This window comes from Erithacus rubecula (genome assembly GCF_903797595.1).
Source record: "Erithacus rubecula genome assembly, chromosome: 5".
Lineage (NCBI taxonomy): Eukaryota > Metazoa > Chordata > Aves > Passeriformes > Muscicapidae > Erithacus > Erithacus rubecula.
The window spans coordinates 48,424,252-48,712,609 of record NC_136687.1 but is presented as its reverse complement, the minus strand read 5'-3'; the positions used below and the strand labels follow the sequence as shown (position 1 = coordinate 48,712,609).

At 38.0% G+C, this 288,358-nt stretch overlaps 2 protein-coding genes and 1 long non-coding RNA gene across 10 annotated transcripts; 2 read left to right on the top strand and 1 right to left on the bottom strand.

Moving 5' to 3' along the window:
- The first annotated feature begins 90,174 nt into the window (after window positions 1-90,174).
- Window positions 90,175-179,485, top strand: RAP1GDS1 (Rap1 GTPase-GDP dissociation stimulator 1). Of its 7 annotated transcripts, none has more exons than XM_079307081.1 (15): window positions 90,175-90,477; window positions 121,546-121,653; window positions 136,104-136,226; window positions 141,132-141,257; window positions 153,820-153,966; window positions 161,713-161,841; window positions 163,965-164,090; window positions 166,613-166,756; window positions 167,013-167,144; window positions 167,539-167,673; window positions 169,208-169,333; window positions 170,285-170,424; window positions 173,279-173,405; window positions 174,637-174,765; window positions 178,820-179,485. In XM_079307081.1, the coding sequence occupies exons 1-15, from the start codon at window positions 90,474-90,476 to the stop codon at window positions 178,945-178,947; spliced, it is 1,824 nt and encodes a 607-aa protein (XP_079163207.1). In that variant the 5' UTR covers window positions 90,175-90,473; the 3' UTR covers window positions 178,948-179,485. The 7 variants fall into 7 exon arrangements, with proteins under 7 accessions (XP_079163207.1, XP_079163206.1, XP_079163209.1 ...); XM_079307080.1 differs by having other exon boundaries at window positions 121,543-121,653; XM_079307084.1 differs by having other exon boundaries at window positions 90,198-90,477; window positions 136,104-136,287.
- Window positions 179,486-182,626: 3,141 nt separating this feature from the next.
- TSPAN5 (tetraspanin 5) lies at window positions 182,627-268,874 on the bottom strand. 2 transcript variants are annotated; one of them, XM_079307104.1, is made up of 8 exons: window positions 268,824-268,874; window positions 206,629-206,679; window positions 195,617-195,763; window positions 193,679-193,849; window positions 191,733-191,858; window positions 188,676-188,723; window positions 188,410-188,526; window positions 182,627-187,859 (listed from the first exon to the last, which is right to left on the bottom strand). In XM_079307104.1, exons 1-8 carry the CDS (start codon window positions 268,857-268,859, stop codon window positions 187,794-187,796), a joined length of 762 nt encoding a protein of 253 aa, XP_079163230.1. In that variant the 5' UTR covers window positions 268,860-268,874; the 3' UTR covers window positions 182,627-187,793. The 2 variants fall into 2 exon arrangements, with proteins under 2 accessions (XP_079163230.1, XP_079163229.1); XM_079307103.1 differs by lacking the exon at window positions 268,824-268,874 and adding an exon at window positions 262,914-263,482.
- LOC306802632 lies at window positions 263,625-264,691 on the top strand. The gene is made up of 2 exons (XR_013774414.1): window positions 263,625-263,770; window positions 264,438-264,691. It is a non-coding gene; the product is annotated as an uncharacterized lncRNA (long non-coding RNA).
- Window positions 268,875-288,358: the final 19,484 nt, after the last annotated feature.

The following is a 288,358-nucleotide window of genomic DNA, read 5'->3' as shown; positions in this document are numbered from 1 at the left end:
TTTTTATAAGAATTACTTTTGAATGACATATAGAATATGGAAAGAGCTAACAAATTTAATAGAAAAATGAATCTCACATTATTTCATATTATATGAACACAAATTTTGTTTTTTATTTGGGTCTTTGCTGTTTACTACATTTCAAAATTATTTTTTCACAAGTTATTACTACCTTTATAACTGGAAAACAATATTTACTATCCAGATGCAATTCTTACAAATATCATAGTTGCTAATTCTAAAGAGGGAATAAATAGTATCCCCTCATCAGTGAGACTTTTCATAAGCTATGATGCAACCTCCTTTTTTAGTAGTATACTCAAAAAAACTCTTTCCCAGATGCCAGAAACTCAAAGTATTTCATATCCCTTCCCATTATTGTATTGCACACTCAAGACTTGAAATTAGTTTTTTACTTGAGCTTGATCAACATCCTTGATGCCATGAATTATATTTCACTGGGGAACACAGAGCAAATTCATTGCCAACAAATGTGCCAAGTTATCATTACTAAAGGTAGGAGATTTCAAAAGGACTTTGGCAGGGACCACAGCAGCAGCTGGACATACCAGAAATATCTGTCAGTCCAAAGTCTGCAATTTATTTCGCTCAATAACACCTTCCTGCAGAAAATTATCAACATAAACCAAAATAATCTACTTAAAATTGATACAGCTAGAATTAATATCTAGATCTCAGCACAGCTACAGATCAATATCACTGTTAAAGCTGTTCAGACATACTGAGACTGTATCCTATGACATTTTGGAGAACTCCAGCCCAGCAACAGGAAAAGCAACTGGGGCTTTGCTTGCTGGTGGCTGCAGTGGCAAAGACAGCAGGAGCAGCAACACCAAGCAGCAGCTTTATAAAATCCAGCTACAAAAGAACTGCCCTGAATTAGTGGAAGCAGCTGCCTTTGGATATGTTGCTCTTTTCCATTTCTTTGTCTTTCAAATATTGTAAAACATTTTTCCAAAAACAGCAGTGGCATTTGACATTTAGAGATGATAAACTCAAGACCACCCTAAAAGAAAAACAGCAAGGTGTACTTATCCAGTATAAGGTTTCTTCAGACTATGTAAAATGAGGAGGGAAAAAAATACTTATATATCAACAAGGAAAAGGAAGACAAGGAAAAAAAAAGACAAGAAAAAAAAACTACATAGGCACATAATAGCCGTGCTTAGGAAACTGATAGTGCCTTATGTAAAAGGGGCAAAACCAAGCAAGACCAAAATACTGTTGTGCTGAGAGTGTGTTAACTTTTTTCTGGTACAAAAGACATTGTAATTGGTAATGCTATTCCTTTTATAGTAGGCTTAAACAGGATTAGATCACCTTGCACCAGATGTAAAATTTAAAACTTCCAGCAGTTAAATTCAGATTTTCCACCCCTGTTATTTCTGCAGAACACTTCAAAAGAAAAATGCTACAGATGAAAATGTGAAGAAAAATGCTAGAGATACACATAATGCATGCTGAAAATCTACATGATATTGCAGAGCACATTCATTTTAATACATAAAAAGTGAACATCTGTAGTAGCTATGCCAAATCAGTGCCATCCTAATGGCTCTAAAACTATTTCATTAAGAAGCAGAAAACCAGGAAACAGTGATGTTCTTAATGTAAAATGAATACAGAATATTTGCACAATAGTACCATCAAATAAGAAGTATCCCTATAACATATGACTGATTTAAAATACTTACCTGATTGTATCTAAAATCTCTGTAATTTGCATTTACTCTGTCATCATGTTTGATTTTATCTGCATTTTTTTCACTTGCACAAATAAATCTTGTATATTTTAGATGATATCCTGTAATCTAAGTTTGAAGTGATACTGTACTTTAACAGACACTTTAACAGCCACTGCTCTCTAAAGAATGGGATAATATGGCAAAGCTTACTGAAAAATGCATTCTTTCATTCCAAAAATTATCCCTGTGAAGTTATTTCACTCACTTTAACCCTCATAATTTTTGCTTTGTTTCCCATTAGAGAATTTCCCTCAATTTTACCCACAAACCCTTGTGCATTTCCTAACACCTCTCTGCCCAATTGGAGCCCTTCCATTTTTATTTCCTAAACAGCTCCTCACTCCACCCTACAATGATATCTTTCTTAGATGATTCTTAGAGTCATATCTTAAAGTCAGATTCACAGCTGCTATATGAATGACTGAAATCAAGGACTCTCACTTTGGCAGTTGATTTGGCAAGGAGAATGGAAAATAAAGTACTTTTTATCAAGGGTATACCCTTATAGCAATGAAGGCTAACTGTGGGTTCAGTACCAGGAAAAGGACTGTGCAACTGTGAAGGCTGCTCTGCTTGGAGTCAGAGATGGGAATAGCAGGTCCCTTCCAACATAAATTTTTCTATAATAATATTTCTGGAAGGCCTTTACCTCTTCTTTACATTTTTCCTACATGCCTCAGAAAAACCTTAAAACGTTTCTGAGAACTAAAATGATGCAAAAGGAAGAAGATGGCAGCTGAGATATTTGGAGCACAGTGGGAGGAATTCTGCTCCATTACATTTCTGACAGCATCAATGGTCAAGAATAACCCTTTCTCAGCGCTACTTAGTTTCACACAAACAGGACAGTCAGCCACATTTTTAGGCCCTTCAAGCAGATTCTAAATCCAAGAATCTACAAAAACATATTTTCTAAAACTCGAGACAATAGCTCTTAAGAGTCTATATATCAGCTTATGAGCTGAAAATTGTGGTGATTTTTGTAATACCATAGAGAAAAAACACAATCCTTTTACAGCCTAAAATGTGCTCCATACATGTACTAGGTAAATAACACTACCTTGCTATTTCCACAGTATTGGAAAAATTTAACATTTTTAGCAGACTGTTTACATTGCAGCTATTTTAGAAGTTCTAATGCACTTTGAAGAGCTTAAGTAAGCACAGAATTACCTTCATAAATATTAGACAATAGACTACAATAATAATCTCGTTATGAAACTCCAGCTTTATTTGTCCTGTTGGAATGGTTCATTCTACAATACATTGCCAGCACTTTGCTCTAACAGGCAGAGACTCTCAGAATTCCTGATTACATTACTACACTCAGAAGCCTCATTATTTCAAAATGTTTCATCTTCAAACTGATGGCTTTTAGATTACTTTGGGGACAATTCCATAAGCTTGTTCTTACAAGATCAGCATCACACTCCTTAACTATATTGTGCTTACTTAACTCTACAGACTCCTAAAATCTAGAAATTTGGGAGAGGTAGATAAAAGCTTACTTATCTTTAAGAAACAGATAAAGTACTTCATCTGGTAAATTATATTCCCAAATAGAAAGGCTTATTTTTCTTTTCATTCTTAATGTGCTACTTAACTTCATTTGGACATGCTTTAAACAATGCACAAACAAAGAACAGAGTACACTACAGCTGTATCACTCCATGCTGTGTTCTAATTAGACTTCAGCAAGTAAATAGAAAAGGGCTGAGTCAATATTTGAATGAAGGATTTCCAATGAACGAGAGCATCTGCAGTGACAGTTCTGTCATGTTTCACGTGCAAATCTGCTTTCTGAGCCACTGTCAACAATCTGACCTAGTGTTAACAGCACAGGAACATTTCTGTACTCTTCAGTTATTGGTAATTCTGTAGCCTTATCTTCTTACTCAACAGCTGGAAGACAGATCATTGGGCTGAATTTAAAAGCTCTTCCTTCACTGCAGTTTGCTGCAGCAGCAAACTTCCATGTGTAGATCCCAATCCATTAAAATTCTGCTGGGGGCCTGGGACTCAGCAGAGAAAACTCTGTTTGTCCTCGACCCAAGCAGGACAGCTGGTGAGCTGAGCCTGAGAACTAGATCCTCCTTCAACAGGAGTGATAATTCCCTGTCTCTTCCTCATCCCTATCTTCTCACAGCTTAAGGAGCCCAACAGATGCTGACACAGCCCCCAAGCTTCTACAGCCCCATTCCTCTTTACGTAACTTCACAGTAATTCACTGTCTTTCCTAGAGTCCACATCCAGCCCTGTCCTTGGCCCACTTACCCTACACCATCTGTTCCTTCAAACCAGCCACTAACACCTTCTCTATGCAGCCAAGTCTCTGGATCAGCCTAGAGCTCAAGACAGGAAGGTCATGGCTTCATATAATATGCTTGATTCTAGGAACTTCCAAAGTCATTTACCTGGGTTGAGTTCACACGACTTTTACAGAGCAGACTCCTACGTTATATCTAAAAAGTCACTTTCCTGTAAAAAGCAACAAGACATGAAACCTATCCACGTGTCCACAGTGAAAACCTATAACATTCTTACAGGATGCAATAAAAATTGTTCATTTCTATTTTCAATTCACTGCTGGGAAAAATGTCAAAGCAAATTTTTCTATCAGTTATTGAACAAATAAACAACACAAAATATTTTCTGCTATTTTTTTATAGCTTCAGAAAAAATATCTCCATAACTTTTCTTATACAACTGCCAAGCACAGGTAAAATAATTGACAAACTTTGATGCTTATTTAAGAATGCAGAAATGTTTCCAAGACCTTTCTAATAGGAAAATAAATTGCTGAAATTGCACAAAAAAGGACTTTCTTTTTAAGACTTATCACAATTACTTAACTTGTTCTAACACAGGACTGTGAACAGATTGTTCGTTATTGCATGGAGAACACTTGCAGTTCAGGGTTTCTTTTATAAAGCACACAAGATATTCCAACACTCAGATCATACACTGTGCTCTGAACCAAAGGGAAAAAACTATGGATGGTCAGTAGATTCAACTCAAAACATTGTGTTCTTGAGATATTTCCAAACAGCAGTGCAACAGTAAGTGTTGAGGGTATTCAGTTGATGCAATGCTACTGAAAATGGGAGCAGATACACCAGACTTAAAATGAAATCTTTATGGACTTCATGCTCTTGAAGAACAGGCCCATAGCCTGAGACTCATTTTCATCGTGGTATTATTATATCAAAATATAGAAATAGGCAATAATTCAAAAACAAATAAAACTTTTTGAAAATAAACATAATTCTTATATGTTCTGTTTGCATATGATTTTGACTAATTTTCCTTCTCTTCCATTTTCTCTAATTTATATTCTTCAATTTCATATTTTAATACTTCATGGACAAATTATTTCAATCTATTATAAAGACAAATTGTTCCATAAGCAAGAGAACTAATGATACTCTGTTTCCTATAGCTTCATGTTTCATGGTTGACTTATTTGATGTCTAATGAGCACTCCAATGGAAGTTATTTCTGTGCCTGTGAATTCATAAAACATCTCTGCTTTGTTGATTTTTCCTCTAAGAAGAAGTGCATTTGTACTGCATCTCATACTACAGTGAGAGACTAGGAGCCTTTGTCTATTGTCTGGCTGACAGTATTCACAGTAGCAATGTATTTTCAGAGTAACACTTTTTAAGTTGAACAAAACACATGAAGGAAGTAGATGGAGCACGTTGACACAGAACACACAAAACCAAAGCCCTTAAGCTAAGTTAAAGAAAAAAAATTTAATGAGAAAGGTGTTATTATTTCTAACAATACGAGTACAGTATTTTAGAGTAAGTGCAAGTTACAGAGGGAAAGCTTTTCTGTTAACAACCCCAGTCTCTTTTTTTGCAATTGACAGCACAGATTTTTCCAGAGTTTCATTTCATGTCAAAAAAATCACAATCTGAACAATGAACTTATGCATTCTCTCTGGCTTCTTTTTGTATGATTCCTACTTCCTTAATAAATTTTGCACTAAAACCTGCTTTTTAAAGAGTAAATATTTTTCAAAACATTTGAATATTTCTTAGTTTTACACTGGTTTCTCTCTGTTAGCACAGACCCTACAGAAATATCAAAACAACTGCTATTACAAGTGGGTTTGTACTACAGGGGAAATGCCAGTTGTTGTATACAGATATATCCTAAGGATATTAGGGATATTCCATACCACAGAATGTCAAGGTCAATGTATAAAGAGGGAGGAAGAAAAAATAAGGGGGCACATTCAGAGAAATAGCATTCTGTCTTCCAGAATGTAACTGTCACACATGATGGAGCCCTGCTTTCCTGGGAATGGGTGAACACCTGCCTGCCCATGAAAAGTGGAGAATTAATTCCTTGCTTTGTTTGCTCGTGCATGCAGTTTTGCTTTATCTACCAAACTGTCTATATTTCAACCCATGACTTTATCCACTTTTACCTCTTCCAATTTATTTCCCCATCCCACTGCAGGGGAGTGAGGGAGCACCTGTGTGGCACTTAGTCAATGGCTGGGGTTAAAACCACCCCAAATTATTTGGTTTGGTTTTTTTCTTTCCAGTACTATAAATACAGAATAGCAGGAAAAGGAAACCATTGTAATTAAAAATAAGACTATACTTTAGTACAAAAGGAGTTTTCCTTGACAAAAGGCCAATTCTAATTAGCTAACTGAAAATCGTAGTAAAAAACTTTGGATGCACACAATGTAATAATCGAAGAACTGAACTGTTTTAAAAACTTTTCAGTGTTTTTGGGTGAACACTATTACAATCCAACCAGCAACAAGAAAAAATAATTAGTTTTCACAGAATACTGACTTTTATATCAAAGTTGCTGCTGGTAGTCATTGAAAAAAAGTTGGACAAAACTACCTCTGTGTGATATGTTCAAATTAATTTTAAAGATAAATTCTGCTACCCAAAGTAATTTATTCTAAGACTGTCTCAAATATATTTCACTGAAGAGTCAATATTTTTTTCTCTGTAACAAAGGGGGACTTTGGTGTGGTGCAGTACTTCTTTTTGTCTGTTCCACTCTGTATCTGCCACATGTTCTGTGCTGTACAAGACATGTACAGAACAAAAGATAAAAAACTTCTCATAAGACATTAATAATGCAATGACTTTCAAATCATCCATGTAAAATCATTTCAAAGCTATGATGGAAAATTCACTAGACTTACTTGGTATCACTTTTCCTTATGAAATCTGCTAAGCACACAGTCCCATTTTCCTAAATTGTCACTGTAACAAGCATAAAAAGGAAGATCTTTGCAGAGAAGCAGACAAATATAAAATGTTCATTATCCTGGAATAAACGAAACTTGTCCTAACTAGCACCAATAAACTGTCAGAAGGGACTTGTCAATAAACTACAAGAGCAATTCCAAGTTTCTCTTCTGTGATACCAAAAAAGGTGTGATCAAAAATAACACTCTAGACCAATATTTGGTTCTCACCATCTATTTCCTGTCTCTGAGTATTATAAACCAAATCAACTGATTTATATAAGCTTGTCAAGACAGTTTTCAAATATTAACAGTAAAGAAGGGAGGAAAAGCAGGGAGGACCATTTTCAATGATGACCCTACAGAACCACTGACTTTCATTTAAGGGAAAGCCTGAGTCGAGTGATATGACTAAGTAATGGAGAAAAGTCAGAGGCTTCTTACAGGCCATTCTCTAGTCTCATTTTATTTTAGGAGTGTGGTGAAGCAGACCCCAAACACTGAGAGATGAGGCAATTTTGTAAATTTCTCCCTTGAGGCAGAGTTCAAAGTAGTTAGTTATAGGCAAAAGGAGATTCCTAGGAACAAAACAGAATTATGCATCTTGAACCATGGTGAAGGACAAGCCCATGACAGAAAATACATTTTGCAGTGGCCTAGAAGACAATAAGGTTTGACAGATGAGACAAGGAGCCATAGACCTGATGAGTGTCTTTTCTCCTCTTATGCCTAATAAAGCAGAGTGAGTTAGTGTAGTGAGATCTGCACATACACACTCACAATAAACAGTTCATGCCTTGGTGTACACTGTTGAAATAAAGAAAGCAGCAAAACAAGCTTGATCATTCTGACATGCTTCTACCTGGTGTCAGAATAACCTTGTAATACTGGCAGACAGCAACAGCTTCCTCCTCTACATGCAGTTTCTATTAAAAATATGCCAGATTTAAGTGCTGTTGCTGGCAAGATTTTGAGAGGTGACACATTCATTCTTCAGACTAATCACCCGACATGAAGCAGCAAACTCACATCCTTCCTGAAACACACCTGTGTACAGGGGCAGGAAGATACACAGACACACAGACTTGTAAAGAGGAATCTTCAAAGAGTGTCTGGGCTAGTCACAGAGGCCCAGTGCTCCTTCTCCTGGCACAGCCAGCACAGGCATGTTGTGAAAGACTGGCATTAGGATCATCCTCACTTTTCTAAGTCTGCCTTTTTAAAAGCTGTGAAAACTTCTGTACAAGTCAGAAGTAAATATATTTTCTCTACTGACTTCATAGCATTTAGCTAAACAGTTAATTTCATTCTTCTTTGAGAGTTGTATTTATTTCACAAGATGAACCTGCTTCCCCCCCCACTTTAAGTTTGCATTGACCCTTTCTCTACACAAAGACATGATTCCATATTTCTGACATTACAGCTTCTACAGCAACCATTGCTATGATCTTGAAGAAAACAATTTTGAGCAACAAAAAAAGGGAAGAAACAAACACATTAAACAAGTTTCATCTGGGCTCTTCAGCTGCAGAAACTCTTTACAGCTTCAAGGAGAAAAAGCTGTCTATCCTTCTCCCCCCTGCATGTCACAGAAGCTATAACACAGTTATCAGCCTAATGTAGTCTCACAAAGGAAACCATGTATTTTAACAAAATCTACAGGAACAAGTCGGAAATTTACTCTGTTTGTACAATAATTCTCTGTCTATAGGTCTCCTTTCTGAGAGCAGATGTTCACTGAAATGACATAATCCTTCTCTGACTAGATGACAGTTGTCCCACAGTTCAGATATTTCAGCATCTGAACACTTAATGACAGAGATCAATCAGAGAAATAATAAAAGAATACAAAACCTAAAGGGCACACCAATTGCACTACTCCTCAAAAAACCTGCAAGGCAGAGGAAATTCCCATCAATATTTTCACATGAAATGTGCATTGTTCAGGTCAGTAAATGGATGCCCATGAGGCACTTGCCAAATTATCTCTGCACACCTGTGCACTGTCAGGGTTCCTTTTTTACAGTAAGGCAGGACATAGTGCTTTCCCATCTATGAATACATTGAGCACCAAAAACTGAAAGCTGCCAGGCTCAAAGGGTTGTGATCAGCAGCCTGAAGACTGCCTGGAGGACAGTCACCAGTGGGGATAAACACAGGACCAACACCATTTAACACTTTTCATTAAGGGCACAGAGGATGGGACAGCCTGCACCTCCAGCAAGTCTGCAGATAACATACTCGGGGAGCAGTGGATGTATCTGGCAGCCATTCTGCTGCTCAGAAGAACCTGGACTGGCTGGAGAAAAGTTCTGACAGGAACCAAATGAAGTTCAGCAACAAGAAATGCAAAGTCCTGCTCATGGGCTTATGGCTGTCTCACAGTGCAGACTGAGGGCTGACTGGCACCTGTCACCCAAGGAGAGGCTGAGAGCTGGGGTTGTTCAGCCTAGGGAATACAAGACTCTAGGGGAACTTCTCATTGTGTATAAATATCTGATGTGGTGGAGAGAAGAAATAGTGCCAGACCCTTTTCAGTAATGTAAAGAGACAGAAAAGAGGCAACAGACCTATGTTAAATACATGAAATTCCATTTAAATAGAAGAAATGGAGGAAAAGGTGGGGAAGAGGTGTTTGGTTTTTTAGGGGTGGTTTTTCTTGGTTGTTTTGCTTTGCACTTTTTTTTTCTCCAAAATGTGAGGGTGGTCAAGCAGAGGCTGCCCAAAAAGTTTGAGAAATCTCCATCCCTGGACATATTTAACACACAGCTGTAGGTAGCCCTGCACAACCTGGTGCAGTTGACCCAAGTTTGAGCAGAGGAGAGTTGGACTGGATGATCTGCAGAGGTGCCTTCCTTCCTCCATGTTTCTGCAAAAGAGCAGCTACATAAAGCATTCTTCCATGAGAATAGCAGTGCTGATCACATTTTACAGTGAACAATTCCTTGAGCACTACCCAGGGTGGAGGCTGCCTACACTACTGGTATGAAGAAAGTTGTTTGTTCCTCACATTGCTCCCTGACTGCACTTGTTTCTAGCTTTTCATGAGACCACAGTCTGATAAAAGGGAAATTAAACAGATACAAAAAAACGTGAAACCAACTGAATTTTCAGTTGATGCAGCCAACTACATAATATACAATCTCTAGTAAACTAAAGTAAAAGACTTTACTTTAAAAGACTTTACTTTAAAAAGACTGTTATCAGCTTAAACCTTTTCAATATCACCCTAGACAAACTTACAAACTACACTCTTGAAAGCAGGACAGAGTGCCATAACCAATTCAAAAAGACTACTAAAGAAAAATCAAGAGTTGGTAGAACAGAAGGCAGAAGGAGAAATTTTAACTATAAAAAATACTGCAGCTGAAAGAAATGTTCTCCATTTCTGATTAAAAAAATACATGGGAAGAGAAGTCTCTAAAGAAACCAAAGGATACTCAGAGGCAAAATATATAATAAAATATATGTTAAAAATACCTATGTTTTCAACACCCAGATTTATATTGCTTGTCCTGCTCAAAGCAAAACTTAATGAGTTTGCCAGCTTTTACAAAGTCTGTATCTACACGTGTGTTTTAAGCTGCAAATATGACTTATTTCTAGAGGTCTAAGTGGCCATTTCCTAGATTGCAAGATCAGAACTTTAGAGAAAAGGTAATTTACTGCCTGGTCTGCCACACTTTTACCTGGACTCTTAGCAGGTCTCATTAAGAGTTCCTGTTAATGGCACTCCTGATTCCCATGAGTCAACTGCTCCACACAATTTCATTTTCCACAAAGTCCAGCCTCTTCTCCTGCCAAGAAGTGCAATATGCACCAAGTAGTGGAGGAGAGTGAACACATTCCCAGTTGGATGCCATATAATATAACCAAGGCCCTTGTCCCAGAGCACAGATGCTTAGCCAAGCAACAGGCATAGAAGCCCTGGTTTGGGAAATAATAATTCCCAGCAAACAAACATTGGTTGCAGGAGGTTGGCAAAAAGAGGGAAATCATTATGTATATACTAAATATTCTGTAAATGGATAAATGAAATACTTTCACTATCTCCTCTAAAATTCCATGTCATGCCTATGAGAATTTCAAATTTCTTTGTTCAGAACACACCAGCCTACAACATAACTCAAAAAAGCCCATTAATTGCTGTGCTCTGGAATGATATTTCACCATTATTACCTTAGACAAAATTGTGGGAGGGTTTTTAATTTAGAGGTTTTTGCTACTATTTACATTTATATGTTCAGTACAGAGGTTTAAGAAAATATCAATCAATACCACATTTTTAAAAATCTTAGAGGCAAACTACATATATTCCAAGTATTGTAAAACCAAGTTGATTTCTCATGGAGTGTAATTTTTTATGTCTTGCATTTTGGGCACAGCAACTGACAGAGCATATTAAATTTGAAAGTTATCCAGATAGTGTGCATATTTTAAGAATATAATCAGTTTTACTTCTGGAAATTTCTATGCTTTCAGTTTATAACAGATCTAATCAAACCTTCTCGATGAGTTTTTCCTCAAATATTACCATCACAGTGAAATAGGATATGTAAGAGAACACAGCACAGCTTTGGGCATTTCAAAAAATAAGTTCTCTGGTTTTTATTTCCCAGGAGGTTTGTTTGCTTGCCTGCTTGCTTATTTGTTGGAGGGTTTTTTGAGTTAGTTTGCTCTTCTCAGAGACACTTGTTTCAGAAGCCTCTTTCCTAAATTTCAGAAAGTTGTATATAAGATGAAATACAGAGAAAAGAGAGGACCACACAGTCTTTCAACCCTTCCAACCTTCACAACTTCTCCCCTCATTTGCTACTTAAATAATTCTTTACATATCCAACTCATTTTCAAGCAGATGAGATCTTAAGTCCCAATCTCATCTATGTTAAATGAAAATGCCTGTTATACAAATAAAGCAAAGAAATTGCCACTACATTACTGACATATTGGAAAGCCAATGGCTTTAAATCCTTTGTCATTTGCATCATTCACATTTTACTAAGTGAAACACCACAGATATGGGAGGAAATCATCATAAAAGCTGAAACCACATGTCCCTCAGGATTATGTCACTGGGTGTACAAAAACCTATTCATAAAGACTTGTGTTTTGTTTTTCTAACTTCTCCAGGGAATATGAATCTGGAAAAAATAAATGTTCTGTTGCATAGCATACACTTAATAAACTACACTCTAAGTTTCCTTTTCGCAACCTGTCACTTGAAAATTGCCTTTAAACCAATTAGAAATATTGTACTCTGCCAGACTGGATAAAATAGTTATTAAAATCCAGCTAGTAGTGGAATTAAAGCTTTATTCATCACCTTATTTGCAAAGTAATAAGTATCTAACAATCTTCACTTTTCTGACTTTCATTCAGACTTGGAAACTATCACACATGTAGTATGTCATGAACTTTAAAGGGGTAAAAAGAAAAAAAAAACATCACGTAGCTTCTAACTTGCAGGTTTGGATAAGCGTTTTGTGTATTTTCCCTACTAAAAGCAAGAATTTTAGTATTTGAACAAATCTGGTTTGCACCTGTGATTTTTTTTTCCTGCTTGGAAATTTTTCTCATGGGGAGCATGAGATTTTTCAAGGTTAAAACTAACAAACTAACTAAAAAGAAATACAAAAAGAAAAGCTTGGAAACTCTCTTATCTTGAAGTTGTTTTTCTTTTTCCATCATTACTCAAAGTTGCATATTGTTTGGAGGAAATAAATTGAGGGAGAACATGAGAGCAGAAATTGCCTGAACAATGCTTCTTTCTTAAGTTAGCTAACAATGAGAGAAAAACAAATCACTTGATTGAAAGTCATTAACAATCTCAACTGCAAACTGATTTACCATAATTTTTTCTTCAACTCTACCCAGCTTACAAGAAAATTCTCTCTGATGAGAACTGTAACAAAAGAACCTTGTTTAACTGGGTATTCCACCTAACCATCCAACAATCTTATTCATGGAAACCTTCAAACACATCTACAAAGCATCACACAGAAATTACACAACAGTTTGTTAATTAAGACTTTGAAATTCTATTTGTGTGCTAATTACAGAGGTGCAACAGAAGTTGCATAACAGAAACAGCAAACAGGTCAGTCTTCTTCATTTCAAGTAAAAGTGCTTCTGCCCACTCTAACTGATGGCACATAATGCTTTATATTAGAAGATGTACTGAGCTTTGGCAGAACTGATTTTTATCTCTTCAAGGAAGTATAAATGTTTTTGTCCCAGGAAAAGCTCTGTTGTTAAAGATATTCTTTTATCTGTGAATGTGCCATCTGGATGTTCTGCTAATATAAAAGCTCCTGACTTCGAATAAACAGAGCCAGAAGCATTAGATTTTCTCTTCCTGTGTTATGCTGCCAATGTAATTGTAGTCACCTGGAGTTCATTCTGCCCATGCTCCCTCTCCACCGGCTGTGGAGGAAAATACGGCCTGGAAAATTCCTGAGGAGCAGAAGAAAAGCAGCTGGTGCAAGCTGGGGATCCATGCTTCAGTAGAATTTCGGACATTCATTCAGGCTTCCTTCAAGGGGGTGAAAAATAAGATTTTAAACTAATTTTAAAGCATCTCTCAGTGTCATGAGAAGTATCCACTTATCCACAGAGAACATCTAGAAAACACATTTTCAACTAATGTCACCAATTTCAGAATTGGGGTTTTCCCATCCAGAATAGATCATTCACAGACCCAAATTTACTATTCAGGCAGGTATTTCTGTTTTCCAGAGGAAGCAACCAAGCAATTCCTTCTGTCTTGAGTTCATATATAGCAAGTTTGAAAGAGTTAGTACCAGAGCAATGCTTCTATAGGAAGGTGTTTCATCCTACTTGATGTGTTCTGCTTTGTGCTTTAAAAGCTTTAACAAAATACAAACAAATTAAGGGATAAACTGATAAATTCATACCACCCTCACTGTCCACTTCCTTTCCTTTTCACTCAGCATTCTCTGCTTAGGACATTGCTAGTTGCCAGAGAGGAATCTGATGTTGAATTTTGCTGCAAGTCATAAGCCATAAATTTTTCTGGTAAAGAGCCGATCTCGTGTTGCCTCTCAACTCTACAGTGTTTAAAATATGGTTTTTAGTGACCATTCAGGTACAAGAAGGCATAGTTGATTTAGTTTTTATGTAAAGTACCTTCTCTCTACCTGCACAAGTCCCAGGTGATTTGCTGGTTGAGTGGTCCTTTGGGATTAGGGATTTAAGCAGGGTCTGTAAACTTCAGCTCAAACAAATTCCAGTGTTTGTGCCAGTTGTTGTCCTTATAGCTTTGGGGAGGCAATGCTGAGCTTCTGTTGGGCCTTTCTGGGACACAGACTTCTGCTTTTCATAGCTACACAGCCAGCCTTGGGTGTGCCACACTCATCCCTCCTGAGCATGCAGAGGAGCTGCAGAGTTTCTCTGTTCAATTAATGGATACACATTAAGCCTGGAAATTACAGCACCATCTTTGGAGACTGGGACACAGAGGCTCCAATTCCCACTCCAATGAACAGACTTGGTAGCTTCTCATAAAAAATAAGCAAAGCAGTGTCTTGGGGAAAGTGCTAACAGTGTAAGTTTTGAAATGACATAGTGAATGTGACATCAAAACTAATATAAAGTAGCAATATTGGCACCACAAATAAATAAATGGGAGATAAATGAATACAAGAGAAACCCAACCTCATGTAAAGCAGTTAATTTGTTTCTCTGTAGTGAAACTGGGACTAATATTATATGAAAACAACTTTAATGCTTTTACATAGGAAAGCTTCAGAGGGGCACATTTACAGTTACTGTGTATGGCCAAACAATGCTCTGTAAAATGAGGTTAAAGGCTGCTGATCTGGATTTGAAGTCCTACAACTTCAACTCAGAAACACACTGTCCTCAGAGTCTGCCATTTCTGCAACCTTCAAAGTCCTTAAATAAAGGCTGTACACTAACAACACTCCCCACTTCCCTAGAGCTATGAAGAGCAAGATGAATAGCAGTTTTTGACAATGGAAGTGGAATGCTCCCCACTGAGGACTCTGTGCATAGACCATACAGATGATGTGATGAGCTCCTAAGTGACTACATTACAATAAAAAATGAAGCATCCTTAGTCCCTATGCCCTGCCTTTTGGTGCACTGGCTTTGAACCATCTGTAAACACACCACATGCCAGGAGGACCAAGTCAAGAAAGCATCAAAGCACATAAGTTAAATGGCTCTTTTATCTCAGTCCCATATGTTTCTACATTTTATTCTCATTTTTTGCTTCATACGCAGCAGAGCTGAAAGTTGACAAATCCAATAGATGCTATCATCTTTATTCATCTCAACACCAAGCACCTCATATTTCATTATATGAATAACAAAAAAGAGATTTTCTGTTCATGCCATAGGTGGCTGATAGTTGCTAGTTACTTCCTATGTTTTGATTTTGCTGTCCATTTCCACTGGACAATAGTCACAATAAGTTGACTGGAATATTCATGACATGCAGTAATTATTAAAGGACAGAAATTCTTCAGTGAAAGATCCTTTAGAAATATAATTATATTCCCATGTAGTTTTCAAATCAATTTCAAATATCTAAATGCATAAGGACTGTCATGTAATTTTAATTCAATTTGATTCAGAATATAATGCAATTTTACTAATGTCTATGTAAGTCATAAAAAGATGAGGTACCTTATACAGGAGTGTACCATTCATTATATTATTGAGGAACTGTCTTACTAAAAAGTTACTTCTGAATTTTACCATGTCTTTTGAGGGATTAAACTAAATTGTCTTTTGCATTATTTATTGCATAATTTTTGAATGTCTCTATCACACTCATTGTGAATGTATAGCTTCATACATCAAAAAGAAATGGGAAGAAAATGGATATAATATTAAGAACATGTAAGTAAAAAGTAAAAATATTGTCAATTCTATCAACCAGAGTCCATCAAAGAAAGGCTACTTAATTTCAAAATCTATAAAAGTAATATTTTAATACTTCAAAGATGCAAGAAAATGTTATATCTCAGTGGCTCAATTCCTATGTAAGTTATAGAACCATAATATAATTTAATAGAACTCTGAATGCAATTATACAGATTAAAGTACTGATAAACATGGGTAGGCAGTTTATGCATGCACTTCCTAGAAATGTGAAAGTTTTCAGTACAGTTTAGGTTGTTTAATTTAATAAATAGCATATACTAGTCTTTGAAAACTCTTTATGTAAGCCACATATCATCAAAATATACATCTGCCCTTATTCTTAATAGTATTCTGCTAAAATCTTCAAACATCACATAACAGAGATGCATTTAGACTTTTCCATTAATGTACTCTACTGCTTTATAAGGTTTAAGAACATTTCTGAAAGAAAAGAAAGATTTTCATGAGCTTGACACAATGTTATTTGCTGTTTTATATTTCCTCTGAGCCATCAGATATTGGGCAGCTCTATTTTTAGAAGGAATCAGTACCAATATCTGGGCACAGGGCTGTGAACAGGGAGAAGTGTTTATCAATTAAGTTAAGCAATTGTCACAGTCTTGGTAAACTTTACTGTTCAAAATGCATTAAATTGAGACAAAGAAAAAATTAATTAATTAGAAAATGCGAACTATGAAAAGTAGTTATGAAAAATGTACTCAAAAAGAAGCTATTCTAGAATATTTTGAGTCATAAAATACACAGTGAAAATGCAAAGGCCAAAAGTAAACTTATTAGAAGGACTTGATCTTTTTCATGCAAGAACTTTGCAAGGTCCTATAAGCAATTCTATGGTTTTTTATTGTTATATATATAGCATATTATATATATATATAGATCTATATATATCTATATATATAGATAGATAGATCTATCTATATATATAGTATAGATCTATTAATATATATGTACTTTTATTCAAATGTTATTACTTCATTGAAAAACTGACATTTCTGATTCAAATGTGTAATCTTAAAAATAAGACAATTATCTTAAAAAACATCTCTTTTTAAACCTACTTAATCTTTTTTTAGTTACCTAAGTGCAAAGATTTTCTCTATTTTTCTTGTATCAATAAAACATTTTTTAGCTCTTAAGTTATTCCTTTCTTTTGCAGCAGAACAAATTATAAAACTAAAAGAAATACTCACTTGCATTGTGAGCTTTTTAACTAAAGAGTATCATAGTATTATACCCTCCTTCTATTTCTTAGGCAAGACATATTATAAACTGATTTAGTAATCAGTCAAAAATTAGGATTTAGATGTGGGTTCAGGTAAAAGGAAATCTAACTGGTTTATGGGTGTATAACAAAACATAAATGTACCTATATCAGCAGGTTTGAGATACTGAAAAACTATGGATGTTGATTTCAATTTCCAAGAAAAAAAACATTAATTTCTGTAAAAATTTAAAAAGCTATAATGAGTTTTCTTAGGTCAAAGTAATTATCATTAATAAAAACCATATTCATTATTTATCAATCAGGGTTGATTACTGGGAATTAATAATTATGAAAACAATAACTTTACTTTGATACTGATCCAAAAACAAAAAACCTTTATAAATATGAAGTCATTATTCAGGGAATCATAGCAAATAACGTGTCTTAAAAAGTACTTGTGAAAGTTTCTTATGCAACACCAATAAAATCTCAGACTCTGACATAAAAATTATTCAAATCAATGCAATGATTTTCATTGATTTAAACAGGTTTTTAAATATAATTTTAAGCCATACAATATGAGAACTAGTCAAAATTCAGAATTTTGACATTCAAAAAATGTTGAAGTATACAGGCACCAGCAATCAGCTGCATGTTTTGCAGAGACTACAAAAAAAGACTGTGAAAGACTGATAATACAATATATTAAGGTCTGATTATTTGATGAATTACTATTCATCTTAAGTTTAGAGATAGCAGAATGAAGCTCTCTGCAGGTAAGGATAACTCTCAATAACAGCTTCATGTGGAGGGCTGATGTTGGCCAGCTGGTCCCACATTGCTACTTCCTCAACAGGACTGAGGGAGAAAACAAGATTAAGAAAAAAAAAAAAAAAACTCCAAACATTTAAAAAACATGTGGGTTGAGATAAAGTCAGTTGAGATCATTTACCAGTTACTATCACAAACAAAGTAGTCTTGATATGTGGAAAATTAATTCAATGTACTGCCAATTAAAATAGACCTTAGTAGTGAAAAACAAAGATTAAATTACAACAATTATTTCCCTCGGCTCTCTTTTTTCCAGGCTCAACTTCACTCCTTCACTCCCACGTTCTCCAGTCTCCCCATCCCAAGCAGTGAAGAGTGATGGGGACTGAGGGGCTGCAGTGAGTCCTTGGCAGCTTCCTTCTGAAATTGTTATATAAACACCAACTTGAGAGTCAATCTGCATCTGCAATATTTCAAAGCTATTTACATGATGGAATAAAGATACTTTTACTTGGATTAGAAAGTAATCTAAAATTGTCAGAAATGCTGATGGTTTTGTTAAAAAATAAATTAAATCGTTATTACATTCTGAAGTCAGTAGAAGTTTCACCATTACCCTAATATAAAAGGTAGTTAATAATTACAACTGCTAATGAAATTTGTTATCAGAATCACCATCTTTGCCTTCCTGTTTTGTTCAGAGTATAGTTGGCAACCATTAAATCACATCAGCTGTCTAGCACATGGTCACTGTTCACTGAAAGCAGCCACTCCACTCTAATGCTAACAAACTCCATCTTACTTGAACTAAAAAATACTTCTGATTTAAACAATGGACAAAAAAATAAAATAAAATAAAATAAAGCAAAGTAAAAAAGCCCAACAAGACTGTATTTGAAATAAACCCATCTGCATATCTTGAAAAAAGCAAGGACAGCTACAATACGCTGCATTTTACATTTCAAAATTTTTGCTATCCCTCAATACTCTTTCTTACCCACTACAATTCTTGGGGAGAGGGGAAAGGCCAGTTTATTTTATTTGCAAGTTCAAGAAATTTTCTTCCATACAACTATAATTCAGTTTCATATAATATTTTACAGTTTATAGTTTTTTGCCTACTTCAATATATTTTCACATTCATTTCAATAGAATTACTCGAGACAGTATTTCTCAAACATGCCACAATAGGCATATATGAACAGGCATTTACATAGAGAAGTATTAATTATTTTCTCTAGTGTCTAAGAGGCAAAGAAATTAAAGGCAATTTTTTCCATAAACAAAGTTTCTATTTTGATAGGATATTAGAGGAAAATTACATAGAAGCAGTGGCCATTCATAGGTTGTTACCGTAGTAAATGCACTTGCAAATCCTGCACTGTAGCACCGATTAACAAGTTTATTTCACTGAATTTGCAACTTTTATAAAATATATATCTATTTTACAAAGCAGCATCGACCCCCAAAAATCCACATTTTATGGAAGTAAGCTGGAATTCATGAGCTTATTTTTAAAAAATTTAAATGTCCAGTCCTTCCCACAATCCTTCCCATAGCACTTCATGCTTGCAAAAATTAATCATAACTACATCACACATGAGAAAATCAGAGGGCTGTGTTGGAACAGAGAAGAGAAAGGAACTGGAGACTGATACAATGTAGAAGAGTAAGGGAAATATGCTTAATTAATGTTGGTTTATGTACCTATTATGCTAAGGGAAACCTCTAGCTGGATTAATTTTACAGCTGAAGATTCTGTAAAGACCCATTGGTTGCAAGAGACTGCATGAAACTTCTGTTCCAATTCAAATCCCAAACTCAGCAGAATTAAAAGAGCAGTTAATGCAGAGGTCTGCAGGACATGAGACCATTTCAGAGCTCTGGTTGAAAGTGCAGGACAGGATTTTTGAGAAATCAGAGTCTAGTTTAAGGATCAGGAAAGTTTTGAGACCTGCTGGAAAATATGACCAAACTATGCTGAGCAGGAATCATGAACTGAAATGTAAATTACATAAATCAAGAACATGGACTTCCTGTACTTAAGAAGTAAACAATATTGAATATTTTTTAAATTGCATATATTACTGTTGGAAGGCAACAACTCCATGTTCCTTCTAGATATCTGTCCTGGTAAAGGTCTGAGCTAGTTTAAAACTTCCATTATTCACTAGAGAAGAAACATCCAATATAAAAAATATATTGTCTATGTGCAAAGATTCAACTAAATCACCCTCCTCCACAGCCAATATTTTTATTTTTTTAACCAGCTACAGGAGTCCCCAAACTTAAAAGTATTGAAAACATGAGAGCACTGTAGAGACACTGTGCCATGAGTCCAAGAATTGAAGTGTCTCCCAGGATACTGAGACTTCAAAAGAATCCACAAACATTACCTCTAAAACCATTTCAAAAGTTGCAGTCATCGTTCCTCATGCTTTTTTCTATTATATTCTGCAAGCTTACTGGAAACCAAAACATCTAAAAATGATGAAGTTTTGGAAAGTTCCCAGCAGCTGAACCTATATTGAACTCCCTTGAAACTGCATACTTTCTTAAGCACTCTAATAAACACTTTTAGGATTCTTGATCCTAAAGGTAAAAAACACAAGAGGAAAGATACTTCTAAGAGATTCATACTTGGTTAAGAAATAAGTCAAAATATTGCTTTGTCTTATATCTGTGGAAACCAATAGACAACAACATTGATAAAGGCATCTATTTTTCTCCTGCTCATTGAGTACAATTTCAGAAAGGTCTATTCAAATCAATAAATTTTCACAGTAGGCTGCAAATCCAATCATTACTTCCTGCTCAGAATGCCTCAGAGTAACTCCACACTGACAACCATAATGAATTGGGAATAAAGCCACAAAATTGCTGTTTAGCAATTCTTAGTTCCTAGGCATAGTGACAATGAACTGAAACACAGGGGCACCCTCCAGAGGAGGAGGAATTGTGTGCAATTGTGCCTCAGATGAGGAATGTAGAGCTGCTAATGTAGTTTATTAGATGCTATTTTAATCTCTCACACCAGGAAACATAAGAAGATGGTAAAAGAATCCAATAGGAACTGCCACAACATCATGCTGATTTTCATTAAATTTGTTGAAAGGGGACTCAGCATGGAATTATTAACCTGCTTTCAAAGGCAAATGACTAAAATGGCTCATCTATTTATAGCCATTCTTCTCAATCACTATTTTTTATGGTGATACCTGCTAGCTCCTGCTATATTTAAGGTTCTGTCAGGCTTTCCCCAAAACCACAATTTTTTTCAGTCTTCTACAGTGGTGATAAAATAAACTATCTTTCTTTAAAATTAGCAATAAAGCTATTTAGGAATGGATTTTTACACAAAATATAAACACACCTAGTAAGCCTGGTCTTCTGATTAAATCTAAAGATCTAAAGCTATTTTAATGAACTTACAAGTCTCAAAATTATCTTTGACTTTTTAGTGACTTAGAAATAGAATTGGTCTTTCAATAGCAAATTTATAGAACAGTAGTTTATATACAAACTAGATAAATCCCTAATTTACGCATTCACACATGTATATAAGAAAGTATTTAATATATATATAAATTGTAGAATGATGTGCTTCTTGAAAATATTTATAAGTAAAAATGTTTCTTTCTCAGTGAACTTAATTGTAAAAAAGAAACTCGGACATCATAGTTTTTATTACGAAACTCCCTGCATACATGTATTTAGGTGATAGAGAAGCTGCTGTGATTAGGGCTCTAATTGGAAAAGGAAGTACTGCTGTAGCAATTTAAAATATGCAAAAAGACTGAGTGACAAGGCAAAGCATAACAACACCAAATACACTCTTATTGCTCTACTGATAGAGCATTTGCAGTATGAAAATAGTTTTGAAAATACCCAGGGTTTTAGAATCACCCAAATTTTAAAGCCACACTGCAAATTCCATCCTCTTATGAGGACTCACAGTTGTCTTTTACTTCATTCAAGGTATTATTGACATAATTTAGAATAATATAGCCTTTTATATAGCTTTAATCTACAAAGTCAGATAAATCATCAGCATGTTAGTCCCTTTTCTTTGATCACCCACACATTCAAAATATGGCCTTGCCTTGTTAAAAAATTTCTACTTCAGATGCTTAAAAATTAGTCTGTACTTATAAAGAAAAATTAGTTTATCAGCAGGCCCTACAGATCCATCTGAGCTACTTTAGATCTTGAGATACACCACATTAAAAAGAAAAATAGCCCTTGCAAAAGGAAGAAAAAAGATTCAGGAGAAACCCTGCTTTTATGAGAAGGGTGTTTAAGGTCCAAGGTCCCCAAGATCATTAAAAAACTGGCAGAGGATGGCAGAGGCTGGACATATCTAAAGAGCAGACAACAACAAATAATTTTCAGAGCATGAAAACACCCAAAGAATGATTCTAGAACAAACTACTTCTTTCTTAAATTCATCGTAGAAACATACCAGAACACCCAGCATTGTTCATCTAATCTGCTGAAATGCTTTTTAGTAATTAAAAAAAGCACTACAAATTTGTGTGATGAATCTTCCATCAGATTTGAATTGTGACAAGGCAGGAGCAGCCATTTTTTGTGATTTTTTTAGTCCTAACAGTACTCAGGGAAGTGAACCCAGCCTAAGTAAAGCTGCAACATTTCATTGGTAGGTGCAGTGTCTAAACAACCCCTTTGGTCACTGATAATCATCCCACCTTTTTGCTTAACTCAAATTCTTAAAGCCATTTGAGCATGCATGTAACTTTATTCATTTGAGAAATTGCTGTCTTTTGATATTTAGAGATCAAAATTGGATGGGATTTCTGAGGCTTCAAGTTACAAATCACCAACATTAATTTTTAAAAAGTAACAGCAGATATAAAACCATTGAAGCCTTGCAAGCCCTTGCTGCAAAGCAGTTGATAAAGACAAATTCTCCAAATCCATATAATAAAAATACATTTTACAGTAAGTTTTAGGTGATCCATTGTTTAGAACCTTTTTGAAAATAATTCAAGGTTAGATCTGCTTGTTTAATTCATTGCAGCATGTAGTAAGAAGGGAGGATTAAAAAGTAACAGATTTTCCTCAAGATGCAAATTGCAAACAACAAAAACATTTACAGGAGGCTTGTGAAGATACTAATTAGATTTGCATCTACAGAAGATATTAGAAATACGTCAATTTACCCTCACTATAGACCTAGTTCACCTAAAAAAAATAACAACAATAAAGTGATTAAGTTCAAAAGCTATATGCAACCACCTATAACATACGTTGTACCTGAGTTTTTGGATATATTCTTTTGATTTACCCCTCCCAGGGGCAGCACCTTGCACTTGGCTTTGTGGAACCTCAAGAGATTGACACAGACTCATATTTTGAGCTTCAGCCCAGCACTGAATTGAACACTCACCCAGGTGCTCACATGTTCACACCCAGGCTGAGGAGCAGTGCAGCAGGCTTTGAAGAGATATGAACCACAGCAGAAACCATTCCACAGGGATTCAGATCTTTCATATTAATGAATATTTCGCCAAGGATTTTCTTTTGAAGATTTTCCCTGATTTTTCCTTCGAATCTATTTAAATAATAAAAACAAAACCATAGAAGTTATGCTCTTGCGGTTGAAGGAGATGATGAAAGATGTTTAGAAAGAGGTAACATCTCATCTCTTCTTAGATGAATCAAGAGAAAAGACAGTCAAGAGACAAAAAGAAAAAAAAAAGAAAAGGAAAAGTTTTGTTGGGTCACAGCAAAAACAAGTTTACAAACTAAAAATTCCACTTATTCAAAGTGAGGTAACTAAAGTAAATACTAGTAAATACCATGAATTTTTTTTTTTTTTAAATCCTAGCTCTGTACTGTTAGGTAGCAATAAATATCAATATATAAATGCCAAGCAGATTATGGAGTCCAAGGGCTAGAATTTTGCTTCTCTGATCGAAACAATTTTCCTGAGAACACCTGCAACTGCACTTATCCTCAGACCAGTTCTAGTAGAGAGGTAACAACTCTCAGACTGTCTTATCTGCAAAGGCCTTATCCAACAATGCTTTTACCTTAGCAACTTAATTATTTGTTAATTATCTGTATGGGATTGTACATATATATTCATGTAGATAATGTCTTACCTTGATAACAAGCAATTAAAGAGCTGGAGCTTTCCATTTATTACATTGTCTGAAATTCTTTCTTTGTGCTAACAAAACACACAAGTATTCCATATACTAATTCTAGAATAGCTGTTAATTGCAGAAATATGAGTATGTCTCAGTGACATTTCCAAATATGAGATGATGTAGGTAGGAACTGGATGGACTTTCTGTGGATCATGGTAGCACAAAGCAAGAACTCAAAAAGCCACAAAAGCTATCATTATTATCATTATCAGTTTTATTAGTATTATCAGTATTAATATTATCAGTTAATGTTATCAAAGAATACACATGAGAAAACACATAAAAGATCATGTCTTGGTCAAAATTACCTTATTTTATTACAATGTATTGCTCTATACAAATCCAGAAATATCTTATCAGTCAGATTTCAAAAACACAATAATGAGCCTGTGTTGAGAGGAAATCTTTAAAGGATTGTAAGATGCCTACCTGAGCAGGAATGCAAATTCATATTGCCACATACAGAGTTCAAAACTTTTCTCCATATTAAAAATATCTTTTACATTTTATGAATTGGTGCTATCATGAGCTTTGCATTTAAATGTGTGTAAATGGCAATTAATAGCAGGCAACTGCTGAGCTGAAATTGATTACTGTGTCTTATTTCATGATAGTCTCAAATTTATCTGTATAACATAAGTTCTGTAAAAAAATAAATTGACTTCCTAAACAGCAAGATGTAAGGAACTTAAGCAGCTGGATACTAGAGGCACATGCCAAAATCTCAATGCTATATTGTTGGAGCAGATTTTTTTTTTCAGAAAGACTAGCATGTGTTTAACTACAGAAATAGATCATTATTTTTCACTTCCTCTTCATGTACTACCATTCAGATCAAAAGGTTTTTTGTAAGGACACAGAGAGCAAAATAAGATCTCAGAGAAAGTATTGTCCAAAAAATAAAAATATGATGCCCAAACATTTTAAAAACATTGAAAAAAATGGTGATGTAGTTGATCATTAATTTTTTTATCACAGTCCGTTTGTAAAGAATTATCTCAGTTTTCATAGCTACCATAGCCAATTATGAACATTTCTTCCTTATAGCCCTCAATGAGTCCATGCTGCCAGGACTTGGCTTCTCAGCTAGTCCTGAGAAAAAAACATGATTTAAAGCTAAGAGTTGACACACTCAAAATCACTGATATGAGCATAAAGCATGGGGTGGGGTTTTCTAGTGTTGTTATTGTTGCAATAATCAAGATTGCTGTTTTATTTTCTTGACTGACTAGTTAGATTACAACTGCCTAAATAAATTCTAATTTTATCAAAAAATCGATCCAATTTTTTGTACATACAAGAATAATTGGCCAGTAGAAAGCTGCTGTATCAAGCTATTTCTTAATAATTTTTTGTCAGGCAATACAGAAGGTGTGGAATTTCTGATTTCAGTGCAATGACTCCATCAGTTGTTATCTTTCCATTAGTCAGCATGACACAAAACATTTTATGCTACTGAAGTTAAGCTTTAAACAGCAGGTATATATGAGAATCATAAAGCTGGCACTCATGGCTGGCCATGGAGACAGGTTAATTTTCTCAGGGTTTCACTGTAAAGACAGCAAGAGACACTCTTGATGGAATGTGACAGTCAAAATAAAGTATATTTGTTAGTAAAATAATGCAGAAGGTTAAAAACCCCCATGTTTCAATAAGAATTATCCCTTCAAGTTAAAACAAAAAAAAAAAAAAAAAAGAAACACACTTTCCAAATCTGACAAGTTAACTTTTACACCTCGTTAGTCAACTTTGTAAAGAAAAATTTGTCTTAAACACAAATTTAACTAAAAAGGACCTTGCATATAAATTAATTTCATAGAACTACTCAAATCCAGAGCTTGTCTTCTTTAATCCTCAATGCATATAAAAACTGCATTTTCGCAGAGGACCATCACCAAAGATGACAATGTAAGAAGGAAGACATAAAATAAAAAGCAACCTTCCATCATTTCTATCCTGAAATTAGCATATATAAAAAATTAAGCCACCAATACCCCTAAGGATATTCCTTGTTCATGAAACACTGGCTGTCTGGGAGAACAGATATTATTTTTGCATTTCAGTGTTAACATACACCATTTCCCCAACACAAACTGAGCATGGATTTTTCAGAATCCAAGCTTGGAAAATAATTGCAATATCTAAATACCATCATAGCAGCTACATAAAAAGCACTTCTTTCCAGAAGTACAATTTACTAAAAACTGACAAAAATAAATGTAAAGCATTTAAAGGCTCACAGATCTCCACTGCCATATGGTATCACAGCATTAGATGAGCATAAAATAATAGCTACCTATTGTAAAGTTAATGGAGTAATTTATCTCATAAAATGAATTTTAAAATCCCACATGAAATCATGCAAAAATTTCCTGTAGCTAAATACCTTGGTAAGCAGAAAACTTCATTGCACTTGGCTTTAGGATAATTTTAGTTTTTATACACCATGTGTTTTCAAAGCACCATAGTCTCAAGAAATTACCAGTATCATAAATGCTAGACCATGGAAATTTTTATTAACCCTACCTGACAAAATTTTAAATGTCAAACAGTTTAAATGTTTAAATGTGACTGCTTCCCTTGAAGGGGGCTGGGATATAGTTTGAAATACAAAGAGGGATAGAGTTGATAATGAAGTCGAACTGTGCACTCCTGTGAGTGCAAAGCACACAGGTGTGAGCCCAGCACATTCCCAAGGCATAGCACATCAACCTCCTTGCATACTTGCTCTCAAGTGAAAAGTGATAGCTAAGAAGAGCAGAAGAAAGGAAAAAAAAAAGAACCTACATGCATAATTCAGTCTGAACTGGAGATATTTCTTCCCTGGAAACTCGTCTTTTCAGAAACAGGCAAGGAAAACTGAGGAAAATGCCTGGATATATTTTGCTTGACAAAGGTGCTACTTTTCAATCCCTGCTCCATGTTTTGGTGGCAAACTCTTGCACCACCTTCAGCAGATCTCGTGATGCAGGTCAGTTTTAGGGCCCTACACTTGCCCTGAGCACATCCCCTGTTCCAGACCCAGTGTCATACCTCAGTTAGGGGGACTCTTTCCCATTCCAGCTCTACCTGGAGACATTTGTATTTAAATTTTCTGTGTGAACAGACATCTCCAAGTAAATGTTCTCACCTGTCAGGCCTGAGCTCCTGTCTATCTCCAACTTTGTTTTCTTTAACAGATATTTCATTCAACATCTCTATTTTCTCTGCACTTGTGACCTTCAGAAGAAATCAGATGGCTGCTTTTCCTTAGCAGGCTCTGTCTTCTCTGAGTTCCCTAATTTACTACAATAAATCTCCTACAAATTTCTCTGGATCAGAAAGAAAAAGCCCTCCTCCTCTGTACATTTCAGAAACAAGTCCAAGAGCAGCACGTCATGCCATAAATAGGGTATGAAACCTTAATTCTTCATTATGTTATATGCATTTCAGCTACCAACAAACTAGTCACCTAAAAACGATTTTTTAGACACTGTGCCACCTTTTGTCTTAATAATCACCCTTGAAATTTCAGTCCTTACTACTAAATTGGTAGAAAGTATTAAATGTTTATAATAATGAGCAAACATTTACTCTGTATATTGATTTTGAAACATGCATTATAATAGCTGCTTTTCAAACCAGTACTTTAATAATTGTAAATTTATTCAGTTTGTTTTCTTAGCTATTAGACCAAAGTATTGTTTGTTTTTCTATTAAAAAACTGTTCTGTAAAAACAGGAAATAGACTGCAAATTCAATACACACTAAGAAAATACTTAAACAGAAGCAAAAATTGGGACATTTTTTGTTAACTATAAGAAACTTTTTACTTTTCACAATATAAAAAGCTACTTTAAGAAATAAAAACATCCCTAACCTATTTTGAAGTAGACATGTCATAGAAAAGACTGAGCTGGGTCTCTGTATTATGGATCTAAATTAACAATTTTGGTCAGCAACCCAGAATTACACACAATAACTCACCAAGTTTTGGCTCTCCCATTAACTGGGGCACATGGTGTGCACTAGTTTTAGAATGGTTCCAAAGTGCTTCTATTAGTGATTCAGTCTGAAAGCTATAATTCTCACAACATCTTTAAAATGCTCTAGCTTTTGAATAGAAGCCACTAAACTGCTTAGGAAAGATATGTTTACAGAGAGAACAGAGCTAGAAGCAATCCAATTACTAAATCACTCAAAATGCTATATATTTTCTGCTCTCTCTGGATATAGTACTTCAGCTTTTTACTCACATTCATAACTTGTTACTGTAATAAAGATCAAGTTACTAAACTGTTATTTTTAATAAAACAGGGATAATATTAATACAAAAAAGAAATCGTAATAACATAAAAAAGACTTAGTTTTTCAGAACAATACTTAATCTCATTTTGCAGGTTTCACACCCAGAATGGTTTCCATATAGGCACAAAAAAAACCCCACACCAGTGTTTAGTACTCTATTTCTCCATTAATAACAAAGATGAAATTTCAAATGGCAAAAAAAAATTGAACAATCCTTTAGATTCCACTTAATTATAGAGAATATCACTATCAGCACACATCCCTACACTTGCCTTTCCCATTAATTATTAAATATAAAACTGTTACTTAAACCACATAATTTTTTGTTTCATTTTTTTCATGCCTCATTTTCTTCCTGTTTTTCAGTAAATCAAGTCCCTTTTTTTTTCCTGACCTCTTTTTGTTCTTTTCTTCCAATCTCACTGTTGCCTGTCTGTTTTCTGCCCTGTCCCTCTCTAAAACTGAGACTCATATAAAACTGTTCTACATATTCAGAATATTTGCTCACTGGAGAAACTTCTTTAAAACCCTTAGTCAGCCTTTGCTTCCCCTTTGATAATTTCTTTTGAGTTTTTAGTCCCTTATTTATCTGCCCCAGGATTTAGATTGCTTGAATAAATCAAGAAGCATGCTAAAATCAGAGTTCTGCAGGTCTATGTTTTACATCTTCATGGACTTTAACCATGCTAGTAATTCAGAGAACATTCCCTAGAGCACTCCTGTTTCTGCTGTTACCTAACTGAATAGTTTGCTAGCTTCAGAAAGGGGTATCCAGAAAGCTATTTTTCCACTGCCTTAAAAAAAATATGTTGATAGTACGTTCAAATACTAAAGTTTTCTGTTACATTCACTTTCATAACTAATATTGTTCAGGTTTCTAACTAAAGCGATTCTAAGATAAAGATACCAGAAATCTTACAAAATAATTTCTCAAAAGGAGAAAACAAAGCTTCAAGACACTTCAGAGCAGCTGTAATCCCAGCTTCAATTATCTGGATTTATAATTGTCTCTCTCTGGAAAAGATCTTAACATAAAAGAAAAGCTGTTTAAGGACTGATGTACACATTTGATTGTGATCAATCTAGCCATACCCCTAACAGTTAGATAATTTGGATGTTTATTTCACAGTTCCCTGAAGGCAGGTGTCCAGCCTTGAGAGATACAATACTTGAATACAATAAGATAAAGTTTTCAGTGTTGATGAAAATATAAGATTGTGTGTTATTAAAGTATGGCTATCGTGCAAGGTATTTATTTTTAGGGTACAATACAAAGTGGATTTTATCATTCAGTTTATAGGGCCTTCTAAAAATAAGGAAATATGAAAACAGCTTGTAACTAGGTACAACAGCTTGTAAATTATTTTAGCATTTATTAATGTTACTACCTAAAATATATAAATATATATTATATTTTTAAAAGTCACTATTCTTCTGCTTTTTTCCATTTCCTCTAGTTTCTAGACTATCAGGACAGATAGAATGTATTTAAGCTTGAAATTTGTTTTGTTGCTCTCAAAGAAAAGGAATAATGGAGAATACTGTAAAAGAGGAGTGAGTCATATTCCCTACCTCCTGGAAATATGAATATCTCCTAAAGCATCAGCTACTTACAAAACACAAAATATTTAAATACGTATCTACTAATAGATCCTCATACTGTGTTATGTAGACTTGACAGACACTTAGATATATAAACAATAAAATTTATCCTTGTCATCAAAACAAAAATAACTTTATGGAGATAATGTTTAAACACTTCCAGAAGAATTTATATTAGTTCTTTTCTAATTCAAGCAAATTATGTTAACAAATTTGAGTGCATTTCAGGTGCATGGAAATTGAAAGAGCAGGTAAAAGACAGATCCAGCAGTACTCTACTGGTGCATTGGTGGCCATAAAAGACTATATTTAATTAAGTACTCTCTAGGAGTGCTGCAGACTATGAATAGCTTAATGGCAGCCCACCAGCAGTTTGCAAGATTACAGCTTCAGAGGGGATTAAACCTGCCAGCTTCTTTTAATAGTCCCTACTTCACAGAGACTTTCTTCTTTTCCATGGTAGATTTCAATAACTGGATTAATTTTTAGCTTGCTGAAAGCATTGTGAAGAGAACTGTCTCTTCTACTAAACAAAATGGACACAGAGAGAAGTGCATGAGTTGCCATGGACACAGGTGTATGCTGTGCCTTAATCCCAAATCCATTCTCTTCCTACAGGTTATCTCCAGTTCTAAACCAGACTAGAATTATCTAACTCATCCTCATCAAATAATGGATGCAAGTAACCCCCTGACACAACCTGGAACAATGTGATTCTGTTTCACAATGAAAAAACATTCACAAAAAAAAAAAAAAAAAAAAAAAAAGTCAATACTCTCCTTCTAACTTTTATCAATCAAACATTTACATGCACATTCTGCAGTGTTGGCCCAAGGAGGTTTTCATTGTGCTTTTCTTTATGACTAATCCAATTTATTTCAATAGCCCATGTGCTCAATTGGCCCCTTTCACTGGAGAAGTGAGGCAATTTTGCAGGTACAAGAGTCCTTCCCAATGTGACCATCCTGGAAGAATATTTCTCTAATCACCTGAAGAAGCACTCAAGCTCCCAGAAGCATTTGTTCCCTTTCTCATATCTCCTCACACGTGTACCTACTTGATACCCACTGTTTTAACCAAAATAATTTTCTTCTTCCAATAGACATGGTCTCATTTGCAAGCTCAGATGAACATAACTACTACAATGCAGATGGTATTTACTGAGCAAGGCCCTGCAACACAAATCATAGAATTTGAACACTCATTCCTGCAATTTTCTAAATATTTTAGCTGACAAGGAGAAATTACACAACCAAGTGTCATCCTCAAAGGCTATCAGCATATAGAGGTTTAAATATCTTCATAATTATTTAAGAATGCATAATGTAAGAGATAACAAAACTCCCAAAATCAGTCTCACAAAACACAAGTATCAGGGCTGAAGTAGATATGCTGAATTAAAAAGGAGATTTATGGAGTATTTTTATATATCACAAAGCAATTTTGCATATTATTTAAAGCACATTTAGTGGTATTTGTTCCATTGATAATTCAAAAAAACAACAATAATCTCTTAATTTCTTCTTGTATATGCATACTAATATTGAAGAAGCAAAATTCTGAAATATAATTGCTCATTATTTGTGTATCTATCTCTCCACAAAATAATGTAATAAAGAATAATGTATCAATGAGAAGTGCTATCACATACTCACATTTTGACCTGTCTTTTATTTCATATTTGAATCAAATTAGATTTAAATATTAAAATAGCAACAATGGTGAATGAGAATGATTGTCTTAGGGCAGAAGTAGTACCAATTTTCATTTGTATATGTGAAAAATAATAGGCTATTCATCTTTGAGTATAGACAGAAGATAATTTGCTCCTAGCAACATAAACATGGCAATAGAATGTTAAAATGCTTAAAATGAATCATATTCTTAAATGCTTCCCTTCAGTAGAAGATGATTTATAAAGTAACAGGTTGCAATATGTTATAAAATTCTTTGACACCTGATGTAAGTAGTAAGGAATATATTTTATAAGTATCATAATTTTGAAGCAGAAGGGAAATTGTGACAAAGGAAAAAAAAAGAGGGCACAACAAAAGCATAAAAGTGGAAAAAAACTGAAGAATTTAAGAACGTGTTATTTCAAAAAGAACAAGTAACATCTGATTCAAGACAATATTTTTGTCATTTCTTCTCCAGCATTACACAAATTCATAATTGTAAGTTGTCCTTTAAACTTCATAGAAGAGCCTAAATTTCACATCATTGTGAGTAAAATATGTTTTGCTATAAGTGACAAGAAGTGTCAAAACTGTTTGGTTCTGCCTTTAAACTCATCAATTTTACAAAACAGAAAAAATATATTTTTGTGAATAAAAAGTGTAGACATGTTTTGCTGACTCGGTAAATCACTCTCCTCTCATTGGTGAGTTCTCTTTTGCACTAAGTACAAACAATTCTTATAACCATGTTGCTCATTTGGAAAAAAACTCTTCAAAATTCTCAGATATATTCTAGTTTTTTGCTTTCTTTTCAAAGACATGTTTTTTAAAGCTATTTGATAAGTAGCCAAATCAGGAGTACAAAAATCTTGCTTTTCAATAAAGGGCAAACATTGAGAATATAAAGATTCAAATACTGCTGTCCTGACATAAACAAAATATACATTTATTTTAAATTTTCATTTTCAATGCTATAGGGATTTCATAATTGGGATACCATCACAAAGGAATGATTGGGCTGAGTGAACAATCACTGTCAAAAGCATTAGCAAAAAAGTAATGTTTAATATATATTTGCTTTAGAGAATCATTCAACCACTTGCCCTCCCACTTGCCACTACAAAGTTGGTGTGTGAAACAAACTGGAGTAGAGTGAAAGTATAATTCATACTCATGTATTCATTAAGCAAAAGCATATTCTATGACCCTGTCATTCTCTAAGGGGATCAGTACCTTTGCCACAGGCAACAACCACATCCACACCCCCCAAAAGACTTTAAATGTGTTTTTTATTTTATTATTTACAACTATAACCACAATTAAAATCTTTCTTACTACAAGTTTTCAGTTTGTGTTTTGACCCCCCTATTGGAACACTTTATTGCAAAACCAAGATTTAGTGGGAAGTTCTAAGGCTGTGTATAGTTCAAAACACACTTACTACATTGCTTGTATAATTCTAATTGAAATAATTACACAATTCTAATGTACAATTCTAATTAAAAATTGTTGTTTATGCAAGATTTATATCATAGACTATTTATAGGTCATGTGAATCTATTTTACTTTGGAGAAATCTAGCTCCAAACCTGTGTCACCTGGTAGTCCTTCAGAAGAACACTGCTTGTTTTCTTATAATATAAATGTAAGAAAATAAATTAACAAGAGATTTCTGTATTGGATCATATTAAAGGATGATTTTTCTAAACACCTCATGGTACATAATATTACAATGTCCTGCCACTCCAAGTTCTATTTTGTGAGGTAATTTATAGGGAAAGAAATTGTGCAGTGCAGATAGAATAAATTAATCCAAAATTATTTCACATTTAACAACCAGTGTCTGTCTTGCACACTGTCAAAGTATTGGCACATTAAGACATTACTGAAATATTACTGTTATCATCTCTACTTCTTGAGTTTACTAGGACCATAATTTCCTCCTCAGAGGAGTTTCATCCCATTCTTCCTCTCACAAAGAAAGTACAATCAATTTTAAGTACAGTTTAGGGAAATGTTCATTGTTTAAATTATTTCTGGTATGAATCTTATACCAACTCAACATTTTCCAAAATTACTAGAGTATTGTATGTTTAATAATAAGAAATATTTCTATTAAAATGCAACACTCTAATGGGTTTTTCTGACCTGTAACAGGTGATTGATTGTCAAATTCATAGTATATTCTTTACAACTTACACAACTGCAGGCATTTTACATCTGCAGAACTTCTTCATGCAATTACAACATAAATTACATGAACCTGAGTTATCATGGATTTTGCTTTTTGGAAAGAACCTGTCCTACACAGTAAAAACTCAGCCTGTTTTTTTAAATCAAACAGCTTTAGATCAAACAAATCAAGTATAAAGATAACATATGGCTAAAGAATATAGAAAAACAACTGTGGAATTGCCCTGAAAAGATAATGTCCTTAAAATTATGTACCTGGATTAAAGACTAAAAAATACCCTTCAGAACAAAATAAACCACAACTGTTCTATAAACTGCAAGAGTACATAGTAAAAATTCTTTCATATCTAGGAAAATATAACCTTCAACCAAATGTGAATTCAACTAGCAGCAAAAGTAGTTCTTACTAAATTTTTACTCAATCCAGTAAGATCTGTTTATGTTACAATAGGATTTTTCTACAAAGAATACAGAAAAACTGCTGTGTACAAGTTAATCACAATAGTAAGCAATAATTAATTTTGTTCTGAGTGATTCTGCTATAAAAAGATAGAAGATTTAATTTTGATGATTAAAATCAGTCAGTCATTCCCATGTTTACCCTTTCATTAAACTGCTATCACTCCAAGCTGTCCTATTGAATCACTTATGATGAGAATACTTACACTAAAATCAGATTATTCTGGAGCCAAGAGGGAGTGGGAACACATATCAGACAAACAATTTTAAGGCTTTTTAAGCACACAATTACACTTGCTATCAGCTATAGACTTTGTAAGAGTGAGAAACTACTTTTCTTCTATGCTGTAGGACAAGTAAAACATGAAAAACTGCAACTTTTGCTTGTGATTCACACATAACTGTGACCAGAATTAGAACCAGTGGGGAAATACAAATCAGAGTGACATTAGTGCTTAAATTTGAATGATATTTTCTTTTCCTTCACAAAAAGGGTCATTGAATGTTTCAGAAGTATAAAAATACTAAGCCACTCCAACCATTAATTAAAATATATTTATTTTGTCTAGCAGAAAAATCCAATTTATGCCATCTTGAATTTAAAAATATGGAATTCTGTACATGGATATTAACATCATTCTTAATAACTTCTCTTATGCTAAAAAGCCCTTCCATCCTTATTTGACTGGAGAAATAGAAACCCTAACAAATTAGCACACAGCTACATCCCAACCAAGGCAACATAATGACCATTTTTGGCTTCTTTTACCTACAATATTCTGAGCTTCAGTCTATTTGCCAGTAACAATGTACAGGGAACACAAGCAAAATCCCACTGAGGATCTGTGTGGAAGAAAGACTCTTGGACAGGAAACAGCACAGAATTAAATTGAAGAGCACCATTCTTTTAATTTTCTGGTTCAGCATTTTTTATATGCATATAATTTTAAACTAAACCAAGGAAATTACTGATTTTCATAAGCTGAACCTTTATTTTTGTTTAAAGGGACAGCAGAAGGACACAAAGAAAAAGCTTTTAGACCAAGATAAAAACAGGGAGATTACAAAGCAATTACCACCATGGACAAAGCAGACTCATCTCAGGGAAAGTTAACGTCACTTTCAAGAATCAAGAAGAAAAATGTTAAAACTGCACTTTTCCTCCCTGCATTTCCCAGGCTCAATTTCACTGTGTCACTCCAGACTCCTCTCTTAGCCCCAATGTGACACAAGGAGATGGGGGAAGCAGTCAGTACACATTGTGTTTTGGTGCTCCACTCCTTCCTTCTCACAGTTCACTCCAGCATGGGTGCCCCACAGGCTGCAATCCTTCAGAAAATTTTCCCCACCATGGGCTTTTCACAGTCTTCAATTCCTGTCAGGGAAAAGCTGCTTCAGCACGGACTCTGCACTGGCTGAATTCCTTCTGGAATACCTGCTCAGGCATGGATTCTCCACATGCTGCATGGAAAAATGTGCCCTGATGCCTGGAGCACCTCTTCCTTCTCTGCTGTTTCTCATTCTTTTTATTTCCTCCTTCTTTGTCTGTCTGATGGGTTTTTTGCATTTTCCTTACACCACCTTCAGAGGTACCAACCTGGCTGATGGGCTCAGCTCTGTGTGTGGTGGGGCCCTTGCAGGGCTGACTGAAAGAGGCTGTGCCAAGCAGGGGACAAATCCCTGACAATCCAATACAAGAATCAATTAACAGAAATACAGGGATATTAAATCTCACTCAGGAGTCTACCTACTGGGCAAAACATCAGCTGACAACCTAAGACAGAGGAATATACTTAGAATTAATAGATTAGGTAAATAATGGAGATTAAAAATCATAATGCAACAGAGAATACTGGTTATATTAAACTCGGAGTTCAGGTATGAGCTGGGAGGCTACAATCATTTGTGATATTTCTTAGTGAAACTAAATATTTCAATCAAACCTTTTTCCATTAGCACATAGTTTAGAAAGTTGCTGTCAAAGAACTTACTCCTGACTAGCAATCTTGGACTTAGCAATGTTTAAAAAGCCACATTGTGTTATAAGGGAAAAAAAAAACTACAAAGAAACAATCAAACCTAAAGAACAGCAACAAAAGTCTGCAAAAAACCAAAATCACACAATGAACCATGACAACTTTTATCAAATTTCTCAAAAACCTTCCTTCAGCTGTGGGTAGAAACTAGGAATGCAAAACTTCAGCCAAGCAATAAGTTTTAAAAAGTTCAAATTATATAACTGCAGTCACGCAAATCCAAATTTATTTATAGTTACAATATGCCTCTTTCAAAAGTTAAGCTGAAAGATATTGAAATGGAAACAACAAAGTAGCCTCAGAATGCTAATGGATCATATCAGATATAACTGAAAATTTTCAGGATAACAATTCACTTTATCAATACATACAAATTTAGTGCTTATAGGTCAAGCAGTCCATACAGTATTACAGCAGGAAGTTGTACAGTCAACTAGATAGTATTTCCTGAAAGGCTTGTAACAGGGAATGTGGAACAATTGTTTTGTAAAAATTAGATGATAAAGAAAGTGATGAAGGTAAAGACGGAATGATGATTTCCAAAACTATAAAAACACATGCTGAGATTCAGGGAGAAAAAGAAATTCTCAGTAGACGTAGAGATTTTAATACATTATTTTTACTTTTATGTCACAGTAGTCTTTATTCTGGCAATTAAAGCACCTATTTTTTTACATCTGCAGGTTTAACAAGAGGCAATAATTTAAAAAAGAAGATCTCTTGAGATGTACATTGTTACAAATACCACACTATATTTTGAAAATTACTCTTCTCTCATGTGAACATACTACCTACTGTAAAAATCATGTTCCACTCTACGATTATGTAAAGTTCTTTTTTTTTTTTGTACATCAGTAGCATTTTATTGTCCTATAGCTTTTTTTAAGCTTTCTCTCCAAACTGATAGTTCCCAAAATGACAAAACAGAGCTAGAACTTGAAAATTTCCTTTAAGAACTGCCAAATGTCAGTTTTGGTATTAATGGATTTTGCAATACTCTTTGAGCTTTTAATTTTTTCCATACTAGGAAATGTAAATCAGCTCCAGACAATGTCATTGCCACATAGAGCTGAAGCATTGCTGAAAAGGGTATAAATGCAAATGTAGACAAAAGGAGACTACCTTAAGCTTACTTCAAAAAGTCTGGTGAAGTTCTGCTGACCGTAAAAGTGTTTTTGAAGGGCTAAAGCACTGTTGAATTAATTGTCCTTAAGTACTAGGAAATATACCAAAACTAAATCCTGATCCAAAATCCACTTTAGCTGTGTGAACTACTGCAGATTCATACCACATCCATTGGTACTGGCTAAAAGGAGATTCACTGTGCACAGGATGAAGTGAGCACAGCAGCCACGAACATAATGAGCAGCCTTTACCAGTATAATTTTTTTGGTTTTCATTTACTGCCTGATACAACAAAGCACAGAATCTGAAAATGACAGCAGTTTCATAATTAAAAGTCCCAGCACTTTTTAGATCCTGGATGCTTCACTGCACACAACACACAGAAACAATAAGTTTTTGCAAATCCTTATCCCCCCACATTTATTTTATGCACTGAATAGGGAAAAGCCCAAGTTCAAAGTGTCTTTAGTGAACATGTTTCCCGAAACTGAAAACAGGGGATTCTCCCAGGGCTTTCTCTCCTTCAATCTATATTTCTCTTTGAATGTGATAGATTATTTCTAATTTTTTCCAAGTAATCTCTATAAACCATATCCTTACAAAAGCACTTTGCAAGTCCTACTCTATTAGAATATTCAAGTGATTTGTTCTGTCTGTAGTTAAAACACGTTATTACCAAATAAAGACAAAGTGGTCTAAATTCCATTATGTAATTAAATCCTTCCTACTGAGTCAATAAGTATTGGACAAAGTATTCAGATTGCCTGTATGAATTCCAAGTTCTAAACATCTGAGCAGTTTCTCAGGACCTTAAAAAACACAACTTAAACTGTCAAACTTTACTCTGAAAACTTCCCTTGCTTTTGCCATATTAATGTAAGTGAAACCATTGGAACACTAAAGTACTTCTAGAGTTAAAAGCACAATTCCTCTCTTGCCCTGCCCAAGAACAACAAAAGTTATGTCTATGTTCTTTAGAGGGTCACTCCAGCAGCTGGTAAGCACTGAAAGACATAATGGTTTAGAGACAAATTGGTCACAACTTCTCTGCCTCTCAAACCAGACTAAAAGTTTAGAAGTGACAAAAAGTTACTAAGCTAGCATTAGATAACCAAATTTTCTCTCAGCCTCTGATATTCCAATTTTTTGAGATGTCTTGACACAGATTACAACATAGCTATAGATACAAAAAGCTACTTCTATTAAGATTTCTCCATACAAATAAAAAATCTTTTCTTCAGAAATAACATCAAATATGATACAAGTATTACTTTGCATCAATACTGTCTCCATTAAATTAATTTAATCTCCAGAAAGCTCAGCTTACTTGCATATTCTAATTAATATCATGCTGAAAATAGTTAATGATGTTAAATTACAGCAATCTTTTTAAAAGGGCCAAATTTGTCGATCTGCATTTAAGCTATAAACATCAGGCATGAAAATGAATTGGGTTTGAAGTAACACTAATTCTGAAAGGTCCCACTTAAGAAAATTATTTCCTTCCACAATTTTTCTAATGTTTAATCAAGCCACCCAGCAGAGGATTATAACTGAATTGCAGTGTTGTACTTCTCTTCCTATTGCTTTGAGCAGAACACCCCCATTTTCTTCCCTGGAGTTTTAGAGAAGTTCTTATCTCTCCACCAGGATCTATATAGTCACACAACAGAGCACAGCTTCAAAACTGTTCGCATCAGATTGCTTCCTCACGTCTTAGAGGTATTTTTATTAATGTTTAGCTTTATGCCATCATATATTTGTTCCCACACCATAACCATCTCACACTGCACAGATCAGCAGCAGTAATTGCCAAGTACTAATTCTCATAATGAACTGACATGCTCTAGAACTTATGAGTGCTAGTTCACACACCTCCATTTCCAATAAATAGCTGCCTTAACAAGACACTTCACTACCTGTTGAAATTCTAAAAGATAATCTATTGGAATAAATATGAAGCAGCTATGATGAATTATCTGCAAAGTGGCATTATTTAAAATCAGTGTTATGTTTGTCAAATACAGACAGCTACACAGAATATGTAATTCTTCAGTTTCTTAAACACTGAAAGGTAACTCTGCATTGGTACATGCAATTATGAATCCACTGAAATGTACTTATCATCCCACAATTCCCTATGATTTGTCATTCAAAATATAAATGTTTTCATGTTGTCAACTCAGTAGTAAAACACTGCCATTCTTTCCAGCAATATTAACACATCATAACACAGTTTTAATAATGACAAAAAATCAAGCGACTATATCCCTTTTCACATATTCAAAATTTAACAGCAGAATGAAAATTACTCATGTAATTTCCAACTATTCTCAGAAAATCTGGCTGTTAGAAGGGTAAAAAAATAGTTTTTAATGATGGAACAGAGAATCAGAAATGCACAAAGGATGGATGTAAGAATGAAAGATCTGATGTTAGTTACCAGAAAAAGACCAGAGGACAGAAGAATGAAAATTAACTAGGAGTCATTGAATGATGGCACATTTTATGCTAGTAAAGGAGGTTAAAAAACCTCTACAACAAGCAGCAGAGGAATACTGGAAAGGAAATTAATCATCTGCATTTCAGAACACAGAAAAGAGGATGTGCCATATATAGCATGGGATTCACACAGATTGAGGAAGATGAAAAGGAAATAAAGCAAAAGCACTTCACTCAATGAACACTATCTGTTCTGTACACCCTAAGGCAAGATTCTCTGGAAAACATAGTGTCATCATGTAATTAAAGATTGTATCACCAACTGCATGTACAACAGGGCCCTATCGAGGTTACCTGCCCCATCTTAAATCAGAGCCTCTCAGACCACTTTAATGGCTTTGCCAACAGTAAACACATGCAAACATTCCAGGTGGATGCTGAATGTCATCTTTACTGCTGGCTAATCAGAGGTCATAAATACATAGAACATGCTAACACAGGATGCTATTTCTCAAAAGCTGAAAGGATGAATAAATTTTAGCATTTTCCTTAAGTTACAGCAACAAGCTTCTGCCACCTTTTTATTGCCCATAACATACACATGAAATAAACTTGTAGGAAACAGATACAGCAGCAAGATATTGCACTTCTCACAAGAAGCTATTAATGCTCCCTTCCACACTCCAAGAGGAATTAATCATCTCTTCTGCAAGTAGAAGGCATGTCTTTGGTGTCCAATTCATCTGTTATACATCAAACTTCAAATACCGTTTTTCATTCAAGTGTATTATTTATGACAACCTCACTAATGGTGTTTTTCACTAAATATATAGCATCTATTTTATTTCAAAATGTAGTCAACAAAAAGGATTTCTAGTTTTTAACCAAAGAAGATGACCATATGATTTTTATTTTTGTTTAACATAAAAAAATAGTCAATTCTTATTTTTGCATGGAATTTAACTGTAGGACAATGTCATACCTTCCTAAAGGGAATGGTCTCTGTTACAACAGGCAGAAGCTCCAAAAGCACTTTTGCCTTTAAATTCTGTTTCGAGTGCCACAAAAAGAAAGCAGAAATTCAAACACAGCAACAATGCATGAACATTCTTTTACTGAAACAGTTTTTCACAAAAGTTTAGTAAGATAAATACTGTTTATAAAAGAATTTTCTTGTAACAGAAGAGCAAACTGTGGAAAATTAGAATAGATTCTAAACTACAAAGAGAGAAATAATATATTTATTTTTTAAATATGACAAACATCTGCCACTAGAAAACAACTTATTACAAAAAGCTAAAGAAACAAAAATGCTATGATAACAACTAAAGTCCTATTATAGTAAATATGATTAAGTGCAGGATGAGGTTTGTCCAGTAGAGAGCACAACACCTTGGGTGTTTATTTTAATGCACCAACACTGTCTTAGGGTGGGAAAGGGAGACTTTCTTTAGCAGTAAAGGTGGTTCCTGTTTCATTTGGGAGAGCATTCCAGGGGAAAAGCTGGTGGCATGATCAGGCTTTCCAGCTGCAGTTTGCACCACATTTAAGAGTGTTTTACTTAAACATAGTGAAGTAAGGACTCTTCTCCAAAAGACACTGCAGTGGAATGTCAATTATAATGCTGCTAACACCGAAAATACATGTTTAATTGCATCAAAATTTTGAAAGAAGGCAACCCATAGTAAATAACTGGCAGACAGAATGTAGATTTTTTTTTTTCCAAAAATTTCTTTAACCATGGTGTTATAGCAGGATTTAAGCTCATGCAGTGTAAACAGCATGAAGCAATAAGGAATCAAGGCTTTTACTTCCCTCTTCTGGAAGCAGGATTATGAATGTATTTTATCTTCAGTCTTAGCTCATAGAATTATTTAAAAAAAAAAAAAAAACCTTCATTTGGTCCGTAAAGAAAATGTTCCAGTTCTAGAAAAAGAAAATGAGATGCTGAAATCACACCTGGAGTTCAAATGAAAATACTGATTAACTGTTCAGCATCACTGTATTTTATACTCCATAATATTTTTTAAGAAATATTCATGAATAATTCAAATCTCTGTTTTAGCCCTTTCATGTTCTCAAAGCTGTTATCAGACAAATAAATAGTAATACAAATAACTCCACAAAGTCTAAGCTGGCTTGTCTAAAGAAAAAGCCTAATGTTATTAGGCTTGTCATGAACACCTTGCCCTGTTTCTATGAAGACAACATGCATGTGTGTCCTGGGCTGGACGACTTTGCCTGTCCTCCAGGTATGCCCAGAGGGCAGTGTAGGCTGTAATGACCCATCTGTTCACTTCTGGCAAGTGGCAAACTTCTAATGAAGACAGATGTGGGTCACCCTGTACAAGAAGGCTGCAGGGTGCTAATGAATCCACCTAATGGTCACTACCTGCCTCCCCTGACTGATTGATGAGCCAAAGGGTTAAGCTTCAAAAGCACAGAGAAGTATTTCAGGCAATCATTAGTCTTACCAGGATATCTCTGTCAAGCTGCTTAATACACACACACACAAACTTTAATGTTGTCTTCTTCCATTTAAAAGAAAAAAAGCTTCTATTATTTTACTTAGACAACATGAAATAACCTGAAAAGGTCAACAAAAGATCTCATGAAAGACTCACTGCTGTTATTACTCTGAGAAATAAAAGTTTCAAATATTCATAGGAATTTATAAATATGACCTTTGACACGAAAACAAAAAATCTTAAAGGAAATAGCTACTAGTTACAAAATCCTCCAGCTATTCATGCTTTCTGAACACTACAATCTGACAGCAGCATATGGAAGAACTTTTTACATTGTACTCTACTCACCCAGACCTCAAGTTAATGGATTTTAATTGTTTTTAAAATAACAGTTACTGCAGAAGCAAGTGAAAATTTGACTCATTCTGTCAATTTCAACATGAAGGTGATGGCACCACAAAAGCCAGATACTTGTAATAAAATATTGCTGGAGATCCAAGCATTCATCAATTCAAGTAGTGAGCAAATGTCAGGAAGAGTTACAATGGGGAAACCCCAGAAAGCAAAGTTCTCTAGAGAAAAAGGAAAGGGGATGTGGAGGAAGAAAAAAAATAATTCAAAAACAAACAAAAAACACAGACCATGCCAAAACCAGCCAATAGTGAAAAATTGTGTGGGGTGAAACCTGCAGAGCACTTTGCCATCTGCCAGGATTCACCAGGATTTTGTCAATAACCAGCTGGAACAAAGGAAAGTCACAGCACTATCCAGAAATACAGAGAAGTCATATAAATATTTCCCAATGTTAAAACTAAAAAGAAATATTTTTATGTAAGAGCTTTTTAGGAGAAGTGGCTCTTTTGCTTTCAGAACCAATTAATTTCTTTTCAAAAAGCCATACAAGAACCTACCAGTAAATTTCTGATGTAACTCTACTAACAGTAGACAGGAAATATAAATTCACCAAGTGCTGCAAATCATCCACTGGGAAAGATTTCTTATCAGCTATACTAGGCAATGGTATATTAAAATACAATCCTGTAGTAAAATTAAACCAAATAATACATTGCATCAATAGTTGGTCTTACTAAAAGGCAGGAGACATCATTACTAGAAAATAACATTCTATTTCTTTCCATGCTCATCTGTTGAATAGTCTTTAATACACCTAGTAACCTCATTAGACACCCACACTCTTGAACAACAAGATCCCAGCACTTTCATTTTACATGGCTCAATACATTTTTAAGAAGAGGGGAGATTCTGGCATTTTAGGAAAAAATGTATTTGAGAAGAGTATTGAAGTTTGGCTTGATAAGAGTCATGTAATGTTTATCTAGGTCACAAGGTAGTAGAAATTCTCAAAGGTTTGATAAACAAAAGCTAATACTGAACAACCTTTGACTCCCAGAATAAAGACAAAAAACCTTTTCAACTTTAACAGAAATGGACATAGTTATAAATCTGGTCTATGTGCTGAAGTTGGCTTTTCATCCATAAAAAACTAATGAGTTGGTGGCACTCAAAAACTTTCCTTGCATGTTAGCAATGATTTCTAGTAAATACAAGGAAATTTATGCCAACTCTATGAGGGTATAAATTACAGTTTTGCCTAATATATGCCAAGAGTGACTCCAGTGTAGGTTACCTTTTCAAACAGATTTAAATTCACAGATGATTTACTGCTGTTCCCAGAAGAGAAATGATTAAGCAGCCTCAGAATTTTGCCTGAGGCAACAGAAACTCTTCAAGATCCAGTAACTACAATATACACAAACCTGAAAATTCTATTTTGCAAGAAGCTACTAATGTTGCACACCAGATAAAACTATATATGGTGAATTCATTATGACAGGTGATTTCACTGATTTATCCTATGAAAGCAAACTAGAAGTAGTCAGATAAAGGGAGAAAAAACCCACCAAAACAAAAGAAACCTCTGGGAGCAAGGGGCATCAAACATGGGTGAAGTATTGCAAAAACAGCAATTATGTATTCATGGTCTTATTCACCATTGCACTGTCAAATAAAAGCTACCACAGTCTAGAAAAATGCCCTTTAACATTTAAAAATAAAGCCCAAGTGTGAATATCATAATAGCATGTGTGCAGAACATTCTGAAGAGAACTGCTGTGTTTGTCACTTAGCTCACTTGCCTGAGTGAGGACCTGTAATTTATTAATGAGAAAAACTTACAATTCCAATAAAATCTGGTTATTAGGTACACATTAACCTGTGGTCTATTTTTCCATTACATCCACTTTCCTTCAAATGTACAATTACAATTAACAAAGTATACAATAGCTTTAGAAACTTACTGTCCACACAGGCAGTAAGACATTCCTGCATGCTTGAAACACAGTAATGAAACAGCAACTAAATAGACAAGTTTTTATTATATCCCACCTGCCTTTTCTCAAAGAATAAAAGAATTCTAAAACCTTTCAGAAATCTGAGTCTAAAAAATATCCAGCCAAAATCTGCATGGAGAAAGGAAGTTGATTAAATTTACAAGTCTTTGGTAAGAATTCTTTCAAAAGGACACAAACCTGTGCTAGGCCAAAGCTTTTTTTTCTTCTAATATTGATTATGGATGGATTTAGAAATTACCTTATTATTTTCTGCCTCTTTTTGGAAAACTTTTGTATAGGTGAAGGCTATTAGTGGTAAGATTACTACTAGTAAGTTCTCCTTTATTCTTTACAGTAATGAATACAGCTCATTCATTTTTTTCTGTCTAGGAGACTTCTCTAAGTGTCTCATTACTCTCATAATTTTCCTCTAAACTGGCTCTGATTGGCCTCCACATTTTTTACTTGAAATATGCTAGAGGTGACACCATACTGCAGGTAAAGTTATAGCACAGCTCACAAGAGTTATTCCACATTCACTGCAGGCCAAACTTCTTTGCTCACATCCTAAAACAGCATCTGGCCATTTTCCCTTTTTCACAAAAACACCACAATTTTTACACACAGACAGTTTAGGCATTGTTGTTCCTTGGCATTCTTCAAGGTATTTGGAGCAGAGCTGCCTATAAAGTCATCTGTATTAAGGAAGAAATAAGAAACTGGCAGCATTTCTCCAAGTTTATGCATTTTCCTTTTGACTGTATTGGTAACACTACCAACTGAAATCTGGGACTCCAGCCCTTTCTCTGAAATTCTTCAAGAGAATATTATTTTGTGTTTGCTCAGTGAAAGTTATTACAAGTGTCTTTAAAACCCTAATTTCCTTAAGATAAAGTATCATGCTGATACTATTATAAATGAAAAAAGGACCTAGTTCTATGAAATTTTCACCACAAAATGGAATGGTGTCAAATTTTTTAAAGTATCCAGGTGAATGTTTCACATTTTTAGTTCAACTCCTCCTTTTTCTGAGATGGTATAAGCCCCTTGCTTTCTTTCCTACTTCTTAGTGGGGAAACAGCCTTTTAATTTAATAATGTATTTTAATTTATAAGCCATTTCATTAATTCCAAGGTGATAGTACTTTATATTAAGCACATATTTAACAATACAGAAAATTGCCTATAAATACATTGGGACCAACAAACTATTTACAGACTGATTTAAATCCTCACAGTGAACATGTACATAACTCTCTCATTGCATAATGATTACCTTTTTAGAATGCAGTGGAATCAACAATACCTCATAAAATGCCAATATTAGCTATCTATTGAAGCTTGATTTTGATTGTATATATGTATATATATATATACACACAGACAAACATTTCTTTTCCAAACTCTACATGGAAATTCTGCATGGCCAGGTTGGATGTCTCTGTTTTCTCTTCTTCTCCCTTCTCTGTTCTCTATTCTTCACATAGGTTTAGGGTATATATTTTTAAAACTGCAAAATATACTAATGCACACGCATAAATCATGCTTTAAAAATTCAAAATCTTTTTACTTTTTAACATCTTTCTTTTTTCTGTATTGTAGATATATTAGAGAAAGTATCTCTTGCCTGCTCTTTTCAAATAGATTTGCTTTGCAAGATGTTGTTGTGAGAACACAGAGATAGACAAGGAAAGAAAATGAATGGACAGAAGTCACTGTAAATTGTTTTTTAGTCTGTGTTTGTCTGATTTTATTATCCTTTCACTTTAAATACAAACAAAATTAAATTTTCAGGTCCACCACCAGTTTCAAAGAATTTTTTTCCCCAGCACTTTCAGCAAGACTGTTGTACCTCCCTACTGTACTACTCTATTTTTCATCTGCTTTATCTAAAATACAGAGTTCCTAATGAAACAAAGTTGTCATGCAAAGTTATACTGTTCAGAAATCACATTTTACAATCAGGGAAGTCCTGTACACTGCGCTGCCTCCTTTTGTTGTTTACTCATTAAGATATTTTTAGAAATCTATTAATCAAAAATAACAATGGGAAATTTTATATTCACCATATATTACAGCAAAACTAAACACTAACCTCTGGAAATCCTAATTCAAGCCCATTTTCTAGGAAAAAAAAAGCAAATCCAAATATTTTAAGACATCAAAACTCCAATAAGGTTATTTGGGAAATCCTTGTGTTTTCCAGAGAGGACACTATGGCAAATAGACACTTACAGCAGCACATTTAAACATTAGTGAATCTAAATGATGATGAACTGATGATTAAAAACACTGAAATTTGCAGCCTGTTCTTTGGAGGAAAAAATTGATATGCTTTCAGGTTCAGGAGTCAATTCATCCTTTCTTGATCATTTTTAACCTGCTAGTCAGTTTTAACCAAATTTTACTGAGAACTTGTTGATGTTAAAGTTTGGAGGAAAGAAAGACTGTGAGAAGATACTGCTCTGATTAATGGGCTGCACAGCAAGCTCAAGCCTTAGCATAAATCTGTGGATCTGCAGCAAAGTGCTATGAATGCCTTTAGAATACAAAAAGCCTGCATTAGCATGCAATCTTTCTTGGGCGCCAGCAAATCCAATCCCAAAGCTCAGGGCTTTGGTTCCAAGGATGAGGTTTGCAGTTCCTGCACTCACCCCCAGAGCACATGGTTGAGTTCAGCTAAGAGTTCCCACACTCGTTTGAACTGTGGCTCTCACTCCAGCTAAGGACATAAAAAAGCTGGTTTTTATCTGGTCAGCTGTGCTTTCCATATTTTGAAGAACTGAGACCTCTCTAAGGTAATGACCACACACTGCTCATCAGCTTCAATTACTGGGATGCACTCTTGGCTTTAATTCTCACTTAACGTGTCTTTTACTCTTTTTTTTTTTTTTTTTATGATAAATGTGTGTGCCTTAGCACATAACAGACACCTGAAAAGAATATTGTAATCAGGCATTTTGTGTAATTTGAAAACATGAGGCAACATTTATTCATTAATTCTTTATTGAACTTTAAAGCAAAATAGGAAAGAAAAACATTCTCTTCCTCTCCTAACTTGCAGTAAAAGATTCCTTGTTTTTTATCAATTCCTGTCTACAAAGACCAGTTTTCCCCTCCCTCCTGAATCTGTCTACTTTACTGCTTTGCTTCTTCCTTAGCAAAAGGAGTCCTAGGCTATCTCATCTCTCTGTGTATCCCTTTACATCATTCCTTGTTTTCCTTTACATCACAGGCAGATTTGCACCCAAGAAAGACAGAACTACTTTACTAGGAGTTAAAGAATGCAGCATGAAAGAGCCAAGAAGGTAAAAATCTTACACTCAAATCCCTTAAACCCTCAGCATGGCACACACCTGATCACATGCCAGAGAACAGCTGCCTCCCACCAGTGCAGCTCCCCCCATTTACATCACTGTTCAGCCCCCCAGGCTTTTTTTGTGTTTAGTGAGACAAGGTAGTAAATTCCTCACTCATTATCACCTGAGAATATTCCAAATAAGAAACCATGGTTCACAGTGCATCTTTGAAAGGCATACTTGTCATTTCAAGTGCTCTCATCAGGCAGCTTTTGCAAGTTTATGACATATTAATAAAGTACATTCAGGATTCTCTGTATAGCAACAATCTTAGTTATAATAGCTTTTAGTTGCAAGGCTTGTGTGCCAAAATAGTGATCTTTCCTCAGTTATCCATCTATATGCTTTCAAAATTCACATGTCCTATAGATATACTTAAGTTATTTTTCTAAAATTAAATTAATTTTATGCATGTGAAAAGTTATTTGCAAGTTTTTCTCAAAACTATCAACACTTCTGTCCTTTGCACCAGTAATGCCTGTTACTTGTTTAATGAAACCCTGTTGGTCACTTCTAATGCTCAACTTTCAAAAGCAATGCTTGGTGTTCTATCACTTCTCACCTTAAGCTGGTAGTATCTGTCCAATTTACCTTACAATTCTTTACAGTCATATTAAGTGAAAATAGAATGCACAATGACAAGAAGTTTTACACCTAAAACACATTTCGCTGGAGACATGGAAAACTCAGTCAAAAGAGAATACAGGTGGATATAGTAAAGATTTTTAAATTTTTTTCTAACTGAAATCTCTAAAAATAAAGAAATTTTTTATTATAAATTTTACATAAGACAAATAGTATAGAGAAGTTGAAGCAGTTGCCTGCAGCTCAAATCTTCTCCCTACATGTGTGCCTAAAGGCTCTAAAATTCTGCCAAGGAAGGTAAACCCTCTCATATATTTCATTTGTTCAGTTTAAAACAAAGCAAAATAACACAGACAATTTATTCTAAATATATTTTTTACCTATATTTATCAAATCTCGATGAACTCTGAGAGGAGTCACAAGTCATTTGATTACAGTTTTGACATATTCCAAAAGTGTGTGAAGATACAGAATCACACAATGGGAAGGTTGGGTGGGTGTTGTTAGGTCACCTGGTTCAACCTCCCTGCTCATGCAGGGTCATCCCAGAGCACATTGCACAGGATTGCATCCAGACTGTTTTTGGATATCCTGGGGACTTCACAACCTCTCTGGACTAACTGTTCCAGCCTCACCATTTCTAAATATGAAAAGCTCATGCTTTTAAATCATTTCACAGGATTTACACCAAAGTAGGAAAGGGGGTGGGGGGGAAGCTTATGGATTTTCATTCTTAACTAGCTGGAGATTTTTTCATTTTCAATATAAATTGCAGGGTTTTTTTCATCCTCTTATAAAAGCCTTACACCTGGTATCTGGGTATAAATTAGTTTTCAAATAGTAGGGAAAAGCTGAAATGCCATTGCCTCCTTTTCTTCCTGTAATTCTATTACTGTGGGATGAAGAGGTCATATTTTTTTCTTGCCTCATTTTTTCTTGCTGTTGACTTTTTTATAATGCTGGGTAGCTTCCCTTTAGAAAGTTAAAGGAAAGATTTATGGGTCTTCATTTTTAAATGCTTATCTAAATACATTTAGTGGGAGCCTATTCTATTACAAACAGCTGCTCTCTGCAATAACTAATGAAAGCCAAGATTACTCACTAAAGGGAGGGGCCTCACAATATTGTACAATTATGCAGTAAACCCAAAGAAGCAACACAAGCATTGTTCCAAAAATGGCAAAGTCGTGTAGCTATTATCACAGGATGATTCTAACAACCACTCAGTGGAGAAAAATAAAGCTTATAGAAAAGAAAGGATTACAGCTGAGGAATTGTATGCTAACACATGTCAAACAAAGCTTTAAGTGAGTTATGATTCTCTAGCTCTAATTATGAGATTTAATACAGTAATTAGCTAAAACAAGTCTAGCTACATCACAAATTTTTAAAACTCTCTTGGTGGAAGCAATTCTCTAGAGAGCCCTTCTATTACTAATTTTAGGGAAAAGCCTTCAAAGGAAATCACTTTAAATACTCAAGTAGTTTTTATGACCACTTCAAATGACATTCAAATAAATCTGGCCAAGACACTGGAAAGGATTTAAACCATGACAGATGCCTTCACAGCAAATTAAGACCAACCAGCCTACAGATAATGCAAACTGAAGTTTAATTTTAAAATTTCTCTTTCCAACTACTAATGAATTTAGCATTGCAGCCTGAAAATTTATGCCAAATCGGTTGATTGGTTAAATATACAGATACAAGTAATCTTTCTTTTTAATTTTATTCAAAAGTTCCACAGACACAGGCCCCTGAAATACATGTAGAAACTACTCAGGCACAAACATCAACACTTAATTAACATTACATTTTTAAAAAACACCAACAAGTTGCAAGACCCTATCAGAGGAATAGACAATTTAGGCATTGAAGGTCAGAATCACACAAATGAAATATGACAATGCTTGGGATTTATGCCAAAGTGCCATTTATAATAAACCTGCAAACATAACCAACACCAGGCAGCATACTGATCATTGTGCTGCTTAAACCAACCAGCAGGGTCACTGATAGAGATTCTAAAATCTTGTTTGTCCCAACCTTTTCACACTAACTTCCTTTTTTACTTTTAGTTTGAGAATAGGATGAACAATCTGAAACTGGAAGTCTCTTTCTGTCATTGATGCTTTCAGCAGAAATCCGAGCTGGCTGCTTGTACTTGTAAGACACACAGAGCAGGAAGCAATGGTCATACACACATTTTCTAGTTTCTTAATGACCACTCATTCAGCAGTAGAAATACATAGTCTGGAGTACCTTAATGAGCACTTCTACAGGAAGTTACAGACATAAATGAGATGCCTTCCTCTTAACACAAGGGTATAAGCTCAATGAGGGAAATACTTCCTTACATCCTATTTAACAATGACCCACTTGGCAGTCAAGAGAAGGGGCTAAATTAAGGATTAGTTAAATGAGGATTAATTTTACTATTTGCCTTCCCTGCTCCTCTCAAGATCTTGAATTCCACCAGCACTTTGACCTTCACATCCTTTAAGAATTTGTCCTTTTTCATCAGTAACAAGCCCAGCAGGGCATCCCTCCCAGCTCTGACTCACTCAGGGATCAGTTTGACTCTGTCCCATAGGGCTGAATGAAGAGCTGAGCTGATTGACATTCAGGAACACTCTCCTCAGAACACATTCTAATGTGCAAAAAAGCTATCAAGTGTGGCAGAAGACCAACCTAGATGAGTCAAAAGCTCAACTAAGTTACTGAAAGAAGATCATATTTTTTACAAGCCATCAAGTATAAAGTAAATTGGCTTTCAGTAAAGGAAACCTTTAAAAATGTGTTCACTGCTCTGAAACCACAGCAAAATTAATAGCTGTGAGGATTAGATTTCCAGTGAAATAAGGAGAAATGTCTGCACATATGAAAAGAAGAAAGTCTTAGTGAAGTATAAGCTCAGGAACAGTAAAATGAGCCTGACTGCTGCAAAACAAAAGGCTGAAAAGCAGAAGGCAATCAACTTTTACCAGTACAATGCAAATCTTAAAGACATAATTCTAAAGAATAAATGCCTAATTTTTTAATAAACAGGTTTTAAAAAATACCCTGAATTATTGTTATTCTTAAGTGACATAGTTGCCCAGACGTAGCCCATCTTGAGGTTTAAACACACACCTTTTTCCAGTCAAATGATTGAAATACATCCCTTATATTTCAGGGCAGAATAAGTAACAGGAGGAAAGAGGAATTAAAAACTTAATTTGTTCAAGAATTTTGCAGTTTCTCAGCCATATTTCCACCCTATCTACAAAGCACAGCTAAAATATATAATAGCTGCCATCCAAAATTATTTTACAAATATCACTTAGATGCTTGTAGTGAATCTTATTCATACAGTTGTTTGTTAAGGCATTTCTTTGCTAGCTATACCATAATTACAATATAAATTGCAATTTATACTGTAGCTTAATTTTATTCCCTTCTAAAGATCTTCGAGAAGGTTTTCCCCCAATTTTCTTACTCACACATCTCCACCCTCAGTCTCAGTGTTCTCTGCAAACAAATAGCTAATAATTCTGTAATAATAACAAGTTTATTTCACTAACAGCATTGTGATGGGCAATGCTGAAACTACAGAGAACAGTTACTCAAGTTATTAACTAGGAGGGCTTTGAAGATTTATGACTACAGTGGCTCCCCAGCAGGGAAGAAGCTTGTGATTCCAGACAGCACATTTCACTTTTGAAACAAAACTTTCTAAAAAAACATTTTCTTGTTTAATCAAGTTAGATTTATCATCTTAATTCTTATTCAGTCATACACAACATATCAAGTAGAGCACAGATATCTCTCCCAGAGATGCAGTGGTGATTGTCATAGAGAAGTCAGTACTGACTAATAATTTAGCTTCAAACTACATGGATGAAAAATGCATAAAGATGGCAAGAGTAACAAAATTCAGGTTATCATCATTGTCCACATCAAGCAGTCAGACCTCAGCACTACAAACCTGCTCAATGACCACTCATTTGTCCAATTACACTTTCTGCACACATCTGCATTGTGGCCTTTCCAGCTGTCAAACACATCCAGCTGTGGCCCTTCCATTCAACAGTTGTTAGGAATTTGGAGCAGCAGAAACAGTTCCTTTCAGTGTGAGTGATATAAAGCATTTACAAATTTTACGTTCATGTAGTGTAATTTCTTCTCGTGTGCTTGTGTCATACTTTCCCCTCCCCAAGTTGGAGCCTAAATTTCTTGTTTCCAATATGAATATATTTAATACTAGTCATGGGTTGGAAATACCTGAATAAAATACACTAAGCTGGGTACAATGCATCTACCTTTAATTAATCACAAATAACTGTACAAGTATTTCCCTTCCCTTCATTATGAGCTTTTCAGCTCCATGTTCAACTCTACAGATATATTTGAAATTCAGTGACCTGTAGACAGAGTGTTTCTTAAACATCAGAAAACAATTAGTTCAGTAAATTCAATATGTATCTAAAATTCAATTCACTAATTCCAAATCCATCCAAAAAATTCACAGCAAGTTTTACATGATTTCTAACAAATCTGATACATTGACTACAGAGAGAACATTCTCAGTTACATGCTGGGAATAAGACTGGCTATCAAAGACTGTTATCTTTGTAATATTTTGGGGGGGGTGGGGAAGCCAAAAACACTTTGCTACGAGTATCAGAATGTGCACCCTGGATCAGCAGGCACATTTCTATAATTCAGTAATTTTAGTATTGAAGTCAGTACCATTTCAGAAAAACAACTCAGCCATAATTTTCCTTCATTATGCATAAATGATTTCAGGATCCTGAAAATAACAGTTAGCATCTTCCTCAGTTTAGATTCCTTTTTTATAGATATGTAGCATCTCTATATCCAGTATATGCATTTTCACAACCTTACAATAACAAGAAAAACTGCACAGGCTAACATATTTCTTTCTTAACATGTCACCTTTTCCTTGTAAGAAAGAAAAAAAAGAAAGAAAACCAAAAATACTTTCCTTGCTTATACAATTCCTCCTCTTTCACTATTTAAAGAGATTTAAGCTATCATTATTATAAAAGAAACATAAGAGCTAAACTGAATTTTCAGAGTAAAAGGGTGACAGCACCATCAAGTGGATCTTTAAGGCACTATTTGTTATTGGTTTAATGCATGGCAAAACAAAATATCATCATTCGCCTATGTACAAGATTTTTTTTTAAACTAGTTTTAATTGTGACAAATTAGATCCTGTATAAATATAATTTATTTTGAAGCTGCTAATAAGGATAAGCATATTGAATTTTTTATATGGTTAATTCTGTGGAATAACTTACATTTGATTACAATACTAATAAAACACAATATTATTATTAATGGAACAGAACCTTTCTCACGACAGGAAGAGTCTTGTACATTCTAACCACACTGGTGGGGTCTCCAAGGCTTGGTCTGATTTCCAGCACTTCCTCTATCACCAGGGAAAATGTTGAGCAAAGAGCAGCCTCACATCAGTTAGACCTTATTGCTCTGGGAGCTAAAAATGGGAAGTGAACACCAACCTGAATCCCATCCAGAGAGGCATCAGCTCTGAAAAAAGAGAAGTCATTTGTGTGTCTAGAGGAATGAGGTTAAATTACTAAACAATATATATTGCTAACAATAAAAATGTACAGCCCTGCTATGGAGATTAAAACATGCAGATTGCTATTTTAGTGTGAGATTTGTCCCTGTACTCACTATGTTTGAACTTTCTGCTTCCCTCTTCTGGGGGACAGCACTTGAAAAGTGAATGAATTTTACATAGAACAAGAGTAGTACATTTGGAAATACACCTTAATACATTAATACTTGCTGCATGAAGCATTTCTAATACCATACTATTTATTTCCATAATAATGAAAATTATATCTTTTCACAAGGCATAAAGCTTTCTATGTTTTGCAAATCTAAATTTAAAAAAATAATACACAAACAAGCAATCATTCTCTCATTTGATCCATATGGTCCTTTTTTGTATATGTACCCTATTATAGAGCAGTAAACCCCACATGACTAAAAAAAAGAATTGAAAATTATGAGCAATTTCAAATGTCACAGTTGACTGCACTGAAAAATGAGGATTTTTCTGATTAAAAACTGGAATGCTGAACACTAGAAGTCAGGTCTGCTTTTTAAACACTAGTCACAGTACGTATTCTTAATGAAATTTATTTATTTATTTTAATCCTTTGTGAATTCAGACAAGAATGTTTCCAAATTAAAATACTGTGAAAGAAAACCTTGCCATATAAATATGTCATTCATTCAGGCATTTCTAGCCATATTTTAATATCTACAGAAGAATGGTCAGCACATTCTCAAAATTAATTTACTCTACTTACTGTATAATTAAAAAAATATTTTATTAGGCATTTTTAAGAGAAAGAGGTAATCATCATTTTTATACTTAAGTTTATGTGTATAATTGAGTGAGTTACACTGAAATTTGTGCTTGTAATTCCCTAGGAAGCCATATATATACACACACATGTATGTATGTACAGTCTATTATTAAACATTTAGCCATTCAAAAGATCCCAGACACAAAAAACAAAAAGAGCATATTTTTAAACCAGCAGCTTGAGGTAAGATGGCAGTTTGATCACTTATTTTTAAATGGCACACAGTAAATTGTAATTTTGCATGTAAAGCAATGTTCTTAACATGTAAAACATCACCCAATTTAAATGCATCAAATCAGAACACAAAATTTATGATATAGCATTTTTGAAGTAATGACATCAACTTCTTTCTAAAGTCATTAAGGTTCTTCCCCCCCCTTGAAGACAGATATGATGCAACATGAAAAATGTGAAGAACTAACGATAATTCCCTGCAAATAATGTTCATGAATTGGTAGAGTGAATATGTATGAATCTGGATTTAGAGAACATGCAACATCAGCTTCCAAAAGGACAAACATGACTAAAACCAGGAAAGCGATAAGTTCAGTGAGACTTTTAGTGACAAAACAGTTTATTAGTGTACTATTTGTGCAAAATTCTGCTTGATCTCAAATGTTTAGGCGAGTCCCCTGTAAATCCCTTCTAAAGGCACACCCACTACTTAATTATAACTATGATGCTCTAAGAATTTCTAAAACATATAAATGTAACTTCACTATTCACCTAAATTTTAAATTGCCAAGAAGCATTCACAAAGAATAGCTTATTCTGTTCAATGACACTAGCAGTGAAATGCTGGGGATGATACTACACTGATAGAGTATTAGTGATGTTACTACCAGTACAACAATACCAAAATAAATCTGACCATGATAAAGTGTAACTTCTGAAACAGTAAAATTCACTAAGTACCTGTAAATTTATATAAATGAGTTATGGCCAACAGAAACGTGATAGTGATAAATTGCCTTTCTAGTTATTAAAGCTACTTAAAGATGGCCCAGTTCAGTATACCTTTGCAAACTCAAAAACAATAGAAGTGCTGTTTTATACAAATATATAAATATATGCATCTTTAAAATCTTCAGCAAAAACAATATAAATTGACTGTTACTTAGCTTACTAACCTGTACATTATTCAAGTAAAGTATCCCTATCTGTAATGGAATTAAAAATCTTTCTAAAAATACCGACAAAGACCAAAGAATATATTGATGCACTTTTAATAACTCTAAATCATCCAGGTCTTTATGCCAAGAAGTGTTGACAATACCAACTTCAAGGTCATTGTCAACTTGGTAAGTCATTAGCAAATAAAATATGGTTTAATTGGAGCAAACTCAGCAAGGAGCTGCATTATTTTAAGTGAACCCTGCAATATAACTTGAAGAAGAATTACTAATCGCCACTCCCGTTGACAATGAAATGGATGAAGAAGGTGCTTTGTAACTTTTTTTCTCTGACTTTCCCATAATTAAATATGGAAATAGATTCTGTGAAGAATTAAAAGTCCCTGGGTGCATTAATTCAGGCACTAATGGACTGCCTTCCAGTGTTACAGCACACAGGTAGTTCCCAGCGTGTTGCCAGCATTAGCCCATGTGTCAGTGTCAGACTCCAGCAGCACCTTTTAGTTTCAATACCCAACCTTGTAAAGCAGATTTAGGCTGATTATACATGCTGTTTTAAAAGGATGTATTTTTCACATTCTCAAACACGACCTGGAACTTTAGGTTTATTGATGAAACAGCTGGAGTAAGACCTGAGATCCCACTGCCTGAAGGCGTGTGCAGATGTATTACCAATATGCAGTGATTATGTAGCATCTACAGCCACCTCAATAACCTCTAGCATTAACAATTGCCACTGCTTGGGGTTTTAATACTTCTTTTAATAAAACACCAGTCAAAATAACCTCATTTGCATGTTGTTCATCTTTCCAGCATGACATATCACAAACTCCCTAGCACAATCATGCCATCCAGGGTTATAAAACTCAAACTAAGGCAGTGCCTCCCAGCACAGACACTGTAATGCTGCTGCTTTGCTCACACACTCTATTTTCTCACATTATGCCACAGAATTATTCACTCTCTCTCCAGCTCTCCTTCCAAACCAGATTTCCTGGGCAAGCAGCCCTAGATCTGCAGAGCTCCCTGGTCTCAGCCTGATACATCAGTCCTTCCACATTTTCAGAGCAACTGCCAATCTTAGCAAAGCACAGTAATATTCCCATAAGGAAAGTGAAAATCAACATGCTGTTTTGTTGGGGTTTTTAAAAACTAATTCTGTGATATTTATAGAGTGCATATGTTGTAATGCAAATATTTTGCCTATTTAAAATTAGGATTTTAGTTTTGTTTTTTTTCCTACGAGAAGGCTTTGCAGATATTTCTCTGTACCAGAGTGCCTAGCTCAGTAATGTAACGCAAATTTTTTGCTCTTCCTTGGCATTGCAAGTGGGCACCAGTCCACTAGAGCACTCCTGTATGTCCATAGCTTAAAATATGTACAGAATCCTAGTGCAGTCAAATGCAACAGCTAACTATGTATTTAACTATTAACATCTAAGTGCTTTGCTGGAGTTAGACCTACATTTTTTTGGCAGTAAAAACATGCTTTGGGAATACATGACTTACCAAAAATATGCATTCACAGTAAGGAAAAAAGCAGCAACTTGTGGACTCTTATACAGATTAGGCTTTGAAGGAGCTCTGGCCTAAAAATAATACTTATGTAAAATAAAAATAAAGATTCAACCCCATGTCAGAGATTATCACTTCTCCAGGGAGAAGATGAGGCCAAAACAGTTGTTGGAAGAGTTATAATAAAACCACTCAAAATACACATATGAGCTTATTTATTGCATCTGTTTTTCATGTTGTTTCTTGTACTATTGTATTTTAACTGTGAAAATTCCTTAAATTATTTAAGTTTACTTACTGCTTTTATTTAAGTGAATTTATGGTAAACAAAAATATAAAATACAGTATTTTGCTTGCAAAGAAAGCACTGTCAAAACCCCCAGAAAACAAAACTGATTTCAGACTATTTGAAAATTCTTTCTCCCCTTGGGATCATAACATTTATTTCTGTGTGTTCTGATACACTTGATGCCTATTATTGCTTATAAACATTTTCACAAAAAGTATTAACTGAAACCACTAATTCTGTAGCAATTTCTAAGAAAAACATGCATCTGCAGCATGTTTTCTGCTGATTAATATTACCTTGCAAACAAGTCCTTGAAAATAAAGAAAAATTGTCTAATTCTATGAGAAACAGGAAGATGAAAAGACTCAGGCATGATTAGCTCTACCCACAGTAGAATCAGAAACATATCAAGAAAATGAAATATTTTATTAAACCAAAAGATACAGAACAAAAGGTTGAACATATGAATAGACTTCAATGAATCATTTAAATGTTTTCCCTTCTACCCTTAGTTAAGCCTCTTTAAAGTAAAATCTTAAACTGGGCCACCATTTCTATCTGAAACCTGACTAAAACAGGGCAATGAATCTGAAATCCCAAAAAAATTATAAAATACACAAACAGAAACAAAGTGGAACTGAACAAGAAACAGAGGCAAATCAAAACTATGCTTTAAAATTTCTATAATTTATTCATAAGAACAGTAGTTAGAGAAAGGGCAATGACTGCTGACTTAATCTACAGTAAGGACTTTACTTAGAAAAGTAGTGACCCACTTACACACTTTGGTCTGGTTATGAGTCAGTCCCATAAAAAGAAACTAATAATTAGAGTCTTGAAAGATGACCATTTTTTTCCCATGAAAGTGTTCATTATTTCCCTAGAGAGACAGAAATAGAACTCCTCTTTGTCCTCAAAAGGCTTATAAAAAAAAAAATCAATATATAAATATTGTAGGTAAACTAAAATTAAAATCCTTAAAGCTTTCTTATTTATTCTTTTCAGAATAACTACCTCAGAAGCAGCCAAACCTTCTTAAATAAGACCATTTTAGAAAACAAATCAACTGAAAGTTATGGTGAAAGATCAAGATGGAGATACCTTACAGTCTCTAGGACCACAGATACAACAAAACTTTCCTGCACTTCCTACAGTTTTTTCAGCTGCACTGTATCAGAGTAGGGCAATGTTTCTTCCATAACACCAACAATATTTATAAATTAATTTGCATTCCTACAGAACTCTCCACCAGAGTTCTGAAATTATTGTACACTTACATACACCAGAATACAGAAGAAAATACTCTAAATCTTAAATTTTTAACAGTGATGGAATGGTCAACCTTGCTGTTTTAATTCTCATGGCAAGCCGTCTTACAACATCATCAGTTAAATCTAGATTTTAAAAAAACGTTTTTGAATAAATTATGCAAAAGAAACACAAATCTGTAATAATAAAAAAATCAGTTGCACATTCTATGAGTACCCTTTACATTTCATATCTCATTTCCTAAAAGATTAAGCACACAGGGAGATAAAATACTACCTGGAAGTATCTTAATGTAGAAATGGAAAGCTTACTGCAGATGGAAATTCTCACATTCCCACCCACATTTCCAGTGTTCCATTGTTTTAACCCCAGGGTCACCCGAGTTCCACAGAGCCACTCACCAACTCCTCCACCAGCAGGATCAGGGAGAGAATTGGAAGAGTGAGAAAACTCGTGGGCTGAGATGAACACAGTTTAGTAGAGAAAGCAAAATTCACTCACATGAGCAAAGCAAAACACAGAATCCATTTGCTGCTTCCCATGGGTGGCCGGTGTCCAGCCATCCCTGGGAGAGCAGGCTCCATGTGTGTGACAGGGACTTGGGAAGAGAAATGCCACCAGCCCAAATGTCCCCAAGCTGCACACAGTGAGCACAAGGAAGCATGGGCTGGAATATCCCTTGGTCAGCTGTCCCAGCTGTGTCCCTTCCCAGCTCCTCGTGTCCCCCAGCCTCCTCTGCAGCAGAGTGGTAAAAGCGTCAGGAAAGGCCTGGGCACTGTGCAAGCTCTGCTCAGCAACAATGAGGATTCCTCTGATTATACAGTTGATTACTCAGACTATTCATTTTTCCTATGCAGCATTGAGAATACATGATGCCTTGCATTTGGGCAACAGCATCCACAGAAAACACAACTCCTAACAAAAAAGCAGAATTTCTGGCCTGGGTCTCCACGTGGCTCTGCTGCCCCCTAATGCATTTCTTGAAAGAATAATGGCAGGGGGGAAGAGTAACCAAAATTAAGGAATCCATTATTCTCTTCTATATTTTGTTTAATAATCAACTATAATTCACTGCCTGCAATTATTGTTATTCAAACATCCCCTTAGCATTTATCACAGCCTACAATCTACAATATTGTAGCTACTTCAGAATCAGCTGTGATGAGGATCAGTGAACAGCTCCTGTTGAGACCCTTCAAAGGGAAGACACCCTTAACCTGAAATTTCTTTGAGAATGTGACAAATACTAAAGAACATGTTATATTATATTATTGCAAAAGTCTATCTTAAAACAGAACTCAAAAGTTGTAACCTGGAGTTTACAGAATTTGATTCTGTCATATCTCAGAATAGTTTTAAAGGTAGAGATGCTAATCTATAAAAGTTCTCTTAATATGAGAACACCTTTTTTAAGTGTAGATTTGACAGCAGATTTACAGCATACCAGCTCTGAAAGTGATTCACAACCTAAATCTTCTAAAACATAATAAATTCTTTGAGCAAGCAGCAAGTTAATCTACAACTAAGAAAACACAGACAGTACAAACTTCAGAGTAATAATAACATGACAGTCTACAGACTGAAAATTAGCTTTTTTTGCCACAGATTGACATAGACCTGCTATTAGCAGGAGTTGTACATTCAAACTCCAAAATCTTTTGAAACAGACATTGTTTCAAAAATAAATTACTACTGTGGCTTATAATGACACAATGTAACTAAAAATAAAAATGTCAAGACTTATGAGGAGATAAAGGTGTTTAACAGGAAAGAAATCACTGATAGGTTTTTGATTGTGGTATTGACAACTCTGCAAGCAGATTTCCTTGCAAGATGCTTTAGATTTGGAACTTCTATTTTTAATAAAATTAAATTCTGTGAAGAATTAAAAATCCAAGCATTAGTGTAATGCCACTTTTGAGACTAATAACTATAAGAACAATATATTAACATTCTGAAAACAAACAGAACTGTCAAAGCTCATTACTTTATAAGTCATTATTTTCTAAAATGATCTAATTATGAAAAAATTTATTTAAATAATTCAAGAATGTCTCTGATTCAACAGGTTTCACATATTAAAATCTTACATGAAGTGCTAGAACTCAGTTTTCTGCAACAACCCTCCTGCAGCTTAGAAAGCAACATCAAAAGTCAATATACTGCATAACTTTATTACAGATATGAAACATAAAATCTCCTTTACATACTATTTTTTTCATCTATTACTCTCCCTAATGAAGGAATTAAAGGGAGAGCAAAGCCTCATTATTTAATGAGCTATTTGTTCTTTTTCCACTGTAATTTAAGGATGAGGAGGATTCAGGAAAAAAGATAAAATACCTTCATTACTCATCATTGCATATCAAACATTATGACTGATTCTATCACTCCAGCACAAAATTCAATGCTTTAGGCTTTATCACCTTTTCCCATTTGAGAATGTGGATAGCAGTCAGCTTACCTTAAATTATTGTATAGTAAAAAAATGCACATGGATTTTTCATTGCCCTTAGCTCCATGCTTTAGACAGTCTAATTCTTTAGTTACATTGTTTTATATATTTTGTAGCTGTGGGCACTGATATTACTTCAGAGTCATGCTATGGTCTTGTTCTGTAATGTTTACCCTACATACTGAAGTTCCAAAAGCTGAACTTGCAATTTTTATTCTTGTCAGAAGGACTTAATTATACATCTAAAATGGGCTCCATTTCAAGTTATAAGTACCACTCTTCTTATAGAGTAATAAGAAGAACTGCCTAAGGCAAACAGCATCCCTGCTCAGCTCTCAATAGCAAGAGATGCTGTTCCCATACATTTATCTTTGCTAGCAGCCAGGGAAAAAGAGTCAAAAACCTCCATAAAATGCTTAGAAGACTCAAGAAAGCATAAGGAAGATCAGACTTCCTCACCATCCCTAGAGCTACTTAAAAGACATGTAGATGTGACACTTAGGGACATGGTTTAGTGGTGGACTTGGCAGTGTGGGGTTAAGGATTGGACTCAGTGACCTTAAAGGTCTTTTCCAACATAAATGATTCTGGTTTGCCAGGAACAGGACTGTAATTGCAGCACTTTGTGGGGCAAGGATGAAGGAGGGAGGAACTTGAAGTGTATCTCTTTCCACAGATTATACAAGAATCACATCCTGTCCTGATTATTTTTTTACCTGGTTTTCCAGCCAAAATACTCTCAGCCCACGTGGCACCCACCTGGAACCTTCAGCCTTGAGATCTCACCAAATTGCCTTGGGCAGGTCAGGATCCAAGGCAGGAGAGAGGAAAACATCATATAGCAGCCAGAACTTCTGCTTTAGCCCCTCTCTCTGGTCTCTGTTCACATAGCTGTGCATCCCTTTGCTCTGAATGCTTCACTGGGTAATTTCAAACAGCCCTTGTTTTTTGCATTGAGAAGAAAAAACAGGAACAATGACTTCTATTCATCTGTTCATCTGTTGAGGGAACTCAAAACTACAAACTTTTGCATTTATACAAGGGAATATGGTTTTATGATTTGTTTTCCCTTCCTTTTCTAATACTTAATAGTCTAGTTGCCTTTTTTTTAAGCTGCTACTGTGTTTTGAGCTAGCATTTATTTAGAACAAAGTGTTAAAATTCTAACTTCTTGAGCAAAATTTAATTCAGTGCCACTGGTTTTAATGCAGAAAATTAAGAGTGGATCCCAAGTGCATCTATCTGCACTAAATTTCACATGCTATTTTATCACTCCATTGTGCATTTTCATGCAGGCTTTCTACAGCTCTTTGCAGCTACATTTCACTTTTGCAACTTTGAATAAAGCAGCACAGAGTGCAAAATTGGCAATTTCCATCATCCCCTTTTTCCAGACCACTTATGGGATTATTAAATATCAGTGAACTAGAATAAATTCCTTGAGATTCCTTCACACAGTAAAATCAGGAATTCTCTCTCATATTGTTCGGTTTTGTTGACAATTACTAAACCTTGATATATAGATCTTGAATTTATCTAAACTCATTTGGTGACACCAAAGTCTTTCTCAAAATGTTTATAGAATAGATTAATGAAATCAAAATTACATTTATTTCTGTTAGAAAAACTTAAAATAAAATGTGTTATGCACATCCTTATCTCTTCTCCTGTTACTAACCAAATTATAATAATTTGTGCACCATAGTTACTCAAGTCAGCAGTTTCAAAAGCGAGTTTCATTAAAACAATTAGGTTATTATAAGTTCTTTTTTACATTTTTAATATTCTTCTTTAAGAGATCTGTGTAAAATAAAGTGGTGGAAATCTGAGTATCTTGGGAAGGTCTCTCAGCATCACTTGAGTTCACTTCTGTTTCAGAGACAAGGATTTAACTAAACTAACATACAATTTCTCTCATCAGAAATTGTTCTCTTGTTAGTTCATTGGGCTACAAGGACATTTTTAGCTGCAGCAAAATCTGTAACTTCAGATAAGCAACAAAAAATTTAGGAAATATGACAGCCATCAAAAACAATAAATGCAAAACTTATTTTTAAACATCAGATAACATTCACCTTCAGGGGCTACTTTATAAGAATCTTAATACAGAAAAATAAAGGAAGAAACTAAGGGAAACAGGATAGATGAGATAAATTATAATTGCCACTTTGATAAATGGTTCCTTCCTATATTTTTTCCATTGTTGGCCAACTTACTTGAAAGAAGGGGATATTCTTAATCAATCTGTTTATAAGAGTGCTGATGACTCTTGCCATCCTAAGTACAAGGTTTCAAACTTAAAATCTCCAACTCTCCACTGTTGTTTAACCCTGAAGTTGCAAGGGAACTTAAAAGGTTAAACTGGGATCACTATGGTCACATATAGTCCCTTAAGTAGAAAGTGTTAAATCAACATAAATATTGACAATAATTTTAAGATTGAGTCTATTTCTCTATGAATAAAGCAATCCCTAACTGCAAATTTATTTTCAGCTGAGATTTTGTTGTGCTCATGTTACTGTCTGGGGTAACAGTGAGAACTACTGCAGTAGTTTCAATTTATTTGTCCCTTTCTTTCTAAACAGCAGTACAAGTGAAAGAGATCTAGAAAATAATGAATTGCAAAACTAAGTATCACTATTCAACAAGGCTCAAAAGAGGCTAAACTATCACCTGGAATGATTACTGCTAATGGTTATAAATTATTATTATTACCACATGTTGTTTCCACCTTTGTTTCCCAGAAAGGCTGAAGTGGCAAATGCTGACCACTTTACATTTTCAAACCATGGAGAAATATGGGAAGACAAACAAAGGAATACATTTTCTCCTTTGACCCTAAATTTAAACTCAGAAGGATTTAATTCTCCATAGAATTTTTTTTCCTTACCATTAAACTGCAGAATTTTGTTTAAAAAAAAAAAAAAAAAAAAAAAAAAAAGGCAACAAAAGTTTGCAATATTCACTGTCCTTCATTGGTACTAAGAGGTAGAATTAGTTTACAAAGTTTTCAACGACAGATTTGTAGAAAAGAGTGGAAAAGCCACGCACAACCATAGGAAAAGAAGTGCTCCAGAGGTGGCTCTAGATGGCGCATTTCCCCAATTTTTATCAAACTGTGTGGGTAAACTGAATTCTGCCTTCTGCACTGCTGCAAACACGATGCAGCAGAAAGCTTTGCCCTTTCCAGTGTTTTCAGTACAAAAAATAAATAAATAAATAAATGAATTTATAAATAGTATCATCAGGGCATTGCAGCTCCACAAATAGACATACCCATACTGCACCCACATGAAGAAATCACACTCTATCTACATCTGTTCCAGAATTACACATGGTAAGGATCACTCTCAAAACCTGCTGCAAGTGGAAATCAATAATGAAACTCTTCCCTCATAAGTGACATTCTGCTAGTTTAGGTGAAGTAATCATGTGCGAGGTTAGACCTCCACTGCTCTGAGCACCAACTTCACCAAGTTATCTTTTTAAATGAGCAAAGCCCATAGCTAATAGCTGCTAAGAGGTCATTTATTGCAGAAGCACATCAGTCTCAAAAGCAAAGTCCATTGAAGCCCACACTAAGTTTTGGTATGAAGTCCTAGATAAAAGCAGAAGGTGCTCCTGGAGGTCCTGGCAGGGCCAATGATGCTGGACATCTCCTGTCTCCTTCTTCTTGGGTGTTGATGATGGTGGTGAGCAAAGCAAAGCAAAAGCAAAATGGCAAAAAGCCCCAGCTCTCCTCAACGCATGTTCTTATATAGAATCTTCCCAACAATCTTAGACACAAACTCAGACCACCACTCCTTAACCTACTAGAACTCTAGTTTCTTAGCACACCAGGTTACATGTAAACTATGCATACAGTCTATCTTGTTCTATCTAAAAAATATAAGCAATATTTTACTATAGCTTTATTATTTCTAAAACTATGTTCCTGGAGCCTCCTCTGAAAACTCTAGAATGTTTTTCAACCTTCACTAGAACTCGCTCTTCTACTCTGGCATCTGAGACCTTTCATTCACTAAAAGCAGTTAAAGCTCATTCTAAAACTTACTGACTCACTTATCCTAAAACTTACACCTCTACTTTATGTGTGAGTGGCTGAATATACTTCAATCCATCCAAAGGCTTTAATTCAATCCCTCCACTCTGATTTCTCCCTGAAGAATTCAGAGACTCCCAACTCACTGACTGCAACAATCATGATTTTTATTAGGGTTATATCTGTGAGATGCTAAAGGAGCTCTCACATGAGAAGTGTCTCAAGGGTGGATCAGAGTTCACCCAGCATGGGCCCCTGATCCAGGACAGCCAGCAGCTGCATTCAGGGCATGGAGGACTCTGCTGCTCTCATCATTTCTGGGGAGGCTTTGTGCAACAAACTGCAGACTTCTGCTCCTCTCTTTTTCTGCTATCACCCTTATTTGAGTTGGATGTAACCATATATATCTACCTGAGGCTGGAAAGAAATTGCTGAGATATAAAAATCCCATAAAGACAGTAAGCCAATAAAAATAGAAGCATTTTTTGTCTCCAGTGAAAATTTACACAATTCATAGACATTCCCACAGAAAATTGATTTCATGGCATGAAACAGCTATAAAGCTAGCCAAAACACCAAAATAAAGAAATAAAAAGTAGATGTATTTTGGCTGGTTTACATGAGAAGTCCCGGACTTGAAATTCAGTATCAGAGACAGAGCCATTAGACATGAAGGGAAGTTTCATAGTCAAGAGTGTTTTATGGAACCTGTAGAAATAAAATAATGTAAATAGAAACTTTAAAATAACTATTTAAAAATAAAGCACTAATTGTATTTAAAACAGGTGCCCAAACAGTGTGAAAAAGTGTTTTAGTAACGCTGCATTATTCTTTCTGATGCACCTAAGATCACATAGATTCTGAATTTCATCTACTCTGGATTGGGCTATACAAAGGTACTGGTTACAGACAATGTAGCAGTGAGAGATGAGTATATTTAAAGTTGAAAAAAAAACAAACCAGGGAGGAGGGAAACAGGAAAAATGGCTTATTACAAAAAGAGTGCAGTGGTCAAGGAAGCTGAAGATCATCAAATCACCATGAGAATAAATTATAAATGCTTTAAAATAATGTCCATGAAATAGTCCAGATTTCTAACCCTGGGGCAGATTTTTTTTTTTTTTTTTGGGGGGTGGTGGGGGGGAGTATTCCCAAGAGATGATTCTCCTAACCCTAGCATTTCTTTTTACAAGCTGCTGCAAACTCAGTATCTGTTTTATTTTTCGAGCTTGTCATGTGAAAATATCTAGCCATAGCTTTCCACCAGAATTCTTTCTTCAGCTCAGACTTCACTCTGCTCACATTATCTTCTTCCAATGTGCTGTGAGATTTTTTTATTCATTTTCTTTTCCCATTGCAGCTGAAACTAATGTTACCATTTGGGTTACTGAATGGATAAATTGCATGCATTGTTGTCTGGAGAAAAGGAGATGCTGGTCTGGTTGAGGACAGGTCTGGTATAAAGACATACTTTTTCAATTGTTTTCCCTACTTCCAATACTGTCCTCTAATTTTTCATGAATCTTTTCTACTTATCATTATTTATGTATATATTTTGGCTGCATCCAAAACATCAAACCCAGGATTAAATTCTCCATGACTTAAGTACAGTTCATACACATGAAAAATAAAAACACCTCTGCAGATGGAGAAATGCCAATGCCATCACCAAAACAATTTTTAAAATAAGCAAGTTGCTTTGATGAGTGCAGTCCCAGATTTGCACTTCATACTGCCACAATATCAATAACAATTGCACAGTATCTAAGACACTCTGGGGGGTGTGAAAGGTACTGTGTTGTGGTACTTGCTGAAGCTGAATATTAAATTTCTGGAGTGGGGAAAAAAGCTAAAGAAGTGGGATTTGAGTTTTCACTATTTGCTTGTTTAAAAGGTTGTTTTCCCAGACAATGATTCTATGAAAGAAAAAGACTTGATAAACAAAAAGTATCTTACAGCTGTGGTTCAGGAGATGTTCTCAGCTTTCACATCATGTAATACAAAACTTGTAACACATTGTAATTCTCTCCAAAGCAGTGATTATTACATATAAAATTCACTGGAGGTTGCCTTTGATCACTTAGTAGTTTCCATTAACACATGTAATGAGTGTATCTATGTATTTATGCCCTTTGTATTCAACTATGCATGTAAAAAAAAATTGCACGGGGTTTTGCTATTCTCTTATCACATGAGCATTACTAAAAATAAAAATCTATTACTATAAAACATGGAGTCTCTCATACGAGTACTGAAAAACAGATTCATATTTGGAAGAAAAAACATGCTCATTGGCATCCAAGACTGCCACAAACCCACCCTTCTCAAATTAAGCTGCTTAAACAGTGCAATATACACAGCTAGTTGAATTTAGTACATTCTATTGTTTTCATTAGGAGCTAGAAAAGCAAACACTGACAATATAAATGTGTCACCAGAGTAATCTCATCTCAACTGTATTATTGTTAATAAATTGGTGGCATTTTTTCACCTGATAGCTGAGAAACTTCTCTTTCAAGTTCCATAAAATATACTAAAATGATTTTAATAATCACTGTATTCAGGATTTTTCTTTATTATGTTAGAACCATAGTAATTAAAAAAAAAAAAAACAAAAAAACAAAAAAAACCCCAGAAACCTATTCTGAAAAATTCAACTACTGAGTTTTATTAGAATACTGTGGAGGCTACACAAATATGATATTAAAGGCTTTAGTAAGGTTGAAGAATATAGAGAGGAGGGGGAAGTGAGTTTGTCTTATTCATATTGCCATGAGATTAAATCAATGCACAATTTCATTCTCATAACTATGAATGAGATCAGGATCTAGCACCAGCAGTTACACAGAAAGGTAATGGGATCCAAAGCCACTCCTGACTCAGATGCAGGCAGAAACCTTAATAGAAGTCAGCTTCCCCTTGGCAACTGCTCAGCAGCTGGTGGGAACAGAGAGCACAGTGTTCTTACTCCAGTTGTCAGTGAACAGCTGGCTGGCTTGGGAAAAAAAGCAGCAGCACACACTGTCAGTGAGACAAATCAGCAGACTCAGCAGTTCTGCCCTTATTTTGCAGAGGCCAAAGCCATGTGGCTGCAGTAAGCCTCACAACAGCCCTGAACTAATAAGCCCTCCTAAAATTTCAGCATCAGCCTTAGCTCAGGACCATAGTGACACTGTCACATAACTTCTGGTTGGCTTTAAGAACAAGCTGTGCTTGCCCTTGGCTGCCTGTAACACACCCTGTAGGTGTTTACAGAGCATATCACCCCAGGACACCTTTATCACCTTCCACCAGCACGGCATTTCATTCCTTAAACCTTCTGCTAAATGGGCATCCACAAAATCCTGGACTAAATAAGTTAAATAACTGACTAAATCTGCCTCCTGCTAAATCTTGAAATTACCAAACTGAGCCTTTAATAAACCCAAAGTGGGCCTTTTCCTTGTAGATTCTTACCACTGGAGTAACAAACCCAGAGCAAGACAAGAGACAGAAGGGAAATGACTCAAGCTCCAGCTCCTCAGTGTTCTGGGCACGCAGAGGCATCACTTCAGTGCCACCCAAGATCCCACCCACACCCAGAAGCAGCACAGAGAGCTGAGCCTGAGCTGGGATGGCTGAGTTGCTGTTACCTTCCCCAGCTGCAGGTTTGCCAGGTTGCAGCTTTCTTCAACTCACACCTTATGTGATCACTCACACCACCTCTATAAATTGCCACCAGTGCAGAATAGCTGTGCTCAGCATTCCCATCACTCAGCTGAAAACAATCACCCACACCCTAAAGCTGCAGGATGCTTAAGATCACCTACTTTCAAAGGAAAATTGGATTTTGCCTCAGAACTGAAGCAATCTGAATTCAATCTTGTTCACCAAGCTAAGAGACCCTTGCACACGCCTGCATGACTGTAAAAGAGACCAAGACTTTTCCCTATTAAAATACCATCAGACTCTATAGCACTATCAGAAGCCATACGTGGCTCTGTGTGTGTCCTGGACTATTAGAGTGATATTTGTTCTCATTCCTACACTTGTTATTCTATTTTAGGAACTAAAAGGCTTATCCCTTCTTCCTTGTCTCATCAGTGGCTTTATGGAGCCTGTGGCCTGTTCCCATGGTAACTATAAAGCCAGGTGGAATGTACAGATGCCATGGGGAAGTGCACTTCCAGCAGCAGGCAGCAAGGGGTCAAGCTGAAAGGACTTCATGGATATATATTTCTCAAAGTCTTGAGAAGTTTGATCACCATATCTGGGGTGAAGGGAAAAAGGTGGGTCCAAAACTAAGCAAAAAGTGATTACAAAAGGAAAAAGAAGGAAAAAAATTGAAACCTAAGACCACAAAAATGAAAAATTAATTGGAGTATAAGGTGGAAAGCTGTGACCCATCTCTGGGAGAAACACTGTCATCAGCAAAACCCAATATTTGTTCTTTGTTCTGCAAAGACATGCACATAACCGAAATAGGACTTGCACAATTGGGGTTTTGTTAGGCTCTCCCCCTCTACTTAGTGTTGGACACATTTTTATTTTTAAAAAAGCTCGAGTTATTTTACAGAGAGGCTTTCACTAAAATCCCACTGCTAATCCCCTTTGGGATATTTGATAGCATGCCAGCTGTATTGTGAGCTCAGAGGCAAGCAATGCAGGCATTTTACACAGCAGGGACTATGGACTCTACAGCTGCATTCCATAACTTCCCTCTCTCTCTCCCCCCTAATATCCAAAAAGCACTTTGAGAGACTCCTTTTCCTGTGCATGAGCCTCCCTCCACCTCATTTGCAAATGAGTTTCTCATTCCCATTTGTGAATGTATGGCACCATTTGGCAATTCAGCCCTTAAGTGCAGACAAAAGTTACATTAGCAATTACTTTTCTGGAAAAGTAACAGGAAAGAAACAAGTCAGCACAATGTGCCTGACTACTGTGGACGAGGGCTTGTGAGGCTCAGAAATCTTTCAGGGTGCTCCAGCTAGCAGCCACATGCACATCTAATGGCAAAAGAGTCTGTGAGTGCTGGCAGGAAAGTAGAAATAGCATTAGGATGAACCCAGTGAATGGCAAAAGGCTGACCTGATCCTCCTGAGCCCCTAGGTTTTGCCCTGCTTGCATTTATTTACTTCCATCTCTTTCCTTCCTCTGGAAAATAAAGTGTAAATCCTCCTTTTGGCTTTCAGCTTAAGTCAGATTTCTCCCAAGCAAATCTCAGTTCAGTATTAATAAATATAGAAATAAAAGTACTGCACTGTAGATCTAATAGAACACTTGCCAAATAATATACACTGTTATTCCACTAATATATATATATATAACAAAAAAAAAGTGTAAAGAAGGACACACCATATTAAAACCTCTAAAAATGAAAATTCTTCAAGGAATGAAAGATCTTAGCTGAGGCCTATATAACTGCTTTGTGAACAAAGATAAGGACACAGCAGTGGCACAGAATTTAAGATCCAGTTTACACACCTGAAGGTTACTGATGAGATGGGTAAGGAGTATTTCTTTTGTTTTAAACACACTTTAAAAGATGGTTCAAGTATAAAATCTAAACAGTGACTGATAGGTCCAATCAGCACTTTACAGAAGTAAAGATCATTCCCAAAATGCTGAGCAACATTGTGTACTTCTACTGTTATACTTGGAAAATTTTATTATGCAAATGTTTCCTTTGACATGAGATCAAACTTTTACAAACATTTTCTGAATTACTGATGTTTTTTAAAAAATACAAATGTTTTGCCAAGTGGCTCGCTTTGTATGAAAAAAGCTCCTCTGGGCATTTCCAATTTTGATCTCAAACCTTAACTTTAGCTCTTGGATTTGTTTCAGTTATTTAGTTATCAGCAAAATGTATGGATTTCTCAGACATCTTCAGAAACATATCCAACTTAGTTCCACTTCATTATATATATTTTTTCAAAAACAAACCTATAAAGACTTTTCAAATTCAAGTATAAAATAGAGCAATTTTAAGCATGTGAAAGAGATGAGTGTCACAGTGATTAAATATGCTTTGATGTTTAGTTCTTCTCTACTTCTTGTTCACTTTTTCTGCTTTCTGGTACCTTCTGTGCCTAACTTACCATGGACAACCACAGTTGCAACCAGCCTATCCTGGAGCCTGTTTTCCTCTTCTCAAACTAAGTTTCCACTCCTCCTACATAAACATTCATGAGAGAGGATCCCAAGCAAAGACTTTTGAGGTTTTAGCCATTTTATTCAATAATGTGATCTGACTGTCTCTTCCATTTAGCTTTTAGGAAGGAAGTCCATGCACTTGAATTCATCTTAAATGAAGTCCACAATTGCTTCCCAGTGCCTGCTCCCACATAATGCAGTTTCATCCCCTGCTTTGCAATTCCAGCTCACAACTAATTCAGTTAGCAAAGTACATTCTGCTTAGATTCACTGGGCCTTTTGCAAGACCTTTGGAAATGGAAAGGTTAGTGTATAAACAATACTTATTGCATCACAATTCATCAAATGTTACTTACTGCTTGCCCTAAAACCACAGAAGTGACAAGCAGCCTATCAGAGTTCAATGTCTGTGTTCATATCACCCAGAAACTGCATGGGCAGTTTTAGCTGCTGAATTATCTCAAGAACCCAAAGACCGGTTTGGCTTTGACATTACACAATGAATCAGGGAATCATCATGCTCTGCAACACCTTCCAGCTTCCTCCCCCACATGGATCCTTCCATCTCCAAATCATCAGAACAGACCAAGCTTCCAGCACTTCTTTGTGCAAGCTAACACTGCCATCTCATCAGAGAACTGAAAGCACTCTTCAGCCTGCTCCCAAATGGAAACTGAACTCTAGAGAAGGTGCTCTGCTGGCTTGGCATGTGTTCAGCAGAACAATTATGGATTGAAAACTCATATGTCTGGCTCTTTCCAAGCTAATTTCTTACCGTGTGCTTAAGTGGCACGTTCCTTGGGACTCTGTGCTGTATCAAAGGCTTTACATATGAGGTGCAGTGCAGTGCAAATGCCTGCAGTCACCTTAGACCCATCACTGCAACCAAGATCATAAGGTCTTTTTGAAAATCTGATTAATAGGGAAGTCATATTCATGCACCTCACTGCCTGGGCAAGGTTTCAAGCTTTGGCTCTTGGCCAACTCTGCAACACTCTTCAGTCTCTGTGTTTCAGCACTCAACACCTGAATTAGCCAGGGCGTTTTTTTATTTGCAAAGTTACACTATTTCTTTGCTACTCTCAGAAGCTGAGAGCAGACTGTGCAATAGATTATAGTCTGGCACACTGTTGAAACTTGAGCATTTCATCAATAGAAACAGTAGTTAACAGATTCACATCCTTTTATTTCTCTGCTGACTTGAGGAAAGAGCTAGGATGGCTGATATTTTAATCTTTTTTTACCAACTTAGAATTAAATATATATACATCAGAATCTCAAGTGCAATGAGGAATTTAAACAACAGAACACATGAGGTCGTGTTACAATATTTTTGACTCCTTATGGCAGAATCTCCAACTGTTTTATAAAATAATCCTCTAGCCCAGATATTACAGAACACTGATTTTCAGACTTACTGGAGCAAGGCCATATCACATTCATATAGACAAAATACTGTTCTTTAGTATTCTCACTGGCATTTGCTTTGTCTTATGCTGGGGCTTTTCATCTTTAGCCTTAAATTCCAATGAACAAGAAATTGGCATGCTACCAATTTACTCTAAAATGCCTCACAGGGTTTTGCCTAGGTAAGGAGCAAACATAATTTCATATCTTTAACAGTTCAAATGAAATTTCTTTTTCCTTTCTTTCTAGTTCTCAACTGTCTCTTGGCCCACAGTGATGGATGAGTAGTTCTAAGGCACATATTCCAGACTTGTTTGTGCTTTGGATAATGAGATTTCTTTTCCTGCGGGTAAACTCTGCAGCATCCTCAGAGGTGGGTCACTTAAGTTGTCTACCAAAATTCCTCTTTTCATCCATTACAGTAAAATGATCATCACAAGGAGTTCTCTCTTCAAAGATAGTCATTTAAACTGAGGCAAACCAATTTCTTGGCTCTGCCTTCTGCACATAGACATTTTCCCAGTCCGCTCTTATTTTACACCTTTGCTTACCCCTCTGGATGTTCACATTTTATGCAGAAGGCAGTCCAAAACCCTTTTCTTTGTTTGCAAGCTAATCATTTAGTTCCTGCATTACTTACATCTTATCTCAGCATATTACAAGCCAACCAGCAGCTTCCATGTCTCCTTCACTTCCTGGAAAACTTTCTGGGCCATGACAGCCAGGTCACTGAGCACCTCATCAATCTGTCTTGCTCTTACAGACAGATCTCTGTGATTTGACTTCCATATTCACTCAGACACTTTAAATTGCAGGGTCAACAGAGTTTTTATCTGCGCTGACAAAGCATTGGAAGTACCCCAGAAGAGACTACAAAAGAATATTTAAATTCATTTTTCAAAATCTCTAGTTTCCTATCTCACTTCTTGAACCCCTTTTAGCCTTTTTTTTTTTGCCACCTTTTGGTGCTTTCAGCATCTCTAACAGCCCCATTTGGGCTTACTGGGAACATCACCTCAGTAACTTTCTTCCTGGAAACTCTCTTACTTCAACACCAGCACACCAAAATTTAGCCTTCATCTAATGGTAAAAATTATAGGATCTCTCTGTAGGTTGAACACCTCGGGTAGCACTTTGCTTGTTCCATATGCTCTGGCCTTTAGAAGTTACTGAAGAACAGGGACAGGGTTAGCAAGGCTCACTGCTGTCCAAGTGAACAAGTACCTGCCTTCTGTCTGTCACCAACACAGCAGGCTGGCTGCGGAGGGCACTGGCATGCAAAGCCAGCAGCCCAGAGTTCCTGGGATGCATCCACATCCTCTTAACCTGCCAATTCCCTCTTTGCTGGTAGCTGGACAATGTGGAAGTCATTCCATAAGCTGTGCATCATGCCTGGGCTGTGGTGCTGCTGCTAAGGCACCTGAAGGGCTGCCCCCTGTCTGGCACAAAGCAGAGACTGCTCATCTGCAGGGCTGCATTTCTGTTTGGTGTCAGATTAATCTTAAACAATAACAAAACCCCACACACCATAGAGCTAAGCATGCCCAGACAGAAAGAAAAATTGCACTAGTCTAAGGACTAGCTCTTGTCTGGATCAGTGCCACAAGATACCAGACACTGGAAGGAACTAATTGAATTCTAATTCCTTGAGATTCCTATAATGCTGCAGACTCCAAAGTACTCAAAAACTGAGTACCTCACCTTTCTGATGTTGATAAATTAAGAGATGTGTTGGCCAATTGCCATCCATTTGTAACAGCACAGGTTAAACTCCACTTTTAATATAGAAAGCTTATTTTCCTATAAAGCAAATTGGAATTTGCTTTTCCTAAACACAAGCAATCATAGTTATATAGAGATCCCAAGTAAGATCTAACCACAAAGAGACAACTTACAGCTTGAATTTTCATGCTGGACAGAGATCAAGACATCAGTGAGATGCTAAAGAGGAGGTATTATAAAGGATCTGTACATTAGACAACCTAAAAGGAGATAAAGCCCTGGATTAATGCACATGTCCCTCTTAACTGAAGTCTCTTAAGCCCCATGTTATCCATTGCAAAAGAAAAAAGCAGATCCTTGATAAGAGGCTAGATTGAAAGAAGTGCAAAACTCAGCCCATATTTATTCCCTTTTTTCACTAAAATAGAAACACTGAAAAGACTAAAATAGTTCAGTTTTGCCTCTTTCTGCTTGCTTAACCCTCTGCTGCTCATGGATCAGCTTAATGCAAGTAGGTTCAGGAAGAGCTGCATTTTAATTTTTTTTAATGTTTATTAATACTTATTTTTCATTTCTGGCTGTTCCACACAGATTTTTGTGCTGCTTTAACTAAGGACCAGATGCAGTAAAAGAGATACAAAAATACACATACAGAAGGATTCTATCTATGCCAGGGCAACATCCAGTTCTAATGCCTGTAATCAAAATTTATGTTGACAGAAAATTTACACTGAACTAGTAAATATTAAACTGTACTTGGTACTGATACAACTGAACTGTTACACAACTCTTTAGCTTACAACCATTGTCACTACCAAAATATCAGTAGGAATTTCAGCAATTACAGTCCAAGTATTTTGAAAAATTTCTCCATTATCATCAGTACCAGAGGGCCTGATATCTTTTAAATCCCTTTCCTCCTCAGTCCAAGATGCACTAGTCAAAGCATTTCCTCAGTATTATCTGAGGGCTGTAATCATGCTCAGTCTGTGCCTAAAATCTCTTGCCCAGTCCATTTAATTTCCCTGACAATCTCTCTTTGGCATAAGTCTGTTTCCCTCACCAAGCTCATCAGTATCTATTCCCACTCCAGCAGGTGGATCTCAGACTTCCAGGGACTTTTACTTGAAAGGCTGCTTTATTGACAACTGTACACAAAGAAAAAGATTATTGTGAATAAAAGATTAAAGGAAATCAGTGTCTATCAACCATTCAATAAAAGTGACAACAGCTATGCCAGCAAAACTTTGTAGTGCAAATCTGACCTAATTGACTACTTGAACCAAGTTTGAGGAAAAAGTGTGAGTTTATATCCTAACATGCAATTGATAGAGTTAAGCAATACCTATTTTACTTACATACTGATATCTGCATAAAGGTGATGGCTACAACTAGTTATATGTGTCTAAAGTATCTTTTCCTTATAAAATTGCTTTCACACTCAGGATTTTATCAGCATGCCATTTTTATATTTAAAGGCAAAAAAAAACATATCTTTGTTTACTAAACTCATAGCACCACACAATATTTGCATCTGCTCTTTAAAGGTTTGGGTAAGGTATAACTTAAATGAAGCAATTAGAAAGACCAGGACAAACACCCTTTCCCTCAGCTACAGAAGACTTAACATTTCCAAGGTTTAGTCATACTTAGATAGTTATTCTGTCTCTGCCCAGAAAAAAAACAGACTTTCTTCCAATAGATATATTTGCATCTCAATATATGTCCTTGATAACACTTGGTAAGCCTTTAGCAGGGATTTTCTAAATGAAAAAATTCTCTGTAAGTCTCAAAAATATGGTATACACTTCAATTTAAGTGTTTGTTAGGTATTATAATAAATACAGCTCCGTCTCTGAATTGTAAATCATTTTACAAAAAAATCATCTCACAGAAGAATGGTAAATTCAGGAAGAGGTACTAATTCATATAGGAAGAAGAATGACTCATCTTTTGTGAAAAATTATCTCAATGTATTCAGCCAACACCAGCCTCATATCTGTCAGGCTTAGAGAATTTCTGGGAATCTAAAGAGGCTGACATTCCTGCCAGCTGCAACAACGTGTACCCTTAATCAAGATACGCACATGTACATTGATGAGACATCACTCCTGTCAACTGATCTGAGGGTTTGCCAGCAGAGAGAAGCTATCCCAGAACTCACAAGGGTGTGAATGTAGCCTGTCCACACCAGGAGCTTGCATTGATCTGGTACCCTGTGATAGCTCTTTTATTCTTTTCCCCCTTTAACAAAAGGCAAATATGAAAGCAATCAGTATCTTGCTGGGTTTTATCAATTTTAAGTCATATTTGATGTCTTATTTATGGCCAGCTCTAGATTTTAATAGGGTACATTATGTGGTACATTGGGGGAAAATACAGCATTTACATAAAAAGAAAAAAAATAAAATAATATGTGCAGATTAAGATTCAGAACACCAAAGGAAGTGAGAAAACAGATACATGTAAATAAAACACATTACTTGTTGTGTTAAACACGCTTACTACATTACAGAAATCTCTTGTTAAAATGAAAGACTGAGAAGTCTTACTGGGGATTATATGCCAAAAGTTTGCTGAATCTCTTTCTGAATATATAGTTGGATAGCTCATAGGCTGCAAGTATTAGTAAGGAGGCCATCCTTAGAGTTTGAGGACTAGCTTCCTATATATCTTTCACAACCATTTATTTTAAATAGTTTTAAATCTAAATCATGTACAGAATAAAACAGCAAAACCACAACAACTCTTGTGTTTGCTTTCAGGAGAATCTCATCTTCAATAAACTCTGAGAAGTGGAACATGAAAGATGGTAATTTGATAACCTGAATCTATAGGCCTGGATTTTCTTCCTCCAAAGAAAATTAAAAGGAGACAAGGCATTGCATACATCCCTCCCAGTCTGGATACTTCTATCTGTGGTGCATGCTCACCCTAAAATAGAGGCAGACAGCATAAAATGCCTGGAACGCAGTCTGTCTGCTCTTTTCCCTTTGTAATTATTTTCTTGCACTATCTGTGATGAGATGCAAGTGACAGTCTCAGTTTCAATCTGGAATTTCACTTTAGAAAACCCACCATGACAAGTTAATTCTGGTGTACAGAATGTCTGCTGAATGCTTTGCAAACTCCTCAAAAATAACATTTTTGATGTGTGCCTTGGCAAGGCAGCAACCACACCTTGCTAGCTGAAAACAGCCAAGATCACCAATACCCTACAACTGACCAAATACATACACAGGCATTACTTTGACAAGTTTTAGAAAAAAAATAGAAAAATAAACATTGGCCATCCTTCTTATCTTAATTTAGCTCTACCCTATACAGTGAAATAGCATAAGTTCCCTACATATTTCAGGAGTTAAGAATAAGTTTTCCTCAGACTTGTTCATCACTATTTTGCTCATTTAACACGCCTTATAGAAATTTAAGCCTACATGATGAAAGACTATCACAGTTCTTACCCAACTGAACAAATCTACTATGATTCAGCAGTGAAGAGTAGGAAGATTAATTATTATTCTCAAGAACAAAACACAACCTCAACTTAGTAGTCACAAAATCAAGATAGCAGGTGTACCATAATGCACATATAATTTCAGTATAAAATGACATGTTTAATCTATACACTTCTAGTTTCAGCCTAAAGTTCTAAAAATCAACAAGAAATGTTAAGATGCCATGAATGCTAACAAATTGATATTAATAAAACACCTTTTCTAAGACGAGTCATGGAAGTTTTATGCACTTCAGGTTAGATTCTCACATCCAGATTTTTTTTTTCTTTTTGTCCAAAAGTACCATATAAAATAGAGTGTCGGTGTGAATAAAAGGTGACCTCTTCAAACTTACAATATAAACCAGCATTAAAGTAACCTTAAAAAGCAAACTTCATTTTATTCCTAGGCACTTCATATCAATTCTGATTATCTCCTCTGATTTAATTGGAATGTATCTTTTTTACTGAAATAAGAACACTAGAAAGTGTGGTTAATTATCTTTTGATTTTTCTATATTTTTGTGGTCATGTCTTTTAAATGCAAAAATCATGGCTGCAAACGTGGAAAAGATTAGATGAGTTCATTCTCCTTCCAGCCAAAATAAATCTGAGTCAGTAAAAATGCATGGAAAGTTAGAGTAGGTTATAAGGACTCTGTGAAGGGGTTATTTGAGCTCATTTTCAGTATAGAAAACAATCATTTTTCACATCACTGGCCAATTAAATGAGTTCAAACAAACCTCATATCCTGGGGCAATGCAAATTTGCAAGTAAAAATATAGCACTCAATCTTAGAAATCCAAAGTAGGAGATCAAAGGAAAACGTAACAATACCATAATGCAAATGAGTTTTTGCCTGGGAAATAAAAAGCTCTGCAAAAAAAGTCCACGACAGCAGAATTCCTAGAGCTCAGAGTTCTTTAAAGCCAGTTAGCAGGGTTTGACTCATCTTCTTTGAGAACAAAAGCCTGACCCTGAGGAAAAGAGCTGGGCTGTTGGAGAGGCATTTTCAGCTCCCCAAAAGTTTGAAGCTTTGGAAATGTTTAACTTCCCCTAATAAAATATTATCTATTACTTTTTGTTTTTTCATTTTGAAGTGATTGTATTCTATCTGCCCCACACGTCAAGAACAATTAAAACAACAATCAATTAAAATAAGCAACCTCAGGAACAGTAGAATTTTTCAGTGAGAATGAAGACCTAGGGGTCCAAAAGCCTACAAGGAACTGCAGTACATTATTCCCTTATTTTAGACTCTCTGACAACCATCTTAATAAATAATGCTTCTAATTTGGTAGAGTAAGATATCAGGGGAAAGTGAATGAAATATTCCCTTGAAACTCTGCAGCAGAAGCTACATTTATTGAAGGCTCCAGTTATTTATGTTTGTTCCCTCCTGTAAAATTACCCAAGGACTTTTTACTTGCAAGCCTTCCAATTTATCAGGGTAATAAGCTATGGCTATGCCATTCACTGGTTATTGTTTGCTCTCACTTCCAGATACTTTATGTAGATATGCTGCTTGCAATGCTGAATTTTGATAGCCTTGGATCCCACAGAGTCTGAGCCCATGTGGGCTCCAGCAGGCTCAGCTTAGCCTTGGGTGAGCATTGATGTTGTCAGAACACACAGCTGCTTCCATGAAGGCTCAGGTCTCATTGTTAGTCCTGGCAGGGACACAGAGGTCACCTGGAGTCAGACATGAACAAAGAAGAGGCTTCCCTGCAATCACACAGCCCTACAGCCTCTGCAGAGGAGGTGAACTAGGAAAACTACAACATATACAAGACAGTGCAAGGGGCCAGGCGGGCAGGAGAAGAAAAAGGAACAAAAAGATGAGGTTGTCTCTGTACACAGTGAGGTAGGCACAGCTCTCCCACTATGCAATTTTAAGCATTTTGCAATAGAGGAGTTTTCAGACCTACATCTCCATGTAATTTGCAGGTGAGATTCTCACATTTTCTTTGCACATACTTCACTTGAATGTAGCTGTGAATTACATATCCAAGTCCACTCTTTTCACATTATTAGCATAACACACAGGTGCACCCACAGGCCAGCTCCAGCTAATCCCTGGACTATTCCTGGCACATCACCAAGCAGCAGGACCGTAATGAATGACAACAGCAAAGACACGATAGCCTTATCTTTCTGGCAAGAGCTCTGAAAGCTCCAGCAACACATCATCACTAATGCAAACCTGAGAAAGGAGGGAAATATGCTTTCACTAAGCAGCAGTCTCACTGGGGCCTCCACTTGTGATAACATTCACAGGAGCTTAGAAAACTTCCTCTAATAAAAGTCAGTAAAGACTCATACAGGACAAATGCACCAAAGCAAGCAGAGAAGCAAATAGCCATTCTAACTACACTGGTTCATGACTTTTTTTAATTTTAAAAGCTTTTTCCTGTTAATTTTTCATTTATTATCTAGGTCTATGGAAAAAAGATACTTTTAGGGGCTGTTAATTAAGAGATCTGAAGCTAATTTAAAATTTAAAGCTGTGTAGTTACCAGCTTCATACACAAAGAAAAAGGACATAACCTCAAATATGGCATTAAAAAATTCAAAATTTAGCAATACAAAGCAGATTACCTGAAACCTCTTCTTTCACTTAAACTTCTTGCAGTTCTTGCCATCAAGAAGTGCAGGAAGAGCAGCTGTAGTCAGCCCTGCAGCAAGAAGTTTAAGACTTCAAAGCTAATTTTTCAAAGGCCTCACAGTTTGTTGTTGACAACAGTGTTTTTATTTCAAATCCATAAGTCTTTATAATCAAAAACACTAAGATATGGGTACATGTATGGTATGGGTGCTCCTGAATGCAGGCTAAGATCAAGTAAGAGACTTTTTTATATAGTAGGAATCAACAGGCAACCACAGTACCATTTGAGACAGCTGGAGGCTCAGGGCTGTAAGACAGGGCTAGCAAAGTCAGTAGTAGGTAGCACTGGGAAACTGACATTCAAATAAAAATTTTCTAAAATATAACACACCTTTTATGAAATTTTGTTTTTAAAACATCTTTCATATGCTCTCCCTCCCCTGCAGCACCAGTGTGTCCCCTGTGCTGTGGCTGATGGGCTCTGTTTCCTCTCACAGACTGCAGGTCCTGCTGCAGCTCTCCTCACCATGCCAAAACCATCCACAGTGCAGAGTCAGCACCGCTCACTCCTACTCCCCTTCTCCCCCAGGGAAATCACTCCCAACCACAATCTCCACTGCCTGAAGATCCAGATGTGTGGTAATTACCTTTGTTGCATCTTCCACCCCCACCTGCAGTGCTCAGGGTAAAGTTTTCAGGCATGACAAGCGCCTGCACAGTCTTGCAGTGTGTCACAATGCCTGACAGGCTAAATTACCACTGGTGGTGGGGAAAATATGCTCTCAGAGATACACAGCACTAAAATAGGGCAGCTTCAAATCAGCTCCAAGCTTTAAAATTAGAAAGCTCAATGAGTAAAATCAGTATATTAATACCTGTTATTAGGAAAATTATGTATCTAGCAGTTTTTAGAAATAAAGCTGTGACTGTGAAGACAAATGTACCTGTACAATACATAGCCTACATCTACACTGTCTTGCTCACCTAGAGTGAGCCCAAGCACACCTCTACAGTTCCTGGAAAACAAGATCCAAGCTCCTTCGCATGGAGTCAGAGAATACAAATCTGTCACAGTTCACATCTGCCCCACAATATTCTCCTCAATAACAACAAACACAATGAAACTTTCTATTCTTGCACCTTCTTATATTACCACAATTTTAAGGCCTCCACATGAGTAACCCAGACTTTGGCCTACAACACTGATGAAAATAATCTTTGGATGATTCAACTGTATGGATTTGAATAAACTGTAAATTAATATTTTTTTCTATTTTGTTTTGGTAACTTGTCCAGGAGACAATGAAGGAATGAATGGAAAAGAGTCTACACTTCTAATTGCACTAGCATTCACCTCTGCCTATAATCTGATCCTCTCTTAATGCTGTTATAGCCTGGATGTCTTCTAGATTAGCAGCTTTCCCTACATGTCAGAACACTGCTGCTAAGCACAAATCCCTTCCCATCTCGCTTTGTAAATGTCAGATTCTTTTAGTCTCTACTGTATTCTTTTCTCCTGATGAACCAGATCAGCTTTCTCCCCATGCACCAGATCAGCTTTCTCCCACACGTTGGAGTATAATAAATAATATTTTTTCTTGATGTCAAGTCTAAGTTTACACTGTAAATGTAAGCTCTTCATGATCTGACTTACTCTCTCGTGTATCCACAGTCCAACTGCTGCATCAGCCATCAAGCCACTGTCATGTGCTTGGAATCATCATCCATCAAGCCCAGCCATCCTCACAGCCCTTTCAAGTATCATCTTAAAGACTCTAGACTAAGCAACACCTCTTTCACATTCATCAGCAATCCTGATGCTGCCCTGTATTATTCTTCTGCTTGCTGTATTGAAATTTCCATCTTTCCTAAGACAAAAGTCTTATGTACAACCCAAGGATTGAGGAAATTGAACCTGTTCCCATAGAAACAATTTTTATCAATATTGTTTTTGTATTTCTAGTTCCACTGGGGAAAATAAAAATATTTTTTGACACTGGAATATGCTATGTTTAGTTTATAACATGGACCAAGCCTTAGAAAGGCAAACAAGAAAGGATAAATCTGGCTCAGTGAAGTTGGTTTAGCACATTTGAAAACTTTTGAGATATCCTACTACTATATATGTAGATTAACGCCCCCTCTGAGGAAAAGCAAAGGGCATTAGGAAGAAGAAACTGATACCAATATTTTCAGATACAAAACCTTCTGTGGATGTAAGTTTCAAGAAATCTGCAGAATCAAACATCATGATTTAACTTTTCAAGCAGTGACAGAATGAAATGCTTCAACATCTTGAGAGTAGCTCTTGTGGGCATTTGAGTGTCTCAGAATTGCCTTTCTGAAATTCTCAGCCTCAGTGAACAGGCAAGCTTGCTAAGCACTTGCTAAAATATTCAGAGGAGATAATGGCCTCACTGCTGGCGCCGAGGTGCAGATTTTCCCTAATTCTAGCTTTAGAAGACACAGTCTTTCTTTAGAAATGCTACAGTTTATTACTAATGCTGTAATGGTTGTGGGCTTATTGCTAATATTGTTGGTACATAGATTTCAATATTTAAAAATAAGTTCAAAATTCACTTGCCCAGCCCTTTATGGAGGCCAGCATCTTCATGGCCTAAAGCAGCACTTTACAGCTATAGGTCCATCACAAACATTTTACACACTCACATCTTCTGTCTTTGCTGATGCACATTAACCACTTTCACAGCATAAGGTGCTTTCCCACCCCAACTTCTTCAGCTGTATTGGCAAAGGAAATTTAAAAACAAAAAAACCACCAAAACTTGAGAGCAAGCAGCTCAGACCAAAACTCATCATCTATCTGCTAATTCAGTCTTCTCAGATTTGCCCAACTGCATGATTTCAGCTGTAGATATGACAGATGTTATTGCAGGCTAAGTTTCATCCTCAAATACATGATGAATTTTGAGAACTTGCCCAGGAAAAATGACAACTCAAAACGCTACTTCAATGACCAGGTTGTACAGGGAGCCCTACCTCTGACACCCAGAACAAACAAGATGCAAATAATTAATTATCTGTATTCTGGAATTCAGTCAGAAAAATGACTTGCAGCAGCCCAAGGCACAGACAGACAAAAAAAAAAAAAAAAAAAAAAAAAAAAAAAAAAAAAAAAAAAAAAGGAGGAAGGCATGCAGCTGCAGCAAAATGCTGGCTTCTACAGGAATGTGAAGATTGTAACTCACTTGGAAAAATGACTAATTCTGTAGCATAGAAAAATGTAAGCCTAAGGATTTTGTCTGTGGTATTCAGATTTATTATTTCAGGCTCACACAATGCAAAAAAACCCTCTGTTTTCCATTCAAATGCAATTCATACTCTTAAGATATCCCACAAATAGTTATGTATGAATGCATATTTGTGTGCATGTATATAGACATATACATTAAATATATGTGAAGATAGGTAGATAGATAGATGTATATATTGAGTGGAATTTATTTTTATGAAATTCAATGAAATCTGTTGCCAGTTTTACAGTTAAGGTACCACAAAACATACAGGGTCCTTCATATATAAATGTACTAAACAATTTTTGCTACCTTAAAATATAGCCTGAATTCCTATACTAAGGAATTAAAAATGAAATAAACTACAGAGTTCATATTTTATCTGCCTCACCTGAAGACAGGTTTTAAAAACACACAGCCCAGCTAGGTGGATCTTCCTTTCTCCAGATTAACACTACCAATAATGTTGTGGGCAACAACAAGGCAGGTCTCTGCCTAAGAGTTGCAACTTCCTCTAAAAATAGTCAGTTGACAAATACATTATTAATTTCCTAACTTCAATCAGGATTAGTTCTGTCATCACGTGTGGCAAAATTATTTCTGGAGAGGGATGAAGTGAATGGAATCAAAGTAAAGGAAGAGCACCAAGGAAGCTCAAGCTCACTGAATTGCAGTGCTGAAAAATGGCAGAAAGATTTAAATTAAAAAGGCTGGCATATACACCTCCATAATGGCTTTTCTAAATTCTGAAAGCTCATTGATGTTATTAAAACACTGCTGTGTTTTGTCTGGCACTGAGGGATAGTGAGATTTTTCTTGGACTTTTGGCTATTTGGTTCAAGCAAAACACAGACAATAAACAACAGATCACTTGTTACCCATCAGTTGTTGAATGGGAATGCTCAAGACCATACAATCACAGACCAAAGTAACTTGCCTATACCATCTAGGAAGTAAAAAGGTGATATTTCAAACCAAATTTTTTGCAAATCTACTTTAAAATGCACTTTTCCTTGTATTGCAATCTTGTGATTTAGGCATCACTAAGGGTTGAACACAGTGGCATTATCTAACAACAGCTTTACTATTATAATTATTATTGCTCAGGTAGAGTTCAAGTTATTTCCACTGGTAGTATCATGTCTAAAGTAGTTTTCACAAGTTAGGAGTTACTTACAGAGCTTACTTTTAATTGCCTTAAATTAGAGAAATTAATGGAAGCAGAGAAACAAATAGAGCATGATTATCCTAATAGAGGAGTATTATTTATGCCATACTAAAAATATTTAAGTACAAAATTTTGCTACTAAAGTAAAACCCTGCATAGCAAACTCTGCTACAGATGTAGCAAAATCATTTACTTACAAGTGAAGAAGTACTAAAGATATACAATTAAAAATAAAGAACACTGTATAATTTCTTTGTACATCTAACAACCCCCAAATCAGCCATTAAAAGAGAACATGATTATGTACCAGCACTTACTCAGGAAGAGCAGTGTGAATCAATAAAAGGGATTTACACAATCTATCTCACACTATCTCACTTTTAAGCAGAAAAATTATTAAAATTAGGAGATGACAGTCAACTCATATCTGGAAGAATATACTTATGAAAAAGCTGGAGACAAACCCCATTTTTGGTGAATATTTTAACCCCTTTCATTTCATGATATTTAAATTTGCCAAGGGAAGTTCTCACTAACCTTGAGGAAGAACATAAACTCTCCAGAATGCCCCTTCAACCTTTGGTCTCACAGCTATCATGAGTAACTTCCTTAAGCACAACACCAGCAGAGACCATGGGGCCAAGGCTTTAACCTAGATGTTTCATGATTAGTCAGACTTTACTCACCTGAACCCTATTGGGATTTAGTCTGGTCCAGCTGTGTGCCATCACTGAGAACAGCAACCACCTACCCAAATTCTCCTACCCAAGACAGCTGCACCCTGGATGCTGGTTAGGTGAGATTCACAGACTGGAGTTCAGCTGGTAAACCACCTCCCTAAGAAGGGAAAGGCAAATATTGGCAAGGCCCCTACCAATCTCACCTGGAAGCAAAGCCCTTTCCAAGCCCAGATCTTATGACTAGGTCATTCAAAGAGATTTCAAACAGACAAAATAATCTTAGAAGAATTTTCCCCTTCAGTTGCTCTCCCATCTCTTCTTGAGTTCTGTAGAAAAAGCCATAACAAATACAAAACCCTAGCAAGAAAACAAAATATAATAATTGTCCAGTTAAATTTGAGGACAAGGAGGAAGAAATTCCCTTTTGACTATGCAGCAGATCTCTTTCAGCTCTAAATAGTGAGTCAAGCCTACACCTACTGTAACTTCATGTATTATGAATGTACCAAACATCATGTGTCATTTTTACTGTTCCCAATACACATGGAGACTGGTCATTGAAAAAGCCCCACATTTTTAACCCACAAAAGTTTTTTTGCAGTCTTGCTGCATGATACACAATGCATACAAACTCATATACTTTCGGGTTTTTTTTCTTCAGACAGATTTAATCTTTGTTTTTTGGGATTAAAAAACCGATTAGTTTCTCAGATTTCATTTTCCAAGGTTAGCCATTGTATTTAAATTTCACTCACAGATAGCCATTTGCCAGCCATCCCTTGGCACACATGTCCATCTACACACTTGCCTCCTCATTCACATACCACAGGAAGGTCTCAAGACCTTGTCCTATTTTCCATGTGCAAGTTCATAGATAGCCCTGCACCATTTTCACCTCTAGTTTTACAAGAACTATTTCTCAAGATGCCAGGATTCAAAAGGTTTCCTGTGCCTCTAACAGGGGTAAAGCCACCCACACTTTTGCTTTCTTTTGCATTACTGAAAACGTTGTGACAGCTCAATCCCATCAGATGATGTGATTTCTACTAAATTATAGTACCATATCATATTTTATTATGTATTTGAGTATGCCAGCATGCTCCTGTAGCCTTCTAGGGTCCATACAGAGGCAATTTATAATATATTCCTTACATGCGCCTTTGTGCCAAATTAAATGATACAATGTATGCAAGGAGATTTTCAAGGAGATGTGCTGAGAATTTGAAATTGTGCAAGATCTGAGAAAGAAAATTCATGATGTGGTAAGCACTGGAAGGTCCTTGGTCAAAGAAAATTTTCCATTTCCTTGCAAAAATGGAAAGACAGACACAGTCAATGTTTGGGGGAGCAGAGAAAGCACTTATTAATAACTTCCTAATTTCTGTAGTCTACAACTCAATTTTCACAGCTGCATTAGAAGTGCAGAAAAAAAGCAGTGATAAGCTGTTCTAAAGGATATTTTTATGAATGAATTTTTTCAGTCTTTCCCCCACTGCTGAAATTAAACATCTTCTGAAATCCACAGAATACACTTGTACAGGTTCCTTCCCAGCTTCTACTGCAAACCCCACCAGTAACTCAATGCATTCCTTCTAGTTGCCTGATTTTCTCAAAAACCTGGGTTTTAACTAATTTTTTCCTTCATGAATACACCAGGAGCATCCTAATTTCATTGTTTATAATGAGATATTCCCACAAGTATCACTGGACCACACTTTGCAGACGCAGATCACTAAAAAAGTCAGCACACTGATTTTGTGTATTATCTTCTATACATATCTTATCAAACCTAAGGGCCCAAAACTCTTCTATATAGTCTCTTGGGGATGGGCATTCCTCTCATGAAGACTCCTCACCCTTCTGAACTATTCCATGTGCAGACATACAAGCAGGATTTTGCATTTCACTGGAATAATGGCAGGACTTGATCTGGAGTTTTTAATAACACACCTGCCTTCTGTTGTAACCTTGTACCTAATTAAGGGATTGACAAAAATCGAGTAGTCAGCTTGTTTGGAGCTTTCTCCTTCTGTTCTAGAATTAATAAGTATTCAGCCAAAAGAACAAAAGGTCTCCATAGTTTTGTGTGGTTCTTTTCGATCCGCTGAAACTAATTACAATCAAAGACATTCTTTAGTCCCTTTCTGTCAGTGTTGTTGAAAGCAGAGCTCTTTAGAAATCACTGCCCTCAAAATCCTTTCTTGGAGCAGGTAATGGTCTGCCTTTCCAGATCTTGCAAAGGTATACATGTGCATTTCAGTTAGGACATGTAAGTAAACTAGAAAATTTTACAGTTTCTCATTTATCCTAGGTGGGATTTATCCCACATGAAATAATATGTGGAATATGTTTTCTATGATCCCTCAAAGACAGATCAGCAAGAACTGAACTTTACTGCCTTTTTCCCCAGACAAGTAGAGGAGACATTTGGGACAAAGTTATAAAGCTGAAGCAAAATTTATTGCTGAGTAAAAGAAATAAGGAGGTAAAAAATAGGACAAAGATGAATTTCAGACAGGGCTTGAAAATAGAGGAAAGCTGAAAAAAAATACAGCTTTTCACCACTTAGACTCATTCAAGAAACCTTGTGGTTTTTTAAAGTACTGAATTAGATAAACCCTGCAGTTAAAAACCCGGCATGTTCTGGTTTAAATTTTCTGCAGTCTCAGTGCAATGAAAACAGTAACAAACCCGGCTGTGCTGTCTAGCATTATAAAACATACTAATTTTCAGCATCAGTTGATCATAAAATTACATGTTTTCAGTGTCAAGTTCTGCGTACTGGGACAGTGGTTAACCCTGCTCAAGTCAACTACAAAATTCCGCTGTGTCCTAAGGAAAGAGGGGGTGAATCATAGGGCTACACCAAAGTAAATGGATAAACCCCAACATGTTCAGTCTGTACTCTGCAGTAAGACTGATGAATTATTCTTTGCTTGTCACATCACACTGCCCTTTTACAGGCATGAAAGCTCCTGGGATGTGTTCCAGAGAGGAAATCCCTGGCAGCTGCTGACTGCTGGTGAGAGGGACTACTGGTGTCACTTGTGAAGCCACTGTGGGGGATGATTTCACTAAAACTTTTTTTTGCATCACTCATCAGAATTGTCCCTGGCCTGTCCATTTCTACAGAGCAAGCAAACCCCTCTTACCACGCACTGTGGTCCTACCCTATTTAACCATATTTTACTCAGCTAAAACCATGAATACATAACCATGGGAAAATCTGGAAAATGCCACAAAGGTCCTCAATTCAACATCTACTTCCCCCTCTCAAATGTTCCCCACTGAAAATGCTACGAGAACTGTGACAGCAAACAGCTCCTTATTGTTGCCTACTTTACATTTGAGGGCAGAAAGGAATCGGGACCACTGAACACAGACATTCTTTTTCTTGCTAAAAATGCCTTTCACACAGAGCTACCTCGTGCCTTTCAGTTTCGGGTGTGAAACCTGTCACGTTGGTTCAGCACAGCGCACATCACCTGCCGCTCCTCCACTGACCCTCACACAGACCCCCTCAAAAAAAAACAAACCAAAAAAACCCCCAAAAACCAAACAAAAAACCCCAGCAAAATCCTAACCCTTATCCATCCAGCATAATCCCCTCATTGGAAAACGCTCCTCCTTTATCATTCAATATGAACTTGGCGAGCGCCGTGTTTAAACCACCGCGCGTTCCTCGCGGGCCGAGGCACGGCGCACAGCGGGGATGTGCGGAGATGTGCGGGGAGGAGTGGAGATGTACAGGGATGTACAGGGATGTGCGGGGAGCACCACGCTCTCCCGCCCTCCCGCTCTCCCCCCGGCCCCGCAGCCGCCCCAGGCCCGGCGGGCGGCCCCACCCCAGCCTGTAACAAAGGAGGCCCGAGGGGCGGCAGGCGCGGCTGAGAGCGGGCCCGCCCCGCGCCGCCTCCTCCCCGGCCGGGGGCGCTGCCGCCGGCCCCGCGCCGCCTCCTCCCTCGCTCCCTGCGCGGCTCCCGCCCTTCCCCGGCGGCGGCGGCTCGGTGCGGCCGGGCGGGCTGTGGGCCGGGCGGGCCGTCGGGCGGGGTGTCTCCGGCCGTGCCCGGATGTGCTGCCCTGACTCATAGCCCGCCGCACGCAGGCTCCGCGCCGCGCCCGCTCCGCGCACACGCCTCCCGCGCCTCCCTCCGCGCCGGCGGAGAGGCGGCGGCTGCAGGAGCAGCAGCAGCAGCAGGAGGCGGAGGAGGAGGAGGCCGCGGCGGCACCATGGGTAAGTCGCCCCAGCCCCGCGCTGTGCAGCCCCGCCGCCGCCCCTCTGCCCCCGGAGGCCGCCGCCCGCTCGGCTCCGGCGGTGTAACTTTGCCGGGCGGAGGTTCGGAGCTCTGCCGAGCCCCTCGGCCCCTGCCCGGCCCCTGCCCGGCCCCTGCGGCGCAAAGTTTCCGCCGCCGCTGCGCCGCCCGCGCCCGCCCGCGGAGCTCCCGCCCGGCAGCGGCGGAGCCGGCGCTGCCCTCGGGCTGGGGGAAAGATCAACTCCCCGGGTGCCGAGGGGGGCTCCGGGCACGGAGTTATGTAAGGCACCCCCAGGACGCTTTCCCAGTTACTGTTTGCATAATGGAGATAAATTGGGGCAGTGCGTTTAGATTGTTTTATAATCTCTGCTCATTGTTTGAGGAAGACAAGGGTCCTCGTATTTCTCGGTCTTTTAAAGCGTTAATCGTGCCTAGGAACGCAGCCATATTACCTCTCCCTTTTTGTATTACGATTATAAATTAAATATAAATAAATTATAAATTAAGTAGTTTCACGCTGATTGACACTTGTACGGAGTGCCCAGCCGATGCCCCACGAGTCCGGGAAGCATGGTATTTGGGTTTTCTTTACAGAGCTGCTGCTGAATTGCTCTTGCCTTCTCCACCTCATCCTCTTGCACAAAGCTACAGCTCTCCCGGTATGAAGCAGCCACCATAAAGCAGATTTTCCAGAAATCTGGCTGTAATGTAGATGCTAGGGATGGGTAGGAGGTGCCCACGTTGTGCTGCCAAACGTGATGGTGGGATCAGAGCTGCAGGTCCAGAGGGTGAGGAGCTCACGGCTCACACCCGGGCTGAGGAGGTGGCAGCCCCTGAATTCAGCTCGGGGATTCGACAGAAGCGCTTCCTGTGGCCTTAGGTATATCAGTAGTTTCTTTGCAGATCACATGCATCTTTCACTTTTAACTAGAAGTTTCCACGGAAGGAAGCTGTTGCCGTGCCTCAGTTTTTCTGGTTGTGAAATGAGATTGAACGTGTATTTAACTCCTTTAAAGCAGTGGAAAACCTTTGGAATAGCTAGAATTAGAAGCTGCCAGGGTTAGACATGAGGAATAACTGTCAGATTTCGTCAGAGTTAGGTTAAACTCTAACAATGTAGTGAAGATCACATGAGGGTTGAAAAGGCAATATATTAATAATATCAAAATTTAGCTTGCCTGTGCTTCTTCTCTCCATTCACAAAGTCAGACTATTAATCTCATAATTCTGGTTTAAGTCTAGTTATTTTGGCTTCCAGAAATAATAACTTCAGGGCATCAGCTAAAACTTGCTCAGAAAAGCTGATGCAGAATGAGCACATCACTCCTTTTTAGAGGAAACTACACCTCAGTTGCAGGCAAGTTTGTAAACAGCTTGAGAATCTGCTACAAAATCTTGCTGCAAAAGTAAGAGTAGTTATTGTTTTTGGGAAGACTGAAATAACTTGCCTATAGACTCTGTCAGCACCTGTCCATAATTGCCCAGAGAGATTGCTTGTGAAAATGCCGAGGAAGGGGTTTTTTTTGAGCTTTTTCTATTCTTCACGTATAAGGGTCTGATTCCATTGTCTCTAAAATCTAAGCAGCCTCTGCAGCAGCTCTCATGAGTGGCAAAGATTGAAATCAGTTTCACCTTGGCTGACAACTGTGATGACTTTTCATGTCTAAGATCTACGTTTATGCTTTTACAGTCAATGCAGTAAATTCCCTCATTCAACTTATAGCTTTCTTTTTGGTAACATGTAGCATAAAAACTGAAAATCCTTAGGATTAAATCAAGGATGAATTTGTTCTTCCAGTGGCTTTTATATCTTTCCAGAAATCATGCTCAACAAACAAGTGTTTGTGGCAGAGAGTGCAGTGATATCTTACATTGAAACATATGGTCTTTTCAGTATTTATGGAGGCTGGTGTAGTATTAACTGGTTTGTATACTAAAGATGTAGCATGGAAGCCCAAGCAGATAGATTCTAAGTCGAATAAAAAGATTTCTGTAGTTAAAAATACTTTTGCATACGTGGATCTACCTTATCTTCACTGTATAGAAATTCTGCTGCACTGTTTCTATGTGTGTGCTCCTATGAAGACATTACCATGGCAGTTGCTTTCTTCTGAATGGTTGCTCTCTCCTCTCACTAACACAGGTTCTTTCCAAAAATTGTAACTTCTGTTGCTTGCTTTTGTAGTTTGTAAAGCTGTGTCTGAGTAGAGTTTGAACACTATTCAACTTTTGGCTTTGAGAGGTAGGCGGCCTTAAGCAGAGCTGGCAGTAGAGAACTTTCAATGCTTTAGGTAATGTGTGCACCACCACTACTTTATTTCTGTTGTTATAAAAGCATTTACAAGGCTTTAACTTTTCAGTTACTAGTGTAATGCTTCAGTTTCACAATGAATGGTTCCTTAGTAAATTCTTGTTTTTTACCTTGAAAAACACAACTGGTAAACTCCTGCAATCACACTGTATCCAAGAAAATCTTCCTATTTTAGGGCAGTGACCTATGATGTTTATTATAAGCAGGCTGCAATTATTCCTTGGATGTATAGGAACTCTTTTGCAATTTAACCACTCAGCAGTAATCCATTGAGCTCAAGAGATTGAAAAACACCACGTGTTAGAGTTTGTATGCAGAATAGGAATACAGGATACAATTGTTTTCATGGCACCTATCACTTTGTTTGAAGTGTCTGTTACAGTGTGTAATAGTGAAAGCTCCTAAAAATATTCTTCCATTTTGAGAGTCCTTGTCTTCTTAGCAGGAAATGGAAGGCAGCCTCTGCTCAGACTTAGGTGTTTAGTTGGGCAACAAACTGCATAAGCAGCCTGCTGGGCTCTCTTTACAATACCTAGCATTAGAGGCTCAGTGACAAAATATGTAAGATTCAAAGTCTGCAACGTAGGTGGATTTGTTTTAGTATGTCCACTTAGTTGTCAGAACAAAGATTTATATTACTGCTCTTCTCCCAGATATACTCAATTTTCTCTCCCACTTTCCCTGAAGAATTAGCACATGCTACCAGCCTGGTGGTTGTGAAACACTGAATTCAAACTGAACCACAGAGCAGGGTGTAACAAACCATCTTCAGGATGATGGCTCATGAAATAGATGAGGCAGGAGGATGCAAAACTTCAGGCGTGGCTGTGTTCAGTATTACATTTGGGAAGATAGAGTAGACCAACCTCCTTTTGATAAAAAAAAATGTAATCTGTAGCTTCAGATGTTACAAAGAAAAAATAATGGGAAAAGATCTTCCATCTTTAGCTCTTTTGCTAGTTTTCTTACATGAAATGAAATCTGACAAGAGTTATGTCAATTGCACACAAACATAATTTGTAATTCCATTAAAGTTTTTGTTAAAACAATGAGACTTCTAACACCACCAGCATATTAGTTTTAGCCACCAGAATATGCCAGTTTAAGCCAGTATAAAGGGCTGTTACCATTTTTGAAAAAATGAGGCTGCTTTTGGTAAAAGCCTTCTCTTTAAAACAAGCAGAGAAGAAACTGCTTTTAGAGTGCATCTCTTGCTTCAGTAATATTCCTTGAAATGTGGTTTTAAAGCAGCCAGAAGGGTTAGGTTACTTCTGACTGACCTTCCTCAATGAATAACTGTTCCTGTGATCAGGACAGTATTTGTGATCTTCTGCTGCTATGTGAGACTGAGACTAACCAATTTTGTCTTTAGCTTTAGGTGAAAGGCTTCACTCACAAGTATGTTTCCTGAGAACAGAAGATTCAGAGTTAGTGTCAGAAGTCTGTGAGGAACGTCTGGCTTTCTGTAACATCAAACTGAAAGAGGAAAGGGCAGAACAGCTGAAACCTGAAGGAAACAAAAGCAGTAATAATGAAAATGAGAAAGGTACCAAGACAAGAATAGAAGGGAACAAAAATCCCTTAAGGGAGATGCATGAAGGGAGAGAAATACTAGAACTAAGGATGGATGAATAGAACAACAGAGGACAGAAAGAGGAGGAAGAAAGAGAAGGAGTTCTACGCTGTCCCTCCCCCAAAAATAAAGAAAATAGCTAGGATAGTGTAAATAAAATCAGGTTATTATTGCTTTCAGTTTTTTCAAAGTCCTAATTGTATGCTGCTGACAGTCTTTGAGAAGACTCGTTGTAGTGTTCCATCTTTGTCAAATAAAGCTGAATTATTTCTGGAAGTTCTCAGAATTTAATTTTATATAAATATATAAAACAAAAAGTATGTGTTCAAATAAAAGGGAAAATAATGTCATTACTGTTTAACAGAAGAGAAGACTGTGGAGATTCTTTTGTGGCATCTGTCAAGGAGGTTGGTTGTTATCCCTTCTTAACTCTGTGACAGGATGAAGTTCATGTTTTAGGATAACAAAGGGACATTAGATGGTGACCTAGTTACTTATGTAAGAGAAAACCCACTTTTCACTGCTGACTGGTCCACCTGGGTCTGTTCACATGCTGTGCTCGAGAAAATGAGCATTCCTGCTGTCTTGATACTGTTAAAAGCATTAAGTTTCAGATGCTAACTTGTTTCCAGATTAAAATAGATTAGGAACTACATCTAAGCTTCTGGAAATTAGGTGTCTTGAAATGTTAATATGTGTTCTCCAGCTAATGGAGAAGTTTTTCTAATGGCAGTTTGAATTTTAATTAGACAAGAAGCTTTTCCTTGGAAGGGATTTTATAAGTAGCAGCTTTCACTGCAAGGACAATCTCCCAGGGCCTCTTTTTCTTAAATATGGTATAGAAAATTGTTTCTGTTTAGATTTTATTATAATGGCAATCAAATGAAATTTGTTTTGGTAGAGTAAAATGGTAGTTAAAAGCCATGTATTTTGTTGAAGTTCCTTTTAGTGTAAAAACACAGCTGATGTATATTAGAATTTATGTGTGCTCCAGATATGCCTAATATAATTTGTAAACCCTCTGGAACAAGTGGCTGTGGTTCAAGGAGTCTCAAAGCTGTGCACAGAGCCTGGCAACGTTTGTTCAGCCTGAAAACTGCACGGCTCTGGCTTAGAGAGATTTGAAGTTGTGCAGAAACCCTGGTGATCTCACATGGTTCTTAAGCTATAGTTCAAGTAGATTACAAAGTTGGCACATGCCCAGAAGAATTTGTCAAATCTATAAACCAGATAACTGCTGTTCATTTTATCTCCAGCTAGAAGACAGAATTTAGTGCAGGATGCTTTGGGACTTGCAAATAATTACATTATGCCTTAACTGTACAAGTGTACAGTGTGCACAGGCAAGGCATGTGTCTTAGAATATCTTTGACCTGAAGCACTTTGAGATACAGCTCCACAAATTATGATTAGAAATGTCAGGGAAAAAATGAATGTATGTCTGAAGTAGTTAAAATTAAAAGTATTCATAAATTGACAGCATGGATGCAGGTATGAAGTTGTGTTAAAATTTTCAGTTTAATATAAATTAAATGCTCTCATGATTTCTATTTCCAGGTCAGACAAATGTATTATAAAAAACACATTTAGACATTTAAAAATCAGGGGAAATACAAGAGTGTGATTTAAAAACATTTTAAAGGACGTTTTTTTAGTGATCCACTTCAACAGTAGGTCCCATTTCCTTCATATTTACCAGCTCATACAAACTTACTGGCTCCTAGTTATGTATTGTAGGAACATCTGAGGCATTTGTCAGTTCTGACCTTTATCAAAACACTGAGCTATTCATTTTGTTAGTGATAACTCAGGGAGGTTCATGAAAGTTAATCAGGGCTTGAATTCAACAGTCGGTTCCATCTATTGATACTTAGTAGCCTGATGGACACAATGATGTTGAAGACATATACAAAATTTATGTATAAGTTTTTTGTTGACCCTTCCTATCAGTTGACTCAGGTTTGACAAGTCTTTTCAGTTAATCAAGTACTTAAATTCACATGGTGAATGGCAGCCTTTCTTTCAGATTTCCTGTCTATGCTCTTCAAATGTATTGGGAGTAAGACTGGACAGAGATGGAGGCTGAGAAGACTGGGATTGAAGGAGGAAAGCAGCTAAGCATTATAGGATGGATGATGTGATGAGGATTGAACAAAATCCTTTATAAATTTGTCAGGGCTGCCAGTGAGCCTGTGGGGAACAGACCTGTGTTTGGGAGACCTGTGGTAGTCTTGAGTTCCTGTTTCCACTGTCAGCTGCCTGTACATTTATGGCCTTCATGATGTGCTAGCATGGAGCATCAGGACACAAAACCTAACCTGCATTTGAAAACCCTGTCCTTATTGCCTTCTTTACCTTTCAGTAATTGCTTTTACCTCTAGAATACATCAGTCCAGAAAGAACACCATGTACAACAAAGTACTCACCTTTCTCTCATCCTGCCTTCTGTACATAAGAGGTCTATACTGGGAAGAGAGCTCTTTGCTCAGCACTTGACAAACACTGTTCTACCCCTTTTGCCCTTAATTATACCCAGGCTGGGAACTAAAATTGATTAATTCTGTGAATGGAAACTGAAAATGCTGCTAGTCTAGGTCTTTTACAGAAACATCAAAATCAGACAACATGAACATCTGCAAACCTTTGCAGTCTCTGGGGTGAGTGGAGAGTTTGGCTGGGAAGCTCTGCCTGTTGTTGAGGGTGCCTTGCTCTCCAGAAGCTGGGAACTCCTCTTGGAAGCATATTTAGAAATGTGTCCTGTCTTTGTGTTGGATATGAGAGTCCAGTGACATTATTTAGACTATTCTAACTTTCCCAGCCTTAAATGCAACCTTAAAACTATGTGCCACTAATTACAGGAGCAGTAGCATAGCTTCTCCTTGCTTTAGCCTTGCTAAGTTCATTCCTGTTTCCCTTTCCTGTGGAGAAATCCCATCATGTTGTCAACAGCACCCAGTACCCTGCAGGCAAAGCTTGAATCCAGTACTGCCAAATAGCTGCTTTTGCTACATGAAGGCTTTGGAACGATTCCTTAAATCAAAATGCTGTTTTATCTTGACAGCAGGAACAAAGCATGGGAAGAGAAAAGGGTTTTAAAACCAAAGTGGGATTGTACGCATCTTTCTTATCTAAATCTTCCCTGTCCACAGAATGTTTAACTTGCCCCTCCTGGGCCTTTGGAGGAGCTGACTGAAGTCAGTTTTCTGAGTCTGCTGTATTGGTGATAGCACCTTGTGTATCTGCCCACTTCCTTCAGCAGTCCTTCAGTGTGCACTCTGAACATCCCTGCATCACTGGTCATGGTAGAGCTCTGTTGTTTAAATACCTAAGACACTCTGCCTAAACTTCAGTGACAAGTTCAGGGGAAATACAGTGGGTGAGTGTGACCAACAAGAGGAGTGGCAGCAGCACTGTAACAGATATGAGGCATTTTCACGTTTGCTGTTCTCTCTCTTTTTCCTTCTCCCTCAAGTGACTGGGAGCCACAATTTTTCCTCCTTCCTCTTCCTGGCTTGTGTTGAACTGATTTTAGGATCAGGGTGTTGTTTTGTGGGAGGAAAAAAAGGACAACCAGAACAGTAAACCAGTCTGTGAGCACATTTGTTGTAAAAATGTCTGGTTCGATGAAATGAATTTAGAAATCCACTAATACACTTTATAAAAATACAAAATTGCTGTAATCCTGCAAAGCTTGTCAGGCTTTCTTACCCATTTCTCTGCAAAGCTCAGGGAGAATATATAGACGTGCTGGCCGCTGCCATATGGAATTACAGGAAAAGCAGGGAAGCATTGGTGATTGAGAGAAAAAGCAAGAACATGTACATAAGGAGCTGCTGGCAGGAATCAAACAAGTTTTGGGGGCAAGAGGGTTGGCTCTCTTTCACCCTTTTGCAATGAAAATCTCATCACCCATTTACAGCAAGACAGTGCCTCAATTGAATCAAAGATAGTCATCAATACATTTATGTGCCCAAAATACAGTGCACACTTTTCAGGCAAAGCCCACGTATCTCTATCTGGTGTTACAATGTATTAATTCAATTCTTTTCTAGTTTGCCTAATACTCTTTTTTTACTCTTTGTCCTTTCTTTTCACAGCTTTCCTATTCTTTCAGACTTCTTTATTTTATTGCCCAGTTTTCTATATCTTCTTCTTCCAGTTACCTATTCTTTTCCATCTTCCCTCCTATCTCACATTTTCTCCTCATCAGGTTCTTTATTAGTTAAATACATGACAATTTCTTTTACCATATTTCCTTTTCACCATCTTTGTTAGGGAGAGAATTTAAAAACTGATCCTCAGCTTTGTAATTTCAAGAGCTTTGAAGTGTTTGGGTTGTTGGTTTTTTTGGTTTTTTTTTTTTCTTTTTAATGTTCTTCTCTTTGGTTACATATCAAGTTATTTGGAACCATCTTAAAATCATGGTTCAGTTCTGCTTAATCTACAGTAGGTGACAATGTATCTTGTAGGAAAGAAATTGTACAGAATTGAGCCCTATTTATGTAAATGCTATTTGTTCAGCATTCTTGCACCTCCACAAAGCCCACACTGGGCACTACTGAAGTCATTGGGCTCCTGCTTTTTTGACTTGGCTGTGCTGCAGTTTAAACTGTCCTGTTTTGGTGAAAGCATGTAAAATGGCATAGGTCACTCCACCCTTTCATGGCATAGTAATATTGGCTCCCCAGTTTATGCAGCTGGGGGAGGAATGCAGACATTGGACTGATTCTGACCATCAGAAGCACTCCAACATGTATTCTATTCCTTGATGTGGTGCTGTGCTAATACATAGCCTCTGAAGGAGCTTGCTAAATGAAGAGAGCTGCATTTGATGATGGAGAAAACCATTTAGTAAACTTGATTTTTCTTTCAAATTGATGGAATTCTGTAGTTTATATAATTTGTTATATCAAAGAAGAAACCAATTTAACATGGAGATCATCATGTCAGAACATCCTCCTGTAAAAGGAACAGTAAGCACAGTGCCATAAGCTATTAATTTACATACAGTGACCTTTGTTCTGTCTTGTAGCAGCATAGAGAAAAAGGAAATGTTGCATTTTCAGAATGAAATTCACTTTGTAGCCATTAGGTGATGGCTTTTGATGCTTTCTGATATTCCCAGAAGATGATAGGATTTTCTCTTTGCAGGACTTTTACATGTTATGCTTCCAGTCACACATACATTAGTCTGGATGCCTACAAGGCCAGAATGATGGAAACAAACAAAAAGCAATTCATTTGATTTCTTTGGAATGCAGCGTCATCCCAGACGTGATCTGAAGTGTTTGCTTATCTTTATGAAGGTTATAACTTCTCCCTTTTCAAGGTATCACAGTTCTTTTTTCTGCTGTTGAGAACAAGGTAGAATTTGAGAACTTCTCACTCAGTCTCTGGAAGAAACTGATAGAGCTCTCTTGTGAACATAAGATCTGAGTTCAGTGCATGCATCCAGCTCAAAACAGATGGCTGGAGAGAGAAATGCCCTAGATAATGCAGCACTTCAGTTAAGCAAGGGGTGGCCTGTTTTACGTTTCCCTTTTTTCTTTAAATTGATATTAAATAGGTTTTCTGATAAAAAGCAACAGCTGTGAAATACTGGATTGTTGTTTTTAGTCTACTTTTAGCTCTTCAGCTTCTGAACAGTTTTCTGTACTTCAGTGATCACAACAGTAAGGTATCTCTAGGAAGTGAGCATACCTAGCAACTATTTAAACTGCTTTATTTCTAAAATCAGAAGTTGTTATCAACAGAAGAGCATCTTTGGCTGTACATAAAGAACTTGCTGGATTTTTGAAAGCTAATCAATAGGCACATTTTAAAAATGACTTAGTTTTGGCAGGTTTTTTGAAACACAAGATTTTTCTGCTTGACCCTTTTTTATTTTTTAAAAAAATATATAGATGAGACTATTTTTTTTTCTTATCACCAGAAGTTTGGTTTTTGCAGTCCAAAATATGCTGAGGAGCCTGCTTCCACATTAAGATTAGACTCTGTTTGGGTAGAGATGTAAATCTGAGATCAAGGAGTAGATATCAAACTCAAAAATTCTTGTAATGGCCTGATTTTTAAATTTCTTTTAGCTCCCTGACTTCTTGCAAAAGCAGCTTTATAACATAAAGGCCTCTTCTGAGTTTGGTCACAATTTAGAATAAAAATATTTATGTTTTAGCAGTATTTTTTTTAACACTCACCTGTCAGGATCTCAAAGAGCAACCAAAAGGGGCTTTGGTATCCACTGTGGTGGTGTGTTTATGTAACAGATTCTGGACCACTGGGCTTTGGTCATGTAGCACCTGTTGGTGTTGGACTTTGGTCACCTGCTAACTTTCCAAGACTCTGTTCAGGTTTAGAAGCCCAGTTCTGCTTGTTTAGGTGAGCATATTATTCTGTTCTGTGTCTGAGGAACTAATTTGTTCTCAGACTTCAGCATGTCATCTGAATCTTTTCATTCTAGATGTTTCTGCTGCTTTGTCTAATATAATCTAAGGGTAATGTAAAATCATCAGACAAAAAAGTGTGTTTGCTTTGACATGAAAGATCTGCATGCTCAACTCAGCTTATAAAGAGGCATTGAGGCATTAATTTAATGAAAGTAAAACTTATATTCAGTGCTGAGACACGACTTCTTTAAATTGAATACAGAAAACTCTATCAAATGACAGGTTTACGTGTGTTGGAGGCTTAAGTGTCACTTTATTGCAGTGCCTTCAATGACCTGGTTGCTGAGCATTTAGAAAAGGTAATCTCTTGAAACCAGCTTTGCTGCTGAAACCTCAGTGTAGTCAGATTATAGCCTCAGTTCCCCATTGCCCTGTATTATGCATAAAGAGAATGCAGATTTGATTTAAGATGGTATTTGGGTCCAAATTATAGATTCTAGATTCTGCCTGAGCAGAAGAATATTACCAAAGGATAATGGGTAGTTAAGTGATGCACAATAAAATGATGCCCATAGTGCCTTCATGTTGGAGATGACTTGTCAAAGTTTCATCTTTAAATACTCATCAATGTTTGGTAGAATTAATGGCTTTATGATCTACAGACAGGGAGTTTTTTGCAGTGACTCACATGTATAAGCCAGAAAAAGTTGCAGATGTTTAGTACACTGGAGAATTTATGGCACAGGGGAATTAGTTGTATTCTCAAATGACAAGTCTGTTCAGTGTATCATGTTGTCAGGTAAAGATGAGAAAATTTGACTTTTTGTGTATTAGAGAGAAAATGTAGACATGCCAGCAAAGGATGACAAACAGCTGCTGAAAAGAGAACTCAGCTCTGTCTTTAAAAAAATGTCCTCTGAAGAACTATCTATAAACATTAATTTATCTGAATAACCTTCTAATTGCAAATGTGAAGATATTGTTTAATTGCATAAAAAATAAAGCAGGTAAATAGAACAAAACTTAAATTTAGCCCCCTCTCATCTGTTTTTTATAAAAAAGGGGAAAAAACAAGATCAAGACAGTGGATTGTAAAAAATTGGCTTTCTTTCTACTCCCATTCTTGTGCAGCATTTAAACTTAACATATTGCAAAAGGTTGGGATTGACCCAGATGAGGAAATAGAAATTAAGTGAAAACTAGTTTTTACCTTGACCTGTGAAATGTGAAAATAAACAGGTAACGTAACAAATGAAAGGCAGGCCATGCAAAAGAATATATTGGTTTGATACATGTGAAAACATTTGCTCCTAAAATGTGATTTTTCTAGTGTGACATTGTGTCATTAATAGAGATTTCAAAATGCAGAATGTGTCACAATGACAGCTAGAGGTTAACTCAGCATTTTCAAAGGCCTGTGTTCAGACCAAAACTCTTTATTCACTTCAAAATAGAAAGTTCCTAGGTATTATTTCATTATATATGCATCACCTCCTAACAGTTAATAAAGTGTGAGGTTCCTAACTGCTTGTTTTAGTAGGAATGTGGAGACTTAATATACTTTTGCTGCTCTACTAGTAAAGAGTTCACAAAATAGCCTCTGTGGTACTTCTGTTCCATTTGTGTCATGTGTACTGTCATCTCTCAAACTCTGAGGGGTTCTTTTAAAACCCAAACTCACATCTTTAATGCATTCTTTTTCCCTTCAAAGTTACAAATAATTAATAAACTTTCCTCAATATTAAAATTTTGTAACAGAAATCAAGCCTCATTCAAACTCCTTTTATTTTACCTTTATAACTGGAGACCACAGTGAAAGGGAGTCCATCTTCCCTGTTCTTCCAAGTTGTACTTAGACCATTCTGGGGTAATAGGAGGGACTTAGCAAGTCAAGCTGATTTTGTGTTATAGTGACCAAGTTGCTTTTTCATAGTAGTAAGATCTAGTTTGTATGTTATTTCACAATCACAGTCTGTCTTCATATATATGGGAGTTCAAGCAGCACCAATACTGTGTACACTGTTGAGTAAATATCATAATAAATGAATCATAATAAAAATCTCATCCTAAAAATTGACATTTTTAGCAAGTGAAATAAGTTTAGATGTAAAAGGAATACTTTTTACTTGTGTTTGAGACCTTTACTTCCTGTGCCCCAAGCTGCTCCCTGTCTTGTAGAGCAAAAGAATACTTAACCTGTTTAGAAAGAAAAAGAAAATATTTATTAAATGAAAGTTAGATAGGAGGAATGGTCAGATGAGGAATTTTCCCATCTGTGCTCTGCTAATTTTTAGAAGGACCAAGCAGTGACATTTGTGACACAGCAAAACTTAGGCATACCTGCATATCCTACTTGGAGACACTGTGAAACAATGAAAGTATTTTGAAATGAAATTTGAAACAGGTTAATGGAATCATAGAAGAAATACAGAACCATGGTTTGGAAGGATTTTAGTTGAACCAGGTCAGCTATGACTTAGTGCAGCTGCTGCTAGAAGCCTGTGTAGTTTCTGTAACGTCCCTTCAGGTGGTTCCAGGCTTCCCCCTTACCTCCCTTTGCCAGACTAAAGAGACCTCCAAGCCCTTACACATCATGAGTCGTGGGAACATGACCATTTTAATAGTTCTGCCCAGCTTTACAGCATCCTTCATCTGGGACATACAGAACCAGACTTAGACTTGTGGGAGAGACAAATCCTTGCAGGCATCAAGCAGAGCCTGCATGTGCCGGTCACGCTCCTAATGCAACCATTGTGCAGTTTGCTTTGTTTGCTTTGGGAACATGCTGCTGCCCCGTGTCTGACTTGGCATCTCCTGTAGCCCCTGGGTCTTTACAACAGTGTGTTCCCAGCCTGCCATGGTGCTTGGGCTTATTCTGCCCTAGCTGCAGAACTTGACACTTTCCCCTGTTGAACTTAAGGAAATTTCTGTTGATCCAGTTCCCAGGTTACTGAACAGTGCCTCTGGATTGCTCTTTGGTATGCCAGCTTTTTCTCCAAATTCAGTGGTTTGCAAAGGTTACAAGTGTGTATCTGCCTTTAGGCTATAGTGGTTTCAAGCACAAACGGCATATCAAAATCTACTCTTCAGCCAGTCTGAATAGGGCTGGCAGATTTAAGTCTGACTTGATAATATGTAAAGCAATGATGAGCCCTTCATAACTGTGACTCCAGGAAAATTAAAATTTATTTCTTTATTATCTGTATAATACAATATTTCTTTATTAAGGATAGTTAAAGTCTGTACACTTGAAAAACTGTGTGTGAGTGTTGGTTGCTTACTGCAAGTAACTGTGCCTTGCACTGAGCACAGTTACAAATAAAAACAAGTTAATGCAAGTGGGTAGAGGATGGCAAACCTTCGTTACACAACCAAGAGTTAATTCTGCAGAATCTCACTGGGGATGAAAGGTGGATTATCAGGTGTAGCCTAAATAAGATTTCAGCTCTTTCTGTGCTACATTACTTATTTAGCTAATGAGAAATGCTTTCAGGTTGACTTGCAGCAGCAATTAATGGGGAGCCAGTGGGTCCAGATCTCACATTCTCATGAAAGCCCTACTGAGCTCCTGCCCTGTCTACATGTTGTTGATGTAATCTTTTTGGATTTTAGAAACAGCACTGAAAGCTATGATTCTGTGACATGACCATGTTCCTTTCCAGCCAAGCAAGGGAGAGTGCATACCTTGAGCCTTCTCTGACATGAGATATGATGAGCCAGAACATGTACTTACAAGCTCTCCTGAGTCCCACACTTTAGTCATATCCACAGTCTCTGTCATGGGTCATATCTGTATTAATTAGAAAGGTAAAAGCCTCTACCCAAATTAGGTTCATTTATCCCAACACATTGTGGTTTTACTTGTGAACTATTACAATTTTTTTTTTTTTTTTTTTTTTTTTTTTTTATTGGTAATAATTTTTAGCAACCTGGAGGAAAAGGAAGCTTTTCCAAGATAGATGAATCTATCCTTCCAAAGTTACATGGTAGCATCTTCCAGTTTTTATCCTTCTAGAGCACCTATGGTGTTGATCTGTAGGACAATCAAAAGTTCTGCTCAGCTAGATCAGAGGATAGTTCCTTTAGACAAAGGCATTTAATACTTCTCTAGTGGGACATAACTGGACTGTTTTGCAGAGATTATCACAGAAGACAAACTTCAGTATAAAAGGGTGGTAGTGACCAGGTGTGTTTTCTGGGATATTTTAGGTTTTTCAGCACTAGTACTTTTTAGTTCCCTCTGTCTGGGCTTTCCTGTACCCTTTTCTATGGAGGAGTCAGGCTCTGGTTACAAAGTGCTGATATGGAGTGGGGGAGTGCTTAGTCTGAGAAGGTCTGATACCTACATGAGATATAGAAGGAGCTAAGCATGTCCTTGTGCTGGATTTATAGCAGATTTGAAATTATCAGTAGTAACCAAACTGCTATTCATGGTGCCCAGCTGATTGGTTCAAAGGCACCTGAGGAAAGAAAGATTTCTCATGTAATGTTCTTATAGCTGAATTATCAATTTTCCTGATAAATACTGCTTTAAGGATTAGTTGCTTACTGCATTAATTAATAGCATTCAATTACATTCCATATGATGCTTTTATGTGTTAATAAAATGGAGAGGAAGAATATTTCACCTTATTATAGGTGAAGTATAATAATAATGCAATATATTATATATATAATATATAAAATATAATAAAATATAGGTAAAATGTGAAAATTTATAATAAACATTTTTATTTTTATATGCAGCTTCTGTGAATAAATAGGATATGGCCAGCAACAAAGCTGCTTTGCTCTGTGCCTGCTGATACAAAACCATCCTTTTTTTAAAATTAATTTCATTAAAAAATCAGCATATCTACGCTAGTTAAAATTGACAACAGCTTTTGGTTTGCATAATCCACACATTTGCTCCATGAAATGTCTCTAAGCTTTGCCCCATAAAGTGTGACAACTTCTGAACTATTGTTTTCTCTACTTCCCATTTCTTCCACTTTCAAAGGAATTATAATAGCGAACAAAAAGTTTCAGGATAAAGAAAACAACCACAAAACTTACTAGGAGAGAGATTCTTTCCTCAACTGTGATCCCTTTGTGGCTGGTATCTGTGGGAGTTCTATATGCTGAACAGAGGAATTTCCTTGGTGTAAACACTGTAAACAAAGGGTATAGAAAGGACTGTGCTGTTCCTTAATGTTGGTGCAAGATGCAAGTGGAGGATGGCCTAGGGCACATTGTTGAAGTTTTTCAGACTATTGAGAGACCATTGCAAAGATTTTTAGTGCCTCTTGACCCTTTACCAGTCCATAAATAAGGCCACTCAGTTATACCAAAGGCTGCAATATCCTTTTTTCATGCAGGAGCTGGTCAGGAATTGCCTCAAATTGTGCTGGATTTTGACTTCTGTTCTGTGTGTCTTCCTTCTGAAGTATCACTGCTTCTTTCATTCCTATTGGCAAGAGGACTGGCAGGTGATCAATAGCTCACTCCTCCTATGAGTCTGTAATAAATAAATACCATGAATATCCTGGAATACTGCTGTGGCAGTTTCTCCATAGATGCCTGATCAGGGGCAGACTGCATTTCACATATGCTCTGAATTCTAGGTGCTGGTTTCCAAACCTGAGCCAAGAGTTCTGGCTGTGTAAATAAAAAGTACTTGGAGAGTCCAGAATAGGATGAACTACCAAGCTCAGCAGGAAATCACCCTTAATTAATATGCATGCCATTTTCTGATCAGCATGATTTCTGCCTTAAGCCCTGGGCTCAAAATTATTTCTTAGAGCTGGATGCCTGCATGTTTTCTAAGACAGATTGAAACATTTTTCTTTTCAAATGCAAACGAAGGAAGAGGCACAAGTGAGTTACCAACTTTGCCTTCCTTGGGACAGGCACGTGTTTATGCAGGAAAGAGCTCCAAAGTCCAAGCTTTTTCTCTGCCTGAAATTGAAGCAGTATCTTCAAACCAGTCAGGATATAAGAACCAGTAGTGATATGTGTTCATAGTGTGTTAGATAAGGCATATTTTTTAAAGGTGAAGAGTTTTAGTTCCAGCAGTTTTTTCTCTGACTTCTAATTTGTTTTATTTTATGCAATGACTGATTAATATAGAATTATAGAATTGTTTGGGTTGGAAGGGACATCAAAGATCATCTAGTTCCAAGCACTCTGCCATGGGCAGGGACACTTTTCATTAGAACCAGTTGCTCAAGCCCTACCCAATATAAAATATGTCTCAACAGAAGAAGTGAGAGGTGTTTCAGTCCTCATATGAAAAATACAAAAATCTGATTTGATTATGTTTTGGAGAAATTTTGTTTAAATCCTTTTGGGCAGAGGATAGCATTTGGTTTGTTTTCACATTCACTTTAATGTGCAAAAGGCACTTCCACATTTTTGCCATGTGCTTTGTGCTGGATTCTTTCTCCCAATAATTCCTCTGTTGCCTGTGTGTGCAAGGCACATTGGAAGCAGGGCCTAGAAGAGCCATACCCTCAGAGATACCAATAAGAATAATATATGAATTTGGTTAAGGAGCTGCTTGAGAGAGCTAAGAGAGCTCTGGATTTGGGCTTAAGCTAAATGCATGTGAAACTTTAAAGGAAAAAAATGTAGTATCTTTCCAGGATCTGATATCTGGTAAAAGAGTCCATGAGAGGTAGGCTTCCTGCAGTTATCTATGCATATAAACTTGACTTTTTTTTTTCATCCCCTGTGATTTAAGGATCAGTCAAGATATTCATGGTCATCAGAGGGATAAATGTCTGAGCATACAATGGGCATTCTTGATTTGGGGACACAGAATGTGCAACTGTATTCAGTGAGCACAGATCCTTGCATCCCTTGTGGAATGTATCTCAAGGACTTGTTTGTGCTTCCCATCTGCCCTTCATCCTTGAGACCTGCAGATTGTGTGCAGAACCTGACCCTTTCAGTTTCTGTCAATATGGCTCTTTACCTAGTCTGAGAGATGGTTATTAAGCAGTGAAAGCAAAGCACTCCTCCACACAGTCAGATCCTGCTTGTGGGGGAAGCAAATGACTTGCAAGTTCATCTAGTGAGTGGCAATTTGCAGAATTTTTTTGTCTTTGAAAGATACATTTCTTTTGGAAAAGAAGTCTTGCTTGCCTTTTTTATTGAGTTTCCTGTAAATATGTATCTCTTGGGAGCATTTCAGTTGTTTTTGGGATGTTGCCCAAGCACATTTGATTGAATGGGGGATTAATAGTTTAATTAAGAGTATTGAGATCTAAGACATAGAAAGTAGCCATTTCTTTTGAAGATTTTCCCCCCGATTTCTGCTGTCTCTCCAAAACCATGTTTTCAGTGCATACCTATTGCATCATCTCACTTATTCAAATGTTTATTGCAGTTTTTTTGAAGTATTACTTGAGGACTGTAACATTTGGATTGTGATTTACCCAGCTGTGCCCATGTACTGTAATGTGCTGCCTCAGAACATCAGTATCATGTTTACTGCATTGTCACTCTTGTATGAATTTTACTAAAAAAAGCTCTTAAAGGCTGTGCAGAAGTTAATGATCACTTGTAACTACAGCAGTCATGCATAATGCTAGTGGGTTTTGTGGAAATCTTTATTTAAAATAGGGCTATATTGAGCAGTTTGTGCACCATTTTAATTTTACCATCTGATTCTGCAGTTTTATGTCAGTCTTACACGAAGACTCAGTTGAATCATTTTCCTTTAGAGGGGATCTGAGCTGATCCTACCACTGCAGTGTTTTTATTGATGCTCTGCATCCTAGGTGAAGATAAATAACTGCATTAATAGGCAACTATTTATCACTAAAGGGATTAACCACAGATATCTGCTAATCTTAGTAATACAGGTTTAAAGCCATACATGATATATATAAAAGCAAACTGAAACCTCTAGAGTACATTTTGGCCCTAAAAGCTTATAGATGAATGATGCTGACAAAGTAGCCTTCAATTTGTGATATGTGGGTACCACAACCTGCCTCCAAAGTGCATATTGTTGATTTTGGGCCATTTTAGTAATTTTTGCAAAACAATAAATTGAAGGATTAGTGGCATTTAACCAGCCAAGAAGCAGAGATTTCCAAAACTGACTTGGTTTCCTCTGTATCCTTCACTGACATTAGAGAATAGTAAAAGCCTTTTTCTCAAAGGCATGAGAAGATTGTCATGCATCTATTGGCCCTTCCGTGGTTAAAGGGATTTTTTTTTTTTATTACAGGTCTTAAGAGTTGTGTATTTAGGTGGAAAGGTGCATTTTTATTTGATTGTCTTTCCTGCTCTGATTTTCTCCCTGGGACAAAAATGCTTTGGTGAAAGTAATGTTAGGTAGGATACTACAGGCAAACAAGTACTTAGTATCATAAGAGTCTTTGATTGTAAAACATTTGTAAATAAAAGGGTTTAGAGGCACTAATTAGACTTGCAACTAATCTGTTTCTAAGAAACTTTCACTGAAAACAGTAACACAAATGGCAGGTCACTTCCATTAGGAACTTACTTGTACACGCTCATCAAAGTCAAACAGTGTATCTTCAGGGTTAAAAGCTTTCAAGCATGGTTTATAATTATCATGCAGCTTGTAATTAAATATAGGGACTTTCTGGGTAATTTTGAAGAAAAATAAATAAAACCAAATTAAATGCAAATTTTGAAGTCCCTCTGAGAACAGCATAAATCACTATTAAGATTTCATATCTAAGGTATATATATCCTTTGGAGCATCATTGTGAATTCCCCCAGTCTGACAAGATGCAGAGGCTGCAATTCAGCCTTCTGCTGGGATAGAGAACTGGAAGAAAACTGTGTGTTTCCATAAAAAGAGAGCTGCAGGGATGAGTGTAGTAGATCAGCTGGTTTAGGATATGTATCTTGTCAAGAAGGAAAATGGAACTTGCATGAATGTTGTTGCATAACAGAATGCCTTATGTCTTTTTAATTAGGAGCTGCTAAGCTAATTTACTTGATACCCTTTAAAATTTGTTTCATTTTATATTTATATTTCTGTGTTACATGCGAAAGAATAGAATAATGACCTTTATAATTATATCAGGGTAATTACTTACTTTCCTTGCTGAGATTTCATTGAACTGTGTTGTGTGAGCCCCCAGGCATTGCAATATCTGGTCTCTGTTTTGTGTTGGACGTCAGAGGTTTCTCACAGAGCTGACATGCAAAGGGGACTCTTTCAGCCCCAGATACTGTAGTAGTAGCTGCCACAGAAAAACTCAAGTTGATAGCTGGACCAGGACGAAATGGTTTGCTAGAGTGTATGATCAACCTTGAATTTCAGATGAGCAGCTTGAAGACCCAACAAACAAGACAGTTTCTTTGCCTGGAAAAGGACTGGGAAATTCAAGTTATTATCTTATAAAAATGTAAGATCTCAGACCAGAATTATAAAAGCAGATTCTATAAATTATTTCTTTCAATTGCATCTTCATTTAAGGTGCCAAGACAACTTTAAAAACATAGCATTAAACAAAACAAAAATATAGCACACAGAATATGTGTAGAAACATTGTTATGTTCTATGATATATAATAGTCCTTCCTTAAATCCTTGTAGCTTTTCCTAATTTAGTCTCTATTTTCCAGTGCTCAGATCTATTTTATTTTCTGTAGTAGATTATTCTTTGGGTTCTGATCATATGTTATAACTTTGAAGATTGGAGCAGCTAGTTTTAATTAAGTCCAAAGTAAAGAATTGAAAGAGATGCCAAAGCGAAGGTCTTTCTACTCGGATCCTTTCCAAAACTTCATTTGGTTGAATTGTCCACAATTTAATTAAAACAACAGTAAAAATAATCTACATTTTTGCAAGTTTATTCCCTTTATTATCTCATTGTATGTCAAGACCTTAGAGTTTATACAGATGTGCAAGACTACTCAGTTACCCATCAATAAACAGTGACAGAAACTGACCCTTACCTGTATAGTGAGTGCTTATCCTTCAGAGATTTAAGATACAAACTGATATCCTTAATTAACGATTTAATACTTGATTCAGTTAAAAGATGTTGAGGGATAGGATTGAGGAAAAAGCGTTTCTAAACCACTTCTTGTAGCTGAAATAGCATTTTTGTCTGACTGGATTTCTTGCATCCCAGGCAATTGATCCTTGAGCTGAGAGTCTGGTGGACCATTCAGTGTGGTTTCACCTGTCCCTTTTGGCTCAGTATTATGCAGAAGTGGGTAACCAACATCACCCCTGCAAGACTTGCAATACAAATTTGAATATAAATTACAGTGTGAAATTTATTTTTCTGTATTAAATACACATCTTTTGCCACAATGTTGAGAGAATAAATCTAGAAGTGATTTTGGCACTAAAAGATATAGGGATAATATACACTGAGAATAGTCTCCATCTGCTGCTGAAGTCTCTCTCATTGCCCAGAGTGGTTTCTGGGATTTCTTTCCCTTTGAAGATTTTTTCCAGTGAACATTTCTTTAACTTGCTGTCTCCTGAGACTTCAGCTCCCTGTCCTCTATTCCCATTCTGTTTGCTCTGAGCAGGTTGAGCAGATTCTTACTGTGTTTGCATTTTTACGAAAACCAGGCACCAAGTTTTCACTTTCACTTTGCCTAATAAGGAACTTGGAGCAGCAGTAGACTGAACAATCCTAAATGTTAGAAAAAAAGGTATAACCCAAGCAACACCCCAAAGCAAAACCTCAGCAGTTGACTTTCAAGGTTAGTTTCAAGATTGCACACAAGTAAACTTGTTAGAACCTAGCCATCTGTATACTATTAGGTGCATATTTGACAAAAAAAAGGTAAATAAAAAAGCTGTCAAATGACTCTTCAGCATTCAAACAGCTTAAAAGCTCTTTGTGTGGTAATGTTGGCACAGTTCCTAAGTGACCAGATGGCATTTTATTAACAGCCAACAGGACAAGGGCTGAGATTTTGTTTCTTAACTTACTATTTTTGAAACGCTTGTAGAGGATGTGTCAGAAAGCTTGATGTGCTTTCATACTATGCAAAATTACACATATACCTTCCCCTAATGTGAGGATGGAGACTGCTTCAGAGGTTGTCATTTCTGTAAGTTAGATAAGAGAGTTATGAGATGTAGGGTAATTTAGGTATCGCTACTTTTTAGTGAATTTCAGAAAGGTGTTTTTATATATATAGTTTATGTGTATATAAAAAGCATATTGGAGAACTTAGAAACAGGCTTTCTGATAAATAGACTTAAATAATGTGTTTTATAAAAAAGAACAAAAACTACCCAAGTATTTGAAAATACTTGATTTCTGATATCAGTAACCACTGATATTAATGATGTCAGATTTCCATTTAAATATTCTGGTAAACATATTAAAACCATGTGAATTTATGTGACTCCTTTTCTGGCATCATCATGGATTTATTTATTGTCAATAAGAAATACCTGAAAACTGAGAATCTCCATTGTCTCCAGTAAATCATGGAATGACAATTAGTCCTACAGGGAATAGCTGAGGAACCTGAGGTTGTTCAGTCTGGAGAAAAGAATGGTTAGAGGAGACCATGTCACTTTCTGCAGCTCCCTGAAAGGAGATTGTAGCAAGGGGGCATTGGCCTCTTCTCCCAGGTAACTGAGACAAGAAGAAATGACCTCAAGTTGTGCTGGGGAGACTCAGGTTGGATATTAGGAAATAATATCCTGGTTTCTTCACTGAAAGCAGGAAAAGGTTCCCCAGAGAAGTGGTAAAGTCACCATCCCTGGAAGTTTTAAAAAAAATTAGTAGATGTGGCACTTTTTCAGTATGTTCTAACACCATAGTGTTCAGTCAAAGGGTCAATGATCTTGGAGGTCTTCTCCAGTATTTAAGAGCCCATGATTGTATGACCTTCAAACCAGACAGCTTAAAAGGAAAAAAACAAAATCTGTAGCGCTCTGTGGACTCATGGTTCACCCTGTCCCTTTCAGGTGCTTCCTTTCCATATTTAAAGTTTTCAGGGAACTCATGATAGCTAGAAAACAGCTGTGTAGTCAGAGATTAGTATTTCATAACATCTGAAAGAAGAACACTGATGTGACATAGAATCAGAGCTAGCAATACCAATTTTGAACCTGGGTATCTTACCCAGACAAAATTCTTGCTGCTGATGATGAAAGATGTGCCTGAGGGCTTTATACAGAATCAAATCCTGTATTTGTTCAGTAACTCAAGCTGGTATAAGCACAGTTATGACAGATATTGCACCATGTATTGTACAGTTGATAATGGACTTGGTTGCAGAGGGTAGACCAAAGACCAGAACGGGAGCTCATTGAAGTCAAAGAGAATTTTTCTTAGTACTGGGACTTTGTATCCTCAGCTTTGTATTATTGGTTTTTATTTGTTTGTTTGTTTGCTTTATTTTTAGACTCAGTAAGAAGAAAAGTAATTTTAACTTGTTTATTGAGAAAGCTAACAGGAGAGTAAGCTGATTAAATTGATTAGGAATGTCTATTTTAAGTCTAAATTGTTGTCCTGCATTATAACAGCCTACAAAAGTCCACTCAGACCAACTTGTAGCATTACATATGTGGTATTTTGTTGGCTAATAAGCTATATTTTGTACAGAATTTTGAAAAAGTACAGAGGATTGGCAGCCTTGTTAAAGTATGACACGAAAGAAATCAGTGTTTGAAGATAGTAAGGGAAATAATTTAATGAAAAATTAAAAAGCTCTTTAGAAAAGTGTTTTATTTGCATGTGTAATGTCTAGGTTGGCATTTGTAGTCAGGTAATTTGAGTCACATTAGGATCAAGACTTCTAGAGCAGGTACAGTCAGAAAAGGTTAGACACTAGTGTAGGCAAAGATCATCGCAAAGAAAAGATAAAGCTGGAAAAGCTTGATATGTTTAGTTTTAAATGTGTTGTTTCTAGACTGTACTGTTTGGGTAGTTTAATTTTCTTCTGTTGTTTTCTGGCACCTGCTCTCTGTTTTTGCTGTCATGACTTGACAAAGTGACTCTTGCTTGCTAGATTAAAAGTGCTTCAGGCAGAAATCATCTGGAAGAGCAGAAAAAAAAATAAGACCAAGGAACGTAATAAACCACTTAAAATAAATCAAAAAAGAGCCAGTAGAGAGCTGCAAGCCCTGCTAGCTGCATGTATGCACGTGCATAGACACATGCAGCTTCTCTTCTATACTGCTCCATATGGTTGTATGTAATACAGCATTCTAGGGAATAATAGATTTGGTTAGTATTAAGGTTACTCCTATTTTTCCAAGATCCTATTTCAGTCATTTACTTACTCTTCAGGAAGAGCTATATTCTATTCCAGCTGTCTGCTTTAGGCTGTCCATTTTACTTTGCTTGATGAGTTTTTGCTTTAGCATGAGCAAGAAACTGGTTTGGACTATTGTCTGAGGTAACAGTAGTCATTTAAGATACTATTTTGGTCCTGGTTTTTTTTCCCCCACTATTTTTTTTTCATTCTGTACATAGGGCGGACAGTAGTCTGGAATGATCTAATGGAGGACACCTTCTCTTGCCTTTTATGTTGCAGTTCTTTGAAGCCATGTCATAAACTGAGGAGGGGTGGGCATGTATACAGAAGCATTTACAATTGAATGTTCCCGAAAAGAACTACATCCCCTTCTGCCCCATGTCATACCTGACACTTTCTTGATACCTGCCCATGATGTGTTGTGGTCTGCTTTGTAGAAGTGCTGAGTGTAATCTGTACCTGCATCTGAAAACTCCTGAACAATCCAGAGTATGCAGTAATTCTGGAACCTGAAAATCTCATTTTGAAAACCCCTCTTCCCACACAGATGCTTTTGCCCTAAATTTCCAGTTCTCCTGTTCACTTACACAATGCATTGCTTCCCTTGTACTTTATAAATAAGTAATCTGAAAGCAAGCACATTTGTATCTTTGAAGCATGATGATGTAATGGTGGTAACTTTATAATTGCCAGCGATCCTTCATCTTTTAGTAGCACCTGGTACTACTAAATAAAAGGAGAACCAGTTGCTAAGAAGGACAATATAATAAAAAGACATTCAGCTGTTCTTTGACAGAACATTTGTCCTGAAAGAGAGGTGTCCCTTGGATAAAGCAGTATTCTTCATGTGTACACATCTTGGCATGCACTGTATTGTATAGTAAATATTTTAAATGGTGAAATATATGTGGGTTGATTTAATTCTGGAACTTTTTGTGTTTACAACCATTTTGATAATGTGACTCAGTGAAGATCAGGCACCTGGAGAAAAAAAGCTATATGAAAATACAATGTACAAATGCAAATGCAGCCTTGTCAATTAAATTGTGATTCTTTACAAATTGGTAGCCATCTTGATGTTTTTTTCAACTACTACTAGTGATAGAGAACCAGAAAAGATCTTTCCATAAACTGAGAACCAAATTATTTGAAATAATTTCTTTTATTATTAGCTGATTTTTAAATTAAATTTATCCACTACAGACTCCCTTTATCAGCCAATTTTCTGTTAAAGGAAAGAAATCTATTCCATTCCTCTAAGATTAGTTTTAAGCAAAATCTTTTAGGGCTTTTTTGTAAAGCAGTGGAGTTATGTTGATTTCACTGAATTTTGATCCGTTTCTTTAGACCTTAAGATAATTCCAGATCTGCAATATTTAATTATGAAATACAAATACAAATACTTAAATCTGTACCATGTTTTCCTAGGAAAGAGAAAAAATGTCTTCCAAGGTTCTGCAAAATGTTCTGAAATGTCATTCTTACAGTCTAGCCTTTGCAAGTCATGATTTAAGTAACAGAGGATCATTAATGTGCAGAAACCAATTACAGCAGCTACAGATCCATATACCTTGGCAATGTAAATGCTTTTTATATTAGAATCTATTGTTTATCTGTTACTACAGTAAAAATAATACATGAAATTATTTTCAAAGATATCAAACATCCTCCAAGGTGGGAAAAGCAAACAGAAAATTTGCATTGGAAGAGATTCCAAGTGCACTGACTGCTGATTGGGACCACTTTTTTTAGGTTTTATCCTGATTTTGAATACAGATTGACTAAGTAGCTGTTAGTATTTATAGGCTGACCTAATAATTACAAAAACTAATTAAGTAGCTTAGTGCTCAGTGGCAGTGAGTCATGGCATGTCAGTATTTTCAGGTAATGAAATGAAGGCCCATGTCAGAAGAACAGATGCAGAAGCAAGTGGTTAAATGAAAGAGTAACAAGTCTCTGTGACCAGATGGCATATATCTAAGATTCAGAAAGTGTTTAAGAATGAAGCAGCTGAACTGCTGTCAAAAATAGACACTCTCATTAAAATTAGTTACTATGCTAGAAAAGTAGAGCAAATGTACCCAAGTAAAAAACAGGTTGCAGAAGGAGCCCTGCAGATAATGATCCATCATTATATTCCTGGAACTAGAAAATATGTTGGGAAAAAAGCATTAACCCACCTCAATGAACAGGTAGGACAGAAATGAACAGGGCTTCTGTTTTTAAAAAAGAGTTCTATCCTGATTGAGATGTTGGTCTTGTCTGTCTGTACCAGGTCTTCTGGCATTGCTAATCAAAAACTAATTCTTCACTGCTGCCCTCTGACAGTATATAGGTACCTCCTGATTAGATGCCAGGTTTAAAAATTCCCTGGATGGGCTAGGAGCAAAGAGTTGTCTCTAATGATGGGTTTGAGTGGTTTGGCAGAAAATATTGTACACTTGGGAACGCTTGAGGGCAGCTGCTACAAAGAAAGGAGGGGATGGAGTATTTTTTTGGCAATGGACTAAATGTGAGAACAAGATTCTTCTGTCCTCAATAAACTGTATTTGGAGTATTTTGCATGTCAACACTTCTATGGGACTAGGTTTCTTTGAAAAGTTATCCAAGAAGATGTGTCTCAGTTTGCATAGGTTCAAAAAAGACCCATGCTATACATTTCTGCTAGCTTATTCAATGTCCTGGGAGATAAAGGGCTCTCATAATTTTGCACCAGTCTTCTGTTTTACCTGGGGAAGTGGCATCTGGGGTCATTAAAGACCAAAGCTGTGCTACAGATCTCACCAGCTGCTGACCTTTCAGCTGCAAAAAGTAATTCAGGCCAAAGATATGTCTCACCCAAACGGATTATGTGGCTGATCTTTGTGTCAGGTTCTCAGATAATATCACATCAGAATACACTTTTCATCAAAAACAGTTGTGGTGGGAGTGAGGGCTGGATTGCCCCCATGGGTTAATTTGGAATGAAATTCTAGTAAGTTCAAGTCTGTACAAGAAAATGAAGTAGTTTCTGCAATCTAGCCCATGTGCATGTACACAAATTTTAAAGAGATTTATCCTATTATAACACCAGGAAACCCATAAAATGGTATACCATTCCTTCTGCTCAGTTTGATGTCTCATTGTTTCTGAGAGGCAGTGGAACAGACTCAAAAGGCTCTGATGTTAATACAGCCATCATCCCTGTAGTAGCAGAACTACTCAAACTTCTTTTTTTTATCTGATTAGCACATTTCAGTATGTTCCCTTTCAACATCTATTAGTTTTGAATTATTTATCTGTTTTGTGTTTAGTGCAATGGTCTGTTTAATAACACATCTAGGTCTATGAAGTGTCAATCAAAAGATACAGTCAATGTTAATTATATGCTCAAAATCTTAATTTCATAGGAAAAATATCTATACTGGATAAAATGTTAGAAGATATATGAAAAACAAACTGTCCAGACAAAAGCTGACCATCTAAGCACTCAGCTAAAGCGTTCTAAATGTTTTATTAACATTAGTTTTGCAATAGAGCTTTTCCTGTGATGTGGGTGAAGATGCTGTGGACTCAGAGCAAAATTGACAGGTCTATCAGAATAGAAAGACTATTGGGTACCTTTTCAAACTTTTTGCAGTCTAGCCAGCACACTTGTTGCCCTGACCCTAAACAAAGTTGTTCAACTACCAAATTTTTGCTAGATGAAAGAACAGTTCTTTTGTATAAAACAAGTCAATGACTGCAAATAGGAATGAGTCACAGAAGAGCTGTTAGAAAAAAGTATACAGTGAGGTGAAGTGGAATATTAAAACATTCACTAATGTTAGTTTCTGACTAATTTTCTCTGTAAAAATGCCTACACAAGAGATACCAAAAGGTTGCAAGAGATAGTAGTAATACTATGCCACCAAAAAGCAATGTGGGCAAAGTATTTAAACCACCTCAATTTTTGAGTTTTTGTGCAGTAGTTATTGCTGAAAACAAAATGTAACCCTAGGTGGAATTGGCCAGACAGGTCTGAAAGCTCTTGGCAGGATCCACTTCCGAACTTATCAGTTTATAACATTAGGATATGTAGGATTAAGGTGTGTGGGATTCAAAGCTTTTTGTCCACATAAGATAACTAAGTTTTCTGAAAGCAATACAGTAAGCCAGATATGAGAGACTCCCTGAGGGTCATCAACAAAATAGTTGATATTTTTGTTAAACTTCTGATTTCATGCTACACGTAATTATGATATCACATTGTTGACCAACTGCACCTCAGGGAACATTCCTAGCCAATTTTTACCTCTACTGCCCTAATCTTGCACCCTTAGATCTTCCTAATGTGAGTTCCACATGACCTGAATGTTGACACAATGTACCAACTCACCTTTCTCTGATATGCAGCCAAAAAGATTCCTTGTATTGCTTTCTTTTGATGGAGTTTTATTGCTGAAAATCTGATCAGTCTATGCAGCAACAAGCCTATTGGACCTATTGGAAATAGCTTCTATAGAAGGACAGGAGGAGACACAAAAGTAAGCAGGAGAAGATCACAAGGAAACAACAGGGGTTTTGTGCCTGGAAAAGAAGCATTTGCAGCTTCTTCCTCAAACAATAGGTTTAGGGCAGCTGTGAAACAGCAGGAGGAAACCTTGTGTGATTATATGGTGAGAGCCCTCTGGAACACTACAGCACTTCTCCTGAATACCCTGTCAGTGTCATCTCAGACTGTAAGGGTTTGTTCTTTTCAGGACAACAAAAGAAAAAAATTAGAGATATGACAAAACCTCTGAATCTGTTGGAGATCTATTTGCAAATGTCTGGGGTTTCAAAAGTAGCTGTCTCGAGGTATCAACTCAGTTTAGAAAGGAGACACACTAGGACAGAAAGAACCAAAGTAAATAAGTAAGTTCTTTTTTGAAGGACATTTCTTCCCTCTGTGCTCTTGACCTAGTGGAAGGGCAATTGGGCACACAGTGCAACATTGTTTCATAAGATATTTTAAAAGTAGTATGGCCACAAGAACCATTGTCACAAGTGCCCACTGATACTTGAAGTGTTTCTAAAGTTGCTGTTGAATGTCCAGGTATGTCAGTGGAATGTGCATATGCTTGGTACTATGAAAAATTGAGTTGTTTGTCCTAGGGAATGAAGTATTTGGACAGTTGCATTTGAACAGTTTTGCCCAAAATACATGATTTTGCATATCATCTGTAATTGTGTAGTATTAGAATAGTGGACTTTACCCAGAAAACTTTACATGGCACTGAGCAGAAAGGAGTGGTAGGAAAATAGACTGGTGAGACTTCTAACTATTACAGGTTCTGATGTGGCATGGAGTGAAAGAAATAACGAGTATTTTATATAAAGCACTTATCTCTGCACAGAAAAATGAAACAATAAGTGGAATCTTGTGATTTATTGAGCACAAGTGAAGTAGAAAAGGCTGTAAGAGAGATAAAATCTGGGTGTGCTCTCTGACAATAGTCTGCAAAATCTGGTGTGACGGTGATCTTTGCATTTTCTTCTTCCCCAGATTTCAGAAACCCTTGCTTTTCATATATATGGCAGACTGAATTGTCTTACTGTAAATATTGCTGCAGCTTCAAAGTGTGTGAATATACAAGGAGATGAGATGCCTGTAAGGAAGGAAGAGAATTAGTGCTATGTTAGCAGAAAACTGAAGAGAAGAGTATGAGAAGGAGGCAGATGATGAAGGTATAAGAGGAGGTGGAGTGTACAATGTCAAATTGTAGTACTGGGGTTAGTCACTGAGTACCCTCTACCTGTGTCTTTTGACAAATTCTAACAGTATATTCAGGATATTTAAACAATATTTAAACAGTATTTAAACAATATTTAAACAGTATTTAAACAATGAGACTTTGCAGTGTGTGTTCAACTTTACTGTTGGCTAAGTGTGATTCAAGAAAAGTGCTGCAGTGAGCCTGCTAGAGAGTAAAATGAGTATGAGGGGTATTAAAATTTGGGGTTTTTTCCCCTGAGAGCTTGCTCCAGAAGGTAGCAGTTCAGCATAGTGAGCAGCTAGTAGGGAGGAAGGTTTTTAAGATCTCCAGGAGCCACAACCAAGTGTGGTTGCCTAAAAGGCTTTTGCAGAGTTGCCAGCATGCTGCTGGCTGTCTGCATTTAGGAACACTGACACTCCTAGTACAGGGCTGCTAAGAACATGTTCATTACTGAATAGACAAAATAATTGCCTGATCATAGAAGCATATAAGCAATTTCATATATAAATACTGAGCACTTTTTGAAGTTCAGTACCTCACCTTTATCTGCATGGTATGTTGAACTACAAAAGCACATGCTAATAAAAATTGGAGGTGGAACAAAAGCCACTGCTTTGGCTGAGAAGCAAAGCAGCTCCAGGAGTGAGATTCCACCCTCTTCTGGGATCCCTGCTGTGTCTCTACTCTTTTCCTTTGCACCATCCCATAAGTAGGCAAGTGAAGAGGAGGCAAATCACAGCAGGTGCCAGCTCACCTGCCAAGGAGGCTTCCTACGCTGGTGGGAAGCTCTAAGGCAACACTGGCTGCGTGTCAGCCTCAGAAGATGCCACTGATGAACTGAAAAGAAACTGCACCTATGGCTGTGTTGGGCTTGGGTCAAGGCTCTCAATCAGCCACTGGGAACAACAGACAGTGAGACACTATTTAACATTATTTGTTTTGAGTAACACTTTCTGCTTGCTGTCAGAGTTGGCATGGAAACTGAATCAGCACTCATTTTTAAAAGAATAGTCCATTCAGAGTGAGGTTAGTCATCAGTGGGTTTACCAGAGGCTCAGGCTGCAGCTGCCAGCATTGAAACCTTGCTGATGAAAGGGTAGAATCCTCAAAATGGTAATGGTCTTACTACCCCAACCTTTACTGTGCACATAGATGTTTTTTGAGAATGGTATGATGTCATTTGCATTTGGGTAGTGGTGGGGTTTTTTTTAAAGAGGGAATGCTTAATTATCTGAAATCCACAACAGAGCTTTCTTATTTCAAGAAGATGCCATCTGGTTTTGTGTATCAGTTGAACTTAAAGAGTTAACACAGTTCATATAAACAGTGATGGTTGTAACATTGTGGTGGAAAGTGGGATAATCTTAAAATGCTCTAAGCTTAGCACTAGGCATCTGTGAATAGTCAAGATTGAAGCCTACACAGCATGTAGAAATCAGCATTTTCAATTACTTTGCCTCTATTGATGAAGAAGATAAAGATAGGCTGTTCTATTTTATTCCCACACATAAGGGGAGGGAGAAGCAAAGCAATGGCTGCTGGTTTTCTGTACCAGCAAGGCTTGAAAAATACTGATGGATAAATTGCTGTTCGGTGGCATTTCATAAAGCACCTGCTGTGACATCTTGTTTTCAGATGCAAAATTATAAATGTATATATAAATCTGAAAAATTTAATTTAATCTATAACCTTTGACTCCTGGCTTTTTGTATCCTCAGAACACAGACTGTGCATATCTTCCTCATTGATACAAGAACTGTTTACTTTATACTAACTATTTACATTCAAGACTATAGTGCTGTTACCAAATTGGTGTGGACACTGATTGCTTTTTCGTTTGTGTTTATCAAGCAGATAATTTAAGTGAAGCCCTGAAAAAGCTGAAGATAACATCCACTGACAGCACAGCAGATAGCTTGGAGGGATGCTTGGACTGTCTGCTTCAAGCTCTGGCACAAAACAGTAAGTTGTATGGACCTTTCAGATTTTAAATCATATGAGATCACTGAATTAAAATGTGGCAGAAAGACTGACTCAAGCAGTAGGCTGCTAGGTTGGCTCTATTGAGTTTTGGGGGTTTTTAACCCATGTGTAACATTCCAATAGCAACGAAGACAGCGACAGGTGAATAGCTGAATATTTGGAACAGCTGTAGTCCATTCCTTTTTCCAAGATGGAGTAGGATACTTACTTTTTAATTGATTATTGAAGGAAAAAAAAGAACAGAGATGGAGAAATAAGCTTGCTAAGATGGGGAAAATGATAAGGGAACTGCTTGCTAATTCTGATTGAAAGAGCATAGTTCCTCACTTGTATTTCTCACACTTCCAATCACAGATTTCTTAATTCCAGAAGTTTCAATTACCAGAGCTAGGCTGGATATCCAAAGATGGTCCAAGTTTGATATGTAGTATGTAACAAAATGACATCAGAATGGAAAAAGATGTTATTTTCACCAAAAACGTTAGAATGCTTGTCCCCACTCCCAGCAGACAGATAAGGTTAATGAAAATGACAGTTTATAAGACTTTTCTGAGTTTAGCTTTCTCAGTGATTCAGATTGTGGCAGAAGAAAAATATGTGTACAATTTCAGGTTGAAAAACTTCTCAGGAATAGGTACAAGCCATGATTAAATTTTTTTATTTAAAAAAATAATCCTTTGGAAGTATCAATACACTCAAAAGTACAAACTATTAATAAGTCTTGGTTTTTTTCACATGATGGTATTCTACAAATCAAGGCCTTTTGGATTGGTGGAAAATACTTGATGAGGTTTTTCACAGCTGAATATAAGCACCAACCAGATAAAGTAAAAAGTTTATTATAATAGGATCTGCATTTAATAGTAGTCTGTTTCTAATTCTCTCTATTTTAGAAGGATATTATCAGCCAGAAAGTAATAAAATCTTTAAGGTTTAGATCAACCATTTTTTGAAGGTTTATAGGGTATATCCAAAACTTTAATCCAACCTCCAATTGGATTTATTTCCACTACTTTTAAGCCTAGTACTTAAACAATAAGTACTAAAAAGAAGATCATATGAAAAGTGACAACTTACTTGTATAAATAACAGAGTTTGCTATTTTGCCTGTAAAGGTCACATAGCTGTGTCAGATAACAAGTCTGGCAGTTGCAAAATAATTTTACTAATGCACTTACTGATGATTTCTTCCAACCACAGATGATTCTCTTCTGTCTCAGTTCAGGGCTTTGCTCTTCCTTCCAAAATCTTCTCTTCTAGATTTTTGGCTGCCACATCAGACAAACAGATTGTTAGGATTTTGACCTCTCTCTTTGGGGTAGTTCTAGAAAATGTATTCTCTCCACAATTTCCTTTGTTCTTGGTGTGTGAGCCAGTGTCATGGATGCAGCCCTGCTGAGCTGCCCTATGAGACATACCTCCACATATTTACAATTGCCCAAGATTGAGGGGAACTGAAATAATGCACTGAAAATTAGATGGGTCAGATAGGACATGTTTTTTAAACAGCTTGCTGGTATTTTAGGAACCAGTATATCAATTCTATTTCAAGGGAACTGGACACTTCCATACCTAAGTTCTGCCAAGTTGTCTGATGATTTGGGGAATGGACTTCTAGCTTGAGGTAATTTTATTAGAACAGCAGTACATTCAAAAGACTTCAGAGATTGAGGTAAATTGTGTATAATAGATTGATTCAACAAATAGATACTCAATCAGCTTTCTAAATGCTTTCTCATAGCTTTCATCCATCCAGTTAACATCTTAGTATGGATTTGACCAATTGATTTTTAATTATAGTGTAAATATTATCATATTATAATTATAGTGTATATATTAACATATATATGGTACCTAGTTCTTAGACACACACTGTACCTAGGTATCTGTGTATAAATTATTACACAATAATGAGAAATCAAATTGTTTTTATAAAAGTACACATTAATTGTAGTGCAAAAATAATTTAAATAATATTTTGCAAATAGTTATTCTGCTCTCTTAGTTTATTTCCACGTGTATGATTAAATTAATGAAGTATACATTTATATTGTAGTTCAATAAATCATCATATTAATGTGAGAGAAAACCATGCAAGGAAAAGTTTATGAGAATTTTATAGGGCTGTGATTTTGTTGGGAGCTCATGGTAGTATTGTAAATCACAGAAGTTAAAGTTTTATTCACTGCTTTAAGACTTGGAGATAAAAATAGTATTTTATCTTATATAAAATTTATTATATTACTAATATGCTAATGCAACCCACTCCCATCTACTGCCAGCCGAAATCAGTAGTTAAACCCGATGATCCTACAACAAATGGATATTTTCAGTAAAGGACAACTTCAGTTTTGCATAGTTCATGTAGACATGAATGTTTTAGTGACCATTACACTGCTTTCAATTGGTATTTGCATGCAGCATGGGTTTGTGGCTGCTGCAAAATGTTAAATTCCCTAGTTTCTAAGAGTGCGGTGAAAATTATAGTTCCATATATTTTGCATACAATCTTTATGTTTTCATTATGCTAAAACATTATTTTCTTCTCATATTTTCTACTGTATAGAAAGAGATGACAAAGTTACAATGAATATCATAACTTTTGATTTCTTTCTATGTAATCTGCTGTGTTTTCTTTATCTTTTCACTCTCCTTCTCAAAACTGATTTGTTGATAATCATAGACAGGTGTAATGCCCTGGAATATGATACATCCTGCCTGACTTTAGGAGCTATCTGCCATTTGTCACACCAGTCAAACTAAGGTGCACACACACACAGATGCTATGCTGCAGAAGGCTGAGTCAAATACTCAGCTGAATGTGATAACTGCTGGTAAATATTTGACAAGCCAAATTCAAATTGTTTTAACTACAGTTTGTCTAGGAAAGGCTTGCATAGCTCTTTCCATCTGAGACCTGGGTTTGAAAATCCTGCACAGATGGTTTCCTTAAGAGACATTGTCTGGAAATACATATATATTCCTATTTAGGCAGATATTTTAGTTCTTGTCTGTCACCAGCTCTTCTGTCTGAGGCCAGTCATGTATGGTCTAGCTTGTACCACTAGAGAAAACTGAGGGGTTAGAATGAAAGAGTGAACAATGACAGAACAATAAAACATAAACATGCATTAGGAATGCTTTAGAACAATGACATACCTCATTTTGTGTGGCATTCCTTTTGCATTCCCAGTGAAGTTAACTAGCATATCTGGGGACTTTGCAGCCCTAAAGTTGCAGTAACATTAGATGAGATTGACGGGTAATGTAAGAGCTGTTTTTACCTCTGTGGATTTACCTCATTCACATAAGCTGAGATTCTGCCCACCTTGCTTCAGAAAGAAGAACACAAATACTTGATCTCTGTCCACCTGCAAGCACTTACCATCTGCTAAACTTCCCATAACTCAGATTTTTAAGGAAAGGCTGGGGTACATGATCCATAAGCATTATTAGCTACAAAAAAACCAGAGCCAGCCATGCACTAAATGAATTACTGGCCTATATTCAATCAAGAGGTGAAAGTCATGTATTACATGTGTTTTCTTTTAACAACTATACATTAAAACAAGTTACTCCATTGTCTGCTCCATATAATCTGGATTAGTTCTGTACAGACATGGATTGATGTGTTATTGTCTAGAAAGAATTTTGCTGATCTGGAAGCAGACTGTTTACAGTGACATGGAGTGTAGAATGATCATAACAACCAGAAAAGGCACAAACCTCCTCAAAAGTATGAGTAAGACATGTACTGAAGAAAAGTAATTTGAAAGATCACATGCTTACATTTCTGGAATGAAGTAAGTGAAGTATAATTGCTTTATTTTGTATCTTGCACCCAAAGAAAAATATGTTTATGTATTACTATTGGATATTGGGAACAAATGATTAATTGTCTTGTATAAGGAATTACAAGAGAAAACAATATTGGCCATTATTTTTAATCAACATATACAAATTGATACTTGTTAAGAGCCATTTCATAAATAATATGCCTATCAAAAAAGTGCATTTATGTTAAGATCCCTAAATAAATATCCACAAGAAAAGACTGCCTAAAACAGAGAGAAAGCAAAAAGGAAATAGAGTTTTTCTTTTAAACAGCATGCTCTCTGGGACATCATTATTGCAGTAACAACAAAAAAAAAGTTACTGCTATTCCAGACATGCTGTGTTTCAGATACAAGAAGTTACAGCAGACATAAATAACCCAGTTTTGATAAATGAGAAATCTGAAAATCTGCTGAGAATGTTATTTTTGGCTCTGCTGTGTTCAGCGTAAGAGGCTGAAAATGCCCACTAATCCCAGCTTTCAGCACCTGGCTCTGAAAATGTCTGACATGTAGCTGAAGTGCAAAACATGCATTTGAAATGGTTTTTTACATACACTTTTTAGGAGACTAAAAATATGAGTTTACATGGTTGTGTGAAAAAAATGATTAAGTAAAATCATAGCAATAAAGATAAGCTTATATGAGAGGACAAGGCCCCAGTTTTTAAAAGCATTTAGAAACATGGGAAATATTTGAAATAATGCACTTTACCTTAAAGATGTGGCTGACTAAGATGCATTATTTCCTACTTGTTGTGCTCTGCTGATACTGTGACTCAAGGAACCATCACATGACCATGAAAATTTTAAATTCATGCTTTAAACTAGAAATCTCAGCATTATTCAGTGGCTACTTTAGAGTGCCATTTTTCTTCCCATAATGCACACAGTTTTGTAACAGTATTTTGCTTTGCCCCAGAATATGTATGCTGGAGCCATGCTTTGTTTAGAATATACTGGCTGTGTTTTACCTGGGCAAATAACATTGTTACAAGTTACTCAGGCAATTTCTAGTAAGCTTTTGCCATCACTTGCTGTGTTCCAGACTTCTGGTGTAGGGACCTTGGGCTCGTCCCTCCTACCTAAAACTTCTTGTTCAGGTTTTCTCTTGGGAGTCACCAGTGGGTTTTTTGAAATGTGTTTGTTCTCATTTGATGGCATCCCAGAGGAGGATGTGTTAGCATCTGGAGTGCTTAAGAAAATCTTGGATATTTGAAGACATGGCAGATTTCTCACATTCCTTTGTCAGAGTTGAGACTTTTCACTGAATGCCCTAAAACTTTGGTAGGCACTTGCTTTAATAGGCATCTAGTTTTCTCTCTTTAATTATTTTGGTGGATTTCTACAACCATATGTTTACAAAGAGGTTATATTTCAGTTGGAACTTTGTTTTTTTCTGTTCTTCATAGCCATGGCTTCCATATATTGTTGAATTTAGTTAGTACTTGTGCTTCCTATATTTGATGTTCCTTTTTCTGATCTTCACTGTCCCTGGAAGATGGAAGTATTCCTCTATTGGAGTTGAAAAAATCATGAAGAATTGAGAATTTTATAATTTTGTAATTCTGGGCTCAACTAAAAAAACCTCTGAAATTTTAAAATGTATTATTGTTGCTATCAATACCTTTGATTTGTAAAAGAAAAAAGCAAGATTTACCTATTTTTATCTATTTATCTTTTTGGGAGGCCTTCTTGATAGTTCTGAGTACGTACTCTTATTTATTCATTGCAGAGTCAGGTAGGCAGCTCTCTGCTTAACTTGTTACACTAAGCACCATCTGATTTCAGTGAAGCCTTGTACCTCTTAAGCAACAGTCATTTCATCTTTTGTTTCCACAGCCCTCTCACATTAGCATGAAAATATCTGTCCTGCTGCCCCAGAAAAAATTAAGTTGTAGAACCCTTTGTCATAGCAGAATTATTCCAAGGCACAAACAATTGAAATCACTTTCATTTTTTCCTATTGGCTAGGTGTCTTAAACTTTCTCTGTTTCCTTTCATGGAACACAGCATGGAGAAAAAGCTCCACATTTCAGAGCTTGCTCAAGCAAACATGTTCTTAAACATCAGCACACTAACCTTTATCTATTTTGAAGAAATTTTATGAGCAGAATAAGAGTAAAATGATGCCACTGTTGTTTCATGCAGATGGTGGCCAACAAGCAATGCTCTCTGGTTTGTGAATGCTTGCACAGTGTTACAGCTTAAAACAATAACTATCTATAGACCCTATTCTAACCCTCTAACTTCTGACCACAGTTGTTTTGTATAGATAAAAAAAGAGCTTTCAGCATCCCTGCAGATTTAGCACACTTTACAAAGCTGTGACAAGGCAGTGCATAAGCACATCAAGAGAGCTTAGCACAAGCAAGGGGGTAGGCAGTGGCACTAATTGGATTAGTGGCCTATTAAAACAACTGGTAACTAGTAGAATTAAGTTCACTGACAAATAGCATTACCCTGCTTTCTTATTCCTCTTTGATCTTTAGCATCTCCCTTTGTTCTTAGCAGCAGTCTCTCTTCCAGGAGAATTTTTGATCCTTCTTGGGTGTGCCCTCCAGTGATCCCTGACATATGTCTCCCACCTGTGATCTTGGAAGGAGAAGGAGGCCACCCATGGATGTGTACTCAGACCCAGCAGGCATGGACCTGTATGTTAGTCCTGACATGTAAATGTCCCAGCCTCAATATTCAAACAAGCAGCAGACATCTATGGTGTTATCCATGAAGAGGAAATATGCAGATGAAAGCTACAACATCGTCCTCCAATAAGATAAAAACCAAACAGTATCATTGCTAACTGTCTATTGAAATTTAGAGTTACCTCCTGAGATTAAAGTATTTTTTAGGTAGATGGTGTCCTTAGCCTATTACAAAGATTTTAGGACTTTGTTATTATTCCTGGTTTGTCTTGGAGGCTACAAAAATATTAAGAGCAGCACTAAGGCATCATAGTACCTTGTAAGACTTGTTTTCTTTATGTATTGAAGACATGAACTGGTGTCTATTTAGCTACTACTAAACCTGGATTCAGCATCTTTGGAATTCAGTGGAACGGGCATAATGCATTTAATGTCTATTCAGACCAAGGGAGGGAGAGGGATTAGAAATTTAAAAGGAAGAAATGAAACCAAATGGATGAGTAACAAGGAATATAGTGCAACATAAGATTTTTATTTTAGAGGAAGAAGAGAAATGGCAGAGGGGAGAAACAGATATAAAGATCAAAATTTTGAGGGAAAAATAAAACAAAACAAAAAAACCCCAAAATAAATGCATGTACCTGAGTGGCTGGTAGGAAGCAGTCAAACCAAAACCCACATCTCAGACCAGCAAGAATTTCTAGTCTGCTTCTGACAAGGTAATCTCTTGTAACAGAGGCAGGGGTTCAAATTTAATTGGGCCAGCTCAGCCAATCAAGCCATTAAGCTTATCTGCAAAGATTTCTAGTCAAATGCCCTGATAAAAGTTGGGGATCCTGATGAATATTTTTTAAGAGGGAGTTCTCAAATACTCAAATACTGTGTTATAAAGTGTTCCTTCTTTTTGCTGAAGAAGGATGTTTGTTGCATTTTATCTCATGGGCTGTTGCCTTGTCATGATATTGTATACACATAATCCAGAAATGTTTCCTCATTAAGAGCTGTATATAATATATTTTTACAGTATAGCTATTCTAAATCAAGGTGACTGCTTTTTATTGGACTGTCTCCCAGTAAACTGGCTTACCCTAATGATACTGAATGGTAATCACTTCTGCTTAGTGGGATTATATTTTACATAAATTCCCTTTAATAGTGATGTATTTAGTTAGTGCCAGCTAGTTAAATGTTTATCCAAGTGTTAAATTCCAAGTGCTATTCATTGAATACACAATGTGCCAAATAAAGATTAACTATTATATTTCTTTTCTTTGCAGAAGGTATCAGTGAATAGCAGTTCCAGATAATAGAATTGACACATCTTTTTTTTTTAGATTGTCTCTGTATTGCATTTTCAAAAGGCAGGCCTTTTCTTTTGCTTCTGTATTGCATTTCAAAAATGCAAAGGAAAACGCCTACCTTTTATCAAAAAAATTATAGCTGGAGATCATGTAATTCATAATTTCAGCTCTGCAGTTTCATTCTTAGCTTTGCCCCAGTCCCTTATAACTTAAAAATGTGATCTTTTTTTAGATTAGGTTTTCTTTAAGCTACTCTGATAGCACAGCTCACTAAAAATATGGGCAGATTAAAAAATTCCTGTATGTGTAGATGGACTCTTTCAATAAGCAAAGGGTGGAATTTCACAGCAGGAATTTCAGCTCACTTAAGAGTACTGTTAAGAGATTGCTTAAAGGGACATGAAACACTTCCTACATATAAAATTATTATCTTTCAAACTTCACTTGATGTTAATAAACTAAATTGAATTGGGAGAAAGGATTTTACTCCATAGGACTAGCATTTGTTATACATCTTGAACAACTAAAGCATGAGAATAGCCTTTACCCTGGGACCTGTACTAACTTCAGTCAGTACAACTAAGAGAGGAGGCAGGGGAAAATGTCCACAGAGGCTGAATACAAAACACAAAGATATGAGTGCATGACATTTATACTAAGATGCCAAAAACAAAATTGGCAGTTGAGGCACTGACATCAAACTCTTTCAGCAACCTTGCTACTGAAGTGGTTACATCCTGGAGAGGGTGAGTCAGAAAGGGGGAACAGCTCAGATAAATCCACCAGCTATGTGCCAGGGCTCAATACTGGATCCAGTTCAGGAACTCAGGGGTGCCAGGCTGCTTAACTTTAATATTCTGTCTTGTGCTTTGACCTATTCATGGTCACTGAATATTCATGGAAGTATATGTACATTTTTCTTCATTGAAGGAAAAGATGTAACATATTTTTTACTTCATTGGTACCTGCAACAGACTATTTAATGGATAGAATCTCATCCTGAAATTCACTTTTATACTTTGGATGTAGCTTTTGGAGAATTTAATCATTGGGACTCATGCAGCTAGTTGATTGATAAATCTGTCTCTCCATCTGTCCTTCCTTCCTTGTTAGAGCTGAGATTTTAATTACAAACATCTGTGTACTGTCTCTTTTTTGTTAAAAATAGGAATGGAAGTTGCCCTGTAGCTGCTGACAGAGACAAAACAGAGCAAATACCATGATGGAAACATTTGTACAGCTAAGGGAGAATCCTCCCTCCTTGCCTGATAGGTGTCTAATTTCAAGGATAAGTGAACAGGCAGATTTTGGGGATTTCCCCACATTAGGAGGAGCATGAAAGAAATCAAATGTCTACATTTATTTTTATACATAAATTATTATTATTATTAAAGGACTTTTTTTCCCTGTTAAAATAACTCTTGATAATTGGAACAGACTCTTTGGTTAAGGTTTGTTAAGCAAAACCTCTTTATCAGTGGTGCATTCTTTCTTTCATGAGAACATATAATCTGTTTTTCTGAGGTTCTTTACAATGACTTTCTGTACTTCTGTAGCCAGACTAAAATCTTCATTTTGTGGCTTGAAAAATACAGTGGGAGGCTGTGGAGAGAGGGACAATGTTTCTTGTAGGAGGCTGTATATGAAGAGACCATCAGTGCTTAGACTTGGTCACAGGAACCTTCTTACTGTGGTTGTTAGGAGCATGTGCCAGTTTGAAAGATCTCCCTTGTTCCTTCATTCTCTTCCCTTCTGCCTTCTGAAAGAGCAGATGGAAGGCTCCTTTGAAGATGTATGTGATTCATCATTATTTATCCATGTGTTCATCTTTCTGATGAGAGTACATGTAGGAGGAACATTATCAAGCCAAGGTAAATTTCTGCAGTAGTTCCAGTAGTTTTATAAAACATCTTTGCAGCTGGAAAGGCATGCATTTGTCAAATGTTGCATGGCAAACACAGTTGGCTTAATAAAGAGGGCCCTCACAAAACTGTATATTTATAATTCTGTGATGTGAAGCTCCACAACATGGGAATTATTGCAGTGCTACCCACCACGGCTGTAGGGTTGCTAATAATAGTGCAACTATTGTTCATAGGGGATAATGAATGGTGAGTCTACAGCTTTCTTCTGCTAGCACTGGTGAGAGATAAGCCTTGCCTTTCCCTTCCCCCTTTCTGCCTTTTGTTTCACTTAAAGGTCTACAAAATAATACAGAGAGGAGAAAAGAGTGAATGGAGGGAATGAAATTTCAGAGGAAAGAGAGCTGAGAGGGAAGAGAGTGTAGAATTTTAATTCAAAACACCTTAGATTTTTTCCTATGATTTCTGCTACTTAATTAAGTAGTCTGATAGCCATGATGCTCAGCTCTCCAGCTCTGATCTGTGGCATTAAAGATGTTCCTGCCCACACCTTTAACTATTCCAACTTCAGGCACGGCAAAAACCACAAAAAGCAAGCATATTGACATTTTAATCACTCAGCTATGACATTAATAAGATTTTGACACTACATGATCTAACATACCCTTTGTCTTGATGTCAAATGATACAAGGAGGCATCTAAAGCAGAGGGCTTAACCTTAGAGGGTTTTTCCTTCCAATTATGCTGTATTATCTATGTGTGAAAGGGCTGCTTTTAATGCAGTGTTATTACAGTCCTACAGTTTCTTTGCTTTCAGACAGGGCAGTTCTAGGAGTGGGTTGGTGTAAGCAGACTGAAAATCAGCCTTTTAAAGAAAGCATATGAAATCACAGACAGCAAAAGGATTATGAGGTGTGGCACCCTAATGTCAGGCTATCTACATTGCTAGGTTTCTTTCAGACACAAATTTAAGGGATTTTAAAGGGGATGCAATTCTGCTAAAGGAATGTTGGCTGTGATTTAATTTTTGTTGAGTATAGAAAGCACAGGAGGAGAATATGTGGAGAATATATTTGCCTAGGTCTTTCTTGCTCCTGGAGAAAATGTTCATGCTCCAACTACAATTGAAATAGCAATTTTAAAAGATGACAACTGAAATAAGTTTTTTAATTAATTTACCCTCTAATAATTTACTAGGAAGCTCAGAATGAAAGTAGCATGCATGAGATTGATATCCTTAATAAATAATATCTCTTTAGTGCATACACACAGAGAGACAGGAAGCCAGGCAGGCTTTCTCCAGCCTCTGAAGAGAACAAATAGAGTCAGGAGTTGAGGGTTGCCTATGCTAAAGCCACTAGCAGTTTCTAATTCTCAGCAAACACTACCTTATTTCTCCTAGAGCCAGGCAGTGGTAGGGGTACCAGCCTTTTGGCAGCACTTGTGTGTGGTCTCCCAGTCTCATGTTCTGCAGAATCAAAAACAACTGATGGTTTTTACAATCATGAAAATACTGCTACAGAAACATGACAATCTATTGTCCACTCCAAAGAGTAACACCACACACACTTCCCTTCATTTCTGTTTCTGTGTCCCTGTTTGTTTTATGTATTTATACAGGACACATTTTAAGTGAAGCTGAGCACAGAGGAGTCATACGCAGGATTGTTGGCTCATGTTTTGTAAATGAAGCAATTGTCCCATTTGGGCACTATAAGAAATGCTTATGTACCTACAGCTGGGCTGAAAGCATCTTCAAGAACTGCAGCTTGGTACTGTCTTCTACAGACATGCATTTTAACACTTAGTGTCTGTACTGAGCATACAGTGACTCTGCAGACAGCTAAAGGGTGGTAGAAGATCTTCATTTGGACTTTGCAGGGCAGCCCCGTGCATCATTTGCCTTTTAAGTCTTTCTCCTTTGAAGGAATGTAAAAAATACTGAGCAAAAAGATGAATTTAACAAGGCAATTTTAGGTTTATAAGTAAGACATCTTATTCCAATTAAAATACCCTTCCTTGTTTCAGCATTTCAAAACTCCAGAAAGATTGGTTTCCTGTAACAAAAATACCTGCTAATTACATGTGACTTAGGAAATTAATTTGTATATTACAGCACATTCTTTTGTTTTTCCACCTTCTTTATTAAACTTTAATATGATGAACACAGAATCCCTAAAAAAATTTTTTTTTGCAGATTCTACACAGAGTAATGTGCATGAGGATGGAAGAGTAATTTTCCTGGCACATTCTCTTAGGATGCCTTATATGGAGGATCTACTATAAACTACTTGCAAAGATTTAGTGTCATACTGTCATCTTTCTATTTTGAAACTGAATTAATTTGTATATTACACCAAGTGTAAATTGTATGTGTTCTGCAGAGGAAGAGCAGTGCTTACTTAGACTTGGAGTAGACAAGCTGAAGCACCCTGTGGCATTTTTTACACCTAAGGCAATTCCTGGCAAACATGCCTCAAGAGAGCACTCTGGGCTGTCTGATAGTAGTAGTTCAGAGTAATTCAGCCACAGTAATGTGCTTTTCCCCAAAATAATGATGCTCAGGCACTCACCTAGGGGTGTTCTGCACTCACTGGTGGACAAATTTATGTGTCTTCCCTCTTTTATGACTAGCAAAAGTTTGACATTGATACCCAACTGGTTTACAATAAACATTAGGATCTTGGTTTGAAGTATATGCAGTAGTGCCTCCTCTACTGCTTCAGAGTAGCAAAAGTCATTGGTTAGTTTTCATCTGTGTGATCCCAGGTACCTGATTTCCCACTTTCTGAGAAGTCTGTTAGGGCTGTGCTTTTATTGCTGCTCACTTGCTTTTCTCAATAAAATAAATCAGGGTGTATCTGCTGCACACAACTTGCCTGGAGAAGCATTTAATTTTATTTTCCCACTTCTTGCAGGATGTATTTAGTGCTTCTACTTATGTAATTTATGCTTTGCACAGTAATGAGTCCATCAAACTGCAGACCAAAAAAATGTGACTGGATACTGAATATCTAAGCAGCATGACAGGAGAAAATGTGTCTCCTGCCTACTAATACAGGCTCACACATACCCATATTTTGCATTTTGAGTTCTGTATTTAGTTTTGAATTTAAGAGAGAGAGAGAAGCTCTTCCTTAACAGACATCTAAGATGTCTGGACTAATCTTTAGTTCTGATATGATTTTCTCTAAATTCAGACTTTATTTTTTTGTCATGTCTGTATTCATCGGAAAATATTGCTACTAACTACATGCTGTATGTCAGAGTTTATAAAAGCTTTCAAATAAGCCATAAGCCTTTATATTATATCTTTTGAGGGTTTTTTTTAGTGTATTTCAAAAATTGTGGTTAACTAGATTGCAAACAGGTTAATAATAATTAGCACTTGTGCATGAGATGTTGAGATTACTGATGTCTAATCTGTTTGTAATCAGATGTCATCACTGACATATTGTGAGTGGTTCTAGCCAAACACCAACATCCCAAGTTGGAATTATATATAGAAATGGTGCAATCCAGACTTGAAGTTCTCTATTCAGTCTGTTTTCTGTCATGTAGACATAACCAGCTCCCAGACACTGAAGCATGTACATACTCTGTGAGCCACAAAACCCATGGGAGTCACCTCTGCCAGGCTTGTGCTGGCTTCTGTTCAGAAGCAGCTTGAGCGGATCTCTCCCACTCTCAGAGGCAGCACAGTGGTCCTGGGGCTGCCACAAATCAAATTCAGTTGCAGCTGGGAGACTGGGGAAAGGAAGGAGGAAGAGAACAGAGAGGGTGGTATGTTATTATCAATTTACCTGTGAAGCACAACAAAAGAGTGGTTGCAAACTGCATTCAGATGGATTCGTTTCACTTTACAAAAGTCATCAATTGGAGCATCTCACAGTAAACTCTGAAGAATGCAAATAACTTCCCTTATAAATAGCTTAAGAAGTCATTCTACTTTCTAAAATGGTAGCTGCCATCTAGTTGTACTGTGTGTCACACGAATATTCATCTCAAATGTGCCATTTTTAAAAGCATTAGCAAAATATGTCATAGCATCTAGTACCTTGTCTTTAACTGCAGTTGAATCAATGTTGGTTTTCAGTTTGTTGCAGAGCATTGCTCTTGGCCAGCAATGTTAGGTGGAGCCCTGTTAGGGAGCAACTGCACAATTCTTCTTACTGCATGCAGAAAGCTTTTGTCACGAATCTTTCATATCTATGACAGGAAACTCAGTTTTTTTCCCTTTCCCTTCTACTGAGTCTGTACTGGAGCTACTCAGTAACAGAGTAACACACAAGATTTGAGTGTAAGAGGAATCTACAACCAGGATCATCTTAGCTCTCCCTCTTCTCCAGTTTCTGATTCCTACACTGCATTAAGCTGTACCCTAACTGTAAGCCCCTTCCCCATCATTTCCTTGAACATTTCCAATAAATCATCTTTTCAAAGTGTCATTCTTTGACTTTTACATAATACCTTTATCTACTGTATTATCACTTTATGACCTTTAGTCTTACAGTCTCTCCAGTATTTTCCCCATGTAAGCATGAGTATGTATCTGTATATACTTATATAGCAGTCACCTTATAAAGGTCAATTGATTAGAAGTGGCAAAGTATTAAGTTCTATGAGTATGTCAGATAAAGTAGGATTACTGAACTAACAGTTGGCTTCTGATGGGGGAATTAATGACTATCATAATTACTTTTGAGAAGACTTCTCTTCTGCTTTTCTTTCTGTTCTTTCCCAAAGCAATTTGATGCACAAGTCATTTTTGTGTGATGTGTTTTTCAGATATGGAGACAAGTGAAAAAATCCAGAAAAGTGGAGTTCTTCAGGTGTTCGCGAGTCTGTTGACGCCACAATCTTCCTGCACAGCAAAAGTAGCTAACATCATAGCAGAAGTAGCCAGAAATGGTGAGGTTTTCTACAAGAACTTTTCTGCTGGAACATCTTCAGTTTTTCACCTCACTTGTCAGTATGTTTTACTTCATTTATGTTTTCATTTTATAGATAGACACCTTTCATGTCCCTCCCTTTCACTCTTTTTGTTTTGTCTAAAATTTTTGTGCTTTGTAATACAATCAAAACAGCAGTTGGCTGCTGGAATTTGTTTTACTCCTACTTTTGTTCTGTTTAGTTTTTAAGACAGCAATGTAATTTATTGGGCAGAAATAGCCCACCACTGATGAAATACATTTATATATGAAAAGCATGTAGAAAAAGAGACATGTACAATGTTTGCAGTTAGTTATGCATGGTTCCCATAGTTACAGAAGTAGCATCTATGGAGGTGGTTAAGGGGATAGCAGATAATTTCTTTGGTCTGAGATTTGTCCTAAGATTATAACCATTATGAGTCCTTTGGTACCACACTAAAACCAATTAGTCCTACTTAAATAGCATTATGTGTGTTAGAGTAAGAGCCCAAAGTCCCAAGTAAGAATCACGTCCATTTTGGTATGTATTATATACATACAGTATATAATATAACATCAGAGGTAATCAAAAAACTATTTAAATTTTTCTTTAGACAGGATTATATTAAAGCTCACCCAATACCTGCATATCCTGAGCCCAGAAGAAAGGCCTCATACCTGCAAGCAGACACTGTGTAGACCCCGTGATGAGAGTAGAGGAGATTTGTGGCTGACTTCTCTCACTCCTGGACTTGTTGCTGTTACAGCTGAAGAGGCACAGATTCTGTTTTGGACTTTCCTTCCCCACAGGCCAGGCAGAGAAAAGTAGAATGTTTCTTAACTGCTGTCCTGGCAGCCTTATCCCTCTCCCTTTGTAAACTCATGCTGATGCCCCTTCAGGGAAAGAGCTACATTCTTGCTGACTCCTTCTACTTTCCATTTCCACCTTTTTCTGAGGAATCACGAATTACAGCTTCTTACTGGTGACCTCCACCCAATTTATTGGTTTTAAAACAGAGGTATATATGGTTATTCAGAAACAACACAAACAAGAAAAGCCATATGTTTCGTTTTTAAGCGTTAAACTTATTTCGATAAAGAGCCAATAAAAGATGTATACATAGAAATTTAAATTTGGAAGTGTTTCAGAATAATAGAGATTTAGGCAAATATATCATGGGTTTTCTTCTGTACTTAATGAATTCATAGTAAGTATTTTTAGAAGATCGTTGTCAACTGTGTGTCCTCACAGTTGGTCCTTTTAGATCCTATCTGAGGAGGGAAAAGTTAAGAATAAAATCAATGTTCACAATAGGCAAACTGATTACTATGTATTGTTTCCTCAAAGATTCCCTTACAGAACATTTTGGCCAGTATCTGAAGGCACACATGAAATGTCTGAATAGTTTCTAGTATGTCCTTTTTCTTGACAGCTTCTAAACTGATGCCTTATGTATACTCTCAGAAAAGCTGGCATTTTACCTGGTTGATCATACAAAATTGCTTTTGTCTTTTCCTTAGAGTCATTAGCAGATGTAACTGGGATCTCTGTCAGCTAAGGTTAAAGTGAAGGTACTCAGAAATTATTTAAGGTCCCAGTGCTTTCAAGACTGAGATAATCTGGGTATTTCTTGTTGGCTTCTAACTCTGTTGAAGTAGTTGCTTAAGCAGGATAGTAGGGAATACCTCATTTGAATTCTGTTGCTTTCTTTGTTTTATTGCACAAAAATACAAGAGTTTAATGCTTATATTGTACCTGTTTTCCACAAACTTCAGGGCACTTAGAGAAATTTGTGTTTATCAGCATTCAGTGGATAGTAGACATTAAATGCATTCCCTGAGTGGTCATGCCATGCAGTACTGCCTGAGCTGGGAGCAGAGACTGCAATTTTGGGTGTTACTAATATAAGAGGATCTTTTTCTTCCCCATTTCATGTTTTCCTCTTACATTCCCTTCATCTGATCATATGCCCAGACACATCAGATCACATCAAATCTCCACTTGCCTTGGTGGCTTTGTCATGTTTTGTCTTTTCACCTTCTCGTGCTCTTGCTGTTTCACCTCTTCTGCTCACATGACTCTTCCTCCTCCCAGCTTGAGCTCATATTTGTTTTTCCTGTTTTAAACACCCAAACATACAAAACTCTCTTTAGTCACTTATGTCTCTCCAACTAAAGCTAACTGTGAGCATCATGAAGGCTCAGATGCACTTGTTACATGGAGTTTCTCTCTCCACTGTGGACCTTTTAAACCCTGTTCCAAGGTTTTTAGTCTTGTCTTCTTTGTCAGGTACAGGAATGAAAGAAAATTATCTTTGCAGTCTGTAATACTACAATACAATTAGATTTCACTTTCAAAATCTTGTCCTTCTTTTGGTTTATGTTACTCTGTCATCAAAGGTTCTCCTCCTAAGTTCTTAAGCAATTCTTCGCTGTTTCCTTCAAAGGATCTGCTTAATTTCTCTCCCAGGTTAGTGGAAACCTTTTAAAGACTCTGTTCTCAATTACTTTCTCATTCTTCTATTACTTCTGTGTAGTATCAGCTGCAAAAGTAGTTGCAGTTACCACATCTTTGTTCCTGTTTCAGAGATCTATTTTGATACATATGGCACCATTTCTTTTACTTCTTGCTCTTACATGACCTTGATAAATACAAGCTTGTTCAGCTTATTGACCGATGACTTTGTTGCTGAAAAAGCTTCTGCTCACTCCAGATGGAGGGAGGGAGGAGGAAAGGTTTCTGACTCCTTTTCACCACCTGAGGAAGAATCTAAACAAACAGCAGAACAGACTAAGACTTCTCAATCTTTTAGGAGAGAGTAAGTTTCATTTCCTGATACAGACTAGAAGAAAAAAAAATACCTGACTTTGATGGTGTAGAGACTATAGTAAGTTAGTGGGTGCAAAGGAAAGTGATGCAGGGAAGAGTTTTTACAGGCAATTGAGAAGAAGAGGCTGAGACGACAGAGGAAGAAACTACATCTAATAAATAAACATTGCAATGTAGTTGAAAATGGGTGATAAAGAAATATACTGCATGTTACAAGGACATGTCAAGACCAGTTTTAAAGACCAGGTGTATCTGGTATTTATGTTCATTACAATGGATACTCTCACCATCTCTCACACTACAGTATCTAGCCACAGTTCTAAAATATTACAGTAGCTTAGGAAGGTGGGTTAATTGTGCTCACAACTATCTTCTCTTGAACCTGTGCAAGTGTATAGATATTGCTGATTCTTATTCTTCTGTGTGTTGATGTATCAGAGCTACATCATCACATGAGAATTGCTTACTTCTTACAAGTCTTAGCTAAAATAACACTGCAGGATTAAATACAAAAAATACTAGATTTTGCAGCTGGCACAACATCAAAGGACATTGTAATAGGTTCAGCAAAGGGAGTATTTGAGATTATGTATTTGTACTTCAAGCATTGTATGAAATCTTTGAGTTATTGACATGAGGAGTCCAGAATCAGAAGAATTTTATCCTGTGTTTTTAGGGGGTTGTACACCCTGATTCATCGTGGCTCATAAATGATTAAGTAACAGAAAGGTAAACTGACTCTCAAGGATCTAATATTGTCTAGGATCAGGAAGATAAGTAACTTGCCCCTCTAACAGCCCTGGTGAGGCTGCATCTTTATTACTGTGTCCCATTCTGGGCTCCTCTGTACAAGAGAGATGTGGAGCTCCTGGACCAGGTCAGCAGAGACCACAAGGGTAAGAGGGAACTGGAGAGCATCTCTTACAAGGAAAAGCTGAGGGAGCTGGGTCTGTTCAGCCTGGAAAAGAGATGACAGAGAGGGAACCTTACCAGTGTATGAGGACGAACTTCATTGTATGGGTTACCAAGCACTGCATCACTTTCCCAGAGGGGTTGTGGAGTCTTTTTCACTGCAAATATCCAAGAATCATCTGGATTCAATCCTATGCCCTAGGGTGACCACACTTAAGCAGAAAGGTTGGACCAGATGAGCCATTGCAGCCCCTTCGAGTCTTACCCACTCTGTGATTCTGTGATGATTTGCAGTTCAGGACAAATCAAAAACTTATTGACAGTTTGCTGTACAATACTACATCTCTAAAGGGTGCTCTGTAGTAAACTGTGAAACAACACTGGTTTTATCAGGTTCTATAAACCACCTTTTTAAATGTGCAGCATGGTGCCTGCCTAGCTGTATCTCCTTCTGGAGAACAGCTCTCTATGTCTCTGGCACCAGGATAGTTCTCTATAACTTGCACAGATGCAAAATAATTCTTTGGTTCTCTGGTGGTATAGCTGGAAGAAAGGGCAGAGAGCTTCCCAGTGGATGGGTCCCACACCTTCCCACCCATGGTGGGCATCAATTAGATTGTGGAAAGCTACAGGCCTTTGGGCTCATATAAACTCTTGTATTTCTCATTCTCTTTTTCTGTTCTTTTCTTCACCTTCCAAATAAAAACCTGTTACTGAGCTTTAATTTATTGTTTTTTAAAATCCTCTTAAAGTAAAAGCTTTTCCAGATTTCTAATTAAGGCAATAGAGAGTAAAAAATGCTGCTCTAGAATACTAGTTTTAAGTAATCTTTTGTGTTACTTATTAATTCTAGTTTATGTTGACTTTGTTGTGAATTTACTGTTCAGCATTTCTGTGTGATACTAAAAATATGCTTAGTCTGAACTATGGTAAATTAGTTTCCATGGAAGTCAATTAAATACTCTTAATTCCTTCTAAATTAGCAAATAATGGAAAGAATTAAGCCCAAATCCTGGCTTGGGCTTATTCTCCAGAAACTCGCATGGGACTTTTCACTGTTTGTCTGAGCACGTGTTCAGGGCACACAAAAGGCCATTGTAACTGGAACTGATGAAAGTGGGAATACTGGCCTGGTGTTAACAGGCTTTGCTTCATTTGCAGAATTCATGAGGAACCCCTGTGTGGATGCTGGGCTGATCCCTCCCTTGGTGCAGCTGTTAAACTGCAAAGACCAGGAAGTATTGCTCCAAACAGGACGTGCCCTGGGCAATATATGCTACGACAGCCGTGAGTGTTGGAATCTGCTGCATTCTGTACTTGCTCTTGGGGAAGGGAAGGGAGTGTTTTGGTGTTGTACACTGTGTGCTGCTGGGTCATTTTCCTCTCTTCTTGGTTTTTATTTACCCCACAATTCTTCTTATTGGATGAGAAAATTGAACATCACACTTGCATAATGCTTTTGTGACAGATTAAAACACATTTTCAATACTGTGATACTACTGGATATAAAAATAGAAAGGTTTTCTGATCCTGGGGGGAGGGGTAGGAGTGGTGTTTCAAACATAATGAACTAGGTTTTCAAGGAGCAGATGCTACATATGCAGAGGCACTGAACAGTTAATTTTTCCTCAAACAGAATGTGTTGGAATGGAACAGTGTTAGAAGGGAACACTATTATTCTAACCAGTCTTAAATCTGTGCAGAGCTGCATATGTGGCTGAAATGATGCCTGAGTTATGTTGCTGATTCTCAGAATTCTTACAGCAATTAGTTGCTCCAGGACCACATATTTGTATTTTTGGTAGTCAAGGGGGAAGGGGGGTTATCAATGAGATTTTTTTTAGCTTTTTATAGGTATAATAAATTTTTACAATGAGAAGCAATTGAGTTTTGAAATGTAATTGTGACTGCATGTGCTGATTACATGCATGGGTGTGTCATCTGCAAAACAAACCAGCGGTTGCAGTGTTTTGAAAATGCAGCCTCATTACTCTTTACTTCAAAATTTTGAAAAAAAGCCAGTTCATGATAAATATGGTGCAGAAGCAGAGACACCAGGAACATCTTGCACATGAAGGAATTATGGATGTCTGCAGATGGGAAGTGAGATGAAATTGTAAAATCATTTTGTTATAGAGAGTTAGTGACTTATTTTATATGGTGAGAATTTTTCTGCATACTATGTTGCATTTACCAAAAGTTCTGCTGTATGAATACTGACTGTAGCCTTTCTCCTTGCTACTTTTTTTCATCTGAATTCAAAAATTTACATTTTATGTTGTTTTAAATTACCTTGCCTTTGACCTCAGGGAAGTTAATCATGTATTTGCGTTTCCATTTACAGAAAACTACTGCTTGAGGATGTTAATATATAAGTCTTTCATTTAGGATTTTCTTTAAGGTGACCAATCAACTGAACAGCTGCTTCCCCATGGGAACTTCACATAGAAGCTGTTAAGCTTCCTATAACATAATTTATATGCTTTATTCTGTTTCAGGATTATGTATGAGATCAAGGTTACTCTCCAGTGCACCAGTTTATTTCTGTGTAACTGTTCATGTCATTATTGTTCATCCCTCATTTTTTCATGAAATACAATAAGGACACACAGAAATGGTTTTGTAGTGTGAGGTTTTGTGGGCTTCTGCTGGCTTTTACAGAATTTAGTACAGAAAAGTGAATTACTCACCTTGTGTTGTCCTTTTGTGGAGCAGAGCTGGCACTGCTAAAATCTACAGTAGGCAGGGATGTGTTCTGTGTGCCATGTTTTGTCGTGCTCCTGTGGGAGGACAGTCACTACGTTCCCTGTGAATTTGAATAAAATTATTGAGTAAAGTGTAATAAAATGTGGCAAAAATCAAGGCTAGCTTATTGGATTTGAGTGGAAGAGGCTATTTACAGTGCTTAGTTGTCACATCCACCCTATCTGACATTTTCTGTTAACTTAATGTGTAATTATTGAATAGTTATGCACTCTATCCTAAATTCTTATTTAGGACAAATACTTTCACTATGCTTATTACTAGAAAATTTAATATATTTCAGTTTTTTACTATTGGTTTTCCCTAACAAGGGGACATAAAGTATAACAAAGACAAGATGTGGAAGCTGGTAGTTCTAATTAAAAATGTTACATAATGATAGTTTTTTGGGGTTTTTTTCCCAGTTGAGACAAAAGCATCTGTTACCCTTTCTGGTAACTGTGATTTGTATAAGAACTTGAAATACATCAGTAACTATGTTTTTCCAAACACATGAGTTTTTTTGCACTTCTACTCCCCATATAACTATAACATGCAGCAATGGTGAATGTCTCTAAGTCCTAAATCAGTGTTAAGCTGAGCCTATGCAGTAAAGCCCACATTGGATGGCTCATAGCAATATTTCTCTACATTGAAGGCCCAGTTATCCTATATTTGATCCCAGCAAGCATGCATCAACTTGTTCAGTGACAGCTTGTGCCAAAATGAATTAATCAGGTCTCTGATTCTGAGAGAAGTTGGTGTGGATGAAACCTGTGGGACAAATAGCTTCTGCAGGGAAAGCCCCTTAAAACTGGCCTTGAAGAGGAGAAGGATTGCCAAAATCGTTTTTCCAAAGGAAAATGGCAGTGGTTCCTCAGTGTTCACAGATCCCAGAGCTGCTGCATGAAGGCAAGATCATTTCCTCGTGAGTTCAGGAGTGGCTACTCCTGGAACACACTACTATGGAAAGGTAATTAATTACTAAGTCCCAATGCTGAAGGAGATTTAGTACCTTCCACAAGTTAAAGGGGAATTACACCTGGCCAAAGACCTCATTGAACAGATTCATTTCCTCACAGAAAACATGAAATGAAAATCTGTTGACTTACTGATAGATTTTCTTGTCTGCTTGAAGTCTGCTGGGTGCTCATCTGTGTTAGCCCACAAAAACACTACTGAATTACCTATTTGAACAGGGAAGAAAATACAGAGAATTAATTGCATTACATAAACAGTTAAAGAGGGAAAAATAGGTCAAACTAACACCAAGCAGCCTTGAGAGCATTCTTTTTAAAGCATTTATTTTGCAGAAATCTGTGTTATATGAATCTCTGAACATAAAGAATATAGGCAAATATAATTGCAAAGCAGGGTAGAAGGAAGCTTTGTTGGTGCTGAAACCAGGGTAGAAGGAAGCTTTGCTGGTGCTGATGAGGTATCTGGTCTCTCAGCCTTCCTCTAGTATGCAGAAATGCAAGAAACAATTGAGGCAGATAAAAAGATTTCAGTCAGAAGTAATGAATTGCAGACTGTCAGAATCAACTGTATGCAGATTGTTCAGTGCAGCCTTACAGTTTAACAACAGATACATTACTGCATGTTCCTGTACAGCCTGTAATTGTTCTACACACTTTATCTAGTAAATGCCACATAGCCCTCAGCTGCCAAATTTTCATCAAAGAAGAAAGTGCAAAGAAATGGAGACATGATCTCTCCTCCCTCCTGCTTTCTCCCCCACTGCATCTGTAGATACAGTATCTCTATCTATCTATCTATCTATCTATCTATCTATCTATCTATCTATCTATCTATCTATCTATCAATATGTAGATACAGATACATAGATATGTATCTGTAGCCTGTACCAAGTCCAGCTGCCTGTACTTCCAAATCCCCAGACAACAGAGTTCTTGGCCTCACTCATGGGCAGAATTTTATCAGAACTGTATTATTAGGTGCAAAGCCCATTCTTTCCTTTTACCCACCAGTTATGTGGTTTTGCCTATAATCAAAGCTCAATTCTTAGAAATTGTCCATTCAGAGCAGAACAGCTATCCTACCTGCTTCACCCCTCCTTATCCATGAGTCAAACTGTAGGCACCTTTCTACTGTCTGTCTGTCTGTCCATCCCCTCCTGTCATTATTCCTGGTTCTGTTTCTTTAGTAAGTTTTTTCTTAGAGGTACAGATGTTACAAATAAGGGATACATTCTCTTCTAAGTTCTTGCACCTTGGCTCCACATGCGATGTAAAGATCTCATGTCCATTTTTTTGAAAAGGTTATGTTTAATATGGTTCTTGCTGCTAAAAGCAGTGCTGCCTTAAGTCACTACAGAATGGCTAATTCTGCTGTAGATAAAGCCTAAGAATTATTTGCTACCATCAGCTCTGGCCACTGGAGTATTAAGTTAAAGAAAGGCATTATCCAAATTGCACCTCATGATCACATAATGAGCACCCTGGTGATTAGTACACCCCTTGGCTCTCTCTGGTGACATTTTTCACAGTAGACTGGGAAGAGTCTGGTGACTGGTCTCATGTGGCAGATCAAGTGCGTGGGGGACAGGAAAACAGATTACAGTTTTCAACATAGGCCTCCTTTCTTGCGAGACCAATGAGACAATGTGGGAGAAAGATAAAACCTGCCTGTAGCCAGGTCTCTCTCCTATTCTGAAACCCCCCTCACAATAGTGCAGTTTGTCTAGATGAAAGATCAAGCCAATCAAATAAATTTTATCAAGAATTTTAATGGATGCTGATGCTATATTAAATTAGTATTATTTTCATAGCAAATAATAGACTCACAATATTTTTTATCATGAAGTTTTTGATGCACATGCTATCTGAATCTCAGTGATCTTTCCACATGTAACTTGTTAAATACTTCAGTTCTGAACTGATTGACAAACTATTTTCCTGTGTTTTTATATAGCATTGTGCACATGACAGAGGCTGCCATACTTATGCTATAAAAGTGATAATTCTAAGAGGAAGTGAAAGGCCGGGATATTTAGAGCCTGATTCAGAAGCCATACAAACTAGAGGAAGGCATTCTGATTGACTTCAGTTGAGATTAGATTAGGCTCTTACCCATTAGAAAATAATTCCTTCTTGGTGTTTGACCATATATCTTGTAGTGGAAGTGAAAAATTTCCTATTCTGCTCTTCCATAATATATATATTAATGGCAATGCTTAAAGACCTCCTTGTGTAATCCAGAAATGACTTCTTTTTGTACCATAGCCTTGTTTCTTCATGAAACCACCAGCTTGGGTACATGTTCTTAGAAACCATAGTTGGTATATAAGCATCTTATAGAGTTGGAAAGAAGCTAAAAATGCCAGCTCATCCTATAAAGGCTCTCCACTGACAGCTGCTTATCTACCTTTCTCAGTAGGAGAATTATTGTGTCCTTTTCTCATTTCCCAAGCTGTACATTTCTTTGTTATCTATGCAGTCTTACTTGTATTGATGGCAGGTCTCCTAGCTGAATTTCAGCTATGTGGCCTTTCACATAAAACCAGATCCCTCTTCATCTCAGCCTCAACTCCAGAACATGAGCATTTTTGTTAAAAAGATCTCATACACGCTATAAATTCTGTAAGCTCAGCTCCCTACCCTATAAGAATGTACAGATCTCTTGCAGGGATCTGCTATGAAAGGCTAAATACAAAAATAAGAACAGCTCAATTGTACAGTTATGTTCTTTCATGGTTAATTTCATATCTACAGGAGAAAATCAGACACTTTAAAATAAACATACTGGAGAGAAGTTAAATTCAGTTTTCTTCAAAAAACAGCATAACCTTTTCCATTACCATATGGAAAACCAGCAGAAGCCTAGAACACAACTGATGTTGATAACAACGGCACACTACTGGCTAATCATTTTTATGAAGGTCACCCTGATTCATACAGCTAGGCAGCATCCTACCACGATTTTTCACTTATCATTGTACTAGATTCTACCAAATGCAAATGCCATCTACTAAGCTGTTTCCCAAGAAATACCATGAAATTGAGACCAGAGTCCTTAAACTGTTGCTTGAAAACTGAGTATTTTGGTTGCAGAGAATTTAAATTCAAGGTTTTGATTGTACAGATCTGTATTTTAGATCTGTATTTTAAATCTGTAATTTAGATCTGTCCTCTCTGAGACATGCCACAGTCTTGGAAAATTATTGCATTTTTACTTTAGAAGTCCTTGATAGTGCAGGCTTTTCTCCAAGGCTCTGCATATAAGTATTGCATCAGCTAGAAACTAGAGTGAATGTATGGCAACATATACTTCCTCATTTGAGTTCTCCACAATTGAGTTCTTAGTAGCAATTAATCATGAATTTTCTTAGGAGGCTGTTAAACAATATTATTCTAACTTCTTATTTTGCAGCTGGCCTAAATGGAATCAGATTGATGAGAAACTCTGTCTAGTTCATAAGAAAAAAGACATTTGAGAGGTGATGCAAAACACATGAGTTCTCAGGCTAGGCTCCTCCTAGGCTTCATTACTTGGGACAAGCCCAGGACTTACCTCAGCTGTTTGTAGATCCCAGGTCCACTTATTACTTTTTCAATTCTTGGAATAATTGTCTTTCTTTTTCTAACAAGGAAAGACAAACACCCTGGTAGAGTCCACAAATATGCTTTATGGTGGATTCCTTTTGGTTTTCTTTACTTGTTCCTTCTTGGGCTTTTCCCAACCTACACCAAATCCCCATGGGTTTCACACTTTCTGGGTTTGCTCCTCTTACTGCTTTGGTGGAGACCCACAGCTCTTCCAGGCTCCTTTCAGCAGCAGCCAGCAGCACACTGCTGTTCTGCACCACACTGACCATGCCATGCTCACTTCACACCCCTCCTCTTGGAGAGTTTGAAGCTGAGAAAAAACATTGCACTACAGGCCTGGGAGTAGAAATTCTAAATTAATTGTGGTGTGCAGGTCTATTCTGTTAGTAGTATGAGATGCTATGAATGCCTATTTACCAGTGTAGAAAAACTGCCTGCTGTTTTACTGTGTAATTGGGTTCCATGATTTATTTCATGCTGTATGAAATACTAAGTCAGCTTCAGCTCTGACATACTTTCATAAACCTAGAGTAATTTGTTTGACTGCAATGGAATTACTAAGGAGTTCCATAGAGTTATAAAATCAACTGAAGAGTCTGCTGTAAGCATATTGCATATGCAAAGGAAGGCAAAGCTACATTCAGCTTTGAGGACCTTTATCTGACTTTAGTATATATAAGTAGAACATTCTCTTCTTTAAGTTGGTTTTTTTAATTTCAAACAGAATTGGTAGCAATAATCACTACATTTCAATTACACATTGAAGTATCCTTGGAATCCAGAATAAATTACTTGCCAATACAGTCTAGTAGTTTTGCGTGTCTTGTTGCTGATAAAAACATTGCTGCTGCTATATTAGAATCTCAGGTCCAGTAGCATTTGACTATTTGAGCATTTGAAGTGAAGTACTGAAGTCTTGAGCAGTAAATTCATCACTGTTCTTTTGTCTGAAATCAGAAACACATGATTTTTCTTGTATTAATACGACTTAAGAGGAATATGACTAATAAGCAGATGTTACTTAATAAATTAAATTGTGGTCTTGAATCCAGCTTGCATTGACTGTTACCTCAGCATAGCATTAGGGAGATTGCAAGACCTGCACACTCACTTTTCCTTTCAAATGTTCTGCCAAGCTCCTGACCCTGTAGATAAAAGAAATAAAAAGAAAAGAAAAAAAGAGATTAGGGCTTGTTGACATTGATATCCTGTGGTCCATGCATTGAACATATTATGATAAGTCTACCAAAAATATGCCTAACTCTCTACTTGGAATCATTTATAAATTTTATTTGTTTGTTAGAATAAACTAGTTGCATAAGAGGGTCAATACACTGCTGCATCAGTTGTCATTAGCCAAAAAAATTGCTGGCAACAGTTTTATCCAAAAAGATCAAATCTAACTATTTTCAGTCCTTGAAGGGACTGTGTTAAGAGATAGTGCTCTCTAGTTTACTGTTTACATATTTATTATTTTAGCAATTATTCTAAAGGAATAACTATGAACCCTCAATGCTTTCCCTTATGGCCAAGGATGGCTGCCAGCATTTTATGATGAACTGACTATAGGACAACTCTGTCTCTGAATCAAGCATAACTAACTCAAGATTGTTTTTTTTTTCTTTATAGAGCAAAACTTTTAAAATTATATTAATTGATTTTAACCAGTAAACAGTTTTTTAAAAACTGTACTTCTGGTAATCAACCTTATAATTCCTGAAAAAATTAATAAAGCAAAGCGAAGTTTCAGTACAAGACACAGCAATCCTAAAAATTATCCTCCAAATTATTAAAACATGAATCTCAAAATACAGTATTGCTGTGTAATGTCCCTTTTAGAGAAATGCACAGAAGACATGGAAAAAGCAGCAAACATTACAAGTGCAGTATAATCACATGAAGCTTACTTTCTTTGTAAAATAAAATTAATGAAATGTTACTGTGTGTTGTGTAACAGGGTTATTATGGTCTGTAGTCAAGCAGTCAGAGACCTGAGAGGGGCAATGACTAAAAAGCATACACAAACGAGACTGAGGATAAAAAGTAGAGTCAAGTGTTAAAACTGAATGACAACACTGCATGGAAAGTTTTAATCTTACAGTGTTCAGACAGGAAAAGGTATAGTCCCAGTTAATGCACGTGGCAGTACTTTTCCTGTATAGATAGTGTCATTTATACTAGCTCAGGGTTTGCCATTGGCTTTTTGAACGTTTTCTTTTTTTTTTTTTTTTTTCCTTATGTGACCAGGATATTTTTTTCCTTGGAGTTCTACTCCTGCAGTATTTTGCTTACACATGTTCTTGATATTCTGTCACATCATCATTTTCTTGCAAAAGCCAGTTTGCTATCACAGACCATTACAGTTTCAGGTAAAAGAATAAGTAAGCAGCAGAAGCAAATAGTGCTTCATTACAAAAGTCCTGCAAAGAGGATCTAATTAAAAAAAAACAGGAAAAAATAGAAATAGATCACATAGAACAGTCCCCCCACCCCCTGACTTAGGTTAATGTAGATTAGTTCATCTTTATTAATTAAGGAAAACAAGAGTTATCTGTAGGCACTGTCTAATCTAAGCAATATTTTGGTCAAAAAATGCAGGATTGTAGCCAAATGCAATAATGATGAAGTAATTAAAGTAAAATGGCAGTATGTCACTTAAATTATTTAATCATTACACAACTAAAAATTATTTTTAAATAAATAGTATATTTTTCCTATGTCACCCAAATTTGCTGTCTTGGCAATTTGGTTTATGCAAATCAGGTACCTTGATCATGCAGATGATCCTTTCCCTCACTGACTTGCACCGTTCATACCAATGCAACTATTTACACCAATAGACTTCTGCAAAACATGAATTGGGGAAAGGATAATTCAGGTATCCAGTTGCAAGACAAAAATTAGAACATTTCAAAGTATTAATCTGATAATTAATTCCCAAAAGCTTATTTTTAAGAAATGCCATCAAATTGTTTTCTAGCTGATCATCTGGGAAATGGGTGTATTTTTAAAGCCTAAATATTTTCCAGTATCTCTTTCTATTATGGCACAGCCCCACAGCACTTTTTATCTGAGTTAGATTTTTTTCTTGTTAACATTTTGTGACTTAATGATTTGTTTCAGGGCTTGGTGAATTAGGGACAAAAACTCAAGGGAAAGTGATGCAAACAGCTTGGGAAAAGCAAATTGAAACTACTCTAAGTACTACATTGTAAAGATCTAATTATCCTGCACATTTTAAAAAGTTTGGTTGTTGACTTTCGGCATGGTTGAGCAACCAGAAGATTTGACAAGACTGTTCATAGTCAGAATGTGAACAGTCACAGTTATTTGATAATCCACTTAAAACCCTTTTTTTTGCATAAAACTCCTTTGAGCAACTCAGGATAGAAAAAGGGACTGTGCTAATTCTTTGAGACGGTTGAATTGGGCTAAAGAACATTGTGAAATAATAATTATTCTGTAATAAATCTTACTGTACATTTTACAGGGAAAAAAATACATCTGGTTTCCTAGGTTCTCATTCTGGCATCTTTAGACAGTATTACATGTACTTAAAAGAAAGCTATACAACAGCATTGCCCTTTGTGACTGCAGTGAAGCATTTTTAAGCAGAAATGTGAATGCTCTCATTAAACTATTCAATCACTGTTCCATTAGGAATAGCAAATGTTTATTTAAAAAGGTCACAGGAAAAAAAATCAACACAGCTTCTGGGAGGCTTGGAAGCACGTTAAGTGTGGGAGTTCATAGAGCTGCTGAACTGCAAGGTAATAGTTGGATTGAGAACAAGATGCAGCAACATGCTGGGGGCTTGTTTTGACTGTAAATGATTTGGACTTGGATGAGTATTCTTGTGTGCAAAATCTGTTCCTTAGCGACAGAGAAGTAGTGAGAACCGAGTTGGTGAAATGCACACGAAGCATTCTGAGTCAGGACTTTCTGCTTGGGAATGCAGTGGAGAATCACAGCAGTGCTGGCAGTGGGTAGGCAGGACCTTCAGGGTTTTCCTCCTACATCTGGCACAGGATTCTTTGTGGTCCTGCACTAATGAGCTGAGTTAATGCTCCTGGGCAAAGAAGGCAGCACCAGGAGATCCTGATTATAGCACTGACTGAGGTCTGTTATTACTCAACTACCTGGGGCAGAGAAGGAGCCACGCAGGGTGAGCTCCAGCCTGGGAAAGAGGGAGAGCAACAAACTCAGTTATGGCATCTCCTTTACAAGTCTACCAGCATATGTAGTCCTGTCAAAGGCAGGCTCTTACAGCCTGCCACCTTTTGAGGTTCATTTGTACCTAACTTTTTGAGTATACCATAAAGACAGACATTTCTTGGAGTGAGATTTGTTTCTGAATCTTCCTGCTTTACTTTCACTTTCTGTACAGCAGAAGCTGGTTATTGGTTTACCTAATAAAAACATTGTGTGGATAACAGTTTTGTCATGGATTTGAAGTATTCAAATACATTGTAAAATGTTGTCACACAGTAATTTTCAGTAGAGTTCTGTCAAATTCTGCCCAGGTAAGGAACTTAGCGTGTAACTATTTTTTTTTTTTTTTTTGCTGTTTTAACACTTGCTTCCAAACACTCACACACCTCTATCTTTCTATTATACTTTTTTTACATATTTTACATGTAGTTCATTAAGACACAGGTTGAGCTTTACATGTGATTCTTATCTGAATTTATCATCTTTGTTTGTTGATTTAAATTGCATGATAGTAACTTTAGGACCACAGTCAGTCCATCTGATTCAGAATCAGTGATTCAGTTTCATTTTGTACACCTATTTTGACTCACAGAACAGATGAGTTAAATACAAAATCATGTATTTGCATAAATTTACTAGTAAAAAATACCAGAAGAGGATATACAAAGCAGAATACTGGAATATTCCAAACAAAAATACTTTTTATTCTCTGCTGATTTTGTAGGTGTAAGCACTGAGTCTAAACACCTGACTATATCATTTCACTATATTTTAATGCAGGACTTCCTTTTGTTTCAGCATTAAAATTATGTTTGTTATGACATCAAGGATCTGAGAAATTTCTTTTCTGTTTCTCCTTTTTTAAATAGTTGTTCCTTGACACAGAGTTCTGCCTTGAATTTAACTGTTTAATAGATTACAGTTTCTCCTTTTCCAAAATGAAATAGACGTGCCTGCAGCAAAACAGCTTTCTGATATCCTGATCCTGTCCAAGGTGGAATCAGTCATAGCAATGAATTTATTCTGAAAAACTCTTACTACTTTGGTAATAATTTTAACTTAAGTCCTGCCAAGAATTACCCTTCCTTCATATCCATTCGGCAAATTTTCTGAAGTCCCTATATGCAATACTTACAACCCTGTTTTTTATAAAGTAGAAGAGGTATATATAGTTCATGAATAGTATTAACAAGAATTGGAAGATTAAGAATCTTCTTTTTGCAGAGCTCTGGAACACTTTACAGTGGAAGATCATATTATAAATGTGTACAGCCTTGGGTTTATGCTGCATACGTTGCAGAATGACAAAAAATTGGTTGCTTGACCTGCACATGGGGAGAGAGTGGAGGAATGGTGAATAACAAGGAAAAAAAGGAGATTTCCTTTGGGGCCATGAAGAAATTGAGAGACTATGGGTTTTTTTTTTACATTGCAAAACTTCAGTGATTCCCTTCTCCTTGCCCCCCAAGGTTTTGTTTTAATCTAGATTTTTGAGCTGCTTCCAGTGGTAGTTTACATGGAAATCTCTCTTGTTTAGAAGTCCTGGAATTTAGTTTATTGACTGTTGTCTATTGCTTATTGCCTACTGCTGGGGGAGGAAGCAGTATTGATGATTACTGTAATAGAAGGCCTGTTTGTCCTTTATTCCTACACTGTTGCATCAAATCTGATTATTTATATAGGAAGAGTTCCATACAGAGATTATAATGTGTTATTTACAGCCCTTCAGAACATTGTAGTCTTTTATAGGTGCACAGTAAATTTTTCTTTTAGCCATACAAAAAGTATCTGACAGTGGTATTAAATTTCAGCTATGGAAGTGCAGAGAACTGTGCATGGCTGTGTGGCAGAGTGAGTGCCACTGTGAACTAGCACCTCTGTCTGTTTTATCCATTATTCCCCTTTTGTTTATAACTAATCAAAGCAGTTTATTTTCTGTGTTTCAATTTCTTGATCTACATAACAGCAAGAATAAATTACCTGTATATGGACTAAGCTGTGTCAAGTGCTCAGAACCTCCCTCTTACAAAACTCAGTGCATCTTCAGAATATTATTTATCAGCTTCAGCAGCTCTGCCTCAAACACTGAACTTTACAAATGTATTAGTGCCAGGTGGTTAATCCTTTTTGTTGTAGGTGTTTTCACTTTCCTAGCTGTGTTGCACTAAAAATTGGCCCTCAAGCATCTCTCTAGATGAATTTGACAACACTGGAGGAATGACTTCACTCTGTTTAAAAGCTTCATTTTGTATGATCACTGTTACATTCGGGATTCGACTGTGGGTGTTTGGTTTCGTTTTTTTTTAATGTAACTCTTTGTTTTACAGATGAGGGCAGGAACGCAGTTGACCATGCAGGTGGTGCACATATTGTAGTAGACCATTTAAGGTCACTGTGCAGTAAAACAGATCCAGCCAGTGAGAAGCTCTTGACTGTCTTTTGTGGCATGCTGATGAACTATAGCAATGAGAATGGTAAACAACACCGAAAATTTGCTTTATGTCTACCAGGAGAACAACCCCATCAAAAAAAGATAAAAAGTTAGAATCATCTGTAGGTTTCCATTGTGGATGCTTAACACTAAGTTATTCTGAAGAGATCAAGGACCTCAATTCGGACATATAATTTTCTGTTTCAGTAAAATTATGTTCCCAAAAATACTAGATATATTGCTGACACAATTCCATATATAACATAAATTGTGTTAAGTTTTAAGATGAGCATCTGGAATTTACTTCTTTGTCTAAAAGCAAAGCTTAAAGATGTATCATACAGATTTACAGCAGGTAATTAGAAGGCTACATTAAGTCCTTTCTTTCTCCTTAGTATCAAATAACATCATAAGACTAATATGTTGCAGACATGCAATGTTGTTAATTATTTAAGGGTATGAATGCCAAACAGTTAATATTTTTTCTCCTTGTGGAATGTTACATTGTTCTAAGATAAATGGGGAATCCTTTATAGGTATGTTCAACACTGTTCTGTGTCTAACAATTATAAGTTTCTGTTCATTATATCATTAATTGGAGATGTTTAGAGACTGGGACAAAAACATAACAGTATATTAAATGGGGAACTCTTGACCACTGAAAGTAATACAATAGCATTCTACATTAGTTGTGCAAACTAGTATCTAGCTTGCTTCTTTGTTTTAATGTGCCAAAATATATTTACAGCATTCACACATTTTCAAGTTTTCAAAATGTGAAGAAAATTGGAATACATTAGGAAGGCTACAGAAAGGCTGTTCTCCTGACTTGCAATGGCACAGATTACAAATACAGTTAGTAATTACATTGTCTTCAGTCTTGCCCATTTCCTGAAGTGCAGTGTTTCATCTTAGAAAGAAATATCTTCTTTATTAGTTACTCACCATTTCTTGAAAGATAGCACTTGCTGTATCTCACTTTCCAATCTTATGTCTCCAAAACTTTTCTACTTTTCAGGATGGTCCAAAGGCTTTATTGTATATGTTTTTCATCTGCTTTATCACCACTTCTATCATAGTTTCCATGTGTGTTTTCTGTGCCATCTCTCTAGAGATCTCAGCTCTTTGTGTTAGCTCCAAATATAACTGTTGTATGTGTCTCATCTCTTTCACTTGTTCTTACATTGGGTTTTTTTCCTCCTCTCTTCTCTGTATTATCTAAGAATTCTTGTTTACAGTACTTTTTCCATCCTCTCTAAATAAGAACTTGATACTTCCTTCATTTCATATTGTTTTAAAACAGGAACTGTTTTGTTTGATCACTTTGCATGGGTATCACATTTATTATATTTCATAGTGATAACTCAGTACTTTTCTTTGTTATGTTTAGAGCAAATAGGTATTTTCACCTCTAAGCTACCAGAATGCTCTGTATCAATTAAGACTAATGAGCAAACCATATACTTGGTAGCTCTAGACAGACAAATCCAAAAGCAATGTGTAGAGATACTGTTACCAGTTTTGCTTCAGTGATCAAGCTCCCAGCAGATCTTCTCTAGGAAAACTAATTATGAGATAAATCTCCCAAACAAGCAGCTTCTGAACAGCTTAACTGTTAGGAACATTGAATAAATGACTCATTCCATCTAGTAAGATAGCTTATTCTGATGCAATCAATAAAGCAGTTGTGTGGTTCAGTGACAGCCAGGAGGATTCACTAGCTGCTCTCCTCTCTGGTAAAGGACATCTTTCATCTCACACACACTATTCACAGGAGCCACTGAAGCAGTGTCAGAAGTGAGAAATGCAGGAGTGTTCTAAGATCCTGGATCAGGTTGCTCACCAGCCCTGTATTCTACCATCACAGCAGGGAGGAGTGCTGGGGGTTTACCAAACCTCCACCTTATCCCACATGCTTGGTTGTCTCCATGAGAAAGAGCCCCTTTTGTAGGAACCCATGTTGGATGCAGCATTCATGGGTAGACCGTGTAAGATTTGTGTCCTCTACTTCCATTGTGAATTTGCTCACTGACTGGGGCAACCATTGAATTAAACACCAAATAATATTCCAAAAAAAAAAAAGTGATTTAAAGGACTAAAATTTTAGAAGAAAATTCAGTGACCATACCTGTAGCATGTGAATGGAGAAACAGGTAGTTGACCTGTCTTGCCAGTTTTAAGAGTCTCAAGTACAATTGGACTATAATTGTGAGCTGATCTAAAAATATCACCTGTGGGCCATCATAAATTTTCAGGACAGCAGTCAATGTCAGCTAGGAGCCCACAACCACTTACTTCCATGCATTGCAGCAGGAGGTAAATAATATTCTGAGTAAATCCAGTTCTTTGCTGGCCTGTTAAACATCAAAACTGAGATTTCCCTGACAGCTAATTGTGCTCACAGCTTAGTGAATACCATTTTTGGGATTTACTTGCAAAGGTTTGATCCCAGCTACTTATAAAGGAGATAAAACACTGCATTTTGCATTTGGTTTTACTGAAGGATGAGCAGTATGGGATTGTAGCCTAGAGTCACAGATTTCTTTGCCTGTAGTTATGGAAACCAATTGGACAAAAAATAAAAGGAAAAATATTAGGTAAGGAGGAAGTGTTTCAGTCCTTGAAACAGCACTTTTGCATTCTCTTTTCATGTTTCTCTAATCTTTTCTAGTTTGGCATGCTGTGTTCAAAAGTTATAGGTGGAGTTTTGGAAGATTTCTTAATGACTTGCACTCTTTCAATTTGTACTAGCTATCCAGATAAGGACCATTACAGCACAGTTGGTTCTTAGTTGCATCTAATTATCTGTGAACACCCTAATATTTTCTAATCATCAGCATTTTATGAGCAAAAGAGTATATATATTGTTTCATTTGATTCTAGTTTGTCATTTCCAGTCAGCTAATTGCCCTTTTCTTCCAATAACTGCTACTTCATTAGTAACTATCAACTGCCTTAGTTTTTTTAACATGAGAGACTCAGTTTTGAGTACTTTAAGGGATTTATCACACATGAGTTTTACAAAAAAGGCAACTAAGGAGCAGCTACAAGTAAGGCTTCCTTTTTCTAAACAAAGCAAATTAATGGAGCATTCTTGTATCTCATCCTGATTCTGGACACTCAGCTTGCAATTGTAACTCCAGTCACAAAAGTGTTGTCTAAGCTTTAAAAATAGGATTCCTTTTACAAGGTTCTTGTGTCATCTGCTTGTGTTCAGGAATTATTTTTGCTTACTATCTCTAAGTTCTTTCTTTGCTTCCTTGGTATCTTATAATTTCTTCAGCAACTACAGTTGTTAAGATAAACTTTGGAATTTTTTGCAGTTCTTTTAAACTTTAAAAAAAAAAGGTGTTGATATTTAATTGCACTGATAGAAATGAGAGGAGTTTTTTTCTGATGGAAAACATCCCTTTACCTTCAGCCTAAGTTATCTTGGCCCTCTTGTCATAATTGTATTTTACTACCCAAGTTCAATCAGACACAAATAGCTCATCCCTGCTTTCAGTTATTAGCTTCTTCTAAGGAAGACTTGGATAAAGAGGGGGAAAATAATAACTAATCTAATAAAACTAATAATTTGCAAGCACTCACATAAAACAGTTAGAAATATGAGTGCTTATTCTGCAGATCCCATAATCCTGTGAGCCAAGACTATTTGCAAGTTAATGGTATCAGTCCGTAAGGTAAACAAATTGTTTCTCAAGATCTCTAAAACAAACCATGAAGACTTTTTAAAGAAATGCAGAAATTAGGGAAGAACTAGGGAAATTGGCTTATTAGATAGTCAAACTGGAGATCAGAAGTTAACTGAATATGGTATGAATGTGTGAAAGTGTACATACACTTATATATATGAGTGTATATATGTAGATAAAAATAATTACATTTATAGATTGCTACCTCATTTCATTTCATAGCAAACTTCAGCCTGTCAAGATTGTCTTTCCTTCAGCACCTTCATAAAATGTGACATCCTGATATTAAATCATACAACTGCTGAGCCTTTCTTATTCTCACAAAACTCTTAGCAGCTGGAATGAATGTAGGGGTCTGATGTGCACTGTTGACCATCTGCAGACACTATGTAAATGTAGAAGAAATGAAAGAGAGATTTATGGCACCATTATTATGGTCTGACAGCAATGTTTCAGTAATGCTTCCTTCTAAGACTTACCTTGCTAATTTTCATGCTTGTCATGGGTTTTGTTTCATTTACATCACAGTTAGAGATGCCTAGCATGCTTTTGAGACTTAAATATACTTAATTGCAAAGTAACCTAAAGTGTCTAAAAGCAGATTAAAAGTATGTTCCTTACCATAGTGAGATGATCAATACAATCACTTTTATGTTCTGTCATGATTTAACAAAGCTGTGGGGATTGCAAGCAGGTTTCTCTGGGTTTGAAATTATGCCATGAATTTGTGCAAAAATACTTTTCCTTCAGCATTATAACAACAGTTATTGATGGGACACAAATGATGAGTTGTTTTCTGAAATTCTTTTCAAAATTATGAATTAGCCTAAATCAGCGTTTTTAACTAAAAGATCCCCAATAAAGTTCTGAATTTGGGATATTCTCCTCAGATCTTACTCTTTGGAGTTTCCATGTGTGTCACCGAAGGACATGGAGCCATTGCAATTCAAGTTTTAGGTAGGTAATTCTTTGTACTGGCGCATGTATTGATTGCCTTTTATCTACCTGTATATGCATCTGTACAGCATCACTGTCAGTGCTTTTCACCCAAAAGAACCCACAGGCACAGTGCAACATGTAATAGCAGTGTAAATTGTGGGTTTAAGTCATAAACTCAGAGGAGGCATTCAGTTATTCATGCTTTCTGCTCTCTTTGCATAAAGTTCTGCTTAGGAAGTGGGTGGAAGTGCTGTTTCATCCTGAAACACAGTGTTGCCTGGTGTCACAGCTCACTCTGGTCCTGTGTCAGGCAACTAATTGTAGGATGGATATGTGTTTCCCCAAAATTGTCTCCTGCTCTAGAAGGGCATTAACACTTGCTGCAATGAAAGGCCAAGATACACAGTTAGTCCAAGCTACACAGTCTGAGATTTTCCTAGGGCAGACATAGAACTGCTGGCAGTCCATCCAGCTGAGGCTGATATTTTTAATTTCAATATTTTTAATTTATCTGAACTAAAAAGAGCTGCAGATCTCCATACCAGTGAGATGCCTGATACTTTTCTCTTAAAATGCTTAATAGACTTTGTTAGAGAAAAAGCCTCCTGTTGTTGATAATGATAGATGTAAATGTCAGGTCCAGAATTTGTATGGCAAGCCCAGGCTTAAGTATAAACACAGCAAATAGCTGCTGGCAGCCTTTTATTTTCAAAGGTCTTGCTTCCTGTGCAGCTTTGTGACTCACAGGGTTGCCCTATCTTTATCAAATGAGAAAATTTGTGAATTTAAAGTTAACACTTACTGCTGTTAAGGAAATATTTACCTTATTGTCAACTCTTGTAATGTCATTCTTACCACTGTAGATATTTCCTGTACTCAGGTGCCATCCTTCTACTCTGGCAAAATCAGACTGGTATGGAGTCTGGTGTACCACCTGACCATCACCCAATACAATTGTTTTTTCTTAGTATATGGGAGTTTTTTTCATTTTTTTAAATTTAGAAGTTCTAGAGGTCCTTTAGTCAGTGCACTCTGTGCTCTCTTGAACAATGATACATCTTTCTATCTGGTTCTTAAGATTCCTATTTCCTTTCAAAGATTATGTTGTTCCCCTCCATGCTTTTAGTATATTTTGTATTAAGAAAGAGACAGAAAAAAAAAGCCCTGCTCAAAATGGAGAGTTCATGCTTCTGATGTTGGAATGAAATCCACAGAGGTTGTCTCTTTATCCATTACAGTTGTATAAAGCAATTTTTAATGTGACTAAAAGTATAGTCTAGTAACAAAGCAATTTCTTTCCAAATAATTTTCTATGGCATTTGTGGTTTGTGTCTTTGTTCTCCCACTCTCCATGATGACTAGTTTTTCCTTCAGAATTTTTAAGTGTTTGCAGGGGACAATCACAAACCAAGGACAAAACCAGATTATTTACCAGTAACTTGAGTTCTCCTACACAACAATTTTCTCTGTAGAACCATTCCATCTCCCTCTCTCCCCAGTTTTCCTATTGAAGGACAGTTTTTTCCAGTCAGTTTGGAATTAAGTAGGAGGGTGTAGCAGTGACTCACACATCTGCCAGAGGTAAAATGGCATTCAATGCATGCGCTAGTACAATTTGTACTTACCTGAAATTTGACAACTTCAACAGCTCTTTGGTGTCTGACATGGCGTACTCATAAATTTCACTAAAGACCACGAATCTGTGGAAGAGGTAATCCCTTCCCCCCAAAAAGGAAATTCAGTTACTGGTAAGTAATACAGTTTTATTAAAGATGTCAAGCCATAAGGATTCCTGCTCATCCCCAATAAGCTCTAATAGCCATGCCATATACTTACTTTGTATACCAAATTCATAATTATTATCAAAGTATTTTATACTGAATACAAATGAGCTAAACATTCTGGAATTGTTTCATAATTTTCATTATATGAAAATTTTGAATATGCTTGCCAGAATTTTGAGGGCAAAGAGTTCTTTGAGAACATGAGATGATTCGAAATTTGCTAAACTTCAGATGTTATATGTTTTTATCTCCCTGTAAAAATCTGCAAATTTTTGTGGCTCTGATGCCACAGATATAAGAACTCCAACTGATTTCAGTTGCCTAGAATTAATTCCTTAGCAAGAAAACCATACTAAAAAACAACAAACATACAAATGAAAAAACAAACAAACTCACCCCAGAATTCCCCATTAGGGCTTGACCAAAAGCTCAATTAAGTAACACAATTCTCTTTACTTCAGTGGGCTTTGGATCCATGTTTTTTGAGTCCATAACATTTAAACATAGTTGAAGTGCTTTAGAAACAAAGGAAAAAAGATGCTTAGGAAAATTACTAAACAACATCTGATGTGTTTATGTCTCCTTCATTCTATTCAACTGTGAAACAATGTTTTTCTTCTTTGCTATGTTGTAGATAAAATGTGTAAGAGGAAATACTGTTATAAATAATCCTTTAAACCAATCATGTTTCTGCCTAACCATCAAAGCATCTTTCTATTTGCAGACACCTAGGAGGCAATACTTTTCTTACTTGTAAATACTATAAACTTTCATCCTATGCAAGAAATTATCAGAATGGCTTCTAAGGACTTCTCTTAAACCTTCCATTTTTTGTCTTTATTAAACTTCTTTTTTCTCAAGCTCTTCATAATCTACATTGTGACTTCCTGTGTTTATAAAACTTCACATGTTTATTTCAGTGCCAGTTTATATTCATTCTGATTTTAATTTTCCAGTTTTGATCTTTAATTTAAAAAAGAGTATATAGAAAAATCTTTCAGATGAGACATTGTTTCACTGACCTAGTTCAGGTCAATTTTAGTCAGCTAGTCTCAGTGAGCCCAAAATCAATCCTGACATGTATTAGGAACCTGATAACCACAAAATTGTTAGTAGCTGCATAATTCACTATACTCTATGACCAGATCAGGAAGGAATATTTCTGGGAATACATTACATTGCCAGGGACAAGGAGAATTATGAGTCCATATCTCACATCTGGACCAAATCCTAGTCTGAAGAGTAGAGGAGACAGACATATTAATGCTGCTTAGTCTAGAAGTTGCTTTGTGTGAAAAATGCTTTTTTGGTTAAAAGAACAGTACTGTGAAGAGAAATGCTAACTCACTGTTGTACTCTCTTTTTATGTAGATACCTTGCAGTCACAGCTTATCAATATGGGTGTTATTCCTACGTTAGTGAAATTGTTGGGTATTCATTGCCAAAATGCGGCTCTGACAGAAATGTGCCTTGTTGCATTTGGCAATTTAGCAGAACTCGGTAAGTCCACAATACCAATCTCATATTTACATCCACTTTTCATAATGTTAAGTCTTAGTTAAAGACTAACAAAAGCTCATTCAAGTCCTTTTGATACAGTCAGCAATAACAGACAAGAAATTTTTGCTTATTTTCTCTAGAATATATAGTTGTCTCTTCTTTTTTTTTCCCCCTCTTCAGTAACTGAAATTTATTTAGGTACTTAATTCAACCTCATGTTTTATATTACTGTGCTTCAGTGCAACTAAGCACATTTTAAATCATCTAAACAGTATTTCCATAGCACTGCTACTTAATGTGAATTATTTATTAATAATATAAATATTGTATCCTAGTGTAACTCCACAAAGTTTTATCGAGATTAAATTTGACTCATGAAAATCTCTGAATGAAACAGAGACAGGCATAGTTTACTAATCTGCATATTATTTTAGGTGCAGAATTTTAACATATTCTAGTCTAAATACCTCCATGTATAAATCATGAATAGATGTTAAATTTAGTTACAACTTCATTTAAATTGAAGTTTGATCCAAGCAGATCAATTTTCATTGGAATGCAACCATGTGTAAATCAATGGGTTGTTAAGGCCAGTGTTTTATTAACATTTATGCTTTATATTGTTCTTTTGCTAGCCTGTTTGGTGAAATTCCAGTTTTTTGAGTTGGGGCATTTTTGCACTGGAGTATATAATACATAGCACTTATGATATCATCTAAGAACATTCATCACTTTAAAATATGAAAAAATTTTCTCTGAATTTATAGTTCATGGATTTCAAGGCCAGGGAAAGTATCATGTTACCTAGTTTAGTCTGGTCATACACAGAATACATTTATTTACAGCAGATAATTCTTAACAAATCAACAACAGAGAAAGCCATCAAGGTAGCACTAAAGAAATTAACAAATCAGAGGTCTTCAAGGTCTCTGTCTTGTTGAGTAATGAAAACCATGGGAAAGAAACTTTACAGCAGCTGCTTCCGTTCCAGTTCATACATACTGAAAAGGTATTCATTCTTTAAGACTGGCCCAAAATTAATATACTTTTTAATAATTTATTCTCCCTTTAGCAGCAGCCAATCACATTGCAACTGTATTATTTTATTTTTGCTTTGTAACTTCAGGGAATATTTTTGTAAGATTTCTATTTTTCATCACTTATGAGACAACAATATTGCACAGATCCCTTTAAAAATATTATATGACTTACTCTGTGTCAAAGCAGGGCACAAACCATCGATGGGTCTGGACAAGTACTGGAAAGATCAAAAGTCCACATAGAATATATTATGCAACCATGCATAGTGAGAGAAAACAATAACAAGATGTGCACAAAAATGTCTAGAACTGCAGTTCATGCTTTTCCCAAGTCCTTGGGTCAATTCTACAGTAAAGTAATCCCTAAGCATCTGCCAGAGCAATACCAAGGGTGCTGGAAGGTTTTCTGAGTACAGATGGCCCTCAGGAGGTGGCAACTGGAGAATGCAGAACACCAGCCCTACCACCTGCAGCCCTTGTAATACTGCCAGTGAGGAGGAATATGATACAGGCAATGGAATAAGAGATGCTTTTGTTGAATGTACATTTGAAGATCTGCTGGCTAATCTGGTAGGAATCTCACCCAGCTGTAAAACTGCTTTACTCTGTATCTGTGCAATATGAGGTGGCCCAGAAACAGCCACACACAGATTTCAAAAGAAACCTCACCATTGTGAAACCAAGTAAATGTTAAAGTATTTGGTGTAAATCTTCATCTCTCCCACAGAAAATTCAGTATAAAACCTGCTCTTCCTTCTGTTAAGATGAGGGAAATCAGAGACTTATTTTTGTACTATTACTGTTTCTATAGCTACCTTACATTTTGTTGGGCAAAACCAGACCAAACAGCCTTGAATCATATATTTATATATTTTTAACAGCCTTAACCATAATTCAGGTCAGCATATTTAAAGTCTTAGACATTTATCTTTTCATTTTGTGACAAGCATGAGTCTATTGCTTTTGTTTCTGAAGAGCAGTTAGTCATCTTACTGAATAAAGCTAGTAACAAAGAGAAAAAGTAGTTCTACCTTTTGGTGTGGTTTGTTTACTTTATATTGAATTTCTCCTTTTGCTTCACAGAGTCAAGTAAGGAGCAGTTTGCCTACACAAACATTGCTGAAGAGCTTGTGAAACTGTTCAAGAAGCAAATAGAGCATGATAAAAAAGAGATGATTTTTGAAGTTTTGGCCCCCCTAGCAGAAAATGGTGAGAATTTTTTTTCTTACTCTTTCACTCATTCTCTTATATATTTCTTTTATTTCAGTATATCAGTGTCTTTTTCAGGCACTAAATGCAGAGTAATGGACTGCCTCGTTCCAAAGCCACCATGGCTGATCATTGTGATTGTCATTTCATGAAAAGTGAATAGGTCTTAATTGTTGAGCATATGACAAGAGCCAGCACATTGTTGATGCTAATTCCATTGCTGATTCACTCTGTATACGATTATGTTGTATTTTATTGCCCTATGCCCACAGTTTGAATATCAAAAGCTGCTTTTTAGAGAGCTTCAGGACATTTGTCTGCAAACACTGGCTCAAGTGTTCACAGACCATCGGAGCACCAGGACATCATTTCCTGGAATCACAGAGCCACTGGCAGTTCCATTTCCTATAACATTATTTTTGCTAGGGGCATGTCAATTGCAGACCTAAGGGCTGGACACTCTGCCCTTATTGTTCATTGAGAGATCATATGAATTTAATTTGAGTGTTTGGTGGCGTATCTTACATAGCCCCAGGCAGCTCCTGGGACTTTGAATCACTGCTCAAACCAGAGCAGGAATTGATGTGCAGCCCTGATCACCCCTCTGGGATGTTCCTCCCAGAGAAACAAAGGATCAGACAAAGGTGGCTTGTACAGTGCATCATCTGTCCTTAGTGAAAATGAAGAAATGAGTTAACAGGTGGAGCTGGACTGATGTGGGAAGCAGTTCTGTGTAGAGAAAGCATGACAGTATTTGATGGCTCTCTAACCTTGTTTTAACCATCTCGGCATTAAAGCTTTTTTTTAATTGAATAGATTGCTAGATAGAACTGCAAATTCAGATTTATGTTTCATTCTACTGTGTTGTGTATACACACTCTGTATGCATCTGTTTTACAAAGTGTAAGTCAGGATACACTTTCACTTAAATTTAACAAGTTATTTTGACTTTTAAATGGCATGGAAATCAATCTCTTTTTTCAGTTCTAAACATGCACATTTTTTCCAAAATATATAATCTATTATATAATAATTTACAGTTTGCTCTAAGATAGTTCCATCCTCAGAGACTGGCAAATAGGGTTGAACTTTTTGTGTATTTGACATATGTCAATTTAAATGCTTATTTTTTCTTAGAGTATGTTTTTTAGTTGCAATAAAATTTGAGAAATTCACTGCTGCTGACCCTAACTCAGATGCTCAGATGTTGAGAGATAGTCAGAAAAACACTTCCACTGTAGATTCAAGGGACACTTAAATATGTGCTAGTACTGTTTAGGTGCTTTTGATTGTAGATAATTACCAATAGGTCAGAAGGGGAAAATGCCTCAATTAAGTATTTGCAGAATCTGGATTTTGGTGGTTAGGGTGTTTCAAGCTTTTTTTCTAATTTACTTGTTGATTAAGCATGCTAAGTGTACCAATTTCAAATCACAGAACATCTGCAACCCAGTATTCTATAGCTAAGGGAATTCTCTATTTTTAAAGCACCTCAGTGCACAAGTGCCCATTTAAAAAAAAATCCCAACTGGAGATTTTGCGTTTCCTTGCAAAGTTCATGAGAAGGTCAGCTGCACTTAGAGGAGCAGTGAATTTCACTGAGGCACAAAGCCTAGTGACACCAGGAAACTGAGAGTCAGACACATCCTTCAACAGAGGTAAAACACATTTCCTCTCCCAAGTGTGGCTTGTAAACTGTATGAAAAAATATTTCCAAAGCCCTGACCTACAAATATTTTATCTTGGGTTAAAACTCCTTTTTGTTAAAATACCATTTCATGTTGAAAACAGAGAGAAAACTACTTAGTTTGCACATTTCAGCAGTGCTTTGTGACTGTTTTTCAAAATCAGCATGCAAAAACTACCAGAATCGCTTCTATGTGTGAAAAGACCTAACACAGCATGACAGCCTGCCATTCCCTCTTAACAGAAAGGGAGTTTCAAGGGAAAGATCTGTTAAATAGTTTGTTATTTTAGAAACAAGAGAAAAAATATTGTTCCCAGATTCTATGTCACATGAAAATGTATTTATTACTTTCTTAAAGCTTTGTTTTGAATACCAAGTAAGAAATGAGTTTGCCTCATCAGTCTCCAGAGCAAACTTCTCTGCCAACCCAACCTTTTGGTTGGCCTTTCTGCACTCTTGCTGCAGCCCTTTCAATGAATGGCAGCTACACTGCCTGTCTTTGGAAAGCATGAACACAGCACAGTCCTTTGAGTCTGCTGTGCCATGACTGAGGAGTTTGCTGTAGAGAAACACCCTCATTTTTCGAAGTGAAGAGCTCCATGCATCTTCAGCTTATGACTGTGCTCTAAAGGCAGTCCAGAGGCAGGGAGAGCCTGTTAGATTAATAACAGAAGCTGGCCATAAGAATTTAAAATAAAAATGTTGTGCTTTTATGTACACAAGTTGTCAGTGAAAACACTGACATCACTGTTTCTTACAATCCATCCCGCATATGTGTATGATAGATGCATTTAAAATCCTGATTCTAACTCCTGCTATCTATGCTATTTTCCAGATGTCATTAAACTGCAGCTGGTTGAAGCAGGTTTGGTGGAGTGCTTGCTTGAGATCGTCCAGAAGACTGTGGACAGTGACAAAGAGGATGATATTGCAGAGCTTAAAACAGCTTCTGATCTTATGGTTCTATTATTGCTTGGAGGTAAGTATGGGTTGTAAGTATGTTCTGCAAAGCAACAGCAGATACTTATAACACTGTTTGGCTGCTGAATTTCACTATTTATTAATTTTCTAAATAACCTAGATGACCTGCTACACCCCAGGCAAACATTTAACAGGTCAGATTTTGTCCCTCGTTAAAGGACTGGATTAATTGTAGTGGAAGCAGCAGAGCTTCATAAACATAAAGCTTTCCTAACAAACACTTTGGCTTGCTGACTCTGTGCTTTTTACCCCAGATGAATCCATGCAAAAGTTATTTGAAGGAGGAAAAGGCAGTGTGTTCCAAAGAGTACTTTCATGGATTCCTTCCAATAGTCATCAGCTACAGCTTGCAGGAGCACTGGCTATTGCAAATTTTGCCAGAAATGGTAAGAACATGCCATAATAGTTTATGTAAATTTATGTGTGCCCCTCTATCATGCTCTTGTGTGTACAGCTGCAAACAAGAACTGTGTTGCAGTGAAGCTATTCTTGAGTTACACAGCACTACTTTTAAACTTTACAATCCTCAAAAGCATTAAGCTTACTTTAAAAATATTATTTTGCATTTGTAGAGAGATATAGGGGATTTCTGCCTTCTTCAGTATTTCTTCTATCACTCTTGTTTGTCATGAGCACTGCAATTCTCACAGATGATGGTGGTCAAATTCCCATCAATAAAATCTAAAAAGGAGCAAGGAAAAAAGCCTTGTATTCATAAGCTATTGTAAAAATCTTAGTAATAATCTTCCCTTCACAAGTGACTTGTTACATCTTGCACAGACGGAAACTGCATCCATATGGTGGATAATGGCATAGTTCAAAAGCTGATGGATCTGCTAGACAGACATGTGGAGGATGGAAATGTAACTGTGCAGCACGCTGCACTGAGTGCTCTCAGAAACCTGGCTATTCCTGGTAAGCCTCTCTTTGCATTGCTAACTATCCAAAGGTGAAATTCTATTCTCCCACTGTACCCCCCAGGGAATGTGGGTAGGAGCTCTGACTGACACTCCTAGAGGCAGGTCAGACTGCTGCTTTTCACTCTGGCCCATCACTGCTTTTGTGTCTGTTGCATAGCAGTTGAGACAAGCAGTTCTGAATACATCATAGCCATAGTAGCTGTCCCTTGCCTCTTTGATCCCACAATATCCCCTATCAAAGAAAGGGCAGCCTTCTAATTGGTAAGGAGCTGAGGAGGCCTTGAATATGATTTCTCAACTCTTTTTGTCCAGTGCACTGCTTTTTTTTTTTTTTTTGCTTGCTTCTTCTGCAATCTGTCACACAGCTGAGGGCCCCCACCAAAGAACAGTGCCCACTTTGTTAAAACACTGCATCTGACTTAAGACTTTGAAAATCGCCAAATTAAAGCTGGAGGTAGACTGACAGAATAGCCAGCCTATTGCAATTAGTTACTGTTTGTTGGCAGTAAGCTGAATGCTTATTTGTCATTTTTAGTAACTTAATTTGTATGAGTTTTGATTACTCAAACATAAAAGTAGAGGACACACACAAAACAGCAAAGCAAATCTGTAACGCTTGTATACGGTTACTTGTGCCAAGCCAAAAATAAGTCTTTCATCCATTTAAATTTACTATTTTCAGTTTTGACAAATCGTAACTGTTAGAAATGATCATGCATACATAACTAAACCCACTGAGGCTTAGCAGTGTTCCATTTGCTTACCTCTCTCAGGTGAGTCATTCTTTTCACTTCCATCAGTCAGCTTCCCTGTGCCCTATGCTGAAGGGTGGCTGCCAGACACCTACATAACCACTCCTGTACATTGTTACAAAGAAACAAGCAAGTAATAACTGAGCTCTGTGTCAAGACACTATTTCAAATACCTAAAAAATACTTTTTTCCAAATACATTACTGGGCAAGGTTTGCACCTTAAATGCATTTCAGAGAGCTCTGTGAAAGTGGAGAACATGGACTAGTGGAAGGGATGAAAGAAAGATTGGAGAGGGGAAGAAGGCAACAAAAGACTACAGATATGTCAGGCCACAGTGTTGTTTGTATGAAGTACTGGAACTGGGTTATTCTGCTAATTAGATGCTTTTGTTCCTTTGCCTGTGAGAAATAGAAGAGTGTGGTTGGGACTCAGAGAAGTTTCTACATATTTGGGGATGCAAGTATTAGCCTGGGCTTCTGCCTGATGCATTTTGTGGAAGATGCCTTTCCTAAACCAAAGGGAGGAGTCTACCCTTTAGGTGATGTTCAAGTTGAACAGAGAAAGTTAGATGTGCATGCTAGGAAAAAGCACTTAATTTCATGGGAACCATGACATTTTCCCACAACACAGTATCACCAGCGCACTGTTCCTGAAGTCTGTGCTCACAACCTCTTTTTCAAACCACGTCTGAAAATGTCCTTCAAGACCAGCTCTGAAATAAACTGCATCTTCCAGAAATGTTTTTGATACCAATCCCTGTTCTTTATTCATGCAGTTGTAAATAAGGCTAAGATGCTATCAGCTGGTGTTGCAGAAGCTGTACTGAAATTTCTCAGATCGGAGATGCCCCCCGTTCAGTTCAAGCTGCTGGGAACATTACGAATGTTAATAGATGCACAAGGTAAAAATAAACTGTTCTCTATGTTAAGTGATTCTCTTTGGTTCAGTCTGTGATATGCTGCCAAGATTCTTAAAAGAGAGAAGCAGAGTTTTTCTAAATTTCATTCCTGAAGTCATGGAATATGCAAAAGGAGAGGAATATGGATTGATTTTTTTTTCAGAACTCCTAAACTGACTACCAGAGACTCCAAATAGGTGTCAAATGCTTATTTACTTTTGAACTTCTTTACACTGTCACATTACAAGTGTGTATTGAGGTGTGAGTGTTTTGAGCTACCACTCCTATTTTACTGTTCACTTACTGTATTCCTTGGCTGTACTTCGGTCCTTAGACCAGGGTAATACTCTATTAATTGACAGACTGAAATTCCAAAAAGTTACCAACTTGTTCCCTGGATGAGGATTTATAAAATCAGAAGTCTGCTAAAAACCAGAAGTAGTTAATGAGGTAAATTAGCTGTGTATTTATTTTTGACTCGTTCCTACAGATTTTTTTCAAGAGATCCATTCTAGTTCTAGCAAAGCTATTGGATGTGAAACAGAATTTTTAAAAGAAATTTACATGACTTAACAGTCTATCAAACCTGATGTAACTCACCACACTCCCTTCTAGCAGCAGTCCCTCCTGGTTTTTAATTCTTGAGCTGGCTCACAGCTCAGCTGGGGGTGTGATATCACCTGTATTCTCCCTGCTCTTAATCAGTGCACAAGCTTCATTAACTGGGCTGATAAGTTGTTTCAAAAACTGGATTATGAATGTTTTTCTGGATTTTTTTATTTTCATTTTGACTGGCTTTACTTGCTTCAATGCTACCTAGACCTTTCCCACTGGTAATGCAGGCTAGTGAAGTTCTTCTAACTTCTCCAAGTTAGTAACTTTCAGCTTGTTTTTCTAGCACTTGCTTAAAAGTGACAACCTTTTTGTTGTGTTGTTGGCTCCGGCATCATGTAGCAGAAGCAGCTGAACAGCTGGGCAAAAACGTGAAACTGGTGGAACGGTTGGTGGAGTGGTGTGAAGCCAAGGATCATGCAGGTGTGATGGGAGAGTCCAACAGACTACTTTCTGCACTTATACGACACAGCAAATCAAAAGTAAGTTAGTGGAGAAAAAGGTCATTTTGTCAGAAGTAAGACTTACCTGTGCACTTGCTGCTGCTCACCAGCCCTCCAGCTTGCAATCCATCTAGCGAGCCAGCTTGGGTATTCATGTGTTACATCTCCTCTGCCCAAGCCTTGACTCATTTTTATTTTTAATGTATCCTGCAGAAGTTCAGCATGCTGTATTCTCCATTTTAATGATGCTGTATATGAAGAATCAGTGAACTCAGTTGTTAGGATCTTGCTATATATTTATGTAAAACTGAGATCCAGAAATAGTCTGTCTCCCTACTCTTCAAACAGAATATTTCAGTGTTTTAAGATTCTAATGGATCATTAGAAATTATAATTTGTTTCAAATTCTAACAAAAGCTTGCTTGTATATGGCAAAAGGTGTATCATTAGGAAAAATTCATCTGCCCCTCCCATCAATCAAATATCTTTACCGAAGCAGTCCAAGTCCACCATTCTTGTTCAGCTGAGTATTAGACAAAGCAGCCTTATAAAGGACAAACACATCTCTGGAGACAGGCTATTTCAGGCTCAGACTTCCTTTAGTATGCTCACTGATATGAACACAGGCTGCATTACTGAGCTTAAATAGCAAGGGTGAATTGGAGAGCTCCGAGTCTAACAGTGACCTCTTCATTAATCCATGGCATTTATGAAGTGAAAAATATAGTAGGGGCGAGATGTATACTGAGTGTCTCCAAGAACAAATCAACAGGCCTTACAGGGATTTAAATACTTGCTGATTTCTAAATATCACTGTCTCTGTCTAATACCAATTATCCATTTTATGTTCAGCCTCTAAAGCTGATCAGGGTTCATTTTTCTGGTTCTCACTTTTTCTGCCCCCCTCCCCAGAGTCTCCAACATGCATGCATGGATGGCAAACACCATACAGATGTGAGACTTAATAAATATTCTCTATAGGACAACAGAATTCAATTCTAAATATGGAGACACTACTGATGAAATCAAATATATATTAAGGCAGAAAAATAACAGCATTATCACAGCTGAATTAATTTTTGTGGGGTGCATGTACTAACAGAGGAAATTTGACATGAAGAGGATAACAGCTGAGATGATGGGGTTTTTTAAGCTTTTGCTGCCCTCTAGGTTTGAATATGAGTACAGCTGTATGGCTCTCAACAACATCAAGTTTGAATTCAGCTTTTAATTTTAAATGCTTTGTGGTAGTATTTACAAAGGCAACAGTCAGTTTTAGTCATTCTGAAAAGCTGTAATTTCAGCCACACTAGCACCAAACCTGATGGCTGTCATCTCTTTGGCTCTGCCTTTTAAAGGGTGATGTTCACCTACAATATAAAAAATTTTGATGTCAAAGATGCTGATTGGTTCCTAAGACTTATGTAGCCAAAATTCCACACCAATTCAAATAGAACTTAGCAGTTCTCAGATTGTCTCAGTCTGAAAACTACTTTAGAGTTCCACCAGAAAACCACAAATGATAAAATACATAATTTCAAGTACAGAAAAATATAAAAATACTTAAACGCTTGCCTACATTATGTCATTTAGGAAGAAAAAAAAAACAGTTTTAATGTGAAATTCTTGGGTCATTAGGCTGTAATTTTGGCTGTTAGTATCTTCAGTATGATTATCTAAAAATACTTTTATTTTTAAGAATTATGATTATTATTGTGTTTGTTTCCTTGCATAAACAACACCACTGCCTGTGCAAAGACTAAAAAAATAATTCATTCTCAACACTTGTCAGTTTATTAGTTTTGGCTTCTGGCTAGTGTAAGAAAGAGGGTAGTGTTTTAAATGGAAATTTAAGATATAGATGAAAACTTTAAATCATATTCTTGTTTAAAGAAATAAATGCCACTTCAAACCATTGTGCATTCATAGGATAAATAAAAAATAATAAAACCCATTCTACATTTCCTTGAACAGCTTCCTTTCAGCATGCCAAGTTACCTGATTTTTCAGGAAAACATTTTGCAAGTATTTTTGGGATAGAAGATGATGAAAACATGAGGTGCAAAACCACTTTTGAAATTATAACTAAAAAATACCTGTAGAGACCAAAAATCTTTATTTAGCTCTTGTGATGTAAGTTGGATGAAATTTTTGATCTGAAAACAGAATCTCAGCTATGTATTTTTGATCTGCTTTAGATAAAATGTCATTTAACTGACTTAAATGTAAGTTCTTAGATACTGGACAGCAGTACTGCACAACAGTTCATTTTAACAGCTGGTTTTAGAATAGAAACCAACACATTGGTGTCCCATACCTCCCTTTTCCTTACCTGCTTTGTATTTGAAGAAAAATTCCATAATAAGAGACCACTGCTCATTTTCCTGTCCATGTCTAAACAGTTTTTCAAGTACACCATTTCTGTTACATAGAAAGGTTTTGACCTCACCTCTCAGAACATTTTTAAGAAACTGAAAATTCGTGGAGAGACATGAAGCATTTTTTTATAACTTTCTTATAAATGTGTGTTTCCTTACCCTTAATTTCTAGTTTGTTGGATACTTTGAACCCCTAATTATTTGATGATTGATGGCACAGCATGAGAACTTGAGTTACACCGTATAACCTGGAAAAGAGTTCATTATGTGTGTCTTAACCTTAGTTATGAGGTTACCTGCCTTGGTTTAACACCCTGTACTTTACAATTGCAGAGCAGTAACAGATCATATTGTAGCCCTGCATGTGTGTACACTAATGTATAAAGTGATTACATGTGCATAAAGCCAGTGAGTATCCTTACCCACAGACAACACAGCATCCCCTGACAGTTCCTTTATTTAATACAGTTTGTATGCAATGCAGAACTTTTTCATGTTTGTGCTATTTATTTCAGGATGTAATTAGGACTATTGTACAGAGCGGTGGCATCAAGCATTTAGTAACCATGGCGACCAGCGAACACGTAATAATGCAAAACGAAGCTCTCGTTGCACTGGCATTGATAGCAGCTCTAGAGTTAGGTGAGTATCCCAGCAGTTCACTCCACCTGTTTCCTTTCCAGTCTGTGCCCAAGCCATAGAGGGAGAACGCAGTGTAGAATAGCCTCCTCCTTCCACCTGCCTTTCAGCATTTCCGTGGTGGTTCATGCAGACACAGGCAAGCCATCTGTTATGCAGGAAACTGGAGAGTGCTGCTTATACAGGATCTGCTCCGTCATTCTGGTAGGTGGTGGTGGTGTGATCTAGAAAGGCCTCCAGCTTAACTTTCAGATTTGGGATAAAACCCACAAAGCAACCATACCTTTGACTACAGACTATATGACCTGACCACATTCCTACACTGGAATGCTAATCCGCTTTTGAGAGATCTTATCAAAGTGAAGCATCCACTTACCTAAAAAGAACTACAGAATACATGGAGGTGGTTAATGCCCCCATATGTCTTCATTAAATTACCCAGAAATAAGAATTGCCATATGAAGGCAGGCATGATTCTATGTCTTGACCTGTGTTTGTAGTACCTCAGCTTTTCAAACACGAAAGTAAATGCTCAACAGAGGTTTTGCTTATCCTATTTGCTTACTTGTTAACTAAGGAACTACACAACCTTACATATTTTTGTTCTTGATTTCATCTCTTGCCATCCACTACAGGAACGCTCTGTTCAAATTTCTAATCATTGCCAATCAAGGAATTGCTTCAAATAAAAGGAAAAATGTTCCTATTCACATGAATCATCTCTTTGTCTTGTCTTCAGGCATTTAAAGGTTGAGTCCCAATTCAATACATCTATCTTAGAAAGCTACAGAGGCAGTAACTCAAATGGAGGTCTTGAAAAGTTTTCCACAGCCTTTAGAATGGACCCTGAGCTCCCTCTACCATGGAATCAAGAACTATGCAATCTGTATTTACCCAAAAGCAAACTCAAACAATGGAAGTCTTGAAAGCTGAAAAATTCCAGGTGTTGGCCTAAATGGCTAGAAAGCCTCGTGGCTTTTCCATCAGGTTACTGCACATTAAGCATTAAAACTCTGTGACTGTCCTTTCAAGCAGACAACTTCACATATTTATAGCAAGAGCTGTGATTCTTATCATAGCATAAAAAAATGTGCTTGAGTTTTATACCAATGAGTTATGTATCCTAGCCTCACTTTCACTCGGGTGAGAGATCATGATTCAATAAAGGGGTAACACATGGAAGCATCAAAGCAAGTGGCACTTATAGACTTACAAATTTTCACTTGTATTTCAGTCACTGCTGAAAAGGATCTTGAAAATGCTCAGCTTGTTCAGATTCTACACAGACTGCTCTCAGACGACAGGAGTGCTCCAGAAATAAAATACAACTCCATGGTACTGATCTGTGCTCTTATAGGATCTGGTGAGTATGCAGGAGAGGCTGCTTCCCAAGATTTATCTATGCAATATAGTTCTCTCCTACAGCTGAACACAGAGCATGTGCAAACACACTGTGATTGCTTCTCTGTTCATAATGGATATAGACACACAAAGGTTCAGTTTACTGTGACTCTGCAGTGTCTATCTATAGTGTCAAGGATGAAGCTGTTAACTCAGTTTTGGATATTAACTGCAGAAACTTGACCCTGGCTTCTGTAGGATGCAGCTAGCTCAAACTTTGACAGGAAAGAAATTAAAATAATTTTAAATCTTTGCAAATATGCAGATCACAAGAACTTTTTTTTCATTTCTAGCTGCAAGTTCCCTGTAATTGATGAGTGATGGTGCTTTAGGAAGGATCCTTACATTTATGTCACTAGGGAGACTCCTTCCCTCAACAGCCCTCTTATGCTCAGCCCACCAGGCACAAGGTGCACTAACACACATCAGTGCTGGACACTGTAAACTCTCATCTCTCTGAGCTCACTCTCTGCTAAAGGTCAAGGTGTTTATAGGCTGCTGGAGCAGGTTGTGGTTTGATATTGCAACTTCCCACCTGTGTGTGGGCAAACAAAACAAACCACAAAACAAAAAAGAGAGAGGTGTCATAGGGAAATTTCATTTAAGGTCTCAAAAAGTTGCTACATTTCTTTCATTCAGTTCTTTAAGAAATATTGAATCTGTGGAGGGAGAACAAATTTCATTCCATAAGGGTTTAGGCATTTACAGACAACTAAGATGACAAATTTGGAACTGGAATAATTACAGAAAGGTGGAAAGTCAGAGCCTGTCTGCACAGCTTGCCAAGTGTGAAACATATGAAGGTTCTCTAGAGATTAATATATGGCAATTCAATTAATAGATTAAAAGTTACCACAGTTAAACATGTGCTGTCTCTGTAAACAAAGATGCTTTTTTATTTAAAAAGAGTTCACCATGCCTACTGCAAGTGCAGTTTTGGAGACCTGTACATCCATGCAAGTGAATGTTGTATTCCTGCCATCTTACAGGAACAAATACTTTGTTTTGAAGAGTATACACATCTCTGTGTGCAAAGACTGTGCTCAAAATTTGCTAACCAACCTCACCTCTCAGTAAGCACTCACTTTAATGTTATGAAATATAAGTTTAGTTGTTACTCACAGCCTTCTTGAGCCATGTCATGCTTGGGACTATCCATGCATTTTAGAGCAGAAGCTTTCTGCCAGAGGTTCACAGTGCCTCACTGTCTTGATCTTTATTTCCACTGCTTCCAACTAAAATAATCTTCAGAAAATCTGCTTGACAATTGCATTTTCCCTTCCTGAATCTTGTCACCTGCAAGACTGACAGAGTTATTTAAAATCAAACACCTGTCTCTCTTGTCCACCAAAGTACAGACCAGTCTTATCTTAGGGGGGTATTTTAGGGTTATCTGAGTGCCAGAGTTCAGTCTGCCACCACACTCTGAGCTTTCCCTAAAGCATAAGGCTCCTTACCCTGTTCCCAGAGAACAGATGGCAGCACGTCACTGCATTATGCAGCTGTGAAGTTAAGGCCCAGCATTTGACTGACCCCGTGTTCTGCCCTGCTTCCTGATGAACAGACCTGTGTAAAATCAGACAGGACACAAGAATAAAAATGGAGCAACCCTGGTATTAATTTCCAAGTTGGGGGAGGTGGGGGTAACTATTTGACCCAAGGAGAGGAGGATCAAGAAGCTGATTGCTCTTTACATGGGAAAATACTGAAGTACACCTCTTACAGTTCTGTTACATCTAAGCTGTTTTCATTACCATATCCACATAGTGAGCCACATTTTCGTATTCTACTGTGAACAGACCTGTGTAGTTATTTTTTAAGTAATTGACCCCACTATAGTTAAATAAAGATTAGAAACAGTTCCACTGGTTTAATTATTGGTTTACTTTCATTCTCCAGTGACTGCTGTTGTTACTATACTTTGTTATGGGGTATGTGACATCACATTTAACTTGATGTTGCCAACATCTCTATGTTCACAGAATCACAGAACAGGTCAAGTTGGAAGGGACCATAGTGGTCAAACCTACCTGCTCAAGCACAGCCATCCCAGAGCACACTTTCTGGATTTTATCCAGAAAGTTCCAGTGAGGGAGGCTCCAGAACCTCTCTGGGCAATCTGTTGCAGTGCTCAGTCACCTGCACAGTAAAGTTCTTCCTCATGTTCAGGTGGAACTGTGCATCAGCTTCTGCCTGTTGCCTCTTGTCCTGTTGCTTACCATCACAGAGCAGAGCCTGGTTTCTGTCCTCTTCACACCTTCCCTTCAGATACTCACAGACACTGAGTTTGCTTCTCTGTCATCTCTTCTCAAGGCTGAATAGACTCAGTTTCCTCAGCCTTTCTGAGAGATTCTCCAGTGCCTTTGCTGCCCTCCACTGGATGCACTCCAGGAACTCCATGTCTTTTTTGGCCTGAGGAGCCCAGGACTGGACAAAAGCACTCCAGATGTTGCTTTATCAGGACTGAGCAGAGAGTCTCTTGACCTGCTGTCCATGTTCTTCCTAATGCACTCCAGGATACCAATGGCCTTCTTGGCCACACAGACACTGCTGGCTCATGGACAGCTTTTCATCTACCAGAACACCCAGGTCCTTCTCCACAGAGCTGCTTCCAGCAGGTCAGGCCCTATCCTGTGTTGGTGCCTGGAGTTATTACTCTTCCCCAGGTGAAGAACTCTGCATTTGCCTTTGCTGAACTTCAGATGGTGTTAAGTGGTTAACAGATACCTATTTTTATGTGATTCTTTCCATCTGAAAGTTCTTCTTGCAACTGAGTGAATGGATAGGGAAAGAAATATGAGGACAATGGAAAATGGAAGAATCATCCAAAGCAAAACATTCTTAGTTAGCACAGTCTTCTGTAGGCAAGAGTCTCCATGAAACTGGATGTTACCAGCTATGGCAAAACACAGTGAAATGCCTGCTTAAACATGTTGATATCAGGAGAAAGCAGGAAATGCACACACAGCTTGAACATTCTAACAGCTTCACTGACATCAGTCTGTACATACATGTTCCCAGGTGCACAGCAACATGAGATGTTTCAGCTCTTACATGACAGAGGTTAAACTGCATGAGAACTAAAAACGTGAAGAAAGTAGGTAGGGATGGAAACAAATGCCAAAGCTTGGTTTTTAAAAAAAAAAAAAAAAAAAAGAGCACAGCATAAAGTTTAGCTATCTGAAACAGGTGGCTGGGTATTCTCCTGGAAAATTCAGAGATTAGGCCCCCAGCAACATGTGGAAAACAAAATTATTTGCATTTGTTGCTGACTGGGACTTCAGTAGAGAGGCATGAAACAAAACCAGCCATTTTAGATCAAAACTGTGAGATGTTCAGAGTATAGGACTTTGAGAAAATTCATCAAATTTCTTAGAAATGGCTTAATTTTATGAGTTCTCCCAACCTCTCAATTAATACAAAAAGTAATACGCAATCCAGGATCAAAATCATCAGACAGTGTCTCCTAGTTCTGAGTAGCACATAAGCACTGCATCTATATGCACAGCACTGGACAACACTCTGCGTGTTGTGTTTGCATTAACTTCAGAGCTGAGCTGTAAAGGGACAGCACACAGTGACCAAGTGGTGCCACATTCATTAAAGACCCATCTCACAACCCCACATAACAGTAAGAGTTGACACACACAAATGATGCAATGAGCCTGTCATGGCCAGCTCAGTTGGTCAGGCTAGTTTAAAGAATAAACAAAAAAAATTGTTTTCATTAAAAATACTTCCTCAGCATCTGTTACGGAAGGCTATCCAGGTGGATATTCTTAAGTGCTATGCAGCAGCTTCATCATTACCTGAAATCCATGGAGTCTGTGTGTGCTGGAGGCCCTGAAAAGTTGTCTCTCCACCCCCAAAAGCAATTCCAAGAATAAGCAATAGCCAGATTATGCGTACTCACAGCTGCATGCTTGTGTGTACACGGTGTAGTAGAAAAGTTTCTCACAGTTTTCTTCTGCCTGTCTCATGCAAAGCACCGTTTCTTTCAATATTTCCTTTTCCAGAACCTCTTCAAAAGGAAGTGCAGAGCATGGCGTTTCTAGAAGTCGTATCAAAACTCCGCAGCCATGAGAACAAAACTGTTGCCCAGCAGGCCTCGCTAACAGAGCAGAGACTTGCTGTAGAAAGCTGAGGAAGGTCTTGTTTCCAGTGCATCCCATCACAGATTTCACCTGTCCTCCGTCCTGCTGCTGCTCCTGCTATGTTTTCCACTGTATCACTTGTGCATGCGTGTAACGTTCCCACATAAATTGATGAACTGCTGTAGGTACCCGTCCAAAAAGGTTTCTACAAATTCATAGGTGGTGTTAACATGAACCTGTCTCCACCCATAACTGTTCTACTTGTATTCTTGTTGCTTGGGCCACATAGTAGAATGTGCATGTTGTAGTCCTATGATGATGTAGAAGTGGTACTACACAATTGACTCTTTCCTCATGCCCCCTAACTGCATAAAAATGTACTACTAAATTAGGGACAATACGAGATGCAGCAAGTCCAGACTAGTGTGCTGACAATAGGATTAAGAAGTAAATCTAGCTCAATTTTTGGTGCTTTGGAGATTCAGGTTTGAATGCAATGTACTGCTGCTCATTCACTGGTCTTGCCTATTAATGTCAAACTCGTGGTACCTAGAGGTAACAAATAAAAATTTCAGTGCTCTCACTTTACCCTGTGGTTTGTCCTTTTTTCTAATCCCACGCAGAAGCCGCAACTGCACCACCGTGCACTGGTGAGTTCTTTTTGTTCCTGGCTCTGGCCCAGTGCAATCACTGCCTTTCAGCTGAGCAGATACTAAGGAAGCTATTCCAACTACTTTCACTGTGTGTGCTCACACAGCAGCACTGTGTGGCGTAACAATCATGCATTTTAGCAGTAATGCATGATATAATCATTATCCTATAAAGCCACGTGCATATGACTGCTCCTGGGCTTGCTTGGGATTGCTTCTTTGTTTACTGGGAGGTTTTTATAGATGGATTTTTAAAGGACTTTCTTGCAGCAGCTCTTCAACAGAAGCCCATCGAGTGAGAAATGGAAAGTGCAAGAGACTTCCTTTTTTCTCCTTTTGTAGGTAAGGGAGATGGAAAACTACCAGTCTGAGCATCTTACCTCACAGCTGCTCTTCTATAGGTCAGTAACATGCCAGCGAGCAAACCAGCAGACAGCACACTTGGGCTAAACAAGAAGCCAGTTGGGATAGCAGTTTCCAACAAGTCAGATGTTATTTTGGACTGTGTGATAGCATTGCCTAGCTTGATCAAGCCCACCATGCATGAAGGTTGTAAGATCTATGACATTTTAAAGTGAATTCAGCATTCTCAGGGCTGAAGTGCCAGCCTCAGAAGTTTCAACAACCTTTTCTTACCAGCAGAGGCAGCAAACCCAAAGTCCAAGCACCTATGAGATTCCATGCCAGGTAATAGCAAACCACTGCTTTTGACCTTTCACAAATTCATTCCTGAGTTCCATGAGACCACTGCCTATTCCTCAGATACTGCAATGGGAAGATGCCAGTCATGAGGGTAAAGGGATTGTTTACACAAGCTGGGTATAAAAAGAAACTTGCCTTCAATAGTTAGCTTAAGCTTTCAGATTGCACCAAAACACAGCAGATGCTACAGGAATTTTCACACTGCAGAGATTCCACATCCATTTAATCCAGTGCCAGAAACATGCAGAAAAAACCTCCAATACCACACTGCACAACAGCAAAAAAAACAAAACCAACAAAACACACATTCAAAAAGGCATTTGTTTGTACTAGTGCAATAAAGCCACTGACAGACTGCAGAGCTGTCAACACAGACCAGAAGCTCGTGACATCAGGCTCCAAATAACAGAGAACCTCTGCACTGCTGCTGAACATAACCAGGATGTTTCCAGTAACAGCTCACAGGCCCAAGTTTTCTCACACACAGAAACTCTACTGACTTTAACAGAACCCAAAATAAAATTTGAAAGGCCAGTTATCAACAACCTGCCTGGTTGAGAAAGAGACTATTCCTTTTCACATTGGTATAAGCTGCAAGTGCTCACACAAACTGGTTGTTATGTTGACAGAATTCCTATTTGGTTGTCTGACTGGAGCTGTGGTTAAGCACTCTTTCTCATCACCACATACTTATCAGGAATACCACTGTCACAGCAAGCATAAACACAGGCCAATGGTGACACCCTACTTTCAGATGGTTTTCCTGAATGGAAGACCAAATGACTTATATTCCTAGATAAAATCTGTGCTGAGCCTCAGAAGGAAAGCCCAGAAAGGGCAAAGAAGGGTGTATGTTACAGAAGAAGGAGGTAGTTGAAGAGACTATGTAGCCACACAAATGCTGTTTTGTCCCAAGGTGGGCTGCAGCCTGCAGGTTACTTCTATGTAGCTGGCAATTAATTTATCCTCTGAATATCTTTAAAAACAAATGGGATCTAAGGACATTACTATCATGTGCATTTCACTACTCACTGGACAGAAGTCAAGTGAAGTGAAACCATTGACAGTAATTTCAATTAGATGTTTACTAGCTAGATTACATCTAGGCAAAGCTTGACATCTGCTGCTCAGACTGTTTCTATGACAGCAATGCCAGACATGGGGCCTTCTCTTTGTCTTAAGGCCACCACAGCCAAGCCAGAACAATCCCTATGGCTGCACCCCAGGGCAGACAGCATCTCCCTTGACTGTCATGCTCGTTAGCAACTCTACAAACTTTGCAAGGCCCAGCTCTCACTGTCAGGAAGGTGAACACATCCACATGTGTTTTTACACTTCAGTGTCCTTTTTACAAGAAGCTTCACTCTGGGCAAGGCACAAACCCCAACAATACTGGCCTTGCATCCACAGCACCCATTGGAAAAGGTCATTGGTTTCAAAATGGTAACTAGCCTCAACTTCAAGAATCAGTGTACAAGTCTGTTAAGAGTTTGACAGATGGCAGGTAGCCACTCCTAGTCTCCCCCTCAATCATGAAAACACTTATCCAAAGCTGCCACATCTATTAGACAATGCCCTTGGCTTTTCTTTTTTGTTAACTTTTGGTCATTCCTGTGTTTGTGTGTCGATCTGTCCCCAGTTTAGATGCTTATTTTGCCAAATCATTTCCATACATACAGATAAATGTCATATGCCTGAAATATGCAAAAGGCATTAGATTGCAATCTGGATATAGACATGCTTTTAAATTCACAGTGCCATCTTGTGTACAAAACCTAGAGGTTTTAAAAAAACTTAAAGACTTTTTTTAAAAAGTCTGCTTCCTCCTCTTATCCAAAGTAGCTCAAGACATCATTACCCATTTTTACCTGCACAATAATGTAAGCCAGTTCTCACTACTAGTTTAAGGACATGTTGCACTTATTTAAACTTTAGAAAAGGGAGGTGGTAATTTGTCTAAGTCTTGGAAAACAGCAACTTCTGAACACACCAGAGTCACCAGAATAATTCTGGGGAGAGCACAGCCACTGCAGCCTGAGGAACATCAGCAACCTGTTGAAAAGAAGCAGAGCATGTTCATTAGGCAGAGACTTCAACAACAGATGACAGCAAATAAGGGATCTCTTCATATGGGGACATGTTTTTCATGTCTTAGCTTATTATTCACCTAAGGGCAGCCATTGGTGGCATGAGCCTGTTTTGTGATTTAATCAGAACACAGTATTCTACAATACATATGAGAGATGGGGATTTATTTCCCCTGTTAGTTTGGAGGAAAGGACATAGGGATCTTTTCCAGGAGGAACTTTAAATGAATGTATCTTTCTATTGTCAATATTAAGCACTAAATCAAGAGTACATACACATTCACAACATCATATTTCACACAATTTTATTTATAAAATTGTAATTATCTAACAAATTGCATATAAAATGATTTACTTCAAGTAAATACAGAATACTGCACGACTATTAAAACTATTGTATTGTCCATCATAAGTGTATTAAAACATTCCTAAAAAATGCCTCTATTAAAAAACAAAAACCCAAGAACACAAGTAGCATGACCAAGACCATTTTCAATAGCTTAAAATGAATTACCAGGAAGTTGCATTAACTTCCTAAGTAGACTCCAGTTACATCCATTGAGATCAGCATGTGATACAATACCACAGTCTAACGCTAAAGATGACAAGTAATACATTATGCACCTGATCTATGCTTTTCTCCTAAATTGAAGGGAACCAGTCTGAAATCAGAAAACTAAAGCTCAAGTCAAACTCTACTGGGCATGCAGTTCTGTTATAGCAATACTTTCAATTGGTAAGTGTAGTTGGCTTTTACAATCAATTTTACAACTGATAAAAAAAGGAACACAAGAGAATACATTCGTATAAAAAGGAATGATACACAAAGGGTAAATATTGACACCTTGCTGTACACTTTCAGATGAACCAGGAAGAAAGATTCAGCTGGAACTAACCTGGAATATATGTATGAGGAACAGCTCTGAGTCACAAACCCACATCCCAATCTCCCCAGAGCTCTAGATCCAGCTCTACTATGTACACAGCGTGAACATGAACACACATACAGGTGGAGATTTTTTATTAATACACTTATATTGCCAAAACACAAAAGACAGCCAGTAGTGCTGCCTCGTGCACACTAGTAGTACAACACTTCTTCATACACTGCCTGTTAAGGGAGACAGGTTTTTTTTTACTTTTTTTTTTCCAAGGGGCAAAATTTGGTAGCTAAAGCATCAGGGTAGTATTATTTCATTTGTTTTAGACAGTTTCATTACCTCTTACACATATCTGAAAAATATTCAGAGAAAAAACAAAAATGGGAGGAACTGGAACATTCAGCAGTGCTTGATGCCTTTTGAGGTCTTATCTCCTTCCTAGGTATTTGCAGAACTGCTATTTCAATGCACCCAAAAGACATACATAGCAAGAAGGGAAACAGAATCAAAAACTCAGACAATAGTTTCTCTCGTAACCAACCATATTAACCAAGACCAATTTTAACAAGGGCATCTCTAAAGTAGTAAAAACACATATTGACATCCAGGACAGTTCTTATAGCACCATGTTTAGTCCTGCCACAAGTGATGGCAACCTCCCATAACTGGTAGGAGGTGCTGCCACTGACTCTCCACTTGACAGTCTAATGCTGTTCTAACGCCAAGCAGCAAAGGGAAAAGGCAAGGGATGCCCTGCCACTAACCAGGGCACAAAGGGATGGCAAGGGCTCCACTTTCCTCAGGTGCAGCCACCCACCCACTGGGCAGACACACAAGTGTGGGCAGCCAAGGCGCTCGTGCTGCTCCACTGGGGCAAGGACAACCCAGACAACCACTTGGGACTCACCAGCAAACTCTGCTGGTGGTCCCCTTTCCTCTCCATAATAAATGCTTTCAGGGTGAAAAGCAGTCATGTGCAAGAATCATTTAATCTGCATGCTACTATTTACATTTCAAACACTATTTACACACCAGAACTACAATGGGCATCTCTCTCAAAGGGGAGAGAAGAAGGCTTTCAGGACAGAGTACACTTAAGCAAGCACCCCCACAGCTTCAAACTCTAAGGGGCACAAACAAAATTATAGATTTTAAGCAAAGAGATCCTACTGCTACCAAAACAAACACAAATAGATGAATCAAACATTTGTCCATTAGGCTATTAATCAAAAAACTCAAATCCAAACAACAGAAAGGCCTGTGAATACAGAGGGTATTTAGAAAGCAGAGGAACAAGGACTGTGATGCCCTCTGGCAGGGCTCAATGGGATATATGGAAATAGCTTTAAAGCCAGTGCTGCTGCTGAGCTACCAGAGTCCTCGTTAGCAATGCCACTGCTCCACAGGAATCACCCAACAAACAGAGCTGTTTCCCACTCTGTAAGCCTGACAACACATTTCTGAACAACTACTGCACATTAAAGATAACTATACTGATCTCTGAACTCACATCTACCTCACCACCACACCAGGCAGGCTAGAAATTGCTATGGAGTCCTAGTGCCTATCACATCTTATTGCTTTAGACACTGAGCCTACGTAGCCAGCAGTTGTGCTTTAGTTGCAGCTCACATGAACTTTTCAAAGTTTCCTGGAAGAAAGTTTGTATTTGGCAGGCTCTGACAATAATACATTAACTTCCAAGGCCTCCCACAAGCTTTCCAAACTGGACACCTAAGCTGCTGAGTAGTTGTTGATGGGACACTTCTAGGACATCTTACCTGATCTGTAGACAAAAAAAATGGGGATTTAAATGTGTAACATAGACAGCTAATCCTAAACATTCAGTGCATATCCATCAAACAATGCAAAAATTAGTAAATAAGTATCTCTTGGGAATGAGGGATGGGGAAGGATCAACATCTGCAGCAATAAAGACAAGCTCTAGAAAAGTAAGTTTAGTGGTTTTTGTAAGAACAGTCAGTCATTCTGGGATGATCAGCAGAAGTGTTGCACATTTGTGTGTAGCCGTGCAAGTTGTGAGAACAAGAATTGCTCAGCTTGGAGCATTTACCTTCCTATCAGTCTGACACTGCCAACAGCAGAGCCAGCACACTGGAACTCAGAGAACAGCGTGACAAGACAGAAGGCCAATACAGTACAACTGCAGAGATTCAAGTAGAAGAATGAAGCTATCTTCAGAAACTCAGAGCAGCAACAGCAGCATTCAAGATCAGTGGCAACAAGGAGTGTTTCTGTAATTAGGCTTTTTGTTTTCCCTCCAAACCAAAGCCCAGAATCACAATCAAGGCTCTTTGTTGGAGGGGTTATTTCCTCAACCCCGCTTCCCTGATCCCTCCCTGCACCAGTTTGTCACAGTGCAGCAGCACTGGTGCTGATGATCTTTCTGTCCTGCCACTATCAGGCAAAATGGTATGTCCTTCTGGGGGAAAACGACTAGTAACTCCTCAGGTCGAGGAGTGGCTAAGAAAAACATAACACTGTGCTGAGGTGGAACCAACTTTATTAAGAACAATGAATTATAATTGTTTTGCAAGGCTTTAAAAACTACTCTTGAGTCATGGCTGGCCTTTAACGGCAGATACCAAGGGATATGGAGGCTGCCTGATTCAGATCCAGTCAGTGGGACTTAACCAGAAGAGGATAAGGTAATGCTCAAAGATGGGAGGACAATGGGTCTGTCTGAGGCATTTGTGAAGCACCTGCATGCCCATCACCAGCCTTCAGAGGGGAGAAAAACCACAGCCAACTAAAGCACAAAAAGGCAAAATGTGCAAGGATACATATACTCATTTGTTTAAGTCACAGGACCAGAAAGAGCCTGAACAAGTGATCAGATCAGCCTTCTATCTACCCCCCAGAACAGGGAAGCTTTGAAAACAATGTGTTCGTCTCTTCTACTCCATATAGATCCTGTTTTAGGAAACTCAACTCAGAAAGATGTTATCTTCTTAGAAAGAAGTGCTACACACCCTTTGCCACTGTCTGACCAAAGCAGCTTTCAGGACTGGTATGGAGATACTGAGAAGGGTCATAAAACACACTAAATTTATACAAAGTGCAATAAACTACCCAAGCCATGGTCAGGTCTTTTAAGTTCACTGTTATTAGGGAAGAAGAACAAATCAAAAGCACTAAGCTGGATGGAGCCTGATCTAAGTCCTCCTCCACTATTTGTGCTTTTTTCCACATTCTGCTCTCTTGTGTCCAATTCAGAAGAGTCTATCTTAGCTGATCCTAAGAAATGCTTCTATCTAAACACTTTTATTCTGTTGCTTCAAGAAGGCTCTTTGTTGCTTTAGAGCAGGAAAGGGAGACACCTCTCCATAGCATGGATTTGTTCACAGGAGATAAGTATTTACTCCGGCAAAAACTGTTCTCTCCAACTTCCAAGAGAATGGGATATGATCTTTCCATAATCACATGCATTTATCAATAAATAAGTTTGGATTAGACTGTATTAAAATATATGCACATATTTAAAGCACTGGAGTGTCACAGACTCTTATTCCACAGCTCATGCAAGTAAAATGAATTAAAGAAAAGAAAAAGAAATAAAGACCAAGGTCCCAACCAGGAACAGACCAAAGAAACAGCTTCACATGAGTATGTCAAAGCATTAATATTAGTGAGATCCCTAAATACATTAGGTTACACTAAATTTCAGAGAAACAAAAGATTTTGCCATATCAGATACGTAAGTTTTGATTTTTTTAAGTTAATATATAATTCATTCTTTGAATATTATTCTTCACTTGGACCCAACATCCACACTGCTTTCATACATTTATACAGTTATATCCCATCCTCGCCTTAAGAGACTGATATCCAAAGGTATGGCAGCAACCCTTGTTTGTCAAATATAAAACTCCTTTCCCTTCATACAAGGGTGAAGAAGGAAGAAATATCTTGACAAAATTAAGCAATTCTCCCTTCTGTTGATTTCAACCTCAAAGTACTACAGGGAGATAGTTGGAAGTCTGCATTAAAAAAAATTTCCCTTGTTTTAAAAACAATTTATTTTACTGTACAATAGATGCATAGAAAGTTGCTTCCTGCTTCATGGGTTTAGGCATGTGGCTATGTTTAGCTGTGAAAACAAGAAGATTGTTCCTTTACAGAGTGGTGAGGAGATAGACCATCTCAGGAATATTTGGCAGCTATCAAAGAGCTCATGACATGAAGAATAAACAGCATATCCACAGACTACAACAATGCACCTCTGTCTCACCGAATACACCAATTTAAAAAAGTGTCCACTTGTTACTCAAAATCAAGAATACAGTAGAGATTCACGGCTCAACAGCTTTCAAAGTGGTGGTTTAGAAGAAAAAAAAAAAGTCAGTGAGCAGCAGATTTTCAATAGCCCACTCTTCTCTCCCCCACCCCAAAAAAACACAAGTTCACTGCAATATCAGGAACTTAGACTTGAGACTACTTGGGAGAGAAGGCTTCCCTGTCACCCATGTCCATACAGCTTGGTGTCGGAGTGACACACTGGAGGTTTCAGAGGGTTTCGGTTGTCCAGTGTCTTGTTGTGGTTACTTCAGCAGTTTTACCAGCTGGCTCTGACAGCCTCAATGTCACTAACCAAATTCTGGGCTAAGCATATCCCAAATATCTGGAAGAGACAACAGTTTATTCATTTGAAGCATTGGACAATTCTTTTCACACAGGCAGACTCATTAGTTTATACAGAACTCAGATATGAAAGAAACAATAGAGGTAGAAATTAAATTAACAGTAAGTGTTAGAAAAAGCAAGAATATTGCAGAACACCTGTAACCCTGTATTTTTATGGTGGCACCAGGTTCCACTTAATTTACAGTTCTAGTCTTGTTTCAAAACAATCCTGAAGGCTCTCTGCTGCTCATTTAAGCACCACTGGAAACAGTAGGTCTGTACAGGCTTGAAAGTCTCTACATAAGCTTTATCTAACAGTGTTAGTTTCAACCTGCTGAGAGTTGAAAAGAAAAAAATGCATCCCTATAGATACAAATTAAATATTCCTTAACACAAAGAAAGGCTCATACATTCAGTTCCCACTGCTAAAACCCACAAACAGGCAACTGGCTCTTCATTTCCCATTCTCATATACAGTCTCCCCACTCATAAGTTCACATTATCTATTATTCCTCTGTGCAACTCATTCCAGGGAACATGATGTTTACCTGCAATAATGCTATCCCAATGAATATACCAGCAACTATGGTAAGGTTGTCCTGCAACCATTTCTCAAACTGAGGGACACAGCCTTTAGTGTAGATAACAATCTGCTGATCAACTTCCTGCCAAGGAGAAGACAGAAGAAAACAGAGATAATTACATTCAACTACACCATCAGTAGAATAATCTCCTCTTGCAATAGGGATTCAGATCCTTAACATACCATATTATGAAGGGGGAATTTAAAAGAAAAATAAAAACAAAAGCTTACTGGTTTTTGCCTTGCATCGTAGCCACACTGAGTATTAATAACATCTTCCTAGAGAAAAGAGAGAGAAAAATCAGTAAAATGTCTCCCAAACACCTTCTTCTCCCAAATCCCTGGAGCTGGTCCTGTACATAATAAGACAATCACCTAAACGTTGGTTAGCATGTTGCTTTAATAAAAACACCTTCCTCCTCCACTCTGCACTTTTATTTATTTGCAGCAAACAAGAGCACACAGTCAAAAAAATTTTATCTCTTAAGTCAGCAAGCTGGGAAAACCAGCCCTCTACCTGGGTGAACTCCATGCTCCACATACAAACATTTAGCAAAGTAAAAGGACTGGGGAACATCTATGGTAAGTGAAAGAACCTTTTTCTGAGATTTTGTCTACACTAAAAAATATGCCAGAAGTACTGTAGTCATTTTCAGGGTTCAGTCTGTGCAGAATGCAGAGGTGACAAGGGGCAGTTAGGTCTGTTGCAGAAGCTGCCAGTTCTGAGACTGTATCTAGAAATTTGTACCGTTCCTTTCCAAAAATCTGAAAGAAAAAAGAACAGATGAGGTAATGTGTTCTTACTGCCTGTTCTTTCTTATAGGAGCTTGATATCAATGGGAAAGGAGGAATTTTTTTCCTACTCCTTTTCCTTTAGTACTTCCAAAGCACAGGTAATAAAATGGGCTCTGGCAAACTTTCCCTAGTGAACATGTACTTCCCACTGGCAGCTGTAGTTTTACTTTGTATACAATTACTTCATGGTAATAAAATGAAGCATGAAACTTTTAGCATCAGCCACCATGGCTTCAAAATATTAAGTTATTGGCTTATTCAGATAATGACAGTGAGCAGAAGAAAGACTACTTAAGAAAGTGATAAAATCAGCCAATCTTAGCCAGGTGTAACCAAATACCACAATTTAATCAAATTGTGGGGAAAAAGGCAAGCAGTGAAGAAATGCATTCTATAAAGCAGCCATATGGAAAAAAGGATCTCCTGTCAGCAAGGAAAGCTTCTCTGTTGCCTCACTTTGCAGGAAGTCCAACAGGTTGCATTCTGTCAGCTGCCCAAACTGGATTTCCTTAATGGACCTTCAATATTCTAGTAACTTGTAACTCCTAACGAGATAAATGTTTCTGTTCCAAAATCAAAGTGCCACAGACAACAAGAATATAAAAGCACTCAGATTCTGATAGAGAGATTTTAAGTTCTCTTCCTTGTACTAAATGCCTACTTGCTTCATCTTTAATGTCTTCTGCCTTTAGCCTTAGAATTTGTTAACGAAAAAGAAGGCATGAAAAATGCAATGGAAATAAAAAAGTTTTCTAGACTTACCTGTACATGAATTTGGAACACTTCAACCTCCATAACTACATCAAAATGAACTACAGCAGTCAAAATTTGTTTCAAGAAACTTATTTTAGCCTGCCTTAAACTAAGCACTATCTGATTCCAGTGAAACTAAAAACAATAAGGCATTCGTAACTGTTTCAGTCCAACACTGAAACCTAATTCTAAGAGAGACAAATTTGCTTCCCACAGAATAAATCTATGTTTATCACTGCAATTGAACCAATCACAGCTTGGTTACAATTATTTTACTTGTATGCATGACTTCTAATGTTTTCAGTTTTTAAAAGACATTAAGGTTGTTGCTTCCTTACCATGAACAAGATTTATCTTTAAATTTCTGGTTGCTGCATCATACCCTACCAAAGTACATATCCATTTACACAACAGAGAGAGAACATTAGGATGGATTATGTATTTATAGGATTACCTTGTACTGCTGTCACTGGCTAGGTTTTATAACAACTGTATTTTTAAAACTGGGTTGTGATGACCTCTGTGTGGCTAGGTGGGCACACAGGCAAACAGCAGAGGGAATCCTAAGCATAAGATAATGTCTGAACCTAACCCATATTTTGTTTTAATGGGATGTTAAAACATTTTCAGCTATATTTGTGAGAAAAATTCAAACTACTGCAAAGACGCATTCACTGCAAAGGAACCAGAACCAGCCTGTGCCAAGAGGCAGTGCCTTATCAGAAGAGGGGGAGAGCAGCAACTGGATGCCAGAGCAGTGACTGCATTACATTATTAGCAAGGCAGGAAGCACCTGAGGTGCCTTTTGGCAACCTGCCTAACTTCAGTCCGTGCTAGACTAATACATTAAAGGAACTCTAAATCATTCCAGGTGGAGACAAAGCCACAGCTGAATTGCTAGATAATACAAGCACTCAAAGCCAGCTTCTTTCAAGCTATATAAAGTCAATTGTATACACTGCTAGGCACATAACAGCTTCCATGCACATATCCATCCCTGTTCCAAGCCTTTCACTATTAGTGAACTGATTCTCTACACTTCACTTTTCACTTTATGCTTTACCCTTCTTTATCATATCCATTAGCAATGCATAGCTCCAACATTTTCCACTTGATGATCCAGAACTATAAATATTTTAAAAGACATGAAAATTTGCCAAAAAGCTGCTTCCACAAATGGCTTCTGACCTTTCAAGTCTGATTTCTGGTGACTGTAGGACACACAGTAATTTTAAAGGTAAAAAAAGCATAGGTAAATGCAATTCAGGATTCTAATGCAAACATGTCAGTTCCTCAGGGCATAGACTGTCATTCCTTACCATACCTGGCACAAACTGGGTCAAGCTGGCTGCAGCCTCAGGACACTGCATTAAATAATGAATAATACCTTTTTTAAAGTGTCTGTTCTTAAGGGTTCCTGTTCTGATGAATTTCAACTGAAAGTTCATATGCTTCAACTCATTAAGTGCTTCTCCTTTTAATACATGCTAAAATTAATATGTATGTTCAGCCAAGCCCATGGCTCTCTCACAAAAGCCACAAACAATGAAGACTTAAGTTATCTTATGATAACTGCAGAAAAGCTAGTGATAAAGCTGAGCTGAAAGAACAAAAAAAAAAATACAGGTTGGTGAGAAGTTAATAATTAGGGTACATTTCCAGAAATAAAAAAGGAAAATGTTGAAGAGCTATTTATGATTGGAACAGCAGATCCATCCTACCCTCTAGACTGTCACTTACAGCAGGGTCTTTAGTACAGCAAGAGAACGGCACACCACAGCGCTCTCGACTTGCATTGGAATCTGTACAATTGAAGTAAATATTAAGGTTCCAGTCATCAGCTCCAAAAGCCCCGCAGCACTGCCACTAGAACAAAAAAAAAAAAAAAAAAAAAAGAAGAGCTTCTTAAACTTAAGAATGAAAATCTCAGCATTAGTAACATGCATCACTGCTGCCAGTTTCCCTCTAGCTTTCAAAACAAAACCCAAGACTCCCACTGCTTTCATTGAAACTGGCTTTTTTTTTTTTTTTTTTGGTTGGGGATTTTTATCATTTGTTTTTAAAAATACTATTCCAAATCTGTAAGTTGTTCCAAAGTTATGATATGATTAAAGTTAGGTTCACACCCTACTATGCTGCTCTTTGGAGAGAAACCTGTGGGTGAGCTGATAAGCCTATACAATAACACAGAGTTGCTCAGGCCTGAGGGCCAAAAGTCCAGTCTAAAGAGCCTGAATTTTCAATAAAACAACGTCCAAGGGCTACACTGGTATAGCAACTCCTTTTGCCAGTCTGGGGGAACTTTGCCCGGCTGTACATGGGACAGTGCAAACACATTTTTTCCCAAGCATCACACGTTTACTGAATCCTTCAAAGAGTAAATCTGCCAAAGACAGGCTTAGTCTCTGGCAAAGCAGGTTGAACACAGGAGGAATTGATGCCTTTTGCTGAACATACAAAGAACAGACTGGAGAACAGTTAAGCACTGATGGTTTACAGCATTTAAGGATATAGACCAATGAACCCATCTATGTCAATTAAAAAAAAAAAAATCCAAAAAACCAAACCAACCACGTTCTTACAAGCATTTGAATAGTCATTCTCTCTTTCTAGATGTAGCAGTTCTCTTTGGAATATATGACGTGTTGTCTTCATGCACTATCTCTACTGGATGAAAAACCAACTCACTCTCAACTCATGCTGCCCCTGGCTTATCTGCTGAGTGTTAATCCCATTAGGAGAGAAAGCTCTAGGAAGTCACTGCAAAATTGGACCATAGCCTTTGGCTGCATACAATGGACCCTACTTTCAGTTTACAGCGACCTCTGACCTTGCAAAAGATTCAAAACAGTGCAAGGATCCACATCCTGTTACTTACCATTTTTCCCCCAGGCACAAAGAAGCCTTCAAACTATTTTAACTCAAGAATGTAAGAAAACCAGTAAACATTAGTTCAACCAACACTTAGCCATGTCAGCCACACAGTGTCAGATTCAAAGAGGACTTCATCAGCACAGGCCAGAACTGAGTACTGGAGAGGAAAGGTACTGGCAGATCTTGTGTGCAAGTCAGTGCAAGACTTCTTTACATGCACTGATAAATTACAGATCTTAGCCTGCAAAACAGGCACACCACTGGTTTCACCCTTCCCTCCTATGTGCAGATGTGGCATCACTTAGATGTCCTGCAAGAACTCTACAAGTCACCCACTTCATTAGGCTAATTCTGTTAAGTCTAATTCAAAAGAAATAGCATTGTGGCTTCATTTGGACCAACTAAATACCTCTGCCACTCTGCAGTGTGGTGTAGCACTTCTAATGTTGCTAGAACTACACCACCATTCATCTTAGGACCAAACAAAGCTTAGAAAAAGAGTAATTTCTTAAACAGATGTGATAGCTTCTACAACAAAATATATTAACTTGGTCCATTTGACACACTATCTCTAAGTCCTCAAGAAAAGTCACCCCAGCTCTCCATCTTGTCTTAGTCATATATCAATAATGCCACTTTACACAGGTGCTGTATCTTTGCAGAAGTTCTATAAAAACAAATATAGACATATTCAAAAGCATAATATAGTAGAATATTTCTGTTGCTCCTTGAAGAAAGATGGAAAGTAAAAAGTAAGAGCAGGCATTTCTTAAAAGTAAGCTTTACCAAAAAATAAACATAGTTCAACTTACATATTCCTGTGTGAAGTCTATGAGGTTTTGTAAATCAATGTCATCTCGGTACGCTCTGATGTTGTTGTTTATAAAGAAATACAGCTGGTCCTTTATCCAGTCTTTGAAAACAAATGCTAGAACACCAGCAGTGAGCTCCAAGAAGAAAATAATTCCAAGAAATACAGAGAACTATGAAGAAAAAAAGGCTAAAATTATTTTCCTTTATGACTTAAACTTTTTCAAAGCTCACAATTATATCTAGTGATAAGGCTTTATCTCTTTCAGTGTAAGTTCAAGCCATTTTGGCACATAGGAAATTTTAAATTAAAAACACACCATTTTTATTGGAGCTGTAGCACAGAAATCTTAATTCTATTCTAATGAAGAACAAAAATGCTAATAAATCTTGGACATTTCACTGAGATTTTCAAAGAGATACAAGAGAATTTACTGTAAATTTCAAGACACAGCATCACATGTGGGGCCCTTGAAAACCCATCTTCAATTTCTACATAGGCACTTACATTTTAGAAGGCATAAACAACCAATAGTGCCAGTAAAATGCTTTCTACGTGACTTTTGCTTTAGATCCTCTCACTGGTAAAGCTTTGCCTAAGCAGACAAAGTAGAAATTGGTAACAGCAGAAATTAATTAATGACTAAGTCGGAGCGGAATGTCTATGAAATGACTCACATCCACATTAAAACCAAATGAGGCTGCTATGATTAATGCAAATGCAATGGATGCCAAAGGCATTACTAATGATCTGCCACTTTCCCTAAGCATTTCCACTGAGTCAACACTGCTTTAAACCACACAGGACTCCTGGTATACTGGAAGTCCATCCCCTTTGCAACTGTGCCTTTGAGTCTCATTTTAATATGCTCTCTGTGTGTGTTCAGATACATTTTTAATTTCTCCTGCAGCTGCTGTATAGGAAGCTATTTCTGGTACAGCAGATGGGTTCATTTTAGGCAAGCTAAGAGAAGCAAGGAAGAAGAAAAAGAAGAAGTGTTACACGCTGCTTTAGAAATGCCTTGAGAACTGTGACTCTCAATTGCCTCCTCCCCTTATACAACATGTCTGTGGGAGCCAAATGTGTCACTTGGAGGCAGTTATTTCACTAGAAGCTTTTTCATGTACATATTAACAGTTAATGGTTATGAAGTCACAACTGTGTCCACAGGCTGTGCCCATCTCTGGAAATGGGAGTGCTGGAGGAAACAATCTTCTTTACTATAAATCATCAATTTATCTAAAAGTGAACATGACTGTTATTTTCGAAAGTCACAGTCTTTCAAAACACTGAACGTGGCTACACAGCTAAAGAAGTTCTGCATTCTGAGGTACATCTTCAGTCCCTAACCAACAACCCAGCCCAGAACTCAAGAAAACCTCTATTTTCTTTCTGCATCCTGGACACTTGCTCCTCCCCTTGTCCTTCTCAGGCCTCAGCACTGAAAGCAATGAAGTCTTTTCCAATCAGCCGAATGGCATGGACTCAAGATATCAGCCAGGCTGAGGATATTGTAACAGTGATCAGTCCTCTGTACAAGTCACATGGGTCACATTCACTGCTTCATCTACACCCCTCATATTTCACAGGAAGTTTGTTATGGACTCCAAGATCAACGTGCAGATTCTTACAAGACATTTCTCTTTTTTTGTGACAGGGAAGCAAAACGTTAGGTTACATACATATGAAAAGCAGTACTTTCATTATATGATTCTTACCACCAACAGTTTTGAGCTTTAAAGGAAAAAAAACACAGCCAGTAAGCACCAGAAACTGAAGAGCTGTAATGTGTTAAAAGCTAAGTGCTTTCCTGGTACTCTGACACTGGAAAACACCTTCCACTCCAAAATACATTTTAAAAACTTCACACAGTTAAGCAGAACAGACAACATGGCATGCTACATAAATAAAGAATGTCACAGCTGCAAAAGATACTTACAAATTTGAGAAGAAATGTATTTTCTCGTAAAGCTCCAATGCATCCTGCAAATCCCAAAATGAACATAACTCCTCCTACCACTAGGAAGAGCCAAACAGGATCAAAGCCTCCCAGGTCAGTGATGGAGGAGATATTGGACAGCACTCCCTGAGAAAGAGACAATGCCAAGGGATAAAAAGAATGTTCAGCTTTTTGTTGTACAAATTCTGCCTGCATTTCTCTTCTTAAAAAGGAAGAGGGCTACAGCAAAATAAATGTTTTGCCATACAGCAAGAAAACACAATTAAGAAAATCTTTGTATCCAAAAAGAGATTAAAGATGCAGTTATGTGCAATATTTCTGAATCAACATGTTCATGAGCAACAAAATGTTCTTGAAGAATTCTCTCTAAGAAACTCACAGGGCATCTTCTGCTTATGTAGCTATAAGATGTAGTTTGTCAGAAACTCAGAACAGATATTTGAACAAAACTTAACTCACTCTTATTACCTATGCTGAGATGCATTTTATGTATCACATAAATGGATGTAAACACATAGTTACATGTTATAGAGAAAAAATAGTTAAAAGCAATTAAACCACCTTGAATTAAGCATTTATTCTCAGTATTTACAGCAATTGTCAGAAATTAGAAGTGAGCTCCTGGGTTGCTGTAGCATATTGCAACAAAAAATTTTCAACAAAAAAATTTTCAACAAACTTTGACAAACTACATATCTGGTCAATTCAACTTCAGGCGTCTACAATGCCAAAACCTCATTCTAGAAATAAAATATGGCTACTGACTAATTAGTTAGCAGGAAAAATTTGAAAATATCCAAGTCAGCTAGTAGGATGAAAGACAACTTAAGGACTTGTCTTGGGACACGACTTACACTAACTCAGGGTAGACCTATCATATGTTAAACCACATATGCTGTGTTTTATATATGACAGTCAACACAGTCTGCTTGTAATGCCATTTTTGCCTTGGAAGCAAAGCTTGGGTTGCGACACCAGTAATCCTGAGGAACTATTTTAATTTTCTGAACACATTTCAGGCAGAGTTTGGCTGATGTTGAACAGATGGGTCGTATCATGAAGCAAGTACAAAGTTTACCCTATTCCAGTGAGTTTGCACAGGAACAATTATATTTTCCTAAGGCTTTTTGGCAGAAAAAAAAAATGCTGAAGTGTCACTATTTCTTCATTCCCCTCCCCAGTGCTGTAGGTCAATGCAAAGCACACTGCTGTGTTTTCTCACAGTAGTCTGAACCCAGGCTGAGTGCTTTGGACTACTGCTTCCTCTAACTCCTGCATGATGCTGAGAAGCAGCTTGAGAAGCAGCAGAGATCTCTACACCTATAGCTCTTTATCTGCAAAACTCTATGGTACATCCTTTTTGTTCTTCCTGTTCATACCCCTTTGTTTCTTTGAAATGGTTCCAAAACAACAACACTTTAGAGGGAAGTCACCATAACCTCATTTCCAGAAGTTTAAAGTAACATTTGTTCACAACTGTGTCTTTAGACCTGTGATTACACACACACATACACATTTTGGACCACTCAAAACTTATCAATTATCATGTAACCAATATCCCTAACACATGACTTCATGTAGTCTGCAACCACTTTCACAGAGTTTCCCAAGCAAAACTTGAGCAAGTAGTAAATGAAGGCAGTACTCAATGCTTTTAATTCTGCAGACAAGGACAGGGTAGATAAAATACACATATGAATTTCACCAATGCACACATCGAGGAGCCTTAGAAAAGGCCAAAACTCAAAGAAAAATCTGACTACAACTCAATCCTAAAGTACAAACAATAATCCAACAGCATGAATAACATCCTCTAAGTATATTCTTTTCCCTCCTACTAGAAAAGGCTATTGCCTGAGAGGGATGAAAAAAAATTTTTTAAAAAAAATCACATTCATCACTTTCCGCCTACATCACATACAGTACTAGCCTTACTGTCATTCATTAAAAAAGCAAAAAGAGATGTAAGGAACAATGTAACACAACTCAAAACCAGCACTGCAATCAAAGCAGAGCAGCTGGCCTGTCCCTTTTTTTCTGGTACCATCTCAGCGAGGAGACGATACACACCAAGATGAAATGAACACTTACCTGTCATTAACATTTACATCAACCTGAGCAAAAGTTTTTCCACTACTTCTGTTTCATTATATTTGTCATAGAAAAAAACTCCAAGGCAACATTCCAACTAAGAATAACAAGCAATATAAACAGGATAATCCAACAACATGAAACCTTTGTAAAAATCAAGGCCTTGACTCTTCATAAGTCAAGAAGCATGCGCTCTGCCTCAAGGGGAAAAACAACTACTAAAATAATTTCTTCACAAAGTTTTAAAGTCCTTTAATGTTTAAATAGTTGCTATAAGATAAGAATAAATTCTGCCCTAAAGCAAACACTATTACTCTTTTCTTTTAACATTAGCTGATTTTGGAATTAATGAACTGTGGTATAGTAGAGTGAAAAAAACCTACTCACTGGAGAAAGGATGTTACCTTTGTTTCTACTTGTATTTATTTTTAAAAAAATAAAAAAAAATATGAAGATTTAAGTCTCTCTTCATAAGACACCTTTTCTTTCTTTAAAAACAAAGCAAACAAACCCAAATAAATCAACAAAAAAACTCAAAGCAAATTACTGAGCTAAATTAACTTCTTTCCATACGAAAGTAGTAAAATTCAAATGAAAAGAAATTCAAATAAAATTCAGCTTATATTTTTGGACAATACTGTTAAACAATCATAATACAAAAGTGGTAGTAAGAACCACTTTGCATTTTGTCACAGTCACATTAAATTTGATGGCAATAAAATTAATTGAGCCAGTTTTATACTCTTTTTCCAATCCTGCCCTTTTTCCCTTTACTTGATTTTCTAGAACTGCCAGGCTCTTAGCAGTCTGTAATGCCACATGTTGGCTGGCCACTCCTCAGGGTAGCTGTGATCCAACACAAACTGCATAGAACAACATGGGCTTTATTTGCCATTGTTTGCTGTCCTTGGAAAGCACCTTTATGTGCATCTGTTGCTAGTCCACATATGGCAATCATAAGCCTAGCTTGGATAAAGCCCAAATAGCACATCCTGACAATGCAAAGCACATATTGCTTAACTCTCGTTTGTACTCCGTATGCTCTCGGCATATGAACCGCAAGTTATCAGTATTCTGGAGAGACATCTCAGGATACACAATCTTCAGAGAGGCTTTGTCAATAAAACAATAGCTAGCAGTGGGAATGAGAAACACAGACAATGCTCTGTGATTACAGCTCGAGACACACAGAAGTAGTCTGATAGAAGATTACTGCTTAGAATACAATTTTCCATTCTTGTACTCTGGACACTTACAAACACGCTCCCTGTAGATGCAGCAGTGCAATACCCTGAAGAAAAGTGTATTTTGCTTCAAGCAGCAGGGAAACAACTGGGGAATAATATCTCACTTTATACTGTTAACATCTAAATGTACAGTCCTCTAGGTACATACTCTTCCTATCCACTACAAGTTTCTATAATGCTTATAACACCTACTACCACAATATCAAGTATTTTTTTGCTTCAACAGCTACTGCTGGGAAAAGTTTGACACAGATGTACAAACATCTGGTAGTGACCAATTCTGTCCTCAACCCATCTTTAGCCAAAAGCAGAAAGAAACATTTCCAGAGGTGCTTGAGTAATCTCATATTCTAACACTGTACACTCCACAATGTGCTCTGAATCCTCAGGCTCAGCAGTCAGCCATAGATATACTTTAAGGCTTTCTACAAATGCAAAGTACTTCTCCTCAGCAACACTACTGCAGTTGCCCACTACAACCAGGACTGTTAAACCTTTGTGAGTACTCTGATACTGTAACATCTAAAAGGAGGAACAATTTTTTTCTCTGGATGCATTCTTGTCTTGAGGTACAGTTATTTTTGGGGTACGTGCACATCACTTTCTTGGTAGTTCAGGCATGTGTGTAATTTGTATTTGGCAAAAAATGCTTTGTTTTTACAAAGCTACGTGCTCAAGTAATTCACATCTCACTATGGTAACAACCCAGGGCTGTGCTATAGTCCCACAAGGAGAGCCAGCAGGACATGTTCCCTGGCTCATCTCCAGCTCATCTGTTTGCTCTGTTCCTCCACCCTCCATAGCCTATTGTACATTACAATCCATGAGCCACTATTTAGCATTTTAATTCAACACAAGGCAAAAACTTATTTGGTGTAGCAAAACAAAAGCATCATCCATAAGTGAACTAAAATAAGTAACATAAAAGTTGTGGAAAAAGTGCTCCCTTTTTTGTGAAATGTACAGTAAGGTATAATGATGCACGGATGGAACAGGAAAGACTGAACCCACATTTCTACCCCACCCCAAATTCAGGAGAAATCACATTAAATGGTTAGGACCTGGCTCTTTTCTTCAACACATGGGTGCATTCCACCAACCAAGAAATATGAGACAACCAAGCCAAGCACAACAAAAACTCCTGCAGAACTGGAGTTTTCTCCTCCTGGTATGTGAGCACAGGTAGGAAAAAAAAGCCTTGAGAGATGCCTGACAGGTCCTCTGTTGTTATGTCATGTTTTCCTCATGGCCAGAGCCCTCCACACAACAAGCAGGATCACATGTATAGCTTAAGGGAGAACAAGGCAAAGAGAAAACACTGGGCTTGAGCACAGGAGCTCATGAATGCTGCTCCTGATGTTAGAGCTGAACAGTAGCTTGCCTTTATCCCAGTAATAAAGAATAAGGAAGTTACGGTTACATACAAAAGCAGTAAGGGTGAACACCTCACCCCTTCACCATCTTGTACTCTTTAAGATCATCAGAACAGCTTGTACTACTTTCCAGAGACACATCCATGACTCCAGCTCCTGCCTTTGGTGCACATCTACATTAATATTTCAGGTCAGATCCAGCAGTCCTTTTGAAGTGAACATAATCAAGCTGTGCTTCAGTTCACACCAGGAACAGTCTCAGGGCACACAGACTGGATTACTTATAAATGGAGATGTGTCCCTGGAACACAACACATGCTCCAACCACTACAAGGCACTCAGTCCACAAGATCACACTAGAACTAGGTAGAAAAGTTCAAAAAACCTTTCAAAACTTGCAATGTGTAGGCTGAATCTTCAACACCACTTCCTCTCCTGTTGGTCCCCACTGCCTGATTCAGCAGCAACAGCCCTTGCAGGCCAAGTCCAAAACCAAACACGCATCTCAGCTGGAGCAGTGACCCAGTGCTGTCACACCTACAAAATCTGATGCATTCCTGGGTTCCTAAGGGAGTCACAAGTGCACTAACAAACCAGAGACATTTCCAGATCAGCTGCTGCTGAACAGCTGCTGCTGTAACAGGCACAGTAGCAAACTGCAGGACAAGAGAGAATGGCTCCAACTGAAAACACTGCAGGCAGCAGCAATTTTGAAAAGCTGACCCAGTAATGAAAATTCAAGGCATAATGAGCCAGAGACAACTTAGAAGAATCAACAGCCTGTGAAACAAAGAGGTGATACAATGAGTGTACATGGAGTTTGGTCCACAGGATGCATATAAAAGAAGGGGAGTTCTCAACACTACAGGAGGATGAGAGAAATACGCTATTTTTATTTTCCATTTCCTCCAAGATGGGAAACAAAAAAAACTTCTCTGCTGCAATACCTCATAACTGGGAGGAAAAAACTAAAGCAAAACAAACAAAACTAACCAAACTACGAAAAAACCCCCACCATACACTCAAGATACGCAGAAGATCAGAAAAAGATATATCAATACAAGATCTTCTGAAACATCCAATTTTGCAAACAGAGGTTTAGCCTTTTCATGCTGCTTGTCTACAGGACTTAATATCACTGGCAAACTAATATCTGGGAGGTGATGGTAAATACAAGTATTTTCAAATGCATTATTTTAAAACAGAAAAATGTCTCTCTGCTTTGTTAGTCATAAACTACAAGCAATTCCTCCATGCTGTGCATCCAAATGAACATAGGGAACAGAACAATACTCACTGAAACATGCCAAATTAATTCTACTCCAAAATTTTGTCTCTGCAAGCAAGAAACTAGGTGGGGGATGTTTACAAATCTTATTTCCTTGACTTTTGTTGGCTTTGCATTTCCCACAGCAAACAGCAATAGCAGAACTTTATTTTTCAACTGTCTAATGGAGGAGAACTAGTCTAGCTTCCTTGTCCAAAGCAGAGTTCAATAGGTGAATAACTAGCATAAACACATACAAGACAGAGATTTTTAGACTTTTCAGGATTAATGACTATAAAGCATTAGAACACTAGTAAACCATTTAAGAGCCTGCCTGTTTAGATTATGCATCTGCCTGTACTGAAATTTAAATGAAGTGTAATAATGGATCCTCTCCTCTCTTCTCCAGTCCTATAAAATCTACGCACAGGCCTGTCTAAGAGTAAAGACAGAGGCTTTGGGTGTCCTTCTGCCTATAAGGAACACAGGATATGTGCAGTTTCCTTGTTGGCAATAATTTTTAGAAGAACTGTGTAATAGACATGTATGCACAACAATTATGGAGTGACTAGTGTATCACTCCTTCCTGATAGTCTGCCACTCACTGGGATAATCAGAGAAGTGAGGTTTTGGTTTTTTTTTTTTGTTTTTTGTTTTTTGGTTTTTTTTTATTGAAAGCAACTATAACTTGCACTTTGGGGCAAGGAGAGACAGATTTGATCTGACAAATTTTGATTGTTTCCATGTACAGAGTTCAGCTTGTCCGAGAACACCAAAGCAGACCTAAATCACCTTAGACAATCAAAGCCTATCTCAAACCTCCAGATCCAGATTTAGAGCTCCTGCTCACTAATACCATGAAGCACCAGACTGGTACTCCAAACTGCACACAACTTGACTTCTGAGCTGAAGCAAATTACTGCTATGCTGATTTAACTGGAAGAGCTGAGAAGTCAAACTCATGCACATAGTCAGCTTCTTTCACTTCTCCCTCTTAATTTCAGTCAACTTTATATACAAACTAAATTCAACTAACAAAATTTAAAAGATTTCTTCACTGTTTTAGTATCTCTTATTTTTGCGACCTCCTTCTCAGGAGTTAGGAGCACCAGCACCAGAACCACAGTCCCTCTCCATGGACAATCTCATAGGGTCTCAGAAGACATAAGCAATTAATCAGAAGCTCACTACTCTTGAATATAAATCTCCTGCAAGTAGCCAGGAAGCTTATTTTCCCAAGCATCTACTGGTATCACACTACAGCCTTAAGACCACAATATCTAATATATACAACCACAGAGGGAAATAGACATTTTGTACAAGTCTAGTTTATTTTTAAAGAGTCAACAGAAGACATGACTTGAAGTGGTTAAGAAAAACAATGAAATAGAAACATTTTTCCCCTGCTGCTGTGCAAAAGTGCAGTAAGTTTGAGGTTTTGCACAGACTCTTTGTATGTTAACAATGTTCACATCACTGTTGCAGGAGGAGGGTGAAAATCAGCTGCCATGGATGAACTATTTAATGGTACAAGCCCAAGCCTGGCATGCCTGAAAACACTGTGAGACTGTGAGCTATACAGTACCACCATGTATAGATAGCTTTATTCATGCCCAGATTTATTGCACCCACCCCCAGCTCTCTTTCAGGTTCATGGCTCAGAATGCTAATTGCCCAGCTTTTGTTTAGGGCTGGCTGACTGGCTGTCAAGCCAATTCTATTGCCTACTTGACAAATGAGCTCTTTTGCCTCCCTGCAAAGGCCCTAAGAAAGGCCACAAGACTGGATATTGTACTTTTCCTCTTCTCAAGAAAGTTTAAAGGGGAGAATTCAAGCCAACTTAGCAAAAAAATAAAAACTAGGCACCAAGTCCACAAATCTGTCCCAAACTGGTTTTAACCAGCAGCCAGCAGGACTCCTGTAAAGCCTGGATTATTTTTTTATATCCTGCAGTTTTAATGTGGCCTGGAACACTAGCTTTTTACATTGAAAAGATTCCGTGAAGCAACAAAAGTATATACAAGTTGATGGCCAGGCTATAAAACCACACAGCTGAATATAAAGCTACACAATTCAAAACAGAAGTTAATCAAAATCCTCCCCATCACCAAATAAAGTTTGTAGTAGCAATCCTGAAGACCTGCTCCTGTAAAAATCCCTTACAAATTTACACATTACACAACAGAAGTGTCAAGTTCAAGTTTGATAAAGTCAAATTAATTGGGACAGCAGCAAGTCTTCACAGAATGGCTGAGGTCATCTGACCACCTAGCTCTGGACGAATATCCTGATTGCTTTGGAAAAATCTGAACAGACAGATTTAACTCACATCACCTCTGGGCAAACTGTGCCAGTACTCGGTCATCCTCACATTATAAAAAAACAGGTGTTCGCTGATGGTGAAGGGAAATACCTCCTGTGTTTCATTTTGTTCCATTGCCTTTGTTACTGGGCACCACTGAAAACAGCCTGGCTCCATTCTCTTTGCATTATTTCTACAGGTATTTCTATACATTAAGATTCCCTGAGCCTATTCCTCTCTGGACTAAACAGCCTTAGCTCTCTCAGCCTTTCCTTTTAGGAGAGAAGCTCCAGTACCTTAATCATCTATTCAGTCCTTTGCTGAGTTCTCCAGTATGTCAGCATCCCTCTTGGTCTGGGGAGCCCAGAACTGGCCCAGGTGTGGCCTCACCAGTGCTGAATAGAGGGGAAGAATTCACTCCCTCAACTTCTTGGCAATGCTCCTAGTACAGCCCAGGACACATTCGCCTTCTTTGTCACAAGGACACTGTGCTGGCTTGTGGTATGACTTTGTGTACACCAGGACCCCAGGCCCCTCTCTGACAAGCTGCTTTGTTGTCATACAGTGTACCATTACAACAGCCCACAATGCCTAAGGGATATCCATCCTAGCCTTAGGCAAGCAGCAGCCTACCCAGAGAAGTGCTTTTCAGTTATGTTACAGATCTCTCAAGCCCTGGGCTTCACCTCCTTGGCTTTCATTTTCAACTCCTCATCAGCAGTAAGAAAAACTCCATCTGGGATCTAACTGATCTGCCCCCCACTAAATAATACAGGGCCTATGTATGACCTGCAACTTGATCCTGCTCACAGCAGCTTTTGACCACTGTTTTTCCTCTAAAGAGCTGAGTGAAATAAAGGACTCAAATAAGTTTGACACAAGTAAATTTTTTCATAGTGCTTCTATAAAACTCAAATTTGTATGTGCTAAAAAGCTCTGTAGTTCAGCTATACCTATACAGCATTTTGATTGTTATAATTATGAACTAAAACATTCCATACTAAGCACTATAGAATAAAACAGTCCAAGAAGGGAAACATGACCATTTTTCAACGAAAAACCCATGTTTTAAACCAATAAACAGTATTTTATTTTAACTGCAATTTAAAAAGAAATCTAAAAGACTACTGTATGGAGCCTGAGTTAATGCATATTAAACTTTGGTGGGTTTTTCTTGCTTGTCTTAAAAACAATATGGCATTTTCTCCCACTTTCGGAGTTTGATTAAAAATGATTTAAGATGACTTGATAACAGATGTCCAAATCTCAAGTAAAAATAAGAGCTTTGACCCCTAGCAATTAGCAACTAAAAATTGAATGCATTTTCCCTAAGAAAGGGTACATGCTTTCCCATACAGAAAACACATCAACCCTAACAAACCAGGATTCCACCAGAACACCTTCTAGATGTTAAGACCAGTGTTCTTCAGACTTCAAACACTAGAGTTTTTTCCCTTTACCCGTTCTTTCACAATAAAGAGGAATCATTTGTGCTACCTACTGTAATGATACAAAATTTTTCAAATGTCTTCTACAAAGCCACTCCCAAAAAAATGTAGTTCTTTGGGGCTTAGACATAGATACAAGCTCTGAGAGTATGTTCATATGAGTATTAAAAAGTTTTTGCATCTTTGATGAATAAAAAAAGTCACACCACCACTTTCTAAGCCTATATGAGCTATCCAACATCAGCATCATACAGCATGTAAATGTACATAGGTGTATACAATATATGGTAATGAACATCCCATTACTGTTTGTAAAAATCTACATCCAAGGCACACACACAGAACAATTACAATGTAGGTTAACAACTCAAAATTTGTCCTGAATTTTTTAAAGGCAGAATTCCAGAGTTTCCAAATGTGTTATTTTTCCGCTGCAAGCACCACTTACTATGCCTTAAGTGAAGATCAATTTATAACTTACTCAGTGTTTTCCATTAAAAGAAGAAAAAACAATTATGCAACTGAACAACACAGCACCATTGTTAACAGCCAGTTTTTATTATTTTCAATCGCTTAAAAAAAAAAGGAAATACTGGTTTTAATTTCAGCTGTTGTCTTTTAGCAAGCCAAACACTTCATCCAGTAACCCAAGACATACTGACTTGTTTTGTAAATTATGCCTTGACATTTTATCTTCTTCCCCATTTCTGCGGCAAGCAAACTTTAAATTAGGCTCTGGTTCAGAAATGATTTCTCTTTCCCTGCCCGCTCACCCCACACACACACACACACTTCCCATTTCAAAGCTCAGAGCTCATCTTGATTTTCAATTTTGTGGGTTTGTTTTTAAGAGGAACAGCAATTAACATGCTATGCTAAGGCAAAGCGTAGTTGGGTATTTTTCAGGAAGCTGCCTTTTAAGGAATGTAGGTTCCCCCTTCATTCCTGGGCACTCACTGCCCATACTGCCCCAGCAGGGTGTTCTGGTATCTCAGCTGCAGTATGAAGGTGAAAGGACTGAAATGGTTATTTTATGGACAAGTGTCAGCCACCACTTCTTGCAAAGGTATTCTTGGGAAAGATTCCAACTATGTCCTCTAAGTGACCCAAGCTAAGGTTTTATTTGAGAGAGATGCTTGATTTTATTTCAGTAGAAACTGTGTGTGAACACAAAATATGTAACATATTACTGTTTCAATAATACTGTTTCAGAAAAAGACAGATAAAAAGGAAAACCAAAGTTTGATGCTATATTCAACTTACCTTTTCATTCCATGCCCACAATCCAATCCCAAGAAATGCTATGCCAAGGAACTAAAGGAAAATGAAAAAAAAAAAAAAGATGAATTAGAAATTTGTGGTGGTTTTTGTCTGTTGGATTCTTTTAAAGATACATATTGACTCATCCTCTCTATTGGATAATAATTTTATCAGGACTGAGGGGCACTCAATGAGAGTTCTACAGTATGCATCTGCTTGATTTCACAATTCAATTACTTTAAGTTGGAGAATTTAAAACTTGCACAACTCAGGGCTGTCCAACACAGGCACAGTAGGTGCAATAGGTGTCACTTTATCAGTACTGAGCAAACAAGGTTCTTTTTGAGTTTGCAGGACTCAAAGCAAACTCCACAGTCAACACTTCTGTTTACTATTTTACCATTGCATCACCACTGCCTGCACAAAGCAATCGCCCTCAAAGAGCTCTCTCAGTGAGAAAATTATTTTTAAAAATCCTAAATACACATTAACAGTAGTAGCAATGCTAATAAAATAACCCATAATTTCTGAGGAGAAAAAAACCAAAAATATGACTGGTCTGAAAGACTAAGAATTTTCAAAAGCCCTGCAGCTAGCATTTGATAACTTTTCTGATACTGACTGTTTCATAAAGGAAGTTCCATTCCCTTTCTCCTCCAAGGGTCTCACCAGCACCAAACACAAGAAAGAGTCTTTTCCCCATGATGAAAAAGGGAGTATCATCTTTGCTTTTGTGTCCCTGCATTCTCTGTTTCACTGAATAATTTAAAATGCATCATTTCCCTCCAAATCTACAGGGATTCCATACAAAAGCTACACTAATGATCAGTGAAACAAGTAAAACAGGCAGAATAAGCACTCCATCTCCCAGCACCATTATTACATATTTGGCATGATACACATCAATCACAGAAAATGTTTTAAAAACATTTAGTAGATGTCTCAGCACATCTCTAAATGTCCATCTGTCCAACTTGCGTATCTGATTTTAAAAGTGCCAATTAAAAAGAAAACTATTCCCACTGTAGTTTCAGGGCATGTAAAAGAATGTTGCTAAAACATAAAACTGGTTTTCTTTGTCATTTCTCCACACTGCAGTGTACAGACTTATTCTGGCACATAAACACCCTTTCTCTTAAGATCTGTGTAAACAGTGAAGAATTCTAATTATTTTTCTTTTACAAACAGAACCAAAGTGTTTTTCTGTTGAAAAGTGGGAGGAGGCAGGAATATAAACTTTAAAACCTTTCCCAGAACTGATTTCAACAGTTTTAAACAAAGAAACAAGCACTTTTCCTTCCTCACATGCACATTTTTTGAAGGGGCAATTTTAGCTTTGTATTACAAGGATATCTACAAAGTATAACCCATTATAAAGCAGAATATGCTTGCTACAACATCCCAAAGTTCCCAAACAGCCCTTGCATTTCGGTAACTTTCTCCTCCAAGTATACTGTGCCAACTACCAAAGAACCACACATACTAAGAATGAAACTTTTCTGACTTGAAGAGTCATGACTGTAAATTTAAACAATTCTAGAAGTCCTTTCTTCAAACGAAACTGTTGCAGGCTTGGCTGTATCTTAACAAAAGATAAATTGAAATTTTTCTTAGATGGAAAGCAGGACTGCTGGTCAAGAAAATCTTATTTCAACAGCCTTAATTATTTATAAAGTACAAGACGTGGATTTGAGAAAGTCAGTACAGCCTCTTGTGACACACCACAAAAAAGCCAAAAAAAGGTCATCTTACCTGTACCAAGATGACTGCTTTTTTTATGACTATAAAGCTTGCCAGAAGATTGTGTGCAATCTTCCTGACTCCAGTGATTATTTGAAACTTGAGATAAAGCTGTTCAAGTTCTCAGATCTCTCTCAGACAAATGCAGATCTTTTTTTGCAGTAACAGGCTCCCTTCCTTTCTTACATAGCCAAAAGCACTACAGTTGAAGGAAGGCGGGGGGGGAAGCTATATGTTATAAAAATTCATAAGTTACATTTGGAAATGGCAAGATCATTATTTGTAGAGGGGCACAAAACATTATGTTTTGTGAACAGGTTAACATGGTTTTGAACAGAACAAGCATGGAAAACTAAAATGGAACTATCTGATCACTGCATCTGAGTGTAACTTTATATTCATATGTATCAGCTGCAGGTGTGGCCCAGCTCCACTGACTTTATATAAATTTAATCCAGTCAAGTGTCCTGATCCTTCACCAGAACTTGAGACTTAAGGATAAGATTACCTCATGGGTTGCAAAAGGTGACTTTAAGTAAACTACACAGATCTAAAAGCCAGGCTGAGCTCATCCCCGTTTACAGACTGGGTGATCAGACTGTACTGTGCTAAACTGATGCACCTAAAAAACAAGATTGCTTAGCTTGTGTCTAGAAAAAAACCAGAAAACTCAGTTCTCAGAATTTTCAAAAGGATAAGAGAATTACATGCTGCTCAGCCCTCTCCATATCCTAAATCAGAAATGCTTTTTTGAGCAGATGAGGAAGAAGAGATGATGAACAACGAGCAAGATCCATTAGGAGAAAAAAAGATTCGGAATGGAATCATGAACTCTATCACAGAATGCTGTGGAAATCAAAAGCTTAATGGAATTCAGAAAAAAAAAAAAATAGGTAATTAACAGATAGCCCATAGCTATTGAAATGTGATTCTGATGCAGATTCTGGCTCAGGAAGTTTTTACACTGACATTCATTGGGAGATTGAAATCAGGAGAAGATTGCTGCATGCATGTTTTGTTGGTTAAATGCCTCTTGCCTTTACTTGCTGTACTTAAGACAAAATACAGAGGTATGCAGACCACTCACCTAAGCCCCTACAGTCACACCCTAGGAAAGGCCCACCTTTGCACAAACACAGCCTGCCATGGGGACAAAGCACACTGGAATGCTCTCCACAGCCCCCACTGGCACAACACAGATGTTCATGAGAAGACTCACACCTCTCACCAGGATTAACTTTGGATTTTCTTGACAATTATGAAAGAAACTCCCGCATAGCCTAGAATTATTTGGAAGCGATTTCAGTGAGCAATAAAAAGGTGGAAGTTTACCTCATTATCAACAAAACACTTAATAGAGAAAAAGCCTCAATTCTCCACAGACATTTAATAAAACCATCTGGCTTAACTATAAATGGTCACTGCTGTAGAGCATGTAAAATCTTGACTTACTTTTTTTCTTTCCTTTTTTATACAATAATTTGCAGGAGAATATTAAAACATTTCTCTGGAGCACTAGCCTTACAAAAAAAAAACTTGCATAGCAGTATTTTCCAGCCATAAGTTTTCTATTCGTAAATAAACCCAAATGTTTTCACATTTCTCTTCTTATAGAAGATTAAATGCATTTTAAAATAGAAGGTGTAGCAGTACCTGTACTATTACTCTGCTTGTGAAATTCACATGCTGTTTTCCAAAGTGAATTGACCAGCATTTCAAGCTATAGATATTTTATTCTCAGTCTTGCCTGAATAGAGGAAAATTATTCTTCTTTGGTAGGGATGCAGCATCACACAGCACAGCATTGCACTGAAAGGCTATTGGGGCAAACACTAACAAAAAGACCAGAAAACATTTGAGAGGCACTTAATCATTTGAGTGACCAGAGATTACTAAACATAAGGGAATTTTTCACCTCAGCTGACATTCTTAAATAACTTGGCACCAATTTTCAAACAAAGGACCACAGCTGCAGGCCAAGCAGTAGGAGGTTGCCTAATGTGCCACAAGCATAAACCAGTGTACATTCAAGTGTGGTTACATTAAATACTTGTGAGAGGTGGAAGTCTTGTGCAGGTACCTGACTTCACCTTCCTTGTGACAACACAATCACACCGGCCAAAGTCTGCCAAAACTATCAGAGCTCAGAACCAGAGCTTTCTGGTTAGAGCTCTTCTGGTCTGTTGGGGCGGGGGAGGCTAGGGTGGGTGTATTTAAGTCCTGTATTTTGGCAATGTGAAAAACTCCCTTCCCTCGAGGTGCCACAAGAACTTTGTGCATGGTGTTAATTAGCATGGAGACTACCAGGATTCCCAGGGGCACTTTGGTGTTTCCTCCACACCAGTATGCTGTAGGTTATTCACTGAGCAAGACTTCCTGCTGTGATTCAAGCAGCACAGAACACAAGGTACAGTAAGCTACCAACTTGTTGATCAGGTTGACATGAAGTACAGCATTTCACATCCTGAAATACAGTCAGGAAAACACATGGCTCCTGAGCTTGGCACATATATAAAAACAGTGCTGACAAGTTCCTAACTGAACTCCAAAACCCCAAATGGACAATTTTTCTCAAAGAACTTCCTCTGCAGCAGTCTGCGCTCAGTGTCACTCAAAGTTATTTTAGCTGCAATACTCATTGCTTTTTTAAAGTATTTTATGCCAAAAAAGTTCTTTTCCTTTTTAAACCAGGGCAGAAAATGAGCTTAATGTGTGTGTCAGTTTTCGCTTATGTCAAAAAAGGATTTAGTTGTTGGTTTTGTCACTTGTTTGTTTTTCAGTAGCTCTGACAGAGAAAGAACACCAAAGTCGAAATCAAAATGAAGTTTCAGTCTTCTTCTCTCCTTCATTCCACTGATGTGTACTCTGCTTAAAATGTCACTTAGCATTCTCTCAAGCAGAACAGATAGGACATCCTCTCAAGACTACATCTTTCACCTGGACCAGTATCACATGCAAGGAAAGTACCAGAAGTCTGCTCTTATTTCTTTTTCCATATGCCCCAGTTTCAATGACTTTTCCATTCTCAACATAAATTGTTAAAGCATTTCATTTTCACGTGACTAGAAAAGTGTGCTGATGAAAGGAGAGGCAAACTGCTCAAAGCACACCTATACATTTACACATCTAAGCTAACGCTTACCAAGAATGCTTTCTTCTAAAGCCCATTTCTTGTTTGCTTTGAGATCAGCAGCAAGAAAACTCCATGTACTATAGTCAGTGAATGAAGGTGCTGATGTGATGAAGATGTTGTGTAGGTGCCTAATTACCATTTTAGTTCATGGCGACATTCAGACATAGAATACAAGATGACAAATCTATTTCCATTTCATGTGCAGTCTCTAAAAAACGTTAAACTATATTTCACAGATAACATCTTGGTAAAATCTTTTCCCTCCTGACACAAAACCCACACGTGGAATTTTAAAAAAAGAAATAAAAAAAAGATTTCCCAGTTTCCACACATTTTTCTTAGCTAAATCAGAGACTGATTTTTAGAGAATAATCCAAAGGAGAAAAACAGACCTGAGAACACAACAGAAAAGCTGCCTGCTCCATCTTGCAGGATCCTTTAAGCATACGACCCCAATTTTCAGAGCAAGACACTATGGCTGTTAATGCATGTTTTGTTTTCACCAGTATGGGGTTTTCCATTTTGTCTGACAAGAAGGCAAGATACATATACTTCCCCCAATGCAGAGTCAATTGCCATCAGTTTCTTACTGTCTTTTCCAGTTCTTTAATTGTAAAAGCAAGACATCTGCTTTCTGTTACTGTTGCCCTATGTATTTATTTTATTGTTTTCTGATGGTGCAATTGTATGCACTGCCAATTAGCTTGAAACAAGAGTCCCTTAAGACTGAAGTCCCTCTCCTGTCCACAGAAATTGATATTCTGGAAAACACAAAAAGGAGAATGAATTATGCCCTATTTCCCCTGCTCCAACTTTTGAACAACTCCTCTCAAGCCTAGACAAAATAAATTTAACTCTTTTCAAATGCACACTGAGGCTCTTCAAACTCAGGTCCTGATGCCTAAAGAAAATACTTCATTTGGAGCAGATTTATTTTAAAGGATAAAAAAACTTTAACATATCAGTCACTTCGTAAAATTCTTCAATAAAAGCATTTGGGAGTTTAACATTTTTGTTTCTGTGAGATCTAGCTTATTACCTAAAACTAGTACCTTTTTCTCCCTTTTACAAAAATCAAAGACCATTAAGGTAAAATAAAGCAAGTTGTGCTTCAATCCAGGGTGAAGGAAAAAGGTTTGGAAGCAAAACTGCAAATGGGTCATTTTCCAGGTCAGTTTTGCTGCCCAGGGTTAGCAGCTTCCAACCCCTGAAGGCAGCTAGACCTCTTCTGACTGTCTTCTTCCTGTTGTTGTGCCAGTCTCATTCATACCAAACCCCTTTCAGACTATTCAGCTCCATCCCCACCATGAGTCTTCATGTTTTTTGTTGAAGTCACTGTTCCACTAAAATTTTGAAAAATAACCCCACACCCACAAAAAAAAACCTCCAAAAAAACAGAGAGTACATTAAAGTCTCATCAGGAAACTGATACACAAGGGCTCACTTATTTCAGTTGCAAGCAGTAAAGCTGTAACATCCAATTCGGGCATTTGATACACCAAACAGAAATAATCTGAGCTAGTCTTTTTCCCCAGTAACAAATGGGCAATTACATTGCCTACACAATTGATTGAACAGCTGAGAACATCAAGAGTGCAGAGCCAGGAAACACAAACAGGTTGGCGTGTCAATGTAGCAGGATTCTCTGAATGCTCAGCATTTTCTTTTGGGAAAGCAGCCTCGGCTCCTCGCTGTGCCTGTACACTACAGAGAGGGAGTCCCCAAGTCTTCTATCCCAGCTACACAAGCTGCCACATCACACAGGTTGTTTCATAGGAGACTCAAATGTCAGAGATTTGTTCTCTTCACTTTGCAGAGAAGCAAACACATGTGGAGGATGAGGGAGGAATGAGAAGACTGAAGCAGGCTGGACAGAGAGGCAAGCAAAGACCACCAGCTTTACAGAAAAACTCTGCTCTCCTTAAAAAAAATTTGAAAAAAATAAAAAAAAAAAGCCAACCAGCACAGAAAAGAGTGAGCATCAGGCAGGGAACACACCCCCAAAATGCAAATACACATAGAACTTTTCCTAGCAACTTCCTCAATATCTCTATTGCCTCTTTCCTCCACTAAATGTTAATTCCTGGTTCTCTTTCTTGAGTCCCCCACAGTGAGATATTCAAAACCATTTGCAATGAAACTGGTACCACACATATGTAGAAATCATAGCTTAAAAAGGTAGGAAGTGAGTCAGTGCAATTCAATAACATGCCAGAAACCAAGTTCAGGTGTCCAAAATCCTGGCCCTGATATGATGTGCTTGTATAGTTTATCACACTTTACCCTTGATCAAATCTGACTCAGAGTTCTAAATTCTCCAACAGCAAATGCCCAAATGTATGGCATATGTTAGTACATGAAATAAATCAACTTCCAGCAGCTACAGCACTGAGTGTGGGGCGATGCAGGAGAGAAACAGACACCGGAAGGGCTGTGGTAGGTTTATCAAGAGTTGACAGCCTAGCAACACTTCACTTTACAAAGGTGCACCAAGATGTACAGTACTTTTTCAACATAAATAAAGCAGAACCTCAAAAGTCACACTTGAGCACAACTTAGTTTTTCAGAGAGATTAGGGGGAAAAAAATAAAGCCAAATGCTAAATAGGCAGGTATCCAAATTATTTTCTAATACCCACGCACAATTGCTATTAGCAGTCCAAATGCACAAAGCCAAATTACAAGACACAAGTTGTGTAAATACTGAACAAAATTCTTCATCACTTCGCACTTTGTCATTGCAAGAGAGGGAAATGTTTTGAACAGAGTAGCATTTGTAGCAATACCAACATTTCTCACATGTTACACTAAAAGTAAAAAATTCAGACTATGTATTAGAAATGGTTTTATGGATTTCTGAATGCAGCTTCCAGAGACACAAGAGGTCTGGTAACCAGAACTTTGAAAAATTCTTTTCCAGAAGGTAATTCAACTCTGCATTTTGTCTTGCAGTGTGTTGCTTCTTACTCATTCTAGAGATTACTGAATATAGATTGAGACTATTCACCAAATTAAGCTATATTTTTAATTATGTCAACATTAACCCATGCTTTAGTATCTATATTTATAGTATAAGATGTCTTTCTATTTTCCAATAGAAGTAAAATATATAGGGATTGACATCAATCTGTTCTTTCTGCAATAGCACACTTCACAGGGGCAAAGTAAACAAAACTGTGATTTGAATTTCTTTTCAAACACAAGCAACATGGAACAAACTAGCAGCAACAAATGGTCACAGTGCTGTTTACCTGAGGGGTTTGTTCCTGGGCAAAAGTTCCACAATTTGGCAGTAGGAAAAGAAAAAAAAAAAATAAAATAAAGGCAACTATAAAACAGCTGCTTGTCTAAATGAAGCAGACTGCTGACCCTTTGGTTTGCAGACAGCACCAAAAGCACCTCTATTACTTGTCATTCTCAAATGAGGTGTTGGGGGTTCAACTAAACACACAGACAAGATCCTCTTCGCTTCTGTTAAGATGCCCCTTCAGATCACAATTATTTAGCGAGACATGGTAGCCTGGGATGGCTTTGCTACTGATGCCTTTGATGGACTCGTGCTGAAGATACCAATACAACACTACCACTCCAATTAAATTTCAGGGTTAAACTTGATTAAAGAATAAATGCATCGAACAAACAGAACTACAACGGAAGATTTCCAGTTGACTATGACAGAGCCTACTCACATAATTTCAGCTTAGCCAACAGTATGAGCAGCATCACCTACATCATATAAAATGCTCATTTGTTTGCAAGTTCAACTTTTATTCCCAATTTCATTCCCACTTTGAACTACATTATCTCCATAAACTACAGTTCCTGATGAATCCACTAGCATACTTGCTGTTTGCACAAACCCTAATAGCTGATTCTTCCACCAACACCTAGCAGTAAAACAAGGACTAGAGAATGGCTTTGAGGGATCTGGAGATGTAATTGTAGTACATACAGATGGCTCCCTGAGAGAAAACCTATAAAAAGCAAGTGACTAAGACCCTTGTGCTGCAAAGCTGTGCTTTTGCAGACAGCCTTTGCCTACCACTCTTTCAAAACAACATCCCAACAAAAAAATTCCCAACAACTGTGCACAGAGGACTGGATTTGGTTTGACTTCATACATTCACCCACCACTTCAACTTACTCCAGCAACTGATACTCCTCATAGGAAAAGTTTCTTTCTTTCTTTCTGCTCAGCCCCAGAAGGGTTTCAAGGCACCAGGTATATGAGCAGCACAAAGCAGCCATTTAATTATAAAAATATGAATACTGGGTAAGTTTCCATGCCCAGCTGGACATTATTATAAAAGTGAATAAAAGAAAGCATTTATTTTTCACTATTGAGTGCCAGCAGTAAAATTCATTTAAAAACTTCAGCTGTTTCTCATGGAACAGTCACTCTGCACAGAATCTCAAAAGGGACATCTGCAATCCACAGACTCTCAACTCCAGCCTTCCAGGCAAAACCCACTAGGCTTGGCTTGATCAATTGGAAGATAATACAATTTTCTAGAACACTGCCTTTAAGAATCCCACAGAATCTTGGAATAGTCATGCTTTGGGACATTACACAATAGCAATGTGTTAGGGCAGGCAGATCCCCATCAGACTGGGGAGCTCAGAAAGCCTCCTGATCACATCTGATGGAAGATTTCTCAGCACCAATAATACAGTCAAGGGTAGAGAGAGATCAAGAAATGTGTGTTCTAACAAACTTGTGATAGAAACAAGGGCAAAAGCACCAGCCAAGACTTTGCTTTCACGTTCTAAAGCAGTACAACTCCACACTACAGATAATCCTACACATTAGCTAACAGATAACTCTAACAATGCTTTTAGCAGCAAAGAAGGTCTGTCTCAACTGCTAACTGGAATGTATAAATTCCTGCTAAAAACACCAATGTCAAGAGGGTACCCTGGTAGAGGAAGGGTAAAAACTTGAGCATAAAGGAGAACACACACAGCATCAAACTGCTAAATCAATCTTGACACCTCTCTCTGCCTACACAGCAACTTCAATCCACGCCAGAAGAGAAAATAAACATTTTACAATAAAAAAGTGCAAGCACAACACTACACAGAAAAACAACTTATTTGGTTTTTTCCCTTATCTGAAAAATAATGTTTAAGTTTTACCAAAGTTAATAATGTCAGAGCTTCACTTTTCAGCCACCAACTGACAAACACAAACAACAGGAAAGGATTCAACTTGAAAGGCATGCTGTCCCAGAGAAGTGTTTGGAAAGGAAACTGCTCTTAAGATAGCTTCTCCTGCTTTTCAGCCTTGCTTTTGTTTAAGAGCAAGTATATTTGGAAGTTGATTCTAAATTTGAGAAGTAAATGCAAATAGAACAAAAAAAAGCTTAACTGAGCAAGGAAAAGCAATATCAAACACATTTTTCCTGTTTTTTCAATAATTCCATTTACTGATGCTCTTTGAAGCAACTGGAACTATTAGTATATTGATAAACATGCTCAGAAAAGTCCAGAATGCTCTGCCTGCCTTCACTTCCATTTCAAAACACTTCAGGCTAGAAAATTTCCCCATTAACCTGTACTGTTGTTCATCCACTACAAGGACAGTGGAAACCTTTCAAAGCAAGAATTGTTTTCCTTTAACAGTACTTGCATACTTTTAAATATTTCTTTATTTGAGTTGAAACATCAGGAAACAGAAAGAGACCTTTCAATCTGGTCCTTCCCTGCTGCACAAACACTGCAATTAACCCTGCACTGGGATTCCCAGAGACAGGGTAAGAGGTCTTCAACAACACACAGCTGTACCAGCTGTGACCATGAATGTGGAGTTATCAGAAAGAATCCTTTCCAGCAACTCATGTCCTTTCCCTCAGATAGTGAAGAAAGGTGACCACAAATTGAAACAGTAGGAGGGCTGAACATATGGGACATACAGATGGAATGAAATCTAACAATCCAAACACAGTGTCATATACTTAAAGACTAAGAAAATATCTGCTATAAGCTGAAAATTTATTCACTGGAAACACAACAGAAGACAGCCTTGAAATTGCATGCATCAATCTGTGAGCTAGCAAGTTGATGGAATACAGAAAGAGAAAATACTTGACATTTAATAAAACATTCTCAGAAAGAATGTAACTGCTTTTTCTAAGTTTCTCTCACTTGCATTCTTACTGCAAAGATGTAAAATGGCCAACACCACCTGTACAGCCCACTAAATGTTTGTGGGCTCTTCTTTCAAGTGTCACACTGTCACTGGCAGTGCCCAACTGTAGGAGTAAAAGCATATGGATTACAGCTCCCATAGGAGACCCCACTGCACCCCATGAACACTCACCAATGAAACTGGCTTCTCAGGATTTTTGTAAATGGACCTGTAACACTTCATAAGAGGCTGGGCATGTCAGCATAAAACTGCACCTTCATTAACTACACTGCAACCTAAGCAATGCTGGGGAGACAAGGCAGCCCAGAGTGTAGACTTGAATGCAAACACACAAACAGAAGCATACAAGATTACACCTCCTAACTCCTTAGAGTGACAGGGTTTTTTCATTAAGGGATATGTCTTCAACAACTCCTTCTGTGTCTGCTAATCTCCTGGTCTCCCTAGTAAATCATCATTTGTGTCACACAAACAGTAAGTAAGAGGGTTTTCTAGGATCAGGCCTGTAATTGCTTTGCTGCAAAGTCACTCTCATTCATTCAACCAGCCATGGCTAGCCCTTCCCACCTGCCATGAAAGAACAACACACTGTTTCCAGCGTGGGGTGGGGTTCTTCAGTCCACCCCATTTACATGTGCCTGCATAAAATCAGCACTCAATTCCATGACATTTGGTACAGTACTGACCTCTATTCACACAGAAGGCATGAAAGGAGCCCAGTGTAGTGGAACTGCGTTCCCGGCACAGCCACGCTCTTCTGGCTGCCCTCACATGACCTCTGCTTGGTTTCTGTCACTGCCAAACGGGCAGAGCACAAACAAGTGCAGGGTGGCATGTCACATCCTCTCTCTGATGCACCAAATCAAGCAATTAGACTCTACAGCAGGCACCCTTAGGGCATTAAAAAGAGAGAGCAAGGGGAACAGAGTGTGTGAAGACAGAGATAGCACCGATTGCTTTTTGTCTCTCCTTCACTTAATGTGGTAATTAGCACTACCAGCTCTTGCCTCAGGCAGAGCAGAAGTAAAAACCCTATATGAGTTGAAATTATATGTCCCAAATTAAGCAGTGGGGTTGCAGCCCTGCCTGCCATTACAGTCAATATATGTGATTTTTATGTAACAGTACAGGACAATAAATCCATCCATTTGCACTGTCAGTATGGTCTATCACCAACTTGCTTGGAGCTCCTACTCCTGCCTCTCCTACACAATTCCTGCAAGATACGGATGTTTGAAGCTGTGCTACAGGAACTTACCAGCCCCAATTTGTAGCATGCACAAGCCCCTGCACTCTCAACCAACATAATCACATTTCTGCACAAGGAAAGCTTCTGATCATCCATGAGGCCGTGTGGAGGCTGGAGCTGTGAAAGAGGCAGCAGAAGGAGAAAGCCCACACTCCACAGTGTTCCAGTGACTAAGAGAGATTAGATCTGGCTGCTGGCTGAGCTGTCTGTCCCCATAAGACACTGCATCTACTATCTATCTAGAGGCATGAAATACAACTAATTCTTTTTTAATGTTTGAAAAAATTACACTGCTTTAGCTCTTCAGGCAAAAGAGGCACAACAATCAGAATATACAAACATACTAAATTGTGGCACAATTCCTTCCAGTTTCCCTTTTGACTTAAACAGTAGCCAAGAATTACTAGAAGCTTTTGAAAATTCTCTCCATAATAAATACAGTGCCTGACTTAAGAGAAAAAATTTATTACCAAACCTGTAGTTAAAACTGAGCAGTGGACCAAAAAAGCATAATGGGGACCCTCTTTAATTCTATTGCCATTAATTCTCATCACAGAATTAGAAGGCTAAAAATACTACCACTGTCTTTGAAGCCACCTGTTCCATCTCCTCTTAAAATGTATTTTTATTTTAGAAAGAAAATATTTAATGAGTGTCCACCAGCTTTACCAGATTTTCTGTTCCTTAAAATTGCATGTGATCACTTTTACAAAAGAAATTGTTTTACTTCTTCATTTGAGAATAGCTATCTGTATGCTTGTATTTTCCCAGTTTATTTTTTAAATGGTTATTCCTTTGCAAAATTAAGGCATCTTACAGATCACAGATTCCCTGGAGAAGAAGAAAAAAGAGGTTCCACAAACACAGATTCCATTCTCTTCAACAGAAGGATTCCCTCAATTTTTGGCTCCCAGTAAATATTAAACATCTTCATCCAGTTTGAGTCCTAAAATATTCAAACATGCTTACAGAATACATCCATTTTTTTCTCAACAAATCTCACTAATCGATGTAACACAGATCCTTCCTATTTCTGCTATATGATTCAGCAATAACTGGGAGCAAAACCGAAGACCTTAAGCTGCCTCATACTGTGTCCTATCCACAGGAGTCTTTTTTGGCTACTTCCCTGTATTTCTATGCAGCATTCCCATAAACCAAGAGTGAAAAGACTGGAAGTTTGCACCAAAGTAAGGAGACTACTACTCTGTGGGTCAATCTCCACTGACAGAAGCAGTGCAATTAAGAGCTCAGCTTAAGCTCTGCCTTATACTTTCTACTTAATTCACTCTTCCAAATCCTGTCACAGAGGGCTTTCTGAATAATCCAGTCACTCCAGGTGCACACAAGGCAGGTGTAAAACAGCTGATAAAATCACCCCAAATACACTTACATGTACACTGGCTTCAAGCAAACATTTCAAATTTTGGACAAAAGATCTCTGCCACAATGCACAGTCTTCTAGAGTAATAAGAGATACTAGTAAATGCAAAATCAGAACTTTGATACATTTTTACAATAATATTTTCTTTTCATATTGATCAGAATATTTTCCTAGCTTTAAAAGACAAAATATGATCAGACACTAACAAAAATATTACCTGGATCTCAAACACTCCTACCCTTCCTGTTTTTCCTCTTTTCTTTGGAGTGTGTGGCTCTGAGTCCTTCCTAATAATTGTTCTGTAGTTAATCTTAAGAACTGAGATTTTTATTCCTGTGTTCAATGATGCAGTAAATTGCCTGTGTGAAGAAATCCCTTTGGAATTAAACCAAAACTCCTGCTGTTCTCAGCATGTACAATGCACAGTATGGTGAGCTGTGTGGTAAGCATACAGGTAAGTCTTCACTTGCAAAAACCTCATTTCATAATGAAAATTAACATACCACTTTGCCATAACTTGCAAAACAAAACTGGAAAATGAATAAAGAAGCCCTGAAAAATACAATATCTGTTTGTAAAAGCTGAGGAGGTGAGCTGTGCTCAAGGATCTGCCCCGAGTCCTGCACAACATCTGCCAGTCCCAAAGCAGTATCTTGGCTGTGCTTCATTTTCAGAGATGGTGCACTTCAGTAGTCTGCATAAGTAATAAAAGCAGCACAGTCCACCTTGTGGTTTCAAATATTTTTGTTTTAAATACATCCTTGAATGAAAATTTTCACTTTAGATTTTTTAATGCACACCTTAGAAACTGATTTGATTCACTGTAAAAAGATAACAAACCCATTACATTGACATCTTATCAGGTGATATAGTCTAACCAGTAGTCCCTCATCTATCCCTGTTATGCCTTCAGGAAAAGGCACTGAGGAACACCTTCTAACTAAAATGGATCATTTTTATCAGTCAAATTGTGGACAGACACCTATTTTTAATACTTTTGCATAAAGCCATCACTACTGATTTTGCATAGGAAAAAAATCCTTATGAAAGTACAATTTCTTTCACCCCAAGAGCTGTCACCACTTTTATTCTTCTACTGCAAAAGAGCTGCCAAAAAGATGTTTATACAAAAACAGCCTCATGTCCCCATCAGCTCTCCATTTACACAAGAGCAAGAGCTTTGCTAGAAGCATGTATATGAATTGAGAGTCAGCAGTTTTTACACAAGACAGCTGATCTACTTTCCAGTGAGTCTTCTTTCAACAAGTCATGTGTCCTGCAGCACAGACAAATGCATTTCCATTGACTTTTCCTATCAATTGTTCAATTCCATTCCATAAAAGCAAAGCTTCAACTTGGACAAAAAGGATAGAGAAGTGCTTATTCAATTAGCAAGGAGAATTCCCCACTGAATTATTACTGAATGAATATTGTATATTCTTACATCAAATTACAAAAAAATAGGGCACAGTGAAAAGAGTGAAATTGTATAGTATGAGGGTTTTTTTAATCAAAGAGTAATTGGAAGCAATAGATTGAGATTGATACCATTGCAGCAGAGATAAAGAAAAAAGAAACCAGATCCAAGTTAGGGCAATGAGCTCTTTTACTGTACTTTAGAAGTCACAAAAAAACACCTAACGAGTGTAGTATTTCTCCTGAGAAATCTAACACCTAATATTTAATACATATTTCATTCTATATCATTGTTTTAATTCTACCACTGAAATTGGTAAAGCCTTTTTACAAATCTTCAATTAAGATTCTGGTAAAACTTACATGAAAGACAAAACCACTAAGACAAGAGTACAGCATCTAATTGATATTTTTTGGCTGAAAGAATAAGTAAAACCAAGCCTTTTTTTGTAGGCCCATGTTCAACTTAACATTGAGAATGCTTTATGCAATATCCAAAATACTTATTTATTTAAATTTTTTATGTTTTCCTTATTAAAATTTGATCTCTCTCTCAAATTCAGCTAACTGGGGATTAGGCCAATTAACTGTAAACATATTTCCCTCCAAAATAAGAGTTAGGCATTAGAATTGCAGGAAGTCTAAACAATATAAAAATTAACTTTCAGCTATTATCAATTTTTTGTGTAAATCCTCAGTAAGAGAATTGATTTAGTACAAAGGAGCATGGACAGTTCTGCTTGGTTTATTCACTTTCCATGGTCAGTTACAGACACCCAGGACTAAGGCTGCAGCTTGTTTTTGAGAACTGTTTTTTTCAATCATTAGTTTTAATTTGCACCGTGATAAGAAATACAGGAAAAAGCAACTGTATAAGGACAAGAGATTGCAATGGAAATTCCAAGAGATCTAAAGTAACTGTGTCCATCTGTACTTGCATCCTGCACCAAAGCTCCTGCACTTCTCACAGAGCCCAGGAGCTCCCTCCAGCTCTGGTGTGCTTACCAGAACCTACCTTGGGCCCAGAGCACGGAGCTTGGGGCAGGGGCAACCACATGGCTGTTTTCAGAGAAGGGCTCTGAAATGTCTCTCCTTTTAGATGCTCTTACACCTTTAATTTGGATAGGGCTGACAAGCAAAATGCATTTTGCCTTGATGTATAGAGGAAGATTCTCTGTTTTCTGTTTTAAGACCATCTAAGACATTACAAACTGAGAGCTAATCAGCTTTACACGTGCAAAGGCACAAGGAGTTAAACAGCAACTTTTGTACAGTGCTTATATAAAAAGCACTGTACATAAAAAAATAATGAGAGTTTACTACCATAAAACAAACAAATGCCTAAAACTACACTCACGCTGCTTAAATCCATATGCCAAAGAAACTTGAAATAACTCCCGAAGACAAAAATCACCAAAGAGGATTACAACACAACATATAGAAACTGTTGCATGGCTAGCAAAATTGAACATTAGCAGCAGTTCAATGTTACAGTTACTGATAAAAACCTTGGGCCTGAACTACAAGACACTATGCTCTTTGTCTTTCACTAACCTTACAATAAAAACAACTTCAAAAACTTATTTAGACCTTTCCTCTTTTTTAGCAGTAGTAACCTGAATGGAGACCTTTTATTAGCAGTTCTTAAGGTCATGAACTTTTATTTACATACCAGACTGTTTGCCATGTAGTGTCAATAATCTGCTGATTAAAGGTCTCTCAAGTCCCACAGACACGATAGACCATGACAGCTTAATGACCTGCTTATTATAATCTGGTGTAAGATACTTCTAGAAATTAACATTTTCTCATTCCAAACTAATTCTTGGAATTAATGAAGAGTTTAGAAACAAGAGTGAGAGACCTGAAGCTATAAATCAGACTATGAACTGAAAGAACAGATGACAGCAGCACCACCAGAGTTATTGAGCAGCTTGACCTGCAGTGCACACGCTACAAGCTGATTATGAGGAGTGCCTGGGAAGTGGCTGCTCACTGTGAGCAGGGGCTGACCCAGCAATGAGACAGCAGCTACAGCACCCAAGTTCTCACCATGGTTTTGCCACTGACCTGCAGCAAGACCCCACACAGGTCATGTCCCCTCCGTGCCTCAGTTTTCCCTATCATCTTTTGTCTCATCCAAATAGACTGAATTCTTCAGGACAAGGCCTGTCTCAAAGCTGATGGCTGAATACAATGCTACCCCTGTTGTATAAGCAAAAAACTCCAGTAGTTTCTCAGGCTCAGGAAGGGTAAAGTGTTGATGAAACATGGGTTTCTTATTGTTCAATTAAAAGAGACTGAATTTGGGGGATTGTGACAGATTATTGCTGGTTCACTTCCACTTTAACATACTGAACACACAAGAAAGAACACAGCATGTGAAAAAGTAGCAAAGGTTTCATTTTAGCAATACTGCCAACACTCACTGGTTTTGACCATACATTATTACAGTGGGTTACAAATCCACTATTTGATAGATTTGAAGTCTGAAGAAAGGAAAGAGAGGGAAAAGAGAGATAATTGTAGGTATAAATGAATGGCTCTATGGAGACATTTGATAAAAATATCCTAGAAAAATCCCAGAGGAGGCACAAGAGAAATGCAGACACCCATCTTTTCTAGTGGCCTGTTCCAAACGTCAGTATAGAAGAAATCTAAGAGAAGCTTTATCAACCATTTCCACCTGGCAAACTTTCATCAGCACCAGGATATTAAAGGCTATTTTGGTACCTTTTAGTCACAGCAGGCAGCTATACTTTAAAAGATGCAATTACCTCGTGTGACAAAGCCAAACACTTTTTTTTCCCCATTAAAAGTTGAGAGGAAGAAAAATAAAGCTAAGAAAATAAAACCAGGATAGATGGGGCTCATGTGACTTGTGCTGTCTAGTCCATTTTCTCCTTGCCTGTCCTAATTAAAGTGCATTTGGGATCAACATAATTAAGTCTAATAATGCCACAGAGGATCCTAAGAGAGCAAGGGCACTAAGCTTGTTTGCTACAAGCTGCATGTCCTTGCCCTTGCCAGAATAATATGAATTGCTGACCAGATTGAAACTGGCCCCTTGTGATATTTTTGCCACTCTAGGACATCACAAATACAATTCAGGAAACAAGAAGTTGGTAGTGGCCAAAATCACAGATGGACCCCAGGCAAGTCAATGAAAAGATACTAACAACATGAAAATAAAAGAAAACCAGAATTGTGATAACATTTCTCTCTGTGGGCAGTACTAGCTACCTGCTATTTTGCCAGTTCCAAAATTCCTCATCTGTTTTGCATGTCCACCCAGTTCCCAGAAAATGAGAAATTCCCCTATGAAAAGGGGCTTGGAACAAAACCCTTGTTTTGGGAGAGCAGATTTATTCCATTTCATTTGCACTGCAGATTGCTTTCATTGCATTAGATTATTTTAAAAACAAACAGAAACCCTAAGAAACAAGAAAAGAAACTTGTTCCAACATGCCTTTAGGCAACAACCAGATTTAATCAGCTTCTCCAGAGAAACAAAAAAAATCCAAACCCCTTGTAATAACCATCCCATGCGCTGAAACATGACATAAGTTTGCTGTTCACTGACAAAATGTTCATTCTTTAATGTTCCCTGACAGTGTTATTAGCAATGAAGACTGCAAAACAGATCTATCTAGAGTTTTACATATGAATTATAAACTTAAAGTGACTACTACTAATTTAATGTAATTTCAACTGAATATTTGCTATGCAGCCCCAAAAGTGTTTAAAGGGTAATTTCAAATTGGAATGTTCTTGGACTCTTTATGTTGAAGGCTGGTTTGCCTTAGCTTATTTTTATGTTTTTGCTGGAATAGTTTTTTGTTTGATTTAATAAGAAAAGAAGTAAGTTACACTTACAAATAGGAGGATTTCTAGGACATTCATGTTTTCATCCAAAATGTTGACTCTGCTCAAATACTTTTATTTCTTCCCACAGACTGTCAGCAATGACAAGACAAAGTAAACTCTACATCAAAATTGGCAGAGTAGTTAAAGCGAGTGAGCGGCTGTGCGTGCTCAGTTGGCGGCTGAGGTTAAACCACAACAGCATATCAGACATGAAATAACACAGAACTCTTAACAGCTTGAAAGCTTCACAAGGTAGCATCTCCTCAAATCATAGAACCACTTCCAGTGTTTTACCACAGTCTTGCAAAAACCTTCTTCCTTACATCTAATTCAAATCTACCCTCCTCAGTTTGAAAACATTATCCTTTGTTCTATCATTACAGGACCTCCTAAATTGTTTGTCCTCAGCTTTCTCGTAGGCCATCTTTAAGTACTGGAAGGTGCTGGAAGTTCTCCCCAGAGTCCACCCCTTCCCCAGGCTGAGCAGCCCCAGTTCTCAGACTGTCTGCACAGGAGCTCCATCCTCTGATCCACATTCATGGCCTCCTCTAGACTCACTCCAACAGCTCTATGTCCTTCTTGTGCAGAGCACATAGAGCTGCGTGCAGGACTCCAGGTGGGGTCTCATGAGGGCATCCTTTAAAATATTTTTAGGTATCAGTGGGAAAATGATTTTAAGCTGTTGTTGCTACTTTACAGTTTACACAATGAAAACACAGGCTCCTGATGACTAGTCATGTTTGCATTGTATTAAGGCAAACTTCTGCCAAGCCCAGCTCCACTTGGAAAGGCCACTGACTAACCATTAGCTCAGGCATTCACCAATTTCCAAATTAATAATGACTCTGAAGCAAATCAAATAATGAATGGAAGTTTCTTTTCCTCCATTTAGAGAAGGACAAACAAAAAAAAAAAAAAAAAAAAAAAACAACCTGACAAATAGTGTCCCTGCCCATGGAGGACACCATAGGGAACCAGATGTTCTTTAAGGTCCCTCCCAACACAAACCATTCTGTGATTCTGTGTTGGGAAGACTATTACTATTTCATGCTAAAAGACTGCACTTCCCCTGTGCACTTCAAGTGCTCTTAATGACACCCACTGCATTTAGATCAAAAACATTTCCCAGGGGACACTGAGACTGCAGCTGTGCATTGTGCTGTTGAAATTATTTTGATTAACATCAACATACAAAGTAAAAACCTTATTTTAACAGCAATATCCATCCACAAGTTCTCTGGTGTCTGTTCTGGGCCCCATTACCTCCAACAAGACTAACTAGTCTTGAGCATTTTGAAGGAATTTGAATTAACAGGCTTTTATTATCAAGTTTGGGTAAGTAGTCTTAGTGAATCTACCAGGACACAACAGTGAGAATGGGGAGAATAGGCTAAGTAAGCAAATAATTACTAACTAATCTCCCCACCAAAACGGAAGGGGACAAAAAGTAATTTCCAGGTGCCTGTCCTGTATCATTCAATATTTTTCTTACCAACAGGATAAAAGAAAACAGCACATTTAATAGGTCTTCCTATAGCAGTCAGAATGAGACATCATGTTGAGTTTAACCAAGTCCAGAGACCTAGACAGAATGAAACCATCCACTCAGCAGAGGCAGCATACAAGGAGCTACTCAAAAGCTAACACAGCCAAGTGCAGAAGTGCAAGAGAGAAGCATGTGGCAGCTCCTCACAGAAAAGGATCTAATACAGGATTATTCAAATGGCTGATGCTTGTTAAGACTCTCAGTGCAAGCAAACACTGCCCAGACTTCCAGACCCCAGCCATATATACATACACACATACAGCATGTAGACTTCTCAGGATGATCCCCCCCTTCCATCCTTTTCCTTCCTCCAACAGCAAAAACAAAGCACTGCTGTAATTTCAGCCACCATAACTATGTGCTTCTCTGGCAAATCCAGTCACACTACTTCCTTACTGAGTGAGCATAATTAAAAAAGTAAAGACTAAAAATAGTGTTTTAAAGAGCTAAGGTAAATTCTAAGTTGAGGTAAAGTCTACGTTTTTAAGAAAAACCCACTACACAAAAGCCCTCCTCCATACAGAAGTAAAATTGAAGCCACATATCCTGCAAAATATAGACAGTAATCCTTCTGTTCTATTTAGTGCCTGTAAAGCTTAGCTGGATGTTACATCTAGTTTTAGGCACTTAACTTCTACAATGGACTGCTTAGAGTACCTAAGAAAGCAAAGCAGTAACTGTTGGCCTAAAAAATCCCAACAGGCTTAGAATCTTTATTTACAACACAATGGACAGTAAACTGGTAACAGACTCTAACCACTGCATAAGTAAAAGTAATAACCTGTACTCTCTGTCCACAGCAGAAACAGCAATAGGCTGATATTTAATCAAAGATTAGTCAGACAAGATATCAAGTAAAGCTTTAATAGGAGGACAGCAGAACACATCAGCTTCTCTGGTAAGTCCCTATTCTATTGCTTTCTTGAGCCAAAAACATTGAGTACTTGAGCTTTCCTATTATTAAGCTGTCTCCCTATTCAACAACACACTTGTCTTTTCAAAGAACTTCCTTTTGTTACTGGCATATTTGTAGAAGCCCTTCTTAGCAATTTTTAATGTTCCAAAGCAGTCTGAACTGCAACCAGGCTTTGGCCTGCTGGGTAGCACCCCTAGTGCCCAAAGATGTCTGCACATACCCTCTGCCTGTCTTTGCTCGTGTTTCTTCTATGCTCTTTCTTTCACATTTGAATACATTAAAACTCCTTGCTTAGCTCAACATCCCTTTTTCTGACATTCTTGCTACTCTGTACACTGGGATGATTTGTTCTTGACATCAATAAGCTTTCCTTAAACACCTCAATCAAAAGCAATTTTTGCTTGTCAAGTATCAATAAGAGAAGCTGATCTAGCTTCCAATCTTTTCTTCATCTGAGATTCAAGAAACCGGTTACAAGGTGGTGTTAAAATTTCCAAAAAGGCAAATACTGCAAAAACAAGATGTAACTAAAGCTAGTACAGACTAATTTACAAGCTGTCACTGTAATTATGTTGCCTTGTCTCACCCCATGTCCCACGTCTTCAATGAATACATTCTTTGCTTTTGAGCTGAAAGCTTTTTCTTCTTGGACAAGAAGTTGAATGTATTGAAAGGTTTTGAGTGAAACAAAAATTGCAAACTAAAGACACTAATGTAGACTACAGATCTGGCAGTACACACTAAGGATAATAAATAATCCCCTACACCTCAACACTCTCAGTGCTATTGTTTAAAGACATATATTACAGGTCAATATGAAAGACTTATACATGCTGCAAATGATCACTTGGAGAAATCTGACAATCCCACATTTCTTTATTCCCAGGTTGAAAGGGAGTTAATTCACTCCTCCAAACTAGCATCTTGCTGAGGACCTAACTGCCTCCATCCTCCGACTGTGACAGACAATAGATCCACTTTAGAATCGTGGGCACTTAAGGCCTAAAACAGTCAAATGGATTTTCATGGTGTGTAAATCACATACCAACTAACTGCTGCTTATAAGCTTTTTCTCATGAACCTTGTACCTTCCACACAATACCATGGTCTAGAACAGATAAAATATTAGTGCAGTTTGTACTTGTAGTAGCAGAGATTATTATTTTAAGATCTGACTCCTACTGCTAAAAGAGGCAAAGAAGCTGCACCAATTGAAGAAATCTGAGAGAATATTCTGTGGCAAAATGCTGGCAACTGTCATGTTGTCTAACCATGTTAGACCTGGAAAATAAGGCATTTAACTGTTCTGCAAGGGTCCTAACAACATCCAGACCAAGAAATCACTGGATTTTTGAAGGGATAATCATGAAAGTTATCTCCATAGAGTAATCAAGAGTCTATCTGCTTGGAAACTTGTTTAAGATGCTGAAGACATTGTCCTGTTTAATTTCACAATTTGCCTGAGCTATGGGCTGAATCTGATTTGAATAAGTTCTGAAGACACAGATGAAATTAACCACATAATCAGCCAAACAAATAATTCCATATTGAAACAAGAAACTTAGGGAAATGTTTCCCCCTAAAAATAAATAAAAGTAAAAAAATAAGACACTTTTTTGGTTATATTTTAACAGATTTGTATCTCTGCATTTATAGATTCTCAGGAAGTTGGCTGACCTTAGAAAGGGAGGTTTTTCCTTAATTTATTATTATTGGAAATGGCATAATTTGGTAATATGCAAAGGTTAGCAAAGACTCTTCTCCCACACCCCAAAACTCCCAAATATTTTCCCCATCTGCTTTCACATGTGAATGCCCAGTTTCCAGACCCTTGCCTGGACAGATACAGCCCCAGCAAGCAGAAGCCTTTGCTCAGCTTCCAGCTCACTGCTGTAGGATATTTGTTTTGGGCTGATGCTGCTATAAAACAGCAAGAAAGTAAGTAGTGTGGTGCACAGGGGCACATAAGGCATACTCATTTTTGCAGTAATGATCTGGCTAACACAAGCAGCCTCTACTGCTTTGCAGTCCTGCATTGCTCTTGCTATGAGGAACTTCTTGTAACTTACTCAAGTAGAACTGTCAAGGGCCAGACTTGCATCTACCACTGAGAATAAAGTGTGGTGTCCCAAAGAAAATAACTATTAGTACTTCTCCAGCTGACAAACTGTAGTGGCATTTATTGAAGTACTTCTGCTGCTGTATTTCCTATAATTAATTCAAACCCTCATCTGTTTTGATTGCTAAAGGTCCATGGCTAGCAAAGGAAGACTTTCTTTGGGGGAAGCAGGGATATAGCTTCACACAAAGAGGCCTTTAAATAAGAACCACATTTTGCAGACAAACTGACCAGTGGTCCATATATGCTTCTACTTTTGGTTGGCATTACTTAAAATGTTGTGTTAGCAGAATTCTGTCCCTCAAAGTTTAACATCTCCCTAACCCTGGCCAACCTACTTAACATGACCTGTATCTGAATTCCTGCCCTGCATACTACCTTTGCCAGAAAAAGTAGAAATCAGCACAAACATGATACAGGCAATGAGCTAGAAAAAACCTTTTGTCTATTCCATTCCCCAAGATTATGCCATTCAAGGAGTGACCTGTGGCTTAGAAGGAGCTGGCAAATTGCCCTTTGGATACAGAAAGCAGATGGGTTATGAGCTACTGGGTATTGAAAGGCTTAGACTTAGAGAGGTAAGAAGGGACATTGTTCGTTAAATCCATTCCTTAAAATCCTCATCAAAAGGCAACTGTCCTTGGCTAGCAGACAGTTCATCTTGATGTCAGATCAATCTGGGCCACTGCTGCTTCAAAAGCTGTTACACTGATGCCTCAAAACTAGTTGCCCAGCTCATAGCCATTTCTAACAACTCTTTTCCAGCAATCTACACAACTTTCCAGTTCACTCAAGAGTCATGCAGGAAACATCCAAGATATCAGCTGAAAAAATGGGTATAAAATATTGGATGAAAGCCAGCAGTTCCCAGAAAACAGATCTTAATTCTATACTCCATTCCTCCAAGGCTGACTACAGGGGAACATGCAGTAACCAATTTCTTATAGAAAATTTAATCTCTTTGGACAGAGTAAAACACAGGGAGTCCATGAAGGCAAAGAGAAAAGCCTAAAAGATATGTAAGGGAGAGGTGACATTTTCAGATTTATTTCACTTGATTGGACAGAAGCACACATCACTTGGGTCTTTTGTCAAAAACAAGGGAAGGCTAGAAATGACAAGTGAAAAAATAACCCAGACTAAAGAACAAATTCACCTAGGAGTTTAAGAGGAGCTAAACTTGATCCCTGTACTATTAATGTAACAAAAAAATACTGAAATGACTGGCTATTTATGAGTAATTATCACAGCTATTATAAAAAGATTTGGTAAGGGAATTTTGGCTGTTATATAATCATTCTATGGGTCACCATCTGTCTTTAAGTCTTCATAAAATTAAACATATGTTGTTTTCACCAACTGCTGTAGTAGACTCACATTCTCATCCTGCTTACGTGCTGCAACATAAGAAGTCTATTCATATCACTGGGAATATGTCAGAGCCAAATACCAAGTAGTGCTCTGCTAGCAGTTCCTTTGGAAAGCCAGGCCTCCTCCTCCCATGCTCAGCTAATAACTTGAGGGTAACTCAGGGGTTGCACTAACTCATCATACATAGCTTAGCCTCTTGCTTTGCTGCAGCTTTCTTTTGGCAACAGAGCTAGGATATGAATACTAAAGGATATTTCAGTTATTCTTAGCTTTTTTTATTTTTCCCTCCTCTCTCAAGTTCAGGAAGAGGACAACTCAGAACTTGAATTGCTTAAAGAGTTCCTGTCAATAAAACAGGGTCCTTTGCAACAGGCTCCTTTCAGATAAGGTATTTGGATAGAAACAATGGCATATATTCATTTTCCTTCCAATAAATATTGCATATGTGGGTCAAAGTGTTTCAGAATTATTACTGAGGAAGGAGGAGGGGATAACTCATTTAGCAACTGACTTCCCCTGTGTTTGTGACAAGAGGTCAGCAACAGTTTGAAGAGTGGTGGTACAAGAATCGTTTCATAGCAATGCCACCTTTCAGTTCACTGGTAGGCCATGGTACAGGACCAAGACTTTGCAAAACTCAATACATTCCTCCTCCCCCTCAAAAATTAGTTCCAAGTAGTCACAAATTATGCTGGCTAGTCACAAATAAGCCTTGCTATTTTGAGATATCAATATAACAAAAAATACCAAAAACCCTAACAAATAAAACCCAACAACTCAAAATAAGGCAAAACAGAATTAGCTGCTGAATCGAGGAACTGCATGGAAGACCCAGCTGAGTTCTCCAGAAACATGAAACAGAATCCTTTACCCATACCTGTAAAGGCTCTCAACTCAAGAGCCCTCAGAAACAACTATGCATTAAAACCTCAAGCTAACAGTGCACTGAAAACAAGTGGAAGTTTAAACCAAAACACATTTTATCAAATGAAGCCAGCCCTTTGCATCAAATCTATATTTCCATTTCATCTTTCCCTCACGTACAGAGGAGTTAATACAATTTGTCACAGCCACCAGGACAGTTACAACACACTTAGCTGAAGTGTGCTGTCTCTCTTTCCAAGTGCTCACAGAAGGAGCAATAACTTCAGAAACTGGACAACCAAAGTAATTTGGTTTAATTTTTTAAAAAATTGTAGAATGACTGGCAATTACAGAAAACTGCCAGATATAAAATAATCCTACTTAGAAATTGAACAAACTGTTGATTTGGCACTATACTTGAACCATTAACATGTTGGAACTGATAACAAGTCCTGAAATTTGAGCCTCTTACAAAAAAGGGAGTACAAAACTTTAAACAAAAGATGCGTAATGCACCAAAATTATCTAAATGAGACAAAACAACAGTCAATATCTGGAGCCTTTAGGTAAGATCTACAAAAGGTATTTTCTACAGATCCACACATGCTAGCCACTACCAGGGAGATTTATTGTCACAAGTCACCAGCTTCAGGCCTGAGAGCTACACAGCACTTTGTGTAGCCACACAGGTGGTCTGACAAGCTTGTGGGTTCCATCCCTATGTAGACCATCCACTTCAGAGCAGAGCTCTATGATTCTTAGTAGGTCCCTTCCAACTCACTAATTCTGTGATTAGCATTTTTAAAAGTACTCAGTTGAGAAGGAACAGCACTCAGGCCATTTTTGCTCTGCAGGAACAAAAGGAAATTAGCAGGGCATAGCCCAAGGCCAGACCAGGAGCTGCCTGGGCCCTGAGCCTGTCACAGGTGGGTGAGCAAGCCCCCTCCCCCCCCCCCCCCCCAAGCCACCTGCAGTGCTTTCCATCCAAGCCTGATCAACTTGAAACTGCAGTTTCTGTGATTGGGGCACCACGTGGCACAGGCCCCACAGAGTGCTCACCCCACACTTATTGCTCAGGCCAGCAAGTCCTGCTGTGTCAAATATTGAGCCACAGAGTGGCTCTTCTACCCTTCCCTGACTCCAGGCTGTGCAGATGTGTTCCCTCATGGCAATCCCTTGGTATCAGCCTAATCTAATCAGCCTGGCTGCAGCACTGGGACACTTGGCCCCAAGAGACCATTTACTTCCTAGCATTGGGCAGCATGGGACCAACTGATCAGTTTCCTACCAGAAAATCTACTCTGTTAAAACATGCTTCAGGTAAATCTCCATAAATTCTTTCTGTCCTTCCAGATCCGAATAAGCTTATAAATGTTTGGCCTTACCACATAAATAGTGTGAAAAGCGAAAGGCAAGAGTTGTGGAAGAAGATTCTTTACATCCTCCTCAACCTTCAGCATTCTCTGGTTACAGCTCTTTAAAATACCTAATGGCAAATTAACCAGACAGGGTTTCTTCATCCAAACTGATTATATATTAAGTGTTTATAATTCCATCAATAGTATTGAAGTGGGGAGTGGACAGTGGAAATAAATGCACATCCAGAACTGCTCATAGTGTTACATCTTAAGAATTTCACTAAGCAGATATTTCAAAGATTTTACCATTCTGTAGCCTAAAAGCTAAAATAATTCCACCTGCCATGATCTGCTCAGTTGCAAGGCAAAAAACTTCCACACACAAAAACACAGAGACAACATCATCTGCAAACTGGCACAGTTTGTTCAAACACCTTTGCTAAGTTTCCTCATGTTAATCCCTTTCTGGAAATGTGCAATTTCTGAATTAAATTAACCTCCCCTTGGGAAAGCCTATTTCCCTGCCTGCTGCCTCTCCCTAGCCAGTATTGGTACAATACAGCAAAGCAGCCGCAAGCCTGAAGACTGCCAGCTTGGGGCAGCTCCACTCAAGACAATAAGGAAATGGATGCTGCATGACTTCTGTATTAAAAGCTCCATCTCAGGGCTAAGACACTCCAACTTGATCAATAAGCACAGGACTGGAGCACAGCAATATTTCTAGTATATGAATAAAATCAGCTCAAGTAATTGAATACCAAGGAACAATACTTCAATTCAGCAACAAATCCATTGTTAAAAAGATTATTTATCACTAGCTACTACAGATGTATTTTGATGAGTCCCGTTTGTCAACCTTTAAATTGCTTTGTTTCCCTACAGATTATACAAAGAAGGTAGAAAATAATTTCTTTGAAACATAACCTGAGAAAAAATTACAGTGTTGAATCTCAGCTCCTGTGCAAGGTTTTAAAAGCATTCACGCAAATTTACTGTTTTACTGTTATGTAAAACAGGCTTTCAATATCATCAGTGCAAATACATCTCACACAATAAAGCAACTTCTTGCAAACTCAGAAGTACACCTTCCGGGAGAAAATGTGAAGATAAAGTCTTACTCCAGCTGATGAGAAAAACCCATTCACTATAAAAGCCTTTTCATATGCAGTTAGCTCTGCTGCTCTTCAATATGAAAAACAAGTTCCATCACATCACCCTTCCCAGCAGTGCTGCTTCTTTCCTTGAGCTCTGCTGAAAGCATGAGCAGCTAGGAGTGACTAGTAAGGGCAACATTCATGGATCAGCTAACAGCAAAAGAATCTCTGCAACAGAAAGTTTTCCATCTGCTGCTTCAGGAGCATAGGGCTGCATTTAATTTAATTTCCTTCTAGGAAAAGCATATCCCTAGGAAAAGGGCAGGAATGCAGTGTTCTCAGCTAATTCAGGAAGCACTAGAAAAGAATGAGCCAACACAGATGAACAGGAACCACTCCAGGTCCAAAGTGCAGGTAGAACACAAAGACTGTCTGGTCCCACCAGAAGGCTGGAGTGGCACCTAGAGCCAATAAAAGTGAAAGGGCAGCACAGCAGCTACATGACCTCTCTTTTGGCAATGTTCACATGCTTACATCATGATCATGGCTATGGGTCAATAAAGTAAACCATACTGCAGCAAATTCAAAACACCAATTCCCTCTTCCCTGCAATTCTGTTGAGGAGAATCTGGTCTAAGAGTAAGAGAACCTTCCTGTCCTATTCCTTGCAGTATGCATGCACTAGCCACTGTGCAAGCAAATGAAAAAGAAAAGTCATACACTAGGTAATCCTAAAAAAGATACCCCAAAAATTTCAGGTCTAAATAACCCAAATCGCTCTTGCTATTCTGCACTCAACTCTATTTCTAAGGTTTTAGGTAAAAATGCCAGTTGCATTTAAAAAAAGGTCAAAGCAGGTTGCAAAAGGATTCTGAAATGCAGAGGTTTAGATGGTATAAAAACTGGTGATACACTGGAATGAAGCAAGGAATAAAATAAAGCTCACTGTATAGCTTCTAATATACAGCAATTTACTTAAGAGTAAAAATGATTATGTAGTCCTGCAGTGAGCAGCTTGCAATAAATGGAGAGGAAAAAAAGTGAGGACAAGACTCAACTACAGGTAGCTAAAAAGCAATCAAAGCATAACAGATTTAATACTCTCATTAACAACAATCTTCAATAAACTTGTGATAACTGCTTGATGTTTGACATCTGCAAGCAACAGAAATCTTTTTAAGTTCCTACCATTCCAAATTCATTGCACCACTGCATTTAGCCTGCAAGAAGAAAACTGACAACACCACGGAGAACCTCTACTACATTCTCTTATAGTTGATCCCAATTTCCTTTCCAGGAATATGTGGGCACATACTGATGTGCTTTCTGGCAGGGTTTGGCCTGTGCCCATGCAAGTAACCTTTTATCAGCAACAGTTCTTAAGCCTCAGATCTTCCTTCCAATGCTCATTCCCCCTCCACCTGGGAACAGAGGTTGCTTCCTCCTCAAGATACTGTTTTAGCTGCTCTCTAAACTGGAACTATGAATTATGACATTTTCAAAGGAAATAAAATAAGACATAAGAATATTACATTTGCAACCTATGTATTTTCACCATTTCAGATGTGAAAGAGCTGTCAAACCAACAGTGACACCAGTACAATTAACAGTGTCGCCTGCCAGCAGATGGAGAATCTGCCTCCAAGACTGCCACTTCATATTGCAGAGCTAAAACTCACCAAAATTTTTCTGAAAGGATGCTTCTCAAAACAAAGTATGATCAAAGCAGACAGGATTTTCTATTTTGTTCTGTGAGAAGTTACTGAATGTAACTGGAAGCATCAGGAAAAAAAGCAGTATTATTACTATACAAAGATTTGAAACTTAGAGTCCTAATAATCAAGTACTTCGAATTAAAAGAGTAGATGTGTCACTACTCTCTTGCTGATCTGCAAGTTCTGCAGCCTCTAGAACGTGCTTGACAATGATCTAGATGTAAAACTTAAGCATTAATTTTGAACAGACAGCACTCAGCAGAACTAAAGTTTTGATCAGCATATGAGTCACCAGTGCTGAAGAAAACAAAAAGAACTAGCACATTAGAGCAGAGTCCTTATCTTCTGCTTCTATCACCACTATGTCCTTCAACACCATAGAAGGAACCAGTAAAGGAAAGTGATCTTTCCCAGCAGGCACTGACACATGCAATTCACTCCACACCAAGGGACCCCAACACTACAGCTGCTGTGAGAACACATTCCCACATCACCAGTGCCAGCTGACATCAACCTGGGACAGACGTAGCCACTGCTTAACACTGCTCTCTTAGCTGGTCACCAGTTTCATTTCCTCAGAGCATCTGGTTTCCAAACCATTAGGTAAAAGCTAATTTTAGCCGTGGTGAGCAATCTTAGCAGACTTATAAAACTCAGTGTGATTATGTTCCAATATCCTTTCCTACATTTCTAAGTGTCCAGCTGGCATCTTCATGCTCCTTGAGGTTGCAGGCTACAAATACAGCTCAAGGAAGGAGCTCATAGAAGTCCACTTTGGTTCTCCTTATCAAGCTACAGTACGTAACAAACAGAAGGAAAATCATCTTGCAATATAACAACCAAGGTAGAATGATATTTGGAGTGACTGTTTCCTTATGTACACATCCACCCCAGATTTTCACATCTAAATTTCGATGCTGAAAGGAAAAAAAAAAGAAAATTTCCCATGCTCATAATATTAAATATAATGAAAAGCATAGTGAAACGAAATTAAATAATAACTTTCCTGTAAGAGTGAAGCACCCTAATGCTGCTTCAGTGTTGCTTTGGGATTTACACCGCATTGCGGAACTGTGGGATGATGCTAACATACAAGGACAACTCTACAAGTTTTAAGCTTTTATTGTGAAAAGAGATTTGAATAACAATAATCAGCTGCCCTAGTTATGTAAAGAACTCTTAAAACATTTCCACATGTATTTTCTACAACACTTGAGATCTTGCCCTAACTGGCACATTTAATTGTTCCACGGCAGAGCATGCCTTTACTTTGCATTTACTTTGTGTACATTCAAATACTGCTTTACACAAGTACCCCAAATACGCCACAGTTCAGAGTTTTTAATACTTGCATATACGTGCTCTAAGAGCAGCAATAAATGTGCATGACATGTATTATCCAGAAAAACTACACTAAGCGAAATGAAATGAGAGAAGTATTAAAGATCCAACAGATGGGAACACTTAATGCAGAAACACAAGTTACAGCCCTATTTGCAATTGCCACTTTGCTCACCAGAACATCCTTCCATCTTCTTTCAAAGTGACCATGAGTAAGGCAACAGAGGGAAGCACTGGGTTTGGGGAGGGGAGGACATTCAGCATTTTCAAAGAAAACAGCTTGTAACAGTGTTCACTAATGTACTCAGAGAACAGGGACTCTCATGACTAAATTAACATGGCATGTTGCAAAATTTGCCACGGTCACCGCTCACAGGCTTTAATCCCAGCTGAAATTACAAGATCTTCCCTCTTAGATGCTTGGCCTCTCCATTTCATGAAGTTTTAGCTGCTGCATCCATGAGGGTTAATAGCTGAACAGACAGGCACAGAATTCTCCCTAAGACTCTCCCACCACCACTGGGGGAACAGAGCAAGCTAACCAGCAACCTCTCATGAAATTGTTTATTCATTCATGTGCAGAGTTATTTATCACACAAAGAGACAGTTCAGTTGCTACTTCAAGAGATCTATGACACCTAGATCCATTTTTTCTCTTCCTCTCTCTAGACCTTAGAGGTGAAAAATCTACTTTAGAGGCCTTAACTGTGTGAGAACTAGGGTTCTTTTAAGTTTTGTGTTGAAATTGTCGAGAAAGTCTTATTTTATGCACACAAAGTCAGATATGAAAATAAGAAGTTCCACTGGCACACAGCTCTTGCAGAAGGTCCAGATCACATCACATACAGCTATTTCCACAAGAACATTAATTACTTGGAGAGATTATTACAACGCTTGTGTCTTCATATCTAGATTCACTTTGATCAAATTTACTGGTAAGTAGTGAAGAGGTGCAGTGCCAAAGTCAGAAATGCTGGCATGTGTAAAGCTCAAAGACTTCACTAAAAAGTAATGAAAAAAAATCTGAAAAGACTCAGTAAAATCTTTTATTACTAGCAGTCAGTCATCTTTTTGACCAAGCACAAGTAGGAACAGGTACTCATGAACAGCAGCTGATGTTGGTATTAAACATGTCACTCACTTTCTTTCCACTATGCAAAACCACTGGATAAGCTACATGGATAAGTGACTAACCACCTGGGGAGATCACCATCTGATCCATTTGCAGAACTCACCACACAGAATCTGAACCTCTCCCTAACCCCAAAAAAAGCTTTCTCATAAGAAAAATCCTCATTTCTTTTCCTTCACAAAACATGCTCCATTGCAGAATTGACCACAAAATGTAGGGTAGATGTGGCACTTAGGGACGTGGTTTCACTATGCATCACTCTCCTTTCACCCCCAGTTCTTGTATTGAAGTCTTACTGTGAAAACTTCAATTTTTAAATTACAAAACAAGCAAAAACACCACACTTAAGCAAGAGCCTTCACTGTAGTTTATTATTAAAGGATACTTGGCTTTTTGAAAGTTATAACCCTTAGAGAATGCAAGAAGTATGCATTATATCCCTACTAGTGGCAAATATGGACAAAATTACCTGTTGAATCTCAAATCTCAAGCACATGCAAACAAACAAGCTCTGCTCCCCAGCACATCCCCTTATTTTGCTCCCCTTTCATCCTGCCACTATCTCTTCTCAGTATGCTGTGGACAAAGAGAAGAGAAAATTATGAGAATAACAAGCACCAAGCCCTCGCAGCACAGAACTCAGGCACCATGCTGTGTGTATAGAGACTGGCACTGCATGCTACACACTCAGTCCAAGCAGCAGAATAAGGCAGATTCCCAGAGATGCAGCTGTAAGTTATCTCCACCACTGAGCATTGGTTCTTACCTGAGTTTTTGAAATCAGCATAGAAAGACTGAAGGGGAACTAGGCAGCACTTTCAAAGATAAGAACCCAGCTTTATTTGTCACACACTACCAAAAGTTCAGAGATGCCCCCTTATTATTTCTCTTCCAACGTGCTCAGTATTCTCAAAATTCAACAATACTCTCCTAACCACCCATTAGCTCACCAAACAATTCAAGCAGTGAGTCGGTTTTTGTACACCATTTAGTAACATTCAGCATTACCAACACTAGCACCATTCCACCATCACAGCTCCAAATTTAACATTGCAACAACCACACCTACGTTTTAAACATTGCAACAATAAACATTGGGCTAAAAAATAAAAAAAGTCAGCAGCAAAACAAACTTGAGGCAATTTTTTACATTTATAAGGTTTCCCACCCGTCTTCTCTTTACCCGCTCCATCAATAAAAATACTGTTTCCTGAAATTTACTCTAATGCCAAATTCTGCACTATTGTTTCCATGCCAGGTAATGCAAATTAAAACACTTTTACAAGTGTCCACTTTTAGAAGTGTCCAAGTAAGGATGACAAGAACAACCATTTATTAGTTACCCATTCAGTTTCTTTTGGCATGCCTTCAATGGGAGCATATACAGCACTCTTACTAGAAAAGCCATTACAACACAGGTACTTCCTACTGAGAAAAACACAAATACATTGAGGAGTTGCACAGCAGTCTGAAACACATTCTTGTGCTATTTCAGTTAATAAAGATCTTGTTGAAAACTCCAGCTCTTTCCTCTTTAAAGCCTTCCACCTACAAAAGAACAATGCTCAGACAGGCAGCAGCCTCCATACAATAGCTGTTCTCTAGTATACCAGGGCATTTGTTTCCTAGGAAACATGCAAAAAAACCAAAAAAACCAAAAAAAAAACCAAAAAAAACCAAACCCCAACCACTGACAAAAAGTATCCACTACATTAAATATGCAAATAAAGTAGGTCACACTAGTCATATTTCACTCAATGGAACAAAGAATCCACAATTCATTATATTCCGGAGTACAGGAGCAGTTTTTCAGTAACTGCTCTAAACTAAATGATCCCTGTTTTTCCACAGGCACCTCTGAAGTACAGGGCCTTTTAGGAACAAATACAGGATCTGCAAGAAAGGATTTTACTTATAGCTTGAACATACATGTTATTTAATGACAAAATAAATATTCTTAATGCAAGAGTATTGTAACTAACCAGCTATCTGCACAGCCTACCAAATTCTGACCAAAGCACTGCCAACAGCAAGCCACACCAAACCAAAGCCTATTATTTCAGTCCAAAACCTCACCAAATCCTGGACAAGTTTGTGTTTGTCTATAGCCTATAAGAGGGACCCAATCAGAGTAATTGGCTTCATAACACAGAAACCAGGCCAAGCCTCACTGCTGCAGGAAGTAGAGGAAACAGAACAGAACAAACTACCCTTTTGAACAACATTTTTCAATGTCCTCAAGGTAATCTATCAGCAGTTGTTTCCCAAGCTTCCATGAAAAAATGGAAGGTCCTGGGAAGATTAAGCAGGTCAGTGTCAAAAAAGAAAACAACCCAACAGCTGCATGCTTCATTCTTCTTACTACTGTGTTCTTCACTGTTAACACTTGAAATGACATTTCATTATACTTGGTCAGAATGAGAAGCACAGCTATTTATACTGTTACAGAACCCACAGCACATACCCATGGGCAGTCAACCTCAATCAAGCGTCAAAAAACTCAAAATCTCATGATCAGCCTGTTTTAAAGCATTGCAATTGTCCAGCTCAACACGAACAAATGAACAAAGTATCCTATGTTGTGCAAGGGCCGTGCCAGCAAGCATAAAAGCTGTCAGCTGAATCACACCAGTGCCAGGCCAATGAATTCTACACTGTAGCTCCACCCTCCCTCTATGACACTGAGCCTCTTCAGCCCATATTAGACAGGAGCTGTAATTAAAGGGCACTGGTTATAACTGACAGTGGAAAGAACACTGCCTGAAAAAAAGAAATCATCATCAGTGCTACTTATATTGCTCCTACAATCTTTGCAAATCACAGTGCAATAGTAGACAATTACAGTTTACCAAGTACTTCAGCTACTGCTCTCATTTGTTTATTTTTCCGCCTGCAGAACAGAGTAGCACAGACATCAAAAGTGCCCTTGTGAACTCATGTCCATTTCTAAATTATGGGATTAAAAAAGAAGAGGATATAGACATGCTTCTTGGTTCTCTTCCTCCCCTTTAAAGGATAACAAAAACACAAAGATATGCCAAAAGTTCAGAAAAATGTTATTTATTTAATCAGCCAGGAAAGGACAGGGAGGAGCTTTACACAAAAATCAATCTTATGAACTCACAAGCAAGTCAAATGACAGTGATTCACAAAAACATATTCAAGGACGACACCGTTTCAGAACAAAAAAAAAAAAAAAAAGTGAGCACCATCAGCTGACAGAAACAGTAAAATTTCTGCAATTAATTTCACATGTCCTTAGCCAACTTCTTGGGTAATCCCACCACACCCTGGACTCTTTGTACCAAAATACTCTTGAACTGATCAGTATTAAGCAGATAAACAGCAAATCAATGCACAGAATACTTCTCATTCTCCCCTGCAGAAAGCTCACTGTTTAAGACAAAAAGGAGGGAAAAAAAGAAAGGAAGAGTCAAGCTGCTGTTACAACAGCTCTCCAGAAGAGCAGCTAACAGAGCCCAGTTTACTCAATGCAAGCCCTTGCTGGCATGTTCACATCCCAAACTGTTGTTTGTACCAGCTGGGGTGGAGTTACAGGGCCGAGTTACCAACAGCTACAGAAATGCTCTGCAACTCAGTGTGGATGCTGCACAGCCACTTGCTGTCCCACTCATCCTGCTCTATGTGACACTGAAATACAGAATGCCAGCTTTTCATCTGCACTTGCTACTAGCATGGAACTTACTGAAGAAAAAGGACACACAAATTTTTATCACCTGTACATTTTGCTTTCATTTAACAGCTCACTTGCACAACGTTGTCCTCTTGCCCCACCACCACAGTAGCTTTCACTTGCCTAATCAGCATGATAAAAGGAACAGCATGAGCAAGTCCTGATACTTCCCTCCATCCAAATCCATAGTCAATTATAGAAATCGAGACATTTTAAATGTACCACAACTGTGGATAAAGAGATTCTAAGCTTAGGCATTTTTTGCTTTTAGCCTTTCACAATGTGAAATATTTTTAAGTATGACAAAATGGTATTCAGTCTGTAACATTCACTATTCCATTTAAAGCCAAAAGATACCTACATTAAAGAGAAACAACTGAGTCGTTGCACAAATCATGGAGAACCTCCACATTCATAATCCAGAGAGCAGTGGATAAAATGAGCAGAGGACCCAAACAAACTTGCATTGAGGAGTGGCTGACAATTATATAAATGGAAATTAAAAAGAGCAGGTTCTCATTTCTTACATGATTTTCAGGGACTGAAAATGAACCATTTACTGAAATGCTTTTCCTTAGGGCTGCCTTCAAATCCTGACAATGCCCTGAAGACAAATCCAATATGACAGAAGCTACAACACAAGAGGATCCAAGTTTAACATCGCATTCCATTGTGGGGGAGAAAAAAGAAAAAGGCAAAAAGATATTTCAAGAAGAGTTACAAAAATAAAAAACAAACACTTAAAATACTAGTCAGTTTAATTTTTTTCCCATAAAGGTGTTGGAATTCAGACTCTGACTGAAATAGATAAGAAGACTAGCAAAAATGTGAGCACTCTATAAAAAGAATATTCAATGCCATTGGCATAAGCCAAATGCCCAATAAGTCAAACCAACCTGCAGAGTCTAAGGCAGGAAAAAGCAGGGGAAGCAGACAGTTACTTTAATAAAGCAATTAAAAATAATCATCATCCTTCATTACTTACCACCTACAAGGAACAGTCCTCATATTTTAAGCATATTGAGCCAAAAAATTCTGCTATGTCAGACAAGCACAGGGCAAAAACAAAACAATTCCCTCACAAAAAAAAAAAAAAAACACCCACACACCAAAAAAAGCCCACAACACAGATGGGTCAGGAATTCCACATAGCCAGTTTTGTGGCATGGCATTACATCCCAGCACTAAGTAGCTCCCTTTCCCTATTGTCAGCCCTCTGGGGTTGAGACCCCCAATATGAGCACTGTAAGACACCAGGGCACAAAACAATAAAAGCCCACTGAAGAAAACACTCGCACTTACTGCTGTGCCCTCAGTCACACACACACAATGGCAGCACAATGGTTCTGCTGTTTTTAACACTCCCACTGACTTTGTGGAGAGATGAGAACAGGAATTAGCTCTGGATGTTCAGCAGCCATGAAAAGCACACAAACAGTCTACCTCCTCCAGGCAGTATGAAAAGCAGAAAGACTTGAGTTTTTGGTGAAACCCACATCACTGATTCTTTTCTCTGCAAACTACTCCAGTGACACAAGTACATCAAACATTTAGAGTTACTGGATTGCTGCTTCTATTGAGCACAGTGGCAAAAGACTGTGACTGAGACAAATGTAGAGGAAATTCTTGAGAAAAAGAAGAAAGTAAAGTGAAGATGATGTAGGAAGGTCTGATGTGCCATTGCACTGCCAGCCAAGAGTGGCCACAGGAGACCTTTGTATTTTAATTTATGCTCTCTCAGTCAGGCTGAGGAGCAGCAGCTGCTGCAGTCGGAGCAGAGAAGGGGCGGCTGTCAGCAGAGCAGACGGGAGGGCAGTCCTTATGCCTGCTACCCTGAGGAAAGAAGAAAGAGCAGGAAAAGAAAGGCTTCCCCAGCAGGGACCCCTCACTGCAAAAACAGATTCTGGCTGGCAAGAGCAAAAGCTGTCCTCTTACACGAGCTTCAGCAGTATTGGTATGGAGCAGAAGTAAAAAAACAGAACAAGGAAAAAGAGTTAAAACATACATGCACACAAGTACACATGCATGTGTGTGTACATATATATATGTAAACATGCTAACATAACACTGCCCACACTCAATTTTATTAATGCTAGAAAAACACATAATTTTCTAGCAATTACACTTTTGAAAGTCAAGCTAGCCTACAGCATTAAATTCAATTTGCAAGATGGGTTTATTCCTCATTCAGTATAATCTACCATACGCAAAATCAAGGCACAATGCAGAACACAGTTAGACAAGTGAGCAACAAGGGTAGGGCAGAGAGGGAACAACTCTCTTGCTGCCAAGAAAACAGGAATTAATCCAAGCACTTCACATATATATAACCAAACAAAACCCCAAAACCACCTACCTCCCCCCAAAAAACCACACATCTAAAAACTTAAGAAAACCAAACAAACCAACCAAAATAATACACATTTAAATGCTAAGCCTTGAAGTGTTTTGTTCCATTGTCCAACCTTTCATTGAAGTACTTCCAAAACAGATCCCCATGCAGCAAATAAAATAGATTTCAAGATGAACTGCTACCAAACTATTTTCTCAGGGCTTTTTCTTTTTTTTAGCTTTCCTACAGCAACAAGACTAAGTTCTTTACCTGGAAATCCAGTTCTCAAGGGGATCAGATCATGGACCTGAGCCCTGGGAACAAGAATTTACAAAGGTATTTATAAGCATTCATTTATTATTTTAAAGTAAAACAAAAAGTCTTAGAACTTTGTAAGCTATTTTTTTTTCTTATTCTCAAGCTTAGTAAACTAGCTTAAATCTGAAGTCAGTCTCTGTATGGTCACCTAGCTTTAAAGGATCTGATCATGCCATTGAGTTTATGTTGCTCTCTTGCCCCTTTCTTGTATGTCAGGCAGTCAGTACTACTCGCCATCCACAACACATTCTTCCTTCCTTCCCAGGACTACTATGCAAATAAACAAGAAAAGCCTCATATTTCATTTACCAGATGTCCAAAGCTGTGGTATAAGGTAAGATGACTTTTATAAAAACTTGCCTTGATTAACAAATTTTCTTAAGCTGCAACACAACCTCCCAGATGTCCACAGCACCAATGACACCCCTCTCCTGCCTGGCCACTGATTTACCTTTTGCAGCCCCTCAGGGTTCTACTCTCAGCACAACACTGATCTCTGCTTCAGACACAGCCCAGACAGCACAGCCCATAGGCTACACATTTGCTTAGGAGCTTTCTGGGGACCCAGACAAGCAAAGAACTTTACACTGTCCTTCCAAAGTAACAGGTTAAGTGCTACATTTGACCTTTTAATAGAATTAAATTAAAGGAATCTTCCAAAATAGTAAACAAAGGAAGGCAGCATAGTCTGGTGTCTGCCTGAGAACACTCTTCAGATTCACCTGCCCATCACAGAATACTCGGGTTTTGTACACTGTTTCATTACTTTATAAGAATGCACTGTAATCAATGACAAAATTAAATAACAATTCTGGGAGTTCAGGCTTGCATGTTTCTTCCTTTTGTGAAGCATGGGAAAGAGAGGATGAAAAAGGACAGATCTGCAAGGAATTGCAATCCTACATAAAAAAACTGCCAATTGTATGTCTTACTTTCAATATGGCCTGGGCTGAAAGTGGTTATTTCATTGTAACTGGAGGAGCTGTGTAGAGATCCAACTAGGTCACCATCTGGAAACTTAAAGCTCCTCTTCCCAGCAGCAAGCTTTTTCATCTGTGACATCCAGCTGTAGTTGCCTTGGACTGGTACACTCACTTGACTTTACACGCCTCCTACATTTGTAATTCAACCACCTGAACCACTGAAAAGGAAGGTGTCCAAAATTTGTTTCTTAATGGTATTATGTGGAAAAGCCAGGGGCAGGGTACAGCAGGGAGCAGATAAAAGGTATTTCAAGCTACATTCTTCAGATGCAGGGTTTTCATTACGCTTTCACAGAAGCTAAGCAGGTGAACATGAAAGTTAATTGACTCCAAGCTGTAGAATGCTTTATTAGATGCCTGTTGGAACTCCACCTCTTCCAAAGTAAGCCAATACTAATGGAAAAAAGGTACAGCTAACAAGTGGATGCCACTCACTTCAGAAAATTAGAAATTCAACGATCAAGCAAGATAAATTCACAAAGAAAAAAATCATATAGTGATACCAAGTACAAAGATACTAATTCTGGATCTGAAAGGCAGGGATTCAGAGCATATTCCCTAAGATTTATCACTATGTACCTGCCTTGTTTTTAACACTTCCCACCAGCTCTCTACCACTGGCCACTTTCTGAGGATATTGACCTTAAACAGATCTACTGCCAGGTCCAGCGTGATCACAGGTATGCCCTCTTAACTGCATATTTTAAAAGGCTGAGTTACTCCTTGGCACTGACACCTTATTTTAGTTATTTTCTATATGAGGAAATGCTTAATCCAAGCCTAATATTAGAGAGAAAATACTAGAACACCTCACAGCATATCACTCATAAAAGCTTCAAAACAATTTTCTGTCTAGCCCTGTGCAAGTTTTCATTCTTGCATCCTATCCAAATCCAGTAACATTCCCTTTTATTTTAAATGCAAAATACACATATTAAGGGAACTGATTAATAATGAATGTGTCTGAATTTAAAACAGTTTTAATGGTATACATTTTCATTAAAGTAACATAATTTCTTGAAAATTTCAGGGCTACCATTAATAAGCTCACAAAATTACTTCCAACACTAACCTTTGAAACTTAAGAGGATTTACTCCTTTTGCTTCCAGTTACTTTACTGATGATTATAATTTGTTAGGAACACTGCACAAACAACAAATATGTAAATCTCACCCTACTCTCATTGTGAGTACTAAGAATCCATTCTGAAATTTTGTAACAGTTTACAGACCATGAAGTACAAACTGTTGGCATTATCTAAGGCTACGCCAGAAAGAAAAATTTCACTATATACATTCATCCCAACAGTTCAGGGGAGAAAGAAAAAATCTCACCTTTACTACCCTTCAGCAAAGTACAACAGAAACCATACAAACTCCAGACAAACTCCTGGGTCATACTAGACCAGTATTAATGGTTGCATTTCCATAACTTCTGTAGTAACTGTAGCTCTGCAGATTTCAACATTCCTTTCATACCTCAGGCTTTCCTAACCCAGCCTGGGGTTGATCAAAGGTATCAGACTTTGAAAACAATATGGAAATGACAATGTGTCCACAGACTTGAGCTAATTAAGATGACTATTCCCAAGGAACATTGCTCAGTGTACAGTAGGCGGTTTTTTTTCAGATTTGGTCTGTCTATAGAAATGATTATGCCAAATATTAGTTGCAGAGTGGGTGTTTCTGACATAGGCACCACTCACAAAAAATACTCTGAGTCAAGGCAGGTAAACCAGTCTGGTGTTTCAGTAGCAAAATGGTTCTCCCAGTCACATCCTCCCCGAGGGAAGTTGCTCTCCTCCCATGTCACGCTTCACCAGCCTCCTGGTATCCCATGAAGCCGTATCTTACACAGGCTTTAAGATGGTTTAGCTGGCAAGAACACCATCTTCAAACGCCATCTGGGACAAACAAAACCACTAAAACTCCAAACTACCTTTGGACCGTATGATACCCCAGGCAGAAATTAAAGATTATTCAAAAATGCCCTTTGATCATACCTTTCACACCATACAAAACATAGCCAAACCTATTTTAAAACAAACAAATCTCTTCTAGGTATATAAATTGTTAATCCATACAAAGGTTACAGAAACCCAGATTACAGGATCTTTAAAGAAAGATTTTTTTTTATTTCTTTATCATTAACACTTCAACTTGTTTATTAAGAATTGTATATGCATTTCTATATTGTTTCTTCACACACTACAGGGAAAAATAAAAGCAAGATTCTTCCCCCTAGGGAATTCCTCACATTGAATCTGGTCAAAAAGCAAGGCTCAGCACTCTACTCAAAAACTTTGGAGCAATTTTGGCTCTGGAGGTTAATGTTTCATGTTTAGGTATGTGACATTGGAGCAGTCTAAGGATTCTGTGCAACAGCCCAAAGTTCATCATCCCACTTGGTGGCATGATGAATCTAAAATCAGGGATTGTTAACCTTGACCTTTTTTTTTTTCCTAAACCATCAATAAGAATCAGTTTCACATTTCTTGAAAGCTTTCCTTAAGGGCAAAAAGAAAGGTGGCTCTTGTTGTTTACCTTTAACAGTATTGAAACCATCAGTACTAGCACAAACTACAATTACCTACTCATATTGCTTTACTACAAAGTGCTGAAACAACCCAGTAGTAGGAAATAAATGCAATATTCATCAAGTTCTGCACTTAGAGAGACTGTTTTTTACTTTTTCTCTATCACCAAAGCATAAACAAAACTAGACCTAGATGGTCAGTCTCCATTCAGCTGTAAATTGATTTTCAGGCACGATTTATATACACACCTTCTTTTGTGCTTTGTTTACAGAAATTCCTCTATCTGACACACTAGCTTACTTGATAAGACAGCATTAGCAGTAATAGAACATATTTCATACAGAAGCTTTTAGGCTAAGCTGCTGCCAAAGTTCAGATGTCACTAATAAAATGTGGAGATTTCTTACGTGGCTGCTGGTAGAGCATGTCAGTAGAGGTGCTTTAGAGCTGGACATTAGCAGCTCCCTCAGACACAGATGCATCATGAAGCTGCTGTTGTTATGTACATACTCAGCAAAAGTAGGAGACAGTACTCAATGAAGTGCTGGGAATCACTACTTATAAAAAATGACAGCAGTGACCAGCTTGGTGGCCAGACTGGTAGCAAGGCACACAGCCTGCAGACACCACTGTTTTCTGCACACATTTCAGAACATGTAAAGCTATTTCCTACAAGCACACCGCTACTCTGAGATTAGAGAACAGTCACAACTGCTTGCTGAGAATGAACTCTGTGTCCATCAGCTAAATTCGCTCACCACTCCAAGGATTAGAGTCTCTCACAGAGCTCCTGTTGTTGCAGGAAATTATCATGTAATGGATGGCCAGGAGAGATGCTTACTCTGAAACACAAATGAGCAGGAACACTGCCTGGTGTGGCTGACTGTTCTCTGCCAGAGTTTTTGGATAGACCACTCTATCACCCTTTTTGCCAGGTCTTAACTACTTAGGCAAGTGAAATAATTGCTCCAGCTCCTTTTGAATGACTTTTCAGTGTTACAGTTGGGGAACCTCACTGGGCTTTTTCACACATCCTCCGTTTTTTTTTTTTTTTTTATTTTTAATTTTTTTTAAACCTACATTGTTTGAAAAACAATTATGCATCTGCCAACAAGTGATTCCCACTGAAGTCAACAGGATCTGTTCTTATGCAGAGGGTCATAGTAAGTGCCCAGTCATTTACAGTGCTGAAAGCCTTTGAGCTCTATACTCTAAGTGCATGAAGGGCTAAGCAGGGAGCCCATGCAAAATTAATAACACATCAGGAAGTGGATGAGGGAGAGGGAAGGCACTGAATAATTGATCTACAGTTTGTTTTCTGTGAATTCTGAAACAACTTTATGGATGTTTGCTTTGGTTTGACTTTGTGTTTGTTTTTCCAAAGTAGAAAGTTTTTGAACTAAATTTCTACTCTAACAAAACTGAGTGAAACAATGACAAGAATGGCCCTTTGATAACAATAACTATGGAAAAGTATCTTCCCAGAAAGAAAGATGGAAAAAAAAACAAAACAAGGGAGATCTTTTATCAGACAAAAAAAGACTACCCTCTCACTTTTATAAGCTTACATTCTAAAGCACTTTCTGCTTTATGAATAAATGCATGTATTCCATTCCTTCTTGTTCTGTAAAAAATTAGAGGTTTCTCTTCTCACCATCATTTATACAGTAGTCCAATCACACCCACAATGCAAAGTCCATCCTTCCATCCTATAAAGTACTTCAAACTCCTCAAGCTAGGAGTCTAATTCTGCTCACTTGAGCAATTTTGGTAACACAAAAGCTACACCGCAGATGTTCTACCCTGTTCCACAAATATTATCTGCAGTCATTTTAAGGACATGTTACAGTGCCAGATAGGAACAAGGTAGCCTTTTAGCATACATGAAAATCTGACCCTAGTACACTAAGAAGGTCTGAACAGCAATACACATTGGAGTTCTGATACAACATCAAAGATACAAAAAAGGAGTCCCATCAACTCTCAGCATAAAGTACTTAGGACTTTACAGTATGTTTCGAACTCATACAGCAGCAACAATCACCAGCCTATTTAAATTTCAGTCCTGTACTCCAGCTTCAAAACATCAAGATCCTGTGCTCCAACAGCAGCAGGCCTTCCATGTGGTGGAAAAAGAAGACATAGCACATCCCTCAAATACCTGTAAATGTGCCCGTCTCTAAAATATCTTCATCCATTCTACCTCACTTGATTCTACATGGCTCAGTCCTGCAGCAATTTTTAATGAATTGCTGTGAAATGTGAAAACCTTCACCTCAGAGCCAGAGAACTGTGTGCACAGCTTTGATATTCACCAGACTTACAGTTTGACACAATAACAGGTGATATTTGGGAGGTCTTGCACCAATATGAGCCTTGCTGTTTCACAAGGAGATGCTTGCACATTACCCTGAAAGGGGCACACGTACTTATGAACAAAGCCATTTGTCAAATAGGAACAAGTACCTTATAAAATGGTACAAAAACCAGCCAGGGTCGGGGTTTTACTTCTCCTTCCCACTTTCCTGTGGTCATGTGGCTGGTCTCCAGTAACAGAGCCCTCAAACTGCTTCTCTTGCAGCATTACAGGGACTATGAAGAGGCTCCTGTGAGCTTTCTTCAGGTGTAAGAGCAGACACAGATACATGGAGAGCCACAGAAAGGGTCTCCTTGGAGAATGGATCAGGGAGAACAGCCTCTGCAAGCTGGAGTAGAGCACAAACTGAAAAGAGGGCAAAACCAACAAAAATAGGATATTTACAAAAGGCATTGTAATTTTTCTAGGCAGTAGTGAGCTGCTATTGACGTGAAAACCACAAGTAAGTGGAGTACTTCATCACTGTCATTTAACAGGCATGACATCTAAAACAATATATGAAATACCAGATGATAGAGAGTTCACTAGAAATCCTACACATACCCCTATTTCTGGGATGGGGAAGTTCGAAGATAAAAACTACTGTAGCCCACAGCTGTCCTTTTCCCTCGGTCAGATGTCAGCCCCACTACTGCAGCACAGCTCACAGGATCATGAATCCATAGGGCAGAGAAGAGCATTCAAAGCAACTAAAATGGCCAGATGGGAGTCACAGTTCATTCATCTCCTACAGAGGCACAAACCTTTTAGTGTCAGTCTCAACAGGATTTGGATTGGTTTTCTCCAATATGCAATGTTATCAGTTGCATCCGCTCAGGAGCTACTTCCTCTCCCACTGGTATGAGAGTGGTTTAGGAAAAATGCAGGAAAGCAGAAGCAAATGAGGATATAAACCATGTAAAAATGTAACTGGCTTATGTTCCTGAGTCAAACACACACTTATTTGCATGAAAAATTTTCTGCAGAATAAGACATTGATTCCAATATCACCACAAACCTTTCAGACTACCCAGGCAGTGGTTTTGCCTATCTTCAAAACAAAGAATACAAAATGAAAGCCATGTTTTCAAACCACACCCAGCCCCATACAGCTGAAGTGGGAACACAACTTCAGAGCTTCCAGCAGGAGCAGAGCAGTAGAATAAAGTCAGAGGAAGCAAAAGTCCTTCTCTGCTGCAACAGCAGTTAGATGGGTTTTCAATCCCTTCAAGTCTTCCTTTTAGGTACATATGTTAATAAACTTCTGCTCTAGCAAAACAGATTTTTTTAAGTATTGCACTATTTTGTGTACATATTATGTATTGACATGTGTGTCTATACATGTATATGCATGCATAGTGTTTTATATATATATATATATATATATATATATATATATATATATATATGTATCTCTAGCACTAAATGCATACAAACCTTCTGTATGCAACAAGCCACCAGAAGGGACACTACTCGGGAATACATAATCATGGCAAACTATCTCAGAGAGGTCATTTGCCACCACATGTAGCAGGCTGCTCCAACAAGGTTTAGCACTATTAGAGTGAGTGGCACAGTGTTCTGAATAACATTTATGGGAAGGAAAAGAAACCAGAGAGGTAAATGATGGAGTTGTCCACTTAAGTTCAAGTTATGCTCACATCACAATAACCTTGGAAGACAATCACTGCTTTTTGTTTCTCTAACATCAGAGCAAGCAGGAGCAAACAGATAACCACCATAACTCTTTCAAAAACAGTGAAGAACAAAGTTCACCAAAGGAGCAGCACTTATGTAACAGTGCTCACTGGAGGGAGCTAACTATTGACCCAGCACCGTGTCTTACACTTCTGTGTACTCCATACTCCAAAATCACTTTACTTAGAGCTGAAATAGGCCATGCTAGTACAATCACTTTAAGTTGATCTATACAGGGAAAGGAAGAGCTGGTCCTACCACCTTCCCACACTTCATCCTTGGAACCAAACAGCAAATCAATAGAAATCGACCCAGATGAGAAAGTTCTCAGCCAGATCTGGTACCTGACTGTTGCCAGTCCACTGAAGCTGCATTAACACATTTGGCTCTGCAGCCTTGTGCCAACCTCAGCTGTTTGCAGCCTCCTGCTCTCATTCAGATATCAGAATTTGCAAGGTCACACACAAAAAACAATCCTGAAAGGTTCCCACAACCAAAATGGCAAGCGACCCTGCAATAGAAACAGGTCCTCCCAGGCATCCAGAGATTAAAAAAAAAAAAAAAAAAAAAAAAAAAAAAAAAAAAAAAAAAAAAAAGAGTTATGCAGCAATTCACATCACCCCTTAATGGCCACAGAATGAAAAAGAAACAAGAGAATGGTTGCAGTATCAAGCAATATTAATTAAAATCTGGACCTTAGTTATTTTTTAACTGAAATCATATATATTTTATATTTGTATATACAGATATTTTATAGTCTTCACAAGCCAGATGGATGAATCTTCATCTAGAAATTAATTGGATAACTTTTCAGAAAAGAGCAATTTTAATTTTAAAAGTCTTACCTCTCCTTTTTTAATTATTTTATTATATATTTTACTATTATTGGACTGACCAAAAATCACACATATTCCCTTAGACATATACCCACATGAACTGGCAGTCAGGAAAACAATTTCTACAAAATGCTTTTACCCACATGGAACAGGCAATCTTTCGGTTTTTATATTTAAATAGCAAAAATTTAAATTAAAAGATCTGAAACCTTTGCTCTGTGCACAGTTAAACACCCCAGTATACTCCAAACTGGGAAGTTCCCAGGATACCTGGCAACCCTTCTCATTACCTGGGAGGACCCACTGCTTTGAAATGCCACCATTTCCAAATTCCATGTTCCAGTCTGAAACACTCCAATCACATGGCAGTGCAAAGACACCTTCCACAAGGTGACATAGTCAATTGAAGCACAGCACAAAGCAACATAACCCTTGCCATACATTATCTGGGAACTTTATTCCTCAGTGCCTCTGCTCCTAAATAAACAACATTTACAGTACATAGAGGGAACTCCCTTCAAGCTTTTTAAATCACCAGATTGTTAAATCACAGACTGCTGGAAAACAGAACATAGCAGAAGAGATGCAGTTCAGTGAGAGGGAAGCACAGAGAACCCAGCCTCACAAGGTTACATATGTGCCCTACTTGGGTAAGCAAAGCTAAGGTATCCAACAGGGAGAACCTGTGGTACAGGCTCAGCCAAAATGTCAGGCACCAGGTGGATCTGCTTGGGGTGACATCCCACACACAGTGCTGCTGCACCTTTCCTTGCAGCACCGGAGCTCAACTGAGAGAGCCTGCCCTCTTGACACAGAAAAACCTGATACAAAATAATGTTTCATGTCATGTAAGATAAACCCCTAAATCAACAAAAATTAAGCTGGACTCTCATCAAACAACCTGTTAACACTAGGAAACACCCCACAGGCCAAGTCACTGTGAGCATCCTTGCAGTACCACGTATCCCATTCTCAGCACCCTACTAGAGCAATGACAGCAGACATACTCATGTTATAATCCATCAATACCATGTTTATAAGGTGAGCAAAACAGAAATCTCTATGAATCCAAAATATTGCACATATCTAAAGATATCTAGTCTTCTTTTAATGCTTTTTTTTGAATTCAATATCACAAAGAAGGTCTAAATACTTTTAGAAATAATGTTACTTGCTTATTGAGGAGAAAGAGAACCTGTTTAAATAAAAGTTCCTATGATTCTTTGGTTGTTTTTTCCCTGTAAGAAGGTTTGCTGTTGGGAAAACCAGGAGGCAACAGGTAGAGAAGAGCTACACAAAGTGTTTTCATAATTTCTTTGCTTTGCTGCAAAAGGAAAAAAGCTCTCCTGTCACCACACATCAGGAATGTTGCTTGAAATGGTTTTCGATATGATTTGATGTAACAGAGTATTCACTAGAAGCAGAGGGATTTTCAAGGCCTTGAAGAGACATATTGATTTTTCCCAGTTCTGTGGAAAATTGACAGTTCATTCATAAAATCTTCTCTGTGTGATGAAATCCTTATTCTAAATGCTGTCCAGAGGAAAGTGACTGGAAAGCTGAAACATTAGCTGAAAAATCTGATGTAGAGACTGATGTGTATTAAAATAAATACTGCTACAGCCTCATTTAGTTTATAAAGCTAAAGGAGTAGATCTGGCTGTTTTTAGCATCTCTGCAAGTCAGGCCATCTGGAGGTTATATGAGATCACCCTGAGTCAGAGTTTGATACCAAATCAAGCACCCCTAACTGCAAGCATCAGTGTGCTAGTGACATTTTTAAATGCCAGCATACGGAGAAGGCTGAACTGCTCCAGATCTCTGTGTACGTTACAGAAGCAGCTACACTGAACACTGTGCCAACAGTGAAACCCACCCACACCAACCCTTACACCTGCACAAAATACTGCTGAAATCAGGGAAAATCTGTATCCACTGAGAACCACATGTGAGAGACTAGAAGGACTGCTGGCTCAAAGTATTTTGGATGCATGTGTGGGAGAATAGGTAGGTCAGACCTTGCTCTGGAGAGGCAATGTCCCACTCTGCACACACACATCCCCCTCTGGGCCTGTATCCCAGCCACACAGCAGCCACCAGTCCCTGCCACAGCACAGGCAATGCTCCACACCCCAGCCCTGGAGCCCCAGTCTAGCCCCAGAGGGGCCAGATGATCTTAAGTCCAACCTGGAGGAAGGGCCCAGAAAAGACATAGGGTATTAAACTGAAGCATGAGGCAAGCACAGGTCTTGATCCTACCTCCTCTTGGAATTTCTCTCAGCTGAACACAACTGGAACCAGGAGGGGTAGTTACATGTGTTCTTTTCTATATATTTTCTGTCTTTCTCTCTTCCTTTCTTCACCTAACTCTCTCTTCTCAGAGTTTTGAATAACTTAAAATCTGACAGACTTGGAGTTGCTATGTTGAATGGTCTAAAAGTCAATGCTTTGTGAGGTATTTTGTGTTGAGTAAATGCTGCTCTAAACTTTTGCCAAAGTTCTCTGATTTTCTGAAGTTGCCAGTGAAGTTTTTTGTTGTTTTGACTTAGAGTACGTGAAAAACCATAAACCTTTCCAGGAGACTCATCCAGCAAGTGTATTTTGGGGCCTTACATCAAAAGGCAGAATATTCTGTGGCTGGAGCAGCAGCACAATCAAAGATTGGATGTTTTCCAAATTCATATGACAGTACAATGAAATAGAAACAGATCATTCTTTACTGATTTAAGGCCTAATGCATCGGTGGATTTTGCACCGTTTATGAAGTGCAGTTCAGTACATTCATTAAAAACTGGATAAGCTTTTTTTGTTTTAATTATTTACAGCATTGTAACAATATTTGCTAATTTTTAATGAGAAACAGAGAAATTGTACATGAGTAAAGTCACTATAAAATTCAAGCTAATGGAAAAGTCAGATATTAAAAAGTTTAAAATACTAGCATACTGGAAGACACTTTTATGGCTGACAGTGACTTCTGGGTCATCTCTAACAGAGCTGGGTTACTTCATAAACTGTTCAACTTCCTGCTCTCCTGTCTACATCAATAAAACAATTACAGTCCTGTTGACAGGCTACCAGCCAGGCATTTGAGAAGCATCCTGCATATTTTGGGCAAAACAAGACTCCCCTACAGAACTATATTTAAGACCAGCATTCCTAACTGGTAGAATAGGATCAAGTGATTTTTTTGGGTCAAAAATATTTTCTCTCATCTCTAGTTTTAATTGAAAACAAAACATTACATACTAAATGCTCACAGCAGATCTTCACAGGTTACTGCTTTTGGTTAATGGAGTATGAACTGCTGAAGTATTTAGCCCTAGCACTTAACAACACATCAGCTTCTTGCTCCAAATGTATAACTTGTAGCAGCCCTGGTGCCAAAACCAGTTTATATTTCTTTTTCAACATTGACTTCAAAATGTCTATTTATAGGAATGGAACTCAAAAAAAAAAGGAAGTGATATTTCACTAACTGTAAGCTCAAGTTTCTCATCCTCTACTAATCATTAACTTGCATCTTACAGAGTTTAAGGAATAAAGAATAAATTAAAGTTCACTAAGAAGTACATCAGGATTATTGTTATCTATAGAATTAGGTTTTAGAAAGTGTTCTTAAATAACAGATTACATACATACTTTCAAACTCCTATCCACAGCAAAGAATAGAGAAGTTCCTTACATTTTTCTTCTTACTACTCTCCACATAAAAACATTAAAAAAAAAAAAAAAAAAAAACCACAAAAAAAACCCTGAACCCCTTCACCCTCATCTTCCATCTGAATATTATCCTATATCAACTGCACCTTCTATGTAATTTTTTGTTTGTTTACAAGAACATGTCTTCTGGGTTCCCATTTAGAAAAAAAACACCTTTCCTCCATGGAACAGCTCATGCCTTCCCTACACACCCATTACAACACACACTGCAGTTGAATATCTACATACTCATACATACACCAAAAAGTTCATAGTGCAAAGGTTGCCTTATTAGAATCAAGGTAGCACGTCCACCTTCAAATCCAGTGTTGCAGAACATAAATTTGTCACCTTTATTATGGAAATATTATCAACATGCAACAAGGGCAATGGGATTAGGACCAGTGCTAACTGGTCACACACACAAATATTCATAAGATGTTTCACTCACAGAAGCACTCTTTTGGGGATGCCTGTGTTCTAGGTGCCATTTACATGGATCATCTTTTCTCTGATTGGGACACTGAAAATTCAAAATTGACTCTTCACACTTTGAGATAGATGTGCCACCAGAAAAAACATACTGTGACAATTTAATCAAGGTAGAAGACTGGTAAATATATTTACTAAATTAATCTTTAACACCGAAGGAAAGTATATATAAGCTGCACATGATAGTTCCAATAATATTCTCTTGAAGCATACTGACATCAAACAAGAGAAGTCACACAATCACAATGGGTTTTCTCTAGTTCTAGTTCCCTTATGCTTCTTTAATCTTTTGGAAACTAGAAACATCAAATAACTTAAAAAGTAGCACATTTATAAACACCCAATTTTGGCAAAACAAATATTAATAAGAAAGGAAATAGTTTCTCCCATGTTCCTCTACTATTTCTTTTTATATTACCAATGATTCAGGCTACCACAAAGTTGTGAGGGAACACAAGGCAAGGAAAATTTTTATTCTAAGAATGACCTCTACAGATCTGAAGCAAGTGCCCCAAAGCCAACAGTTACTAAATTTGTATATGCATTTGAAAGACTGAGGCTACATCTGCTGAAAGAGGCACTGAGGAATTCAAGAATGCCAACCTCACAATAATGCATCTATTTCATCAATATATACACCCCTGCCTTTCATTGTTACAAATCAGTGGAGTACTTCTTCACAGCTTCATCTGTGCTGTGAAGAAATGTAAAATAAGTCATTTCATCATAAAAAGGGGAGAGGAAGAAAATTAACAGAATGCTTCCACTTCCACGGCAAGGACATTCTCCCAATGCAAATTTTTAAAGATCAAATGCTGCAGAAGGCATTTCAAAATTGCACGGAATAAGCTTCACATTGATTTGTTTGGGTTTTTTTTTAAACACTGTGGCAAGAGAAAAATGAGAAAATCAAAACTTCCTTGTGGATATCTGAAAACCAGCTGACATCAGACAATTATCCTCTCCCCCTCTGAAAAACAAACTATCAACAACGTAAAAAATTTAATAAGCAATCTATTGGTTGTCCTTTAAAGGTCAGTGCATTTGTCCAACACTTTTCCTGTAAAACACTTACATAACCTTATTTTCTTTCTGCTACCTTTCTGTAATTCAGAAGACTACCTAGATCCCCATATGGTTGCCATCAAATACAGCAGATGCCAAAAAAATCAAAACACAAGTTATGATTCGTAATATGCTGATGCATCATAACTGCATAACTCATAGCTTAGAGTGAATCACCAGCTAAAGTAAAAGTTCCTGAGGTGTCAGTACTTTTTATACATCTTTCCAATAAGACCAGCACCAGTGGAATCAAGTGTGGATTGAAATTTAGACTTTAACAATACTATACATACATCTATCGTTTCCATCAAGTATAAAAAAACCCACGGAGAACAATTAAAAACATTTATTGGAACTAAAAGTCAGGCTAAAACTGTCATCCCAAGATAAGGGGGAAAGAGGGAGAAACAGTTCTTGCCTTTGGTGAAGCAGGGTGGCCGGCTTTGGCCTCTTGCACCGCATGTTGACATATTCGACATGGAAGCCGAAGGGGGAAAGAGGAATTCTTTGCTTGCTTTGAGTACAGAAAAGTGTTCTCAGTTACCTCATATTACAGCTTTGCTGAGACAAGAGCAGGACAGCTCATGAAAAAGCAGTGTCCATTGCAGCAGCTGCCAGCCAGGAAAGGTGGCACACGGAGCAAGTGGTGCTTCAGCACCAGCAGAACGGCAAAGGGAAACACGACTGACTTCCAGCTTTACATTCAGATGCATTTGTGCCCATTAGTTCTCTGTTCCTAAATATTACTTTGGTGACTGCCCAATCAGCTTTCCTTTTCCATAACAGCACAGTAGTGTCATAAAATAAGCTTTTCTGAACAAACATTTCCAGAGCATTTACCAACTTTAACACTGAATTGCCAAAAGAAATTAAGCCTGCAAATATATCTAGAACATTAATTATACATAGACTTGGCAGACAACATTGTCACCTACAACAGTATGAAACCCATTTTTAGGCAAGAATACATTACCTGGGGTGGTGCAAGCCTGAGAACTACCTCCTAAAAAGCATTCTGTCACCTTTAGTCACAACTACACACAGAGCATTGGGGTGCCACTTTCTCATATTCACTACCCTAATAATTCTGTTGTGGTTTTTAAGGTGTGAAATACCTGACCAGTACAAAACAAAACCAAAAAAAAGAAAAAGACAAAAAGGTCTGGCCATTTATTTTGCCCCTAATCTGTGGTATTTAAAGCCTCAGATTTTTTGCAATAACTTCAGTTTAAGTAGCAAGTACAATCATTCCCTGCATAATTTCAACAGATGTATAATATTCTTCTATTGCACTGACAATTGTCTTGTCAAAATCATTACTCTTCCAACTCAGTTCTCTTTATTTTTAGTCCATTGTTTTATGATGCAGAATAGACATATTTTCTTTGTTTACATTAAAAGATTATGTTAAACCCACTATACAATAATGCTCAGATAGAAGGCCTAACAAGGTGTGCTCCCTGTTTGCAAGATCCTGGAAAAGTGTCATGTGTTTAATATGATGACCTCTTCATCATTTCAATTTATTTACAATGACTACATTAATGGCTATTTTTGATTATCACTTTCTGTAAACAATGAACCAAATTTGCAATTTTCATTTACAGCTTTTCTGGCCCAGTTATTGAAGTTCGTTACTATTCATTACTCTGTATTCAACAAGAGTACCTGCCTATGTTTTCACTCCAAATCATGAAAGACATGGTAATAAATGCAGGCTTTCTCATTAAGAGATTACAATATTCTAAAGAAATTACTAAACTCTCAAAGTCCTTGGTCTTCATACATTTCAAGAAGTTTAGCCAGGAACAAAAATGAGACAATTAGAGTTTTGCAAAAGAGGAAATCTGCAAGCAAGGGTCTCACATCAAGCACGTGGCAGATGGGTGATACACAATTACATTTTTCCAGGCCTTCAGATCAGCATTCCAGCAGTATAAAGCCTTTGGCTCATTCAGTTACAACACAGGCACACCTGCCATCAGGCAGAAGCTGCACTCCATCAGCCTCAGAAACACAGGGGTAAGAAAAATATGAGTTACAGAAAGCCTAAAACATAACCACTTCCCCACTTGCACCATCCACACGTTCACCTTCAGAGAATAAAATTAAAGAAACTACAGGATATAGAGCTTCTGAGACAGTGTCTGAAAGAGCAAGTTAACATGGTTATCTATACTCCATCATAATCTCCCTCTCTCAATCCAAGGACACAGCACACAAGTGTTCCTCACTCTACTTGTTCCATGCTGAAAAATATCTGTGTTCACAGCAAAATACGCCCAGCAGAATCAAAACAAAGAAACAGACAAGGGCAAAGAACCATGGCAAACTCACCCACCCAAAACTGAGCCAAGAGCACAATCACAACAGCTCGGTAGGGTCAGAACACTACAAAGCTTGCTACCGCTCATCTGCAGGGGTCGGTCTGGGGCCAAGTAAACAGTGACACAGAGCCACAGTCAGCTTCACTCTGGGAGCATACCTTCTTGTTTAAGAAAAGGTAATACAGTATAAAAGTGGACTTAATCAAAATTCCCGTCCTTTCAAAACATCTTCTTCAGACAGGTTTATTTTCCAGGAACACAGACCTGAGGTTAGCTGTGGATGCCTGCCATCCATGAAACCACTGACCTCTGCTCTCCCCAAGGGAGCCATCAGAAGCTCAGCACTACTCAAAAAGGTTTCTCTCCTCTGTTCTTCTGTACCTTCCTCCATAACCTTCTAGGAGGTGTTGGGGATTTTTTTCCCAATTCTCCTTTCTAGTCCAAACAAGCCACTGTACTGGATATGTACTCAACTTGCTTCCAAATGCCCTCAAAAACACACCCACACTAGCTGGGTTTGATCCAGAGCTGGACTCGATGATCCTGGTAGGTCCTTCCAACTCAGAATATTCTGTGAATCTGTGAAGTTGGGTTTGTGCATGTTTCTCATTGCTCTATGGAATACCTCATGTAAAAAGGGGAACTGTGCATGTAAGAACCTTCACCTGACTTTTACATTGCTTGCAGTGAGAAGACTTCATCACTCACACGTGTGTGAGAATGCTCAACCCCTTCCCCACCTCCTCCTCTGTGGTTATGAAATCTGGCATGAATATCCAAAAAGAGCTGCTTCTCTTTCAAATCCAACACATTGAGAAGATGCTAGAAGTACTGTTACAGGCAGGTTACATTTCACTGTACAGTTCTGCTTACTCCACAGCCGGTGGGGAATGGTGCAACAAGATACTGTGCAGGCAGATCAAGCAGCACAGCCAGGAATCCCAACAAATGCCCAAACAGGCCTCCTACGGGCTTGCACTTTAGGGATGGCTGGAAATACCGTTTCCCCCTCCTCCATCCTATTACAGCTACTACTACTATATGTTAACAGCTAATCATAATAAACCTGTGCCATATATAACTTCATCATCGTGAAATCATTAAACACACTGTGCAGAGAACCTGAGCCGCGATTCTTTCTATTATTTCCATCTAACAGGGATGGCAGTGTGAAAACATGCAGATCAATTCGTTCTCCAGGCCTGGGTGCCTGGTTGCTCCCTTCCTCTCCCACCACAAAGCAGAGGAAAAAAGGAAAAGACGGGGAGGGGGGAAAAAAGGCACGAAATCCGCTTCGTACTAACAACAAAAGAAATTAGGGGAGCCGGAAGGGAAGAGAACCGGCACCCTCGGGAGGTGCAGGAATGCAGCAGGACAACTTGCCCGGGGAAGGGCTGCCCGGGGCGGTCGGGCCGGAGGCACCCCCGGCCTCGCACCCCATCCTAAACCCCGCGGCCTCAGGCTGCTGTCACACGTCCCGGTACGGCCGGCAGAGCCCAGCCCGGAGCGGCGGCGGCCGGGGAGGCGGAGGAAGACACGAAACCGGCCCCACTTACCCAGAAAATGACATTGAAGCCGAAGATGAAATATTTGATGCAACAACTGACTTCAGGCCCCTTGTAGTGCTTTCCGGACATCCTCTGCGCTCATGAAGACGCTTTGCTCGCAGCCAGGGTGAGAACCAAAGGGGGAGGGGGGGAAGGGGGAAAATTACAAAAAAACAAACAAACAAAAAGGAAGAAGACTAGGAGGAGGGGTCTGGGAAGACTGGAAGGAGGGTGGGTGCAAGAGTATGAGGAGGGGTCCGGGGGCGGCGCGGCGGGCAGAGCTCAGGGCCGGCTCCGCGCCGCGGGGAGATGCGGCAGGAGCGGCGCGGCGGCGGCTCGGCTCCGACTTGCCGGGCGCCGGGGATGGCCGGCGAGCAGCTCCCACCTCCTCCTCCTCCTCCTCTTCTCCCGCATGGAGGAGGCCCCGGCTGCTCGCGGCGGGAGGCAGGACAGAGCGGCAAGGAGCGGGGCGGCCGCCGGGAAAGGCGCCGCCGGGGCAGGATCGGCCCGGGCAGAGGCCGGAGCCGCGCGCCCCCTCAGCGCCAAGAGCCGCCTCGCGCGCCCCGCCCCGCGGCTTGATTGGCAGCCCTCCTCGCCAATCCGGCCGCGCGAGGGGGCGGGGCGGGAGCGGCCCTGAGGCTCCGGGCGTGCCAGGCTGAGGGACTCCCGCCCGCGGACCCTTCAGCCTCCCGTCCCTCCGTCCGCCCATCCCGCCCCTCCGGGGTGACACGGCCCGGGAATGCCGAGACTGCCAGCAGTGGCCCCGCCTGGCACGGAGAGCAGCGGGAGAGCTGCCGCGAGGGCAGCGCCGGTTCTAGGCTGGCTGCGGGAATGAGGAGGAGCAAGACCGCAATCGCACTGTGCAGGTTGTTCTCAATGGGCGCCGCCAGATCGCCTCCCACATGAATCGTATGCGCCACACGCGCATGAGGACCCATTTTACAGTGATTGCTAGGGTTTATATTTTAGCATCCCCTGAGTTGATATTGAGCCTGACAGCTGTAAAGTTATGTGGCTTAGTTGTATTCCTATGCTGCTCGGGTCTGGCATGAACAGCGTCATTAATAGGTTTTCTTTGCTGAAGGATGTCGTCATTTCAGCGGATCAAGCCTTCAAAGTTTCCTGGTCCAGCTGTAAGAGAGAGGCTGAAGAAGAGGAGGCTCAGGGGTGACCTCACCACTCTACAGCTCCCGAAAAGGAACAGGGTGAGGGGAAATGGCCTCAAGCTGTGCCGGGGAAGCTTAAGATGGACATTAGGAGGGATTCCTGCACAAAAAGGGTTGGTAAACATTAGAACGGGCTGCCCAGGGAGGTGGCGGAGTCACCACCCCTGGAGGTATTTAAGGAAGAACTGGATGGGGCACTTAGTGCCACGATCTGGTTGACGAGGTTGGGATTGGTTAAAGTTGGACTCAGTCTTGGAGGTCCTTTCCAACCTAACTGATTTTGTGCTTATGCGATTCTGCAAGTATAACTTTTTTATTCAATAGTTAGAAATTTCTTTCTAATAAAATGCATTTCCCATCTCTGCAGGATTGCAAGGTAACACACTTCAGAATCATGATGCCAATAGAACTATGGAAGAGTCTTGATTCAAGATCACATCATATCAGTTATGGGGCCTTCTTGTGAGTCTTTTTTGAGAGCAAAGAGAATTATTTGTCAGTTGGTAGATGATGAGAAGAAAAAGCATCTGCTGAAATGGATCCATGAAAATAAGCAATGTTTTTGGTGAGAAATTAATGCAACACATCTATACACTTTAACCACGACTGTATATTTTATTACATGAATGTTATCCCTGTGTCTACTATTAATGCTGTCTTTGCAAGATCATCTATGGGAAGAGGGTAGAAAAGGGAGAATAATTAGTAAGGTACATGTTCTGGATACAGTGCAGTGGATAAAGGCACATCACCACTTACAGTAGGGTATGGTAATAATGTATTATCTTAAGGTGCTGTTTTTACCAGGGGCTTCAAATGTTGGTGACAACCTGTACAAACATTTATAATATTACTGTCATAATATGCTCCTAACATAACATGTTGGAACCCTTTAGCATTTTAATTCTTCACAGGCAGGAGCAAAATATTGCAGAGAAATATTTATTATGATAAATTCAGTAACAATATTAGATGTTTTACCTAGCAATGCATTTATTCCCAACAACTCAAAAAGAAGTGCAGCCTACATCATTTATAGCATCATATTACAAGTTCTCTTGCTTTCTCAATTGAGCATAGTATTATGATTGCCAATATTATAAGCATAGTATTATGAGTGTCCTCTTAGAGCCAAAAGTGTTTCATATTGTCCCATCATCTGATCAGTTTAAGGATGTCTGGTTTCAAGGGTTAGATTGCTCACTTGAAGAGGGTATTGAACACAGAGCCCTGCTCTTTTAATTCACTTTGTGTGTAATAAGCAAGCAGATAGCAAAGGCAGCAGAACAGCTTTGGTGTAGGTAATTGATCTTTCAGAATGCCAGCTGTAGCAGAGCCTTCTGCACCTGCAGCAGCCTCTCTGCTTTGCAAACACATTTTGCCTCCTGTCCTAAACAAACAGGGATAAAAAAAATCCCTGTCCTTCAGCTTTGTGCCATCTCTTGTGGATTGCTTCTTACATGCTTTGGCCACCTAGACCTGGAAGCTGAGCAAGATGACTGCGACAGTACTTTAAATTCACTGTTAGTTACCAGTCAACACTGAATTCTACTGTGATGTTTTGGCACAAAAGCCTGAGGCGATACTAAGCAGGAGCAATATTACCTTTTCTTTCAGAAGGGCAAGACAGTTATTCAAATTCCATCAGTTCATAATTCATCTGACAAGGCACAGGAGTACTAATGGGAGGTATTTCAATGACAAAGCTGGTTCTAGCAGCAAAGTGCTTCATAACACCAGGAATGCTTTGATTTGCTACTGACATTGAGAAAAAGTCCCATCTGAATGACTAAATCTACTTCCTATCTCTAAGATGCATATATAAATGGACTTTTTCTGACTAAAGTTAGAAGAACTCTAATATTAATAAGTGTGGCAAGTTTGAGAAATTCATGTCTTAAAAGAGGTATAGTTGTGAACTCTGAAATTCTTACTTCCCACCAAGTAAAGAGTCCTCAACCCAATTCCTCAAATCAATCATTCCTTAGATCCAGTACCTCTGTGTCAGCTCCTGGTTTTTGATCTATGAATTCTTTGACATTTTCCAGGAGAAAAATAAATGCAAGCAGGAGTGACTCAAGAAGAGAAATGGCAGAGCAGCACAGTGAAGCTGTGGTTCCGTGAGTTATCCCATTGCTAATCTCACCTCGTGCCCCGTGCACTCAGATAAAGAGCCGTGGTCTAAGAAAAGTTCAATGTCTGTGTCCATAAGTCTAGTTATTTCCCAGACACTTCATTTTAGTGGGAATTCATAGGATAGCAGTCTTTTTCCATGGGAAACCATTGAGCTTTCTCACAGGCAAGATTTCCAGAGTCAGAGATATTATCTACCTCAGAATATTTTTAAATCTAAATAACATACTAGCTCATAATGCCATTTGGGTTCATTTTCTAGTTTTGCAACCATAAAAATACTTTGTTTTCTGCTTAGCAAAACTGTGAGCAGTGATGAGGGGACTTTGTTTAGGTTTAGAAAGAATTCTGAGATAAGAATTTCATGGAACTAAACTCTAGTAGTCATACAAATTGTATTGGCCTTGGTGGAAGTACATGCTCTGCCCCAGATGTGAACATGACTTCAGCTTCCCTCAAGAGTAACAAGTGCAAGTACTGACTAATTACTGTTACACTGGTGAGTATTGAGCTGCTTTTTCCTATGAAACTTAGCTCTCAATACTGGATAATAATACCATCTCGCAGGACCAACCCAAAATCATTATAATGTGATAACAACATTGTGTTAGGATGACTCACAAAGCACGAAGCGTGTCTATACATCTACAGGCTTAGAGGCCAGAAACTGAAGCTAAGGCATACCAAGTAGCAACCAATAACCAGTTGCATCCTGTCTGATTTTATTTTCTCAAGGCAATGTGTATCTGAGCCTTTATTTCTTTGTGTCAGGCACCCCGAGCTGCCGCATGTGCTGCTTGTGAGAGGAAGGGGTGGGAGTGGTGGCACACTTCCTGCCCAGGGCTGTGCGGGCAGGGCGAAGGAGCGGCCGGGTCGGGGCTGCGGCTGCACCGCGGTGCTGCTCGGGGCAAACATCCTGGCACACGGCTCTGTTTCTGTGGCGGGTGCTGTGCCTCAGCAAGCCCCTGCTCTGGAGTTTATTACAGAGCTCTTTCTTATCAGGGATTATCCCCTGACAAGTCTATACAGCAGTGAAGCAGGAGTATATCACATACCTGCTCCATAGCTCACTGTCACACAGGTGTGGTTCCAAGCACTCAAACAACCAAACTGGCTCCAAAGGGCATTAATTGTGAAGTAGTTCTTACAACCATTTTATGGGCACAACAGCGACAGGATTTAATGAGATAGAACATATGCATTATTCTACAAAAAGAGACAGAGAGTTGCAGTCCTAAATAAGGGATAACTACAATCAGTGTGGGTAGTCACCTCCCCTTCCATTACTGGTGCTACTGGACCATGGTTGTTAAAATGGATATAAACTCCAGTAAGTGCCAAATTTATATTTTTCACTTTGTATTGCTAAAAGCACTGGACAAACTCTGCAAAGTAGGAAACTTCTCACTTTCCAAACATGGACTATTGCTTGCATATACCTGAAGGTTCAGGTATAATTCTTGACAATGCTCTGTCCAAAAGGACAAGTGGTGTTTTTTCTATAACAGAACACCATATGATCTTCTTAAGGTCCATTAGGTTTTTCAAAGCCCTCTGAGTTGCTTTCAGTCATTCTTCATCAGACAATACAGGACACACTCAGCTCAGAGGTTTAATTTACAGTGTTTGCTCTGTAATACCACTCAGGAGAGTAACAATTTCCTCTGAGTATGTTTCCAATGGTGATAAGATTTTCTGAAAATCCACCATTTTAAGTAATCTTAGAGAATGCTTCCCTTCAAAGGTTTCCTTTACTGGGCCTAAACCACCTGAGCTTCTCCATCCTCCCCGTGAAGATTTTTGTTGCTCCTGGGAGACTGGATCAGAGTTTAGTGCAAGCACAATCCCTCAGGAATCATTCTGGCACAGCTTTCCAGGAACATCTGTAAACCTGTCAGAAGGTCAGGGAGTGCAAGCAGGTGGTGGGGTGAGAGAGTGCATAACTGCAAATCTGGCTGTTGTAGGCTTTAAGTTGCTGCCAGAGTGGTAGGAAGGGAGGCTAGCAGAGCAATTAATCTCAGAGCCCACCTTCTAGAGTTTTCCACCACGGCCTAGCCAATAATTGAGCTAAAAGGCATTGGAATACCTGTTTGGCCAGCTTTGTCAGGAGTTCAGCCCCCAGACCTCTATGCAGGCAGGATCTTAATTGTCTTGCTGAGAGCAGACTGGAAAAAGCAGACTGTGCAAAAAACTCTGATTTCAAATCAAATCAACATTTTTTTCATTGCTATTTGATTCAGTGAGTTGCACAAGGGAGTCAGCATCTGCTGAAGGAGGGCCCAGATATGTAGTGCAGCCTGGCTGCAGGGAGCCACCTCTTACCCTCTGTGGGGAACAGGCTTGCTCATCTGAGCTATAGAAAGAGCAGTGACAAAAATGCTGCCATCTCTACTGTGACATTGGTGTCTCCTGTCTGTCAGACTACACAAGAGGGTGCATCCAGGGCCTCTAGCAGTTTATTAGGACTGTGCAAGTGAGCTGATAATCCCAGAAGAAGGTTAGTGATATGTTTGAGCTGATTTCCTCACAATTTTGTGTCTGGTTCTTCAAACCCACCTTCTCTTTTCACATCCACTGACAGCTACCACATACCTGGATCAAAGATACCAGTTTCCTTTACCTTTGGTATTGACACTTCTGATTTCTCAGATGTCATGCAGAGCTGCCACAGCATACATAGCACTTGTAGCAGCACCAGTGAACAGGTATTTTACAGTAGTATTCTGTATAGCTTATACCAGTGGACCTACTTAGGAACAAGGTAAATAAAATAAGTTTATTTAAACATTCCCAAAAGGCAAAAAAAGCACTACTAGAGTGATTACAAACCATGGCTTTTTGCTTCCCATAGTATCATAGGAGGAATTTCTCTGATTATGCTACATCTGACGTTCTGTGCTCAGTAACAACATTCTGCTTGTGACAGGATCAAGTAGTACTTTGTTTCTAGACTATTTCCAAATGTGAGGTTTTTCTTCATAAATAATCTGCACGTTACCCTTCAGGCATCTGTAAAAAGGAAGCACTTTTAAAAATTTTCAATTTACTTGTTTGGAAGTTCACTAAATGGAAATTTCCAAGTATTTCTTACTCTCTTCTGTTGCATTAACAAAATCAGAAACCTTCTTGCAGATGAGAACAGAATAGCCACTAATATTTTTGTTGAGTTGAACAATTACTTTTGAAGTCTGTTTATTCAGGGTCTCATCATTTGCTGTATGCTTCACTACCTGTGTTTCGCTGTGAGTCTTCATGGGTGGAGTTCACTTTAATTTCCTTCTCTTTCACCACACTAGTTAAACCATCAGCTTTTTTTTTTTTTCCTGTCATAGTGCTTTAAGAAAATTAAACTGTGAAAGACTGCTACTTAGAAAAGAAAAACCACCCCAGAACTATTTCTAGATTCATCTCAATCTTATTATTTCATGTATCATCATCTTTAGACACATCTTCAGGTTCCCACAAAGGTGTTCAAGTGCCCTAAGATTTCTAGGTTTGATACTTTAGAACATATTACCTTGAAAGCAGGGACTCCTCCTTGTTCCTGCAAGTGGCAAGCAGTGCTGTGACAGCAAAACAGCTAAAATAATTTTAATTTTAAAACATACCTCTCTCTTGTTTTGAACTCAGGATACAAATACATCTATAGATACATGATGTGGACCCAGTAAATACAAGTAACAGAGCTGAAAATGTGAAGAGACTGATAAGGGGAAAAAAGTGGTATCTTCAAGAAAGAGATTCTTTTCCTCTTGTCTGCTTTCTGGAAGGAGAATTCTTCCTTTTGAAGTGGACCTTCTTGCTCTTGTATAATATATCAGTCTGCAATCATCAGGAAAGTTGGCATTTTTCATCCACAGGTATTAATTTTTTGAAGATATGTCGGCAAAATAATTTTTTTAAAGGAATGACATTGCTGCCCCAAATCACAGTGACATGGATATCAGTGACTAAAATTTCTACAGATTTTATATCACCAAATTCACCAGATCAAAGCACATGGTTGTGACTATTTAGGACACTATGATGCTGTATTCCAGTCTGAGTGATGGACTGTTAAATGTGTCCCACTTATGCACACACCTACGAAATAAGACTCAGTGAAAATTGTATTATACATGGAATGGAAAATACCCCAAGAACAGGACTAGGGAGCTTTTCCTTTTTGTCTTGCAAAAAAGCAAAAAGCTGATTTTCTTAGATATTACCACAGCTATTTCAGCACTTTTCAGAAGTTTGAACTATTCATCATGGAGGTAAATCTGCTAAAAGCATCAGCTGTTTAAAAATGTTAAAAGTGAGTGGGCAGAGAACTTACAATGGTCACTGTTCTGGGCTAAGCACCATCACTGAGCTGGTAACAAAAGTGAGAGCTTTTTTGGACAAAAAGGAGGTCCAGCCATCTAGTGGTAAATTACCCCAGTGTGCAGCCTGCTGGTGTCTGCCTTCCAGAGGGATGCTGCATCTCAGGGCCCTGGTGTGCTCTGGACAAAGGGACATTGTGCAGATTTTGATTGATTCAGGACTCAGCAGCAGTGAGACATTTAGGGAGCAAGCCAAGGTGCTTAGGACCCTGCAGCAAAACTGGGAGAAAGGGTGGCAGGATTAGTGACCACATCAAACACAAGGGCAACTTTGGCTGGGTGGACGAGGAAGAGCCTGCACTCAGTCACTTCTGCACAATAAAGAACATCTGTTTACAGATGCCTGCCTTCTCTTTCAGAATACATCTTTGTCCTAGCAAGCTTGTATTTGCTACCCTGCCTGCATCTGTACAGCAGCAGTCAGAGAAAAATTTGGGCAGTTTTCCATAATCCCATAGCAGAGAACAGCATGTCCAGTGGGTATTCACAACTGAATGGTGCAATGCACTTATGTCCCACTTCATATGTGGAAAAGAATGGTTTAACCCAAATTGTCACATTTGAAACAAGGATGATGCAATCAAACAACTACACAAAGAAAGACATATGCTGAGTCCAAATTGGAATGAAACAGCCATAAATGTTTTGAGAGTGAACTGTTTCATATATTCTATGTATTTAGAAAGTAATAGAAGAAACTTAACCTTGGCAAAGCCAGAAGAGATGTCAAAACATTAAATACTTCAAGGAAAGTTTAAAAACCAAACAATCTGTATGCCTGAATACCTCTCAGAATTTAGCCCAATATGGCAAAGTTCCCATTGCAAAAGTGATATCAATGCTTAGAAGACCAAGTCTCCTTGAAAGTAATCAGATGCAAGTACTACGTGGCCTAGTTTGCATCTTGCTTGGTCACTGAAAAGAAGTATCCAGTGGGATGTGTAAGCAGTCTGGATATGAAATGACCATCAGTGAACTCATTTGACTAGCTAATTTGACTGCTAGTCAACACTTTTGAAATACCAAATTTTATCCAAAGCACAACCTTTTGTGGTTTACACACATAAGAAGCTACGTTGCAGGTTATACTCAGCTTCCAAACACTGGCCAAAGTGCAGCCATGGTTATACCAGGCATAGCCAGGTGAATCTGGAACAATTCTGTGAAACTCCAAATAGTTAACTTTCTACTGTGAGAATTTTTATAACTGAAACCAAAGTTTTGTTCCATGCTGTTACCGCAGCATGACCTGATTTTAGAAGAAACATTTGTTCTTTATCAGAAAACACAGGACTGGAGGGAGCACAGAGGATAATGCTTCCCTTGAGGTAGGGGACAGCCAAAGTCAGCGAAGTGTTACTTGCTGACAGCCACTAGTGTAGAAAAGAAATACAGCTGTGTCCTCCCAGAGTGGTATCAGCTACTATATCTCAAACCCTCACTTTTCTTTGTGAAACATTTCTGTTACTCACAGTGGATAGCTAAAAAAAGCAGGAAGGAAACATCTGGTTGCTACTTTGAAGTGGTACTTGCCATTGCTTTTCCAGTGTAACACTAGAAAGCAGAGGTGCAAATTCATCATGCATGCTTTGATAAAGTTCTGTTCTAAGGAGTATTTGGCCACGGAAAGGGTGACTCTCCCAATGAGCAATAATGCTCAGTTTTCATTTGGCCTTTCCAAACATGCTCTCTTTACCTGGCTAACAGGAGAAATTAACTACCTGGTGCCTGAAACATTGTGTTCCCCAGTGGGATGCCTCATGCCATCTGGCTTTGCCATTTTCCTTTCACAAATGGATCACACCTGATATTTTCATAGTCTCCTACACCACAACACTTTCAGAGCTGTCTGAAGCCACAGACTTTAGAAAGAAAATGAGAATAAAAGTTGTACTTCTCATTTCTCTGTTTTATCCACAGGAAAACCAAAGCAATAGGTAAGGTGTAATGGACTTTCTTAAAGCATCTCAGTAAATCAGTGGCCAAATGTGCTGCCTGTTTCTCTAATCAGCAGTAAATAGGCCAGGGCAGAAAGCTGGATATGAGCATCCTGCTCCAAAATCTGACATGGTGAAAAAGACTTCAACTCTGGGATGGAGTAGTACCCAAATCTGCATTCCTTTGCCATATGTTTTGGAGATTCATTGAAACAAGGTTATTTTTTAAAGACTTGAAAGTGAAATTTAAAAGCTGCTGACTTAAGGGGTCAAGAAGGAGAGCAACAGAAAAGATCAATGTTTTGGGGCAGAAAACATGGAAACAGTACCTCCTTCAATTTGTAAAACACCAACTTGGGTCAGGTTGGGGTGGTTTGGTGATGAGTACAAATACACACAATCCTGGAGACATTTGGGGCTCTCTCCACTCGGGGCACCCCTGCTGTCCCACTTTCCACTACTCTGCAGGTCACCTGCTGCACTCTGCAAACACACTCCTCTCCTGTGGCTATTTTTGAAACAACTCCTTAAAACAGATATCCTCATATGTGTCTCTTCCCTGCTGCACAAATAACACTGCCTCATGCTCCTGCCATCCTTTTGAACTAAATTTTAAAAAGGAAAAAAATGGAGTAAAGAAAAATGTCCTTTCCCATTGGTGATTTGTGTTGTAACTTTGTTGGCACTGTCGCTTTGGGGCACATGAGTTGCTTTTATAGAGCAAACTACAAAGGTGTTTTTTTTTCTAAGGATTCTTCCCTCTTTAGACTCTTTCCAACTCTCTCCCTCTTCTCCTTCTCTGACTTCTGGATGCACTGCAAGCACAGGTCTCATAAAAAGTTCCTCTTGGGTAATACCACTGAGGAAGAATCCACCAGTTACACTTTACCCTCATTGTATAGTCTTTCTGCAGCTACCAGTACCATTGTTTGGCACCCAGGCACACCTGCTTTGGACATCCCAAACTTTTCCCTCAGAAGAAATCACTCTCCTCAAACGCTTTGTTCTTGCTCTCTTAGTATTACTAACACTGGTATTTTTCCTAAAGAAGCAAATGGAATGTGTGCAGAATGGAGTAGCTTGAGATGTAATGATTAAAGGAGGTGCTAAATTGTGGAAAAGCATATGAAGCAAAAACCCCTTGATAGAACATTTGGCCTAAATTATCTGGTCATTATCTGGTACCTTTTGTGCAGACAGGCACTGATGCTGGCAGCCTTGCTCACTGAGTTGGCAGGAAGTATTCTTAGGGGTTTCAAGGGAACTGATCAATAAGGTGCTTTCCATGAGTGGAGGAAGCAAGCACAAGCCAGCAGAGGAATTACGTAAATCTATGAACTTTGAGCCCACATGTGAAACCTCAGCTCTGAGAAACTCAGAAAGAGTTTGGAGATTTTGGCTGGGGGTGGAGAGGTTTTACCACACAGCCTATTGGGCAATGTTTTGACCAAAGTACAAAACTAAACTAATTTGCAGAGCCAAGGGCTTAGAACAAGAGAAGAATATTCTCCCCTGTATGCAAGGTCCCATGTACAATCAGCAATGACACCCGTGGAAGCTAAAGCAAGGAATTATAGTTTAGAAAATGCAACTTCTCGGAGACAGCCTTGGTGGTACAATAGCATTCCTGAATAACTATTGTAACACTGTTGTTAACAAGGCCTCCGGAATGCCAAACAAGGTTTCAACAATTGCTAATCCCACCCAGTTTCATTTGCTTATTCCTAGGGGACTGCCTAACTATCAGGCTGTCCGTTTCTACTCCTCCTCTTTGCCTGATGTCTGACAGTAAAGTCCTTCAATCTTCAGTGCCTGCAGAAGCTTTGTTACCGGTGGCACAAGGATTATAAACAGACCATTATGTAGGTACAGGCTTTAAGTTGGGCTCTTAAGGTTCAGAACGTGTTTTTTCAGTTTGTGAGTTTTGCTTTTTATTCTGATCATGTAGCCTCTCTCTTAACAGCCATGCTCCCCCTAATGCTAGAAAAGGAAAACAGCCCTCTGCAATTCAATGCTGTCTAAGAGGTGATGGAAAGATGCTTGACAAACAGGCCTTGCACACCCTGTGGAGGTTTTTCAACCTTAAGTTGCACCTCCCAGTGTGACTTGGCCAACAGAAGAAACCAAAAATGGGAAGTGTTGCCTGCTAGGCACAGCTCTGTGTTATGCTGTGAACTATTACACTTTCGCTCCTTTAGCAGAAAATGGATCACAGTTGTGATTTCAGGACGAGGTCATTGGTCCAATTGCTCAATAGTGAGAAAGGGAAAACTTTAGCTGCTGTTCTGCCAAAAAATAAAAAAACCCAAAAAAAAAAATCAAAGCCCAGCTTGATGTGAGCCTGAAGATACCCACTGAAGTTACATACGCTGTGCGGTTCCAGTTGAGTGGGCATGTTAACCACACCTAAACACAAAATCAAAATAAAGCAACTTAATTGGAGAAGATAAAGTAAAACCAAACTTCCTCAGCCCCACAAAGCAGCTGTGCTGGGAAACATGGAGGCTTCAGCCTCCTCATGCTGGCACATGAAGCCCATTGGCAGGGATACAAACATGGCTAACCAGAGCTAGAAGGACAAAAGGGTCAGGTGATGTAACAAGAACATAGGCACGTAATGATAGGAAATGGGGCACAGTTTTAAACTGAAGGAAGAGAGATTTAAATTAGATAGTAGGAAGAAGTTCTTTACTGAGAGAGTGCTGAGGCACTGGAACAGGCTGCCCAGAGCTGCTGTGGATTCCCTGTTCCTGGGAGGCCCTGTTCAAGGCCAGGTGAATGGGACCACCCTGATGTGGTGGGTGACATCCCTACCCACAGACCAAGGAACACTCAGTCTAGCTGCACTACAGCATCCTCCATCACAAACACTGAAGCTCTCAGCATGATGGTAAGAGAGCAGAGAAAGAGAAGGCAGCAAAGACCTCTTAGTGTCCTTACCCACTGCAAGGGGCAGGGGTTTTAAATCCCCCACACACCTGTTTCAGTTACAACTCTAATGTTTCACTGTCAGAACAGAGTGGGAGAGGGGAGGACATTCTCTTTAGGGAACAGGTTGAGGGTGGTGGACGGTGGGATAGGACACCTGCTGTTTCTGGCTCTCCTCCAGCCCTAGGACATGCATTCCCATCACCACCAGGATAACACCTCCCCACACTGCAGACTTCACCTCTCTCATACAGCTATCCTGGCAGGTGGGAAGATAGGCCAGGAAAACTCATCCTGAGTGGATGTGGCACCATGCCTCTGGCAATAGAAAGAGCTTGCTGCAGGTCACACCTCTCTTCACAGTGCCACTAAAGCCTGAGCCACCTCCTCCAGACACCTTCTGTCCCCTACTGTCATCAGCTGAGAGAAAAAAGACTAGTTTTGTTTTAGTTAATTTTAAACTAGTGAAAAGCCGATTATTGCTTAGTAAGCCTAATCCATGCCTGCTCTTTAAACACAAAGGGAAAGATATATATGTTTTCCTTTATATAGCAAAGAAGAATAGACTAATGCAAATCAGAGGACTTGGTGAGAGCTGTCCAATTTGATCCTCTTTCTAACTACCATTGCAACCAGAAGCTGAAATTCTGCTGGACTACAGCTTTCAGTAGAGCATGGTCAGCTCTGTGCTATCAACATCCTCATCTTGCAGGCTCACTCACACTTTGAAAAAAATATTCCTCCATGTCAGAAGCAGTAAATTTCAAAAGCAGCAGCCAATGAAAAATCATGGAAACTTAGGTGCCTGTGACAGCTGGAACAAAGGTTTAGCAATACATGTCATCCTGTCTGCATCAAACCACGGGCAACAGATGTACTTTGACATCAAATCCTCTTTCTTCACATTTAGGTGTATTAACTGAGTAAGGGCTCCCTCCCACATACCTGTTTTTCATTGCCCTTAATGCATGGCATTCTGCCACCCAGAGTGCAAAATGCAGTCACCTTTTTCTTCAGGTCACAGAGTAACTCCAGCCATGCTTGAAGCTAAGCAGTCTCCCAGCTGCCACTACCTGAGTCTCACAGCAGTTGAAGCTGATTTAAAGGCAGCAGACAGCAAAGTCACATCAAGCAAAACTGATCCATTTAAGCTGCAAAATTTACACGTGGAAAGACAAGGGCAAGCAGTAACAGTCCATGGATCTCCAAAAGAATTTGGTGCAAGGTGCAGACCTGCACCAAAATGAAAGCAATGCAGGAAGACTTCTGGGTTGCCCACATGCCCTGGGGAGAGGGGAAGATGGCAGCTTCACCCACAACCATTACCTGTCTTGGCCCTCTGGTAACAGAGAAAGAAGAGCAAGATCTGCCCTCTCATTCCCCTTCTCTCTTTCTGCAGGTGCAAATACTCAAATTTTCAGACTGCTTGTATGCTTTCCCATGCTTCATCACATCAAATATTTGCAGCAGACCCAGTGTTTTTGTAAGGAGAAGGAGAGCCATCTCCTCCTTAAACCTGGATTCTCTTTTCACTCTCATCTGCTTTGTAGTCTTTGTTTTTCTATTTGTATAGCTTGCAGGAAGGCTTAAGGTGTTTCTCTCCTTACCCTCCTTGCAGAAATGAAACGTAACAGGTTTGACCTAAAGCCATCACTTCTCTATTGCTGTCATTGTAACAAACCCACTCTTCTTTCTCAGGGTTTTTTTTTTCATCACAGATGCATACCAGATAAATTTGTCCTACCTGTGCAGGGGTGAATGACACTCTTAAAATTCCCAAATCCCTTAGAATTTAATCTACAATACAATTTATAACTAGCAAAATGGCACCTGCATGTCCTCATAGGTCTATAATCCCTAGCTGGAAAATCTTATATTAATCCTGCAAGGCTTAAAATCAATTTCACGTACAGGCTGAAGAGAGTTAACCAGCAGTTCTGTGGATCCAGCTGTCTCATTCTAATACAGGCAAGATCTATATGAGTAACACTTTGATAAACATCACCCAGACTGGGCTGGAAGGGGTTTGTAATTGTTTAGTTTGTTGAAAAGAACCACTGAGAGTTTCTTGTGGGTCTGTGAACCAAAGCAGGGAGTTTGATGAGAACAAAACTATGAGCATCTGGGGCTTGATGGCACACTCTGACAGCAGAAAAACTGCAGATGGGTGCCATCATCAGTAACAAGAGGTTATAAATGTTCATAAGCTTGAAAGTGCTTTTCTTCATGAGTATGCTGGAGCAGAACTGGTCTGGTCCTCTACAGATACCAACATCTTCCAATCATCTCCAGTGCAGTTGCTTTATCATTATCAGCAAAGCCCACAAAATTGTTTACAAGGAGCAGGCTGGTCAGGTTATCTGGCAGCCTTAAAGCTGTCACTTTCTGACAAATAACACACATTCTGCTCTAGGAAGGGGCTGGCCCTTACTTGGAACAGTGAAACAAGCCTAGTGGTAAATAAATCTAAAGTCAGATCCAATGAATATATCCAAAGGGAAGCCTCCCGGTGTCAGGCAGATAGGTGAGCTTGAAACCTGAACTTTGACAAAATAATAACGGACAGCAGCTGCAAACCACAGCTGGAGGAGTCACATGCACTTTGGGCTTTGTCTTTGGCTGTGAGAAAAGGACTATTCTTCATTTATATCATCTAAGGCAAGATAACTAGTGCAAGGTAGGCCAGGGAGCAAGCCAGCCTTATTTGTAACAACTAACAAAATGAAACAACTGTTTGGAGTCATGCAGTACTTACACCAGTGTGACTCATACTGAAAGGACAAACAGTCCATGACAGGATATGAACTGTCACATACAAGTAACATCTTATTTTTTTCCCCACCAAGTGTGTGCCCATAAAACCCGAGAACAGGAAGTACATCCTTGCCCCTGGCATAAACCCACCTGATGACAAACAAGATCTGTCATTATACAACTTTTCCATGGTAGATAGACATTTGCAAAAGGAGATTCTGTGGCAGATACCACAATTGGCTGATTGGGGGAGAAAGCACTTTTGTCATGTGATTCCCTTTTCCATTGGTTTTCCCTGTGTATGATTTTTGATCCCGACTGGTTACAAGAAGAAAGTTCGTTCATCCATTCACAGTTAACTCACATGTAAATAGTATTTCATAAATATTCCCACAGATCCTTGGCAGCAGTGGCAGCCTCCACTGCAAGGGTGCCTAATCACATCTAAGGTAAATTATAAAGTCACACTTTGAGCACCATCCCTGAAGTCAATGAAAATTTCTTTACACCCCTGGTGACATCTGACAGCAAAGGAACTGTTCCAATTGCTTTAAGAAGATGTTCTGCACTGAGCCAAAAAGCCAAAGCCCTAATTACAGAACCAGAAACCTGAGCATCAGCAGCCACGTTCTTTCCCTTACTGTCAGCCCAGAGGCTGGCACAGCAGGTTCAGCAAGAAGCAAACTGAGCACCAGCAGTGCCTGCAGGATTTCCTTGGTGTTACCTCAATGCTCAGAGACGCCCTGTTCCACTTTGAACCTTGATTAAAGCTGCCCGGGCTGAGCTGTCAGCGTGACTCAGCAGCAGCACCGACACCCAGTGTTCACACCGAGCTGCTCACTCCTGTGCAGAGTTCACAGCTGCATTACAGATCTCCTCAGAAACTCTAAGTGAGATAAAGGCACCAAACACAGCCTGGGCATTACATCAAGGTTCATAACACACACAATTAACTCAGTTACATCTGAGGACTAAAAAAAATGCAAACTTGATGTAGCTGTAAATCTTACTATCTCCTCCCCCTCCATATTTTTTCAAAGGAAAGTAAGTTATAGCTGGAATTCTCTATTATTTTAGCTTATCTTCAATCAGTTCTTGAAAGATTTGTATCCTCTTACTCTCAAACTGTAAAAAATATGTCTTCAAGTAGTTATGTGGACTGGCTGATATTGCTGTAAGCTAAATAAATAAGAATTTTGTTATTAATAAATTACAGTAGAGATGCATGAAAGTTAATTTTATGGAGGTAAGATGAAGGATGCTCATCAAACTTCCTTTACTGCTACAACTTGCATACAAATAATGCACTATTAGTTTTAAGAGCATTTTTATCTTCAAGTAAATTTGTCTACATTTTTCAGGAGGCAACATAATGCATCAAATCTGATAAGACATTTCTTTGGCAGGGAAAAATCCACAGTTCTACACAGAACAGTTGTAGCAATATCATCAAGGTCAGGCTTTTACTCCTTTGCAGACACAGACTCTCTCAACATGGAAACTCTGAAATTCAGAAACTTAGAAACCTGAAATCCAGGCTGCAGTAACAGATAAAATTCCCTAAAAAGTAAACTTAATATCTATGAGAGTATTTTATATCAGTAATTAATATCAGTATTAATTCCTTCCTTTTTGCAAGCTTCATCATAAATTAATTATTTTAGAATAACCAAAGATGAAAAAAAGAACCCCCAAAAATCTTCTTCTAAAGTTTTCAAGTTTTGCTTCTGTTAATTCATACTTCTACATTTCCAGGTCAGCCATTCTGTCATCCAGGATAGACAGGATCTTAATTGGGACATAAAGAACAAGCAGAATAGAAAATAAAGAAAAAAATAATCAGAATCTTCTCAAAACATCTCTCTCACTTCAGCCTTTCTTCAAACAGCACAAAGTAGGATCTGGCTAGCAGAATTTATTCCCTTGAAGGTCAGCTTTGAAAGAATGAGCTACTGTAACTGCCTCAAAAGACTGTAAAATTTTTTTTTTTTTTTTTTTTTTTTCAGTGCAGGAGGGAGACTGAACTCTGGAAGAAGGCAGCAGGATGAGACAGGCATGTGCTCACCCAGGGAGACGCCCCATGGAAATGCAGCTCATGCCCCACAGCTGGGTCCCACTGCTTGGGCTGCAGAGGGAATGCACAAAGCTGTGACAGAGAAAGATGAGTTTCCATGATGAGTCACCTCTCTCCCAGTGCCTCTCCTATTTGACAGTGTTGAGCCAGCAAACACTGACTTTCCGTGGCAAAATGCCTGAGTGAGGAGATTAGGCTGCCTTTGTTTCTGGCTGTTTCATTTATTAGGTCACGAGGTTCCTGGAGTCATCATGGGGCTGTTTGAAAACAGAGACACACGAGGCCAGAGCACAGGCAGAGAAGGTTCCTTTGCAAATATGCACCATTTGCATTTGGTTACTTTTAACTGAAAGGATTTACAGCATCAGCAAAGTGAAAAACACACAGTACCTACAGACAGCTCTGCCAAGTGACATCTGGACTTAGTGATTTAACTATTATCAGGGTGCTTGCATTTGAAACAACCCTGACCAGGTGAGGCAGACTCAGAGAGGGTCACATATACTACTTTGGAAAAGTGCTAATTATCAGGAGTTGCTCTTTTTTTTTTTTTTTAATTTGCAATCAGATTTTTGGCTTCTGTAATTCCGTTCTTTTTATAGCATTTATGGCTAAATTGCAAGAGTTTTATTTACATACTATAACCCAGTATGGTTTGCATGGCCCTAGGTGGAAGTTATTAAGTTGTTAACCAGGCTTCCAGTACTCAACAAACAAAACCCACAAAAAATATGCAAGCTAAACTGTAAACAGGGCTGACAGAGAGCACAGTTAAAAAAACCCAACCAAACAAAACTAAACCAAAGGTATCTCCATCCCCTTTTGTTAAGTGGTAGTTCTAATATGTCTGCCACCAGACTGAATTGAAAGGGGAGGCTCAATCTGATTTTTTTTTTGTGGGAAGCTACAATGACACAAATGGAAGGGCCTTCTTGCAATGCATTACTGTGCTGGAAATTCAACTGCTGTGTCACCTTGAAAAACCCATATTATAAATTATTATAAATTAATTCAGAAAGGAACTCACCAAATTTAATGGAGACAGATCAATCAAGAGCAATTAAATACAGTAGTCTTAGGTGCACAGATTTTTTTGCCAAAAATGGACAAGGTGTCCCAAAGGAAAAATCACACTATGGATCTTTCATTCCTCAAGCTGTTTCCTAATCTGTCACTGGCCACTGTTGGAAACAGGACACAAAGTTCAGTCAATAATTTAACCAAGCCAGTAGGACACCTTTGCTGTCAGCCTCAAGTTTAAAATAAGAATGGCTGAGAATATAGTATGTGCCAAAGGAAGGCAAACAGCAGAGCTCCTGGCTCCCAAGTGAGCCAGAAAAGTAATTTTCTGTATGGAATGCTCCAAGTAATAAACTATCTTTGAAGCTTTACTAGCAGCAATGAAACTCCTGCATTTGGGGAAATTTTGGGGTTTTAAACTGCCTCCAGAGAATAAGCAGGTCCTGGATTTTACCACATGGAGACAAGTAAAGCATATCCTGTTTAGTGATATTTGAGTCTACAGAACACAAGTTCCTATTAGCCCAGTTCAATGTTACAGTTACATATAATTCATTTTTCCTACTTGTACCACAACTCATAGTAATAGATTAGAATTAATAAATATGTTACATTTTTATCCTCCTACACTGAAGTGAGAACAACAGTCACATCAAACTGCATGCTGAAAACAACTATCAACATTTTCAAAAACATCCACCATGGTTTATGAGTTACCTTTAATCCAGATAGCTACAGAAAACTGCTCTAACTATGGCATTTCCAGCTTTGGACTGTGGCAAGGCACAAGAACAATTTCTGCAACAGTTATTTTCCTTTTGAACATCTCATTGCCACTAGATAAAATAAATAAGCTCTCTCAAGGCTCACTGCAAAAGCCAGCCCGTGCCACAGCCCCCTGCAGCAGAAGCCTATTGATTTTTCCAAATGTGTTAAGTCCTTCTTGGTGGGGCAGATAGGAGCAGCTTTACAGGAAAACACAGTGAAGGTGTTTTCAGGTGATCCTAAACATAGCAAACACAATGCCAGCTGTTGGGAAATGGCAGGGCACTGCTGGTTTGTGTGCATCTTTTTTTACTGGAGCTCCATTTGGGATATGCTGCCTACTGCTGTAATGCCAAATATCTCCTTCCATGTGTGTCACTGCTTGACGTTTTTTACAGAGTCACCTTAGTGCTGCTTGAGGGCAGATGGCAGCTGGAGGCCAGCACCTGGAAAATGTGCACTTGCAAGTATTTGAGCCAGAAGGAGGTGGGAACAGGCCCAGCTGTGAAACCTTTCCAAAGCCTATCTGTAAATAAAACACACACCTGGTGACACTCCCAAACACTTCTGTACCTGTGATCCACAACCTGCTGCAGGGAAATGTGGCCACATTCCCTCAAAACAGCCTTGCACAAGACAAACAAAAAGAGGATGCATAAAAGCCAGGAATGGCACTGCAGTCAGGGATTTGCAGTCTGGGTGGACTGGAGTTGTTCTTATCTGCGCCTCTGGCAAACCATCTGCCCAAGCAAGCACGTCATCCTGCTGGATCTTCCTAATATCTGCCAGTTCTGTGTCATTGAGGAGTTCCTTTTCCCAAGGCAAAATTCCTAAACCACACATTCCTTTCCCTGACTCTTTCTAGAGGCTCTGCAGCAAAATCTAGACCATGATACATTGTCCCCACATTGCTTAAAGACAAAGTAAAAAAGAAGCTTTGCTGAAAGGAAAAAACTCAAACCAATAAACTAAGTTTATCAAGTTGTCAATGATTGTTTTCTGCATGGGAACAATGTGGCAAGAATGGAACATAACAAATGCCACAAGGCTGAAGTTACTGCAAAATAAGAACTCGGTCCTCAGTGTTCACTGAAATTTGTAAAAAACCCCAAACAATTAGGTCTCACTAAATGACCAAAAAAGGTTTAAGTAGCAGCTTATCTGACTTGTTTCCCTTTCTGCAAGGCCTCAAACTCAATTTACTTACTTTTCTGTAAAACATCACAGAGATAGAAGAAAGGTAGGGAAGCCCTGTGATTGCATTTTCTACCCCAGCACTCCCCACACAGACATGAAGGCCAGGATGGACTTGGGCAGACTATCAGGAAGTGACAGAAACTTTTCTCTGCCTTTCTTCCTTTCACATCACCCCAGAGCCTTCTGCTAACACCTGAGATGAACGTTGGACCAATGCTACAGCAAACTCTGTCCAGAGAGCAAAAGTCTTTTCTGGCTGATGTTTACACAGGGAATTTGCTGCACAGAGCTGCAAGCTTATTTTCTTCCCCACTTTGTCTTCTGCAGTTAAAAAGCCTTTACAGTCAATGGGCCCAAGGGAGACCTCAGATTACAAACTGGAAAGTATGCACTGCCCTGTCCAACAAGACTTTTTCAGAAGCTCTGCTTTTTTTTGAACTGGAAAGACCAAAAACGCTGCATTAAGGTAAGTAACCAACAGAACTGATACATGCACAGCAGTCACCTCACAGAGCAGCTGCAAAGGAGGAATTACAATGTTTAGGACAAAAACTACAGATATGAACAGCATTTTAAATTGACCACTTTAGATCCAGGAGAAACTGTTTCAGTGTCCCAGTATTTATTCCCTGGCTGACACATGCCAATTCTGCTGCAAATTCCCTTAGGGGACAGGAAGGCAGACCTAAGCCATAGTTTAAGCTTACATGTATTAAGGCACGCTAGACTCCAGCATTTCCAAGAAGCTGGTTCTCTGTTTTTCAAACCTGGAAAAAAAATCTAAAATTAAAGGCAATGAGTAGGACTGAGTTGCCTCAAGGTAACTTAACTAGAGATGACTCCAAATCATGCTACTTCTAGTGCAAGTAGGTTGTAGCCTCAAGAGCATAGAAAGAAGAGGAACAGTTGGTTGGGTTGTATTCAATTCAGAATGAATCCCATTCTGGCAGAACACCTTAGCATTTCACATGAATACCCATCCTGAAAGTCATACAAGGGCCAGGGTCAGTGCAACAACATCAAGTGCACAGAAGCAGGAGCATGTTTGTGCACTGCACAAGTGCAGTTTGAGGAGATCATGGCAGAGGGTAGAAGTGAAAACCTCATCTCTCAGTCCTGGAGCTTGCTGGAAATAACTGAGAGCAGCCACAGCACAAGCTCAGAAAAGAAAAGCAGCTCCCAGCTGCTGAGAACTGCCTCAGTGCAGGTGTCCCCTCAGCAATGCCATGGCTCCTGTGGCCATGAGACAGCTGTGCACAGCTGTGCAGGGACAGCTGGAGAGCACTGCCTCTAGTGAGAAACAATGGCCAAGGAAAAGCATCAAATCCATCACAAAAATCTAATTCTTCCCTTAGTATCATTTTCACATTTCACACAAATGTGAAAGAATCATCTATTGCTTAAGAAGTCACCCATATCCAAACAATGTTTTTTTCCAGCATATTACTCAAATAGTTACTGCTGTTACAGCTTATGATTACTCTGCACCACTGTTATGACCCCCACAAAACGCTGGCAAAGCACCAGTTTAATGAAGACAAAAAGAGACATTCACATGGCCTTGTCACACTCACCAACTTTAAGCAACACTGAGGGTTTGGGGCTACTTTAGCCATAATTAAAGGAATACCAGAACCTCAAAGGGGGAATTTACCTTTAAATTCCATAAAAGCGTCAGTGCTTGAAACTACTTGCCAATTTTTATTTCTCCTCAAACAACCTTTGAAAAACCCTCATGGTCTGAGGCAGAAAAAATAAAATAATCAACCCTCAGTTCTGCCCTTGATGCCCACCTCCCCCTGCCCCCCCTCCAGCTGGTGGGTACAGGAAGACACCTCTACTGGTGAGGCAATAAACACTTAAGGGGCCTTTCTAACCTGTTTTTCCTTTTTTACCTGAACAATCTGGGATGCACCTGTCCCCACATATCAGCCTGCAAATTTTTACCTCACTTTTAGGTAATGTATTGAAGGATGAATTTTCCAAGCCCAGGGAAGCAGCATCTTCCCCTCTGGGCTTTGGTAGTCACCATTTCCTCACTGTGCAGGAGCACTCCCACTTCAAACACACAATATGAACTGAGGCCATGTAGTGAGGTCCATTTACAGCCATGTCAAACATCTACTCTTGTATCAGAAAACCTCTTTGGCAGTGAAGTGCACAGCTTGCAGTGATGACACCTACAGAGTTTCTTTCTGGCACTGAAACCCTCAATGGACAGCACAGGGAGACCAAATCCCTCCTGCAACTTCCCAGTGGTGCCCCCAGCTGTTTGATGTTACTGCAGGGGCACGACCAGAGCTCCCATTAAGGGTTCAGCTGCACTTTCCTGCCAGTTGATCCACTACACCATGTTTAGGCTACTCCTTCCTACTGAAGAAACCCTGGTAAACAGGGGAAGAGCAGTGATTTTGCAATCATGTTACACCAGTTCTGTTTAGAACAAGGCTGATGTGTGGGAGCCCCAGCAACACACAAGCTCTCACACAAACTGAAGAGCAAACACAGGTTTCAAAGTAGTTCCATAGTAATTTATATTTGATCTGCATTTCTCTACATCCCATACAGAGTCAAGAAGCTGAGACATAAGTTCCTCAGAAACTTTATTTTCATTCAAACTACAGAAATAAAATAGTACCTTCCAATTTCCCATTATATTTTCTGCGTATTTGTAGGGCTCAGGGCAAGATGCACTAGGATAAACTACCCTGTACATATGGAGGAAGATAAGGCTCAAAAACTAGCTTTACTTCAAAGAATGCCAAACCTTACCTATGAGGTTGGTTCCAACTCTTTGATAACAATAATAGGCACAACATAGGAAAAAAGATTGATCTAAACTAGCTATTGTAAGCAAAATCCAATATTCATTACAGAAAGTCAAAGAAACCTTTTAGAAATAACAAAACAATTTTCTACTTTGAAAAAATAGATGAGTCATTTTTGCTTTATATACGGTATATTCACACACACTTTCAAGTATCATTTTCACTATTATCATACTTACATGACTAGAGATAAAAAAATGAAATCCCATAAGCAGATTATTATGCCAAAGAAGTCACACACGGTCTTTATCTGGGTTTAGCAACACCTGGAATTCTCCATGGTATCACAGTGACTAAAAAAGCAGTGACTAGACTCAGTGTAATTTTTCCCTTTATTAAACATGTTTTAGTAAGGCTTGAAAAGCATCAGGATTTAGAAAATCGGAGACAAGAAAAGCATAGGCAGTTACAAACCCCACGCAGTCATAAACCCCACAAATTCACAGCTAAGCTTGTCACATGCTCAGTACTAGCAGAGAATTAAAGAAAAATATATTTGAGTTATGTTTGGTTAGCAGGCAAAGTGATACCAACAGACAGACTTCAGCTAGGATCTTTTTATATTTAAGGCATCACACAAAATGACAAGTTAATGCTGGGGAGCATAACAACCATCATGTGCACAGCCATAATTCACATTTAGCTCTGGACATCAGAACCTGCTTTATTTCAAAACAGAAAGGCTAAGAGGGAATCCCATAGACTTCTGGGAAAGTACCAGGCAGCCACCAGGCAAGAGGAAAAGTGACCATGGTTTTTATCACAGGGGAAGGAATTTAAGTGCTTATTAAAGGCTTTGCTGCAGTGTCGGAGCCAGACACCTGAAAACAAATTCTGGCAGAATACAGAACTTCTAGGGGCTAAAAGGCAGAAATCTATCCAAGCAACTGCAATGAATGGGCATCCCAAAGAGATCAAAAATGGCAAGCTTTGGGATTGATGAGCTCCTGGAGCTCTGAAGCTATGATGGAGAGGTGCAGCAGGTGCCTTCCTCAGGACTGGTTCCACACTGCTTGCTAATGCACTCTGCACTTCTGCCCTCCAAAGAATTTAGATGGACAGGTATGAAATGTCTCAAAATGAAATAGTTATACCTATTTCCTTCTTGGTCATATCATTTCCATTTGCCTGTTTCTTGCCCAATAAGAAAAGGCACAAATTCTGCACTAAAAAAAAATATTTTAAGACCTAAGTAAAGCCTATTCACAACAAAATTTTGCAGAAACCACTGACTTTTTAAGAGGGCAAGGTATTCTAAAAGTTAAGTGCCAGGCAGCCTGAAAGTTTTATGGTTTTAACTATCAAGCTTAACTGTCTGGTAGACAGTTACTTGAGTGCAGGATATTCTTAAAAACTGGTTTTAAAACCATCAGGCCAAGAATCAAAAATAAAGCTTCTTGGAAACATGAGAGGTCAGATATCAAAGGGAAGATCCACATCACTTTCAGAGACTAAAATGCAATGTTTTAGGGTTTGTTTTTTTTTTTTGCATTTAGTAAGAGTTCCAGAATGGAGTTCAGAGTACTTTTCCCAAGCAATTTAGTAAGAAAGGATTCCATTAGGAATCCTCACTCCAAGCTTGGCTAAAAACCACTACTCCAAATTTCCAGAATTTGGGTAACATTAAAGTTAAGTTTCCTGAGCTAGAGACAACTTGATACATAACACAATGACATTGCAGCAGGACAAACAAGTGACAATGAAAAGCATTGCACAGCCCAAGACTTAACATTATACCCAGAAACTGATAATTCACACATATTCCTCATCTGTTGCCCCATCTTCACAGGCTGTATTTTGGCACGTTCTTACACCTCTTCTGGCACAGCAACTTTTGCTTTCTTTGCTCTGCTGGTTTTATAACACATAACCCCACTTCTAAAAGATGCTTTAGACATTCATTCTGTAGTCCTCTCAGGCTTACTAAAACCACACGTTGACAACAGCCACCCCTTTAGCCAGGAGTTTAACGACACTGAATATTCTGCATCAATACAAGATACTTCAACATTTACTGCTTTATCCTCTCCTGAGCCTGTGGCTGTTATATTAATACGCAGAATGGAGAGCTCTCAGCTTTCTCTCTTAGCACACAAATACAAACTACACCATTATAATCAGAAGAACATTAGTATGCAGCACAAAGTGACTTGCAAGCTGGAGAAAACAAGGTTCGTGGTCATTTGTTTCCTCTAAAAATGAATTAAAGGCATAGGCTGTATGTTTGATAAAGCAACCATGTCAGCTAATTTCCTCTCAAATCTTCTAGAAACACTGCAATTGTTATG

Coding starts and splice junctions, on each gene's coding strand:
- RAP1GDS1 (XM_079307080.1), top strand. Junction 121,654..136,103: donor TCAAGCTCTGGCACAAAACA/GTAAGTTGTATG, acceptor TGTGTTTTTCAG/ATATGGAGACAAGTGAAAAA. Junction 169,334..170,284: donor AATGTTAATAGATGCACAAG/GTAAAAATAAAC, acceptor GGCATCATGTAG/CAGAAGCAGCTGAACAGCTG.
- TSPAN5 (XM_079307103.1), bottom strand. CDS start 262,994: ATGTCCGGAAAGCACTACAAGGGGCCTGAAGTCAGTTGTTGCATCAAA. Junction 193,850..195,616: donor ATACATTTCTTCTCAAATTT/GTAAGTATCTTT, acceptor TTTTCTTCATAG/TTCTCTGTATTTCTTGGAAT. Junction 187,860..188,409: donor TTGGGATAGCATTATTGCAG/GTAAACATCATG, acceptor TGTCTCTTCCAG/ATATTTGGGATATGCTTAGC.